This window comes from Physella acuta, unplaced genomic scaffold, assembly GCF_028476545.2.
Source record: "Physella acuta isolate Inbredline_101_S28 unplaced genomic scaffold, ASM2847654v3 ptg001012l, whole genome shotgun sequence".
In the NCBI taxonomy this organism is placed as follows: Eukaryota; Metazoa; Mollusca; class Gastropoda; family Physidae; genus Physella; species Physella acuta.
The window spans coordinates 37,496-319,012 of NW_026732529.1; the positions used below are offsets into that span (position 1 = coordinate 37,496).

Below are 281,517 nucleotides of genomic sequence, written 5' to 3' on the forward strand. Positions count from 1 at the left end.
TCAGTAATAAGTCAAGTCACCAGTAGGTAGCACAAAAAACGGTCAAGTAATAAATAGTTAGTCAAATAGTCGTCAAATTATAAATAGCAAGTCAATCTAGTAGTCAAGTTATCAGTAACAATCCTAAAAACAGTCAAGTCTTTAGTAAGGAGCCAAACAGCCACGAAGTCATCAGTAGCAAGCAAAACAGTCGTCAAATCAACAGCAGTAAGTCAAATTGTCGTAAAGTCATCAACAGAAAGCAAAATAGTCGTCAAGTCATCAAAAAAAACGGTCTTCAAGTCACCAGTAAGAAGCCAAACAGCCATCAAGTCATCGTTAGCAAGCAAAATAGTCGTCAAGCCATCAAAAGAAAGTCAAACAGTCGTAAAGTCATCGTTAGCAAGAAAAATAGTCGTCAAGTCATCAAAAGAAAGCAAAATAGTCGTCAAGTCATCAGTAGAAAACCAAGAAGTCGTCAAGTCATCAGTAGAAAGTCAAATATCCGTAAAGTCATCGTTAGCAAATAAAAAAGTCGTCAAGTCATAAAAAGAAAGCAAAATAGTCGTCACGTCATCAAAAGAAAGCAAAATAGTCGTCAAGTCATCAGAAGAAAACAAAAAGTCGTCAAGTCATCAGTAGAAAGTCATATAGTCGTCAAGTCATGAGGAGAAAGCCAAATAACCGCCAAGTCACCAGTAAGAATCCAAACAGCCATCAAGTCATCAATTGCAAGCAAATTAGTCGTTAAGTCATCAGAAGTAAGTCAAATAGCCGTAAAGTCATCGTTAGCAAGCAAAATAGTCGTCAAGTCATCAAAAGAAAGCAAAATAGTCGTCAAGTCAAAAGTAGAATACCAAAAAGAAAAAGTATTCAAGTCATCAGTAGAAAGTCATATAGTCGTCAAGTCATGAGGAGAAACCAAATAACCGCCAAGTCACCAGTAAGAAGCCAAACAGCAATCAAGTCATCAATAGCAAGCTAAACAGTCGTCAAATCAACAGCAGTAAGTCAAACAGTCGTAAAGTCATCGTTAGCAGGAAAAATAGTCGTCAAGTCATCAAAAGAAAGCAAAAAAGTCGTCAAGTAATCAGAAGTAAGTCAAATAGCCGTAAAGTCATCGTTAGCAAGAAAAATAGTTGTCAATGCATCAAAAGAAAGCAAAATAGTCGTCAAGTCATCAATAGAAAACCAAAAAGTCGTTAAGTCAGCAGTAGAAAGTCATATAGTCGTCAAGTCATGAGTAGAAAGCCAAACAACCGCCAAGTCACCAGTAAGAAGCCAAACAGCCATCAAGTCATCAATAGCAAGCTAAATAGTCGTCAAATCAACAGCAGTCAGTCAAATAGTCGTAAAGTCATCGTTAGCAAGCAAAATAGTCGTCAAGTCATCAAAAGAAAGCAAAATAGTCGTCAAGTCATCAGTATAAAGTCATATAGTCGTGAAGTCATGAGGAGAAAGCCGAACAACCGCTAAGTTACCAGTAAGAAGCCAAACAGCCATCAAGTCATCAGTAGCAAGCAAAATAGTCGTCAAGTCATCAAAAGAAAGCAAAATAACGTCAAGTCATCAAAAGAAAGCAAAATAGTCGTCAAGTCATCAGTAGAAAACCAAAAAGTCGTCAAGTCATCAGCAGTAAGTCGAATAGCTGTAAAGTCATCGTTAGCAAGCAAAATAGTCGTCAAGTTCTCAAAAGAAAGCAAAATAGTCGTCAAGTCATCATTAGAAAGTCATATAGTCGTCAAGTCATGGGAAGAAAGCCAAACAACCGCCAAGTCACCAGTAAGAAGCCAAACAGCCATCAAGTCATCAATAGAAGGCAAATTAGTCGTCAAGTCATCAGCAGTAAGTCAAATAGCCGAAAAGTCATCGTTAGCAAGCAAAATAGTCGTCAAGTCATTAAAAGAAAGCAAAATAGTCGTCAAGTCATCAAAAGAAAACCAAAAAGTTGTCAAGTCATCAGTAGAAAGTCATATAGTCCTCAAGTCATGAGGAGAAAGCCAAACAACCGCCAAGTCACCAGTAAGAAGCCAAACAGCCATCAAGTCATCAGTAGCAAGCAAAATAGTCGTCAAGTCATAAAAAGAAAGCAAAATAGTCAAGTCATCAAAACAAAGCAAAATAGTCGTCAAGTCATCAGTAGAAAACTAAAAAGTCGTCAAGTCATCAGTAGAAAGTCATATAGTCGTCAAGTCATGAGTAGAAAGCCTAACAACCGCCAAGTCACCAGTAAGAAGCCAAACAGCCATCAAGTCATCAATAGCAAGCTAAATAGTCGTCAAATCAACAGCAGTCAGTCAAATAGTCATAAAGTCATCGTTAGCAAGCAAAATAGTCGTCAAGTCATCAAAAGAAAGCAAAATAGTCGTCAAGTCATCAGTATAAAGTCATATAGTCGTCAAGTCATGAGTAGAAAGCCTAACAACCGCCAAGTCACCAGTAAGAAGCCAAACAGCCATCAAGTCATCAATAGCAAGCTAAATAGTCGTCAAATCAACAGCAGTCAGTCAAATAGTCGTAAAGTCATCGTTAGCAAGCAAAATAGTCGTCAAGTCATCAAAAGAAAGCAAAATAGTCGTCAAGTCATCAGTATAAAGTCATATAGTCGTGAAGTCATGAGGAGAAAGCCGAACAACCGCTAAGTCACCAGTAAGAAGCCAAACAGCCATCAAGTCATCAGTAGCAAGCAAAATAGTCGTCAAGTCATCAAAAGAAAGCAAAATAGTCGTCAAGTCATCAAAAGAAAGCAAAATAGTCGTCAAGTCATCAGTAGAAAACCAAAAAGTCGTCAAGTCATCAGCAGTAAGTCGAATAGCTGTAAAGTCATCGTTAGCAAGCAAAATAGTCGTCAAGTTCTCAAAAGAAAGCAAAATAGTCGTCAAGTCATCATTAGAAAGTCATATAGTCGTCAAGTCATGGGAAGAAAGCCAAACAACCGCCAAGTCACCAGTAAGAAGCCAAACAGCCATCAAGTCATCAATAGAAGGCAAATTAGTCGTCAAGTCATCAGCAGTAAGTCAAATAGCCGAAAAGTCATCGTTAGCAAGCAAAATAGTCGTCAAGTCATTAAAAGAAAGCAAAATAGTCGTCAAGTCATCAAAAGAAAACCAAAAAGTTGTCAAGTCATCAGTAGAAAGTCATATAGTCCTCAAGTCATGAGGAGAAAGCCAAACAACCGCCAAGTCACCAGTAAGAAGCCAAACAGCCATCAAGTCATCAGTAGCAAGCAAAATAGTCGTCAAGTCATAAAAAGAAAGCAAAATAGTCAAGTCATCAAAACAAAGCAAAATAGTCGTCAAGTCATCAGTAGAAAACTAAAAAGTCGTCAAGTCATCAGTAGAAAGTCATATAGTCGTCAAGTCATGAGTAGAAAGCCTAACAACCGCCAAGTCACCAGTAAGAAGCCAAACAGCCATCAAGTCATCAATAGCAAGCTAAATAGTCGTCAAATCAACAGCAGTCAGTCAAATAGTCATAAAGTCATCGTTAGCAAGCAAAATAGTCGTCAAGTCATCAAAAGAAAGCAAAATAGTCGTCAAGTCATCAGTATAAAGTCATATAGTCGTCAAGTCATGAGTAGAAAGCCTAACAACCGCCAAGTCACCAGTAAGAAGCCAAACAGCCATCAAGTCATCAATAGCAAGCTAAATAGTCGTCAAATCAACAGCAGTCAGTCAAATAGTCGTAAAGTCATCGTTAGCAAGCAAAATAGTCGTCAAGTCATCAAAAGAAAGCAAAATAGTCGTCAAGTCATCAGTATAAAGTCATATAGTCGTGAAGTCATGAGGAGAAAGCCGAACAACCGCTAAGTCACCAGTAAGAAGCCAAACAGCCATCAAGTCATCAGTAGCAAGCAAAATAGTCGTCAAGTCATCAAAAGAAAGCAAAATAGTCGTCAAGTCATCAAAAGAAAGCAAAATAGTCGTCAAGTCATCAGTAGAAAACCAAAAAGTCGTCAAGTCATCAGCAGTAAGTCGAATAGCTGTAAAGTCATCGTTAGCAAGCAAAATAGTCGTCAAGTTCTCAAAAGAAAGCAAAATAGTCGTCAAGTCATCATTAGAAAGTCATATAGTCGTGAAGTCATGGGAAGAAAGCCGAACAACCGCTAAGTCACCAGTAAGAAGCCAAACAGCCATCAAGTCATCAGTAGCAAGCAAAATAGTCGTCAAGTCATCAAAAGAAAGCAAAATAGTCGTCAAGTCATCAGTAGAAAACCAAAAAGTCGTCAAGTCATCAGCAGTAAGTCGAATAGCTGTAAAGTCATCGTTAGCAAGCAAAATAGTCGTCAAGTTCTCAAAAGAAAGCACAATAGTCGTCAAGTCATCATTAGAAAGTCATATAGTCGTCAAGTCATGGGAAGAAAGCCAAACAACCGCCAAGTCACCAGTAAGAAGCCAAACAGCCATAAAGTCATCAATAGAAGGCAAATTAGTCGTCAAGTCATCAGCAGTAAGTCAAATAGCCGAAAAGTCATCGTTAGCAAGCAAAATAGTCGTCAAGTCATTAAAAGAAAGCAAAATAGTCGTCAAGTCATCAAAAGAAAACCAAAAAGTTGTCAAGTCATCAGTAGAAAGTCATATAGTCCTCAAGTCATGAGGAGAAAGCCAAACAACCGCCAAGTCACCAGTAAGAAGCCAAACAGCCATTAAGTCATCAGTAGCAAGCAAAATAGTCGTCAAGTCGTTAGCAAGGAAAATAGTCGTCAAGTCATCAAATGAAAATAAAATAGTCGTCAAGTCATCAAAAGAAAGCAAAATAGTCGTCAAGTCATCAGTAAAAAGTCTTCAAGTCATCAGTAGGAAGTCATATAGTTGTCAAGTCATGATGAGAAAGGCAAATACACTCCAAGTCACCAGTAAGAAGCCAAACAGCCATCAAGTCATCAATAGCAGGCTTAACAGTCGTCAAATCAACAACAGTAAGTCAAACAGTCGTAAAGTCATCGTTAGCAAGAAAAATAGTCGTCAAGTCATCAATAGAAAGGAAAATATTCGTCAAGTCATCAAAAGAAAGCAACATAGTCGTCAAGTCATCAGTATAAAGTCATAAAGTCGTGAAGTCATGAGGAGAAATCCAAACAACCGCCAAGTCATCAGTAAGAAGCCAAACAGCCATCAAGTCATCAATAGAAGGCAAATTAGTCGTCAAGTCATCAGCAGTAAGTCAAATAGCCGAAAAGTCATTGTTAGCAAGCAAAATAGTCGTCAAGTCATTAAAAGAAAGCAAAATAGTCGTCAAGTCATCAAAAGAAAACCAAAAAGTTGTCAAGTCATCAGTAGAAAGTCATATAGTCCTCAAGTCATGAGGAGAAAGCCAAACAACCGCCAAGTCACCAGTAAGAAGCCAAACAGACATCAAGTCATCAGTAGCAAGCAAAATAGTCGTCAAGTCATGAAAAGAAAGCAAAATAGTCGTCAAGTCATCAGTAGAAAACAAAAAGTCGTCAAGTCATCAGTAGAAAGTCATATAGTCGTCAAGTCATGAGGAGAAAGCCAAACAACCGCTAAGTTAGCAGTAAGAAGCCAAACAGCCATCAAGTCATCAGTAGCAAGCTAAACAGTCGTCAAATCAACAGCAGTAAGTCAAACAGTCGTAAAGACATCGTTAGCAGGAAAAATTGTCGACAAGTCATCAAAAGAAAGGAAATATCAGGTCATCAGTAAAAAACCATAAAGTCGTCAAGTCATCAGTAGAAAGTCATATAGTCGTCAAGTCATGAGGAGAAAGCCAACTATCTGCCAAGTCACCAGTAAGAAGCCAAACAGCCATCAAGTCATCAGTAGCAAGCAAAATAGTCGTCAAGTCGTTAGCAAGCAAAATAGTCGTCAAGTCATCAAATGAAAGCAAAATAGTCGTCAAGTCATCAAAAGAAAGCAAAATAGTCGTCAAGTCATCAGTAAAAAGTCATCAAGTCATCAGTAGGAAGTCATATTGTTGTCAAGTCATAATGAGAAAGCCAAATAACCGCCAAGTCACCAGTAAGAAGCCAAACAGCCATCAAGTCATCAGTAGCAAGCAAAATAGTCGTCAAGTCATTAAAAGAAAGCAAAATAGTCGTCAAGTCATCAAAAGAAAACCAAAAAGTCGTCAAGTCATCAGTAGAAAGTCGTATAGTCGTCAAGTCATGAGGAGAAAGCCAAATAACCGCCAAGTCACTAGTAAGAAGCCAAACAGCCATCAAGTCATCAATAGCAAGCTAAATAGTCGTCAAATCAACAGCAGTCAGTAAATAGTCGTAAAGTCATCGTTAGCAAGCAAAATAGTCGTCTAGTCATCGTTAGCAAGCAAAATAGTCGTCAAGTCATCAAAAGAAAACAAAATAGTCGTCGAGTCATCAAAAGAAAGCAAAATAGTCGTCAAGTTATCAGTAGAAAAGCAAAAAGTCGTCAAGTCATCAGTAGAAAGTCATATAGTCGTTAAGTCATAAAGCGAAAGCCAAATAACCGCCAAGTCACCAGTAAGAAGCCAAACAGCCAACAAGTCATCAATAGCAAGCAAAGTAGTCGTCAAGTCATCGTTAGCAAGCAAAATAGTCGTAAAGTCATCGTTAGCAAGCACAATAGTCGTCAAGTTATCAAAAGAAAGCAAAATAGTCGTCAAGTCATCAGTAGAAAACCAAAAAGTCGTCAAATCATCAGTAAAAAGTCATCAAGTCATCAGTAGGAAGTCATATAGTTGTCAAGTCATGATGATAAAGCCAAATACACTCCAAGTCACCAGTAAGAAGCCAAACAGCCATCAAGTCATCAATAGCAAGCTTAACAGTCGTCAAATCAACAACAGTAAGTCAAACAGTCGTAAAGTCATCGTCAGCAAGAAAAATAGTCGTCAAGTCATCAAAAGAAAGCAAAATAGTCGTCAAGTCATAAAAAGAAAACCAAAAAGTCGTCAAGTCATCAGTAGAAAGTCATATAGTCGTCAAGTCATGACGAGAAAGCAAAACATCCGCCAAGTCACCAGTAAGAAGCCAAACAGCCATCAAGTCATAAGTAGCAAACAAATTAGTCGTCAAGTCAACAGAAAAAAGCAAAATAGTCATCAAATCATCAAAAGAAAGCAAAATAGTCGTCAAGTCATCAGAAGAAAACCAAAAAGTCGTCAAGTCATCAGTAGAAAGTCATATAGTCGTCAAATCATGAGGAGAAAGCCAAATAACCGCCAAGTCACCAGTAAGAAGCCAAACAACCATTAAGTCATCAGTAGCAAGCAAATTAGTCGTCAAGTCATCAGCAGTAAGTCAAATAGCCGTAAAGTCATCGTTAGCAAGCAAAATAGTCAAGTCATCAGCAATAAGTCAAACAGTCGTAAAGTCATCGTTAGCAAGAAAAATCGTCGTCCAGTCATCAAAAGAAAGCAAAATAGTCGTCAGGTCATCAGTGCAAAGTCATAAAGTCGTGAAGTCATGAGGAGAAAGCCAAACAACAGCCAAGTCATCAGTAAGAAGCCAAACATCCATCAAGTCATCAGTAGCAAGCAAAAAAGTCGTCAAGTCGTTAGCAAGCAAAATAGTCGTCAAGTTATCAAAAGAATGCAAAATAGTCAAGTCATCAAAAGAAAGCAAAATAGTCGTCAAGTCATCAATAAAAAGTCATCAAGTCATCAGTAGGAAGTCATATAGTTGTCAAGTCATGATGAGAAAGCCAAATACCCTCCAAGTCACCAGTAAGAAGCCAAACAGCCATCAAGTCATCAATAGCAAGCTTAACAGTCGTCAAATCAACAGCAGTAAGTCAAACAGTCGTAAAGTCATCGTTAGCAAGAAAAATAGTCGTCCAGTCATCAAAGGAAAGCAAAATAGTCGTCAAGTCATCAGTAGAAAACATAAAAAGTCGTCAAGTCATCAGTAGAAAGTCATATAGTCGTCAAGTCATGAGGAAAAAGCCAAATAACCGCCAAGTCACCAGTAAGAATCCAAACAGCAATCAAGTCATCAATTGCAAGCAAATTAGTCGTTAAGTCATCAGAAGTAAGTCAAATAGCCGTAAAGTCATCGTTAGCAAGAAAAATAGTTGTCAATGCATCAAAAGAAAGCAAAATAGTCGTCAAGTCATCAATAGAAAACCAAAAAGTCGTCAAGCCATCAGTAGAAAGTCATATAATCGTCAAGTCATAACGAGAAAGCAAAACATCCGCCAAGTCACCAGTAAGAAGCCAAACAGCCATCAAGTCATAAGTAGCAAACAATTAGTCGTCAAGTCAACAGAAAAAAGCAAAATAGTCATCAAATCATCAAAAGAAAGCAAAATAGTCGTCAAGTCATCAGAAGAAAACCAAAAAGTCGTCAAGTCATCAGTAGAAAGTCATATAGTCGTCAAATCATGAGGAGAAAGCCAAATAACCGCCAAGTCACCAGTAAGAAGCCAAACAACCATTAAGTCATCAGGAGCAAGCAAATTAGTCGTCAAGTCATCAGCAGTAAGTCAAATAGTCGTAAAGTCATCGTTAGCAAGCAAAATAGTCAAGTCATCAGCAATAAGTCAAACAGTCGTAAAGTCATCGGTAGCAAGAAAAATCGTCGTCCAGTCATCAAAAGAAAGCAAAATAGTCGTCAGGTCATCAGTGCAAAGTCATAAAGTCGTGAAGTCATGAGGAGAAAGCCAAACAACAGCCAAGTCATCAGTAAGAAGCCAAACAGCCATCAAGTCATCAGTAGCAAGCAAAAAAGTCGTCAAGTCGTTAGCAAGCAAAATAGTCGTCAAGTTATCAAAAGAATGCAAAATAGTCAAGTCATCAAAAGAAAGCAAAATAGTCGTCAAGTCATCAGTAAAAAGTCATCAAGTCATCAGTAGGAAGTCATATAGTTGTCAAGTCATGATGAGAAAGCCAAATACCCTCCAAGTCACCAGTAAGAAGCCAAACAGCCATCAAGTCATCAATAGCAAGCTTAACAGTCGTCAAATCAACAGCAGTAAGTCAAACAGTCGTAAAGTCATCGTTAGCAAGAAAAATAGTCGTCAAGTCATCAAAAGAAAGGAAAATATTCGTCAAGTCATCAAAAGAAAGCAACATAGTCGTCAAGTCATCAGTAGAAAACCAAAAAGTCGTCAAGTCATCAGTAGAAAGTCATATAGTCGTCAAGTCATGAGGAGAAAGCCAAATAACCGCCAAGTCACCAGTAAGAAGCCAAACAACCATTAAGTCATCAGTAGCAAGCAAATTAGTCGTCAAGTCATCAGCAGTAAGTCAAATAGTCGTAAAGTCATCGTTAGCAAGCAAAATAGTCAAGTCATCAGCAATAAGTCAAACAGTCGTAAAGTCATCGGTAGCAAGAAAAATCGTCGTCCAGTCATCAAAAGAAAGCAAAATAGTCGTCAGGTCATCAGTGCAAAGTCATAAAGTCGTGAAGTCATGAGGAGAAAGCCAAACAACAGCCAAGTCATCAGTAAGAAGCCAAACAGCCATCAAGTCATCAGTAGCAAGCAAAAAAGTCGTCAAGTCGTTAGCAAGCAAAATAGTCGTCAAGTTATCAAAAGAATGCAAAATAGTCAAGTCATCAAAAGAAAGCAAAATAGTCGTCAAGTCATCAGTAAAAAGTCATCAAGTCATCAGTAGGAAGTCATATAGTTGTCAAGTCATGATGAGAAAGCCAAATACCCTCCAAGTCACCAGTAAGAAGCCAAACAGCCATCAAGTCATCAATAGCAAGCTTAACAGTCGTCAAATCAACAGCAGTAAGTCAAACAGTCGTAAAGTCATCGTTAGCAAGAAAAATAGTCGTCAAGTCATCAAAAGAAAGGAAAATATTCGTCAAGTCATCAAAAGAAAGCAACATAGTCGTCAAGTCATCAGTAGAAAACCAAAAAGTCGTCAAGTCATCAGTAGAAAGTCATATAGTCGTCAAGTCATGAGGAGAAAGCCAAATAACCGCCAAGTCACCAGTAAGAAGCCAAACAGCAATCAAGTCATCAATTGCAAGCAAATTAGTCGTTAAGTCATCAGAAGTAAGTCAAATAGCCGTAAAGTCATCGTTAGCAAGAAAAATAGTTGTCAATGCATCAAAAGAAAGCAAAATAGTCGTCAAGTCATCAATAGAAAACCAAAAAGTCGTCAAGCCATCAGTAGAAAGTCATATAGTCGTCAAGTCATGAGGAGAAACCCAAACAACCGCCAAGTCATCAGTAAGAAGCCAAACAGCCATCAAGTCATCAATAGCAAGCAAAATAGTCGTCAATTCATCAAAAGAAAGCAAAATAGTCGTCAAGTCATCAAAAGAAAGCAAAATAGTCGTCAAGTCATCAGTAGAAAACCAAAAAGTCGTCAAATCATCAGTAGAAAGTCATATAGTCGTCAAGTCATGAGGAGAAAGCCAACTATCTGCCAAGTCACCAGTAAGAAGCCAAACAGCCATCAAGTCATCAGTAGCAAGCAAAATAGTCGTCAAGTCATCAAAAGAAAGCAAAATAGTCGTCAAATCATCAAAAGAATGCAAAACAGTCGTCAAGTCATCAAAAGAAAGCAAAATAGTCGTCAAGTCATCAGTAAAAAGTCATAAAGTCATCAGGAGAAAGTCGTATAGTCGTCAAGTCATGAGGAGAAAGCCAAATAACCGCCAAGTCACTAGTAAAAACCAAACAGCCATCAAGTCATCAATAGCAAGTTTAATAGTCGTCAAATCAACAGCAGTCAGTCAAATAGTCGTAAAGTCATCGTTAGCAAGTAAAATAGTCGTCAAGTCATCAAAAGAAAGCAAAATAGTCGTCAAATCATCGTTAGCACACAAACTAGTCCTCAAGTCATCAAAAGAAAGCAAAATAGTCGTCAAGTCATCAGTATAAAACCAAAAAGTCATCAAGTCATCAGTAGAAAGTCATATAGTCGTCAAGTCATGACGAGACAGCCATCAACTGCCAAGTCATCAGTAAGAAGCCAAACAGCCATCAAGTCATCAGTAGCAAGCAAAATAGTCGTCAAGTCGTTAGCAAGCAAAATAGTCAAGTCATTAAAAGAAAGCAAAATAGTCGTCAAGTCATCAGTAGAAAACAAAAAGTCGTCAAGTAATCAGTAGAAAGTCATATAGTCGTCAAGTCATGAGGAGAAAGCCAAATAACCGCCAAGTCACCAGTAAGAATCCAAACAGCCATCAAGTCATCAGTAGCAAGCAAAATAGTCGTCAATTCATCAAAAGAAAGCAAAATAGTCGTCAAGTCATCAAAAGAATGCAAAATAGTCGTCAAGTCATCAGTAGAAAACCAAAAAGTCGTCAAATCATCAGTAGAAAGTCATATAGTCGTGAAGTCATGAGGAGAAAGCCACCTATCTGCCAAGTCACCAGTAAGAATCCAAAAAGCTATCAAGTCATCAGTAGCAAGCAAAATAGTCGTCAAGTCGTTAGCAAGCAAAATAGTCGTCAAGTCATCAAAAGAAAGCAAAATAGTCGTCAAGTCATCATTAAAAAGTCATCAAGTCATCAGTAGAAAGTCATATAGTTGTCAAGTCATAATGGGAAAGCCAAATAACCGCCAAGTCACCAGTAAGAAGCCAAACAGCCGTCAAGTCATCAGTAGCAAGCAAAATAGTCGTCAAGTCATCAAAAGAAAGCAAAATAGTCGTCAAATCATCAAAAGAATGCAAAACAGTCGTCAAGTCATCAAAAGAAAGCAAAATAGTCGTCAAGTCATCAGTAAAAAGTCATAAAGTCATCAGTAGAAAGTCGTATAGTCGTCAAGTCATGAGGAGAAAGCCAAATAACCGCCAAGTCACTAGTAAGAAGCCAAACAGCCATCAAGTCATCAATAGCAAGCTAAATAGTCGTCAAATCAATAGCAGTCAGTCAAATATTCGTAAAGTCATCGTTAGCAAGCAAAATAGTCGTCAAGTCATCAAAAGAAAGCAAAATAGTCGTCAAATCATCGTTAGCACACAAACTAGTCATCAAGTCATCAAAAGAAAGCAAAATAGTCGTCAAGTCATCAGTAGAAAACCAAAAAGTCATCAAGTCATCAGTAGAAAGTCATATAGTCGTCAAGTCATGACGAGAAAGCAAAACATCCGCCAAGTCACCAGTAAGAAGCCAAACAGCCATCAAGTCATAAGTAGCAAACAAATTAGTCGTCAAGTCAACAGAAAAAAGCAAAATAGTCATCAAATCATCAAAAGAAAGCAAAATAGTCGTCAAGTCAACAGAAGAAAACCAAAAAGTCGTCAAGTCATCAGTAGAAAGTCATATAGCCGTCAATTCATGAGGAGAAAGCCAAATAACCGCCAAGTCACCAGTAAGAAGCCATACAACCATTAAGTCATCAGTAGCAAGCAAATTAGTCGTCAAGTCATCAGCAGTAAGTCAAATAGCCGTAAAGTCATCGTTAGCAAGCAAAATAGTCAAGTCATCAGCAATAAGTCAAACAGTCGTAAAGTCATCGTTAGCAAGAAAAATCGTCGTCCAGTCATCAAAAGAAAGCAAAATAGTCGTCAGGTCATCAGTGCAAAGTCATAAAGTCGTGAAGTCATGAGGAGAAAGCCAAACAACAGCCAAGTCATCAGTAAGAAGCCAAACATCCATCAAGTCATCAGTAGCAAGCAAAAAAGTCGTCAAGTCGTTAGCAAGCAAAATAGTCGTCAAGTTATCAAAAGAATGCAAAATAGTCAAGTCATCAAAAGAAAGCAAAATAGTCGTCAAGTCATCAGTAAAAAGTCATCAAGTCATCAGTAGGAAGTCATATAGTTGTCAAGTCATGATGAGAAAGCCAAATACCCTCCAAGTCACCAGTAAGAAGCCAAACAGCCATCAAGTCATCAATAGCAAGCTTAACAGTCGTCAAATCAACAGCAGTAAGTCAAACAGTCGTAAAGTCATCGTTAGCAAGAAAAATAGTCGTCAAGTCATCAAAAGAAAGGAAAATATTCGTCAAGTCATCAAAAGAAAGCAACATAGTCGTCAAGTCATCAGTAGAAAGTCATATAGTCGTCAAGTCATGAGGAGAAAGCCAAATAACCGCCAAGTCACCAGTAAGAATCCAAACAGCCATCAAGTCATGAATTGCAAGCAAATTAGTCGTTAAGTCATCAGAAGTAAGTCAAATAGCCGTAAAGTCATCGTTAGCAAGAAAAATAGTTGTCAATGCATCAAAAGAAAGCAAAATAGTCGTCAAGTCATCAATAGAAAACCAAAAAGTCGTCAAGCCATCAGTAGAAAGTCATATAGTCGTCAAGTCATGAGGAGAAACCAAATAACCGCCAAGTCACCAGTAAGAAGCCAAACAGCCATCAAGTCATCAATAGCAAGCTAAACAGTCGTCAAATCAACAGCAGTAAGTCAAACAGTCGTAAAGTCATCGTTAGCAAGAAAAATAGTCGTCCAGTCATCAAAAGAATGCAAAATAGTCGTCAAGTCATGAGTAGAAAACCAAAAAGTCGTCTAGTCATCAGTAGAAAGTCATATAGTCGTTAAGTCATAAAGCGAAAGCCAAATAACCGCCAAGTCACCAGTAAGAAGCCAAACAGCCAACAAGTCATCAATAGCAAGCAAAGTAGTCGTCAAGTCATCGTTAGCAAGCAAAATAGTCGTAAAGTCATCGTTAGCAAGCAAAATAGTCGTCAAGTAATCAAAAGAAAGCAAAATAGTCGTCAAGTCATCAAAAGAATGCAAAATAGTCGTCAAGTCATGAGTAGAAAACCAAAAAGTCGTCTAGTCATCAGTAGAAAGTTATATAGTCGTTAAGTCATAAATCGAAAGCCAAATAACCGCCAAGTCACCAGTAAGAATCCAAACAGCCATCAAGTCATCAATTGCAAGCAAATTAGTCGTTAAGTCATCAGAAGTAAGTCAAATAGCCGTAAAGTCATCGTTAGCAAGAAAAATAGTTGTCAATGCATCAAAAGAAAGCAAAATAGTCGTCAAGTCATCAATAGAAAACCAAAAAGTCGTCAAGCCATCAGTAGAAAGTCATATAGTCGTCAAGTCATGAGGAGAAAGCCAAACATCCGCCAAGTCACCAGTAAGAAGCCAAACAGCCATCGAGTAATTAGTACCAAGCATAATATTCGTTAAGTCATCAGTAGAAAACCAAAAAGTCGTCAAGTCATCAGTAGAAAGTCATATAGTCGTCAAGTCATAAAGCGAAAGCCAAATAACCGCCAAGTCACCAGTAAGAAGCCAAACAGCTATCAAGTCATCACTAGCAAGCAAAATAGTCGTGAAGTCATCAGTAGAAAACCATAAAGTCATCAAGTCATCAGTAGAAAGTCATATAGTCGTCAAGTCATGACGAGAAAGCCAAACATCCGCCAAGTCACCAGTAAGAAGCCAAACAGCCATCAAGTCATAAGTAGCAAGCAAATTAGTCGTCAAGTCATCAGCAGTAAGTCAAATAGCCGTAAAGTCATCGTTAGCAAGCAAAATAGTCAAGTCATCGTTAGCAAGCAAAATAGTCGTCAAGTCATCAGGAGAAAACCAAAAAGTCGTCAAGTCATCAGTACAAAGTCATATAGTCGTCAAGTCATGAGGAGAAAGCCAAATAACCGCCAAGTCACCAGTAAGAAGCCAAATAGCCATCAAGTGATCAATAGCAAGCTAAACAGTCGTCAAATCAACAGCAGTAAGTCAAACAGTCGTAAAGTCATCGTTAGCAAACAAAATACTCGTCAAGTCATCAAAAGAAAGCAAAATAGTCGTCATGTCATCAGTAGAAAACCTAAAAGTCGTCAATTCATCAGTAGAAAGTCATATAGTCGTCAAGTCATGAGGAGAAAGCCAAACATCCGCCAAGTCACCAGTAAGAAGCCAAACAGCCATCAAGTCATCGTTAGCAAGCAAAATAGTCGTCAAGTCAACAGAAGAAAGCAAAATAGTCGTCAAGTCATCAAAAGAAAGCAAAATATTCGTCAAGTCATCAGTAGAAAACCAAAAAGTCGTCAAGTCATCAGTAGAAAGTCATATATTCGTCAAATCATGAGGAGAAAGCCAAATAACCGCCAAGTCACCAGTAAGAAGCCAAACAGCCATCAAGTCATCGTTAGCAAGCAAAATAGTCGTCAAGTCAACAGAAGAAAGCAAAATAGTCGTCAAGTCATCAAAAGAAAGCAAAATAGTCGTCAAGTCATCAGTAGAAAACCAAAAAGTCGTCAAGTCATCAGTAGAAAGTCATATATTCGTCAAATCATGAGGAGAAAGCCAAATAACCGCCAAGTCACCAGTAAGAAGCCAAACAACCATTAAGTCATCAGTAGCAAGCAAATTAGTCGTCAAGTCATCAGCAGTAAGTCAAATAGCCGTAAAGTCATCGTTAGCAAGCAAAATACTCAAGTCATCAGCAATAAGTCAAACAGTCGTAAAGTCATCTTTAGCGAGAAAAATAGTCGTCAAGCCAGTCGAGAAAGCCAAACAATCGCCAAGTCATGAGTAGTAAGCCTAAAGCCGTCAAGTCATAAGTATAAGGCCAATCAGCCGTCAAGTTTTCATTAGCAAGCCAAATAGCCATCAAGTCATCATCATAATTTAAAGTAGTCGTCAAGTCATTGGTAGCAACTTATAAAGCCACCAAGTCATAAACAGCAAGGGAAAAAGTCGTCAAGTCATCAGAATACGGAAAAAAGTCAGCAAGTCATCAGTAATAAGTCAAGTCACCAGTAGCAAGCCCAAAAGCCGTCAAGTCATAAATAGCAAGTGAATCTAGTCGTCAAGTTATCAGTAACAATCCTAAAAACCGTCAAATCTTCAGTAAGAATCCAAACAACCACCAAGTAATAAGTAGCAAGCAAAACAGTCGTGAAATCAACAGCAGTAAGTCAAATAGTCGTAAAGTCATCAAAAGAAAGCAAAATAGTCAAGTCATCAAAAGAAAGCAAAATAGTCGTCATGTCATCAGTAGAAAACCAAAAAGTCGTCAAGTCATCAGTAGAAAGTCATATAGTCGTCAAGTCATGAGGAGAAAGCCAAATAACCGCCATGTCACCAGTTAGAAGCCAAACAGCCATCAAGTCATCAATAGCCTTCAATGCATTAACAGAAAGCAAATTAGCTATCAAGTCGTCAGCAGCAAGCTAACTAGCCATCAAGTCAGCAGCAAGCTAACTAGCCATCAAGTCAGCAGCAAGCCAACTAGCCATCAAGTCATCAGCAGAAAGCCAACTATCTATCCAGACATCAAAAACAATGCAACTAGCCATCAAGTCATTAGCAGCAAGCCGACTTCTCTTTTGTTCATAAATTTGAAATCTACTAGCCCTCTAGTCATCAGCTGCAAACCAACTAGCTATCAAGATTTTAACAGCAAGCCAATTAGCCGGAAAATACGGAGCACGTACTTCAGGAATGTACTTTGTATAGCCAGGCACGAGACAGATACTGGCCCCTGCCCACCCCACTCAGGGGAAAATTATATGGGGCACCTGCCAAACTAGAGACAACATTCCGGTATGTTCACGAAGTTGGACTTGTTGTCTGAATCCTCCACCATATTCTCAAATTAAGAACGAAGACGAAGAAGAAGAAGAAGCCATTATTCGCAAGAAAATAGACATTAAGCCAATTCATTTTCAGTAATTCGAATAGCCATTACGTCATCACCAGCAAGCCATCTAACAATCACGTCATCTACAGCAAGTCTACTATCCATCCTGTCATCATCAGTAAGCCACCTAGCCGCCATTTCATCAACAACAATCAAACTAGCCAACAAGTCATCAGCAACAAGCCAACTAGTTGTCAAAGCATCAACAACAAGCCAACTAGCTGTTAAATCAACAGCAGTAAGTCAAATAGCCGTCGTGTTATCAGTAGTAAACTAATAAACAATCTATTCATTAGTAGAAAGAAAAGTATCTGTCAAGTGATTAGCGGCAGGCAGAGTAGCTAAGTCAAGAGAAGCAAACCAAGTATCTGTCAAGACATCAGCAAGCCACCTAGCCGTCAAGTCATCAGCATCAAGCCAACTAATTGTCAAGGCATCATCAATAAGCCAACAAGCCGTTAAATCAACAGCAGTAAGTCAAATAGCTGTCATGTTATAAGGAGTAAACTAATAAACAATCTATTCATTAGTAGAAAGAAAAGTAGCTGTCAAGTGATTAGCAGCAGGCAGAAGAGCTAAGTCAAGAGAAGCATGACAAGTATCTGTCAAGACATCAGCAAGCCACCTAGCAGTCAAGTCATCAGCAACAAGCCAACTAGCCATTAAGGCATCAACAACAAGCCAACTAGCTGATCAACAGCAGTAAGTCAAATAACTTTCGTGTTGTAAGTAGTAAACTAATAAACAATCTATTCATTAGTAGAAAGAAAAGTAGCTGTCAAGTGATTAGCAGCAGGCAGAATAGCTAAGTCAAGAGAAGCAAACCAAGTATCCATCAAGATATCAATTCATCAACAACAAGCATACTAGCCATCAAGTCATCAGCAACAAGCCAACTAGCCATCAAATCAACAGCAGTAAGTCAAACAGCTGTCGTGTTGTAAGTAGTAAACTAATAAACAATCTATTCATTAGTAGAAAGAAAAGTAGCTGTCAAGTGATTAGCAGCAGGCAGAATAGCTAAGTCAAGAGAAGCATACCAAGTATCTGTCAAGACATCAGCAAGCCACCTAGCCATCAAGTCATAAGCATCAAGCCAACTAATTGTCAAGGCATCATCAATAAGCCAACAAGCCGTTAAATCAACAGCAGTAAGTCAAATAGCTGTCATGTTATAAGGAGTAAACTAATAAACAATCTATTCATTAGTAGAAAGAAAAGTAGCTGTCAAGTGATTAGCAGCAGGCAGAATAGCTAAGTCAAGAGAAGCATGACAAGTATCTGTCAAGACTTCAGCAAGCCACCTAGCCGTCATGTCATCAGCAACAAGCCAACTAGCCATTAAGGCATCATCAACAAGCCAACTAGCTGATCAACAGCAGTAAGTCAAATAGCTGTCGTGTTGTAAGTAGTAAACTAATAAACAATCTATTTATTAGTAGAAAGAATAGTAGCTGTCAATTGATTAGCAGCAGGCAGAATAGCTAAGTCAAGTGAAAGAAACCAAGTATCCATCAAGACATCATCAGCAAGCCACCTAGCCATCAAGTCATAAGCATCAAGCCAACTAACTGTCAAGGCATAATCAATAAGCCAACAAGCCGTTAAATCAACAGCAGTAAGTCAAATAGCTGTCGTGTAATAAGAAGTAAACTAATAAACAATCTATTCATTAGTAGAAAGAAAAGTAGCTGTCAAGTGATTAGCAGCAGGCAGAATAGCTAAGTCAAGAGAAGCATACCAAGTATCTGTCAAGACATCATCAGCAAGCCACCTAGCAGTCAAGTCATCAGCAACAAGCCAACTAGCCATCAAATCAACAGTAGTAAGTCAAATAGCTGTGGTGTTATCAGTAGTAAACTAATAAACAATCTATTCATTAGTAGAAAGAAAAGTAGCTGTCAAGTGATTAGCAGCAGGCAGAGTAGCTAAAGTCAAGAGAAGCAAACCAAGTATCTGTCAAGACATCATCAGTAAACCACCTAGCTGTCATGTCATCAGCAACAAGCCAACTAGTCATCAAGTCATCATCAACAAGCCAACAATCCATCAAATCAACAGCAGTAAGTCAAATAGCTGTCATGTTATAAGTTGTGAACTAATAAACAGTCTATTTATTAGTAGAAAGAAAAGTAGCTGTCAAGTGATTAACAGCAGGCAGAGTAGCTAAGTCAAGAGAAGCAAACCAAGTATCCATCAAGATATCATAAGCAAGCCAACTAGATATCAATTCATCAACAACAAGCATACTAGCCATCAAGTTATCAGCAACAAACCAACTAGCCATCAAATCAACAGCAGTAAGTCAAATAGCTGTCGTGTTATCAGTAGTAAACTAATAAACAATCTATTCATTAGTAGAAAGAAAAGTAGCTGTCAAGTGATTAGAAGCAGGCAGAGTAGCTAAGTCAAGAGAAGCTAACCAAGTATCTGTCAAGACATCATCAGTAAACCACCTAGCTGTCAAGTCATCAGCAACAAGCCAACTAGCCATAAAGGCATCATCAACAAGCCAACTAGCTGATCAACAGCAGTAAGTCAAATAGCTGTCGTGTTGTAAGTAGTAAACTAATAAACAATCTATTTATTAGTAGAAAGAAAAGTAGCTGTCAAGTGATTAGCAGCAGGCAGAATAGCTAAGTCAAGAGAAGCAAACCAAGTATCCATCAAGATATCAATTCATCAACAACAAGCATACTAGCCATCAAGTCATCAGCAACAAGCCAACTAGCCATCAAATCAACAGCAGTAAGTCAAACAGCTGTCGTGTTGTAAGTAGTAAAATAATAAACAATCTATTCATTAGTAGAAAGAAAAGTAGCTGTCAAGTGATTAGCAGCAGGCAGAATAGCTAAGTCAAGAGAAGCAAACCAAGTATCTGTCAAGACATCATCAGTAAACCACCTAGCCGTCAAGTCATCAGCAACAAGCCAACTAGCCATTAAGGCATCATCAACAAGCCAACTAGCTGATCAACAGCAGTAAGTCAAATAGCTGTCGTGTTGTAAGTAGTAAACTAATAAACAATCTATTTATTAGTAGAAAGAAAAGTAGCTGTCAAGTGATTAGCAGCAGGCAGAATAGCTAAGTCAAGAGAAGCAAACCAAGTATCCATCAAGATATCAATTCATCAACAACAAGCATACTAGCCATCAAGTCATCAGCAACAAGCCAACTAGCCATCAAATCAACAGCAGTAAGTCAAACAGCTGTCGTGTTGTAAGTAGTAAAATAATAAACAATCTATTCATTAGTAGAAAGAAAAGTAGCTGTCAAGTGATTAGCAGCAGGCAGAATAGCTAAGTCAAGAGAAGCATACCAAGTATCCATCAAGACATCATAAGCAATCCAACTAGCCATTAAGTCATCAGCAGGAACCAACTGGCCAATCATTTACAAGAAAGAAGAAGAAGAAGATCATAAGCAATTTGAATAGCCTTCAATGCATTAACAGAAAGCCAACTAGCCATCCAGACATTAAAAGCAATGCAACTAGCCATCAAGTCATCATTAGCAAGCCGACTTCTCTTCAGTTCATAAACTTGAAATCTACTAGTCCTCTAGTCATCAGCTGCAAACCAACTAGCTATAAAGATTTTAACTGCAAGCCAAATAGCCGTCAAGATTTCAACTAGCCAATTAGCAAGAAAATAGACAATAAGCCCATTCATATTCAGCTATTCAAATAGCGGTCATGTCATCATTAGCAAGCTAATTTCTTCAAGACTTCAACAGAAAGTCAAGTAGCTTTCAAGTCACAAGCACGATTCTTCATCAATTCCACATCCTTTAAGTCATCAACAGCAAGCACGTTTCTCGTCAACTTATGAGTAGTCAATCAGCAAGAAAAGTAGCCATTTTCATCAGCAGCATTCCAACTAGCCCAACATTAGCCTTCAAGTAAACAGAGGCCCGCCATTAGCCTTCAAGTAAACAGAGGCCCGCCATTAGCCTTCAAGTAAACAGAGGCCCGCCATTAGCCTTCAAGTAGAGGCCCGCCATTAGCCTTCAAGTAGAGGCCCGCAATTAGCCTTCAAGTAGAGGCCCGCCATTAGCCAAGTAAACAGAGGCCTGCCATGAGCCAAGTAAACATAGGACCGTCGTTAGCCAAGTAAACAGAGGCCCGCCATTAGTAATGGCCCGTTTAAGTAACAAATAAGTTAACCAACTAACCGTCAGGTTATTATGTCCTTAAAGAACCAGCATCAACTACCCAACTGAAAACCAACCAACAAAACAAAACAACAAACCAAAACCCTACCACTAACCGACAACCAACCAAATGTCGACCACCAGCCAACGAACTACAACTAACACCACTAACCGACAATTGACCAACGAACGACAACCGACCAACCAATGACAACTAATCCACTAATCGACGACCAACCAACAAACGACCACAAAACTACGAATCACAACTAACACCACTAACCGACAAACGACCAACCAACGACAACTAATCCACTAATCGACGACCAACCAACCAACCAACCAACCAACGACCACAAAACTACGAACCACAATTAACACCACTAACCGACAACCGACCAACCAACGACAACTAATCCACTAATCGACGACCAACCAACCAACGACCACAAAACTACGAAACACAACTAACACCACTAACCGACAACCGACCAACCAACGACAACTAATCCACTAATCGACGACAAACCAACCAACCAACGACCACAAAAATACGAACCACAAATAACACCACTAACCGACAACCGACCAACCAACGACAACTAATCCACTAATCGACGACAAACCAACCAACCAACGACCACAAAAATACGAACCACAATTAACACCACTAACCGACAACCGACCAACCAACGACAACTAATCCACTAATCGACGACCAACCAACGAACCAACGATCACAAAACTACGAACCACAACTAACACCACTAACCTACAACCGACCAACCAACGACAACTAATTCACTAATCGACGACCAACCAACCAACGACCACAAAACTACGATCCACAACTAACACCACTAACCGACAAACGACCAACCAACGACAACTAATCCACTAATCGACGACCAACCAACCAACGATCACAAAACTACGAACCACAACTAACTCCACTAACCGACAAACGACCAACCAACGACAACTAATCCACTAATCGACAACCAACCAACCAACGACCACAAAACTACGAACCACAACTAACACCACTAACCGACAACCGACCAACCAACGACAACTAATTCACTAATCGACGACCAACCAACCAACGACCACAAAACTACGAACCACAACTAACACCACTAACCGACAACCGACCAACCAACGACAACTAATTTACTAATCGACGACCAACCAACCAACGACCACAAAACTACGAACCACAACTAACACCACTAACCGACAAACGACCAACCAACGACAACTAATCCACTAATCGACGACCAACCAACCAACCAACCAACCAACCAACCAACCAACGATCACAAAACTACGAACCACAACTAACTCCACTAACCGACAAACGACCAACCAACGACAACTAATCCACTAATCGACGACCAACCAACCAACGACCACAAAACTACGAAACACAACTAACACCACTAACCGACCAACCGACAACTAAACCACTAATCGACGACCAACCAACGAACCAACGATCACAAAACTACGAACCACAACTAACACCACTAACCTACAACCGACCAACCAACGACAACTAATTCACTAATCGACGACCAACCAACCAACGACCACAAAACTACGATCCACAACTAACACCACTAACCGACAAACGACCAACCAACGACAACTAATCCACTAATCGACGACCAACCAACCAACGATCACAAAACTACGAACCACAACTAACTCCACTAACCGACAAACGACCAACCAACGACAACTAATTTACTAATCGACGACCAACCAACCAACGACCACAAAACTACGAACCACAACTAACACCACTAACCGACAAACGACCAACCAACGACAACTAATCCACTAATCGACGACCAACCAACCAACCAACCAACCAACCAACGATCACAAAACTACGAACCACAACTAACTCCACTAACCGACAAACGACCAACCAACGACAACTAATCCACTAATCGACGACCAACCAACCAACGACCACAAAACTACGAAACACAACTAACACCACTAACCGACAAACGACCAACCAACGACAACTAATCCACTAATCGACGACCAACCAACCAACGACCACAAAACTACGAAACACAACTAACACCACTAACCGACAACCGACCAACCGACAACTAAACCACTAATCGACGACCAACCAACCAACCAACGACCACAAAACTACGAACCACAACTAACACCACTAACCGACAACTGACCAACCAACGACAACTAATCCACTAATCGACGACCAACCAACCAACGACCACAAAACTACGAACCACAACTAACACCACTAACCGACAACCGACCAACCAACGACAACAAATCCACTAATCGACGACCAACCAACCAACGACCACAAAACTACGATCCACAACTAACACCACTAACCGATAAACGACCAACCAACGACAACTAATCCACTAATCGACGACCAACCAACCAACGATCACAAAACTACGAACCACAACTAACTCCACTAACCGACAAACGACCAACCAACGACAACTAATCCACTAATCGACAACCAACCAACCAACGACCACAAAACTACGAACCACAACTAACACCACTTACCGACAACCGACCAACCAACGACAACTAATTCACTAATCGACGACCAACCAACCAACGACCACAAAACTACGAACCACAACTAACACCACTAACCGACAACCGACCAACCAACGACAACTAATTTACTAATCGACGACCAACCAACCAACGACCACAAAACTACGAACCACAACTAACACCACTAACCGACAAACGACCAACCAACGACAACTAATCCACTAATCGACGACCAACCAACCAACCAACCAACCAACCAACCAACCAACGATCACAAAACTACGAACCACAACTAACTCCACTAACCGACAAACGACCAACCAACGACAACTAATCCACTAATCGACGACCAAACTAACCAACGACCACAAAACTACGAAACACAACTAACACCACTAACCGACAAACGACCAATCAACGACAACTAATCCACTAATCGACGACCAACCAACCAACGACCACAAAACTACGAAACACAACTAACACCACTAACCGACAACCGACCAACCGACAACTAAACCACTAATCGACGACCAACCAACCAACCAACGACCACAAAACTACGAACCACAACTAACACCACTAACCGACAACTGACCAACCAACGACAACTAATCCACTAATCGACGACCAACCAACCAACGACCACAAAACTACGAACCACAACTAACACCACTAACCGACAACCGACCAACCAACGACAACAAATCCACTAATCGACGACCAACCAACCAACGACCACAAAACTACGAACCACAACTAACACCACTAACCGACAACTGACCAACGAACGACAACTTACCCATTAACAACCAACCAACCAACGACCACCAACCAATGAACCACAGCTAGCACCAGTAACCGACAACCGACTAACTAACGACAACTCAATCACCAAACGTAACCATCCAAGGTCTACAAACTAACATACGACAATAACTAAACGACAAACAACAAACAGTCAGTTTATTAGGTAAGAACAAGAACGCGTTGAAACCAGCATCAGAAACCAACCGGCAGCCAGCTAGAACCTGGATCTAACCCGGATGCCGGTAACCCGTCAAGAATTCTACAATCCAACAAGAACTCTCCAACCCAATTCTACAATACAAGATCTCTGCAACCCTTAAACAAACCCAACATGAAGATGCAACTCAACATGATTTTTGTGAATCAACAAGAACACTGCGACACAACAGGCAGAAAGATTAAACGCTCTGAAATTATTGGTGAGTGCTTGATGCTTAATGCTCAGTTTTCACAGTTTAGATTTCAGTACTAATAAACAAAAATAATGTTCAAAGCTTTAATAGAAGCAATGCATTTTTGCTAAATAGTTATTAAATCAGATTTGGAAGTATTGTATTCTAATTATATGATATATAAAGAAGCTAAGTAAACTAATACACACCATTTTTCAGACAGCCCACAAGCCCACAACCAAGAAGGAGCCAGCATACTCTCAGTCAATGTAATATCTGCCAGCCTTCAAGTCAACAAGAAAATGGACGTCAACCTATTATATGTCAAAATATTATCAGCCCAAAGCCCTTAACAAAAAAGAGACTAGCCTACTTTCCATCAACATATTACTTGCTAGCTCATGACACAAATGAACCCGCCTTTTTATCATCAACCTTTCACCAGCATTCTCACAACCAAGAAGTCAGCCTTATACCCGTCAAAAAACCAGCTGCTATCTAATTAGCTGCAAGCTAATTAGCCAAGAGATTTCCAGTTGCTAACCCACCAGCCTGCAACCATCCCGCACGACCGAGAATCAGCAGTTATCCGCAAGTCACTCGCCCAACCAGTAATGAATCTGAAAACATCCACAACCCGACAGCACTTCAGTACCTAGTCTCATTGACAATACTAACTAGCAAATAGTACAAGCAGAAGAAAGCCAACCAGCCAAAAACAAACAGCAACCTACCCATAAATGTAAATACCAATAACGACTACAAACCCAATATTCTAACATCCAGAGCAATACCATACAAGCAACCATCAGCTAGCACATCAGCTAACAACTAGACATAAGTCCGCAAAGAAGCAGACAAGTAACCAGCCTACTAGTTGACCAGCAACCTGACCTCTAGCCATCAACCAAAGAGCATTCAAAACCAATAGACCAGAGCTTACAAGAATCAAGCCTCGAATTCTGCATCCAAATAAGAATCATGCAACCAACCATGAGTCTTGCAACCAACCATGAATCATGCAACCGACTTGAATCTTTCAACCCATCAAGAATTTTGCAACCCAACAAAAAGCTGCAACCCAATAAAAAGATGCAATCCATCAAGAGTCCTGTCACCTATCAAAAATTCTTCCACCAATCAAAAATCCTGCAACTCAAAAAGAATCCTGGAACCTATCAAGAACCCTGCCACCCATCAAGAAACCTGCCACCCATCAAGAATCCTGCAAGCCATCAAGAATCCTTCAACCCAAAAAGATTGCTGCAACCCAACAAGTATCCTACCAAAAAACAAGAATTGTGCAAATCATCAAGAATTCTACAACCCATCAAAAATCCTGCAACCGAACAAGAATCCTGCAACCCAAAAAGATTTCTGCAACCCAACAAAGATCCTACAAAAAAAAAATTATGCAAATCAACAAGTTTTCTGCAACCAAACAAAAAAACCTGCAGCCCATCAAGAATCCAGCGACCCAACATGATTTCTGCAAACCAAACAAGGATCCTACAAAAATAAAAAAGAATTATGCAAGATTTCTTCAACCTAACAATCCTGTACCTCATCAAGAATACTGTAACCCATCAAAAATCCTGCAAGCAATCATGAATTTTGCAACCCAAAAAGATTTCTGCAATCCAACAAGGATCCTACCAAAAAACAAGAATTATGCAAATCAACAATAATTGTGCAACCCATAAAAAATCCTGCAATCCTTCAAGAATTCTGCAACTCATCAAGAATTCTGTGACCCACCAAAAATCCTGCTACTCAAAAAGAATCCTGCAAACCATCAAGAAACCTGCCATCCATAAAGAAACCTGCCACCTAAAAACAATAATACAACCTAACATATATCCTGCAACCCATCAAGAAACTTGTGACCCATCAAGAAACCTGTAACCCATCAAGAATACTGTAACCCATCAAGAAACCTGCAAGCCATCAAAAATCCTGCAACCCAACAAGATCTCTGAAACCAAACATAAATCATTCAACAGAACAAGAATCCTCAACCCCACAAGAATCCTGAACCTCAACAAGAATCTGGCAACCCATCAACAATTCTTCAACAAGAATCATGCAACCCATCAAGAATCTACCAAAAAATTCAAGATTTCTGAAACCCAAAATGATTTCTGAAACCCAAGACGAATCCTGCAAAAAAAGAAAAGATTTCTATAACCCAATATGATTTCATTTCTGCAACCCAACAAGATTTCTGCAACCCAACACGATTACAGCAACCCAACATGATTTCTGCAACCAAACGCGATTCCTGCAAAAAAAGAAACAATTTCTGCAACCCAACATGATTTCTTTAACCCATCAAGATTTCTGCAACCCAATGCAAATCCTGCAAAAAATAAAATATTTCTGCAACCAAACATGATTTCTAAAACGCAACATGATTTTTGCAACCCAACACTAATCCTGCAAAAAAGAAAAGATTTCTGCAACCCAACAAGATTTATGCAACCCAACAAGATTTCTGCAACCCAACAAGATTTCTGCAACCCAACAAGATCTCTGCAATCCTACATGATTTCTGCAACCCAACAAGATTTTTTGCAACCCAAAAGAATCCTGCAACCCTCATGAATCCTGCAACACATATTTACTGAACTGTAACAAGAAAAATTGCACACAAAATTGACACAGTGGCCCAAAGCATAACTGTAAACATGTCATTGACACAGTGGCCCAAAGCATAACTGTAAACATGTCATTTACACAGTGGCCTGCAAAAAGAAAAGATTTCTCCAAACCAACATGATTTCTGCAACCCAAGAAGATTTCAACAATCCAACATGATTTTGCAACCCAACATGATTTCTGCAACCCAACATGATTTCAGCAACCCAACATCCTTTCTATAACCCAACAAGATTTCTACAACCCAAAATGATTTATGCAACACAACGTGATACCTGCAAAAAAAGAAAAGATTCCGAAACTCAACATGATTTCTACAACCCAACATGATTTCTACAACCCAACATGATTTCTACAACCTAACATGATTTCTACAACCTAGCATGATTTCTACAACCTAACATGATTTCTGCAACCCAATGCAAATCCTCCAAAAATGATAAGATTTTTGCAAACCAACATGATTTCTACAACCCAACGTGATTTTTACAACCCGCGAATCCTGTAAAAAAGAAAAGATTTCTGCAACCCAATAAGATTTCTGCAACCCAACAAGATTTCTGCAACCCAACAAGATTTCTGCAACCCAACAAAATTTATGCAACCCAACATGATTTCTGCAACCCAACAAGATTTCTGCAACCTAACAAAATTTCTGCAACCCAACAAGATTTATGCAACCCAACATAATTTCTGCAACCCAACAAGATTTCTGCAACCCAACATGATTTCTGCAACCTAACAAGATTTTGCAACACAACAAGATGCAATCCAACAAGATTTATGTAACCCAACATGCTTTATGCAACCCAACATAATTTCTGCAACCCAACAAGATTTCTGCAATCCAGCATGATTTCTGCAACCCAACATGATTTCTACAACCCAACAAGAATCCTGCCAAAAACAAGAATTCTGCAACCCAACAAGATTTTTTGCAACCCACAAGAATCCTGCAACCCATCATGAATCCTGCAACACATCATGAATCATGCAACCCTTCAAGAATTAAGCAAGTCAATAAGAATTCTACAACCCAACAAGAATCCTGCAACACAACTAACAGTAAGATTTAGCACTCAGAAATAAATGGTGAGTTCCTAACTCTTAACGCTCAGTTTTCACAGTTTAGCTCTCAGTGCTAATAAATATTCAATACTGTTTATGGTTAGCAATATACAACAGAAGCAATATATTTGTTTGTGTTGCATAGTAATCAATCCGATTAGGAATTATTGTTTTACAATATTACGATATATAAAGAGAAGCAGTAAAATAAAAATCAACCATAATTTTTTCAGTCAGCTCACAAGCCCACAACCAAGAAGAAGCCAGCCTATTATCAGTCAATGTATTACCAACAAGAAAATGGACGTCAAACTATTATATGTCAAAACATTATCAGCCCAAAAGCAAATAACAGAGTAGACACCATCCAACCATCCATCAACGTATTACAAGCCAGCCTCAATATGTCTAGCGTCCGTTATCAGCCGATTCACTAACCCACAGCCAATCAGCTGCCAGGCTACTAATCTTCAACATATAGCCTGCTAGCTCTCAACAAAAATGACGCCAGCTTATAAATCATCAACGCTTTACTAGCTAGCCCACACGTCCACAATCAAGACGCCAGCCTTATACACGTCAACAAACCTGCCGCCATATACATGTCAACAAACCTGCCGCCATCTAACTAGCAGCAAACTAATTAGTCAACAGCTATCCAGTTGGTCCGCTAGCCGACAAGCATCCCGCACGACCGAGAATCAACAGTTATCCGCAAGTCACTCGCCCAACCTGTAATGAATCAGCAAACATCCGCAACCCGACAGCACTTCAGTTTCTAGCCTCATTGACAATACCAACTAGCAATTAGTACAAGCAGAAGAAAGCCAACCTGCAAAAAAACAAACAGCAACCTAACCAGAAATGGAAATCCCAAAAAACGAATATGAACCCAATATATTATAGCGCTCATTCATTAGCTGACAAAGATTTGTGCACACCTAATTAAAACAGTGGCCAAAAACAGAACTGTGTAGGCCTACACTTAATTAACACAGTTGCCAATGAAAGAACTGTTTACGTCTGATTAACATGTTGGCCAAAAACTTAACTGTACATACGAAAGTGACACGGTGGCCGAATACAGATCCCCAACAGACGGAGTGTTGGAATAAAAACCTGCAACCCATATTTACTGAACTGTAACAAGAAAAATTGCACACATAATTGACACAGTGGCCCAAAACTTAACTGTAAACATGTCATTGACACAGTGGCCCATAGCATAACTGTAAACATGTCATTGACACAGGGGCCAAAAACTTAACAGTAAACATGTCTTTGACACAGTGGCCCAAAGTATAAATGTACACGTCATTGACACAGTGACCCATAGCATAACTGAAAACATATCATTGACACAGTGTCCCAAAGCATTACTGTAAATATGTCATAGACACAGTGGCCCAAAGTATACCTGTACACGTCATTGTCACAGAGACCCATAGCATAACTGTAAACATGTCATTGACACAGTGACCCAAAGCATAACAGTAAACATGGCATTGACACAGTGTCCCAAAGCATAACTGTAAACATGTCATTGACACAGTGACCCAAAGCATAACAGTAAACATGGCATTGACACAGTGACCCAAAGCATAACAGTAAACATGGCATTGACACAGTGACCCATGGCATAACAGTAAACATGTCATTGACACAGTGGCCTGCAAAAAGAAAAGATTTCTCCAAACCAACATGATTTCTGCAACCCAACAAGATTTCTGCAACCCAACATGATTTCAGCAACCCAACATCCTTTCTATAACCCAACAAGATTACTACAACCCAAAATGATTTCTGCAACACAACGTGACACCTGCAAAAAAAGAAAAGATTCCGAAACTCAACATGATTTCTACAACCCAACATGATTTCTACAACCCAACATGATTTCTGCAACCTAACCTGATTTCTACAACCTAACCTGATTTCTACAACCCAACATGATTTCTACAACCCAACATGATTTCTACAACCCAACATAATTTCTACAACCTAACCTGATTTCTACAACCTAACATGATTTCTGCAACCCAATGCAAATCCTTCAAAAATAAGATTTTTGCAAACCAACATGATTTCTACAACCCATCGTGATTTTTACAACCCGCGAATCCTGTAAAAAAGAAAAGATTTCTGCAACCCAACAAGATTTCTGCAACCCAACAAGATTTCTGCAACCCAACAAGATTTATGCAACCCAACATGATTTATGCAACCCAACAAGATTTATGCAACCCAACATAATTTCTGCAACCCAACATAATTTCTGCAACCCAACAAGATTTATGCAACCCAACATGATTTCTGCAACCTAACAAGATTTCTGCAACCCAACATGCTTTATGCAACCCAACATAATTTCTGCAACCCAACAAGATTTCTGCAATCCAGCATGATTTCTGCAACCCAACATGATTTCTACAACCCAACATTAATCCTGCCAAAAACAAGAATTCTGCAACCCAACAAGATTTTTTGCAACCCACAAGAATCCTGCAACCCATCATAAATCCTGCAACACATCATGAATCATGCAACCCTTCAAGAATTAAGCAAGTCAATAAGAATTCTACAACCCAACAAGAATCCTGCAGCACAACTGACAGAACGATTTAGCACTCAGAAATAAATGGTGAGTTCCTAACTCTTAACGCTCAGTTTTCACAGTTTAGCTCTCAGTGCTAATAAATATTCAATACTGTTTATGGTTAGCAATATACAACAGAAGCAATATATTTGTTTGTGTTGCATAGTAATCAATCCGATTAGGAATTATTCTTTTACAATATTACGATATATAAAGAGAAGCAGTAAAATAAAAACCAACCATAATTTTTCAGTCAGCTCACAAGCCCACAACCAAGAAGAAGCCAGCCTATTATCAGTCAATGTATTACCAACAAGAAAATGGACGTCAACCTATTATATGTCAAAACATTATCAGCCCAAAAGCAAATAACAGAGTAGACACCATCCAACCATCCATCAACGTATTACCAGCCAGCCTCAATATGTCTAGCGTCCGTTATCAGCCAATTCACTAACCCACAGCCAACCAGCTGCCAGGCTTCTAATCTTCAACATATAGCCTGCTAGCTCTCAACAAAAATGACGCCAGCTTATAAATCATCAACGCTATACTAGCTAGCCCACACGTCCACAATCAAGACGCCAGCCTTATACACGCCACAAACCTGCCGCCATATACATGTCAACAAACCTGCCGCCATCTAATTAGCAGCAAACTAATTAGTCAACAGCTATCCAGTTGGTCCGCTAGCCGACAAGCATCCCGCACGACCGAGAATCAGCAGTTATCCGCAAGTCACTCGCCCAAACTGTAATGAATCAGCAAACATCCACAACCCGATAGCACTTCAGTTTCTAGCCTCATTGACAATACCAACTAGCAATTAGTACAAGCAGAAGAAAGCCAACCTGCAAAAAAAAACAGCAACCTACCCAGAAATGGAAATCCCAAAAAACGAATATGAACCCAATATTCTAGCGCTCAGTCATTAGCTGACAAAGATTTGTGCACACCTAATTAAAACAGTGGCCAAAAACAGAACTGTGTAGGCCTACACTTAATTAACACAGTGGCCAATGAAAGAACTGTTTACGTCTGATTAACATGTTGGCCAAAAACTTAACTGTACATATGAAAGTGACACGGTGGCCGAATACAGATCCCCAACAGACGGAGTGTTGGAATAAAAACCTGCAACCCATATTTACTGAACTGTAACAAGAAAAATTGCACACACAATTGACACAGTGGCCCAAAACTTAACTGTAAACATGTCATTGACACAGTGGCCCATAGCATAACTGTAAACATGTCATTGTCACAGAGACCCATAGCATAACTGTAAACATGTCATTGACACAGTGACCCAAAGCATAACTGTAAACATGTCATTGACACAGTGACCCAAAGCATAACAGTAAACATGTCATTGACACAGTGACCCAAAGCATAACTGTAAACACGTCATTGACACAGTGACCCAAAGCATAACAGTACATAACTCTTGATACAGTGGCCTAAAACAGAAATGTACAGTCATGAAACAAGAAATAGTCCGCTTCACATCATCTTGATAACTCCCCTAAACCATATCTAACTCGACACTTAGATGCTACAATTTAATGTTGCTATTATAGTAAAATTATATAGGCATGAGAATTTTCATTTTAATCTGCAAAAGCTACATTCTGTACATTATTATTTTCAAACTACATCATATATTTTTCTCTTCTCTGATAAAAAATATTCCTCATATTGTTTGTGTCAAGTATTTTATTTTTATCTATGCAATACTATATTCCTATTTTATAATAATTACTTTTATACAAATTCTTTTGAAAACTGTTCTTTATTGATTTGAATCATTTTCTTTATTTCTGAAAAATAAAACTTTGTTTGGGAATCCTTTTTTTGTTTCTGTACAAATTAACAAACATAAATACCTACCAGGCTTAATATCCAGCAACATTAAACAATTAAGTAGGGCCTATTGTTAGTAATGGTAAATTTTATACTAATTAATGTGATTCCTCCTGGCCACCTTGTTCTGAATACCTTCAACTGTGTCAATGTTGCTACAAACTCCAATAATTAAAACTGAAGTCATTTACTATGAAGTAAAACTTGGGTGTAATCTAAATCCACCCAGTTGCCGGGGGCAAGGTACCAAACATGATGTCCAGTAGAGGGTTAAGAAAGTATCATTATTAAATCACTATTAGACCCCTCCTGGCCTACGCCATTGCTTGTATGCATATGGACGTTATCGAATTTACTGTATTGCTTATAAGTCGAAAATGCGAAAAAGACACGTTTAACATTACTAGTTTGAAGAATAACATTCATGTTAGCCGAAACAGGTGTATTCTAAAGTTGTTTAAATTCATTTTATTGTTCATTGCGATTATGTTGTCGTAAAATATAGGCCTATTTTTTTAAAAAAAAAAGCATAACTAAAAAGTGTTTTAACGCATTTTCTTCTTAGAAAAGCCTCACATGCATGCTATCATTAACATTACGGCAAATCAAACCCTTGAAGAAGCCCCATCAACCATTCAATTATTACGATGGGCAACAAATAAAACGCCCGCATCAAGGTACAGTCCTTATGCTATCGACATTAGCTCAACCCCGACAACTAACATGTCCCAAAACCAAGAATTGAAATCTTGACCCATTATTCTGATTAATTAGTGGTTAAACATCTTTAGGCATCTGAAAACGTTAGTTTTTAATCTAGTATACTAAAAAAGGAACAACATAAAGCTTTATGCCGCCTTAAAAACCCAATCTCATTTTACACAAGGCGTCGATAGAGAAAGAATAAGGCTTTGAGTCAGAACAGGCAAGGGCTTAGATAACTGCCAAAATACCTAATCTGTAGACCTCACAAGTCTAGACGATATATTTGTGCCTCTGTTTTTAGACTTTCAGAACAAATGCACGTGATGTGGTCAGTAGGCACATAAAAGAGAAAAGTAGTTTTAATCTAGAGACTTCAAACATTTCTGAAGGACCGAATTTGAACTTGTAGGCCGTGGTGTCGATGCCAAAGTTTATCGTCGTCCGCAAAGATAAGCTACCGTTATATCATCTCTATGCCCATATTGTGACAGATATTTACAAATGTGTCTAATATAGGACAGAATACATAGCTACTCAACAGAGATAAGCGCAATCACTTGTCCACGACTTAAGAAACCACTGTACTGCAAAACCCACCTAAATGGAAAATGTCTTAGATCTGTGTTTTAATACAAATGTGTACCTCGTCGCGAGTTAGGACCTGTAGGTAGTCTGTTACTATTCTATATCTAAAAACAATAAAAAGATAACGTGAATTTTACTTGTTCAATTTCTTGGTTAACTGTATTTGTTAATATTGATTAACCTAAAAGGTTCAAATGTAACAAAGAAAATTGTGACTAAGTTTCCGGGTGCGGGTATGCGGACACTAGTTAAAGCTTTAACTAGTGTCTATTTATAGAAATGAAAGTATGTTTATCTGTTGGTCCTATATGAATTACTACATCTTTTTCATCGGATCGCCATAAAACTTTGTGAATAGAGTTTTTTTCCAGAAATCTATTCGGAGGGGGGGAGGGGAGCAGAGTCCCCCCACCCTCCGAAGAAAGTCTATCGACCCCCCCCCCCCCCACCCCCGAACGAAACGGAATTTATATAGAAAAAAATATATACTTTTAACAGTGTCCGCACGCCCCCCCCCCTCGGAAAGATTTCGCCAGGGCGGCGCCCTAGCAGGAAGCAGAGGCGTAGCAACCTATTCCGGCGCCCCGGGGCGAACTATCAATGTTGTGCCAACCCTATTCAAACGCTGGCAAAAAGGCGCCCATCCCTACATACACTCCCCTATATAAAATAATTGAGGATATCAGTCATGTATAAATCTGTTTTCTTAAATTTTTAAAAATTGTCTACTCCTTTTGGCGCCCAATTCGATCTGGGGTCTCTGACAGGAAGCAATGCAATTTTTCTCCATAAAAATAAAAGCCAGATGCAATTTGACACTGTTCGTACGAGAGTCATAAAATTTTGGGGAGATGGTGAAAAGGGTCTCGAGAAAGAAAAAAATTCTTAAGTGTGGCACCCTGGGAGGGTTCGATTTTTCTCATTATACGATTATGAGCTCAGAATCCAGAGGGGAATCCAGAGGGGCTATCTCATCAGTTGTGGTCATAGGTAATACTAGATTCAGCAGAGGCGTAGCGAGGGGGGCGAGGGTACATATGTCCCCGGGCGCCAACCATAGGGGGCGCCAAAATGGGTGGGAAAAATTTAAAAGCTCATTTCAGCTACAGTTTTGCATCATAAATATTTTAAAAATACGGGGGGACGGACGCCAAATTGAAAGTTTGTCCCCAGGCGCCAGGAATGGAGCTACGCCTCTGAAATTCAGTGATAAAACTACACCAGGTTCATCCGCTAGCTCCCCGGCGGTTGAGTGGCCCAGAGCGGCCAAGACCCACCTCGGGCGACACTACGGTTTAGATGGGCTACTATAAATGTTCACTAAGTAGAATAATGAGCGCCCACCAGCGCCCTGGCAGTTGGCGACAGCGAGCGCCCCGGGCTCTACCGAGAGTGCCTCTTTAAAGAGCACCCTACAATAGGGACACGGTGACACCCGACATTTTATAATTAAACCAAATTATGGGCGCCCCTGCGGAAGTATAACCAGTGGCTCCCTGGAGCGCCAAGGGACGCGTCTCTAACACATGGGCGGTCGCCAATGTATGTTCTACCTCACTATTACAGAGGTTGATTAACGTACACTCAAGGCTTTCATACAGTGAGCCTTGGTGCGTCTAGCCGGCAGTGTGGACAAACCCGCGCCCCAAAAACGAATATGTGGGTTTGTTTGTTTAAGCATTACCAAAGATTTCATTCGTTTGTCATTCAAATTTGAGAAGCTAATGCTAATACCCCTGTGGTGGTTTCTGCGAAAAAAAATCGATTTGGTGGCGCCCTGGCAGGGTTCCGTTTAGCTCCCCGGGTTTTACCGTGAGTACTATGGTACCTTTGTTCGTTTTAATAATTGCTAAACGCTATGAATATGATGGGCTACTATAATCGCTCACTATACCGAGTGAGGCGCCTTCCTACCTAGGCCCACCTACCTACATACCTAACTCCCTGCCTACGTACCTACCTATCTACTAAACTGTCTGCGCTGCTGCCTGCCTACCTACTTTCCTACCTACATTTATTCCTGCCAAACTGCTTTCCTTCCATCCCGCCTGTCTACCCACATCACATCCTACTTACACACACACATATCTTCGTATGTATATATGTAGTGCTCTACGACTATGTTTTTTACATTTTTGTTGTTACGTAGAACTATTCAGTATAAAGGAGTATCCTTTTTTTTTTTGACGTTGTAACTGCCGCTAAAATATTCTTTTTTGTATGAGTGCATAAAATAGTGTAGATTTATTAACAAAAGTAAATTTTAGTATGTATTTAAGTGTATATAATCATTTTCGTCAAGTCAATGTGTTCATAATCTTAAATTTAAAAACCCATGAAACTCGATAGCCAAAGATTTAGAATGAGAATAATTGCTATTTAACCAGAAACACCTATTCTAATTATTGTAATAATATTTTTTTAAATAAATATACACAGAGATAGATTGTTTTCTTATATAATTAATTTAAAAAGTCAACTGTATTTCATAACGAAAATTAACACAAAATACATTAGAATAGAAACTGTCAAGGGAGACTACTCTAATATTTGTATGAATAATAGTTTTTATTTAGAGTTTTTTTATTATTAGAAGAAAAGTTAATCATGTAGGTTCTATAAAAGATTACCTTGCATTTAAAAAAAAGATATTCGATAGGTTTAGAATGAGAAATAGTCAAAATTATTTATTATATTCATTAGTTGTTTTTTTTTAATAATATAGTACAAAGACCTGTTTTAATTATTTTTTAAAAATCTTATTTTAATTAATAAATTATAAATGAAGATCGAGGATCTATATTTTTAAATAGTTTAACTGTCCCTAAACAATTGTATCAATCGCTGAGAAATTAAGAATTAATAATTACGAATAACGCTTTCTTAATTAAACGAGTTGAATTATTTCCGTTTTGATAAACTCTCTCTCTCTCTTTATAACTACTAACGCTTTATCATTGAGTTTCTCGAGAGAAAAAAAACAAGAGAGCGGTAGTTATCATTAACTCTGTCATTGATAATTTCATTGAGTCTTTCATAGAAAATAGTGTTTGATCGGCTGGAATATATATATATATATATATATATATATATATATATATATATATATATATATATATATATATATATATATATATATATATATATATATATATATATTTATATATATATATATATATTGATGGGAAAAAAATGAAAAATGTGAACCCCACCCCCGCCCCTCACGAGACGATCCTGGCTACGCCACTGAATGGGTAGATCTAAAGTTAAAGTCCCATTTCGTGATATATGTGCGTGGTTTCTAATCAAAGAGGCTAAAATAACGTAGCTTAATCTAGGCTATAATTGCCATGTGTTTTGGCTTTATGTTTATTTTCATTTCGGAAAATTCCGTTATTTCTATTATTAGATTGTGATATGGATACCAATTCCCAATTTAATATGTTAACGTGATTTTTTTTTTCAGGAAAGTCATGTAACTAAAGGTAACTAAGTAAACAAGTCAATCCTACCTATAGGACATAACACTTAAAGTAAGTTTCATACTATAAGTTTAAAGATTTAAATTCCAATGTTGGATTAGTAGTTGGCTTTCATCTTATAATAATTTATTATAGAATTTGTGTAGTGACAATATTGTTCATTATTAAAAAGTGGTGGTTGGGAATTCCTATAAGTTACAATTTAAAAAATAACCGATGTAAATTGGATGACACCTCAGCAACGCGTTATGTGTTACGCTGGTTATAAAATACACGAGTGCAGATGTAAATTCCTTTGGATATAAATCCCTGATAGGGGCAGTTAAAAAGTCAGTTTGTCAGCAAATATTAGTTTTAAAGTCTTTTCATTTGTGTTTTAAAAAGTTAAGGATGATGTCGACCTTTTCACCAAGTGTTTCTTTCCCAAAGGCTACTGGTTGTTTATAAATGAGAGTTACTATGCCAACCTCCTCCATCTAGCAAATGACACCACTTCCGCATTTAATCACAAAATCAATGTTTTCGTAACGCCCCCCTCCCCTTCTGATTCCCCTTTAACCCTCCCTCAAACGAATGACTAAATTTTAAAGAAACTTATGGTATTTGGTTACTCTAAATTTTTAAATGAGAGAGCCATCCTTGTTGTTTTTTATACTCCTCTCTCTACGATGTAGCACATTGAATAAGAGTCAGGCGTGTGACGTCATTGTGGACGGCCACCCCTAATTTATTGTGTAATGGTGCCCCGCAGTCCACTTGCTAGAATAATTAATCTGGTTGTGAGTTAATGTAGGTGTATTTTTAAAATTGTAAACGATTTGGAACAAAGTGACGAGTAAGTTTTATATTTAAAATTCATTTCTGTTATGCAATGGTTGACCAGTCCCCGACCATTTATTTTGTTGATTCTTCATTTTAGTAATTCCTTCTTAATGAAGTCACCACCGTGTACGGCTGAAAATGTTGATTTAAAACCCGACCAGTAACTTGCTATGCCCCCCTCCCCCACCCCCAAAGCAGGTACCACCACGACACCACGCTCCACCCCCGTCAATCCCCCGAAATAAATAGAATGTGTGTGCAAGATGTATTTATATACTTCAACCAGTGTGCCCGTCCCCACACTCACACACACACATCAAGTTTGAGACATATGTAGTTGGAAAATTAAAACAAGATCGCAGATATATAATGATACTGTATATTATAGAGTATCATTATATATCTAAAGAAAATAGTTTATTTTCTTCTTCTTAGTGCATTATTATATATAAGCTTGTTATTAAAACGTTATTTATTATTTTTTTAAATATTTTTTTAGAATGGCTCATGAATATGGCGGAAATAAAAAACTATATCCTGGAGTTACAGGACCTTTAAGCCTTGCAGAGCCTAGATTACAAGATAATGAGTTAACAGAAAAGTTGGTTGAAGCCCTTAAACCACATAATGTGTTTGAAAGTGATGCTGAACTTAATCATAGGTAAAAGATTACTCACTTTTTAAATTTGGTAATAAATTGTATAAAAAATGTACAAATCTATTGGTATGTTAAACCTAACTAAATGTTGTTTTTTATTCATTTGATTAACTTCTAGGCTTGAAGTTTTGGCTAAGGTAAATGATCTTATGAGAGATTGGATAAAAGATGTCAGCAGGCAAAAGGTGAGAGCTGTGTTTTTACTTTCTCGTATACTTTCACACACACGCACACACACACACGCACACAAACACACACAAACTCACACATACTGACAGTGTTTCTTCCAGCCTTTTTTCCGGAGGGGGGGGGGGGGCACTTGAAATTTTCGCGGGGGGGGGGGGGGGAGGACACTGTTAAAAGTATATATTTTCTATATAAATTCCATTTCGTTCGGAGGTCGGTAGACTTTCTTTGCACTCCCCCCCCCCCCACCCCCCACAAACCATGTGTTAAGGAATGAAAGCAGACTTTTCATAATGCTTAGCAAAACGAATCGAGAAGCAGCAGAAAAGAAAGATATCAAACAGCCATACAATATCACTAAAAGACACAAAAAAGCTATGTACAATCAGTGTTTCTTCCAGACTTTTTTCTCCGGGGGGGCACTTGAAATTTTCGGGGGGGGGGGGGGGCAGACGACTTTCTTCGGGGGGGCGGACACTGTTAAAAGTATATATTTTCTATATAAATTATATAAATTTCATTTCGTTCGGGGGGGGGGGGGGCGGTAAAAAAATTTCGGGGGGGGGGGGGGGTCTTAGCCCCCCCCCCCCCCCCCCCCGAAGAGATGCCTGGAAGAAACTCTGTGTACAATATAATCAAGACAAACCACTTTCTTCTACAGATGTTCAGCTTGGAAGAAGTGCTGAACATACCCCCCCTCTCTAAATCCTTCTGATCTAACAACAGCTCATACTTTATACATTATGGAATATATAGTCCAAAAAGAAATGAAGACAGGCTAAGCTGCTTGCATAGACAATAGAGTCCTACAACCCATAGGCGTAGCGAGGAGGGGGGTACATATGTCCCCCCGGCGCCGACCCTAGGGGGCGGCAAAATGGGTTGAAAAAGATTAAAAGCTCATTTTAGCTGCAGTTCTGCATTATTAATATAAAAAAAATATATGGGGGGGGGGGAGCAAATTGAAAGCTTGTCCCCGGGTGCCGGGAAGGGTCGCTACGCCTCTGCTACAACCTGATATCTTAAAAGATGGTGTAAAATAGTTAACCAACTACAAAGACTGTTTAACAAAATGTAATCAACAGAAACTCACCCGCAGGATTAAAAAAAAGACCTATTGATACAAAAAAAAAAGAAATACGGGAAATGCGTAGGAGGCATCTTATTATCTGTATCAATCAAGATTTCGTTAAAATTCTATTCAGTTAAAGTTAAAGACGTATGCAACGAACACCGTATAAATGAACAGGCAAGATTTAGAAAATGACAATCGTCGGACCAAGTTCTGATAGTAGAATGATAAATGTGCTGAATGGTAGTCTCTCCTCTATCACATTCGGATATTTTTAAAATTTTACAATGAAACTACGAGGCACAAAGAAGTCGGATTTGAGTGGGGCTGGATAAAGACTGGGCCTGCAAATAAAACATCAAAACACAAAAATAATGAAAACTAACCACAAACCAAATGGAGGTGTAAAATTAGATAACTAGCATTCTGGATGGTGCGGGGGAAAAATAAGACAGCTGGGGAAAAAGAGAACGAGAGGCAGTAGACTGTGGAGAGTTATGTCAAAACGAATTGCGTCTCGCAATTTCCCCTAGTTGATACCTTTAATGTGGTTGTTTTTTCAGAACAATATTCCAGAAAACTTGGTAGATACTTTTGGAGGAAAAGTTTTTACCTTTGGTTCTTACCGTATGGGTGTACACACACAAGGTACTTTAAAATATCATTTCACTAGAGACAATGAAAAAGATTATCTCTTACAGCATTGTATAATCTCATAAGATAAGTTAGAATATTGGTATTTATGAATAAAACTTGTATTATATCTTATTTGTAGGTGCTGATATTGACACACTCTGTGTAGCACCTCGACATGTAGAGCGTTCAGACTTCTTTAAATCATTTTTTGAACTTCTTAAATCTCAACCTGAAGTTAAAGATTTACGGGTAAGTTATTTTTTGAGTAATTAAATGCTATTTTGAAGCTAGTCATTAAATACTTTTATTTATTTATTTATTTAGGTATAAAACTATTTTTAGATTGTAGCCACTCATTTCTCTTTACAGGCAGTTGAGGAAGCTTATGTCCCTGCTATCATAGTAGAGTTTGATGGTATTGAGGTAAGATGGGAGCAGGAAACTGCCCCCCCCCACCCCGTCAATTAAATGTAGAGTTTACTATGGTAGGACATCAACAGTCCACTGTGTAGTTCATGGACATGCATTTTGATAGGTGCGTGTACAAGCGGAAATCCAGCATTAATATCCTTTTTACGAACTGACAGATTCGTTTCAAAGTTGGCACGTGGGTCAAGACGGTCAAGACGTTAAGACAATGCAATCGTATGTTAAATTTGATTTAATTTGATCCCTTATTAATTATTAATTAATTAATTAACAATTTTACATTTTATAAGCTTTAATGTCAAGCTTTTATTTAACTTGCTTCCTTGTCCAGTCTGTCTGTCTGTAGATCGAAACGCTCTAGCGAAATTTCGGTCTCTTCTAACTGAAAATTGGCATTTGCGTCAAGACATAAAGACTACGCAACCTGACATTAAACATTAAATTTGACTTAATTGGATGACTAATTAATTTTTTATGAATTAATTAAAATTGTGTCAAATTATAGGCAGACTTATCCAACTATTCGTGCGTAATCATGTTCATTAGGTGCGCATTAGTTTTGAGTCATGCAACTCTTTTCTATCTACCTGTCTGTCTGTCTGTCTGTCTGTCTGTCTGTCTGTCTGTCGGTCTGTCTGTCTTTCTATCTGTTTGTCAGACAGGACATGACTTATCGACATTAGGGAATATTCGCAGATTCCACGGGTAGTCAATAAATACGGACCCAACGAAACACGACCGGACATTACAACCAGAAAGCACACGAGAGACGGTAGACTGGACTCTGGTTCTGGTGCGAATTATAAATCCAGACCAAGTTAGAAGTGTAAGCCCTGCTAGGGGGGGATACCTTAAAATCTATCTACCCTTCCCTAGGCTTATCTATTACTACTGTCCGGTTAGTGCAAGCCCGGCTAAACCCAGGCTGGTTAATAACCTAACCTTAGTCTAAATTAAAAACAAAAAAACTTTTAACAATTTAATAAAATTTATTTCATGGAACCAATCAAAATATTAAAAAAAGAATAGATAAAAACTGACACAAAACAGACCAAAACAAAACCAAACAAAACAGTTTATATACAACAAAACATTACGTTCGACCATTTGCTGGTGTTGCACCGACTTATGATGTCTAGGATGGTCCAGGCCCTGACACACAGAAACCTCCCTTCATCCATTCTCGACATCCAAAAGTCCACACCAAACAAAACACTACGTAAAACCACTACGTACAATACGTTACGTACAATACATTACGTAGAAAATACGTACACAACAAACTTTTTACACCAAACAAAACAATTCATATATAACAAAACACCCAGCCAAGTCGCACAAGCAACCTCACTGGAAGGGGGGGGGGAGAGAAAAAGAAAAGGAAAACATAAGAAAAATGCATGGTAATGGCAGATATATACATAAATATATACACAAGTTCAAAATGCTACCTACTACTTCTATCTAGCTAAAGCCTCGAGTAAAACTAATCCTTACTATACAATTCTAAAAGCAATTCTCAAAAACAACTAACCACTGTCTAAAGAAGAACTAGCAACTTAAAAATAACGTGTAAACAAATTCATTGTAGGACCAATCTTTCCCACACAAGGAGCAGCCCGAAGCCATTGGTCTACCTAAACAACATCCATATTGATAACATTAAAGTTAACACACTCCGCTAAGGCCCCAATGAAGGCAGACACAAAGCAAGCGATACTCAACATGACGTTGCACGAAACAGCACACACATTAATTTTAAACAACCTAAAACTCGAGGCAACTAAAATATGCTAATCTAATTACTGTCTAAAACAACCGACTATTGACTAAGCCAATCCTAGTCAATAACAACACATCATAAAACAATCAAGTAAATGCACACACGCATTCACACTAGTTTAGGAAACACTCCTAAACACACTGGCCTAAACCACGTGGTCCGAAACACACGCCACGAGTTTAGAAAACACCAAAAACACTTTTTAAAAAAATAACAAAATAACACACCACGTGCATACCAGACATGCCGATGCTCACTATCTCGTTTTAGACGAAAATGAAAGAAAACGAGAAACATCGGCAGTCTCATTCATACGAATCACATAAAGATAAAGTAAAAAAAAAGCAAATACCTCCACGCGTGAGGTGCGCCACGCGCCCACACAGAAACCTGACCCGACCTACATCTCGCCGCGGGTCAAAAAAGGAAGAAAATCCTCCGAGCGGTCAATTTATACTGACCGCTTCTGACGGAAGGGGGACCCCGTGGCTGTTCCCCATTGGACCACCATGCACTCCCAGATTCGCAACAAATAAAATAATACAAAATAATCCATTCACCCGCTCACAGAAGGAACCAGAACGGACGTGTTTTCTGTGACTGGACTTTGGGACTTTGGAGGTCTGTTGGGTTTTTAGTTTTTGTTTTTTATTTGGTTTTGTTGGTATTGTTACTACCACAATAAAGAGATCGAACCTACCATCGTGTAGAGGACATCAGTGTTCCTTCATTGGTTTCATATATATATAAATATATAAATAAATAAATAAATTCTAATATATATATATATATATATATATATATATATATATATATATATATATATATATATATATATATATATATATATATATATGTAAATATAAATGCCATATGCACTTGTGTATGTGCATATGCATGTGTATATGTATTTAAATGTATCTTTTTATGTATTTAAATGTTTTTGAAGCTCTTCATTTTAGGACTGAACTTTCTCTTATTTACTTTCTCGTATATACGAAGTATAGAGAAAGTCTTATAATCATGCAAAAAAAATCGAGATTTTTACAAATCTCGACGTTTTACACCTCCCTGAGTCGGAAAAATTTATTTTTGCAATCTTGTCCGTATGTCTGTGTGTGTGTGTGTCTGTGTGTGTGTGTCTCTCTCTGTGTGTGTGTGTGTGTGTGTGTGTGTGTGTGTGTGTGTGTGTGTGTGTGTGTGTGTGTGTATAAACACGATAACTTGAGTACCATTAAAGTTAGGTTGATGAAATTTCATATATAAGTACTTTATCAAAATCGTAGATCCGTATCAACTTTTGAGTGATTTCCGGTAACCGAAAGTGGTACTTTTTTCACTTTGAATTTTGCAAAAGCCTATAACTTGAGTACTATTTCAGATAGATAAATGAAATTTCACACGTAAGTAAAAGATCTAATTATCTACCTTCTGTCAAATTTTGAGTAATTTCCGTTGAGCGGAAGTTGTAATTTACGCTATTTTAATAATAATAATTATTGTATCAATACATATTACCATTTTTATCCTATTCCACCCTCCTCGTAAACTTATAACTATCTTTAGTTAACTGTGGTGGGGGAGGTAATGTCCTACTGGGCGGTGGAGGTGTGTAATGATCCATGGGGAGGGTAATTGTTCCGTGTTATATTGGGATAACCAGGGGCCAGTGCCGGGGGTGTCGGTTCACGTCCCAGATCCAGGTATTTTAATTATGTTTTTAATCTATAAGTTGCTTGTTACCTTTTTGGGGAAACAGTAACTCAATTGTGTTGCTCGCACAATATTGAGTTGAATTGTAATCATACTTTTTAAAATAATGTTTCAGCTTGATATGGTCTTTGCCCGTCTTGCTTTACCCACCATCCCAGAAGACATCAACCTCAGAGATGAAGCTCTGTTGAAAAACTTAGATGAGAAAAGTGTCCGCAGTCTTAATGGTATTAGAGTGACAGATGAAATTTTGCATCTTGTTCCAAATCAAGAAAATTTTCGAATGACACTACGTGCTATTAAGTTGTGGGCTAAAAGTAGGTAGCTTTTTTTTGTAATTAGGATGTTTTTAACTTAAATTTTATGCATCTGTTTATGTAGTGAAAAAAAACAAAGCTACCATTATTTTCCATGATAGCGACCTATCTTGACTGAGTTGAGTGATAACTTGTATACTTAATTAATGTTAGCAGTCACTTACATTATTTGCCACTCTACCATATTGATATAATAGTGGTTTTTTTTTATTATTAACATAGGAATAATTTTTTTTCAGAGAAAGGGATTTATTCTAATGCTCTGGGTTACCTAGGTGGTGTATCGTGGGCCATGCTTGTTGCTAGAGTTTGCCAGTTATACCCCAAGGCTGCCCCGGCAACCATTGTCCACAGATTTTTCCTTGTTTTTTCAAAATGGTAATTATTTCAATTACTAAGAACAACTCTAATATTATGTAACATAGGTGGTGCACACTTATTCAATAATTTCTGCTTCTGTTTTTTTTTAAAATAGGGATTGGCCGTCTCCTGTGTTATTGAAACCACTAGATACAGAAAACAAACTTGGCTTTACTGTATGGGACTCTAGGGTAAGGATATATTTTAAAATGTTTTGTATTCAAACTACTCAGAAACAAATTGTTTATGGTTCAAAATGTGTGCTTGCTTACATAGCTCATAAAATATGGCTCTTTACAGTTGAAGACTTATATTTTTACATATAACTAAACTAATAATATAAGGAATAAGTGAAATTTTTTAAAAAAAGAGTGCAACTAGATCAGTACTTTAAGTTAGTTTAATGTAAAAAAAAATGAATGGACACGAGCGAGAAAACTCTCAAAGGTATTTGAGAGGTGTATAAATTCATTTAAAAATCATGCACAGCGTAGTTACAATTAATATGGTTATAAAATCCTGTCTATCTGGTTTTTTTCGGACTTTACTAAAGATTGGATGTATTTGATGTTTATAATATTTTCGGTAACTAAATAAAAATTAAAAAAAAAGCAAAAACAATTTGGTTTTCACGTGTAATGGCGACATAAACAATGGCATCCTGCTATTGGATAGGCCGCCATTGATTTTATTGTACACATTGTAAGCTAAAAATAGAAAACTAGGTCATGGGGTTTTAAATTTGCATTGTAATTTAAAAACTTGATCTGCAAAGTTTTGTAAACAAATAGTTATCGATTACTAAGTTACTGTACAGCCAATCAATATTTGTCTTACGAAAGTGAAACATCCGGTTATAACTTAGGCTTGATGAAAATAAATAGAAATGTAGCCTTAAACTCAACAAATTATTTTCAAGTTCTCTGGATTTGCAACTTTTATAGCATTTATTCTAAAAATATAAAATTTCTAAATTAATTTTAGGCCTAAGTTTTTATTTTTTATTTTTTTTTACGGTCTAAATCTAAAAAGCACGTTTTTATTCCATGTCAACAACATTGGGGACGGAATCTCGTCAACTCGCTCGCCTCCATTGCCACTTTTAAAAAAAAATATTTAAAGTTGTTTATAAGGTAAACATTGAATTGCAATTAGGCAAGTCTTCATTGTTATTTTAGAGTAACTTACACTTTTTTGTTAGATTATTAGCTCTATTAAACAATTAATTAGTTAATTAATGATGTGAGACTGCTTTAACTGCGATAAAACATTGAGCTGTCCGAAAAAAAAAGTCCTATTTTTTTCCTGGTCTGGTCACATCCCTTATTATGATTTTGGCAGCCAGATTACACTTTGCTTTCTGTAAAACAAAATTATCAGTTGTAGTTAATAATTGTGTTTCTAATTCCTGTGTCAACTATTAGTTCTTGGTCTGAGTTTATATTTCATCATCTTTTCCTGTTCATGCCCAAGACACATGGGGCAGAGGAAGTAGAGTTAAATATGTTTTAGAGACCTCAGCATATGATTATGAAGGGATAGTGTGGTCAGCACTATGCCCAGCAGCATTTGTTTATCCTAAAATGAGTTATGTATCCATAAGAGCTGGGTGGACTCAGGGACATTCAACTAACTTAATTAAACCCGGATTTAAACTCGAGACGTTTGGAATAGCAGTCTAGCTCTCTACCGCTAGGCCACGCCGACCTTTTAGATTATATTTAATGATATGGAAGGTCATGCCTTTTTTTAACTGAAAAAAATATGTTCGGGGGTTGGCTGCACTGAAAGAATTAAACTTTTTATTATGTTTAAAAAAAAATAACAATTTTCTTATATATTTTTTTAACAGATAAATGCTTCTGACAGATTCCATCTGATGCCCGTTATCACTCCTGCATACCCTCAACAGAATTCAACAAAGAATGTCTCACAATCCACTCGCACTATCATTATGGATGAATTTTCTGAGGGTAATATAAAAACTAAGCAAAGAATAAAAGTTCATTTTATTTCATTGTCAATGAATTTTTCCACAAAACAAATTGGCTTTAATTTTTTTTTCTTATCAATTCAGCTAATTTTTCAAATAAAATCTTTACTTAAATTTAGGGTTGAATGTAGTAACACATATTTATGAAGGAAGAGAGGAATGGAGCAGATTGTTCGAGCGGTCAGATTTTTTCCACAAGTATAAGTAAGTTCCACATTTTAATTAATAAATGTATTTAATAAGCATCTGTGGTTTAAAATTCATAATTAATTTTGATTTTACAAAAGAGTTTTAGAATCTAATTTGTATTATTCATTTTTCTGTTATTAGACACTATATTGTAGTTAAAGCCAGTGCTGAAGAAGAGGACCATTATTTAGAGTGGTAAGCTACATTTTGATAAATCTTTATTTACAACGAGCTGACCCGCGGCATATCATACGTATCATATTTAGTTGTTTTATTTTCTACTTTTCAGTCATTCATAATGTGTGAATTCGACAGTATTAACGCTGCCACTGAAAATATTTGCTTTAAAACACTATCAGTAGGCCGTTAAGGACGAAACCCCCCACCCTCCTTTCCCCCAACCTCAACCCCTACCCTACACCCCCCCACCCCACCCCCTTGAAAGCAGCCTCCTCTTAGTTTTAAATAGTTTCAAACTAAATTATCTGCCCTTAATAGGGTCACTAAACCCGGCTCTATGATTGTAAACATTTAGCATGAACCACAGCTCACCAGACCATGTGGGGGTGGGGGAGGTTGCGATATGCCTAGAGAGGAAGAGAGGGGACTGCTAGGCGTGCATACAGCTTGTTTTCTAACGTCTCCAAGAAGAGAATTATAAATATAGATTGAAATTGGTCTTGGTAGGGGAGATAACATGTGGAACTTAATATCCTAAAGGATAATTTATTGACCATGTTTAAAAAATCTTGGTAACGTCATGAACAAAGATCATTCATAGGTTAATATAGTAGGATCTAGTTTTGATTATTAAATTATCATTTTCAAATTTAGAAAAAAAAAAGAAATAAGGAAATAGAATACTGTGATTTTTAGTTGAAAATTTAAGATTTGAGTTATTTTCAAATTGCAGTTTAGTGTTCCTGTTAACACTGAAGAATTTGAAACCATGATACCTTTATTTCTTTTTTAATCGGGCATTTTCCAATATTAGCTTCTTTATATTTTAATACAGGAAAGGCTATGTGGAGTCCAAAATACGTCTTTTGGTTGGCAATCTAGAGAGGAATCCTAATATCAAACTTGCACATATTATGCCAACATCTTATGGTCCCATAAATGAGAGGTCAGTATTAATAGTTCAATGACGGGTGAAGTTTAATATTTGGATAAAGTAAACACAGAAATATAACTTTTAATGTTTTATATTAACAGTGAAGGTCAGTATATGTGCAAATGGTTTATTGGGCTGGTGTTTGGTCTTGTAAATCAGGGACCACAACCAGGTGCAAATGTCGACCTCACCTATGATATACAGTCATTCTCAGATGTTGGTGAGTACATAAGTACAGTTTTAAAAGATGTAGTTTGCTTGTCTGTATGTTATAACAATATATTAACATCTTTGTAATTTGAATATAAAACTGGCTTGTTCTAAAATAATTGTTCTGTATATTATAGTATATATTAGATTATAATTAGTAATTAAAATTTATTTCCACCAGTACATAAACAAGCCACCCATATAAATTTGTACAAAGAAGGTATGAAAGTGGAAATTCAGTATGTTAGAAAGTATGTGATCCTTTTTTATTTGTTTAATATTAAATACTTAATACTTTAGTTAGCAACGCTTATTAAAACAAACAATGAAATGAATATCCTAGCAGTTTAATTGTGCTTTGATATTATTTTTTTCTTTCAGAAAACATTTATGTCAGTTTGTATCACCAGTTATATTAAATCAAACTAAAAGGAAAAGAGTAAGCAGATTTTTTGCTCATGAATGCTTAAACATTTATATTGAATGAAAATAAATGCAGAAAAATACTGAAATTAACTACTTCCCCTGACTTCTCAAATTCTATATTGTTACACGATCTTTATCTTTCGATTTCCAGCAAGACAGTTTTAAAAGTTCATCTGGAAACACAAGACGTACCAGTTTAGACAGAGGTCCAGGGGGTTCTTCATCTACTACATCAGCATCAGGTGGAAAGGCAGATCATGATTCAGAACTTTCTAAAGCTATTGCTGCTGCTGAAGAAGATGATACTTCACAAGAATCAAGTTCTGATCAAGAAAGCATGCAGTGGAACTCAGAGGAAACACCCAATAGTGGTGGAACTGTTAGTACTTTTGAGGATGAATCAGAAAACCATGAGGTAAAAATTAGTTTGCTGTATTTCTCTCAACGCTCTATTTTGTAATTTATTTTATAAGCCTGCTTTAACTTTCGGGTGGAGTGGACTTGCTATGAAACAATATTTCAATTAAAACAGTATTGATGAAGTAGCACGTTTTCATCATCCTCATCCCTTAACCCCTTATTGGGGTTATTTCTTCCAGACTTTTTTCTCCCTGGGGACACTTAAAATTTTCGGGGGGGTGGGGGGCGGACATTGTTAAAAGTATATATTTTCTATATAAATTCCATTTCGTTCAGGAAGGGGGGGGGAAGGCGGTAGACTTTCTTTGCCCCTCCCCCCCCCCCAAAAAAAAAAGATGACTGGGAAAAACGTTGTTGGGGTCGTTTGGTGCACCACGGCTGACCGTAAACTTCTTTGCCATCCATCTCGGTCCAATGCCACTCTGATTAGTTCTGAAACAGGTAGCCCTGTCCAAACAGTTCTTGATGTCATTCGTCCAGCAGGGAGGTGGTGTGGTCAAGTCGGTTGCTGAATCGATTAATCCCGAGTTCGAACCCCCAAGCAGATGGGACTCAATAGCTGAAGACAGCCACTTATCTAGGAAAGACAACTCCAAAGTCAAAGAACTGCTGCCTTGTAGTTTGTTCTTGGTCTGAGTTTCTTCCAGGCATCTCTACCGTCTCCCCGAATTAAAAAAAATTAAATAGTAATATACTTTTACTAGTGTGCCCCCCCCCCCCCAAAATGTTGACCGCCCGTTATTCTGGATCACCGATGCAGGTGGATGAAAAACAAACGGACACATCAACATCATCCTTTTCAGATTTATCCAGTCCATAATCTATTGATGGAACAGGATTACTCCCACCCTTGAAATAATATGATTTTCTTTTTAAGGGAAGTCCATCATCCCAGGACAGTGCACAGGACGCTGCATCCAAAAGACCAGGCTCACCTTTTCAGAATGACACACCACCAAAAAAACCAAAAGATTTAGAACAGCAGGTTTGTTAACACTTTCAACCTCGACCTACTTTTTTATCCTTGATACCTTCCACCACACATATTATTTTACGATTTTTTTATGTACAGAAACCTTGAAGGGTTAACAAAGTATTATTTAATTCAAACTGAGTAAAACATGTAGAGAATGTATTAACTGAATGGTAATTAGTAACAATTTTACGAGAGAAAAAATGTTATTGCTGTTTGGATTCTATAAGACTAGCAGTGCGCTGTGTATCTAGTCTGTCTGATTCAGGTTGTAAATATTTACACCTAGATTTAAAGCAGTCATATTCCAGATATTATGGGATGGTTGTAGAGCACTCAATCGCTAACCCGAAAGCTTGAATAGGAAGACAACATTGTTAAAAGTATATATTTTCTATATAAATTCCATTTCGTTCAGGAAAGGGGGGGGGCGGTAGACTTTCTTTGCCCCCCCCCCCCCCCCCCCCCCAAAAAAGATGACTGGGAAAAACGTTGTTGGGGTCGTTTGGTGCACCACGGCTGACCGTAAACTTCTTTGCCATCCATCTCGGTCCAATGCCACTCTGATTAGTTCTGAAACAGGTAGCCCTGTCCAAACAGTTCTTGATGTCATTCGTCCAGCAGGGAGGTGGTGTGGTCAAGTCGGTTGTTCAATCGATTAATCCCGAGTTCGAACCCCCAAGCAGATGGGACTCAATAGCTGAAGACAGCCACTTATCTAGGAAAGACAACTCCAAAGTCAAAGAACTGCTGCCTTGTAGTTTGTTCTTGGTCTGAGTTTCTTCCAGGCATCTCTACCATCTCCCTGAATTAAAAAAATTTAAATAGTAATATACTTTTACTAGTGTGCCTCCCCCCCCCCCCCCCCAAAAATGTTGACCGCCCGTTATTCTGGATCACTGATGCAGGTGGATGAAAAACAAACGGACACATCAACATCATCCTATTCATCGCTGACATCAAAGGACGAATTTTCAGATTTGTCCAATCCATAATCTATTGATGGAACAGGATTTCTCCCACCCTTGAAAAATTCAATTAAACTGAAGCTTAAGTGACACTAGACTTAAAAAACAAATTCATGCTTGTGATTTTTTTTCCAACAAGAAATGAAATTTAAGCAACCATTGATGGTTTTTAGTTCTTATTAGCGGTCAACCGTTAAAAAAGGTAATAAAATTGTAAGACATATTCAACTATAAAAATCCAAATGATGTATTTTCCATTTATCTTTAGGGTGTTGATGATATAGACCGACAACTCTTCAAAGTAAAACTGGCGCAACTAACGTGATAAACAGCTCAAATTGCTTTATAATATCATGGAAACTCTGACTTTTATTACCTTTTTTTTACTAATAGATAGATAGATACACATTCTAATATTCCTGGGTATATAGTTGTTTGACAGTTATTAAATTTAGTACCATCTTGACTAATTGTATAGTTCAGAACCAGCATGGGTACAGTTATTGGTAAGGATATTTAGGAATAAATTAAAATTACTTTGGGTACAAATTAATCTGCTGAATTTCTCTTAACCCTTTATTTCTTTTTTTAATTAATTTTTAGTTTACATTTGGGATTATTTATAGGAGAATGTAAGTGAGTCAATATCTATTACCTCTGTAAAGTTTACATATAGTTTAGCTTACATCAACTTATCATTCCTTGTAGGGCACTTATAAAAGCTACTGAAGCATCAGTTTAAAACAAATCTTTGGGAAAAAAAATTTTTAAACAATTTTTTTAATACATTTGAAAATACTTTGGCCCAAACCCTCATTGAAACATTTTTAAAAAATATAAATCTGAATATCCACTAGTCTAAACCCTCATTGGCTGAAATCTAACTGCTGGCTAATTAAATTTTTATCACAAGGGTGCGGGGGGGGGGGGGGGGGGTTGCTTTGATAATGCCCATTTGTAAGACAGTTAACTTTATTTCAACTGAAGCATAAGAGATAATTGCTTTTCATTTCATCCAAAAGAAAATACTGCTTTAAAATTTAAAACTTTTTTTAGAAATGTTTTAGTGCATATGACCTAACAGTAACATCTGGTTGTCATATAATAGTTTTCTGGTCGGTTTCACACCTTCTGCCTGTTACAATATTTCTTCAAGCAATTAAAGAAAAGCATCTATCACAACTGTACATAACTGTAACAATCAGAAATGAAAATTGGCTAATAGCTTATTTTATTGGAAACATGAACTCTACTTCATCTGCCCAATGGATTGCTAGGTCTAAAGAGGATTTTTTTTTACTTTTCTCTATTGGGTTGTTTTCAAGTTTTAAAACTGCTGTTTAAAATATCTTGAAGTATGAAGTACTTGTTCTATTGGTTAAGCTACATTGTATAATGGGGGGAGAGGGAATGTATTTGGAGAGGCACCTGGTAAGTGTTATAAATATATAACATTTTTTATTGTGTTTAAAAAAAAACTGATCAAGATCAACTTAAAAATGTTACAATTTTTATTTTATTTATTTTCACTTTGTATTATTATAACTTCCTACAATTTTAATTATAATCTTGTGGCTGCTTTTGCTTTATGTGTTGTTTACTTAACTGATGTTTTCTGTGCGCCCATGTTTTAAATAGCCAGATAACAGTGTTAATCATAACTATGCAGTTACTTTGGGTGAAATGTTAAAAAAAAATTATTTTGTTGTTAAATGACACATTTAAAAGAGTAACTAAATAAATTCTTAATTTATTACAAATATTGCTGGGATATATTTTTTAATTGAACTGAAGGCCTTTTTCCACCTTCAATCAGTGATTAACCAATTTTTAAAAGTAACTGATTTTTATATTTATTAATTACAAATATTGCTGTGATACATAGTTATATAGTTCTTTAGGAAATAAGTTTTAATTATTTTTTTCTTTTTGTGATCTAAAATATAATGTATTTTTCTAATTAATGTAAATATTTTTCAATTGTAAATAGAAATAAATGTTGCCTTTTTCATACTTAACTCTAAATATATTTTTTTTATGTTATAACAATTTTTATCAATTTATAGACATATTTACTTTTATATAGATAGACTTATATATACATTTTTCATTAAGTTACTGTTATCAAAACTTATATATATTTTTGTATATATAAGGCTAACATTGTTTTAATTAAATTAAAAAATAGACCTACAATTGTCTCTTAATTAAGTAGTAAGACTAAGCATTTTTCATAAGAAATCTTAGCTAGAATCATTATATTTTAATTCACCAGTATAATTTTATGAAAAACTTGCAACTAACATTAACTAATTATCATACAAATTAATGGCTGTCAAAGTCTCATACAATAAAAGGCTTAGTTCGGTGTACCTTGCTAAGGAGAACAACCAATGAATTACAGAAAATAGATCAAGCAAAGAAGAGCTACAGGGAAACAAATAATAATACAATTATTGCTTCCAGCTTATAAACTGATATTATTAAGATACACCAGTTTTAATAGTACTTTTGAATCAACGGTTCTCAAATTAAATGAAGTTTTTGTTTAGTGTGTCATTACATGTTGTGACATCATAATCAAAACTCTTCACCAAATAGGTTAAGGGCATCTGATAGAGGATTCTAATGTTTTTATAAAAATTACAATAAAATGTTTTTCCAGATTTTAACATGTTTCTTTTTCTATTTTATGTCTCTTTCCAACTCGATTTGCTGGTAGTAGTTAAATAATTATCTTTTTTAGCCACCTTTAACTTACATAATATAAAGTTTAAGGTATGTTTAAATACAACTAACTCTTGACTTTTAAAATTAATTATGACATTTATTAACATTACACAAGCTTTATGGAAGCGCATTACAAGATTCATCCAATATGGATCATAAATAACAATTATCATATTAATACAATAAGACAATTGCAAGGAAATCAGTTGCTGACTAGCAATAGGGGATAATTAAAATTGTAAACAATGTTTAAAAAATAATTACATTAAAAAATAGTCATGAACATGAATAAAAAAACAAAACAAAAAAACAGTTAAAAGTAACAACCAGCAAGATCACAGTAGACACTTTGTGTCTGTCCATATTATCTGCTTATAAGGCTGGACCAAAAGAGACATAATTGGAATATGTTATTGGTGTGACTACTGTGAATGACAGAAAATTTTAAACATCTTCTAAGATATACAGCTTTAGCTTCAAAATTAATTTTTTTTTTAAAATGGAATATCCTAGACTTTAATTGTCAGCATTGAAACTTAGATATATATACTTCTACTTGTATACTGCTAATATTTGTATAAGTAGATAAACTAGTTAGAATTTTAAGGCAATGTTAACAAACACTATTTGATTTAATAATTCATTAGGTTTTCTTTAAAAATTAAAAAAAAAGCACTAAGCAAAACATAATACACTTTTTTTTTACACTAACAACTGACATGATTTTTAAAATATAAAATCTCTATAGACATAACTATGATCATAGTTATGTTCTTACACAGTTTATTAGTCATGAAAAAAATTAGTTGATTCTTCTTTGCCTGAGTTCATTAACAAAGTCCATTCCATCATCCCCTGGTTCAAGATGAAAATCTGCTGGTTCTTGTATCAATGGTAAATCATTTTTATCATCATCTTGCTCTGGCTGATCTGTAACAATAGTTTGAAAAAAATGTATTAAGCTAATTGAGGCTTTAAAGATAACCAGTTAGCTAAACTTTGGCTGTGTCTTGGAATATTTTTTTTAACCATCATCTGTTTAATTTTGTTTTTTGACTATATTTTAGTTCCTTTTTAATGGTTTAATTTTTGCAAATGTCTGAATACTGCTAATATAGTTTAAGCAATCAAGTCATAGTGTTTGTGCAGTTAATTTTTTCAGTTTTCTTGATTTTATACTGTGTATATAAAAAGCAGAAGATGTTGACATTATAAAATCCTGTTAATGTTCCACTATAATATATGGCATTACATAAAAAGAAAAAAATAATTTTCAATCAAAAACATGTAAACAAGTATCAATTAACTGAAGATCTCTATCTCACAGAACAAACAAGTTTAAAATACACACAAAATATAATCTAAACTTGATTTGGACAAAGAGACAAAATTAATTTAACAACCAGCAACAAAAAAGTGGCTACACATTTTAATGGCCCTGTCTATATTGAGGAGAGGCAGAGTCTACATTTTAGAACTCAATTAAAATATTGCCTTTTTCCCATAACACATGCCAATTGTACCCTGTGTAAATATTCAATAAACTAAATAGCTCTAAAAAAGTATTCTTCCAAAATTTCTAGAATGAAAAGTTGTTTCATGAATGTTAAAAATTTGTTGCTGAAAATATTATTCAATTGATATGATTATCCAAAAACAACTGGAGTTAATCACATTTACTCCCAATTTAGTGCTCTTTTTTAAGTGAACTGAATGAAGATCGTAAGAACCTAATCACCAACCTAAGTCTTCAGTCATCGTGGATTTAGAAACTGTTATCTTAGCTTGGTGCGTTATGGCATTTTGGTTTTCACCACTGGTCAGTTGCGCTAAGTTGTTCAAAGTCTCACTCCTCTGAAAGGCAGCCATTGCCATCCCCAGGCTTAGAATGAACAGGTTGAATGAAAATGCCAGGAATGCACTGGTTATAGGCCAGAAATACAGGAAGTATCTGTTGTAAAAAAAAAACAAATTTATTTTATATATTTCCAAGTCCTAGGTGTCTAAAAGAAAGGGATTGTTATTAATTCTTCTATAATGATTTTTTTTAGTTTTCAAACCCATATATATATCTACAAGAAAATGTGATTATAATTATAAAAATATAACTAAATAAGATAAATCATAAAAGCATAAACACAATGGCAAAAAGAGTACCACAGAGTAATTAACTGCAAATTGGACCAAAATATTTTAACCAACAAAAAAATGTATAACAATTAAGTTTGAAGAACATGACAGGTGAGAAAAGTTCAGATTCATGTACATCTCTGTGTGATTTCAGAACACTTTCTGTAAGATCAAATAACTATTTAAAACCATTGCTGAGTGCATCACATTCAAAACATGTGAATAAACTACTTAATTATTAATATTTTACTTACTTTAAACCAGTAAAATTGGCAAAGAAATTGAGAGTTGCAGAATATATTTCTATTTTGTAGCTGTGTACTTCAATGTTTGCTCCTACTGATGGGTGATACTGAAATAAATAAATAAACCAAAATATAACTTAAAATAAAACTTGGTTTTTTGTGTGATATACATACTCTACATTTATAATTTAGACACTATATATTTTTATTGAACGATAAACCACACAAACTAAAGGAACATCAATGTTTTATAAATTCTTACATAATCATCCACATAGTGAGTGAACATATTGACTGTCAGTGTTTGTTTTTCTTCCGAGTAGCCAAAGAAATAAAATGGGCTCCAAACAAACAAATCGAAAAGACGTGAGACAAGTGACCTGTATTTCAAAACAGCCTGAAAAATAAATCATGCTTAATTTCATAAATGCAGAAATATTGGATTTAAAATGAAAATAAAATGCTCCATAGTCTGATAGACAATTAGATAAAAGGCCTATATAAATATACACAATTACTCACTGATCTCTCAGAGGTTAAAGAAACTTGTCCCTCTCTGTCAATCATTTTAAGTGAAAGCATAAACATCCCTATAAAAAACAAAATATTTTTTTTAATTAGTTAAGTGGATATTAAAGCAAAGATAGCCAATATTTTTTCATATAGATACATCTATAAGTAGTATAAGTTGGACCTGTACATTAATAAATATGTATATACACCAGATGTAAGCAAGGTGTATCACAATCGTTGATGTTTTGATGTTCCCCATTTACACATTCAAGCAACAATATGTTACTGACTCCTAGAGACCATATACAAATACCCTGTAAGATTTTCTTTTTTTTTCTTATATTTAACATAATTATAGCCAACACTCTTACCCAACTCTCTATTAGCAGGTGAATCTGGCATTTCAAGTTCTAGAACCACAGTGTAAGCTTGACCTGCACTTAAAGTCTACAAAATAAGAGCACAATATAATAGTTTTATTAATTGCATTTTCAATATGTATTTATTTTCAGTATTCTCAGTTATGTTAAAAAGTGGCAAAAGCAATTTTATTATAGTCAGATTCGTTACCTCTTGAATAGTTCCTTGTTCATTCCAAAATGATACATTTCCTGAAGGAAAGGAGCATATGCCGGTACCAGTTGGACAAACACTGTAAGATTATAGAAACTGATCATAGAGAAGGCCAGGTGTGCAACCCCAATAAATGAGGTTTTGCAGAGTTGGTAAATACATTTAATAGAAGTAAGTTTAATACACTAGTATTAAGTACAGAGAAATGTCAAAGATGGTGTTTTGAAAAACAATTTTTACAAGTATACTAGAGGCTAGAAGAAAACGCTGACGCAATATTTTAAGAGGATTTCACCATTGCATTACCAATGGTGCATTTTTTGATGCGTGACCTTGTTTTCCAAAACTGAGTTATTTTAATGTAAACAAAGCAGCAGGTTTGTCCATACTACCGCCCAAAAGTGTGCTGTATGAAAGCCTTGAGTGTACATTCATCACCCTACCCTACATAATAATGAAGTAGAACAAACTTCTGCAACCACCCAGGTGTCAAGTGCATAGCAAGGTGCTCTTGGGAGCCACCGGTTACAATAATAGTATTAATACCACACCAATAATTACTAATTAGATGCAACTTAACCCCCCCCCCTTTGCTTCTCACACAACCCCTGCTTATGCTCAAGACGGATCAAGTTAAGTAGTAAATAAATAAATAGGGCCTAATTACTAATTAATATGCTGATTCTTAATTAAATTATATTATTATATATAAGCCTATAATTACTGTAATCCAAGCATACCTAAATGTAAGGTGCACAGTTTTTGAAATTTCTGCAGTTGGTATATAAACATGATAAAAAAATGCATAAAACAAAATTGAAACCGATGCTAGTGTGATCAGAATGACCCACAAAAAAAGTAATTTTAGGATCGTAGATTTTGCTTTGTCCAGGAGAAAGTTTAAGGAGAGGGAACATAATAAACAAAAAGTTCTTGGTGGCCACACAAGTAGTTTGCACAATGCAGAAATCAGTGACACCGATTTGGATTTAATATTTAAAAATATGTTTATAAACGTCTTTTGAAAATCCATTCTACTCTCTCTAGATCTAGAGTCTAAATTAAAGATGCAAGATCTAAAAGCAGATTAAATTTGTTTTCAGTCTTTTAATAGCAGGGGAGAACACTTTGTTTTATTTGAACTGTGGAACTGTTTATGAGTTCAAAAATAGCATCAAGCTAATTTATCACGTGACTTTGTTGTTCAGCAAAGCACATGTTTGAAATTTAAAGATGAAATATTTATCACTTCATAACTATAGAATTTTTAAAAGTCTGTCTAGATCTAGTTGACAACTTAATTTTTTTTTTCCTTTGAAAATTATTTTACTTTTGTTCTCAAATAGTCTACATCAATATTAATATTAGATCTAGATCTCTATTTATGAACAGCCTACTTGCGTGTGTTTACTACTAGACACAAGAGTACTTAATGACCGGATGTTGAACTGTGAATTCTGGGATACACTAAACCCGCCATAGTGTCGTACAGTTGTAGGAAACGGAATCAGTAATAGGATAACTTCGCAATTCACGCACGCTGCGCAGTCAGCAACAGTGAAATTATTATTATTATATATGGCATTCTAATTTAATCTATTCCACAAGAAAGGTATTTTAAAGGATTGACTCTTTTTGAGTGAATTGATTGTTATAATAAAAGTATAGCAGACGGCCAACTCTAGTTGATGCTCATCCCCGGTTTTGTGATGCTTTTGCATAGCTGACTTCCTTGAGTTCAATGAACTTGTCTGTACACTTCCTGTCAAATTCTCATCTTACAGATCTAGATTTCTAGATCTACATCTAGATCTACCTATTCTATCCAATACAACTGTTTAGATCTAGATTCTAGATCTATATATTAAAAATAACAATTTAGGATTTAGGTAGGCCTAGGTCAACACTAGTCAACAAAGACCAACTCTCTGAGTAACTCACTAACTGTTGTAGTGTTGTCTAACTCAATAAAATATGAAAATAAAACTGTAAGCATCTCTAGTGAGTTGTTAGTGAGCTAATCATAAGGGCTAGGCCTAACGAATTATAATTGGCTGATTCTAGCCGGAATAAGATACGCATGCAATGCGCAATGGAGAGAAACTACGACTTGCCTTAGCGGCGATGTTTTCGATGGTACTGCACATGCGTGTGTTTACAACCGCAGAACCCTAACACTAACACCAACCCTAATCCTATCCTTAACCCTAATCCTAACCCTAGCCCTAATCCTATCCCTAATCCTACCCCTAACCCTCATTCTAACCCTAGCCATAGGTTACTGCGCATGCGCAGAGCTATCTTTTGCCGACTAAGTGGAGATGTTGGGGAGAAAAATCTTCTTCCGAGTAGACACTTCGATTATAATTTATTGAGATCTAGGCCTAAGTATATTAAGTTAAAAATCTCTAGATCTATTTTTTAAAAATTTGGTCAGGAAATCAATGTCCCCTGTTCCAGAACTATGAAAATAGTAGTCACAGGCCCATCCTCGTTCAATTTTATTGTCTAGGTTGGTGAGCGTGTCTGGTCCAGTGTAATTGCAGCTTGGTTTTTAAATGAACTGTTTCTGTGTTTAATAAACATGCGGCCAAAGGCTAAATCTGTTTTGTTGTTAGGTTTGGAATAGCATCTGTAAAAATAAAATAGACCAGTTTTATGCTGATTGCCTTGATCATGGGAGTACTGATTTCCTCTTTAAAACTACCAAGCTTGAACACCTATGGCTGGAAGCTTTTCTTCCAGTTTACTTATAGCACCTAGATCTAGTTTCATTATTATTTGACTTAGACCTAAGCCTATTTTAAACTGAATTATTTCTGGCCTTGCATAGTTTCAAGTTTGGGCATTATTTTGTGGTATTTTCCTAATTCAAATGTATTTTGTAATAGAATTTTTAAAATGAGGAAGTAATGTTAATATGTAGGGGGATTAGGCCTAATGTTTTATTTATGGCAATCAGTCGTTTGGGAATAGCTGTATATTGGGGCTATTCCCACCTCAGTAGTTGTTTTCAAATTACTCACAACCTCTATGGGCAGTTAAATGTAACAAGTTTACACATTCTAGTTGGATGGATATACTGACTGTCAGTGCTAATTTACAATCCTATGATTATTGAAATTGGTTTAGGCTTTTGTGTGTTTGATGCATGCACAGCTACTTTATACTATAGGATTTGAACACTTTTAGCTTCATAAAGTTAATGAGAGGGTGTGTTAAATAAAACTTAGGTTGATTGAACATGTTTCCTCATTTATTGAACTAAGTTCCTTTAATGTTTGAGATGTTTTGTAAACTCCATGTGAGGCTCCTTGATCGCTTATTTGAAGGACTTAATTCTAACAAAAAGGAGCTGTGAAATAGTAATAAAGGTTCTTGTAAAATCTCATATTAGTATTAGTGTGTGTGGGTTTTTAGGGTAGAAATGCTAACAAAAATTTGATTAACCAAACCAGTGTTTCTAAAAGGTATCTACATTTTTAAAAAAAAGCCTATTCTTCTTCCAACCTAATAGATCTAGTATCTCAAACATACCTACTTTCCTACCAATAGCAGTCGTTCAGCAAATATTTTTTTTAATCGTGAATTGTCCTGCCAGGCCACTTTTGTCAAAGTATTGTTCCACTAAAATGAAAATAGTGAAAATGTCTGATTTAAAATATAAAAAAAAAACTTATCAAGACAGCAAAACGGGGCTCATCTTTTGTAATAGTTCACTCTGTCATTTCGGGAAAATATGGTTTTACCTCTACAACCTGAGGGCTGAAAACTTTCAAATAGTGTTCTATAATTTTCCTGATAGTTAAATTTAAAACACTTATTAAGGCTAAGCATAAATTGACATCAACAATAAAGAATACTAAAAAAAAAGTTTTTATTTTCGTCCCCTTATAATTAATTCTAAATGATTAGGCCTATTTCTAAATATTCTACATTATTTTTTACTTTATTTTTTTAGAATGGCTCATGAATATGGCGGAAATAAAAAACTATATCCTGGAGTTACAGGACCTTTAAGCCTGGCAGAGCCTAAATTACAAGATAATGAGTTAACAGAAAAGTTGGTTGAAGCCCTTAAACCACATAATGTGTTTGAAAGTGATGCTGAACTTAATCATAGGTAAAAGATTACTCACTTTTTAAATTTGGTAATAAATTGTATAAAAATGTACAAATCTATTTGTATGTTAAAGCAAACTAAATGTTGTTTTTTATTCATTTGATTAACTTCTAGGCTTGAAGTTTTGGCTAAGGTAAATGATCTAATGAGAGATTGGATAAAAGATGTCAGCAGGCAAAAGGTGAGAGCTGTGTTTACTAGCTATTTTAGTGATGCTAAAATTTTCTGCTTTTTGTATTAGGCCCTATTTTATTTAACTTCATCCAACAGAATCGTTTTAAAAATTGTAAAACAAATGTGTTTGATAAATTCTACAAAGAACAACATTATATAATTATTATTTGCAATTTGAATGTCATGGAATTATTTTATCAGTGCATTCTTTATGGACACTTCAGAAACTTCTTGGTTGAAAATAAAGCAATGCAGTGATTAAAATTGAACTTACATTAAGGCTTATTTAGACATCCACATAGTTGATACCTTTAATGTGGTTGTTTTTTCAGAACAATATTCCAGAAAACTTGGTAGATACTTTTGGAGGAAAAGTTTTTACCTTTGGTTCTTACCGTATGGGTGTACACACACAAGGTACTTTAAATATTATTTCACTAGCGACCATGAAAAAGATTATCTCTTTCAGCATAGTATAATCTCATAAGATAAGTTAGAATATTGGTATTAATGAAAAAAACTTGTATTATATCTTATTTGTAGGTGCTGATATTGACACACTCTGTGTAGCACCTCGACATGTAGAGCGTTCAGACTTCTTTAAATCATTTTTTGAACTTCTTAAAACTCAACCTGAAGTTAAAGATTTACGGGTAAGTTTTTTTATTGAGTAATTAAATGCTGTTTTGAAGCTAGTCATTAAATACTTTTATTTAGGTATAAAACAATTTTTAGATTGTAGCCACACTCATTTCTTTTTACAGGCAGTTGAGGAAGCTTATGTCCCTGTTATCAAAGTAGAGTTTGATGGTATTGAGGTAAGATAAGAAACTTCTTCTAATGTAGTTATATATTAAGTCTTATCATTTGCTTGTTACTTTTTAAGGAAACTAACTCAAGTGTGTTTCCAGCACAATATTGATTGGAATTGTAATCATATTTTTAAAAATGTTTCAGCTTGATATGGTCTTTGCCCGTCTTGCTTTACCCACCATCCCAGAAGACATCAACCTCAGAGATGAAGCTCTGTTGAAAAACTTAGATGAGAAAAGTGTCCGCAGTCTTAATGGTATTAGAGTGACAGATGAAATTTTGCATCTTGTTCCAAATCAAGAAAATTTTCGAATGACACTACGTGCTATTAAGTTGTGGGCTAAAAGTAAGTACCTTTTTTTTGTATGTAGGATGTTTTTTACTTAAATTTTATGCATCTGTTTATGTAGTGGAAAAAAAAACAAAGCTACCATTATTTTCCATGATAGCGACCCATCTTGACTGAGTTTAGTGATAACTTGTATACTTAATTAGTGTTAGCAGTCATTTACATTATTTGCCACTTTACCATATTGATATAATAGTGTTTTTTTTTTTATATGATTAACGTAAGAAATATTTTTTTTCAGAGAAAGGGATTTATTCTAATGCTCTGGGTTACCTAGGTGGTGTATCGTGGGCCATGCTTGTTGCTAGAGTTTGCCAGTTATACCCCAAGGCTGCCCCGGCAACCATTGTCCACAGATTTTTCCTTGTTTTTTCAAAATGGTAATTATTTCAATGACTATGAACAACTCTGATATTGTGTAACATAGGTGGTGTAAACTCATTTAATAATTTGTGCTTCTGTTTTTTAAAATAGGGATTGGCCGTCTCCTGTGTTATTGAAACCACTAGATACAGAAAACAAACTAGGCTTTACTGTATGGGACTCTAGGGTAAGGATTTATTTAATGTTTTGTATTCAAACTACTTAGAAACAAATTGTTTATTGTACAAAATGTTTGCTTGCTTACATAGCTCATTAAAATAGAGGGTTACAAGTGATACCATATTCAATTTGTTCACTATAAGTGAAATGGCAGGGCTGCCTAGTTGTACAGTGTTCACCCGTAAAATTATGCAGGGATGTGATTTACCAGATTTTGAGCGGGAAATCTGATTATGTTTTGGCTGCAATTTTCCTCAGCTGATTTGATTTTCTCCTAATACTGCAGTTTTTTATTTTATTTTTGCCAATTTTTTACGAAGTTTTAAAAATTAGGCAAAAATCACCTACATGGAAACAGCCCACACGCATATTCCACATATTCCTATTTAGAGGATTACGATTGGCCTACAGTACAGTTATTAGGTGAAACATACAATCACATGAGCCTGGTATCTTTACCTTTTTAATCTCACATGCGTGTTAATCTAGCCACAGTCTAATTTATCTATTGGTATTTTAACTCAACCTGTTTTAAAAGCTACCCAAATCTATAGATTCTGCTTCTACTTTATTTTGCAACCTCATTAATATAATTTCAAAAGTTGACTATGAGGACTAGACTAACATGTCCCGTCGCATTCGTTACGCATTCGTTTACCCTAACGTAAGTTATGTACCCATCAGAGCTGGTGGACTCTGGGACATTCTCTGGATTCAAACTCAAGAAGTTTGGGTTAGCTCTTTACTGCTGGGTCACACCATCCTTTAAGATTATATTATAATTATTATAAGTTAAAATTTCATTTGCATTATGCATTATGAAATAATCAAAATAACACCAGGTAAATTACTAAAATGAGAATACTACGTTGTGAACTTGACTTGGAGGGTCAATGCTTTTTTTTTTACTTTCTCGTATACGAAGTATAGAGGAAGTATTGTAATCTTTAAAAGCACACATAAAGTACTAATATTCTGTATTTTTATTCATACATCGTTTGCTGTTCACTTTGTGAGCAATTCTTTTTTCTTTGAAATTCTATTTTATTTTCAAAAGTTAAGTAGGCCTAATTAAAATTTGATCAAAATCATGTCTATATCTTGAGTTGCCATCCCCCGTATATGTTATATAAGTATATTTCAGAAAGTTTATGGGAGATCACTCCTGCCTTATTTTAACTGAAAAAAGTATGTTCGGGGGTTGGCTGCACTGAAAGAATTAAACTTTTTATTATGTTTTAAAAAAATAACAATTTTCTTATATTTTTTTTGTTAACAGATAAATGCTTCTGACAGATTCCATCTGATGCCCATTATCACTCCTGCATACCCTCAACAGAATTCAACATACAATGTCACACAATCCACTCGCACTATCATTATGGATGAGTTTTCGGAAGGTAAAATAAAAACTAAACAGCAAAAAAATCCTTTTTATTTCATTGTAAATTAGCCTTTCCACAAAACAAATTGGCTTTTATTATTTTTTAAACTTCTCTTATCAATTCTGCTAATAAAAAAAAAATGTTTATTTAAATTTAGGGTTGAATGTAGTAACACATATTTATGAAGGAAGAGAGGAATGGAGCAGATTGTTCGAGCGGTCAGATTTTTTCCACAAGTATAAGTAAGTTCCACATTTTAATTAATATTAGTATTTAATAAGCATCTGTGGTTTAAAATTCGTAAATAGTTTTGATTTTACAAAAGAGTTTTGGAATCTAATTTGTATTATTCATTTTTCTGTTACTAGACACTATATTGTAGTTAAAGCCAGTGCTGAAGAAGAGGAGCATTACTTAGAGTGGTAAGCTACATTTCGATAAATCTTTATTTACAATTGAAATTGATCTTTGTAGGAAATATAACATGTGGAATTTAATATCTTAAAGGATAATTTATTGACCATGTTTAAAAAAATCTTAATAGCGTTATGAACAAAGATCATTCATAGGTTAATATAGTAGGATCTAGTTTTTATTATTCATTTACCATTTTCAAATTTAGAAAAAAAAGAAATAAGGAAATAGAATACTGTGATTTATATTAAGCAAATAGTGATTTTTAGTTGGCAAATAGTTTGGATATTTAAAATTTGAGTTATTATTCAAATTGCAGTTTAGTGTTCGTGTTAACACTGAAGAATTTGAAACCATGATACCTTTATTTCTTTTTTAATGGGGCATTTTCCAATATTAGCTTCTTTATATTTTAATACAGGAAAGGCTATGTGGAGTCCAAAATACGTCTTTTGGTTGGCAATCTAGAGAGGAATCCTAATATCAAACTTGCACATATTATGCCAACATCTTATGGTCCCATAAATGAGAGGTCAGTATTAATAGTTCAATGACAGGTGAAGTTAAATATTTGGATAAAGTAAACACAGAAATATAACTTTTAATGTTTTATATTAACAGTGAAGGTCAGTATATGTGCAAATGGTTTATTGGGCTGGTGTTTGGTCTGGTAAATCAGGGACCACAACCAGGTGCAAATGTCGATCTCACCTACGATATACAGTCATTCTCAGATGTTGGTGAGTACATAAGTACAGTTTTAAAAGATGTAGTTTGCTTGTCTGTTATAACAATATATTAAAACATCTTTATAATTTGAACATAAAACTGGCTTGTTCTAAAAAATTGTTCTGTATATGTTAGATTATAATTAGTAATTAAAATTTATTTCCACCAGTACATAAACAAGCCATCCATATAAATTTGTACAAAGAAGGTATGAAAGTGGAAATTCAGTATGTTAGAAAGTAAGTGATCCTTTTTTATTTGGCTGTCTGCAATTATTTAATTAAAATGTATTATGTTTAATATTAAATACTTGATTCTTTAGTTAGCAATGCTTATTAAAACAAACAATGAAATGAATATCCTAGAAGTTTAATTGTGCTTTGATATTATTTTTTCTTTCAGAAAACATTTATGTCAGTTTGTATCACCAGTTATATTAAATCAAACTAAAAGGAAAAGAGTAAGCAGATTTTTTGCTCATGAATGCTTAAACATTTATATTGAATGAAAATAAATGTAGATAAATACTGAAATTAACTATATCCTCTGTCTTCTCAAATTGCATATTGTTACACGAACTTTATCTTTTGATTTCCAGCAAGACAGTTTTAAAAGTTCATCTGGAAACACAAGACGTACCAGTTTAGACAGAGGTCCAGGGGGTTCTTCATCTACTACATCAGCTTCAGGTGGAAAGGCAGATCATGATTCAGAACTTTCTAAAGCTATTGTTGCTGCTGAAGAAGATGATACTTCACAAGAATCAAGTTCTGATCCACAAGCTGCTGGTGCTACAAATGGCCCTGTGGTTTCAGATCAAGAAAGTATGCAGTGGAACTCAGAGGAAACACCCAATAGTGGTGGAACTGTTAGTACTGCTAGTAAGGAGGAGGATGAATTTAGGGATAAATCAGAAAACCCTGTGGTAAAAATTAGTTTGCTGAATTTATATTTACATTTTATACGCCTATTTTATATTGGAAATATTTATGGCATGAGAGCCTAGATATCTATATTTATGGTAGTAGAGCTTAGAAGCCTATCAGAAAACCCTTTGGTCAAAATGAGTTAGCTGTGTTCCTCTTAGTTTACTTTTACTTCTATAATTCATTTCATAAACCTACTTTAATTGTAGGATTGAGTGGAGTTGCATAGTAAACATTTTCAATTTAAACAGTATTTGGGAAGTAGCTATTGTTGATCATTGTTAGCATATTTAACTGATGTTCAAAAATCCCCACTAATAATAAACATATTTTAAAAAATATATTCGAGCTTTCAATCTCAAACATTTGTGGCCTTAAAAAGTTATTTTATAGCCTGCTTTCAAATTTAAAAATTAAATAGGGCATTTGCATACAATGACAATTTCACATCCAGGACCATGGATTAATGACATAATTAGATGATAGTGATAGTCAAAGATGGCAGTATACCTGATTGGGTTTAGAGGTAATGTTTTAGTTGGATATCAGCACCAGTAATTTTTATGTCCAAGCAAAAATATTGTCAAATGCTACTCATTAAAAACTTATTTTAGTTACGCATGTTTGGGACAGCATGGTCTAGTGTGAGAGTCATGATTGCTCTTAAAGTTTCAAGTTGAGACCCGGGGCAGATGAGGCTTGTTAGCTGGAGATAGCAACTCTTCTAGGAGAGACAATTCCAAATTCAAACAACTGTCGCTTGCTTTTTGTTCTTGGGTGGACAAAAACTATGGAAGCAAACCCAGAAAAAAAGGCTGAATGTCAGTCAATGGCGCATGATTTTGTGATATGAAGGAACGATGTGGTCAAGACTAAGCCCTATCGCCTTAAATTTCCTCCAAATTTATAATGAAGAAAATAAGCTTGTTGATAATAAAATCATAATAATTAAAATGTTTAATCATGGACTTATGGTCACTCTATGTGATACCTTGTCAAAGAAAATGGGAATTAAGGCCTATTATACTTGTTTTTAGGAAATCGTGACAAAATGTGGTCAGGTCAGTGGACCACTCAATTTAGGGTTTTGAAGCTCAAAATCAAGGGATACACTTTATAAAATATATTACATTAATTATTTCTGACAGCACAGTTTCATTATTAGTTTAAATATTAGTTTTAAAAATTTATGGATAGTATGATTTTTTTTTAAGGGAAGTCCATCATCCCAGGACAGTGCACAGGACGCTGCATCCAAGAGACCAGGCTCACCTTTTCAGAATGACACGCCACCAAAAAAACCAAAAGATTTAGAACAGCAGGTTTGTTAGCACTTTCAACCTCGACCTACTTTTTTATCCTTGATACCTTCCACTGCACATATTATTTTACGATTTTTTTTTTTATGTACAGAAGCCTTGAAGGGTTAAAGTATTATTTTATTCAAACTGAATTAAAGATGTAGAGAATGTATTATCTGAATGGTAATTAGTAACAATTTTAACGAGAGAAAAAATGTTATTGCTGTTTGTATTCTAGAAGACTAGCTGTGTATCTATTCTGTCTGATTCAGGTTGTAAATATTTACACCTAGATTTAAAGCAGTCATATTCCATATATTACGGGATGGTTGTAAGCACTCAACTGCTAACCCGAAATCTTGAATAGGAAGACAACACAGAGTCTACCCAGCCTTATGGTTTCCTGACTCACATTACAAAAGTAAAGGTGGCCAGGCTTAGTCCTCGCCACACCATCTCTTTATATGCCATGTTCAGGAAATAAAATGGACTGAACAAAATGTCATAATTTTAAAAAATCACGTCAGGGAGGAATACTACTTTTACTTTATTCCATTTATTAATATCCAACTACCAGTCACTGTCTAAATCTAGTTATAATTAAAATTTTATTTTAAAATTTCTCTTCCTAAAATGTTACTTGTGTATAAGTTTATCTCATGCCATGTTATTGATTCACCAAAAAAAAACACGAAAAGATTGGTTAATTATTATTATTTAAAAAGCAAAAGTTGGGTTGACAATTCCTGGTTGATATAAACATTCTGCCTAAGTTGAAAGGTTATATACTTAATTTTTGTTTGTAACATTATATTTGCTTGATGGAAAATATGTGACTGAGCATGAGGAAAGAGAAACAAAGTACTTGACCAGGGCTGTAAGGATTAATTTTGTAACTAGATCATGTTTGACAATAACTGATGCTTTTAGTTTAAGTATTCAACATAAAATAAATAATACGAGCCGACTCGCAGCGCATCATACGCCGCTATTTAGTTGTTTTATTTTCTACTTTTCAGTAATTCATAATTTGTGAATTCGACAGTACCAATGTTGCCACTGAAAATATTTGCTTTAAAACACTAACCCCCCCCCTTTCCCCTAACCCCGACCCTACAGCCCCCCTTCCACCCCGTGAAAGCAGCCTCCTCTTATTTATTTCTTAGTTACCTCCTGTACTGTAAGTTTAAAATCGAACTAAATTATCTGCCCCTAATAGAAACCCGGCTCTACGATTTGTAAACATTTAGCTTTGTAAACATTTAGCGTGACCACAGCTCACCAGACAATGTGGGGTGGGGGTGATAGTGATAGAGAGAAAGAGAGGGGACTGCAAGGAGGCGCTTGCAGCTTGTTTTCTAACGGCTCCCAGAAGAGAATTATATATATAGATTAATAAAAATATATTCACAAAGGTGTAAAGTTAACTTTTACAGCAGCACAATTATTTTACCAAACAACTTATTTCCTAGCAAATGTTTGTCTTTTTGCAAAATAATTACCTCTTGCCTTTATTCTTTAGATTCCTGGATCACCAATGCAGGTGGATGAAAAACAAACGGGCACATCAACATCATCCTCTTCATCGCTGACATCAACTTCTCAACATTATTCTTCATCCCAACAACCGCACCAGCCATCTTTATCTGATGCAGCAACAAAGTCTATAGCCAATAAGGTAAACTACATTATACATTTACAATTAACTCATTTGCTACTAATGCTACTGAATGCGACATACCCCTTCGTTACCAATATGACAGAATGCGACATGACGCAACCGCCATTACTTCACTTTATCTATGGTATTTTTATCGCATTATTTTCATGCAAAAAGCGCTTCTACGTTATTTATGCTTACTAGTTATAGTACAAGAATGAGCAAGATTTCCCTCCAAAAAAACTGAAGTTTCTAGCATTTTTTGTTTTTTATTTTGAATTCCAAACAAATTTTTACACTTTTTTGCATTAATGGTCCCTTTTGCATTATCGTAATATTATTCAATTTTTTTTTAGAGAATCAGATAGTTAGATAGATTCTATATTAGGACAAGACATTTAATTTCAGAAAATTTTAATTAATTCATAAAAAATGATTTAGTCACCCAATTAAGTCTAATTTAATGTCATATTGCATTGTCATCGGGTCTTGGCCCATTTGCCGAATTTCAGAGAAATTGACTGGTTAGAAGTGCCCAAAATTTCACTCACCCGTTTGGATCTAGACAGACAAAAGCAAATTAGATAAAAGCTTTAAAAACATTAAATTATTTTGTTTCTTTGAGATAACAAATTTCTTTATTTAATAAGTATATTTTGTGCCTTTTTAATAATAAAATAAAAGATAGGCTTGTTTTAAAACAATTTCAAAGAAAAGATGTTGGTTACCTCCCTTAGCTTAAGGACTAGAGAAGGGTTTTGAGATGGCTTTAGTAGCAAATGAGTTGATTAAAGATTTAGTAGAAAATGTTACTTTAATTGTTGTTTTATTTTGTATTATATATTTTTTAATATTCTTTTTCTAGCATGTAGATCATCATTCTAGCAATGAACTCTCAGATTTGTCCAGTCCACAGCCTATTAATGCAACAGGATTTCTCCCACCCTTGAAAAATTCAATTAAACTGAAGCTTAAGTGATACTTGACTTAATTTAAACACAAATTCATGCTTCTGATTTTTCTTCAACAAGAAATGTAAGTTCTGCACCCATTAATGTTTATTCAAACCATGGCAGGAATCATGGACACTTGTAGATTTGTTTGTACTTATTAGTGGTCATCTGTTAGCTGTGTCTGCTTCAACATTTGGGTAACCTGTGTTGTGAATTTGCTGTGTACATACACATTTGTTTTGAAATGAACTTTGTGTTTATAGTTAAGTTTATTTTCTCCCATCACATATAAGATTAGTCTGCCACATATGGCCTGAACACAATATGGAATATATGATTGCATTATTTGCTTATTTATAAACATGATGTGGTTGCATTTAAAATACAACTAACATATGATTAACATCTGCACATTCTAATATTCCCGGTTACATAGTGGTTTGACTTATATAATTACAATTAGTACACTCCTAGCCCCAAATATACTTCATCACCAACTTGGGCATTGTTATTGAGAAAACTTCAGGGAGTTATATTTATTTTTCATAATTTGGAGGGATATATAGTATTTCATAGAGTTCTTCTTTGTTTTCATAGCAGCTTGTTGACAAAAATTATACATAACTGTACAGAATATCTCCAGTAGTATCTTGAATTTATATACTTATCTGTTCAGCTGTTAAGTAAAATGAACTTATGCCAATGCACTCAAAAATCAATGTGGGATTTTTAAAGTGCATGCATTTAATTTTATATGAGGTTTTTCTTTTTTTGTTTGTTGATGTGGCAATTCTTATTTTTTAAATGCTGAAATATATATTTTTTTCTGTTGAGATATGTGAATTATACCTGTTTCTTTTTTTTTTTTGTTTTTTTTGTTAGATATAGCTGCCATTTTAATACAAAAGAATAATTCTTTTTGAAAAACAGATTATTTAGGTTGGTCAAAATTTAAAATATTAACATATTTATTAATAAAGATTTTCAGTATCACAATTCATTTTTCAGTTTTAAAAAAGTTGCCCACCTAATTTTGTTTCCAGGGTGTTTAAAAATGTCATGCTAGTAATTTTTAGCAGTTGAAATTTTTTTGTTTTATCCTACTTCAAATCTCATAAGCATTTGGTACAAACTTTTTAAAATTCTGTGTGAAATAGAGATGAAATAACTGTACACTGTTCTTTATTGTGTGACATCTGCTAAATTAAATATTTGGCAGTGAGGTTGTTGGTAACAAGAAAAAAATAACAACTGGAAATAGAAGTTAAGTCATTGATGTTGAATTTGTGAAGACATAAATAACTGTGACAAAATATTAAAATATTTTAAGGCAGCATGACTTTTTTGTATGTTGACGATTTAAAAGTGATACTTATTTTGTTATTCAACTATGAATTTGCTGTAGTATTGATACATTCTGAACAACCAAATGCCTTGTAGTGGTGTGGTTTTTAAATAGTACAGCTGATTTTGCTTCCCTTTTTCCCTGGCATTTTGTTTTTCTTTGTGTGTGGTGTGAAAATGGAAAAATGTTATGATAAAATTTTTAAAAGAAAATTGATAGAACATAGTATGAAAACAAATAGTTGCTCCAATTCTGTAAGTGGATATCAACATTTGTGTATGTCATATTTAATAAAGTGTATTAGCAGAAAGTATGGGAATATCTGGACATGTAAAATAGCAATGTTTTCAGATCAAGACTGCTGATTACATGTTTCAACTAAAGAAAAGTATCTGAGTTTATTTTGGTGGTGTTTTTTTCTTTCTCTGATACAGGTTTTTGGAGCATAAGATTTTTTTTTAAAATCCTTTTGTTGGTTAGTTTTTATTTTATTGTATGAGAGAACTAAAAGAAATTCCCAAAGTCACAGAAACTATATACAAATATTAACATATATTTAACATAATTAAACGGCAGTTCAATGTATTTACACAATTTGTAATAGACTAGTAGTTATTTCTTAAATTTAGAAATATATTTAAGTTCAATCAACCATTCCTTAAAGTTTTAAAAAACATTTACTTGTGTTCTCCTTTAGTCTGTTTACACAGAAAGATACCCATGTTCACTCTTTTGCTCCCATTTTATTTTTAAAACCTGGATGCTTGTTAAATAATATCTCTAATTAAAATATTTCTATTAATTTCACAATTTAAAAAAATTCACAATTCAATAACAGTTGCATATGGCGTAGATTGATCAAAGAATTTGTTTGGAAAATGTTTAATATAGGTTAGTTTCAAAATACTAGTTATTTATATATATTTTTTATCAAAGCTTTCTTTTTCTTGAACTAGAGACAACAGCAATGAAGAGGCAACTGGTTTCTGGTGCCTGTTTCTTTATTAAACTTCTTTGATTATAGTGTAAATAAACGCAAATAATAAAAAATTTTGCTTTAATTTCTTGGATATCAACAAAATTGACAGCCAATAGTTTTAATAAATTTAAGTAAACTCATTATACTAATTCATTTTCTACATAAGAATGTTTTTTTATTTCATTTTTGTGCTCCATACTGTTTGGTTTTAATTACCATCACTATTTTATGTTCAATGAAAAATAATGTACCTTATTATTGTCTTGCTGAATTTGTATTCCAGTGGATTGCCCAGATTTTCTTTGTTTATATTTACATTTTAGAAAATAACATTGCAGTACTTAGTTCAAAAAATGAAAATTGTATATTTTGCTAGTTATGTTGCTTTAAAATCCTACTATGGATCTTCAACTCAGGTTTCTCAAAGCAAGTCATATTTCACACTGTTATTTGAAGCCTAACTAGATTACGAGGAATGATGATCTAGGCCCTAATTTGACAAATTATTTTATAGCTCACACAGCAACCCTTTTTTTTTTTAATTTTCTGTTGTTCCTTACAATAGAAATAATTATTTTCTTTGTCACATGTTTGCCTTCGGTCTTGTAGTGTGTTGAAAATCAGTGTCCCACATTTGTATTATATCAATGGCCTGGAAAAAAAACAAAAAAAATGCATATCTATAAAAACCAACTTGTTGAGCAAAAAAATTTGTGCTTGTAAATTTTATGATTTTGTAAGTGTGAAAGAATATTATGTAATATATTTGTAAATAGAGTATATTATATGATTTTTTTTTTTGTGATTTGTTTATATCATAGAGGATGCATCAAATTGTTTCATCATATGTGTTTAAAATTGTAAACATATTCAATAAATGTTAATGTAAATTACTTTGAAAAATAAAATTTGATAAAATACTAGCACAAGTTTTGGTGAACATAAATTTGTTTCTATATCATTGGTTCCAACCATTTTTCATAGTCTTCATAATTCTGAGTATCCCTTTATTATAAATCATTTATCAACACAAAAATGGTATTTTATTTTTCTTAGGATGGCTTTATGAATCTTAATATAACAGTTATCTTAAATCATACAGCTCATGCTACATATTTATCATTCATTTGCTAAAACTCCTACCATGTATTCTTTAACTAGTTGAAAATGTACTAAAAGCAATATTTTGTAATAATTCCTTTGAGTTGAGCATGTTGTCCTGTAGTCAAAATTGGTTCAAATAGTAACAAGTAACTCCAAGTTAGCTCTTTCAAGTGTGATTGCTGCCTTTGCTTTTAGACTTGGCATTAATTTTTAGCAATAACTTTTTAAGCATTATATGCAGGTACATGTCCTAAAAGTTCTTTGTCAATAAACATTTGAACCTAACAAAAAAACATCCTTTTTATGGAGACAATGTTTTTATCCATTCTGTCCAACATTCAAAGTCATTAGCCCAGAAAAATCACATTCAGTTACAGTAATAATGAAAACGGGAGGGGGTATGAATTTTCTATTGGCATCATCATATGGTAATGTATTTTCTGTATTGTACATCCAAGGATTAGAATATTTTCATTCCGGTACAAAAAATCATCCAGTAAAACCTCATTCTTTTTACATTAAATGGATAATAAAACAATAAGAATACTCAAAATGATTACAACACAAGAACAAATTTATTCGTATTTTTATTTATTACTTGAGTTAAATCATAACCCATTAGTTTACTAGAAGTAACATCTTCCAAACTAAACAATATTGTGATTTGCAACACGCCAATTCATCCTACTGCAAAAATCAAAAGTGACCCAACACACCTAATTAACCTTAAGTAAAAGAAATGAAACCACAAACACCTACATAGGTAGTAACAGTCATTACTGCACTTGTGTTTAACTAGCACAAACAAATAGAAGAAAATTCAGGTGTTATTTAACATGCAAGCAATATAAAGGTATACTATTTGGTCAACATTTACTTAATGTATAAAACGTGTATAAAAATACAAACTCATGAAAAGAGACACTTCTATGCAAAATAAATTGTTTTTTAACAATATGGATAAACAACATGAGGATGGAAATTTAGTAACATATGAAGACTATTGAGGGGGCAAAATTATCCCTGAATGTTCCATAAATCCTTTCATTTAAAAGAATGCTGAACCTGTTTTAATTGCATTATTTTATATTAATGGTGTAATATTTTATTGCGTTTTTTTTTAAATACACAATTCATTGAAAAAAATATTTTTAAAACATTATAGACCAGAAATGAGAAAAGCTTGAATAAAATATTAAGAAAAACCTTAACAAACTCACATATAGAAGGTTTTTAGATGTGCTTTTTTCTAAAATAATTCATTAAATTTAAAATGTGAGTGGTTTTTAAATAGGTGGTTTCAATAAAACAGCAATAATGAATTACATTTTTGAAAATTATGGTTATTGAAAAATCAGATCTGTCTTAAATTTTGACACAAAATTTGATAATACTGCCCAACATTCAAAAACAAAATATTAGTCTGAAAATTAAAGTACTCATTGCTTATGCTAAATATTTCAAGCTAACAGACAACAGCTACTGCTATTGAAGCAATGTGGTCATACAGTGTGGTCAAATAAGGATTTTTAAAAAGTTTCAACAAGTTATTTAATTTTAAAGCTGCCAGTAAATTCATACAATAATAGCACTGGCCTTTAAATTATACTCACTGAAGAAAAAAGTTAAGTTCATAATAATAAATAATTAAAACTTATAAAATAATTTAAGAGAAAAAAGCTATCCATAAACTAACAAGATTTTTTTTTTACTTCCCTTTATTCACAATTATCTACCTTACCAAAATAAAATAAGGAAAAAAAATGAACAATAAAATAAAAACTGTTCATAACCCTAGTAGTAAAAAATAGACAGGGGGTCACATTTAATCAACATCAAGATCATACATCATGGAGTTTGTAAATTCAAATGCGCACTGAGTCACATGCTCTCCATTGATCTGCTCTTCCTCCCAGCTAAGCATGGTCTCAACATCAGACTTTTCTCTCACACTGCTGCTACCACCATCTGACTTATTTTGGTCCGAATTCTTTTCTTTTTTGTCAAAGCGCTCTTCATCATCCACGTCCTTCTCCCCATTGTGTTTGCTGCCTGGGGTCTCACCGTCACCACCAGTGGTGGCACTTGTTATCACTGCCTTCTCACTCAACTCATCGGCCACCAAACTCACAGCCTCAACATAATCATCACTGTCATACCCTTTGTCATCCACATCCCTTGATGCATCACCTCCAGCCATCTTGTTCTTGATCTCAGCTATTATCTTCTTGTTCCTCTTGCTGGCTGATTTCTCGCCATTTTCCACCACAGTGCTCTCCCCTTCCTTAGCCTCACTCTGATCTTGCGTCTCCATCTTCTCAACGAACTCCTGGCACTCATTCAAAGAAACATCCACCACATCACGTGGCTCATTATCTAAATTACTAGTCCTAAAGTCGAGCCCATTCTCTGAATGTGGTATCACTTTGGAATCACCTGAGATCTCTTCTTTCTTCTTACCATTCTTTCCTTTCTTCTTCTTTTTCTTCTCTTCTGGCTTGGTTTCAAACTCCTCTGTGTAGATATTGGGGCCAGGGTCTGACACAGCTCTGCACAGGACCATTCTATTCTTGTTGCTCCCCTTCTCAGTGATCTCTCCCTCACTGAGGGAGTACGAATCTCCAGAGTGCAGGCATTCCTCGCTGCTGCTGTTGCCCTCGCTGGTACGACGAACCCGACCCTGCCTTTTTTCATCACGCTTGCGCTGTCGGCGACGTTTGCTCTTCAGGGCTGGGGTCATGCTGGAGACGGAGGCGAACGATTTGAACGAAGCATGGTCAACGTGGTTGCTGAAAGATACTGATCTCTTCTTGCTGAAGGACGAGGACAGCTCGTCCGATTCTGAACGAGGGCTCTCCGGGTCAACTGCCATGACCTCCTCGCTTGATTCGGAAGGTGTGCGAGTTTTCAGAATGCTGTGCAGGTTAGGAGTAGGGTGCTTGTGTATGACTTGGATTTCAGCAGATGTTGGAGGGTCATATTCCTCATCTTCATCCTCTATAAGCATGTCCTTTGACTTTTGCTTCTTCCCTTTGGGTGGCTATGGGGGGGGGGGGGGGGGGGGGGGGGAAGTCAAAAAAATTGTTCTATTATTTTACAACAAAAATAAATGAATCAGCAGCTCAAAAAAATTATTTCAAATATATTAAGATGTTTTAAATAAATATACAACAGCAGAAATAATTGAATATTTAAATGTATAAACAATTTTTAATTACAACTTTATTAAATGACTATGTTACTCCCAGCTACTATGACTTTGTTAAAGGAGATAAAAGTAACTGACCAAATGGTCACAGATGGCAGAATTTTTAAATTCATCTTTTACTATATTCTTTTTAGTGTATTTTAAGGGACTTGACCAAAGATTAGTTCTGTTTAAGTTACTCACCTTGATGTCTATGGTCAGTTTGTGCTCATTCATAGTGACCACAGAGAGGCTAGGCATCATCTCAACCTGGATGGGCATGTTGGCTTCCTCTGTGGCTTCCTTATCAAGTTCTGATAACTCTCTCTGTAGATTGCTTTCTGTAAGAAACTGCTTGTACTGTTGAAAAAAAAAAAGCACCAGCTAGGTTAGCTCTTATTCCAAAACCTCTTAAAGAAAGCAATACCACCAACTAAATGTGATCATGTGATTAAATCATTAAGTTTTGGTCAGGTTTATTTTTGTATCAACATTTAGCTGCAGTAGAGCACATACAAATATTGATTTTATATTGGAAATTTATGTGGTTTACAGTGCACAGCTATTAAGTACAAAATTGAAAATCAAAGTGTCATTTTTTCAGATTTAACAATTATCTTAATTATTTAATTTTAATTCAAAACAAAAACTTAATAGAAAAAGAGAATAAAGTCAATGCTTTTTAAAAATGTTTAAGGATATGGTAAAAATAGTTTAAGGATATGGTAAAAAAATGTTTAAAGATATGGTAAAAGGAAGTATAAAAAAGATTTCAAGTCATAGCATGGCATTGAATGCAAAGCTGAGTCATATCTCATATTTGAACAGCTGTTGAAAAGTCAATATAATGGTAGCTGTGTTGGGAATGAATAATGTCTGACATTGTGACAAAATCCCATCAATACAACTAGACCTACATCCAAATTGATTTGTAAACTACAACCAAAGAGATCACAACACAATGTAGGAATGAGCCCTTTACTGTTACACTGAACCAGCAGAGATGGGGGGACGGGGACTCCCTACAGCCTTTAGGAGCAATAAATCTTTACCTTTTTGATAGGGGTTATCCATAAATCTTGTCAAACAACTTGTGCATGGGAATTATGGGGGGGTGGGGGTCACTTCTTGAAACAATGTGCAAAACAGCAGTAGGCCTTTATTTATATTTTAAACAGCCAATAGACTTATAGCACAAATCATGAAGAGCAATATTCTATGTTAAAATTTTTTAAGGGAGTGGATGAGGGGGGGGGGGGAGAGGGAGAGGTGTCAGTGTAGGAACAACATAATTTGGATTCTAATAATTGTATTAAGCCACACAACCTGTCAGTTACAGTGTGCTTTAGACTTTAGTGCTCTATGACTAACTATTCTAAAACATGTTTACAAACATTTGTTAATGAAAATGGTTTATTAGGTTATTTGAACAATAATTGAACAATATTACAGTAGCTACTGCTTAGTGTTTTCATACAATCAAACTCAAACAAGAGATAAAAACTACAGCAGCTGATAATGTAATGTTGAGGCTTGCAATAAACTGGGCCTTAATTCTTTCATCCTAAGACAGATAACAAGACCTTAAATCTGTCATGCCATACACCAAGAACAGAATGTTACCATGATTGTTTATTATTACAATCACCACAGGAATCTGAATGCTATGGCTAAGAGTTTAAAAAAAAAAGATAGTTATAAGATGATTGGTTCAATCTTGCTTTTTAAGTGGTAGGCCAGAATAGCTCACTCATACAAAAGCTATGCAACTAGTGTAAAAAGGTCAATGTAAAGAATACCAGTCTTAATGTTTTATTTGTAATAACAAAAAAAAATGCATTTATGTCAGATTGCAGATAGGTGGTGCATAGTTGTATTGCCTACAACAGTTAAGGCTAAACCTCATTACCCCTGTGATGGTGAGGCTTCAAATGTGTACAAACACTACTGGTGTCCAACAAATACAGACTCTATAGAATCTAGGCATATATGATGAGGACAGGATCAGACTTACTTCCGTGCAGTAAATAAAACTCCTTCAGAAATGACTGCACCTCACCAATTCATGCTGTCTTTCATTATTATCTTATTCTAAACTGTCCTAATCCATAGTCTCCGCCCTTATCTCTGTTTAGTATAGTCACATATATTCATATTGTTAGCCCTACCTCCACAATCTACATCCTCCTACCCCAATGACTTGAGTACAGGCCTATTGCTATCATATAAAAAAGGCTACAAGAAATATAAGTAAACATTAGGTCTAAATCAGTTGAACCTACACACACAAATATGCAGTCAAAAAATACTAAGCTATGATAAGTTACTGCTTAATTATAATTAAAATGCATGTGTAAACCTTATCACTATTTAAATTGTTTAAGTGCACAATTTTTCTTTCTGGTGTAATGTCATGTCACCATGGCATACTTGATATTATTATTGTGACAGGGCGTAAACCGCCACAAGATAATCTTATTGTTTGATATAAAGCGGCCCAGTTGTCTAGATCAAGATCTAGACTATACAGTAACGTAACTTTACGACTAGCAGTTGTCTATAGATTCTATTCATTATTTACCTCAAAGCAGAGCCCTGCTCGTTGAGCTTGAACGAGTGACTTTCTATACAGACAAGTGTAAAGAGGTCGTCCTTGTTTATGTTTTGGTGGCCGTGCAAAAGATGCATTCACAGACAGGCTTTGTAAATAACAGCTATGAGTAAAACTTATGAAATCACGTCTTGGAGCCAACGCAAACTTCACTGCAGCATTAGTATCTGATTATTTCGTCTAACGAGAAATCTTGGGGAAAATGCAAATGCGTAGACCAGGAGACGCGACAGCCTCAGAACGAATGACAACCAACCTCCGTGGAAAAAAAAAATAATACAAGTGACTCGAGTAGCTACGCGAATGTTCGGCGTTTCCCGTAATACCGTTGCTTGTACCACGTGACGTGCTATTTGTGTCGTGGCCTTCCCACAGCTAAATTTTCGTTGTTTTTTTTTTTACCTTTTACCCCGCTTGTTTGTGTTTTGGCTTTAGAAAATATTCGGTTTTTCCGCAAGCGCTCAATAAATAAGCGTTAGTCTAACTCATTAGTACTGCAAAAGCATCGGCTGAGCTACTTTCTGCTCAGATAGACCTTCCTTTTTTTTTAAAATTGCAAATAAACGGAGAAGTAATAAAATAACTGACGAGACATCCGATTTTAGAACCAGACATGCTATGACCTTAGTGTTAGAGGTCAAGGAGACTTCTCTGTCCTCTATATTTAAAAAAAAATATAATAAAGGCCTTTATGTATTTACATCCTATTTAAAATTTAATCCTTTAAGTAAATAGGCCTATAGTTCGAAATTTTACTCAGTTATTAGTAAAGCACAATTTAAAAGTCTAGATTTTTATATCATTAAATAGGCATATATATTTTTTGTTGTCCTTACAATTACAATATGACATTTTTATCCCGAGCTTTCTATCTATGAAAATGTCTTTTTAAATAGTGTGTATATATTTTTTGGAATAAACCCCGACCCGTGAGTCATTATGACAAAAACAAAGCGATCGATCGACAGAAACGGCCTTGCAATACCTCATCCTCGACGATCCGCCAGGGAACAACCTTCAACTCTTGGTGACCTGACCTCAATCGCTAGAAAGGCAGCTGGCGTGTGAGCCAAGTAGGGCAACTCTCGTTTACAAACATTTGTGCCGTCCAGAAATGACGTCATGCGGGGGAGGCGGGGGGGAGTGAAAGTGTGTAGCGCTCATAAATAAACAGAAAAACGTTATGTACATTTCATTACCAGAATCTATGCGCGGAGAAACAAACGATTTCTAACAGTACTAAACTTAGCATACTACCAAATAAAATCAATTATTCTGAAGTTATCATGGTCAAGGAAGTGGGGGAGGCGGGGTTGAAAATGATGAGGTAATGAATAATAAAAAAGGGTCAGTTTTTAACAAAGAGGGTCCGTTTTAAATAAAGAGGATGCAGCGATTGGACAAAACTGCATGAATATGCTATGAGTTAGGGACAATAAAATACTGAAATACCTCAACATTTTTAAAATAATGTAATAAAAAACTCTCATTCCATTTACATGTTGGTTACACGATGGCTTAAGTCTTAAGTAATTCAATGATTTTCCATCAGATAAAGATGTTGCAAAACTTGGAACATATGGTGTAAAATATACTCTTTGGCAACAATTTTAAGATAGGCAACAACACTAGTTTTTTTTAAAAAAATTAAGAAAAAAGAGAAAAAAAACCAAGCTATAGATAACATGGTGCTCCAATTAGGAGAGTCTACTTTAGAGTGTCACACTCAGGAAGTGCATAATGGCCAGTGTGAAAGGCTTGGTGATGCAGTTTGTCTACATAAGTGCACCCTGGTCTAGTGTGCAAACAGTACCTATAGCTGGCTACAAAATCCCTTCACATGCTCAGACCACAGAAACAGATGAATACTTCATCTGCCATTTAGATTGATAGATCCAAAAAAAAGGGCATCCTTCACTCAGGTGCAAAAAGCTATTAGCTAGCAAATGACCTTATCTGTATAGTAGGCCTATTTTGCAAGACAAGTAAAAATTATTACGGACATTAACTTGATAGATGACCCACAACTACAATTATGAGTAGGCTTACTTTATATTTAGCTCAACAAATGTGAATAATAAATTAAATAAGATGGGATAGTGGCAATAGGGATGATTGGGAGTAAGTGACATCTGATATGGATTCAATGTGATCACCATCCAACTGGTGATATTGCTTTAAAAGGAGAAGATGATGACCAAGAAAGAGGAGAGAAAGTTGTGTAAAAGGCAATATTTAACAAGGCAAAAGCAGCGACTCTCTTTTGATACATTTCACTTTTCAGCAGCTTGAGCAACATTCTCTTTTGAAAGCCTAACATACTAGAGTGTTATTTCTATGACCTAACTTAAGTCCAGTAATAGTTATAATACTGTAAAGACATATCTGCTTTGCTATACAGGGACAAATACACAACGGAACAACGCAACATTGTTTGCATTAGTGACAATGTGAATCATGTAATAATTTTAAAAATTTATTTTTAAAAAATAACTGCAGTTAGTTAGTATCAAAGTTTACAGAGCTATTATAGTACAGTAGTACAGCTTTTAAAATTTAAAAACTGATTGTTACACTTAAATATCTGTTAATTGCATTAAGGATTTTTTAAAATGAATGAATTAGTAATTGCTAAAGATTTTAAAACCCTTCATTAAAATGTTTTTCAATTAGTTAAAAATTAGTAAATTGAATAGGTAATTGTTTTCTGTACCTGATACTTTTTTTTATTTGTGATCAGGCTATCTATATGGTCACTCATTTTACATAGGATTAAAATATTAAAATATTGCACTTGCCTGCAGCTGAGATTCATCAATGCCGATCTCAAAGCTGTCCCAGATGCCTCTACTGCTCTTCTCCTTGAGTACAACAAGCACAACATTATCAGCACTTATGTCCAAGTTGCTATGCTCTGGAGAAATGCAACAGTCCTCTGAGAACCTGACATAGAGACTGTAGTACACAGGAAAGCATCCAGTGCCGTAGGACATGAGCTGCAGCAAAGTGACAGACTGTGACGGATGTGACAATTTAATAGATTTTGCTTCAACGTTTTTAACTGTTACAATAAATGATACAGTTTCTCTGTCTTGAGAAAATTGATAATCTGGCAAAATCCATTTAACATTCTGTGGAAAACTTGACGTGTTGGTTCTGATTTCTTCTTTCTCTTGAATATACGCTGTACTTTGAGTTTCATCTGTTTGTTGAGTAGTTAAGACCTCTGGTGTGAGAAGTATTTTCTCTACTTTGTTTTCAGTAGATTTTTCTCCTGGGTCAACATCGCTAGAGGTGACTTCTGTCACTAATGATTTGTTTTCATCAACATCTGAATAAGGCAGTGGTGGTGTTTTATCAGGAATGACAGGTAGAGTCACTGTGAGGGTTTTCTTTGTCTTATCAAACTTAGCAGAGCCATCATCCTCATTCACTGGAAAAGGAAGGGCGAGATCAAGTTTGTAAGCAGCTGGAGCCACTGACGTTAAAACTAGCCTTTTCTCAAATATGTCTAGGTTAGCTTGAGCAGCAGTCTTCAGCAATGGGAGCTCAATTTTTATAACAAGTTCTTTTGGACGGGTAGAAGTTTTAGCATCCGGCGCATTTCGATATTCACTCAAGTCTAATTCAGATCTATGAGTCAATGTGTATTTTGGCTCCGTAAATTTACTGTCTTCTCCTGCATTTTTTGCATTCTCAGATTTTACAGAATTTTTCTTTGAGTTTTTAACTTCATTTTCTAAAGCCTTTTCTGAAGAAGTCTTTGAGTCATATGGATAAGGCATTTGGTTAAGGATATCATCAGGTGCAAGCTGGGATTGAACACCATCACCTTTTCGCTCCCTCATTATGGTAGCAGTTGGTTTTCCTTTGAATTTAAGCTTTGGTCGCTTTATGTTCTTTTTATCCAGAGTAACGCCAAACTGACGCTCGATTCCATCTAAGGCAGTGTCTTCAACAAGCTTTTTAAATCTTTCATTAGACATAGCCATTCGATAAGTGTCTGGATGAAATACAACATCATAAACTTCACACAACTTTTTGTTTTTGTCAAAATCTTCTTTGGGAGGTGCAAATGAGTGAGGTATTTGCCACATAAGCCCATTTTTCCCATTAGGTCCAGTTTGCTTTTTTGATTTCGGTTTGTCTAGTTTTTCGTTCTGACAAATATTAATAAAAGCTTTCTTTGTCCCGTTGACTGTCGTCTTCAAAACATACCCAGGTTGTGGGTGAATAAACTGCACATTCATGCCTCGTTCATTTTCCAGCATTGCAATTTCTTCCTCAGCTTTGCGTCTGTTCTCGGGATTCGAAATTTCCTCGGCATATTCAACAAGCAGTTTCCTAAATTGCTCATCTTTCAATGCCTCTCCTAATCTTTTAACCTCGTCTCTGCTGAGGTTCAAATCATCAAATGTACGATCGGAAGCCATGTTGTTTGGAATGCCAACACCGTAGTGACGCATGCGTTGTTGTGAATTAAGGGAAACTATTCAAATAAACTTTGAGAATTAGTCTGATCCAAGTTACTAACCTGATTTCTTGCAATATATCAGCCGATCCTACACTATTCTCAACGACACTGTCGTTGTAATATATATAGTATATAGTATTATATAGACACTCGATTAATAGAATAATACGGCTCCACCCTGTTTACCTGTAGGCCTACTCATTTATAAAATACAAACAGCTTACACATAAACTTTAGTTTAAAGAAATATAAATAAAAGGATTGATGCATGTACTAGCGAGAATCTAACAGTGGTTTATCACTGTTAATGTAATATTGCGATAGATTGAAAGGTGTTGTGAGCATAGAGGGGTTGTGTGTGTGGAGGGGAGGGGGCATTTATAGAACGTCTACAAAGTCTGCAATACTATTTATAATTAATCATAGTTGGATTTTTTTGCAGTGGCGAATTAAGAGGTGGGGGGAGGGGCTTACTGGAGAGAAGCCCCAAATTTTCTCTTATATGGGCCTACTTACAAATTTGTAAATTTCACTTTCCTACCGACGGGTTGGTTTAACAATATATTATAAGTAATTTTTTTGTAATATTTACATCAAAAGTTTATTTATATCTTTTAAATTATCTAACACAAAGTATTCATCAGAAAGGTTTTCATCAACGCTACAGTAGTTGACATCATTAGGTTGTTCCACGTAATTTTTAAACACCACAAAAAAAAATCGTATTTTCTACTGTCTTTAGAATTGAATTAATGTAGCAAAATTATCAAATAAAATTATAAATCAGCGATTTCCAAACTGGGAAGCTAGGAGTTTAAACGCACAGTATAAAAAAAATTATATTACTATACTTTCATATCAAAGCTGTCATCGATACTCAATTTAAAATATTTGCCTATCTCTATTAATCAAATGTACCAATGAGGGATGTTTACAATTTTTTTTTTTTTTTTTTTTTTTTTTTTTTTTTTTTTTGCTGATTAAAAACATATTATTTCACAAAAGTTGACGCTTGACACATATAGTTGGTTTTAAAATGTGTCAAGTAACCCACAAACAAACGTCGAGTGCTCTAGTGCAAAAGATGTGTTGGCAGATTGACTGGGACTTGGTCAAGATGTTGTTGTTTAAGGTTTAGAGTCCGTTTTCAATCACAAGATTATATCAAAGAATATTTTTGAAAGATTTTTTTTTTAAATTACATGGATGTTGTTTTATTTAGCTTAGTTTTGGATTTTATTTCATTTGTGTTTTGTTTTATAGTTTATTTTTAAAGTGATAAGTTTGTCAAAATAAAAACGATTCAAGAAATATACGGTAAACACAACGTTCTGACTTGCTGATAATTATATCAAGATCTTTGCCACAAGTTTTACTCAGAGGCGTAGCAGGGTGGGGTGGCTGTTCAGGGCGCCGACCCTAAGGGGGCGCCAAAATTGTGTAGAAATAAATGAAAAAAAAAGGTAATTTTAATATGAATTATTGAATTATATACAGTCGAAGTTAAAAAATTAAACGGCTACAAAGATTTACACAAAATGATTTAATTGTTTCCTACATTAATTATGTGGCACACTACAGCAGTAAAAAAAAAAAGGTTACGGGATAGTGACCGTTAAAAAACGCCACCAGCCTTTTCAACTGAGAGGGAGCGTTTTTCAGCACGAATAACTATAGCCTATATATAAATGAGAGGGGGCTGGGGCGTAAAACTGATAGTTCGCTTCGGGCGCCGAAATGGGTAGCTACGCCTCTGATTTTAATCAACTAGATGATTTTTTAAAAAAAAAACCGCTGTGCAAAATATAATGCAACCGGTGTACATGAGGATGACAATTCAATTGTAATTATTAGGCACGTAAGTTCATTTTATTAAGCAAGCAAAGATTAGCAAATGTCTTAGTTTGCAAGCTCCAACCAACACAATGAAAATTTTAGCACAATTTCGACTCTTATTTTATAAGCCTATATAACGGGAAAAACTATCAAACGTCATACAGACACAAGGCAAGTCTTTTATTTGTAAACAACTGTTACGAAATTGAATAACCCCACAAAACCAAGTGATCTATTTAAATATTCAACATTAGAGCTTAATTGACGTTATATTGCTAAACTTATATGATTATTGACGACTTTACCTGCTTCATATCTATTCAAAAATAGTCTTTTCCCTTGTGGGTACACATGAAACCCAAATAATGAAATATCGCACACATTGGGGAAAAGATCAGGGCTTTAATCAACAAGCCACATTAAAGGTTTAATACATTTTTTTTTCAGCAAATACAAACACATAGCAAACATTAGATTCAAAACAAATTTTTAAAAGTATTTCTGCACTTATGATTTTTTTTATTATTTAATCACTACATAAACTATTACAATCTTGTTCATTATGTTTTGACGCACCGACATGTTAAAAACTGTTTACAATTGTTTCAATATTGTATGCAAAAGGTTTATCTGGGTTACTTCCCATTTACAAATTCAACAGCACAGGGGGTTAACCTATAACTTTGTTATACATTTAGTTAAAAATACCAAGACATGTGTATCTAATGAAACAACAAATACTTGTTTTATATTATTACGGATTATAATAAAATGCATACGTTTTTGTGTCACTTATTTATATTTATTTATGTTAAAATTATCATTTGACTGTAGTTTAAAAACAAAAAACCTGTTTACAATATTACATTTTTCATTTCTAAATAACAAATATCCTAAGATTTATATGATGGGGTTTATTCATAGGCTTATTGTTGTTAATGTTATCGTGCAATTAAGGCGAGATTTGAATATGAAGAAAATTCCATTAACTGTTTATACAATTGTTAAAAAAATATTATAATATTAAAAAAAAAAAAAAATAAATAAGGCGAGATTTGACTTTTACACCTTCCAGAGTCGGAGAAACATAATCTTGCGATCTCGTCCGTATGTCTCTTTGTGTGAATATGTGTGTCTGTAAACACGAAAACCTGAGTACCGTTACAGCTAGGTTGATGAAATTTCATATGTAAGTATAATATCAAATTTGTAGATCTGTATCAACTTTTCAGCGATTTCCGATAACCGGAAGTGGCACTTTTTCTACTTTGAATTGTTCAAAAGCCTATAACTTGAGTACTATTCTAGGTAGATAAATAAAATTTCACATGTAAGTAAAAGATCTACTTATCTGCCTTCTGTCAAAGTTTGAGTAATTTCCGCTGACCGGAAGTAGTAATTTACGCTATTTCCGATTTCTTTTTAAAAATGTGAATTTATAAAGTGCTAATAATATTCCGTACTATTATACACATCTTATTTAGCGTTCACTTGGTGCGCAATTCTTTTTTTTCAACGAGATTCTTTTCTATTTTAAAAAGTATAAGTAAAAATCATGTCTATATCCCGAGTTGCCAACACACCCCCCCCCCCCGTATTGTTATATAAGAATATTCGAGAAAGTTTAGGGGAAATCACTCCCGGTTTATTTATAATGCAAAAGAGTGACGTCACACCATCTGAACCCCCCCCCCCTCCCACTCATCACACCCCGTCACAAAATTACGGACCTCCCCCTCTGCCCTACGAATGTGACGTCATTTATGGACGACCCCCCCCCCCTCTTTACGTGGTGGATTTCTGTAGCTCTGTGTTGCACTTGACTAAGATTATACAGAGGTGTGCGAAAGATGAATGTCTGTGTCTTCATGACAGTATGCGTCGTCTTTGAAGTAGAAGCGTTGACGGCATTATCTGCAATTGCAGCTGACGGCTTCCCAATGCAATTATCCCCTGTCAAGTTACCCTATAGTATGATATATCCTCCTTATATCCTTTTACAGATGGTTCGTGTGAAATAAGACACCCGCGGCACCCCGAAGACAGAAAGTAAAATAAATAAATCAGGTAATTGACGAAGGGTAGAAACACTCCTAAAACATTGTTAGTCCCTTACCGTAGCACCAATCCTTAATCTAACCCTAAATATTACTTTATACTTTATTCTTAGGATTTGGTTTAGATTCAAGTTAGATTAGGGGCAATTTGTAATCGATATGTGGATAATGTTTTATTTCCGGTGGGCCGGGGGTAGGCACTGGTTTAAAAATATATTTTCAGGGTGGGGGAGGGGGGCGGTTGACGTGCCCCAGGCTATCCTCACACCTTTGAAGATATGCCTAAAGAAAACTCTGCATGCAGAGAAAGGTAAAAAAAAAAATTCTTTATTTTGAGAAGGGCAAAGGTATGTTAACGGTGGCATCAAAAACAGGTGGAGGGGCGTTAGAGTGTGGTCAGTACTTCCTTTTATTTCCTTGATTTTAACAAATCTTACTGACACTTTTAGTTTAGACGTAAACAAGTGAGCCCCCCCCCCCACCCACATACCACAAGAAGGTTTGTCCACATTTTCCGTGTATGCAAAGCGCAGTTTATTTTAGATAGGCATCAAACCTAGGGGTCGCGCTTAGTCGGGCTAAAACCGAAAAGACCGTTAGTTCGAACCCACGGGCAGATGAGGTTCGATAGCGGGGAACATCAAAACTCCAACATAAAAATAAAAACGGTTGCCTTGTAAATTGTTCTTGGATGAACAAATGGTATGGAAGCAAATATAGAAAGAAAAGCCGGCGGAAATCAGAGACAGCGGCTTATATGGTGCATAACACGTGACACGTAACATTTAATTGTGTTGGATGAAATCCCTTGAAAAAAATTACAATTAAGAATGAATAAGAAGAAATGTTTTCAACACCAGATTTAGTCCGCCCCCCCCCCCCCCCCCAAAAGAGCGTGAGATGGTGTCTATAGAGTAAAGATAATCCAACCGCAGCTACAGTATTATTTTTGCAAAACAACCATCAAATAAAAAATGCAAGAAAATCTATTTATTTTTAACTATTAAAAAATTGATTATGGGATTATGGTCGGCTGTGGGCCCCTAAAAGGCGTGTTTCTCCCCCCCCCCCCCCCACCGTATTGCGGGGTCTGGCGGCATTGTAGTTCCGCCCCTGGTATGACTGGCACACTGGTGTTTAAAATTTGGGGTCGTGGAGGGTAAAAAAAAAAACAAAAAAAATTAAGTAACAGCATATGTTGGGGAGCAGTGGGCAAATAGCTACTCTTTGTATATGTGTGTGTGTGTGTGTGTGTTTCGAACAGAAAATCGAAACATAGATTTAGTGCCAGAGGCATCCTATTGATGATTTTCCCCATAACGAATTGATGTAACCCCCCCCCTCACCCACCTCTGTTGCCACTCCCCCTACCCCGTCCCACATGTATTTTGGATGACCAGGGTCGTCGCCCTGTTGTTCCATTCAACATGCCACAGACGCTCAGTTACCAACAGAAATACTGACTTAAAAAAAAAAGTTGGATTAGATTTGCCCTATCAGATTATTTAAACGCTCTAAGTCTTCGCTCCTCACTATTGTAGTACACGACAATATTATTGAAGGCGATTATTATTTTTTTATACCCCGCCCCTAATCATTTGTCTTGTACGTAAAGATTCTGTTATTCTCCACTGATTTGTAACAACCCGGAGCTGTAACTATGCTAGAGCGACACTTTTTTTTCAAATAAAATTTAGTCTTACCGGCACACACACACACACACACACACACACACACACACACATACATAGCACGCACACACACATAGTAGACAAAAAACATACAGAAACACATAGAGCGTACACATTAAAAATATTAGTTTCGCCCCTGCAGTAGCCCACTCGAATACACAATGACAGCATCGATATTGTTTACGACCTGATTCGATTTCCACTTTGTAACTCTATCGTCCCCTTACCCATCGGCCCCGATAAAACTTTACCATCCACCAATCGAATCATAGCTCGTATGAGTCAAAGAGTACATTTTTGCATCCCGGACGAAACAGAAAAAAAATTATAATTTATTTAGAAAATATATACTTTAACCAGTCCCCCTTCCCGAAGTTTAAGTCTCTCCCCTCACCTCAGTGTTTCTTCCAGACCTTTTTCTCCAGGGGGGGGGGGGGGGGCACTAAAATTTCCGGCGGGCGGACACTAGTAAAAGTACATATTTTCCTCTTTCAGGGTCGGGGGGGGGGGGGTGTCGATAGACGTTTTTCTGGGAGGGGGTCTGGAAGAAACTCTGCCCCCCCCCCACCTTCCATATCCACGAAAGTTTTAAGAGCCCCCAATGAGAAAAATGTCTGTGGAAAAAAAAATGAGTTGACCCCTACAAGACTAGATCACATAGCAAATCTATGGAAAGGGGGGGGGGGGGGGGGGGGTGAAGGTTCAGATTTTTGTGACGATGTTGAGGTTGTAACGCAAGTGGTCGTCCATAGACGAAATAACAAGTTGGATGGGTATTTCTGATGCCTGGTGATTCTGTTGGGGAGGGGGGAAAGGGGTTGACAGTGCGCGATTATGTGTTGGAGTGGGGCTATATAAATGGGATAAAATGTGTGACATCATGTGTGGACGGCCTATTATCTAATATCTTCACTTCAACAGTGCATCTTTCAAACTATTTTCTCCGGGTGAGGGCACTTGATATTTCCGGGGGGGGGGGGGGGGCACAATGTTAAAAGTATGTTTTCTATATAAATTCCATTTCATCCGGGAGACGATAGGCTTTTTTTCGAAGAGATGCCTGGAAGAAACACTGATCTTCACCATCACTAACAAGAATCACGGGAAAAAATGCAGCATATTATTATTTAAAATCACGTTCCGTGTTAATAAAAAAGTTAATTCATTTTAAAATGAAGTATTTCACAACCCCTATAGTTCGTTACCCGGGCTGTTCGTTGTCTTAGGCATTACTAAGTTAGATGTGTTGCGATAGAGGATGTGGATACGAGTAATGTTGAACAGTTGAGTGAGATTGAACACTCTAATCTATGTATTGTAGGAGTTGATTAAATCTGTGTCAAGTTGTATCCCTTGTTTTTGGTGCTAGGGAGACTCACAGCAGAGGCGTATCCAGGTTTTCGTTCTAGGGGGAGCGAAAAAGAGCAAAAAAAAAAGGCGCCGAATTTTTAACACGTTCTATAAACGTGTACTATATATATATATATATATATATATATATATATATATATATATATATATATATATATATATATATATATATATATATATATATATATATATATATATATATATATATATATATAATTACTAGCGGTATGTCATTACTTCGCTATGATGTAAAAATAAATTGAAAGTAGCACTCTGAAGAAATAAGAAAAAACACACAATGTAGGCCGACAAAACAAAAATTGTATCAATCTTAACAAAATATATATATATATACACAGATTCGAATCAAAAACAATGAACGAAACACAATCTGTTTTGTAATTCTTGTAAAAAAAAAATTCTTACATAATAATTCCTGCGAAATAATTTAAGACAAGTGAACTAGGGGCAGTGTTTCTTCCAGACTTTTTTCTCCGGGGGGGCACTTGAAATCTTCGGGGGGGCGGTAAACTTTCTTCGGGGGGGCGGACACTGTTAAAAGTATATATTTTCTATATAAATTATATAAATTTCATTTCGTTCGGGGGGGCGGTAAAAATTTTTCGGGGGGGCGAAGAGATGCCTGGAAGAAACTCTGACTAGGGGAAATAATCAATCTCTTAATATAAATATGTATCTATCTACACATTTAATTATAAATGTCAAAACAAATAAATAATAACTTTATAGTCCTGAACGAGCTACTTATAGTGTTTTAAAGAAATATTTTCAGTGTCAGCGTTGGTACTGTCGAATTCACAAATTATGAATTATTGAAAATTAGAAACAACTAAATAGCGGCGTATGTTATGCCGCGGGCCGGCTCGTATTATTTAAATTAACTACTGCTTCTTTGTGTTCTTTAAAGATCATTTTTAACATAGAGATAGGTATGGGTTAGATCACTGTATTGATCACAAACCTTTTTACTGGTAAATGCAAAAACAATATTCACAGAGTTTTACGTTTAAAAAGATAATTTTCTGGCGGTATGGTACTTTGGTACATCACTTCGCGTTTTTCTACATGTACTTAACAGATAAGTTCTGGGTGGGGTGGGGGGGTGGGTTCAACTTCATTCACCACTGTCCGGTCTCTTTAGGTCAATTATCCAACCCAGTGTATACCTAGGTGTGACATTAATGTCGCTCTACACAATTGTGGTGGTGAGGTGTGTGTGTGTGGGGGGGGGGGGAGATAACCAACTCAGAGTGAACATAGCGTCAGTTTTTAGATGACTGTTCTAAACATACATAATATTACACAAATGTATATTACACAAATATATATTACACAAATATATATTACAGAAATAGATTTAAATAAGTAGCAGTGGTATTATGACAATATTTTGTTACAGAGGGGTCCATGGGGGAAGGAGGTTGTAACTGTTTCAAATAATTTGTAATCGTAATCACTATCGCCCAAACTGTAAGAATACTACTACTTCATCGTGATGACGTTGTTGACCTTGTCAAAATTTCCCCACCACTACGCAGTTTGCTCATAAGTAAATTAAAATAGAGGTGCCACATCAGTTGTATTTGTTTCTGTATTGTAATTTTTTTTTAAATTAATCACATGATTCAAACTGTATATATAAAGTAATTATGTGTGAAGTTTTATGTATAACATTTTCTAAATCAATTATTCGTAAGCAAATACATTATACAGTTGCCTTAAACTTAACACCTCTTGCCAAGTGGTACTACCCGTAGAGGTTTTTTAAACATTGCAATGCATCGTAATGGTTATTTTTAGAATGGCAAACTGATGCAGCTGTTAAACGTGTTGTAAACGTAGACACTACTAGACTAGTACAGTAATGCTTAATTGCTGCATGAAAAGAAATCTCATGATTTACATGACCAAAAATATTTTTTTAACAAATATCATTGTTTAAAACTTTGAGTTTAAAAAGTTTCCAAAAAGGCGCCACTTTGCTGAAAATGGCCAGAGGGGGAGCGGCCGCTCCCCCTGCTCCCCCCCCCCCCCCCTGCGTACGCTACTGACTCACAGATCTATTTCTGCCATCGCTACAAGGGGTCTTTCAGTCCGCGTCACAGACTAATTGTCAACATCGATCGGACATCGATCTTATTGAAACGTAGCATGGGTCATTCGAATCCATTCATTTTTTTTCCTACTAGTATTTTTTTCCATATTGCCAGATTTTTTCCTCTTTTGTTTTCAAGCAGCCAAATAAAAAAAAATTAATTTACATCGAAAACAAATGGAGTGTAGCTGCTATGGAGTAATCAAATATTGTGACAGACGATTTGGCAAGGATGGGGGAGGGGGAAGAAGGGAAGTAGGAGCAAGGGGAGTGAAGCAGATCAGAGGCAGATCCATCATTTCTCAACAGGGAACAACGCAAAATAATGTTTACAAATATTCTTACTTAAGATCTATGTAAATAGTAACTAAATACTATATTTAGTGGATACAGTAGATGCTTTGATATATTTATCTAAGTTATTCATAAGACGGTAACGAAAAATTTAACTCAAATACAAAATGAGAGGTTACACCTATGAATGAACTCTGACAGTTACAAATTACTTGGTTTTTATATAAATGGAGATATAGATCTTGCTTAAACGCTGGCCACGAAACAAACTTCAAGAAGTTACAAAACGTCAGTTTCTTTCTGGATTAGTGGGAATTCATTCTGTTGTGTGTGTTTCTTAAAAAGCGTACAATACTAGGCCTACTATTACTAAAGGTTTGTTATCTTTTTAATGAAATGCTAAATAATATATTCACGTTAGTCACAATTTGTTTGTAAATGAATTTTTTTTTTAATTAGCGAAGAACGCCACTCTTTTAAAAAAAATTTGTACAGAACTTGTTTCTCTTCTGATTAATTTCAGTTGATGATAGACATGGCACACACTCTAAGTATTTATGTGAAAACAAAAATTCTCGAGGAAAAACTAAAGAAACAAAGAGCCAGAATCGAATATGGTTGTGTGCGGACAATGCGGCAACACGCGGAGAAAAAAGATCTGCTAGTGAACGATCTGGTTCTTCTCTATGTAAAAACTCCAAGCCTCGATCTGACGTGTTCTGATTCCATGGATACAAAGTTTCCAGAAGAAGCCAGATCATTGACAACAATGACAGTTTTACCAGTGATTAAATCTAATAACTGTGTACGTGACAAAAAACATGTTGAATTACGACAAGAACAAATTGATATTTCAATACCAAAAATTAGAAACTCGTTTGAAGCGCCTCATGTTGAAGTCTGCGGAGACCTTGTTTACTACACTTTTGACAAACACACCGTCCCGGTTTTGTGGAAAAAGACAAAAGTCGACGAAAAAATGAAATTATTACTGAGAAGAAGTAACAACATAACGAAAACACTTCAACAGTGTAGCGGGAAAACTTCAAAGCCCAATAACTTTGAAAAACTCGCACCCGGCGTCTCTTTTACGGGCAGAAGGTTCGCAGATTCCTTGAGTCGGCCAGATTTTTCCAGACTAGGTCGAGAGATGTCAAACATAGAAACCAGATCCGTGGACAAGAACCCGCAGGCTCAGCTGTCACGTTTGTCACAGGATCGAAACCCGGGTGTGCTGGATGGACCACTGTTGGTCCAATGGTGCATGTGGGGGCGGTATTCGGGGTCACGTGACATCAGTTCAGTACGCCATCTTGCAATACACCGGAAGTTTTCCAGTTTCACTACAGACTTGTAATGAATGAAGTGCCTGTCCAAATGTAGAGTTCACCTGATTCTGTGACTTAGGCATATTAAGCAGAGGCGTAGCGACCCTTCCCGGGGACAAACTTTCGATTTGCACCCCCCCTTCAAACTTTCGATTTGCAACCCCCCCCCCCCTCAAACTTTCGCTTTGCACCCCCCTCAAACTTCCAATTTGTTTTTCCAACCTATTTTGGCGCCCCCTAAAGTCGGCACCCGGGGACATGTCCCCTCCCCCCCCCCCCCCCCCCCCCCGCTACGCCTCTGATATGAAGGGATAGTGTGGTCAGTACTATGCTCAGCCATCTTTACTTTCCCTAAAGCGAAGGAGTTACCCATCAGAGGGGAGTGGATTCTAAATCGAGACTTTTTGGTTAGCAGTCTAGCGCTATACCTCTAAGTGTATATACAATTTTGAATTTGACACCCCACCCCCCAATACCATCCCCTTATGACATCCAGTCCAGAATTCTGTTCACATTCTAACCTATTTTGTACATTTGCAAACAAGTTTAAGCCTAACCCAGATAACAAAACAACACATTAACAAACTATTGGATAGTACAACATAATGGCTTTTATTGGACAAAAGATAGCTTACTGTTCTGCTTAATACAACATAATGTTTTAAATATCAAATCTACCTGCAGCCAACAGTTGGTTTACTTCAGGTAAATTTTTACTCAAGCTTACATTTATCAAATACATTATTGAATAACATTATGCAATGTTAACTTTTTAAAAATAAACTATTAAGTTGAATAGGCCTATCATCTATTTTAAGGCAAAAATTCTGCTTTTTGTTAAACTGAAATTTTTTTTTCTTCCTCAAATAAATGTTTACAGTATTTTGACTAACCTTTTTATGTATTTGATTGATTTAATAATATGATAATACAAAATAAATTATTAAAGAACCTGATTAGCAAGCGACTTACAATTAAAACATTAAATGTTAATCAAAGAAGATTTTTAAAAAAACAGGAAATCGATCTATATTATCCCCTGGAAAGATGAAAGTATACCAGAACAACAGAGAACCAGTGTGAAATATATTAAGGTAAAAAAAAAAATTATCTAGAACAGATAGTAAAGCTAAAGATGTACAAAAAAAGTGGTTTTGATGTATATGTTAAACATATTAAAAAATAAAATCTTTCCCATTTGAATAATTACTTGCATAACTAATTAAAAAAAAACAACAACTTTTAAACATTTAAAACATTGTAAATGTGCAATGAAATACATCATGAAGCAGTGATAATTCAACAACTGTTAAACTAGGAAAAAAATGTAACAGTCCTTCTAATGAGTAAAGCACTAGTCTAGGTTACTCTACGTAACAGGTAATTTTTATTGAACATGGCACACTATTGCTGCTAATACTGTTTTCGTAACAAACATAACACTGTGTCGGTCATATGGAACAAATTGTATGAAAGTGTTGTCATTCTACAACAAAGCACCATATGTGTTATGATTTGGAATAATGGTTTGGTTTAGTTTCTCTTAACCTGCATAGCAACAGTTAACACAAATTTAGCAAAACAAAAAGTACTAAATATTAACATAGGTTAAAAAAAAATCATTGTTATAAAGGAGGAATATCAATAAAAATAAATAAAAATCTTGTTTTTTTATAACTACTTAAAAGAAAATATGCCATTTAACTAAGTGAAATCACAGAGATTATGAGTCAGTTTTTCTCTTAGGTGATTGTATCAGGTAAACCTGCTAAACTATTGTACTGGACACAAAAACCAGTACAGGTGAGTTATTTTTTTTCCTAGGTAAAACTAATAAGGCAGGTAGAATATCTGACCTCCCAACCCCACCCCACCCTTAGTGCTGTGGTTAACATTTAATCAAGGTGCTCTTGTCAGCAGAGTCCCTATCAATAGGGTCCCCATCACCAGAGACCCCATCAATAGGGCCCCCCCCCCCCCCCTCAGCAGAGACCCCATCAATAGGGTCCCCATCAGCAGAGACCCCATCAATAGGACCCCCCTCAGCAGAGACCCCATCAATAGGGCCCCCCTCAGTAGAGTCCCCATCAATAGGGCCCCCCTCAGTAGAAAGGCTTCTCTTTCTCCCAGAGTTGAGCTATGACCTTATCGATGGCGTCTGACTGGAACCTGTCCACAAATGACTGGACCACGCTAGCGGCAGATGCTTCGTAGGATTTCAACTTGACCTCACCATCTGCAATAAGTCACACAGAATTAGTTGAGAGAAAAACAGTCCATTCTTAAAAGCTAAAGAAATGCCAGGCTTTTGCAAAATCCCACTAGTTCATTAGATGGTGTAGTTAACTAATAGTTGAAGTATTTTGGGAAAGTCGATGATAAGTGGATGACAACATCATTGGCTCTAAATATGAAAGAACTAAAATATATTAAAGTTGATATTAAGTGGTTCTGAATTCAAACAACTGAAGTATTTCAGTAAAATGGGTGGTTGGATAGACTGCAGGTACCTAGGCAGATCAGCAACCATCAGTAGATGTCACTGAGCCAACCCAGCACTGATGGGTTCCTGCAGTGAGTACCTGCACTTAACGAGGACCAGCACTTTTAATGCGGACTCGCACTTAATGAGTACCAGCGATTATGTGAACAAGCCAACACTAACAAGTTGTGCGGAAGGAATTTGTAAACATAAAGCCTCAAACACAAACCTTCAACGTAGGTGTGGTGCTGGACAAACAGCTTGCGCGGCTGTTTCCTGTCCATCACAATGCTGCGCAGGCTGAGGAATTTGGGCTCATCCTGGTCATTGACGTCTGAGTAGAACTGGTACATTTTTCTTCCTGCCTCCACATCGGCTGTTGATTTGTACACCTGCAAGGTAACAAGTAAAAACATTACATGCCTGTAATAGAGATATCACCCGTACATTAAAAAATGTTGTATGCCCACTTTTTGAAAAAAAAAAAAAATAATTGATATTCATTTCCACAATAACACAAGGTTCAACAGCACAACTGTAAAATGTGGAAAATCTACAATGTACATGTGGAATCAGTGACAGATTCAGATGCCACTGTAGTGGGATTGAAAATTAAAACATTGCACTCTTGTATACAGATGACAGAGCGAGACAGGAACCTTTTATAGCTAAATCCTATCACAGAAAACAATCACACCACATATTACTACAAATGCTACTCCAGGTTAAAACAATTATAAAAAGAAGAATCTGCAAATTAATAAATAAATTACATAAAGGCAGATATACATACGTTAATTTATATTTTGACACCCTGGTGTAAGCGAGTGTATAGAAAGAAAACAAACATATGACTTGCCTGGAGTTTCCTCAAGAAGGCACCAATGGCAGGTTTACCAACAGAGTTAATTTTAGCCCGGTCTAAGACTACACGGAGATCAGGTTTGCCATCCTCTCCGGTGAACTTCTCAACTTTGACCAGACCCTCCCCAGCTTCAAGCAGAACACGGAGGATCACAAACCTGGCATTCATGTGTGCCTAGAACAAGAAGAAAAATATTTCAAATTTAGAATTAAGCTTTTTATTTGGATAAACACTGACAATATAAATAAATATGACGTTTCTTCATTAGATGGGACGGCGTGGTCAGACAGTAGAGTACACCACTGAGAACCCAAACGTCTCGAGTTTGATCCCTGACTTGAGTAGGACATCCCTAAGTCCTCCTAGCTCTGATAAATAACTAATTCACTTTAAAGTAGACAGATGGGAATAGAAGTGACCACATGCTTTTATATGCTGAGGTCACAGAAACAGTTGAACTTCATCTGCCCTAGTGACCGCTAAGAAAAACTTAGTTTTTCTTAGTTAGACTCAAGTTTGCTCTTTTTCTTAAGTCCCATCAACAAACGCATGACAACATACAGGTATAATAGGCTCGTGCACCAACCTGCCTCCATGAGCGTGTCTCAGGAGAATAAAACTCCAGCGCCATGAGTCCAGCTCTGACCATGTTCAGCCAGTTCACATAGATGACATCATCTGCTTCATCTTCAGTGTGGCCGAAAATTCTGAAATTCAAGTCCCAAATAAATACTGACCCACAACAATAATCAAAAGATTTTAAAAAAATAATAACCTAAACCAACCTGTTAAAACAAGATTTTAAAAAACATAAAATCCAAACTGAATTAAATCTTTTTTTCATTTCTGAATGCAAAGATAAATATTAAAAAAGAAAGATGAATACTCTTTTAAGTATTAAATGCCCATCAAATGGTTCCTCCTTTAAATACGTATACATCCTATTGATAATTCATATAAGCTTTTCCTAAATGGCATGCAATCTAAAATTATAACCAAGCAAAAAGACACCATGCCTAATTTTTTAAAATAGGCTTTGTAAATTTATCAAGGAACCTACTTAAGAACATCAGTCCACAAACACAGGTATTTAGACACCTAAAGGTACTGTTTTTATCAAGGGACCTATTTTAGAACATCAGTCCACAGACACAGGTATTTAGACACCTGAAGGTATTGTTCTAGCAGTTAATTTATCAAGGTACCTACTTGAGAACATCAGACCTAAGACAGGTAGACACCTAAAGGTAATGTTTTTATCAAGGGACCTACTTGAGAACATCAGACCTAAGACAGGTAGACACCTAAAGGTAATGTTTTTATCAAGGGACCTACTTGAGAACATCAGACCTAAGACAGGTAGACACCTAAAGGTAATGTTTTTATCAAGGGACCTACTTGAGAACATCAGACCTAAGACAGGTAGACACCTAAAGGTAATGTTTTTATCAAGGGACCTACTTGAGAACATCAGACCTAAGACAGGTAGACACCTAAAGGTAATGTTTTTATCAAAGGACCTACTTGAGAACATCAGACCTAAGACAGGTAGACACCTAAAGGTAATGTTTTTATCAAGGGACCTACTTGAGAACATCAGACCTAAGACAGGTAGACACCTAAAGGTAATGTTTTTATCAAGGGACCTACTTGAGAACATCAGTCCACAAACACAGGTAGATGCCAACACTCTCAGCACGACACTCCTCATAGGTGGATGCTATGGTGGAAAACTTGCTGTCCCATGTCTCCCCATGCTTGTACCAGCTTGTTATCTAACCAAAGTTAAACATTTTAAATAAATAATCTTTATGAAATAAATAGAGAATCAACAACACTACATCCAACTCTTCAAGAAAAAACTTATTCTGTGAATTATATCTCTAAGCATAAATTAAAAACACCTTCCTCTTGGATAATATTAAACACATTAACATGGTATACTTTTAAAATCTACTCCTAAAAATATACTATTAAGCCACATTACTTTTGATTTAAAACAAGTTAATAAAAAGTCTAGTGACAATTTAAGCGCAATTTCCTTAATTAATTTTTTGTGACTGAACGAAAGGATATTTTTGAAAACTTTCTTCGGCAATATTTTTCTAAATTATGGCAGGAATCGGTAAATGTTTCAAGTTGCTAAGTGGTCTGGTTGCAGAGATATGGGCCAAAAACTGCATTTTTTCGAGGATTTTTGGCTTTTCCAGGAAATCCAGGAAGAAATTCCGGGAATTTATTTGGCCCACAATCATCCTCGGAACTTGCTTAACATATTTGCTTTTGGAACTAGTCCTCGATATTGCTTCGTTGAGGAGGAGATACGACTTAAAGCTGCGGACACACATCGGACACACATCCATCCAGAACGAGTTAATAATCACAATTGTCCGTATTGAAATTGCGCTAAAAAAACTATAATCTCAGCTTGTAATGTGTAAATATCACCAAATAACTTAAGGACAAAGTTAACAAAACATAAACATACTTTCTCTTTTGTCTCTGTGTGCACAACTGCATTGCTATCAAAATTAAATTTGCCGGGAGATTCCTGGAACAATAGATATTAAACATTACTTTGACAATCTGACTAATTAGCAGCACAAAATAATCTAGCAATGTTTTCGTATTAATATATTCAGTTGTAAAATCTATGTTTAAAAAAAAAGGGTATAAATAAACTCAAGAATTTATTTGTTTAGGGATTCTTCTTCTTCTTCTTTGTTCTTAATTTTTAGTGTTGGAAGGGATCGAGCCTAATCTGCCAGAGGGTTTGAACTCGAGACTTTCGAATTTATCAACCATTAACTTTTGCAGACTCGACCACGCCTCCATCACAATTAAGGATACGTGTCAACTGGTTATGCGCCATTGAGGCCATTGACTCCGATTTCAGCCTGCTTTTCTTTTTGGATTTGCTTCCATAGCTTTTGTCCAACCAAGAACAAACTACAAGGCAGCAGTTGTTTGATTTTGGAGTTGTCTCTCCTAGAAGAGTGGCTGTCCCCAGCTATGAGCCTCATCTGCCCGAGGGTTCGAACTCGAGACTTTTCGGTTTAGCAAGCATGAGCTTAACAGACTCGACCATGCCGACCCCCTGTTTAGGGATAAATATATTTAACAACTATCTTAAGTTATGGGTGTTTAACAATAGCTGCACTTACCTCTATAAAAAGTTTCCCACTTCCATGGCCCAGCAGCTCATGTAATCCAACCTGAACTTCAAAGGACTGGATCTTGTATTTGGTGTATAATTCCTAGAACCAAGAATATATTTATCATATGATAAATGAATGATATATCATGTGTATCTTACAAGCTCAGTAGAAAAATAAAACATGAAAAATTTCTATTAATATTTTCTGCATTTCAGAAGAAATTTTAAATCCCTCAAACTTTTTCCAGAACTTAAACCTCCCCCCTAAAGCTACTTTTATTAAAAAAATATTTACAAAAATATAAATGGGTACAAGTATATACAGAATATTACAAAAGTAAATTTGATTTATAAAAAGACAAATGACAGGCATGTATTTTTCTAAATGAAAACACAAAAGAAGATTACTTGGACCAGACTTATGCTAAAAGTGTGTTCCTTAAATGAAAATAGTCCATCTAGCTGTACCACACATACCTTGTCCTCTTCCCTTAAGAATGTAATTTTAGATTCCTTGTAACCAGACCTCAAAACATTGCCTAGTGAAACATTTTTAAAACCTTCAGACTGTCTGATTTCATCATCTGAAATTGAGAGAGAACATCTTTAACATATTTTACACCTACCAAAATAAGGTACTATTTATATATTTGCTAGCTATTCTTATAATATTAACCCTGTCAATCCCATCCACTTTTTATTTTTTTCCCCCTATAAATTCATTTGACAAGGGAAATAACTCTGAATTCAGGGGAAAAAAATGTAAATATAAATATCTTCATAATAAACACCCTTTAAATTTAGGTAAAGGATGCTGCAGTTATGGGAATGATTAGATAGATAGATAGATATATCACTGAAACAAAAGCTCACAGTTTGGAATGTTGATGCCAGCTGGGATACCACTTCCGCCAAATGCCAAGACATCCAGCGAGGTGAAGTCTGGTGTCAGGAATTTGTCCTTCTCATACTCAGCTGGCCAGGGGAGGTGGGTCAAAAGCCTTTCAGCATTTTCAACCAACTTAGTGAACTTGGCTGACATTGCTTTGTTGACTACTGCTACAAAACCTAGAGAGAGAAAAGAGTACAAAATGAAGGGTTGTTTCAAAATCTGTTTTATATGTATAAATACAGATACTAGTATAAATAGTAAAAACAAGTGATAATATGAGCAAGTATTGTGTGGCTATTGTCTACTTGGTAGTCAAGTTAAACAACATTCTACAAATACTATCGACTGTTATATTCTTTTTTGGTTTTAAATTTTGCTATATATTAATAAACAGCAGGTAGGGTTTTAATACTTATTTAGTTATGAACAAAAATATAATTTACATAATGTTACATACAGATGAATGAACATTGTAAAAGAATTGGAACACCTTTTAAAGCATTGCACTCACCCTCAAATTCACCCCTCACACCATATGGATCCCTGTATGACTCAATAAAACCTATGTATCTGAAAAGAGAAATGTAAAATAAAAGTAACAAAGGAAATACTGGATTCTTGAGTGCAAGCCTATAAAAAAGAAATTATGAAGTATTTATTAATAAATAAACGAGTTCTAAAAAACAATAATAGTAAAACTGAATATAAAGAAACAAAGTAAAAATAACTTGCGTTTCAACAATTGGGCCTTTATTTTTAATCCAATGTCTGGAGCCATCTTTGTGAGCAGGCAGAGAACCGGTGGAAAAACTTTTTATGTACTCAGCAAGCATTTGTTTCTCCACTTCTTTAGCTGCATGTTTCTGTTTGGCATTAAAGAAAACATGGTGTTGGAATTCAATAAAGCTTTTGGAAGCCAATGAGAAGTGTTATTAGATCTAGTAGTTGTTTAATACAGTGAAAATATTTTTTCAGTTTATAAAATCACGAATGACTTAAACATAATACACAAGGTTCTTTGTCATTTGACAAGAGGGGTCGGCGTGGTCGAGTCCGTGAAGCTCATGGTTGCTAAACCGAAAAGTCCCGAGTTCAAACCCTCTGGCAGATGAGGCTCGTTAGCTGGGGACAGCCACTCTTCTAGGAGAGACAACTCCAAAATCAAACTACTGCTGCCTTGTAGTTTGTTCTTGGATAGACAAAGGCTATGGAAGCAAATCCAAAAAGAAAAGCAGGCTGAAATCGGAGTCAATGGACTCAATGGCGCATAACCAGTTGACACGTATCCTTAATTGTGATGGAGGCGTGGTCAAAGTCGGCAAAAGCTCATGGTTGATAAATTCGAAAAAGTCTGGAGTTCAAACCCTTTGGCAGACTCGATCCTTTCCACCACTAAAAATTAAGAACGAATAAGATTTGACAAGAAAAAAAGTTTATACTAAACTGTAATTTGTATCACAAACTTGAGAAAAAAAAACTTGAACAAAAGAATAGTAAAACAAACAAATGGTAAACCTGTGCATTTGCCAACTCTTCATTGAGAAGAGCCATTAAAGATGAATAGTCTCCCCTTGTAACCTTAAACTTGTATGATTTATCTTCCCCTTCTGGAGTAAAATCATACTCTCCTAAAACTGACCATTTTGGGTCTGGTGTTGCTTCAGCTGATAAAAAATTTAGTAATTTTACTATTTGTGTTATGAACAGTTTACTACATAAATTATTAACAGCTTAACAGAATAATTTAATATTAATAAACAACAATAAGAAAATAACTCAAACTTTCCAATATGTTAAAAGGTATTTAAACTTACCATCTTCAGAGCTTGAGGCTAGTCTAACCTCATACTCAACTTCTTTTGTAGATGGATTTATTATTTTAAATAACCTTGTATTGTATGGACTGATTTCCTAGAACACAAAACAAAATTAAGTTAAAGTTCTGATGATTAGAGATCACATGAAAAAAAATCTTAACATTTAGCTGAATTAAATACAGGGGAGTTGGGATTTTTTTAAAAACAAAACTGAACTACATACCTTTTTGTCAAGAAATTGTTGAGCAAGTTTGGCATCCTTTTCATCACAATTTCCTGAGAAATATGTGGTTGTTCCCTGTAGAGAAAAAGATAATCCAGATTTGGTTTTAGTAGTAGAATGGCCATTTGTATTTATATTCATGTCTAGTTAATTTCTGTTTATTTATATTGTTTGCAAAGTTATATAAGTTATGTTTAATGTTGGTTTTTGCTAAATTAGTGAGCTGTGTGTTTCATTTTCTCTCATTTCAAAACACTTATTTTTATTCAAAAGCACATTTGTTTTAATTTCCAAAAGATAAAAGCTGTTCACAAAAAGTATGTAGATTCTAGCCTTTTACCCAAGATAAAATTTGGTACCCATGTGGTACTATAAACATTTTTTTAAGGAGATAATTCTAATTTTCATCACACAAGATTTTACAAGGATATCCAGTTATGTTATTAAAAATTAGAAACCCTTAAGATCTACATTCCATTAGCAAGTGCATAAGAAACAACATAAAGACAAGAGAAGACCACCTACTTTCTCACCAAGGCCCAACTCCTTCTGCTTTCCTTCTAGTGAGTACATGCGATCCTTGACATCATCCCACAGACGCTGTACAGTAGCAGGATCTTGTTGGTAAGCTTTACTGGCTTTGATCAATGCCTCTAATTTTGTCTGTTAAAAAAAAAATCAATAGAAAATTAACTACATTTTTAAAAATTATCGCTAACTATAATGAAGGAAGATAGTTTATTTTGGTTAAGGCTTGACACATACCACTGTGCATTCGTGGTATGTGGCCTGACTGACTGAAAGGAGATGGTTCATATTACTGTTTTGAGTTTATATTTAACTCAATGTAACAAGCCCACAAGTTGGTTGAGGCAAGGCTGAGGGGTTTGTTCTGCCAGGGATACATAGGGTCGCCTTGAAATATCGTCCAAGGACTCATTTACAAGTGGCAGTTTAAAAATGCCTGATAGTATTTCTAAGTATTGATTCCCCTTAGCAAAAAGTTACCTTATCAACTTCTGGTACAATTTTAGTATCCCCAAAAGATTTGTAGTTCCCCATGTTGTTGTAAAAGGCTGCAGCATAGATGAAAAAAGCCTGAAAAAGAAAGCACTGTGTTTAACCAGGGTAGCAGAGAACAATAACTTGTTTTAAAATGGTCCATCAAGATATGATAAACACTAATATAGAATTATGGATCATAAATAGAACAAAATAAAGTGTCAGCTATTATATTTATTAATAATATGACATACAAAATCTGACCTCAACATCTTCATTAGTTAAACCACTAGATTGAGCAAGTGTTGAAATCTCTTCTGGCGCTTGGGCACGGAACAATTTTTGGAGTAACAAAAATATACCAGGTGATTCTGGTGATGTCTGTAATGTTAAAAAATCAATTTCAAAACATCCTAGATGTTACATCTACATAACTAACACACTAGTAAATGCCGCTTGTCTATAAGTTGTGTAACCATCAAAATAAGATTTGTGGTAAGCCTAGACTATTTCTCCCAAACCTCCATACAAAAAAAGTTTAAGGTTAAACAAATCTCAATAACCCTCTATATTTTTAATGAGTTTTGTTTTTAAAGTTTGCATAAAATATAAACAAATTACAATCTTATAGTGGTTATGTGTAACTAGGTATGTATAAGTGAGCTTTACCTGAAATAAAACAATAAGGCCACCTTTAAAGCTAGCTTGAGCTAGATAATGTGCATACAGTTTCTCTTCTGGTGTCAAGCCATCAAATGCTTCCTTACAGTCTAAGAGCACAACTTCAGTGCTCTTTGGAATAACGTACTGGGAATTGGAGTCTGTCATGGTGTAATGGAGATTATATGAAACTCCTGAAACAAAAGAAGTAAGATATTAGCTGATACAGTATAGGCATCAACAGGTCTAGAGCTTAACTCCTTACATCTCAAGTGTGATTTAAGTTCTAGAGTTCATCCAGCTCTATTGGGTTAGTAAATAAAGGTCTCTGTGCTTAAAACTGGCTATAGAATCATTTCATATGCAAAATCCTTTCAGATGAACTCCACTTCATCTGAATATTAGATTTCAAGGTATTTTACTTTTTAATAAAATTGGTACGGTTGTGGTTTTTAGACAAATGTGTAAAAATAATAGTACAATATGAATTAACATGACTTATGAAAAGCTCTATTATAAAAGTACTGCAAGAAACAATTTGATTATTTTTAAGTCCATTGTAGGACACTGATATGCATACCATAGCTTCACAAGCTTTTTAAATAATTTATTTTCCTATGCAATAGATAAAGAATACTTTCATTTGCATTTTTTTTGCCATAATTTTTTCTAAAAAACAAAATTTTCAATTCAAAGCAAAATAAGTATAAATTCCACATTTCACAGGGAAAAAAAGAACACTGCATTCACAGGGAAAAAAAAGAAGACTGTAACAGATATCTCCAAATTTACCAATGTCAGTTAACTCAAGCACAGTGTGTGAAGACTCAGAATGTTTTTGTGTAGCCATTACTGTGGGGTAAACTTTTCACACACCTTCATTTAAACATAAATAAAGGCTGCTGTGAAAACATATCACATAGGAAAAAAAATGTCTCTTCTGTGTCAAAAACCAACCAAGCTTGAAATAAAAACATGATCCACAGACTAAACTCACAAGATTAAAATGTCTTAAATATGAAGCAAACAAAAAATTTAGGTAGGGAATATAATGAAATATAGTTAAAGACTTGACAAATTCAATAAGATTAATAAGGAAATAAAATTGTATTTCTAAACTGAAACTGTTCACCAATGAAATAATGGAAAAAAAAACTAACCACATAGGTAAAAGAATCATCCACTAATACACTTTTGAAAAATAAAATAACAGTAGCTGTAACAAACCAGAATATATACAAGCACCTGGACAAATGCCAAAAAGCTTTTCATAGAAAAGAAAATGTTAAAAGAGAAAAAAACATTGCTGACATAAAACCAATTTTCTAGAAAGGTGTGCAACTAAATGCTTTTGTAATAGCCTAATACTTGTTACACAAGTGACAAATCTATAAAGTGATAGAAATCTAGTTGAAGAGTAAGTCACTTGAGGAAGCATAACATTCTAAACCATGCTATTTACATATCAAAGCATGAGCTTTATCTGAGAAAAAAAATAAAGTTATGCAACACTAAGCCTACAGCATGGGCTGTAGTATTTGTAAACACAGAAGGTGAACTAAATGTTTTAAACTAATCACAGAGCCTAGTGGGTGAAGGCACTGAACATTTTCATTCAACACAGTATTATATTCAGTGTAGCTAATGGTAACACTTCTAAGAAATATCTTTCAGTTTCAGTGATAAGAGTGATAGCCACGCATTAAAATATGGGCCTAAAACTGACTTGAACACAACAACGTGTATTTAGGAAATTATGTCCTACAACACCAATGTAACCATTGGTAACACTTCTAAGAAATATCTTTTCAGTTTCAGTGGTAAAACTACACATGTAAATATAAAGCTGACTTAATCAATAAAATCAACAGGATGTAATCAATATACAAAATACATTACCCCTTCAGTTTTTTTTTTTTAGCACAGCATGTAATTCTAAAAATATTAACATTACAATGGTATAACTGGGGAGATTGATCACCGTAATAGTGGCATTACTTTAGGAAAACATTAGCAAGGTTCTGAGTCAGTAAATCTTGCGCATAAAATTATTTTAAAGTATCAATAACTTTTATCAGACTCTCCCTACCTTCCCTCCCCTCCACACACATCAGCTGAATTGTTTACACATCTATTGACAACAATATGAGAATAAGAAGGTGAAGGACAGTTTATAAAGGTTTATCTGCTTAAGGTTTACAGTTCAAATACAATGGATCTGAATATCTGTGTTATTTTTTATAAGTGCAGGATTAAAATGTAAAGCTTGTATGAAGGATTTAACTTAATTCCTCTTTATCCACATAATGTAAAATGCTCATTATACAAAACAACCGATTACACACAAGTAACTATTATGTTAGCTTGCACAAAACATCAATGCAATTTAAATTCAAAGGAAAACCAAGTTAACAACGCTTAAATTATTTGAAGGAAAGCCATCATGCTTTCTCCTGCAGAAGGGGCTGTCTAAGTCTAACCCTTACCTTAACCTGGTTAGGCTTGTAGTCTATTTGTATTTTATTCCAATCCTATTTAGATTACATGACATGGTTCACTTTGTAGGCACATAACATGTTGACAATAATTCTTATTGTGTTTGAGGAAATTCCCTCCCATTTTGCAATCAAGATTAAAGAGGAGCAAAGTTTGTGCATTTTTACAAAAATGTTATTAAATCTCTCTTGAATATTAATATAAATATAGGACACTTATACTAATGGAGTACTAATCCTTTTATAGAATGTTTATGCATTCCATAAGCAGAAATAGTAACTTACTAGGGTATCCCCACTTCAAAACGACAGTCCATATTTCTCTGACCTTTGCATTTAAACAATGGGATAGTGTGATGGGCATGAGGCTAAGCAGACATTTATTTATAACTTACTAGGAGTCAGGTGTTCATCTGAGTGACTTACTTGGCTTAGCATAATTGGCCTTAAGAGTTAAGTTAATAAGTGCAGACATGCCTACCTCTGGCAACCAAAAGTAGGAACAGTCAAACAGAAAAAAGAGGAATTTGAAGCCAAAAAGAGGAACATAATTTTTTTAATCCACGGTTGCTTAACCAATAATAATCTTAAATTAACTATTATAACTATGGCTGTCCCTTTCGATCTCCCACACTGAAATTGTTTAGCAAATTTATCTTCTTTGAACATTAGTTTAAAAGCTTTAGAAAATTTATCTAATGAAGCAAGTGGCAAATTCATTTCAGTAACTAGATCAACTAGCATAACTTCAGCTTTTATAACATCAGTGATCGATTTTTTACTTTCTCGTATATACAAAGTATAGAGAAAGTATTGTAATCGTGCACAAAAATCACTTAAAATTTTAACAATTTTCACCGTATTACACCTCAGTCCTTCATCACATCCGAAGTATAGAGGACTTATTTTAATCGGGCAAAAATTATCAATCCAGATTTATCAAAATTAAGAGGTTTTATGCGTAATCCAGTCTGAAAAACTGGGCTTTGCAATTCTGTCCGTATGTCTGTGTGTCTGTCCGTGTGTAAACACGATAACTTGAGTACCGTTACAGCTAGGTTGATGAAATTTCATATATAAGTATTATATCAAAATCGTAGATCCGTATCAACTTTTGAGCGATTTCCGACAACCGGAAGTGGTACTTTTTCTACTTTGAATTTTTCAAAAGCCTATAACTTGAGTACTATTTCAGATAGATAAATGAAATTTCACATGTAAGTAAAAGATCTAATTCTCTACCTTCTGTTAAATTTTGAGTAATTTCCGTTGACCGGAAGTAGTAATTTACGCTACTTCCGATTTCTCAAAAAACTAATGTAAATTTTTAAAGTACTAATAATATTGCGCACTATTACGCACATTTGGTTTTGGTGCTAGCTTGGTGCGCATTTTTTTTTCTACTAGATTTTATTCTATTTTTAAAAGTTTAAGTAAACAAAAATCATGTCTATATTCAGAGTTGACATCCCACGTAGTGTTATATTAGAATATTCGAGAAAGTTTAGGGGAGATCACTCCCGGTTTATTTAGGCTTAGTCGAAGTAAAAAACAATTCAACTTTTTTTTATTCTTTGACTAGCTTAGCTAGCTCCACGTGGTTTGCACTTGCATTGTGCTTGGTAATGTCGTTTATTTTAAACTCACAATTACAAATCTCATAATGAGCATTTGTTTCACAATTCTTTCCTTTTTTGACAAAAGGAAATTCTTCCGAATATTCCGTTCTGAAGCACTGAACACGTTTTTTTTTGACGTTGAAGGGGATTCCCCGATCTCAGATACTGAACGTTTCGGCATTTTTCAACAAGGAAACGGAAGTAAACAGGGAACGCCGTTCACTTCCGTTTCCTAGTTTTCTGGGGGGAAATTCGCATTTTTGCTGATAATTTTCTTTTTCCTTTTTTTAAAATAACTTTTTTGATTATTTTCGAAAAGAATTCGGAACAAATCGAGTCCAAGTCGGAACGACGGAACAAATTACTTTTGAGGGTAAAAAAGCGGAACGGTTCCGCTTTTGGCGGGACGGTAGGCATGTCTGTAAGTGTTACAATTATCAAATTGTTTTTCTATTCTGCAGCATTAAGCAATAAACTCTTTTAAAAACATGGAATGCTATTAATAGAAAACAAGTTAGTTTAGGATAAAGGTTAACATCGTTTTCTAGCATTAGATCATTGAGTAAAGTGCATTTTTCATACCAGTGTAGGATAAAGCTGTGATTAACTCTTTTAAAAATAATGGTGTTAGGTTGCTTATGGTAAGCCATTAGGCTCAAATAATAGTATTCTTACTAATGCCATAACTTACACCATCTTTAACCCTAATCATGACCCTAACACCCTAAAAAGGTATTATAGATCTGCCATTACTCACACTATTTGCCATAGTGTAGATATATATATATATATATATATATATATATATATATATATATATATATATATATATATATATATATATATATATATATATATATATATATATATATATATATGACTAAATTAAGACAGAAAGTTATAAGGATGATTTAAAGTTAGTTTGTATTGACAATAGACAATAAGGTTTGAGAGTATATGCTGTTGTTTTATTTACCATAATAATGTTACGACCGTGGGGGCGTATATAGCAGGTGTAGGGTTGACGACAGACGTGACCCAGATTGAACAGGTCTAGATGGAGACAATCAACGAGGCACGTGTTAGAATTAGGTTACATTTACGTACGACGGCATCAATGGGGGTAGGTGTAGAAGACACGTATCTAGTTGGCCTGGGTGACCGTAATGGGGGTAGTATATTAGCAGGGTCTGATAATTTAATCAGGTACCCCAGACCTGTTGGCGACATTTAATTAGGTTAGGCTTGAGTGGGACGTGTTGGTGCATAATTAGCCCCGTACCTGGACATTCGTGAGTCCGTTATTTAAGGAGGGGGAGACGGACACTCAGAGGTAGACTCACGAGTCACTCACACACGGAGACGGACGGACTCGTCTCGGATAGCTAGGTCTAGAGGAGACAGACATGGGGCGTCTCTGTGAGCTAGTGGACAGCCAAGAGATGCCTGTACTGTAGTAGACCTAGGCTACTTAGACAGTTAGGGACAAGTAGGGTAGTCGTACTAAGAACTTTAGTTGTTGTAGTTAGTTGTGTATATTTCTGATTGTTGTACTTCGGTGGCGGGTTAACTTTAAGTGTTGTAATTTGTGGAAATAAATAGAGATTACTGAAGTGGCGTTTATTTTTATTTTTCTTCTTGTTTACGATTCCCTGACTAGTTCGAAAGGATTAGAGAAGGGAGTCGTAACAATAATAACAGCCATGATGTAGGAGACAAGACTAGAGAGACATAGTAGGAATCTTGACGTTTTTAGTGGAGTGTTATATTTAATGAGATTAAAGTTTTCTATATTGTTTTTATTCTTGAGCAAGTTACATTGTTTATAACGCATGGAAGTAACAAAGGAACCAACCTCTTCGCAAGGAAGAAAGAAGTCAATATAATATAGTTGTAGTAAAGTTCCCCTTCCAAACCTGATGACTTATGAGGCAAGTGAATTAGATTTCACCTGTTTCTGTGACCTCAGAATATGAAGAGATAGTGTGGTCAGCATTATGCACAGCTTATTTTTTTCCCTAACATGAGTTAGGTACCCAACAGAGCTGGGTGGACTCAATCACACTATCCTTAACTAATCCTGACCCTAACAGTAAACACCCTATAGTGATGTTATAGTTCTGTTAGCAACCTAATACTAATATGTTTTGGAAAACTACATTGCTGGACCCTCATGACAGTGTATTGCTAACACCACCCCCATCAGAAGGAAGAGCTAATTGTCAGATGACAACTAGAATAGAGTTTTAGAGCTATGTAAAGGAGCTTTAGGTTAGGTGACAATAGGGTTAAGAACTACTAGTAGTATGTCACAAGTTCACTTGCTAATGTTGATTTAGACAAAAGCAACAGATACAACTTTATTGTAGTTAGGTTTTTCTAGGGTGAATAAAAACATTTTTGCACCAAATCCTATTTTATTTTGATGCACAAAATCAAGTTATGGATGACAATGCCTAAGCCAGAAAAAAATTTGAAATTTCTTGATTAAATTATTAATTTCTTTACAAATGAAATTATAACTGAACAGACAGCTAAAATTTGAATTCAGAGTGGTTCTAATTACAATGCAGTAGTAAAAGAATATATGCATATATCTAAGAAATGTGAAATTGAAATTCTGAGTAATTCTCTATTTTTTATGAAAATATATCTTAAATCTTTGTACTGAGTAAAATTATCAATTTTTAGGCCTATTATTTATTACGAGCCGACCCGCGGTGTATCATACACCGCTATTTAGTTGTTGTTTTTTTCTACTTTTCAGTAATTCATAATTTGTGAATTCGACAGTACCAATGCTGACACTGAAAATATTTGCTTTAAAACACTAACCCCCCCCCCCCCCCCGTGAAAGCAGCCTCCTCTTAGTTACCTCCTCTAAGTTTAAAATAGTTTCAAACTGAATTATCTGCCCCTAATAGCCGTCACCAAACTAAACATTTAGCGTGATCTACAACTCACCTGACCATGTGAGGGGGGTGGGGGTGGGGGAGGTAGCGATAGAGAGGAAGAGAGGGGACTGCAAGGCGCGCACTTGCAGCTTGTTTTCTAAAGGCTCCCAGAAGAGAATTATATATATAGATTATTTAACTGTGCACATTTTAAAATTTATTTTAGCAAAAATTTAAAAATATTAATAAGTCATAAATCAATAAAATGTAAAAACAAGTTAATTAAAAAGTCTAGTGACAATTTTAGCGCAATTTCCTAATGTTATCTAAAAATAGCTCTGACGTATAATGCTGGTGTGCGCTCAAGCTAGGAGAACGATCGGTTTGTAGGTGTTTATGTAATTTTAAAATTTGTGACCGAACGAAAGGATATTTCTTCGGCAATATTGTTCTAAATTATGGCAGGAATCGATTGGTAAATGTTTCAAGTCGCTAAGTGGTCTGGTTGCCAAGATATGGGCCAAAAACTGCATTTTTTCGAGGTTTTTTGGCTTTTCCGTGAAATCCAGGAAGGAATTCCGGATTTTTTTTGGCCCACTATCATCCTCGGAACTTGCTTAACAAATTTGCTTTTGGAACTAGTCCTCGATATTGCTTCGTTGAGGAGGAGATACGACTTAAAGCTGCGAACACACATCCATCCATTCCCAGAAAAGACGAGTTAATAAACGCAATTCTCTAGAATGGAAATTGCGCTAAAAAAGTACAAAGAAAGTACACTGGCCTTAGCCCACCCCACTCAGGGAAAAATTATATGGGACACCTGACAAACTGGAAACCACAGTCCGGTTTGTCCACGAAGTTGGACTTGTTGTCTGAATCCTCCACCATATTCAAAAATTAAGAACGAAGAAGAAGAAGAAGGAGTACAAAGAACAAAGTCAACAATGCAAAACAGACCTAAATGAAAATGATAGCTTTAGTGAGGCACATTAAGTAAGTAATAATAAATAAGTAATAGGCCTAATCAAATATAAGATAAAAAACCCTAGTCCATTGTGCTTGTAGTTATCTTTAATTTGTGAGGATATTAACAATACATTATCTTGTGTTATTATTACTCAAAACATAGACTACATTTTATAGGTCAGCATTCACATATTTTTTTAACAATGAAACAAGTTATGGAGTTTAGGGCAAACAAAATAGTTCAGCTCCCATGGAAGGGGTTGGAATAAGTGATGAGGGGGTTGGAATAAGTGATGAGGGGGATGACGGGGGGGGGGGGGGGATAGGAAGAAGAGGGTTCAGAAAGTGTAACATCACACTTTACATTTAAAATGGAATTTCATTTATTGTAACTGAGTTTTTATGAATAGTGAGTAATGTTTAGCTTGGCAAAGATAAAGGTTACATCAAGAAGTGGATGTAATAAATGTTAGTAAGACTACTTTGCTTCATTGCAATTGTCAATACTAGTTGTTGGCCTACTTACTTTAACTTACTAAATTCATAAATTATGAATTATTTAAATTAGTTATTAGGCCTAGGCCTATCAGTATAAAAATAACTAGTCTAAAGTAATAGATCTAGGCGTAATTCAATTAATTATCTATCTTTAAACTTTAATGCGACATGGAATGCAGCTAGAAGTCAAGTTAAACATTAGACACTCAGTAATAGCCGGCGTTCAAGTTTACTGAGAGTAAAGTTTACTCAACACTGGTGTCACTAGGGTTCTGTGACAAAAAAAAGGGCAAGCACGGAAATCGCTTGTCGTGTGTTCTGGTTTACTTGTTCATTCGTTTACCAAACAGCAAAAATTGTGTTTTAATTAACATACAATTTTATCAAAAATAGTTTCAAAACGGGAGATTGCTAAAAGTTAGCCAAGAAACAGATTAAGACTCAATAACCTGAAATTAAAACTAATTTAGTAATTCTGGTCTTGATAGTCGTCTCCTTTTTTTTTAATAACTATTTTTAGTGCTACGAAGCAGTTTGCTAGTGGAAGGCGTCGTCGACAACTTCTTTCAGTGACTACGGCCTAATTCAGAATAATTGGAATAAAAATAAACTTGGAAATTGAGAAAATAAGTATGGAATAAAATCAATTGCTTATGGCGGCTTAGGTCATGGCGAAATAATTTATTTTACTAAAATAAAATATTAGGTTACATTTTTGTTCTGCTTTATAGGACACAAATTTCAAACATTTGAATATAATATAATCCAAAGGCTCGGTCTGTAGCAGACTATTTGGCATATTTCCATTCTTTGTTTTAAACTGTGCAAACTGTATTACTAAGGCAATCTGTTTATGACATTTGTTTATGTTGACGCTCAATTTTATGTAATTTTGCACTATGTGATTGTAATTTAATCAGCTGCCATGCGATATTAATAACTAGGCTATAGCATTAGATACAGTAAGAAGACTTTATAATTTAAGCAATCAAACCTATGAACTATAAGTTAAATATATAGGCCATATTGCTAATTTAAAAAATATTTATCAGTGAACTTGTCTGTCTTAGAGTCGGTAATCCCTTAGTTAGGCTTTTTGATGAGAATTACAGAATGATTTTTTTTATTAAAAATGTATCAATAATAGCTAGAACACTAGTAAACTAAGCTAATTTAGCATATTTTAACTTTCTGTGTAAAGTCATTATTACTGAAAAAAAATTCCAAAGTCAGGTCAGTCTGTGGCAACCTCCAATGAACTTGACAGAAGGAAAAAAAACTTGACCCGTGACCTTCATTAAAACAGAATTTGCTTTTGTTTTTTTTTTAATTTTCAGTATACATGTGCTTAATCTTACCCAATAAGTGATAAAAATTTGAAAATTAATTTTAATTACTGGTGTAAAGTGACATAAACAGCTTAATAAACACGTGTTTTCTTGAGGGGGTGTGGCCCGGGTGTGGCACATCCTGACATCGCATTGTTTGTAACTTTATATTTCTGTGTTTTATGACTATATTTGTTCACAATCAGCATGCTATGCTTTTAATTTTGATAAAGGGTAAGTATACCAAGTTACAAAACCTGAAATCTAACTAATAATTCATACTTTCAGTTTAAAAAATAATGAAAACGATCATCAATGAAGAAAGCGTAAACATTCTATTTTTAGGTGTGACATAAAAAAACAGTCATAAATCTAGCCAAATGATTGGATTCTTGCGCAGCACACATTTTCCCGCGCCTCGTTTTCACTAAGCAAGATTATAATAAAATGGCATTATTGGGGGGTGATCGTTTTCCCACGCACATATCTCATTAACACGCCAAATTATTACCAGTTAATGGTAATGTGTGTAAAATTAATACTTTAAAGTTTACATCTGACATAAGCTGGTTTGCATCTGGAAGCGATATGTAAGAGTTATTTGATATAAAAGACAAGAATTCATAGAGCTACTTTCACTAAGGCGCCGCTTGCGAGACAAACAAAGGAATTAGGCCAAAAGTAGATCCGACAATTCTTAAATAACAGACTTAAATAGAAACGGATAGTTCCGATTTCTTAAATTAACGATGGCTTCGTAATCATTAGTTTTATCGCTCTACCCATTAGTGAAAGCGAAACTGGTCGCCATTTTTGGTAAGCGCATGAGCCGTGAGATGGCTTCAAAACAACAAACCCAGAAGCTGCGAATTCGAACGGCCTACCTTAGTTTAGCGTCGGAAATTATCGGGTAATGTTTGTTGAGTTTCGGTAATTAGAGTTACGGTAAACCATGGTTTATTTGACCATTGAAATATAAATAAATTGAAAGTCGATTGTAGTAAATTAATGTTTTAATTTTTTAAGTTTAATCGACAAAAGGAAACAAGAATAAATATAATAGTAGATTTAAATTAGTAGATCTAAAAATAAAAACATATATATATATAAATAATGTATCAAATGTAATAATTTAATGTTTTTGGCTTGCAGCGGATTTGCGACCATTAATTAATTAAATCTAGATCAAGCTAGATATCTAGCTGCTAGGCCAAGTAAAAAAATCTAGATTACGAAAATAGTAAAAATGATTACAAAATGTAAAAATGATTACAAAAATAAATCTATTCAAATTTTAAACATTCTGTTTAAAAATAAAAGAAGACGCCAAATAAAGTATGGTTTACGGTACTTCCGGTGAATTCCGGAAGTGTGTCACAGACTTTGTTATTGTTTCACTGTTTTTTACTGCTATACGATTCCGGAATAATAACCGACGCTAAACTAAGGGATTACCTTAGAGTCTTAGTCCTTAGTGATACTGATACTGAGTTTTTTACTGAGTAGCATTAGAATTCATTAGATTTTAGATTAGTTAGACTTTTTGGTAAAACTCCATTTTAGAGTATTTTATTCCCCGCTTCACGTTCACCTCCAGTTGAGCGTATTTTATTATAAACACAACCGAAACACACAAAAACGTTAGGAAAACAATAGGTCTAGAGCTAGGATCTACTAATTTTTTATGAATGTGATTTTTAATTAGAAAAGATGGAAAAAAACATAAAAAAGCATTAGAACTGTTTCAATTAAATATCGTGTGATCGTCAGCGGGAGAAAAATCCTTACATGGTCGAGGGTTCACCGTGAGTTCACATTGTCTTTAATTATCAGCATACGTCATAGCTTGGGCAATAGCTGTTTGAAATTGTGTTGGCCTCAGTTTTGGGGTCATTGTAAGTTCATAAATGTTTATTTGTAGTATCATGCCTGGGAAATACTTGTAACGATACAAACTTAACCACCTTGCAATTGTGAGTTATGTTTACGTACTTCACCCATTGACATGAAAATCCTAACTGACACACGAACATAGCACATTCAATATTTTAAATTTGGATTTTTCTCAAGTTTTGACTAAAGTAAATTATCAAAATCTAAAACGAAGTCACTATCTTTGTTTATTCATTTTTATTCATTTGTTAAAACAAAAATACAATACAAATAAATAAATTGTGTTTTCCTAATGTTTTGGTGTGTTTCGGTTATTATAATAAAATACGCTCAACTGGAGGTAAACGAGAAGTGGAGAATAAAATACGCTAAAGTGGAGTTTTACCGACTTTTTATTAAGTTTTTATTTTACTAGACTTCACTTAGACTAAGTCATTAGTGATTAGTGTCAGTCACTTAGTTTCAAGTTTTAGGATAAATTAATTAAATAATTAAGTTACAATTAAGTACAATTTAGTTTTTATGCTGGGAGTGTCATTATGCTATGGCAGGCCGGCCTGTTGACCACTGGGAGCGTTATTATGGTCTTAACTCTTAATGAGTTAATAATGTTGTTGGCCTGTAGGCCTATGTCTAGTTATATTATATATTGTATAACACATGTATGTTGGCTACATGAACTCTTTTCATGAATACTTTTTTTTTTTAATTTTACTTTAGGTAAGTTGTATCGAAGTCATTTAGTGAAAATGATTTGAACGGAATGGCTCTCCCACCACCAGATCAAGTTTGTATCATGGATCAGGGGTTGGATGAAGAAGCTCCTTCCCCCCGCTGTCTACAGCAACATTGTCTCTCACCAACATCCTTAGCACTGCGATTGGAAAGTGATGATGGTATTATTTAGCACTAGCTTTTCTTTTTCCCACTTGAGTTTGAAAATAAAGCCATTGTAAAATTTGTTCGCAAAAAATAAGTTTTTATAATTTTAAAAACAGTTAATTAAATCAAGTAATTAAGTATTACAATATTTCAATCATTCTTGTGTGGAAGAGCCAACATTCCAGATAAAATGATTTATTTATAATGTGTTTAACAATGTTACATTTTAGTGCAACATTTTAAATTTGTTTATCCATTATGATATCCAAAAATAAAATGGTGTGTTTGATTTAGCCCCTCTTCCTCCTTTATTTAAGTAAATCATTCAAGATAAACCATTTCTTCAGAATGAAGCACCAACTGATTCCAATTTGTTATTTCACAGGTATAGACTGCTATGGAAATGAGCGTGAAATACTAACAGAGCAGGCCAGATTTTACAACAACAAGCTGCTCAGTGATGTTGTGCTGCAAGTAGAGAATGAAAAGTTTTTTGCTCATAAGCTGGTGCTGGTGAGAGCATCGCAGGTCTTTGAACGCATGTTTACAAGCAGACAATGGGACAGTCACAAAGAGAAGGTAATCTTTGAGCATATGTGTTGTAAAGTGTGTTTATCAGCAGAGAATGGGACAGTCACAAAGAGAAGGTAATGTTTGAGCATATGTGTTGTAAAGTTTTTTTACAAGCAGGCAATGGGACAGTCAAAGACAGAAGGTAATCTTTGAGCATATGTGTTGTAAAGTGTGTTTACCAGCAGGCAATGGGACAGTCACAAAGATAAGGTAATCTTTGAGCATATGTGTTGTAAAGTTTTTTACAAGCAGGCAATGGGACAGTCAAAGACAGAAGGTAATCTTTGAGCATATGTGTTGTAAAGTGTGTTTACCAGCAGGCAATGGGACAGTCACAAAGAGAAGGTAATCTTTAAGCATATGTGTTTTCTTAATGCCTGAATCTAGCCTGAAAAGTAGCTTTTAAAATCAATAACTGCAGGTAATTTTATTCATTATAATATCTTGTTTCTATAAACAGTAAGGAAAATGTACATACTTTCTAGATATTCAAAATGTCAGAACTAACTATGAAACATTCTTAATTTAATCTACATCGTTTAGGTTATGACTTTTTCAACTTATTGTGTCCTTCATTGTACAGCATTGAATGTAAACATTGAAAATAAATTATACAGTTGGGTGACTTAAGATGTGATTTATTTTAAACAGGAAATCAAGTTAGTTGAAGAAAGTGTTTGTGTGGGCGTGTTTCCAAGGTTTCTGAAGTTCCTCTATACCTGCCACATTAAGCTCAACATTGATAACACTCTGCCTGTTCTAATCCTCTCTGACAAGTACAATGTAACAGATCTACGAAATGTAAATATTCACTAATTGCCTATTAACTAAATGTAATGAGATCATTGTTATTTTTTTAAAAAGTTTTTAATTACTTTTTTACATATTCTGGAAAAACAGTTATTTTAAAATAAAACTTTTTCTCATGTTTGTATACAAAATATAGAATTTATTAACATTACATCAATGCCTTTCATGATAACTAGTAAAATACAGTTATCAAAATAATAGAATTCTAATAGGCCTGTAATTCAAAATAATAAGATTCTAATATAATTCAAAATAATAGAATTCTAATATAATTCAAAATAATAGAATTCTAATATAATTCAAAATAATAAAATTCTAATATAATTCAAAATAATAAAATTCTAATATAATTCAAAATAATAAAATTCTAATATATTTTTTAACTTGTATATATATATTTCAGGTGTGCCTAGACTTTGCCTGCTACTACATTATTCCTAAAGTGCAGCTGAAAGATGTCTTTCATGTCTGGTTTCAGTATGCCACCAAATGCTACCATCACAGGCTTACCAATTCTTGTGTTCAGGTGAAAAAGGTTTTTACTGGGTCTAAAATATGTATTGCTTGGTAACAAGACTCCTGGCATGGTGTGAAGAATTTGAAGACAATTAAATAAATGTTTGCATGGTATTTTTTGATAAGTTGATTGTAAAAAAAAAGTGAAGTATTTTTCAATAAACTGACTTAAAAGATTTGGATTATGCAGGCTTTGGCCATGAAAATGGATGAAATAATCAACTCAGCTGAATGGGAGGCTGAATGGCTGAGTCTGGATAAGGAACAACTTATGGAGATTATGAATTCATCCTGTCTGGTTGTGAAAGATGAATATGATCTTTGGTTGGCTGTTGTGAAATGGCTTACGGTAAGGTTGTTTTTAAATTATGCATTTATAACTTGACCTATCTCCAAGAGAGCTTCTTAAAACAGAACAAAATTAAGTGAGCGATACCCAATTAGTATTTAACTAAAGATTTCAATTTATTTATAAAACATGAAAACAAACTAAATATTAATTACAATTAAACTAAAATAAAATATTAAGAACGAAGCAAAAGAAGGAACACATCTACTTACAATTCTTTAAATGCTAAAAAGTTCACCGATTGAACTACAGAATGCACTAGCCTTCACCTCTATCTTTGTCTAATAATTATTTATAGTTCTGTATAAGAATTTATCAGAATATGAAAATCATTATTCCTTTGTGGCCCCTGGGGAGCAAAGGGCTGCAACCACACATCTCCATCAGACTCGGTTTTGAAATATTCGAATATGAAAATAAACATCCCTAATTAGTTCTAGATTAGCTCGTTTTGGAGTGTAATTACCCCTCATTCCTACACTGGCAATCACTACAAACTGTTTATATTAATTTTTTCAAGAAAACATGCTGGAAAGCTTTATAAAATATTATTTCAGGCCTTCAGAGATTCTAAACAACTCAATAACAAACAGTTTGAAACACTCTTATCTGAACTGATGGAGACTGTTAGGTTTCCAATGATGACCCCTGACCAGCTTAGTCAGGTAAAAAAAGTATTTTGTTATAAAATATTAGTTAGCTAAAGAAACAGTCGGTGTTATTGTTAAGACTTTAAACCCCTATCTGATGTTAGTAACGTATTTAACATGGGAAACATCAATAACATACATATTTCTAATTTCCATTTATAAAATTTTGCTTTCAAGCAACATGTAACTTTGTTAATTATTACTTTAACTAAAATATAAGAACTAGAGAAAAGTAAAGTTTGTATTCACAATCACAGCCTACTTAAAAAAAAATAGAGATCTGTATATATTTAGTCAATTAAAATAAATGTATTAAAGTTCTATGTAAGCAAGTGTGATATATATATACTGGTTATCTTAGTGCTTGGGATTAGTTTTTGATTAATGTTTGTGGGTTTTTTTCTCACTGATTCAAAGTAGTTTTTTTTAGGAAAAGTAAGGCAGGTACTTCCTCATTGCCCAGAATATTTTTTTGAAAAATTTGCAATCAAATCTGTATATATTAATGTTTCACATTACTAGACTTAGTTTTTCTAAAATAAATTTTTTTCTATAAGCATAATCTCACTCGGATATTCCCTAATTGCATTGAGCAATAAGGTTAAACTTCCTCTTCTGCATAAAGATAAATTTTGTTTACATTATCCAGTTGATCTGTACAAGAACAATTTTCACCGATGTAAATGTTCAATGTCTAGACTGTTCTGTGTGCTATAGTCCCCTATCATTCTTTCAGCTCATTTCAACAGCAGTTTGAGTAAGTCCCCATCCATTTTTTTTTTATTGTCTGTATTACAGTTAGAATCACTCACCCTTGTGGAACAACATAAGGATCTGTTCCAGCAACCGCTTCTCCTGGCCTACAAATACCACGCCCTTCCATTATCCACTCGGGCTCGCACAAAAGAGTTCACCACCAGGTCTTTCCTCTTGAGAAACTACTCCAACCTCCGCTGGGACAAACGCATTGTGATCCCACGTCTCTCCGCCATTCCGAAAGGAACAGAGGTCGGCGTGCGATTTTCCACCAGGGCGTCGTCTTTCCCAGCGCAGACTTGGGAATGGGAGTTGAAAATCCACCCCAAGGGTTTGTCCTCCAACCCAGAGGATCTGCGTATATTACTGTACTCCAACGTCATCTTGGAGCAGCCCCGGGCCGTGGAGTATTACCTGGCGCTTGTCAATAGTCAGCAGCTCCTGCACGCTGTGTGCGGCAAGAAGAACTTCTCCAAGGCTCGGTTCTTCTCTGACACGGAGATGGAGAAGAAGGTCACGGTCAGCGAGTTGTCGCAGCAGCAGTCTCCGTTTGTTGTGGAGGACTCGCTGCTGCTGCAGATTTGTTTGAGACCTGCTGACTAGGTTTTAAATTTGAGACTTGCTGACTAGGTTTGAATTTGAGACCTGCTGACTAGGTTTTAAATTTGAGACCTATTGACTAGGTTTTAAATTTGAGACTTGCTGATTAGGTTTTAAATTTGAGACCTACTGACTAGGTTTTAAATTTGAGACTTGCTGACTAGGTTTGAATTTGAGACCTGCTGACTAGGTTTTAAATTTGAGACCTGCTGACTAGGTTTTAAATTTGAGACCTGCTGACTAGGTTTTATATTTGTTTGAGACCTGCTGACTAGGTTTTATATTTGTTTGAGACCTGCTGACTAGGTTTTATATTTTAAACCTGCTGGCTAAGTTTTAAATTTGAGACCTGCTGACTAGGTTTTAAATTTGAGACCTGCTGACTAGGTTTTAAATTTGAGACCTGCTGACTAGGTTTTAAATTTGAGACCTGCTGACTAGATTTTAAATTTGAGACCTGCTGACTAGGTTTTAAATTTGAGACCTGCTGACTAGGTTTTAAATTTGAGACCTGCTGACTAGGTTTTAAATTTGAGACCTGCTGACTAGGTTTTAAATTTGTGACCTGCTGGCTAGGTTTTAAATTTATTTGAGACCTGCTGATAAGGGTTTTAAATTTGAAACCTGCTGACTTTAGGTTTTAAATTTTCATTGATACAAAACCTAGCAATCTGGAAAATGTGCCAACTATGTCAGAGTAAAACTCATTATGATATATTTTTAAACTTTTCAAATAATTTAAGGTCAAATGTAATATTTACAAACTGGGTAAATCTTGTGAATCAAAAGTTTAAAATGTTATTTATAAACCTGTATTTCTCATTTCATTGCACTTTGAAATGCTGCTTATTTTCTGCTTATATGGTTCTCCAAATTATTTGAAAATGCCAATAGTGTATTTCTTTTTATCGTTTTAATATGGAATTTTATTCAGCACATTTTTTACACACCAAAGAACCAGAAAATATTTTTTTTGTTAATTTACTAAACACACTCTGTTTTGATGTTTTATTTTTTAGAACTTAAATTTACTTTGTTTCATGGTTTTACTAATAAATGTATTTATATATATATATATAATTCTCTTCATGGACAAGCTGACTATCTACCCCTTCTCCCATCCCTTCCTTCGCTCTCCAGGCATGTGCACAGACCATTTCGCTACCACCCCCACCAGTCTGGTGAGCTGTGGTTCACCCTGAATGTTAACAATCGTACAGCAGGGTCGAATTAGTGACGGCTTTTTGGGGCAGATAATTTAGCTTTTAAACTATTTGAAACTAAGGGGAGGTAAGAAGTTCTGCTTTGTCTTTTCATTGTCATCTGTAAACTGTTTTTATGGACAACTACTTTCACGGGAGGGGGCGCTAGTGTCAAATTCACAAATTATGAATTACTGAAAAGTAGAAATAGCGGCATATGCTACCCCTCGTGTGTATTAATTGTACTGTTAAAATAATATTAGAGAAAACAATACTTTTTTATACAAAAAGTTGCTTATTATTGTGCTTGTAAAAATGGATGATGTGATGTATTTCTCCAAAGGTTACAGGACATTACCCCCTTGGATATTCCCCCCCCCTCCCCGTATTTACCCCCCCCCAGCAATTACCCCCTGTCAATTCACTCCCCCCCCCCCCTGTCAATTCCCCCCCCCCCCCCCCCCTCTCAAGTTAAAATCCTAACTCTAACTAGAATTTTATACCTATATACTACTTTAATCCAAACCTTAAGAAAAAGACCAAAACCTAAGCATCCACCTTAGCCTAAAACTTCACACAAAACCAAAACCAAAGCTAGACACAACCCTAACACTAGCTCTAACCCTAACCCTAGCCCTAACCCTAATCTTAACCCTAACCCTAATCCTAGCCCTAACCCTAATCTTAACCCTAACCCTAATCCTAGCCCTAAAACCTAACCCTAACCCTAGCCCTAGCCCTAGTCCTAACCCTAGCCCTAAAACCTAACCCTAGCCCTAGTCCTAACCCTAAACCTAAACCTAGCCCTAATCCTAACACTAAACCTAACCCTAAACCTAGCCCTAACCCTAACTCTAACCCTGTCCGGGGGGAGGGGTAATGTCCTACTGGGCGGGGGGGGGGGGGGGGGTAATAGAAAGGGGGTAATTGACAGGGGGGAAATGCCCTGTTCCCTTCTCCAAAAAAATGTTTCTATTCCATTAAATATTTTTTTCAAAATTCCACATTATTTAATGTATATTTCTTTTAATTAAGTATAATTATTATATAGTAGGCATCTAAAAGTTATTCTAAATCATTCCATCCATTTCATTTTTAAGAACTTGGATTTTTAGTCATTTAAAAATCTTTTCATGACAGAACTGAGACTATCTTGCTCTGTAATTTGTTTGATGCCTCTTTGCATCTAGCCATGAGATGCTTAGTCTCTAATTCACCTGCTTTTCTTAAATATAGCTAGCAACATTTAATGTCATGCTTATTTTTTTTGTACTTCACAACTGGTCTAACATTTTTAAGATACACACCTAAACTCACTAGTATGTAATTTGTAATTATTACGCATAATAATTTACACCTTTGTATTAAATATTTTATTGTTGGTGTCTAATGATCTATGTATCTCAAACAGCAATTTAGCTGTTGGGGGTGCTAGTTATTTTTTCATTAGGTTTACTGTTTAAAATATTTTTAAGTCTTACCAAGAAGAATTTGTATGTACCCCTTGCTGTGTACTAAGCTGTGCGATCTAAGCTGATTAACATGTAAGAGCTATGTAATCAAAACTGAATTCTTCCAACTTTTAAAATATCATCATGGTCACTACACAATCTTTTAAGTTATTTTTTTTACACTGAGTTTTCATCAAAGAAAACAGCATCAAATATGTGTTATTTCCACAAAGTAATTTAAATTTAAGATGTTTTTATTTCATTTCAAGTTTAAGAATTTGTGACTGGTAATTAAGGTTACAATACAAATGATAGAAATTACAAGTTATCTTCAAATCGCAGCTGCTCTTAAAATTATGTTAGCTAAATTAATTTTTTTTTTTAATTTTTGTGTTCTAGAGAATTGGACTATTGATGTATAAAATTTGAACTGATTTTCTTTTTTCCCCCATTATCTTCACCAACCAACTCATCATAAAGATTTAATATTTTAATTATAAGGCCTTCAAATGAGTTCCCTGTGACATCTCATTTGTACCAGATGCTATTGTGTTCATAGAAACTTTTATACCCAGCTTTTTAAAGTCTTCCTTTGCCACCTGGCTGTTCTAAACGAGCTTTTGTCAATATTTACAACACAGGAGCTGAATCTTCACCTTTGTTTACAGAAACACTTTACCTCTCTGGAAGATGATGCATTGAAATTTATGTTCAGCTTTGTTTGTTACCCTTTGTATGTCCTACTTCAAGATCCAATGGTTCATTTTTTTTTCAAAATCATCTCAGCTAAGGGTCACTGTTATTGATTTAACTACAAAATCTACATTCTACAAAATGAAGGCTTATATTATTAGTGATAAGAGAAAAAGTTTTTAAACTTATTTTTCAAAATTTTATTTTTAAAAAAATTCATTTCTTCTAAAGGAAGTTTGTGTTACACATCGTTTATTGTCTTTTGTGGTAAGTAAAAATATTTTAGATATCACATTTTGTCTCTATTTTTTTGTAAAATAAATGTTTTCAATTCTCAATTTAAATTTTTTTTTTAAAGCTTCGAGAACACATTATTGCTGTGTTTTTACTAAACAAATCATGATTTTTGCAATGTAAATTTCAATTTATATGAGCTTTTTCCGTGCACACTTTTTATGCTGATTAATGATGTGTCGCTAGCCTGTTGTTTGGTTTACAGACACATGTGAGGCTGTTATCTCAGGATTTGAACAACTTTTTTTAGACACATTTCTTATGTGCAGATACATGTGTTAGTTGCGATCTAGTCATTCCTTACTGGGCGATTTGATGTAGTTTTCATTTTGCACTGAGTATTTTGGATTTTCCAAACACAACTTGTATGAAAAGTTTTTATTTTTATTGGTGTCTTTCATTGGTCATGTAGTGGGTTTTTTTGTAATTTATTTTCACAACCGGCCATTATAATTTTCTTGTAAGATTCTTTTGTCTTTCTTTTTTGCCGATTTTTACTGGTATGATATTTTTGCATGATTGACTTAAAACTGAAAACAAAAATATTTTTTATGCTCTTTTATTTTTTAAATTATACATAAGTGATACATTGTAACCATTGATTTATTTAATATATACAAATGGCAAGTTTTGATGAACACATGCTTATTTCACAACTAATAGTTTAACCAAACTTATTTTTGGAATATTTTATGTACTTAGGCTACGAAAAATATTATTAGTTCTTAATGTTAAAAATTTATTTATAATTAGAAAATGTATCTTTAAATAAATTCAAGTTAAGTAAAATTTAAAACCTAAATTCTTTTACTTATTTGTTCTTTGCTTTTCCCCTTTTTTGCACTTTAATTACTTAAATGCTAAAGACTTTATGTAGAGAATAGTTGTTAAATATCCCAGTGTAGCACAGTATCTTATATTTTTTCTATCATTTTTTTAAATCTTAGAACTTTTGGAACTTTTAAATTTTGTTTTTTAAAAAACTATTGTTTTAAAATTGTATTTACCGAAAGATTTATTTTTGATCCAAAGTTGCACTAAAATATAGTTCAGATTAAAAAATAATTTAAAGTAACCATCATTCCTGTCTCAAAATAAATTTTCTTTTTTTAAATCTTTTGTAAAACAAATCTAAATAAACTTATTTGGCACTATTGTAAATTGCTTTGTATTATTATATTTGTTGTTCATAAGTTTTCTGAATACTTTATTCTGACTGAGCCTTTTCTAAAACTTTTTTTTTTACCCTTTTTTTACCCTATTATAGATGGAAACATTTTAAAAAAGGATGTCTTGGTTGATTAAAATTTTAAAAATGCATAATTTTCCTGCTTAGTTAAAAAGAATTCAGTCTTAAAATAAAAGGGAGATAACTTTTAGAAATGAAAGATATGGATATCTAGCTCAATTATTTTTCTAGAAAGTATTTTATAACTTTTAAAAATCTTTTTTAAGAAAAAAAAATCTTTTTGTAAAGTTCTGAATTTAAAATGGATCTTGCTTTAATACCACAATTTTGAAAGTGAAAGTAGTACATAAAGTGGTAGTGCAAAGGTCGCCTAAATCTTTCATTAGGTGAAAGATCAATTTCTTTTCATTAAGAGAAGGTGGGGTTCGCCCCAAAAAAAAAAGAACTTCGCTGCCCCACTGGGTACGAAAGGCGGAATAACTCGTATAGATAACGTTGTTTCCTTTGTGTTTGTTGAATCAACAAATGGGCGATTCTTTAGCGCGTTTCCTTTTTACTGCTTATCGCCCTTTACTTGACACTATAGAACATATTGAACCAAGTTAACCCAGCCGATAAAAAGGGTTGTGTAATCTAGCTGTATTAATCATTGCAAAGATTTGGGGATCACTTTACAGCTCGTTATTAAATGATTATTTAAAATAGTTCATCGACATACTAAGAAAAGTTAGAGGGTGGGGGGGGGGGGGAAAGTTTGAGGGGAGGGTGGGGTGAAGATAAAAACTCAAAACTTGTGTCTTTTTACCAAACTCGGAGCAATTAAAACGTATCTTTCAGTTCAATGTATGATTAATATTTCTGTACTCCTGTAATTAGAATTTTTTTAGCGTCAAAGTAAGCAACGAATAAGGCACTTTGATATAACGGAGTATCATCTATAAGACACCTAGCCCAAAACATAACCATATAGTTCTTCTTTACTAGCAGAACAGCTTTATTTGTCTCCTTCAAGTTTTGCGTGCATTTTGAAAAATGTAAGTCTCCTAGCCTAAAGATATTAGGAATAACAAAATCGATCCAACTCAAGGCTTTATTTAGCCTTACTATCTTAATTAGCAGGCCTTACTATCGTTATGAATAGACCTTCTTAAACGTAAGGCCTACGTCATTTCCACGCATGCCGTTTTCACTTTTAAATAATTTAATCGACGTATGATCTCTTAGGCCAGATACATTATCGCTGCCAATAAAACATTCTTCCCCCAACTGATAAAGTTATCGATCTTAACCCTTTCACGGCTCTCGTTTTTCTTGCCCTCGCTCTGCGCCTCGGTCCATTATGAAGTTTTCTATGAACCTTCCCCGAGCCTTTCGATACACCCGCTTAAAGTATGTTTGTGTTTCTGGGTGTGTTGCCTTGTTGTTATGGCTGTGGACCCGCTGGCTCGTCAGCAGATAAAAAAGTTGCATTTGAAAAAAGGGTGGGATTATCAAATCATTAATTGAATGCTCTTTTTTATGGAAGAGGTGGGGAGGGGTTAAATATGCTCTTTGACGTTTTTTAGGCATACATTTTAATTTCATTATAATATAGGGAGTACACCAATCGTGACATAATTATATATATATATATATATATATATATATATATATATATATATATATATACATTGATAGAGATATGAGAGGGTGATGGATACTTTTATTACTAAAAAGTTATGTTTAAAAGAAACAGTAGGTTTTTAAAATAAATTTAAACAAGATGGTCCCACTTTCTCGCAAGGTCCAAAGCTGACAAAAGACTAACGTAGGTTTATACATACAAGTATTATGTCCCATAAAGTTACCTAATTCCTAATCACGACCCTAACACAAAGAAAAGGTCACTTGTTTCAGGTTTAGCAAGTTAGAACTAGGTTATCTATTGTTTCGAGATCGTATGGTCATAGATCAGGTGAAGTAGAGCTGTACGGTTTCTGCAACCATTGTATGATCAGTATAGTTTCCAATCATTTACTTAACAGAGATAAGTGGATATGTAAACAAAACGAGATTTTTAAAAAATGTAATGGTAATTTTATTTATTAATATACCAGTCCTTGTAAGTGTATTTCCTACTTATGACTTGCTTCCCTTCCAACAAGACAATCCAGGTAACCCAATAGCTAAATAACAAATTTTAAACTAATTCCTGATCCCTCCCTTTATATCTAGAGATCTACTACTAGTCAATACAAATAGGGCCAAATCTCGCTTTCATGTCATAATACAGCACTTTAGAAAAAAATTTCGCGTTCCAATACCAGTGATCAACGAGCAGACGACGAGGGGCGCTTCGACCGCGAGTTGCCTTTCTTAGTTTTTTTTTCTCTTGCGCGTAGAGATCAACAAAATGGTGTGTTTACATCAAAAACTTTGAAACCACGGAGTATTTAAAAGAAGTTTACGATACAAGTTATTTCCACTGGAAATATTTATGTGAGTTGTTGCTAACTGATTAAATGGCTAACTTAAAAATTCTTTAAAAAGTGTAATTTAAACTTCATATTGTAAAGATTCCGAATGTATTGAAATTAAAAGTGCATGTTGCTAGGGACGCCAATGTGCTTACTTTATAGCTTTTACTTTTTACTAAGCCATCCAGTTTATTACAGTAATATAACAACTTTATTTGATACTAAAGATGTGTTTTACGATACAAGTTTTATAGTTTGACGGCGTACATCCAGTTTTTAATAGTTAGTTTCGGCTTGGCTTTATAAGTATCATTGTAAGTAATTAGGGCCCACGCCTACTATTATAATTTGAAGATAAAGTAACATACTTTTTACTATTTGATTATTTATCTATATATATAATATGAATTCAGAAACTATTTAATTAAAAACAAATGTTATGAATAAATAAAAATTGGACAATGGGCTATAAAAGATCTATGGTTGCAGATTAACTTAGTGTTTAACAGTTTATGTGGCATTAATTTCGTTTTAAAATTATGTCATTCAAATGCGTGCTTAATGACCTGTGAATACATTTACTAAACCCAATATATCAAATCGTGGTGTGTATGTGAGTCTGTATTGTAATATGTTTTGCAGCCTTTACTCTATGCAGCCAATTTTTACCGCTTGTATGTTCCTGGTATCAATTTAGACGCGCTTAGCAACGGCGATGATTTATGGCGCGGTAAAGTGCAAGGGTTAGTTCCCTTTGAGGAAAAAAAAAGGGTTTCGCTTTTCAAGGCGCGCAGTGAAATTGTTCTATTGGAACCTACCTATAAGTATTAAAGCTGCGTATATTTGATGTGTTCGCGTAGCTATATATATTTGACGCGTTAGCGTGGCTGTATTTATTTGACATGTTTAGCGTTATTTTAATGTAAAAGTATTTTTTAATGACTACAAGATATCGTTGTAATCTTCATTGTGGGCTGAATGGGAGATAATTGCAAAGTAGGGGAAATAACAAAAAGTGTAATTCTTAAATTGGAGGAGTTGAATATTGTTTAAAAACAGCAAAAAAAAATAATTAAAATATTACGTAAAAATTACGTAAAAATTATAAAATGCACCAAGCCATCTGCACCCTTTGAAACATATTATGCATTCCAATTTCGTCTTTAAAACGATTTTGTATGACATTACAATTACTCAGTATCAGATTAGATAAACGGTGACCTGAGAAACATAAAGAGTTGGTGGACCTAAACTATCGGTACTCTATTTGTATTTAAAATATACACTACTATATATATATATACATACATATATATATATATATATATATATATATATATATATATATATATATATATATATATATATATATATATATATATATATATATATATATATATATATATATATATATATATATATAATTGGTAAAAATGAGAACACTCAACTTTCAATGAAAAGTTGTAGGTAGCTACGTCGTGCGGTTTTAGGCATAAAGTGGCAAATCAAGAACTTAGCAAAAAAAGTTTAATTTAAAAGGAAATTACAATTTTTATCAGCCATGTCCACATACATGTAACCCTTAAAAAGAACAACAAAACGTGGACATACCTGCCCTTGTCTTGGTAGTCTACCTGTATTCTAGGATTTTTTTAACACAAAGAGCAATCAGTTTTTTGTGACACCAGTGTTTTAAAGTCTGGATAACGTAAGCATCATATAGAGTCTAGGTAAGTGCTGAAGCATTGTTTAATCTGTGTCTGATGGGATCAAGAAGTGGGCTTGTTGTGGTCCATGACAAAACACCGTATCTGCTCAACAAAATACCGTAATTGCATAAACATCAATACCCTAAGTTCATAACATCTAAACACAAATTTACACGTACAAATAATCACCTGTTTCGTTTACACAACAAAATCCCACACAAATTCATGTGCTGTTTTTTTAAAACTTCAACGTATGCAATATGTCTTAAACCTACTTCAAGATCTTTTATGGCTTTGTTGTTTTTTTTTGTTTTTTTATTTGACGGTTTGATTCAAGCATAACCAAAATCATGTTGTATTAATTTCTTGACAGAAGACCTGATGTTTTTCGTAAAAATATTAACACTAAAGATGACATAATACTATGTCTTTTATATATAGTTTAATTCATCCCTTATTGGATCAAGTATAATACGTTCTTAGATCTAATAACAATAGCATCTACTACAATATATTACTAATAACAAAAGCATCAAGTTTAATACATTACTAAAAACAAAAGCCCCCCCCCCCCCCCCCTCACCTGGATTCGATTATTATACAAAGTTATATAACATTTCGGTAAAACCCATCCTGTCATTTTGTATAATACCTCTAGCCCCCCCCCCCCTTCCCCGGGAACGAAATGGAATTTATATAGAAAACATATACTTTTACTAGTGTCCGGCACCCCCCCCCCCCTTCCCGGAAAATGTCCTCTCCCCTGAAAATATCAAGTGCCCCCACCCCCGGAGAAAAAAGTCTGGAAGAAACACTGCTAGGATACCCTCCTCCCCCACACCCACATACGCTGGTACTACAAAAACTCAAATTTTTATTTCTTTGATTTATATAACATCGCCCTATACTACCACAAACTCAACTATAATACAACACAACAACCTGAAAATATGTTATATTAGCTACATAGGGCGTAACCTATAATATAAAACTCTTATATATTTCGAAAGAAACATTTCAGATCTCCATAGAGAACAAAAAAATAAACAATAATTTACAACAGCGAAGAAAAAAAAACTAGATCGTAGACACAAACAAAAAAACTAGATCGTAGACTGGTGTGGCAGAGTTTGAGAACCTCTCAGCGAGTGTAACAATATATTATAACGCTGAGCCTATGAATAATTTACAACATCCAGAGCTTTTCTGTTGAGCTACGTCTTATCTCTAACACTCCTTACATATAAACAATGGGCTCTCGAAAGCTTATCAACTGCACAGGACCGAACTATTTATTTAACACGTTAAAAAACATCATGTGAGAATCGATACGATTGGGCTAGTCAAGAATATCCTCAGAACCAAAACGGTTGCGTTTGTGATTGTTTGTAGGTATGTGCGACAGGGTTATGCGGTACATGAAATTGTAAAATTGTACCGAGCGAGTAAAAGCACATGGTAGCCGTAAAGAAAAAACGAGCACTTCTCTCACTTGTAAATATAGGTTACTTTTCAGTGACGGAGAGACTTCTTGTAGCCGCGTCTGTCTGCGTATCTATGTGTGTGTGTGTGTCTGTCCGTCGTCCGTCTGTCTGTCCGTCTGTCCGTCCGTCCGTCCGTCCGTCCGTCTGTCTGTCTGTCTGTCCGTCCGTCGGTCGGTCGGTCGGTCGGTCGGTCTGTCTGTCTGTCTGTCTGTTTGTCTGTCCGTCCGTCTGTCTGTCTGTCCGTCCGTCTGTCCGTTTGCCCGTCCGTCGGTCGGTAGGTTGGTCTGTCTGTCTGCTTTTCTGTCTGTCTATCTGTCTGTCTGTCTTTCTGTCTCTCTGTCTCTCTGTCTGTCTGTCTGTCTCTCTGTCTGTCTGTCTGTCTCTCGCACACACAGACACAACTAAAATACTCGTCAAATCTAAACACAAATTGAAGCTTATGGGGCACTTTTCTGCTCAAAGGGTAGTCTCCACCGTCTTAAAATAGACAAGGTCGGTGCTTACAAAACCGGCGATATACCGGCCTTTTACTAACCAATGAAGCGTTGCCGTGTTTAAGATAGGGCCAACACGTTAATGTTTTCCAGTACCCCCCCCCTTTTACCCCTTAAAAAATGTATACAGTTTCAGAAGGCAATGAAATACTTTTGTGCTGATTGTAAGAGCGAGAGCCGATTTAAAAAAATCGCGACCACTTTCAGCTTGAACCGTTTATAGTTTGTTTTGACAACGGCTTTGTCGTCTGTTGGGGGGGGGGGGGGGCAGGAGGTGGAGTAGGGGGATACTGAAAGTTTAATTTCTTAGTAGGTGTTGGTGTTGTAGATTTTACTTTAAGCACACCTGGTTAAAATGTTGACATAAGTTGATATTTTTTTTTCAATGCCTGGTGTGATTTTTTTCTTGACAGCACACTCATATATGGAGGGGTGAGGGGTCGTAATTGGTGGGAGGTGTGTGTGTGTGGGGGGGGGGGGGGGGGGGGGTAAGAAAGTGTGACGTCACACTGGGTGGAATTTAAATAGCTATTTTTAAAATCTGAACCTTAGCCGTTTCTTTAACATTTTTTTAAACATGCATTTTAAAATTATCATAAAATCTGATTAAGGCACCTGATTTACCCAGCTAAAATTGCATTTGGAGTTACTAAGGTTTGACGTCCATTTTTTTAATGGGGGGGGTGACTTTTTGTGATCAAATGTGACAAGAATGTATGTGTAACAACTACAGGACCGGATATAATCTAACTGATAATGCCATTGGTTTGTTTTTTTTTTAAATTAGGGATCCTTTATAAGTCCCCGTATTATACAGGAGTGTCAAATATTTGCTCTTTTTAAAAATGCCCACCACGGTTTAAAAAAAAAACTTTTGGGAGGAACCTAAGAAAGGTTGGGGAGAGGGGGGGGGGCTTATTAAGTTTACCTATACGTAAATTCGGCATTGTGAACGACCCCTTGCATTTAAAACTCATTTATATATATAATTCTCTTCTGGGAGCCGTTAGAAAACAAGCTGCAAGCGCCTCCTTGCAGTCCCCTCTCTTTCTCTCTATCACTATCACTACCACCCCACCCCCACATTGTCTGGTGAGCTGTGGTCACGCTAAATGTTACAAAGCTAAATGTTTACAAATCGTATAGCCGTAGAGCCGGGTTTCTATTAGGGGCAGATAATTTAGTTCGATTTTAAACTTACAGGAGGTAAACTAAGAAATAACTAAGAGGAGGCTGCTTTCACGGGGGGGGGGGGGGGGGTGTAGGGTCGGGGTTAGGGGAAAGGGGGGGGGGTTAGTGTTTTAAAGCAAATATTTTCAGTGGGCAGCATTGGTACTGTCGAATTCACAAATTATGAATTACTGAAAAGTAGAAAATAAAACAACTAAATAGCGGCGTATGATACGCTGCGGGTCCGGCTCGTTTTATATATTTGTCTTATTTTGGTGGTGGCGGCATACTGGAGTACGTGAGTCCTTGTTTTTCGCCCCTCTTAAGGTAAGAAGTCAATTATTGATTTTCACCCTTATTCTCGCGAGATGAAACATTTCGTGACGCAGGCGGTGTATGTACAAAAAATATCCCCTGCAAATCTATCTCCCATGTCTCTTACTCCTAGTATCAAAGTAAATTTCCCTTTTCGAACCGGGACGGTCCATGGGGCAAGTGAAGTAGAGTTCACCTGTGTCTGTGATGTCGGTATTGGAAGAGATAGCGTTGTCATCACTATTCCCAGCCGCCTTCACTTGAGTTGGGTACCCATCAGAGCTGGTTCGACTCAGGGAAATTCTACTGACTGGAACCCGGATTTGAACTCAAGACTTTCGGGTTAGCAGTATAGCGCTCTACCGCTATAAAGCTCCTTTTAGACATAATGTGAAATTTCAATATTGAAAGAGAGGTTTAGTAACAAAATGTGTCAATTCTATTATTGAAAGAGGTTTATTAACAAAATGTTCAAATTCCAAATTTGAAAGAGAGGTTTACTGATAAAATATGTAAACATAAAGAAAAAGTATCACGTGAATAATGTGTAAGGTTAGATGAGCCTGCCGCCCCTCCTGGGACACAGGCCGCTGACAAGAGCTTTCCAGGCGTCTCTGTCCTGGGCTAGTCTCTCCAACTGTCCCCATGTGTATCCAATCTTCTTGGTGTCTTCTTCCAGGTCACGTCTCCAGGTCTTCCTTGATCGGCCCATTTTTTTCTTTTGCCCTGTGGATTCCAGGTGAGGGCCTGTCTTAGTATGCTGGATAAAGGTTTCTGGGTATGTGGCCAATTATTTTTCTCTAGAAGATCTCTTCTTCAGCTAGCAGTTGGTTTGTCCATTGCCAATGTACTTCATTTCTGAATTATTCGAAGGGTCTTTCAGAGGCATGAGTTTATAAATAATTGTATATTCTCCTTATTTATGGCAGTTATTTTCTTTGTCTCGGCTCCATAGAGCAGAACAGGTTTTACTAGTGTATTGATTACCCGATTTTCATTCCAGCGGTTAAATCTCCAGAACCACAAACATTTTTTAGTAGGTTAAAGACTGCATCTTGCGTTGCCGTCTTATTTTTTTATGTCTGCTTCTGTTTCGCATTGCTTATCAACAATACTTCCAATGTAGGTGAATCCACTTGTTCTAAGGCACGGGTTCCCAACCTGGGGGTCGCGACCCCCCTGGGGGTCGCGAAGGGCTTTCTGGGGGGTCGCCAACTGGTATACTAAACCTTAGTAATGAGAAACAAAAAATAAATATTTAGAAGAATATCTGAAATTCGGCTTTACCAACATCACTGGAAATGGAATAGAGAAGCAATTATTACTCAATACTGTACAAAGTTGTTCTCAGTCACGAGGTAATGAACTTTTCAAATCTAAAACGTCATTTGAGACGAGTCATTCCGAACACACCAAAAAAGATACGGAGTTCTTTCGTCGACATGAAGCTAGTTGCAAACGTCAGAGACTTGATCGAACTGGAAGTTTTCACGAAGGAAACACAGCATTAGTGCAAGCATCACATGAAGTCGCGATAGAAAATGTCAAGCAAAAAAAAAAAAAAAAAAACACAATAGGAGAAAATCTCATCAAACGCTGCATGTTGAAGATGGTGAAGTTAATTCTTGGGGATTCCAGTGCAGTAAAGATGCAACAAATATCTCTCCCTAATAATATATTCAGCGGCTTATAGACATGTCCGTAGATGTTAAATAACAAATTTTTTATTGAAATCAAGCTTTCACCATTGTTTGCTTTTCAAGTTGATAAATCAACAGACTTGAGTTCGTGATCGCAGTTGTTGTTGGTCTTTGTCTATATTCATGCGGGTGATAGCAAAGAAGAGCTTTTATTTTTTAATGATAGCATGGAAAAAAATAAATACGTTTTCGAAACTGGATGATTAAAATGGGTTAAACGGCTGTGGGGGTTTGAACGGATGGTGTGCCATCTATGTTTTGGTAAAAATCGGGCTTCCAGAAAACAGAAAAGATTTAGCTCCCTAACCACTGCCCTCGCCATCAAGGCTCCATTGCTAGTAAAGTGGTAACTTATATTAAATTAAATCTGGAGCTTTCAAAGAACTGTGCAAATACATTAAATAAAGATCACGAGGTTCTGCTTTTCTACACTACATCATGCTGGCTGTCAAAAGGAAATGTAAATCGTGTTGTGAAATTGAAAGCTGAAATCAAGTTGTCCTTCGAAGTACAAATGAAACAAGACCAGAGTTTCTTCCAGGCATCTCTTCGGGGGGCTTAGCCCCCCCCCCCCCCCCGAAATTTTTTTACCGCCCCCCCCCCCCCCCCCGAACGAAATGAAATTTATATAATTTATATAGAAAATATATACTTTTAACAGTGTCCGCCCCCCCCGAAGAAAGTTTACCGCCCCCCCCCCCCCCCCGAAGATTTCAAGTGCCCCCCCGGAGAAAAAAGTCTGGAAGAAACACTGAACAAGACTCTTTTGGTACACTTAATACGACATACCTAGCAGATGTATTCGAACATCAACATAAGCTTGACCTGAAGCTTCAGGGAAAATGAACGCATATTATCACTTTCCATGATAAATTCGGGGCATTTTTATCAAAGCTGCAAAAATAAATCTTGGAAATATTGCCATGTTTGAGAACTCTGCAATGTAGTAGATGAATCTGTTTGTGAGATAATTAACATTTTGAAAGAAGCGATTTCTGGGCATTTTGAATCTCTTTAAAACGAACTGCAGCGCTATTTTTCTGCGCTGAAAAAAGAAGAATCTGCATTGACGCATTACCCATTCTCTTCTTCCCTTGATGTTGCCAGCATTCCAGGTGAATTACAAGATGAATTCTTTGATTTTCAGAATGATTCAGCGCAAGATGAAAAACTGCACACACAATTTTGGTGTAGTATTCACCATTCATACCCAAACGTAATATTGATTGACTTTTCGAGAATAGATTTTTAACACTATTCTCCGATTAAAAACAAAATTAAGGAATAAATTGAATGTTGATAATGAAATAGGTAGGCGTTAACAAAAACTTAACCGCGAATGTTTAGTAAATAACACGCAATTTTACACATGGTATTAAAACAGTTATCAAGGGTAGTTCACATTGAAAGTCTACTTGAAAATCTTAATTTAGTGCTTGTTAATTTCCATACTAATTTCGGCTTTTTAATTCTATGGGGGTCGCGGGTCACTTACTTTTTATAAAAGGGGGTCGCCACTCGAAAAAGGTTGGGAACCACTGTTCTAAGGCTTCCTTTGCCAATGCTATAGGAGTGCTGCTTGATGCACTGACTTTGAAGACTTTTTCCTCTGTGGTTGTACAGGCATGTAGAAAAATTAGCAACACTGTTGGTTTTACCTTGCATTCGCTGTTGTGTGTGAGAAAGAAGGGCCAGGTCGACAGCAAAGTCCAGGTCATCCAGCTGGCTCCACAGTGTCCACTGTATACCGTTTCGCGTTTTCTCTGTTGACATCTTCATAGTCTAGAGTCTAGTCAATGGCTAGCAGGAACAGGAATAGTGAAAGTAGGCAACCCTGCCTTACTTCAGTCATTACAGGCCTCCGAAGTCTGTCGACCATGCACTACTTTACATTTTAGGCCTTCATACGAGGACATAATGATGTTGACTATTTCCTGTGGCACCCTATAGCGCCACAAGAATTAAATAAGATGTTATGCGCTGTATGTACGCTTTCTTAACAAGAGAAAAAGTGAACAATTATTAAATATTGGAAAAAGTTAAAGCAAAAAAAAAATTCATCAGTTGTCTCAGATTGCATAATAAGATAATAAGATTTATAATAAGATAATAAGATTTAGAAATGAACAATAGAAATACAATAAAAGAAGAAAATTGACTACTTATAAATATTTAAACCAATTAGGATGAAATACAATAAAAGAAGAAAATTGACTACTTATAAATATTTAAACCAATTAGGATGAAATGAGTGTTGAGTAAAATAGGACTATCATTACCGAACAAATGTAACCATATAAGATTTTTTTTTTAAATTAAGCTTTATTGTCAAATTTTTTTTTCTTTTCCCGCCTCAGACATGTAATTTACAGCGTCGGTTGTGTGTTCGCTTTAGTATTACAGTTTTCATCACCGGCTTGTGAGGACTGATACATATTTACAATAGTAATATTTCTTTCTTACTTGTAGCCTACTTTCATTCATTTAAGATGGTTTACTTATACATAGATCTAATACAAAACGTCTAAATATATAAAAATATTTTAAAAAAAAAAACCCAACCTGAAAATGCAAATGTGTAATTAAATGATAATTCAAGGGATTTTTTTTTCTCAAATAGAATAAATAACTTTACCGAAAACATTAGGTAGAAAATATTAGTTTATTAAAGTTTCATATATTAAGAAACTTAATTAATTAATACAGCTGATAGTTGTCTATTTAAACTGAGACCAATAAATATTTTAAAATGTAACAATAGTAAAAAAAAACACATCAAGATTCTTATAAATTTTATTATTTTTAAGTTTAGAATAATATTAAATAAGGAACCTCATTTTTTTCAATGCTGTCTAATTTGTTTGAATGTAAAGGACATAAATATCGGTTATTGCCCTTAGTAATTTACAATTTTTAAATGGGAAGTGACTGAGTGGCTCACACAATTTAAACGTGATGTACAGGAAATCAACATTTTTAATATAAAGTTAATATATGATAGTAAGTGTTGGAATGGCACTTCCAGTGTGCAATCGTACTATCAAATATAGAAGCTTGTCATAAAACAGCTCTTTAAAAAAACACATAAAAGCGAAAAGCTCTTAGAATATGCTTTAGAGGTGTATGATATACAATTATCGAATACTGAAGGTTTTTTTAAAAAATCGGAAATAGAGTAAATTACACCCTTCGGTTTCCAAAGATTGTTCTAAAGTTGAAACAAATCGACTTACAAGAGCTAATACTTATGTATGAAATCTCGTTCACCTAACTGAAGCGGTAATCGGTACTAGAAACCGGAAATTATCATTCTGATGTTTGAGGTCAGTCAACATTTAAAAATAAACTTAGTATAAGATCTTATACTTATACATAACACTTAATCTCCCTAACTGAAATAGTACAGACGTCATCTCGCTCCCGTGGAAAAAAATGTATCACTTTCGATTACCGGAAATTGTTCAAAAGTTGACAGAAACCTGCGCATACATATCTAATCCCCAACAGTGAAATTCGTCCATCTAACTAAAATAATACCCAGCGGCTTTTGAGAAACCGAAATTAGATACATTAACGCTTCCGGATACCGGAAATAGCTTGAAACGATAGAAAACTACAAATAGGATCTAATACTTTGACGTAAAGCTTAGTCAACGTAACTGACACGGTACACAAACAATCGTGTTTACACACAGCACGCACGCACGCACATACCAACACACTCACACAATCTCATTTCAATTTTTTTACACGATTACAATTTCCTCTACACTCCGTATACGAGAAAGTAACAAGAGAACTTAAAATTGACATTAGGAATGCTACTGATTATACAGCTTTGTAATTTTTGACAATCACTTACTTAATACAAATCATTTACAAACACACATAAACACACACACACACACACACACACACACACACACACACACACACACACACACATATATATATATATATATATATATATATATATATATATATATATATATATATATATATATATATATATATATATATATATATATATATATATATATATAAGGACTGGGCAGGTGAGTGTGACCATTTAAAACTGTCAACAGCTCGAGTCCATGTTATGTGATGTAAATAACTTATTTTCCACAACTCATCCCATGCATAATTTTATCGACGCCTAGATGGGCGGTAGGCAAGAACGAAGCGCCGTTTCTTCACCGTGTTAGGAGTCTTTAGCGTTTATACCACTTTTGTTTACGGCATTCCTCCAACCTGCAGTGGGTCCATCTCCACGCCAGCCATTAATTTGTGTCTTGGTCTGCCTGTACGTTGTTTTCCTTTGGTGTTTCGGTATACACCCAGTGTTTCAAGTATACAAAATGTATATAGAAAATATATACTTACAAGTCCCCCCTCCCCTGGATGGATGTGTGTCCGCAGCTTTAAGTCGTATCTCTTCCTCAACGAAGCAATATCGAGGACTTGTTCCAAAGCAAATATGTTAAGCAAGTTCCGAGGATGATTGTGGGCCAAAAAAATTCCCGGAATTCCTTCCTGGATTTCCCGGAAAAGCCAAAAAAACCTCGAAAAAATGCAGTTTTTGGTCCATATCTCGGCAACCAGACCACTTAGCGACTTGAAACATTTACCAATCGATTCCTGCCATAATTTAGAACAATATTGCCGAAGAAAGTTTTCAAAAATATCCTTTCGTTCGGTCACAAAAAATTAATTAAGGAAATTGCGCTTAAATTGTCACTAGACTTTTTATTAACTTGTTTTTTTAATTTCTTCCACGATTGTAGCCTCTGTTTCATATAGCTTATGGTTGTTAAATGTTCTCTATTCATGTTCTTCCTGCGTTAGTCCGTTTATTTTTCGAAGTATATGGACCGTCAACCCCAGGAATTAGTTTTTGTCTAACACAAAGTGAATCCAGTTCACATTTTAATGTGTGGACGTATCTGGTATTGTCATGTCAATCAGTGTCCAGAAAACTTATATCTCTGAGATTTAATTACTTTAATTTTTTGTATTCTACAGATTATTGTTTTTGGATTAATCCGGACACAAGGCCAAGATGGCTACCAGACACGCAGAACAACGGATGTTGCCGGAGAGGGAACACGACAAACACCTCCTGGCTCATAGACACAAGGTAGGTGGCGTTTTTATGCAGGCTATTTTTATCATTAACTGATCATGGGGGTCATCCATAACTGGCGTTACGCTTTTTTTGACGATTTTTACCTCCCCCCCCCCCCTCCGTCACACATCGTCACAAAAAGCCAGACCCCCCACCTAAAATGACGTCACACCTCAGCATACAACCCTCCCCCCCCCCCCCTCAAAATTGCAGTTGAATCTTTCTTAAAACATCGATATTTTCCAAAATCATGTCTGACCTCTGCCAACATAGAGTATTTTAATCAATTCCTATTACAATTTATTAAAACTGCTTTCTAAAACGCGAAATAACGGCTAAAATTCGTTTTCTAACATTGCTTGTTTATAATGCAAAAGTGTGACGTCCTACCATCTGACCCCCCCTCCCCCTCATCACACACCGTCACAAAATTACAGAACCCCCTCCCCCCTACGGGTGTGACGTCATTTTTGGACGACCCCCCATGATGCGTTTTGTCTCTAAAAGACGCTACACATCTAGGTAAGTCAGTTCTCGTTTTTAACGATAAACTACGAGAGAATTTGGGGGTGAGTGGGGGTGTCTAAGAAATGTGATGTTACATATTTTTGGTAGCAAGGAAGTAAACATTGTTTATTAAAAAAATCATTTCAAATTCCATTATAATTATGGTTATAGAGAGAGGTGATTGGAGATTTGTGTGGTTTAAAAGTGGGGAGGTGCTTAATTCTGACTTTTTGTGAAGACACGTAGTTGTAGATAGTACAAATTGGCTATCACACTGTTTAAGGGCGCCTTATGCATCATTAAAACAAAACAAAAAACTCCTTAATGAGTGGTCATTAATGAAGTTTTTAAAAATATGCATGTTTAAGCAGTTGGACTCCTACCGATATACCGATATTGATCAAGGATTAAACATCATCGCTATTAGTTTATTCATACACTGCCATCTCACCTACATGTATTAAAACTGCATTAGGTATGGCGTGGCCTAGCGCGAGATAGCTAACCCGAAAGCCTCAAATTCGAATCCGGGTCCAAGCCAGTAATGATGATGGGCTCATAACTCGCGTTAGGGAAAATAAAGGCGGCTGGGCATCTTGCTGACCACGCTATGCCGACATCTCAGAAACAAACTCTACTTCATCTGCTCCATGTGTTCTGGACACGACCTGGAAAAGATGATGATTATCTGATTAATTTCCTTTACAACATGGACCCTCACCCCCCACACACGAACCCCTCCCATCAAGTGCTGCTTGTATCTTTAAAACATCGCTTGGCGAGTGAGCACTAAAATACAACAACAAAGTACTCGCCACTGCAAGATTATTCCCCTCTTTAAGGTGCCCCCCCCCCTCCCTTTCCGCACCCTCGCCAACTTCGGTACTGCGTGTTTATTGGAAATACGTCATCTCGCGAAAAAACACTCAACAACAAAAAACTTCAAGTAAGCCTCACTACGTGAACCCCACCCAACCCCTCACAAACATTCTCTCTATTCCGCCAACCTAATTAATACCCCTACTCCCATGGTTACTCAATAATAGAGAAACTGTTGACACTGCTCACCATAGTTCTATTTATAAAAGAACTCTAACACCTATTCATCGATTGGTTATCGATTATTGTTATGATCATCCATCCCCGCTCGGTACCTTACGCGCATGTAACGCACATAATGAAAGTTTTTGGCAAGTTACCGTGTCAATAATTTTTCTATTAGTCTACTGTAATCACAGTAGTCGTAGGCTAGAAAATTTAGCTATTGGCTTTTTATAGCAAGCTAATTAAGGAACGTTAACTCGCTACGTGAACTTTAAGAAGAGTTATCTCTCTTTTGAATTAAAAAAACGTGGATGAGTTATTTAAATGTGTAAAGATATTTGTTGCATTTTTTTAAAGTGTAGATAATTAAACACCCCTTCCTCTTATTAGCACAAGTATATAAATGTTTAATATGTTTTGATTCCACATAGTTAAGAGGATTATTTTTGACTTGACATTTATTATCTTTTCAATCAATTCAAAATACCCCCCCCCCCCCATCTAAATATTGTGGTTGAGTGCGTCCAATGTCGAGTACAATTATTTTTTCTGCAAATAACCGTAAACTGTTTTATTTTGACCTCATATAACCAGGGTTTCTTTCAGATATTTTTTCGGGGTGGAGCTCTTGAAAAATCCTTGGGGTGGGGGGGGGTGTTGCGGACTATTGTTAAGGTATTTAATAAAGATTACATTAAAAATCCAATATTTATTTTTCTATTTCGTCCTGGGGTATAGGACGTACTCCACCAACCCTCCGTCAAGAGATGCCTAAAAGAAGCTCTGCAAAAATCCATGCAGGCACCCACTGCCCGCCAATGTGGGATCCCTCCCCTCAAAGTTGTGTAACGTGCTTTGTGCACGCGCCAAATAGCCTCGCGGCGTAAAACTCAACAATAAAAATGTGCTTTAAAATACACAATTAAAAAATACTTGAAACAATTCTTGTTAATGAACATCAATGCCCAGCGCATTAAATCAATGCCGATTGTTTATTTTCCGCCTTGGGTTAATTATTTTCATCAGGCCAAGATTGCTAATTAATCACCGACCCCACATTAAAACGAACATCTCTGTATCCATAACACGGCAACTGAGAAACTCCATCCCAAGCTCGGAGATTGTCACGCAAACGTCACTGACGAGGGAATCTATATTTAGATCGCGTGGTGATTGTGTGTGAGGGGGCGGGGTTGGTTACTGGTTTGTTTCACATTGACGCTTCGGTTCATTCATTTTGAAGTGTGTTTACATTTTTAACAGCCTATGTACTATGTACTCTTACCAGGCTCGTCTTTTTATTATAAAAGTATTTGTTTGTTTTTTTTTTGTTTTTTTTTGTTTGAAAGTTTTACACGGCCATAGTAACGGAAGATATATAGCGAGTCCCCGAAAAATGCTTTGTTCGATTACATACGTTTATTGTACCTGTTCATCTGTTGACTAGGTCGGTACAGTGGTCTAGCAAATGGGTATGGTGTGTATGTGGGGGGGGGGGTTCACCCTGGTCACGTCTTTTAAAAAACTGCGTCCATTTTCTATATCAGGGGACAGCAAACCATCTAGAAGAGAAAACTCCATATATAAGCTGAAATCGGAGTCAGTGGCCTATATGGCGCATAACAAATTGACACGTAATACTTAATTGTGTTTGAAAGGAATACTGTTCAACATTACAGTTAAGAACGAAGATGAGGAAAGAGATAATCAAACCAACGCTTAGCCTAGCCAAGTAATGATGGCACCTAGATCTAGACCCGTGTTTCTTCCAGACTTTTTTTCTCCGTGGGGGGGGGGGGGCACTTGAAATTTTGGGGGGGGGGGCGGTAAACATTTTTGGAGGGGGGGGGGGGTCGGACACTAGTAAAAGTGTATGTTTATTTTATAAAATCCATACTCGAGACTTTCGTGTTTGCTATCTAAAGCACTAGTCCTCGACCAAGTAACTTCCAAGCATTATTTAAGAGTTTATAAAAAAGGTTTTTTTTATAAATCACGATGAACTTCTCATCAATTGATCGATTATCGACTGTTACGTGAATTCGATCTATATGAGAAAGTTTTGACCTAGTGACCTAGTTTCTGCAACATCTTCTGTTAGAAATGAAGGCCGCCGGATTCATTTATTTCTTTGAAGATAAAAGTACGATACACCGTATACAACCTAATCACAATTTTACCACTTAGTTGTTAGGTTAGCTTAACATTTCAAGGTTTATCCACTTGTTAACCCTCCCGTGATAACAGCTGGGTAGTGTAGCTATAAAATAAAACTGTATATTTTTTTAAATGGTCACTTCTGCTAATCTAAAAAAAACTGTATATTTTTTTTAAAAGTGATCACTTCTGCTAATCTAATCCGCACGTGTCGCTCATAAATGAAGAGGAAAATAAGTTGTTCTTTTTAAAGATGGTTTTCACCGTCCAGACCTACAGTCTAGTGTTGTATATAGGCTGTATTTTGATGGTCTTGAGATCCATCTTGTCTGTCCGTCTACGTAGCTCACATCACGTAAAGGTAAAGCCTATTTAAGTTTAAGAATACTGCATAGACAAGGTAGAAAACACAAAACTATGGAAGATGTGCGGACAGAAAACAATAGAAAGTCCTGGAGAGGAAATGGCGATGTCGTGGACACACGCGAATGAAAGACGCTGGCAGTAGAGCCAGTCTGGACCTGGAATGGAACCCTCAGGGCAAGAATGTTGGGGTCGACTCAGGAACACATGGACGTAGGGGTCGACCCAGGAAGACATGACGACGTAGGGGTCGACCCAAGAAGAGATGGCGACGTAGGGGTCGACCCAGGAAGACTTGGCGACGTAGGGGTCGACCCAGGAAGACATGTGACGTAGGGGTCGACCCAGGAAGACATGACGACGTAGGGAAGCCAGGGATAGGAAAGAATTGGGAACAGCTGAAGGTAGTGGTAGGAGACGGTGGGGAATGGGAAGCTTTGACAGAAGGCCCCACTATTTTTCACAAGGAACTAGGGGTCGACCCAGGAAGACATGGCGACGCAGGGGTCGACCCAGGAAGAGATGGCGACGTAGGGGTCGACCCAGAAAGGAATGGCGACGTAGGGGTCGACCCAGGAAGACATGGACGTAGGGGTCGACCCAGGAAGAGATGGCGACGTAGGGGTCGACCCAGGAAGACATGGCGACGCAGGGGTCGACCCAAGAAGAGATGGCGACGTAGGGGTCGACCCAGGAAGACATGACGACGTAGGGGTCGACCCAAGAAGAGATGGCGACGTAGGGGTCGACCCAGGAAGACATGACGACGTAGGGAAGCCAAGGGATAGGAAAGAATTGGGAACAGCTGAAGGTAGTGGTAGGAGACGGTGGGGAGTGGGTAGCTTTGACAGAAGGCCCCACTATTTTTCACAAGGAACTAAAAGGAAAAATGATGATGATGAAATATATTTCATACTCTATATACTATACTTTTCATATTTACGATCCGGGTAAGGATGGACTAAGCTTAAATAAAGTTTTACACGGCTGTGGAACGGGTGGATTATCTTTGACTAACACCCCTGGCCAAAAATAATAATGGGCATGTGGCGAGACTATTGAGACAAAGTGCCTTATTGTCATAACTCTCAGACATTTTGGGGCTCCTAAAATATGGGACCTCTGCTGCCCATATAACCATTCTCTGGTGCTGGGCAAATAGAAGAATATAAAACCAAATACCCGCAGTAAAATTTGCATAGCTTGAAAACATTATTCGAGTTTCTTCAAATGTATTTTAACAGTGAGATCATTGTACATTTTACAGCACAAATTATACCTTATATTTCGCTGCAAGAGTTTATGAAGTTACGAATCTGATGCCTCCTCCTCCTCCAAACACCCCCTCCCAATCACATCGAACATACAAGATTATGCGAGCTTCGATTATCGATTATCTAACCCTTTACTACAAATACCAATCCCGCCATTAACTATTGATACATCGTCGAAGGAACAACAAATAAAAATATGGAGGCGAGACGACAGCACGCAACTTCACACTTGGGAGCTGTGTGTCTGTGTGGGGGAGAATGTTGACACACGTCTTGTTTGATCTTAGTGCTCGTAATACTTTGTCTATACTTTGTTCTGCAACTTCACACACAGTTTCTTTCAGGCATCTCGTCTAAACACGTCTACCACCCGCCCACCCCTCCCCCTGAACGAAATAGAATTTATATTGAAAATATCTAATTTTACCAGTGTCCTCCCTTACAAAGAAATTTTTTTTTTAAAATTAGTCCGCCACCCTTCTTTCCCCACCCCCACACGGAGAAAAAAGTCTGAAGGAAACATTGTTCACAAGTGGGAATTGTGTGGTTGTGAACGTGGGGAGAATGTTGACACACGGCTAGATTGTTCTAGTAAAACTTTGTCTATACTTTTTCTACTTTAAAATTCATTCGTGAACTCTATTGTGCCATCTACTGATGTTATAAAGTACTGTACCACGAATAGTGAAAGATGTATATTCATATAATCCATTTATGGGATCCATTGGATTTCATACGCGCCTTGTACCACTTACTCCCCCTTACGTCTAAGATGGCCAATCATAAAACAGAATAATTTACGTGCAGACAAACTTTAACCAACGTGGAGGAGGCTGGGAGATAAGGAGGGGGGGGGGGGGGTGACACCCGTGCATAAAATTGTTAGTTTTGAATAGAAAACTGTTAAATAAAGCAGAAAGCAATGCATAACACCGGTCACCATGGGCAGGTTGGGGTGACACACTGAGTAACCGCACCCGGTGACACCCGACCAAGTGAAACAATTCAGAAATACGTGTTAGTTTTTGCCTCTGTGTAAATGTTCATTTGTTTTGGCTGGTATTTTTTTACCTTGAACACACAAGATTTTGTAATAAAATATTGTTTGGTGTCAACTACCCATATTGGTTTTCTTAGCGTCGTCTCCTGGTATTAGAGCCTACATCCTGCAACTTGGTCTGCCCTTTTTGCTGTTATATTGGTGACTAGCTGCAGGCAGTGGCGTAGGCAGGATTTAGTCACTAGGAGAGGTGGGGTGGAGGAGGGGGAAAATATTTTATACATCCACAGTTCCACTATATATATATTATGTATATGTATATATATATATATATATATATATATATATATATATATATATATATATATATATATATATATATATATATATATATATATATATATATATATATATATATATATATATATACATATATATGTATATATATATATATATATATATATATATATATATATATATATATATATACATATATGTATGTTATATATATTTATGTTATTTATATATACAAATATATATATATATATATATATATATATATATATATATATATATATAGACAGACAGACACACAGACAGTCAAAACTGTTAAAAATCTTTTTTTTTCAGATGCAGAGAATGAAGCCACAGGTTGACACGACCTCCCCACCCACCTACATGCACCTTGAGCTGAGACAGAAGCAGCTACAGGTAAGTTGTCCGTCTGCTAAATATGTACACGTGTACCAGAGGGTCGCCTAAGCTACCAGAGGTGTGTTTACAGTAGGTCTATTTTAAATATGTCGAGGATAACAGATTTTTTTTTTTAGAAAAATGCGTGTACAATTTTTTTTTTCGGCTACATATTACAACTAAAATAAACATAATAAAACATTAAGTTATAGACCATAAAATAGATGACAAAATTTGCATGAAGAGGGAAAAAAAGAAAATCTCTTATCAATTTTATAAACGAAAATAAAGTTGTTGTTTTATATTGAGGTCTGGGCTGTGGTAAAGAAGAAAAGAACAAATATGCATTATTAGAACAGTGATATGACTTTTGTTTAGGGTTTAAAAGTTGACAAATTACATCGGCCCATATAATATCATCGAGAAACCATTTTGGTCATTTCACTCGCCTAGACTACCGAAAATAGACACCCTCTGGAAAGATATGACATAAAGTTTCAATATTGTATTTTATTTTTATTTTTAAATTATTTCGCTTATTTTCCTATGCATTTTTAATACTAACATCACTGCACCATTTGACACACATCTTTCAGTATCTGATTTTATTTAGTTACCAGTCCACAAAGGCGTTTAGCTCTATGTTTTACATTCATATCAAGGAGTTTGATTTGTTATTGGGTTGTTTTTTTTTTACTTTTTTTTTAAAGCTATATCTGTGTTAATTATTGTATTTAATTACTTTTCATTTTGACCATCTCAAACGACACACACTTACATTCACCAAGGTGACTATGATATATATTAATCAACAAAACACGCTATAAAATAGTATAAAATGTAAACAAATTGTGAAGAAAGAAAAAACGGATTTTCCCAGTCCTCCGTATCCAAGCCAATAAAAAAATATTATTGGATTGCCGTTCTTGTTCACTTCTCTCCCCTTGTTTACTCTGTGCTGTTTGCCACAGTGTGTGTCATGCGCAAACATAGATTCGCCTGTACGTTCACATCGAACTATCGAACCACTTTTTTAAAATAGAAAATAAAAAGTCAGACCCACCATTGAATTTATTGGCCCCCTTTTTTCCCATGCTTAAACTGGACTTAATATTTAACGTTGAGCAGTTTTTAACCACCCCCCCCCCCCCCCCCCGCTTTCGATTGACAGTTTGAAAAAAAAATCGTTAATTACCATGTCCAATAGGTATGTCTAACAACCACGCCCAAATGGATCCCATATTTTATTATATATATATATATATATATATATATATATATATATATATATATATATATATATATATATATATATATATATAAAGCCTTTATATTTTGATATTGTAATGAGATCACTTTATGTGCCCCTCCTCCTACCCCCAACATTTAAAATGTTCCTTTGCTACTGTAAATCGTAAAAGACAAAAAAAAAACCGTTGTCATTTATGGATGGTGCCGAAATGGATGGATATCCAGATGCTGGCTTCTAGCCTCACTGTTTTTATCCTGTGTCCCTCCACACTATACACTATACTATGTTGGGTGGTGATCCATAAATGACGTCACGATATTTTTGACGATTTTTACCTCCTCCCCCTCCTCCACAAAAAGCTAGACACCTCCTCTGAAATTACGTCATACCTCAGCCTACAACCACCCCTTTAAAAGTAAAGTTTCCCTTTCAAACCTGACGGTCTATGGGGCAAGTGAAGTAGAGTTCACTTGTTTCTGTGACCTCGGCATATGAAGGGATAGTGTGGTCAGCACAATGCCCAGCCGCCTTTACTTTCTCTAACGTGAGTTAGATACCCATCAGAGTTGGGTGGACTCAGGAACTCGAGACTTACGGGTTAGCAATCCAGCTCTCTACCGCTAGACCACTCCGTCCCTTCACCCCCCCCCCCCTTAAAACTGCAGTTGAATTTTTCTTAAAACATCGAGTTTTTTGCCAAAATATTGACTGAACTCATTCAACATAGAGTGTTTTAATCAATTCCTATTTCGTCTATTATGAAAACAGTTTTCTGAAACGTGAAATAACGGCTAAATTTTTTTAAACATTACTTTATTTACAATGCCAAAGTGTGACGTCATGCTTTCAGAACACTCCCTGCCCCTCCCTCCTCATCACACTGTCACAAAATTACGGAACCCCCCCCCCCCTCCTCCCCCTTACTAGTGTGTCATTTATGGACGACCCCTTTGTAAAAAAAACAACCAACAACAACTTCACAGATGGACCTAGAACGAAAAACGGCGATAGACAGAGAGAACCAGATCTTGTTGCAGCGAATGTCGAACATCATGGCGAAAAGCGACGACCAGTTCCACAGGAAGGACCAGCGGAGAAGCAAGAGGTAGTCACCCTGGAAAAACAAGCGCGATTGATGTTTTTGTAGAGTAGCCGCCCTTATCTAACTACCTTACAGATTAAAAAAAAAACTGAAGCGATGATGCTGATGATTAAATTAACCTTGTTTAATTTTCTTCTTTTTTTGAGCGAAATAAGTCTCGATAAATACGATTATATTTTTAGACACATCATCACGTGTAAATAGGGTTTGCCAATAATCTCTTATCACTCATCTATATTGTTATTAAAGCGTAATTAATATGCAGTTTTAATTAATTACCGTGTATTTGTATTGAATGCAGAGTATATTAAATTATTAGCCTATTAGTATTAAAGGACCTAATGATTCTAGATCTAGGATTTTCTTTAAAATTAAACATAAAAGTGTTGATACTCGATCTGCTCATTTATGTTATAATATCAATAGAATACCAGGAATCCATTGCTTTCATTATCTACATCATAGATCGTCTTTAATCGTGCTTATAACTATTAAAAATAAGTTCCATTTATTTAGGTTAGCACTAGAGTTACGGGCCTTGAATAATAGATATTAGCATGGTACGCGTTAACTAAACAAAAAATGCGACATTATATTTTACTAATGTAGTTTATCGTAAAATTAGTCTAAAACTCGAACAACGCCAGATATTTTACTAATGTAGTTTACCATAAATATAGTCTAAACCTCGAACAACGCCAGAAAGAGCATGATCGACTACAGAAGGACAACATAAAAGTTGCCAATAGAATCGAGGACACCAAGCCTATTTACAGTGTTGACAAATGGGTAAAAAGTTATTCTTCATATTGGTAGATCTATGTTGAATGTGGAGCTATTTATGTTTTTTGGGGTTTTCTTTTGTGGTGCACATTTTATTTTTACATCAGTGTTTTTTCACCATGACCACGTTTTAAATTTTTAAATTAGGTTTGAGCATCTAAACTATTTGAAGACATTAATATTATTACTAATACTAATTGTTGCATTACTTAAAAAAAAACACAATAATTATTCACAAAAAGAAGTTTTAAAATTTAAGTGCACTAGTACCTTGTTAGTTAATCATGTTTGAAAAGTAGCACAGTGTTCTGAAAAATAATTTTAACAATTAATAGAATTTAATAGTGTTAAGAATTTTCTTTTCAACTGTATAGAATATGAATAACAATAATGGCACCATACAAGCAATGGCACTGCAGTTCTTGAAAAATTGTATTTGTGTTTTAATAATACATGTTGAAAACTAGTGTGAGTGAAGTTTAAACAAAGCCACTTTGTGGACTGGTAGGAATACCAAGCCAATAACAAACTCAAATATTTAAAGCATGGTTGCAAAAAATAAAACTTTATCTAAAATAACATCACATTTCAGCCTTTCCCACCCCTCTTCACTCCCACCAAGATCAAATTTTATATATATATATATATATATATATATATATATATATATATAATTTATGTTCTTTCTTAAATATCAACAGTCAACATTGTGCATGCTGATCAACTTTTATTGCAATTTACAACGTCTTTACAAAATGCAAAGTAACTGTTAAATTCTGTTTCCAAAATTACTATTGAAAATAAAAATACAAGTGTGATGACCCTTCCCCCCCCCCCCCCAACCACGCCCTCTTCCTCCCAAGCCCTTGTCACAAGTCCAAACCTCTCCTTTAAGAGTGTGATGTCATTTAAGTATAACCCTTTAGACTATGTATTCAATATTCTGTGATATTACAGAAGATAATAACCACAAGTTATACATTTACCAAGAGTTAATTCCCCTCGCTGTATTAAATTCCACCTTTGCTTTATTTAAATAACAATTACTTTGTTAGTTATTAGGCCTAGTTGGTAATTCTATACTCAATATAAATGTGCTTTTATATTTGTAATATTACTTTTAACACCAGAGTTGCACTCTAACATTTGTATTAAGTATAAACATAACATAATATAACTCATTTGACTAGATTTGCCTTATCCAAAATATAGACCTCTACAATAGTTAAAATAGATTTATATTCTAAAGGATATAATCCTTGCAAGTTTTTAGTACAGAAAGAATGTTGGACACACAAAGTCACTTAATAACATTTAAAACAGATATTGTTTCGAAGTCCTAAAATGTATGCTGAAAGAATTGGGCCAAAAACCTTGATTTTGTTATAACACATTTTTTAACAATAGTAATAAATCCTAAAAACTCAGTGGAACTTTTTATTTAAGTTTACATACTATTTTTTGAGAAAACGGGGGTAGGGAAGGCACCCAGATTTATGGGGTTTTAATAGACAATATGTTTGGAAACCACAGATATAATCTTATTGAAAAAACTTTTTTTTCATTTAATTTTGACAAATATAATTTTAGTCAACTACTGGAGAATGGTCTTGAACTTTGTGACTAGCATGTTAGCTCATTTATTTTAGCAATTCGGTTTAAATTTTAAATATGGCATGCATTACTGGTCATTGAGTGATTTTATTGTAAATTTATAAAGGAAGAAGATTACAAACACAAGCAGCAACTAATGGAATCCTGGAAGAAAACAAAACAAGGTGGTCAGTCCAAAAGAAATGGAAAGCCAGGGGTAAGGGGACATTTAAAAGAAAAATTCTATCTCATATTCTTTAAGAGTATTTTCTGTCTAAAAAATACTTTCAATTTTAGTCATTCCAATCCTTTATGATAGTAATGTTACTCTGTTTATACATACATATATATATATATATATATATATATATATATATATATATATATATATATATATATATATATATATATATATATATATATATATATATATATATATATATATATACTATGTGGTTTTTAAAAGGAAACTTAATTTAAAAACTTCATATCATTCCTGTTGATTGTAGTTCTATAAACAATTATTTCTGTTGATTTATGATTTTTTTGTACCAGAAAAAAATGAACCATACAGACCAGGAAGACTCTGACACAACAGACAGTGATGAAGAAGATGCTGAAAGACGAAAGGGAGACAAGCTGCCACCCATCAAAAGTGTAGGTATTAATATTGAAAAAATAAAAGTTCGGTGGTTTAGATTAATGTTTAACTGTTTAGTTTTAGGATGTTTGGATCTAGTTGGAAATACTTGAGACTTTTCTCATTATGTTTGAGTAACAGCCTCTCTAATAACTGATGACGAATGGCCAAAAGGGGACATAATTTAACTGCTTGAGCTCCTCGAATGCTGAAACTTAAAATAAAAAATGTACTTGTAGATTAACACTGAAATCCAGTATACAAAAAGATAAATTAAATTAGAGTTAGAAAATATTACAGAAATTGGTAGCGAATAATTAATTTTTTAAACAATAATAAATAACAATATTTCTAATAAACACCACAATTTAATAAAAAAACTAATTAACTATGTGAGTTAAAAGCAATAGTTAATATCATTGGGTGGAAGGTAAATGTGTGCTTTTTTGTTTAAATTCTGATAGTCACCTATTTTAATTTAACCCTTTAGAATTGTTCTCTCTTTGATTTTTGTACATATTAAAATTAGCTCCATCAGGTACTTCCATTATGTAAATAATTATTACCTTACAACTTGTATGTAAATTTTGTCACTGTAAAATTTTTGATTGCCTTTACAGACTGCTGTAATTTGTTTTATTGAAAATAAAAGTATTAAAAAAAAAGTTCTGATAGATGGAATTGTATTTACTTTTCATGGTGTAAATCAAGTACAGTGTATGAAAATGTGGTGCAGTTCCTATTGATGATAAGACATATATATGAATACTATGTTTATTTGGTTGTTGTATACAAGTATATATTTGTTTACATTTATGACCTGACATGATTTAAAGGCGCAGCCAAACCCAAGAAAATCCAGCTCACAGCCTGCGACCGCCAGGGGGAGGAGCAGACCTGACACAGCACGCAGTGATGGGGCTCACACCCCACGGCGCTCCACCCCCGCACAAAGGCCCCCACCTAAAAGTCCAGAGGTAAGTCTGTAAAAAATATACTTAAAGGAGAGAGTATCTGTTCGTTTGCTTTAACTTCAACTAAAACATTACATCTAGATATTTGATCAGAATGTCATATTACCTATTTAAAATAAGAGTATTACATGATTCCATTCTTTTAGACCCAGTATGGCAGTACAACAGATTTTTTTAAATTTCACTATTTCAATTTATCTTTTTTATGTCACAAAGGGAGAAGCACTTTTTCTCATTATTTTTAAAAAAACAAACATTTTTTTTGTAGTTTAAAGACCTATGTTAGTTATCTATATATATAATTCTCTTCATGGGTACCTTGACGGATACCACCAAGACATAAGTGCGCCAGCAGCCCCCTCTCTTCCTCTCTAGGCATAGTGCTACCACCCCCACCAGTCTGGGTGAAGGGGGGTTATTGTCCTTAACGAGCTACTGATAGTGTTTTAAAGCAAATATTTTCAGTGGCAGCATTGGTAGTGTCAAATTCACAAATTATGAATTACTGAAAAGTAGAAAATAAAACAACTAAATAGGGGCGTATGCTATGCCGCTGGTCGGCTCGTTAAACAAACAATTTAAAAACGAAAAATTAGTTTTAAAAAAAACTTGCGTTTATTAATTGTGTTGACATTTTTTTTTTACATAACCTTATAAGCCATTGTTTAACATGGTTGGAGACACTGTCTACTTACTGTAAGCACAAACAGCTTCAGCGTATTGCTTGGGACACTCCTCCTGAACAGTTTTTGTGGCTGGTTTCCCCTTGTTGAGCTGCTTGTAGTGGTTGAACACATTATTCATATGCGCCACAGTTCTCACCTCAACCCAGTGGCGTAGGCAGGGTGGGGTTAGTGGGGGTCATAACCCCCCCCTCTCATAGACCCCTCAGTATAGATATATAAAGTATGAGGGGGGGGTGTAAATTGAAAGTTTGAGGGGGGGTGCAAATCGAAAGTTTGAGGGGGGGTGCAAATTTTGAACCCCCCCTTGAGACGATCCTGGCTACGCCACTGCCTCAACCAGATTTATAAACTTTCCTAACTAATCCAAATTGTGCACCATCTGCAGAGAGATCTGTGGATGTATTACGGGAGAAGACCTGAAGGCTCTGATGATGAATCTCCTTACATGCACCCTAAGGACAGGGAAGAGAAAAGGAAGCAATCAGAAGGGGTACATTTTTTATATATTTTTATTTGTTCCGTATAAGATAAACTTATAGAAAGCATGTTTTTAAATAACTTCTAAAGACATGCAAATTATACTGCCTTCTTTTCCCCCTATTCAATCATAAATTCTCCTCCCTCACCCCCATTTAGCTTCATTTTTAGTCTCATGTTTTTTCACTCACTAAATGTCATTAATTTTTGCTCTAATTTAATCCAGAAAAAGACAGCAGATAAACAAGCTGAAAATGATGCAAGACAATTACGTAAAGTGGCCAAGAGAATGGGTAATCAACATTTCTGTTAAAATTTGTTCTCATAATTTAGGCTACATAATTACAATGACTGGAAAGAAGTGCATGGGAAAACTGTGCAAAATAAAACAGTTCACAAAAAAGTGCACAAGGGCATTTTTTTTGTTTTCTTAAATAATGCATTTATAGACATTAACAAAAAATGACCACATGTAGGCCTACTTTGTGGCATCACAAAATATGACAAAAATAAAGTGTGTTAGTATAATAAGTTTGTATTTGGGCACTTTTCTGTTTGCACAGTTTTGTGGGAACCATTATATACACTGTGCATTTAGCCTTTATTTTACCTATCCTATAATGTAGTTGTGCTACAGTTTGTAATACCCTGCAGTAGTTTAAACCCACAATTAAATTTAGTATTTTAAAAACAATTGTTTCAGCTCCACCTCATGACATCATTATAAGGACTTTGGCCAAGAAATCATACAGACACAGAATGAAAGTGAAGGAAAAATACAAAGAGCAATATGAAACTGTTAGTTTTTATTTTTTTATTTTCACAAAACCAAATAGTTTTCAAAACAGTAAGAAAAAATGTATTTCCTTTTTTATAATTTAGATGGTTTTCACTAAAGTTGTTGAAAAAAAATATACATAATTGTGTAGTTCTCAATACTTTCAGTTTTTTTTTTTAATATTAAAAAAAAATAGTAATTGACATAAATATTTTTACTTAAAATTTATTTTTTCTAGGAATTAAGTGATGATCTTAAAACAGGTCTTGGCGGAGAATGGAATCTTCTTGTTGATTCCCTGTTAAATGATGTTAGCGCTGGGCATGGAAAAAGCACCAGCAAAAATCTAAAAGTATGATCAGTTGTTTTATTTAAATCATTTATATACCTCTAACAATATTTGCAACAATATATATATATATATATATATATATATATATATATATATATATATATATATATATATATATATATATATATATATATATATATATATATATATATATACATATATTGTACAATATGTTCTACTTGCCTTAAGTATTTAAATAATTTCAAATATTTATTTTTCTTACAAGGGAGGTGATGCAGTTGCTTTTGTGAAAAAAGTAACACCACTTTCAAAACAAGAAATAAGTAGCCTGAAAGAAGACTATGAAAAAGGTAGCTCAGAGAGCATAAATAATTTACACCATAAAAATTATCAGCTAGGGCTTATTTAAAGTTTAGATTATTTTTCTAAATTATTTAAACTTTTAAAAATATACCTGTTAATTTTTAAAATAGTCAAACAGTTTTTTTTCTGTTTTAGAAAACTCAACCAGCATTGAAAGTGATATCACAGAGAACTTCAAAAATCCAACACAACTCTTCCTGCTTACATTAGTGAAGGGCAACAAGAAGGAGAGATCCACTAAAGAGGATGTAGTCAAAGATGCCAAAGATCTTTTTGAAGTAAAAAAAAACTCTTATTTTCAATGTAAATTATCTTAATTTTGACAACCAGCTGGGCTATTTTTGCATGCTTTTTACAATTCACGATCTCATTCTTGTTAAAATATGGATCAGAAAAATACCCAAAGCATTTCAACTGTTGGAAGAGGTCAATATGTCATTGTACATAAACAGTCTTAATGAGAATACATGATTTGATAAATACAAATTACTTAAGTGGTTCTATTCCAGTCTATATTTTATCTTGAACTGAATTTCCATTCTATTATTTTTTTTTAAGTATGATTCTATCATGTTACTAAAGGATATTTAGTTGATTCATTTGTTTAGTACTTTTACTTTGTAGGCTTTCCATTGATGGCAACCATAAATCTTTTAGGTACTATAAGCAAGGGTTAAAATGTTTGGTTTACAAATAAAGTAGATAAGGTGTTGTAAAACAGGAACAAGTTTAAGAATTGGAATAAATTTTTTTAATAATTATGAAGGACTGTATCCCAATTTAAAAATTAAACAATTGAGTCAGATAATTACAAAATAATTACTGTTATAATTATTCATAAAGTCAATTTTCACTTTTTTTTTTTAGGCTGAAGATAACCCTTGGACCACAAAAAAAGGAAAGTTTATAAATCTGGTTGAGGTGAGAACTGTGGCGCATATGAATAATGTATTCAACCACTACAAGCAGCTCAACAAGGGGAAACCAGCCACAAAAACTGTTCAGGAGGAGTGTCCCAAGCAATACGCTGAAGCTGTTTGTGCTTACAGTAAGTAGACAGCGTCTCCAACCATGTTAAACAATGGATTATAAGGTTATGTAAAAAAATGTCAACACAATTAATAAACGCAAGTTTTTTTTTAGAACTAATTTTATATTGTAACAGAAATTTAACTTGAATTGTTTAATACTTTTTGCCATATTTAAATTTAAATCAAACTCAGAGAATTAAAAACAAGTAAAGATTACTTTTTAGACCTAATGATCCATTGGGCAGATGAAGCAGAGTTCATGTTTCTTGACCTCGACATATGAAGGGATGGTGTGGTCAGCACTATGCCCAGCCGCCTTTACTTTCCCCAATGTAAGCCAGGTACCCATCAGAGCTGGATGGACTCAGGGATGTCCCACAGTTGCAAGTTGAAACTACGATCCGAAGTTGCGGCTAGCTGTTAAACATTCTATTCAACTACTCCTCCCTACTTTCTTATTTATAATGGTTTTATTCTCCCTAACTCGAGTGAGTTACTTGTTCAACTGGATGCAATCAGGAACATCCTATGGACTTGAGTTTGGAAACTGACTTTAAGACATTTTGAGATAGCAATCGTGCATTATAGCACTCAACTACACTGTCCCAAATAGGCAGCTGGGCTTAAGAATCAACCGCACAATCTTTACATAGAATGTTTTAAGAAAGTTTTTTTTTTAATTTCTACAGTTAACAGCACAGAGTCAGCAGGCACTGAGCAAGCTGACCACCTGCATAAAAACTTGGACCCAACCAATCCAGAATTTGTAAAAACTGTCATCGCCAAGTCAGAGGTAAAGGATTTTTTAAAGTATTTGATGCTAGAATTTTGTAGAAAACAGGAAGATGATTGAATTGCCATTTTGTTTGTTAGAAACTTAACATTATTAATGTAAGAAAGAGAAAGCTTGTCAACAACACATGACATATATATTGTTCCTAAATATTAATGCTTTATTTTTACTTCATTATGTTTTGTCTTAAAAAAGTTGGGTTAGTAAATTCCATTTTGTGCTGAAATACTGAAACAAAACTCCTATAAATGTATAAATAATTTTAAAAGTTTGAAATATTTTTTGTCCACATTAATTATTGGTGTTATTTTATTCAATATGGGTTTATAATTAAAGTATTTATTTATATATCAAGCAATTAAATTGTAAAACACTCCTAAACACTTCACAATATGATTTAGGAAAAATTAGAAAAGTTCACATGAACCATCTTTTATGATTTCAAAGGTATTTCAAGTGTGGCTTTATATTATTGTGTTAACTGTACAATTTTAGATCTAATAAATTGTAATATTTTTAAAAATGAAACCAATAATCTCAAACATTATACAGAATGACTTGCCAAAAATCAGAAAAGTTTACAAAAAGAAATACGGCAATGAAATTGCTGATGACCTAGAGGAGCGTAGCAACCACACCACAGTTGGAGTTCTAAGAGCAATCATCACCAAGGATCCACCCAAACCAAAGGTAGTCATGTTGCTCTATTGGACCCACATAAATATATGTGTTATTGCTTTATAGTGTCCTTAAGTGTGTAGTTGTCACCACCCACCCCAGATAATCAAGGGTAGCCATTCTTTCTTTATTGGGCCCATATATTACATTTGTTGCTGTATAGTGCCTTAAAACTATATTATTCACTGTCACCCCACAAAACCAAAGGCAGCCATGTTGATTTATAATGCCCATTCCCCACTCTAAACCAAAATAGTTATATGTTTCATTGTCCTTATAATTATAAAAAGCCTTTATTATGATCTTTAAATTTTCTTATAAAATTAATTGCAGCTCTTGCTCCAAAGAAATTTATAAAATATTTTAGTTTTTAGGTAATGAAATGTAAAAATAGCAGGTACTAAAATAAATCTTATCCTAACTAAATAGCACTATTAAATCAAGTAAAGATTTTGTGAATAGTATTAATGAAATTAAACAATTTGCTAGTTCTAGTGTTGTATTTCAAAATCCAGTTTAAGTTAAGACTTTGTAAGCTTCAGAAAAAATACTGTAAAAAAAATTGCAATTGAAGACCTAAAAGTATTTGAGTCACAAAATACTCATTTGAGATAATGGAGATAAATTCAAACTGACAATGAAATCAGGCACTCTGGAATAGAGTACTTTTTAAAAATAAAATATAAATGCTTTGGCTCATTTGTAGCAATTATTAAAAACATTGTATTAATAATTTATTTTTCATAGATTACTTAGTTAACACCTTTTGTGAATTTGCATTGAATTTTAAACAATATCTTATTTAAGTAGGGCCTACTTCATTTTGTAAAACATTGTATTTTAATATTCACTGAATTGATTCCCATAGTATCTAATTGTTTTATATTAATTTATCTTCTGTCAAATCTACAGAAAGAAAAGAAAGATGAAAAAAAAGAAAAATCAAAAGCCAAAAAGGCAAATAAATCAGATGATGAGAAATCTTCTGATGATGACAAATCCCACAAAGAAAGTGACAGTGAAGATGATAAAAAGAAGAAGGAACATAAAGACAAAAATAAGAAGAAAGAGGATTCTTCTAGTGATAGCGATGATGATAAAAAGAAAAAAGACCACAAGCAACCAGCCAAAAAAACCAAGGAAGCTGACAAAGAAGTAGTTGTAAAGAAAGAAGAAAAACAGGTTGTTAAAAAGGATGACAAGAAAAAGGATGACAAAAAAGATAGTGATTCTTCAAGTGATAGCGATGATGATAAAAAGAAAAAAGATCATAAGCAACCAGCAAAAACAACTAAAGAAGCTGACAAAAAAGTAGTTGTAAAGAAAGAAGAAAAACAGGTTGTTAAAAAGGATGAAAAACAGGTTGTTAAGAAAGATGAAAAGCAAGTTGTCAAAAAAGATGAAAAGAAAAAAGATGACAAAAAAGATAGTGATTCTTCTAGTGATAGCGATGATGATAAAAAGAAAAAAGATCATAAGCAACCAGTCAAAACAACTAAAGAAGCTGAGAAAAAAGTAGTTGTAAAGAAAGAAGAAAAACAGGTTGTTAAAAAGGATGAAAAACAGGTAGTCAAAAAAGATGAAAAGAAAAAGGATGACAAAAAAGATAGTGATTCTTCTAGTGATAGCGATGATGATAAAAAGAAAAAAGATCGTAAGCAACCAGCCAAAACAACTAAAGAAGTTGAGAAAAAAGTAGTTGTAAAGAAAGAAGAAAAACAGGTTGTTAAAAAGGATGAAAAACATGTTGTTAAAAAGGATGAAAAGCATGTCGTCAAAAAAGATGACAAAAAAGATAGTGATTCTTCTAGTGATAGCGATGATGATAAAAAGAAAAAAGATCACAAGCAACCGGCCAAAACAACTAAAGAAGCTGAGAAAAAAGTAGTTGTAAAGAAAGAAGAAAAACAGGTTGTTAAAAAAGATGAAAAGAAAAAAGATGAGAAAAAAGATATCAAAAAAGATAAAGACAGTGATTCTTCTAGTGATAGCGATGATGATAAAAAGAAAAAAAATCATAAGCAACCAACCAAAACAACTAAAGAAGCTGACAAAAAAGTAGTTGTAAAGAAAGAAGAAAAACAGGTTGTTAAAAAGGATGAAAAACAGGTTGTTAAAAAGGATGAAAAGCATGTCGTCAAAAAAGATGACAAAAAAGATAGTGATTCTTCTAGTGATAGCGATGATGATAAAAAGAAAAAAGATCATAAGCAACCAGTCAAAACAACTAAAGAAGCTGAGAAAAAAGTAGTTGTAAAGAAAGAAGAAAAACAGGTTGTTAAAAAGGATGAAAAACAGGTAGTCAAAAAAGATGAAAAGAAAAAGGATGTGAAAAAAGATAGTGATTCTTCTAGTGATAGCGATGATGATAAAAAGAAAAAAGATCATAAGCAACCAGCCAAAACAACTAAAGAAGCTGAGAAAAAAGTAGTCGTAAAGAAAGAGGAAAAACAGGTTGTTAAAAAAGATGAAAAGAAAAAAGATGAGAAAAAAGATGTCAAAAAAGATAAAGACAGTGATTCTTCAAGTGATAGCGATGATGATAAAAAGAAAAAAGATCACAAAGAAACTGCAAACACCAACAAAGAAGCTAATAAAAAGGATAATAAAGCAGATGAAAAGAAAGAAGTGAAAAAAGAAGAAAAGAAAGATGAAAAGAAGAAAGAAGAGAAAAAAGATGAGAAAAAGAAAGAAGAAAAGAAAGAAGAGAAAAAAGAAGAGAAGAACGATGACAAGATCAATGAAAATGATGAAGATGCTGTCAAACTGTACAAAGCCATGAAAGGACTTGGAACAAAAGAAGATGTCATTATTGAAGTCATTGTCAGGAACTCTAATGCCCAGAGGCAGACACTCAAGAAGAGATATGAGGAACTTTACAAAAAGGTAAATATTTCATTGATAACACAACAAGTAAATAATTTAAGTGAGTCTGTTGTAATTTAAATAATCTGTAATAAAATCACTTTGTTCAAATTATTTCTCATTATAAATTACATGTACCAATGTGTTGAGGATTAGATTGATCCTGCTTATAATCGATTTAACTCCTGCTAAAGTTGATTAGCATCTTGTTTAAGTGGTAAGGAAGAGAGTGCAAGATGTAGTGGCACTTAAGTTCACAAAACAAGAAATAAAATAAAACATGATTGTAGGCTACTACCTTGCCTTTGTTAAGGTGTGTAAACCATAGCATTACATTTTACCAAACCACCTTGCGTGCTGATTTTTATTGTCAAAAAAAAAATTTCTTTTGTTTTTTTTCTCTTTGAATAGGACCTGGTGAAAGACTTGGACTCAGAATTGAGTGGAAACTTCCGAGATACAATCCAGGGCCTAATGATGACTCCTGTTATGTTTGATGCCTACTCTTTGAACAAGGCTATGAAAGGTTTGGGTACGGATGAAGACACACTTGTGGATATTATCTGTGTCAAGTCACCTGCAGAACTGGAAGAAATCAAGAAAGTTTACAAGACAGGTAAAAATCACAATTAACTTGAGTTTTTTTTTAGACACAATAAGTCTACAATAATTTTTTTTTTAATCTATAAATAATCTACAGTTTTAAAAATGAAATACCAACTGCTTATGGACAGAGTAATGAATAACTGTTATTGAATAACATTAAATAGATATCAATATAAAGATCTAAATATAAATAAAAGTTTTTACTTAGGACTTGAGTATCTCAAAAGAAATATATTAAACTTAATTTTAAGCACTAGGCTGTAGTAAAGATATTATTGATCATTCATAGAACTTTCTTTTTATTGTTAAAAAAGTATTCAAAGTTTTAATATACAATCTGATGTAAAGATTTTAATGTTCTTCTCAAACAATAAAATGACAAAATATTTCAAACTACCTAATTATAATTGACGTATTATCTAAATTAGAATACAAGCAGGACCTAGAAGCGAGTGTCAAGAAAGAGACCAGTGGAGATCTAAAAGACATCCTCCTACAGAAGCTGGCTGGAGAGAAAGACAAGAAGGGTAAGAAGGACAAAGGCGCTGACCAGAAGGACTCACAAGTGGACAAGAAAAAAGCCGAGGAACAAGCAAAAGTTTTGCACGAGGTCAGCTTTGACAGCCATTTTCTTTTAATTTTTTGCATTTCTATATTTTTTCTTGTTACCAAACTAAATTACAGTTTTATATAAAATATAAATGTTCATCATGAAAACAAAACAAAAGTTAATGTAATATAATTTTGTTAATTTTAAAATCCATATTTTTTAGAAACCAAATGCTGAAGCAGCTAAGGCAATATTTAAAGAAAGCCCAGAACAGGTCCAAGCCACTGCAGATGCATATAAAGAGGTTCGCAGCCATTTTGTTGCTATTGAATATTGTGTAAAACTTATAAAGAAAATACATTGAATGATTTTTTTATCTAGTTTTAATTATCAGTTTGGAAATTAAAAGATTGTGCATTTTGTTTATTTTTACATTTTCAAATCTATAACTGATAAAATCCAGCCTTCAAACTAAGGGTCATATATTAAATTCTCCCTCTATCCTCAGTTGAAAATAATTAATATTTTTAATGCAATCATTTTTACCATTTTTATTGTAATTGAATTTTCAGATTTTTTTGTGTAAAGGACAAAAGATAATCAATAAATGCTAAATAGAAAAAAATTATAAATTTGTCATTGTAGAATGAAACATTTTGTTATATGTAAGCAACAACCTTTGAATGTATTTTGTTATCAAAGTCTAATAACAGCCCCCCCCCCCCCTTTCTTCCCTCCCCTCCCCCCCCCCCCCCATTTTTTTAACTTGATCTACTGATTGAACTGTTAAAAATTGCTAATATTTGTAATTGTTTTTTTTCCTACATAGATGTATAATGAAGACATCACTGTGTCCATTAAAAAAGCATGCTCTGGTGATACAGAAAATGCCTATCTTACAATCTGTAAGTAAACAACTAAGCCTTCTTTTGATATGCATTTCGTTTACTAAAGAAAGTGTGAATTATTGTAGGTCCAATTTTTCATTAATTTATTTATAAGAAAAAGTAAAAGATCAAGTTCTAGAATTCACCACATATAATCTTTTGTGACCAATTTGAAATTCTTAAAACTATAGATACATATTTCTCTTAGGTTGCAAGGAATGTGATAAAGAAAAATAACGAGCATTCTCATGCTGTCATTAATCCAGACTGTCTTTATAGTTGAAATAAGGCTATGAATGTTTTTTTTTAAATTAATTCAATATCTATGATAAAGAATTCAAACTGGTATTTAATAAAAGTTTTCTTTTGTCATTTAGTAAAATCACAAGGGGATCAGTCAGAGTTTTATGCAGAGAGACTGAATCTTGGGATGGCAGGTTTTGGTACCAATGACACTCAACTCACAAGAATCTTGGTCGCCAGATCTGAGGTAAAAATTGTTTAAATATAAAATCAAAGCAAATTTTGAAAAAAAAATGAACTTGAAATTTTAAAAATATTATACAAATTTTGTTTGAAATCATAGATATCCATTATATTACCAAGTAATACGAAATGGACTGTGAATTAATATAAGAGTGTTTAATGATAAAAACTATTACAGTTATAAATATTTAAGGAACTATCTTATCTAAAATGTAAAAAATTGAATACAGTTTTAGAATGCTCTAAATAATTAAACATTTGGTGTGATATATTAAAATAATTATTAACTATATGATGAACTATTACAAAAAAAAAATTAATTTTTGCAAAATATGAAAATATTAATTTGATTTTATTTTTCTGTAGATTGATCTACCTGCCATTAAAGGTCATTATCAAAAACTCACTGGCCATGCACTCAAGAAAGATGTTGAAAGCGAGACCAGTGGAGACTACAAGAAAACTCTTGTGAAAATCCTTGACAAAGTCGGAGAAGAGAAACCCAAAGAGAAGAAACAGGAGCCAAAGAAGGAAAAACCAAGGTCAAAGAGTCCTGAGAAACCAGCTGCTAAGGAAGAGAAGCCTAAAGATGTCCAAGCTAAAAATGTGAAGTTCCAGGAAAAAGAAACAAAACAAGTAGAAAAAAAAGATGAGAAAAAAGAAATTAAAACAGAAGTGAAAAAAGAAGAAAAGAAGGAAGAGAAAAAAGAGGAAAAGAAAGAGGTAAAGAAAGAAGAGAAGAAAGAAGTGAAAAAAGAAGAAAAGAAAGAAGAGAAAAAAGATGAGAAAAAGGAAGAAAAGAAAGAAGAGAAAAAGGAAGAGAAGAAAGAAGATGACAAGATCAATGAAAATGATGAAGATGCAGTCAAACTGTACAAAGCCATGAAAGGACTCGGAACTAAAGAAGATGTCATCATTGAAGTCATTGTCAGGAACTCTAATGCTCAGAGGCAGACACTGAAAAAGAGATACGCTGAACTCTATAAAAAGGTAACATCATGTCATCTGTTTCTTTTGAAGGTGTCTACAGGTATTAAGAAAGGTCTAAAAAAAAAGTTACAAAAATGTAAACAAATTTGTCTAAATAGAGAATGAAAATTCAGGTTAACATTTACAGCCACTTTATTCTAACATCTCTATACTTTGCTAAATGTAACTTGTTTATGGGACTAATATAGCTATTAAACCACAAATAGTTGATTATTTATTTGTGTTAGTTACTTCCCCTTTTTTAAACTACAAAAATCATTATACATATAATATATAAAATAACCAAGGGAAACAACTATTAACCATTTTCCATTTTGTTATTAAAAATTCTATAGTGATAAAATAAAAAAAGCTGATAATTGTTGGTTATTTAGTAAAACATGAAAATTAAAAAGTTTATTTATCTTTGTCTGATTTTTATGTTTCCCAAATTTAAAAAAAAATAGTTTACTGTAATTTTAGCAGAAAACACTTGACCAATTTGGTAATTAAGTTTAATACATATAGATGAAAGCTGATTATTTGTCAGTGCGTATTAGTTGTACAAAACGACTAATGTTTTATGCTTTTGTTTTATAATTATTTACCAATTCAAAATGTATGGTTGAATATCCTATAATTCTGGCTTTCAAATGATACTCCCAGCATTGCCTGATGCAAATCACAGACTTAATAGAAAATTTGTATAATTTGCTTCAATTATTAGCCTCCTATATAAGTGGAGTAAGGGTGGCCAATAGGGAGGTGCCAAGATTTTGGGGAATTTTAAAGGTGGTGCAGAGGCTTAATGTCTCAAAAGAGCTGCAGTATATTGACACATTGGGTGTAATGTTTTCTTTTATAAAGTTTTGTCTAATTTTTCATAAACATACTACAATATTTCCAAAACATTTGAAACGTTAGTGTTGTACAGTTTTAATTTTTTAGTTTTTTATCTATACATAAAGTGTATTTTTCAAATACATTTCTACTTTCTATTTACGGAATCAGAGTAACCAAATATTTGTTTCGATGTTTTTTGCATAACACAGGAAAAATTATATGATATCATTTCAGACTTTAACTTAACACACCTACATGAGTTACATCAAATAAATGTCTGAGTCAATGTTTTTATTTATGTCAATATAGTCAAATTTATAAACTTTTTTCTGCATATTACAGCAGGACCTTGTGAAAGATTTAGAGTCAGAGCTGAGTGGAGATTTCCAGGAAACAATTTTGGCTCTGATGAGGCCCCCAGTAGAGCAAGATGCCTACACACTGAACAAGGCCATGAAAGGACTAGGCACTGATGAGGATGTTCTCATTAGCATCATTTGCACCAAGTCACCTGCAGAGCTGGAGGAGATCAAGAAAGTCTTTAAAAAAGGTATTTCGTAAACTTTAAAAACTGAAGAAGTAGGCCTACTTAGGTTCTTGGAGCCAAATTTGCAGTTATAAATATTTAAACTGCTCTATCAAACTAAGCAAAATTTGTTTTTTGCTCTTTAGTTCAAAATGGGATCTATACAAAAACACAACACAGGTTCATGTGAAACATAAAACTAACACAATAGGCTACTCAATCACACACAAAAAATACTCAGTAAAATCCACTACTTGTGACAGTGGCGTAGCCAGGATCGTCTCAAGGGGGGGAGGGTCCAATTTTTACCCGGGGACAAACTTTCGATTTGCACCCCCCTCAAAGTTTCGATTTGCACCCCCCTTATACTTTTTATATATATAACGAGGGGTCTATGGAGGGGTTATGACCCCCCTAACCCCCCCCCCCTGCCTACGCCACTGACTTGTGAAATACACAACCTGCTCATATAATACTAAATATAATATACCGTAGAGTACAAGAAAGATCTTGATGCTGTGGTAAAGAAAGAGACCAGTGGAGATTTCCAAGAAATTCTAATGCAGCGCCTCAGTGGTAAGAAGGACAAAGGTGGCAAGGAGGACAAGGACAAGGCGGAGAAAGACGCTAAAGCTCTTCATGAGGTACTTTTTAAAAATTCTACAACACCTGGGTCAAGTCATCAATGTGGGGTCCAGCTTCAAGTAGTCCCCTTGCGCAGTTACTAAGAGCTAGATGTATTGCTTACATAAAATATTACCAGTATCATTTTTGTTCTAGTGTTACCCTCCCCCCCCCCCCCCCCACACACACACTCTCAGTGTTTCTTCCAGACTTTTTTTCTCTGGGGGGGGGGGGGGGCACTTGAAATGTTCGGGGGGGGGGGGCGGTAGACTTGCTTCGGGGGGGGGGGCACTGTTAAAAGTATATATTTTCTATATAAATTATATAAATTTCGTTCGGGAGTAGCCCCCCCCCCCCCCCCCCCCCCCCCCAGAAGAGATGCCTGGAAGAAACTCTGCACACTCTCTCTCTTGTAGATGCTGCTCATTACCAGCTCAATCAATGCCCATTAGCCAGGCAGGCTGGAACAGGGTTAAGAGCATCTCTCTCACCTATGTGATTAGACCTGTGGGCTTTTAACTGGTTCCCCCCCCCCCCAGTGCATCACACTACCCAATTTGGATATGAGGGGCAGTTCTGTTTGGGGATGACCAATGGTCTTGATCATGGGTAAAGGACACTTGGCTTTTAAATTAGAAAGCATGTGTTCTACCACAAGACAATGCCTTCCATCCTAGTGATTTAATTCACATTTCTATAGTAATTTTGACATTTTATGTGTAACATAGACTTAATGGGATAATAGGCAAATTACACCATGACAAACTTGTGAACCAATAGACTGGTTACTGGACCCAAGCCTGTAAGTAAGACATCCAGAGTTTCTTCCAGTCATTCTTCCCCCCCCCCCCCCCCCCCCAGAGAAAAAAGCCTGGAAGAAACACTGAAGACATCCCTCAGTCCACCAACCCTGGTTGATATCTAAAAGTAATGCTTGCTTTGTATTGTACTGACCACACAATCCTTTATGGTCAAAAACACAGGTGAACCAGATCAGCCCTATGGGTAGTCAGGTCTCAAATGCTACTTACCATAAAAACCTATTATATATTACAAATGGGGCATATTTTGTGTAATAATGCTCATTGAAATGGATAATCTCTATCTAGCCATATTTGTTGAAGCAGTTTTTGTCCTATTGTTGTAAATATAAATTTTCTAACACATTAATGCAACTGTATACTAATTTCTTTTTTAAATGTTGCTCAAAACTTTTAAAAAATAATTTTATAGAACCTGTCAGTCACAATTGTTAAAGAAATCTTAAAGGGCAGCCCTGAACAGTTCAAGGCCACTGCTGCAGCACATAAGGAGGTAAAAATCTGGGGAGAAAAGAATCTTTATCTAATAAAGAATTTAAAATTTAGATTCGACCTTTGTTATTTTCTAATATTTACTGTGTTTTTCTTCTATTTTCCTATGGTGATGCAATGAATGTCTTGTTATTTTCCAATGTAGCTTTTTGATGAGGACATTACTGAATCCATAAAGAAAGCCTGTAGTGGGGATGCCGAGAATGCCTATCTTGCTCTTGGTAACCATTTTCATCTGCTTGAAGTTTTTTTTTTTAATGTTTATGCTGAATTGATTTTAATCAATATATTAGTATTAATAGTTATTAATACAAGTTAGAAAACTTCTAGTTATATCTTTACACATTTATATTTTGTCAGTTGTCAATAATGATGTTGAATTATCAGATAATCTTACTTGTCTTTGTTTCAAACCCTCCCTCCATTTGAATCTAATTACAAAATTACTAAAGCTTATCTAATTTTGTTATAAGGACATTTTCAGCTTTCAGCAGTTAGTCAATTAGTTGTTCATGTGTATAAATGGAAGATTATTTGAAAAAAATATATAATATAATTCAAGACAAAATGCTAATAATTACACATTTTTGTATTCATGTTATTAAAAAAAAAGCAGTTTAACATTATTTAAATATCCATTTACAGCTGTTTAACACTTTCCTTAACCTAATTTACGACTCTATATCTGGCTGCTGCCATAAATAAAATAATTATACTACCTACATTGTCTTATGTAAACTAGTCATTACTTAGTAAAAATGCTTAATGTCTATGATGCTAAACAAACTGTCCACAGTGAAAGCCCAAGATGAGCCTTCAGCCTATTCTGCTGAGAGTTTGAACAGAGCTATGAAAGGTCTTGGAACTAAGGACACATTACTGATCAGCTTGCTTGTTGCTCATTCGGAGGTGGGTGATGTTTTTTTTTTAAATAATTCTAAAAATTGTATAAATATTTGCTGTAGGCCTATATAGCTTTTCAACTTATGTAAAATTTATTCGTAGTTTAAATCTGTAAAAGTTTTATATTTTTTTTTAAAGTATAATTTTTCAATTAAGAAAGTAGCTTTATGAAAAAAACGTCCTCTTCGATTGAATCTACTACTAATGTTAACACCAAAAAAAATTTTCCATGCATAGCAAAGATTACATTACACTAAATCAACATTGACCATTTTGTATTTGTTTCAATTTCCTTTCATTTAAAATTAATTCTACTTCTATACCAGACTGATTTAGCAGCTATCAAAGGCCATTATCAACAAATTTACGGTCACTCTCTCAAAAAAGACGTTGAGAGTGACACCAGTGGGGACTATAAGAAGACCTTAGTTAAAATTATTGACAAAGTTGGAGAAGAGAAGCCACCACCCAAGAAAGAGACACCCAAAAAGGAAAAACCAAAGTCCCAAAGCCCAGACAGAGGAGTGCTTATAATGGAGAAGTCAAAAGATGCCAAGAAAGCAGAAAAGCCCAAAGATGTCAAAGCTCCGGTAAAGGAAGAAAAGAAAGAGGAAAAGAAAGAAGAGAAAAAGGTAGAGAAAAAGGAAGAAAAGAAAGAAGAGAAAAAAGAAGAAAAGAAGGAAGTTAAGAAAGAGGAGAAGAAAGAAGTGAAAAAAGAAGAAAAGAAGGAAGAAAAGAAAGAAGAAAAGAAGGAAGAAAAGAAAGATGAAAAGAAGAAAGAAGAGAAAAAAGATGAGAAAAAGAAAGAAGAAAAGAAAGAAGAGAAGAAAGAAGATGACAAGATCAATGAAAATGATGAAGATGCTGTCAAACTGTACAAAGCCATGAAAGGACTTGGAACAAAAGAAGATGTCATCATTGAAGTCATTGTCAGGAACTCTAATGCCCAGAGGCAGACACTGAAGAAGAGATATGAGGAACTTTACAAAAAGGTGAGACCTATTAAAAGGATATAATGCCTATTTCATTTATTTTTAGTTTAGCGGTACTTGAAATTTTTTTTAAATATCTTGAGATAAATAATACTAAAATATTTCCAAATCCCAAAAGTGTACAATGTAACATTCACAATGTTAAAATCAATCATTATGTTTAATTTTTTAGATCAAATAGCCATTTTGTTTACATAAGTAGCATGCAAACATGATTTAGATCATAAGTGTACCATGGATAAGATAAACTTTTTATCTTTAATATTAAACACTAGATGGAATAGATGGAATATAGTTGCTCTCCACACTAACAATATTTAAATTACTATTGCCATGTATTATTATTACTATAACGAGAAAAATGGCCCGTTGAGGAAGGGTACAACGGGCGCTAGGCTGATAGTGCTGTCTCTTTTCTCTAAACTAAAACCAACCCACCCCCCCACACACCACCCCCACCCCACCCCCACACACCACCCCCACCCCCACCACACACCACCCCCTCCACACACCGCCCCCCCCCCCCCCCCAAAAAAAAACATGTCTACCGTCCCATTCAACGAAATATAATTATATACTTTTTCCAGTGTCCGCCCCCTCCCAGAAAATTCTACCCCCGCCCCCGAAAATTTCAAGTACCCCCACCCCTCTCTGGGGAGGAAAAAGTCTGAAAGAAACACTGAAACCAACCCACCCCCCCACACACCACCCCCACCCCCCCCCCCACACACCACCCCCCCCCCACACACACACACACCACCCCCCACCCACCCACCCCCACCCCTCCACCACCCCCCACCCCCAAAAAAAACATGTCTACCGTCCCATTCAACGAAATATAATTATATACTTTTTCCAGTGTCCGCCCGCTCCCAGAAAATTCTACCCCCGCCCCCGAAAATTTCAAGTACCCCCACCCCTCTCCGGGGAGGAAAAAGTCTGAAAGAAACACTGAAACCAACCCACCCCCCACACACCACCCCCCCCCCCACCCCCACACACCACCCCCCCACACCCCCCCCACCCCTCCACCCCCCCCCCCCCCCCCCCAAAAAAAAACATGTCTACCGTCCCATTGCAAGAAAACCACTTTTAAGATTAGACACATTAATTAGGCGGTAATTTTATTATAGAGTATCGATGAGGAAATTTCTTTTGAGTTAGGGAGGGGGGGGGGTGGCTCAGACGTTCTTACGCGGGTGGTGGGGCTTCGCCCCTACCCGAAGAATTGTATGCAAGAAACTCTTCACGCAAACCATTTAGATTAGACAACATTTCCTTTTTTTCAATGTTTACGCGAGAATCAATGACGTCATTACATTACTGTGTGCACTCTCTGGTTTGAGATTATGTTCTACTCTACGCTAAATGTGTCGACGTCATATTTCGTTTTTCGAATTACTGTGCATGTTTTTAAATTGCTTGTGTTTTCTCTAGAGCGTTCTTGTCAGACAGAGCGTTCTTGTCAGACAGAGCGTTCTTGTCAGACAGACAGCGAAACTATTATTATAGACAGAGCGTTCTTGTCAGACAGAGCGTTCTTGTCAGACAGACAGCGAAACTATTATTATAGATTAAATCATAGTCTTTCAATGAAATAATCTGAAGCTATAGGCTACACTAATGATTAAAGGGAAGCTACTCTATGCTAAAACCAAATAACCTACAATCATAACACACTGTAATCTCTCAGTTATTGTCGCATGGCTGACATTCATATAAATAGCTCTAATTATATGAAAATTAATATTTAAAAAAAGTTTTATCATACTTCTGGTCAGCCTACCTTTGCAAATATCCTGGACCATTTCAGTCAATTGGCTTTCATTAAAACTTTCAAAAAATCATTCCTTTTATTAATATTTCTAAATAATATTATAATATAGTAATATACTCTCTAACATTCAGTTTACAATTTTTTTTTCAGGACCTTGTAAAAGATCTGGACTCTGAACTGAGTGGAGACTTCAAGGAAACCATCCTGGGTCTAATGATGCCACCAGTAGACTATGATGCTTACATCCTCAACAAAGCCATGAAAGGATTGGGCACAGATGAAGCTGTTCTAAACACCATCATCTGCAGCAAAACATCAGCAGAACTGAGTGAAATCAACAAGGTCTATAAGAAAGGTGAAGGGTCTATAGAACTGTAAATTGATATGTTTATGTAAAAAGTTAGAAAAACTACAATATTCATATAAAATGTTTTTACCTTTAGTTTTAAACTGTTGAAAATGATTTATAATTTTTAGCAGATTTATTGATCTGTAGTCAATAGATTTAAAGTCTTGTACAAGATTGTACTCAAATTATTCTATATCTAAATTTTATTTTTATAAAGATGTAGCAATTTAATTCACAGCCTACAAGAATGACATTGAATCTGCCATCAAGAAAGAAACAAGTGGAGATTACAAGGAACTTCTCCTTCAGCTGATTGGTGGCAAGAAAGACAAGGGAGCTAAGCTGGATCAGGCCAAAGCAGAAGCAGATGCTAAAGCATTGCATGAGGTTGCTCATTTTATCTACCTGTTGTTGTTTATTGATAAGACAAAAAATATTTATTTTCTCTGGTTTGTATTTTGTATTGTTCCATCTGTGATGTATGTCAAGTTATTTTCAAAAATTGAACCTTTTGATTTTATCATTAGAAAACACTGGACTAAATTGTTTTGTCTGTATGAAAATTGTTTAACTTTTAATAAATTTTTAAAAACCTAAATTTTTATCTAGAAACCCTCAAAAGATACAGTGAAAGAAGTCTTTAAAGGAACATTAGAACAAATTCAAGCAACGAGTAAAGCTTATGATGAGGTAAATTTTTAAACATGTTTATTTAGTTTAATTTCATTACATAAGTTAATTTTTCAAAGATTATTTTTGAAATGTTTGCAGATCTTCATCTTGAGCTATTTTTTCAAATTCATTGTAAACTTAAACAATTTTTAAAAAACCTATTAGCTGAACTTATCTTAAATAGTTATTACTTTAAAATCATCAATTCATTGAGGTATAAATTCAAATCTATATTTCTTCTTTAAAAAAAAAACATCTAAATTTACATTTTGTTTCTTCATTTAAAGTTATAGATGCTATTGAATTTATTTATGTATTTTGTAAATAGTGTTTGTTTAGAAAAGTATGCTATTTTGTAATTATTATTAAAAGATATTTTTTTATTATTTGAAAATTAATACATATGGAAATATTTTCATTTAATACTAAATTATTTCTTTAAGCTGTTCAATGAGCACATATCTGTGTCAATAAAGAAAGCCAGCAGTGGAGATGTAGAGGGCGCTTACTTAGCTCTTGGTTAGTATTTTACATTCACCTAAATTATACTTTCTATTTAAATGTGTATTACTTGTTATTCACGAGTTAAACTTATTCAAGGTATATTAAAATCATTTATAATTTATTTATTAGATCTTACATTTTACTGTTAGTTAAAAATAGTATAGAGATAAGAAAATGTGGATTTTTTAAAAATTATTTTATTTTATTTAAAACTATTACAAAATGTATTACAGTGAAATCACAAGACAAGTCAGAATTCTATGCAGAAAGTCTCAACAACTCCATGAAAGGTCTTGGAACCAAAGAAACACAGTTAACCAGTGTGATAGTCAGTAGATCTGAGGTAATATAAAAGTTAAAACACAAAATTACAACTAAACATTCTTAATTTCTTACCATTTTAATATAAAGTTTTGTTATTTTTAGATTTTTCTGTAATTTCCTAAAAATTAAATTTACAGTAACAAGCCTAATTAGTTTGCCGCATCTGATTACTCATTTCAATTGGTATTTAACAAAGTTAAATGAAAGTAAATGTTAACAAGTCTTTGTGCTCATTTCATAGTCCATTTTCCAGATAATTTCTTCTTAAACTATTTTTTTTATTCTTTGCTTTTATTTTCATAGACGGATCTTCCAAAAATCAAAGGCTTCTATCAACAACTCTATGGCCACTCACTGAAGAAAGATGTGGAAAGTGAAACCAGTGGAGACTACAAGAAAACTCTTGTGAAAATCCTTGACAAAGTTGGAGAAGAAAAACCACCAGAGAAAAAGAAAGAACCCAAAAAGGAAACAGCCAAGGCACAAGAAAAACCTGCAGCTGTTGTGAAAGAGGAAAAGAAAGATGTTCAGGCTAAGAAAGAGGTAAAGAAAGAAGAAAAGAAGGAAGAAAAGAAAGAAGAAAAGAAAGAAGTGAAGAAAGAAGAAAAGAAGGAAGAAAAGAAAGAAGTGAAAAAAGAAGAAAAGAAAGAAGAAAAGAAGGAAGTTAAGAAAGAGGAGAAGAAAGAAGTGAAAAAAGAAGAAAAGAAGGAAGAAAAGAAAGAAGAAAAGAAGGAAGAAAAGAAAGATGAAAAGAAGAAAGAAGAGAAAAAAGATGAGAAAAAGAAAGAAGAAAAGAAAGAAGAGAAGAAAGAAGATGACAAGATCAATGAAAATGATGAAGATGCAGTCAAACTGTACAAAGCCATGAAAGGACTTGGAACAAAAGAAGATGTCATCATTGAAGTCATTGTCAGGAACTCTAATGCCCAGAGGCAGACACTGAAGAAGAGATATGAGGAACTTTACAAAAAGGTTAGAATTTTCATTTAAACACTTAAGATTTCAAAAAATGTCTTCAAGATAAAAAAAATTTTTGTAAAAACATCTTTTCAGTTTAAATGTTTTAAATTGTACAATATTTTCATTTGGATACATTTTTATAAATTTGAACTGCTTGCTTTTTCTATTTTTAGTTGTAGTAAAGTGATGAATAAAGACATCATTTCAACTGCTGCTTATTTTTTGCATAACATAATTAATTATTAAAACAGCGTGTGTTACTAAACTCTTAAACAATTATTCCTGAAGATATTTGTTTTATTGTTAATATAGAATTGAGAATAAAATAAAAGTATTTGGAAATATGATAGAAATTTTAAATGTTTTAACAAAATAATTTAATTTCATTAAATCAAATTTTTTTATAAATTATAAATAATTAAAGGATTCTAATTTTTCAGGACCTTGTAAAAGATCTGGACTCTGAACTGAGTGGAGACTTCAAGGAAACCATCCTGGGTCTAATGATGCCACCAGTAGACTATGATGCTTACATCCTCAACAAAGCCATGAAAGGATTGGGCACAGATGAAGCTGTTCTAAACACCATCATCTGCAGCAAAACATCAGCAGAACTGAGTGAAATCAACAAGGTCTATAAGAAAGGTGAATGGTCTATAGAGCTGTAAATTGATATGTTTGTGTAAAGTTAGGTAAACTACAATATTCATATAGAATGTTTTTACCTTTAGTTTTAAACTATTGAAAATGATTAATAATTTTTGGTAGATTTATTGACTATAATCTTGTACAAGATTTTTGTTACCGATTCAAATTCTTCTATATCTAAACTTATTATTATAAATAGAAAGCAATTTAATTCACAGCCTACAAGAATGACCTTGAATCTGCCATCAAGAAAGAAACAAGTGGAGACTACAAGGAACTTCTCCTTCAGCTGATTGGTGGCAAGAAAGACAAGGGAGCTAAGCTGGATCAGGCCAAAGCAGAAGCAAATGCTAAAGCGTTGCATGAGGTTGCTTATTACTCATTGCCTGTTTATTTTTAAGGCCAAAAGTATTAATTTATCTTTCTTTGGTTGTACTTTATTTGTGTTGTTTACTGCAACTAAAAGTGATGTCATAAAGTATTTTTCTATTACATCAATAAATGTAGCCAAATTTAGTATCTTAATTATTATATATTTAATACTAATAAAATCTAAATTATTGCCAGAAACCCTCAAAAGATACTGTAAAAGAAATCTTTAAAGGAACCTTAGAACAAATACAAGCCACCAGCAAAGCTCATGATGAGGTATCTTTTTAAACAACTTAAAACTGTCGGTGTATTCATTTTGATATCTGTTTTTTACCTGTTTTTTTAAAATGGTATACATTTTCTTCATGTGTTATTTTCATCTATTTTCTTATTTTTACTTCATTATCATCTTTATGAGGTAAATAACTAGAGGAAATATATTAATTTTGTTTTATAAATAGTTATAATTTTAAATGCATTGAACATATTTGAGTAAATTTAAAATGAAACACATGGAAACATATACCAAAGTTTTCACTATATTTATTTTACTTCTAAATTTTTTTTAAAATATAGGAATGTTAAGATATATTTTCATTTTTTCCCCTTATATTATTCCTTGCTTTAGCTGTTCAATGAGCACATATCAGTGTCTATCAAGAAAGCCAGCAGTGGAGATGTAGAGGGTGCTTACTTAGCCCTTGGTTAGTATTTACTGTTATAGAAATTAAAATATTGTGTCACTACCATTGTCGATTTGATTTGATATTTATTGATATAATTTTTAATTTGTTTAAATGTCATGTTTAAAGCATAATGTTTTTAATTTTTGGACAACACAAAATGAGTTTTTGATTATATTAAATTATATTTCTATCATAAATATTTTTTTTTAGTGAAAACACAGGACAAACCTGAATTTTATGCTGAAAGTTTGAACAACTCCATGAAAGGTCTTGGAACCAAAGAAACACAATTAACAAGTATCATAGTCAGTAGATCTGAGGTAAAAATATAAATAACTAATTTTTATAATTTCAGAACTTACTTTTTCCTCGCTATTTACAATAACAATGTTTTAAAAAACTGATGGTTTTTTTTTGTTAGCTTGTTTCTATGTGTGTTTAATATTACATAGTAAAATTCACTATGGGTGGGAATCTAGTATTTTTATTTTATTATTAATTGTTTCTTTATGAGATTAACATTATTAAGTCTTGAATGTCTAGATTTCCAGCTTCCAGCATGTCAAAGAGTCCTTTTACTGGGTAAATATTGAAGTAATTATTACTTTGCAAGAAAAATATTTTTTTTAAATTCATAGTTGGATCTCCCAAAAATCAAAGGCTTCTATCAACAACTCTATGGCCACTCACTGAAGAAAGATGTTGAAAGTGAGACCAGTGGAGACTACAAGAAAACTCTTGTGAAAATCCTTGACAAAGTTGGAGAAGAAAAACCACCAGAGAAAAAGAAAGAACCCAAAAAGGAAACAGCCAAGACACAAGAAAAACCTGCAGCTGTTGTGAAAGAGGAAAAGAAAGATGTTCAGGCTAAGAAAGAGGTAAAGAAAGAAGAAAAGAAAGAGGAAAAGATAGAAGAAAAGAAAGAAGAAAAGAAGGAAGTGAAAAAAGAAGAAAAGAAGGAAGAGAAGAAAGAAGTGAAAAAAGAAGAAAAGAAAGATGAAAAGAAGAAAGAAGAGAAAAAAGATGAGAAAAAGAAAGAAGAAAAGAAAGAAGAGAAAAAAGAAGAGAAGAAAGAAGATGACAAGATCAATGAAAATGATGAAGATGCAGTCAAACTGTACAAAGCCATGAAAGGACTTGGAACAAAAGAAGATGTCATCATTGAAGTCATTGTCAGGAACTCTAATGCCCAGAGGCAGACACTGAAGAAGAGATATGAGGAACTTTACAAAAAGGTGAGACCTCTTAGATTTAAAGAATATCCTTTTATTTGTAAGCTAAGTAAACTCTGTACAAACAAGTTTTTGTTTTTTAAGAATGTCCCAAAATTGCCTTTTTAAATGAATATTCATAATTCTAACCATACCATGGTTGGCTTTGCTACTGTCCTTTAAAAATTATATATCATAAAGGTATTTAAAAATGTGTAAACAGTGTGAATATTGTTATAATTTATCAATACTGTGAAGGTATTTATTTACAAAGTAAAAGAAAGGGACCACTAATAGTTACATTTTACTCAACATATTTGTTTTTATATAACAATATCCAATCAAACCACTTATTTTTATAAATATATATTCACATAAAAATTTATATTTTAATCTTTTACTCAATCACATTTTTTTTATTAAATAAGGCTATTATTTCTTATTAGTATATTTTTTTTATACTTTTTATCTTTTTTCAGGACCTTGTAAAAGATCTGGACTCTGAACTGAGTGGAGACTTCAAGGAAACCATCCTGGGTCTGATGATGCCACCAGTAGACTATGATGCGTACATCCTCAACAAAGCCATGAAAGGAATGGGCACAGATGAAGCTGTTCTAAACACCATCATCTGCAGCAAAACATCAGCAGAACTGAGTGAAATCAACAAGGTCTTTAAGAAAGGTGAGGAGTTGTATGTATATCAAGACTTTGTGAATGTATAATTCAAAAACGTAAATACCCCATCATCATAAAATGGTTACTCCTTTAATATAATTAAAGTTATTTATCATTACATGTTTACCTCTCTCTTGTAGAATTTAAATCAGACTGTTTTAATGTATAGATGATTTAATGTTTGTTTTGTGTTCAAAAGATTATTGCAGCTTGCCTTTTGTTTTAGAATTGTTAAAATTAAAAGCATTTCAAAATAACATTTTACAGCCTACAAGAATGACCTTGAATCTGCCATCAAGAAAGAAACAAGTGGAGACTACAAGGAACTTCTCCTTCAGCTGATTGGTGGCAAGAAAGACAAGGGAGCTAAGCTGGATCAGGCCAAAGCAGAAGCAGATGCTAAAGCATTGCATGAGGTAACATTCTTTTTAAAAATCTAATTATTTAAATTTCTAAGTCTTATTGCTTTTTACACTTTTATCAGACCATATAATATGTGCCAAGTCAGTTTTGTTCATCAGGTAGATGAAATAAGAAATAATTTAGCAACTCATCTTATGAGTCCTAGATATTAGAAAATCAGTTATTGGTTTTAGTTTTTTTTAGCTATGAACTGTATTCAAATGCACATTCTCCAAAAAATCTTATTCAGAAACCTTCCAAAGATACAGTTAAGGAAGTATTCAAGGGAACTCTTGAACAAATTCAAGCAACTTCTAAAGCACATGAAGAGGTAAATACTTTCACTTTCTATCCCAAATGAATTTTCAGTAAATTAAAACTTCAGCTAAATATATTTACAAAAGAAAAAAATAAATTTATGATTTATAAATTTCACTCTATAACATTAATTTAAAACCCAATGTTTTTTAAATTACTTTTCATAATAGTTTAATATTTTCTTTCTCGAACATAAAAAAAAAATTAAAATTTTCATCCATGTCTGGGTCCCTTTAATCAAAGTGATTTATGCCTTGCACATTTATGCCTTGCCCAGCTGAAATGCAAACTACTTAATTGTTTTAAAAACATATAACCTGTTATTACAAGAGGACTAATTCACTAAATAATTTAACCCATAATGTAATTTATATCACAATTTCACAATTTTTAAACAAAGTAACATTTTCTGGGCAGCAGTTTTTCAATGTATTTGGAAGTATAAAAACAATATGCTCGATTGAGTAAGAAAATTAAAGTGCATGTATGACAAAAGATATGCTAAAAAAGAGACTTGTTGCTATTCTCAACATGGAAATGTCTACATCAGATTCAGCACTAATAAAAAAGCCATTGAAAATTTTGTCATTTTTTTTTTTCAGAAAAAAAAATAAACAACATGATGTAACTAAGAAATCAAAATTGTGAAAATACATAAACTGTTAGGATTGATTAGTCATTATTCGGTTTTACATTATTTTTTACTACAGCTGTTCAATGAGCACATATCTGTTTCAATAAAGAAAGCCAGCAGTGGAGATGTAGAGGGCGCTTACTTGGCACTAGGTTGGTATTTATAATAAAAAGAATCAATTATTTTAATACTCAAAACTTATTCTTTTTACATGAAGTATTTAACTTTAATTAGCGCCTAATATTTATTTTTAATAAATGTACTTTTCCTTACTGTTTCTTTTGTGTATAAAATCAGCTACTGAGTTATTAATTATAATAAATTTAAACCACAAAAATATTCTCATTTAGTAAAAGCACAGGACAAACCAGAATTCTACGCAGAAAGTCTCAACAACTCCATGAAAGGTTTTGGAACCAAAGAAACACAGTTAACCTGCATCATAGTTAGTAGATCTGAGGTAAAAATAAATTTAAGAATTATAATTTTTAAAAGTAATTTAAATTTCACCTAAATATTGTAAAAGTAAAACAAAAAAACAACTTCAAAATAAAAAAAACTTATTTAAAAAGGAAATAAATAATTATCTTAAATACAATTTCTTTTTTTTTTTTTCATTTGTTGATGTAGGCTTACTGATACTCTCAGTTTCAAAATAATTGTTTACTTTTTTTTTAATGTGTTATTATTTATCTCTTTTTTTTTAAATTACAGGTAGATCTTCCAAAAATCAAAGGCTTCTATCAACAACTCTATGGCCACTCACTGAAGAAAGATGTTGAAAGTGAAACCAGTGGAGACTACAAGAAAACTCTTGTGAAAATCCTTGATAAAGTTGGAGAAGAAAAACCACCAGAGAAAAAGAAAGAACCCAAAAAGGAAACAGCTAAGACACAAGAAAAACCTGTAGCTGTTGTGAAAGAGGAAAAGAAAGATGTTCAGGCTAAGAATGATGTTAAGAAGGAAGAAAAGAAGGAAGAAAAGAAAGAAGAAAAGAAAGAAGAAAAGAAAGAAGAAAAGAAGAAAGAAGAGAAAAAAGAAGAAAAGAAGGAAGAAAAGAAAGATGAAAAGAAGAAAGAAGAGAAAAAGGATGAGAAAAAGAAGGAAGAAAAGAAAGAAGAGAAAAAGGAAGAGAAGAAAGAAGATGACAAGATCAATGAAAATGATGAAGATGCAGTCAAACTGTACAAAGCCATGAAAGGACTTGGAACAAAAGAAGATGTCATCATTGAAGTCATTGTCAGGAACTCTAATGCTCAGAGGCAGACACTCAAGAAGAGATATGAGGAACTCTATAAAAAAGTCAGTACTTTTGTTAATAAAACAAAAAAACTATTACAGTTGATTGTTGTTGTTTTTATTCTTAAGTATTTTTAGATGAATTAATACCAAAACTTTACAAAAATAGAGTATACACCTTTTTTTTTTAAACAAACCTAAGCACTAACATTTAAATTATGAATACTTTTACTGCTGATTGTATGTAGCATTTTTTAAAATATCAATTAAAACTTTAATTATTTAGCTCAAATATTTATCTATTACCTGTTTTAATGCAATTTAAATTCTGTTACAGGACCTTGTAAAAGATCTGGACTCTGAACTGAGTGGAGACTTCAAGGAAACCATCCTGGGTCTGATGATGCCACCAGTAGACTATGATGCTTACATCCTCAACAAAGCCATGAAAGGAATGGGCACAGATGAAGCTGTTCTAAACACCATCATCTGCAGCAAAACATCAGCAGAACTGAGTGAAATCAACAAGGTCTATAAGAAAGGTCAGGAGGTTTATATAGTTTTATACACTATAGTATTATTTTTAGGTAATTTAGCAACAACTGTGATACAACATTAAGGTAGGTATCCATTAGCTGAGCATGGTTAAATGGTAAAGAATTTGGCTGCTAACTTGTTGGTCTTGAGTTCAGATCTTGATTCAGACTTGTGACTGTAAGATGCCCATGAGTCAACCTAGCTCTAATGGGTACCTGAATTACATTGAGAAAGTACAGGCACCTGGGCATAGTGCTAACCACATCATCCCCATATATGCTGAGATCAAGAAACATGAACTCTACTTCATCTATCCAGTGGATTGGTAGAGATTTAAAAAGGAATTTTTACTGTTATACCTAAAAGCTGTACCATAAGTATAAGGCACAGCTTAAGGACAAGTATTTTTAATATTATTTAAAACCACTCGTAATCTACAATTAACTGTACAAAAAACTGAATTGTAATAATAAACAACTATATCCTGAAGTTTTAAAAAATTAATATTGACCATACCAAATAAACAATACCCTAAGACTAATAATAAGAACCTGCTACATAAACTATTGAAAAGAATCTTTTGAGGTATAGTAGCAAATAATTGTGATTACAAGTGTTTATATATTAAATTTTACAGCCTACAAGAATGACCTTGAATCTGCCATCAAGAAAGAAACAAGTGGAGACTACAAGGAACTTCTCCTTCAGCTGATTGGTGGCAAGAAAGACAAGGGAGCTAAGCTGGATCAGGCCAAAGCAGAAGCAGATGCTAAAGCATTGCATGAAGTAGTTAACTTTTTCACCATTTTCATTTTTAATATTACTAAGAAACATTTGCTAACATGTGACAGTTAATATTTTATCAGCTTGTTTATCAGAGAGATCAAACTTTTAAATATGTAAAATATTGAGAGATCAGAAATATAAATAAAATGCATGTTTAGGTTCTTTTTATTTTTATGCTTTTTTCTAAATATGAACTTAATCCAAAGCAATTATTTTTTTAGAAACCTTCCAAAGATACTGTTAAAGAAATATTTAAGGGAACTCTTGAACAAATTCAAGCAACTTCTAAAGCACATGAGGAGGTAAATAAATATTGGACTACTCACACTGGTGTCATTTAAAAGTACTTTTCAACTCTTAATGTACTATATTTTGTACACTTTCTAAAACTTTAATACTTACTTTATATGGACTTTGTAAATCCAGTTTGTCTATAATCTAACTATTCCCTCCTACCCTTCTATACCTTATTGGGTTGTTTTTTTAAAGCATCAACATTCATTTGGCTAGTTAAAAAAAATATTTTTATCGTTAATTTTAAGGAATAGCTATCCAAATGTTAAATTAGACTGCTCCTGACCAATACATTTTTTTAATTGACTGCAGTCTTCTCTGTATGTAGAAAAAAAATTGTATCGAACAAAATACTTTGAAGATGTGGGTAGAATTTAAGAAATGAAACATTTTAAATAAATAATGTCTAAAAGTTTTTATATCTTTTGTTTCTACAGTTGTTTGATGAACATATATCTGTGTCCATTAAGAAAGCCAGCAGTGGTGATGAAGAGGGTGCTTATTTAGCTCTAGGTTAGTATTTACTTAGTGTTAAATAAAACAAAATATTTCAACTATTCCTAGCCTTAATTAAATATTTAAAAATTTAAAAAAAAAAAATGCTTAACTTAAAGGGATGGGTTTTTTTTTAAAATCATTTTGATATTGTCTATTTTGCAAAGAATATTTACTAAATGTATTAATTATTTAAAAAACATCATTTTTAATATTTAAAAAAAAACATTGTTATTTAGTAAAAGCACAGGACAAACCAGAATTCTATGCAGAAAGTCTCAACAACTCCATGAAAGGTCTTGGAACCAAAGAAACACAGTTAACCTGCATCATAGTTAGTAGATCTGAGGTAATATAAAAGTTTAAATTTAAATTTCAGTGAAACAAATTTTTCTTTTAAAAGGATTTATTTTATTTAGCTGAATCCATCTGTCTTTTAAATCAACACATTTTTGTAGTTCTACAGTCTACACAAAGGGATTTTTATGTTAATTAAAAAACATACATAGATTATTTCATATTAACTTTAATAATATTGACAATGATTTTTACAGGTCGATCTTCCAAAAATCAAAGGCTTCTATCAACAACTGTATGGCCACTCACTGAAGAAAGATGTTGAAAGTGAGACCAGTGGAGACTACAAGAAAACTCTTGTGAAAATCCTGGACAAAGTTGGAGAAGATAAACCACCAGAGAAAAAGAAAGAACCCAAAAAGGAAACAGCCAAGACACAAGAAAAACCTGCAGCTGTTGTGAAAGAGGAAAAGAAAGATGTTCAGACCAAGAAAGAGGAAAAGAAAGAAGAAAAGAAAGAGGAAAAGAAGGAAGAGAAAAAGGAAGAAAAGAAAGATGAAAAGAAGAAAGAAGAGAAAAAAGAAGAAAAGAAGGAAGAAAAGAAAGAAGAAAAGAAAGAAGAGAAAAAGGATGAAAAGAAAGATGAAAAGAAGAAAGAAGAGAAAAAAGATGAAAAGAAAGAAGAGAAAAAAGAAGAGGAGAAAGACGATGACAAGATCAATGAAAATGATGAAGATGCTGTCAAACTGTACAAAGCCATGAAAGGACTTGGAACAAAAGAAGATGTCATCATTGAAGTCATTGTCAGGAACTCTAATGCCCAGAGGCAGACACTGAAGAAGAGATATAATGAACTCTATAAAAAGGTGAGAACAATTTCCTTGTACTCATTCTGTTATTAGCTTCTACTAATGTATCTCTTTAGTTTTTCAATGCATGTTTTTCTGTATTGTGTTTGTTTTTGTGTATCTGCAATTTGTATATGAGGTAGATTATGAATACAACGGAGACAGAAGCCATGAGCATGTAAATAGCTTTATTTGTTAACCGGAAAGAGAGGACGGAAGTGGCGAGAGAGAACTATTTATAGATAACAACATGTAAGGGACATCACTCAAGATAACAATATAAATATAATACTAATACAGAGAGTGAGTTCCCTTGACCTCACAATTAACTCAATCTATTACATCCCTTTACCCTTAGAACACAATAACACATCTCTCAATAGAACAATTGATAGTATCCTAAAATCACCAATTATATTGTAACATGAACACTATGGTAGATTACATCCTTACAAACAATGCACAATATGCTACAACATAATCAAAATACAAAACGATGATGTCAAAGTCCTTTTGACCTTTAAAATCATAGGTCTAACTTATTTGGGACTTTGATTGTCCTGTTTGACCTTCTCAGTGGCCTTTGATTTGGTGACTCAATATTCTGACCATTTGGATTCTCTATCTCAGGAGGTCTAGGATTTAAATCATTAACTCCAGAATTTACATTTTCTGACTCCAGACAACTTGGTTCACTCATATCAACAGAACTTGGTTGTGGAACAAACTGAGTTGGTGTGAACTGTTCAGATTTGGTGGGATTGACAGATTCACACTTATTATCTGCACAAGTTATTTTTAACTGGTCTGCATGTCTACGGACAATAAGTCCATCATTTGTTTTTACTTTATAAGACACAGGTCCTGTACATTGAACAATTTGACCTGGTATCCATTTTTCCTTTCTCCCATAATTTCTTAGATACACATTATCATTAACTGCAAATTCTCTTTCAATGGATGATTTGTCATGATTTACTTTTTGTGTATGTTGATGTTGGGAAACAGACCTTTGAACAGTTGGATGCAGTAGGTCAAGATGAGTTTTAATTTTCCTACCACATAGCAATTCACATGGTGCAACACCTGTTGTTATATGAGGAGTTGTGCGGTATTTGGTTAAGAACCTGTTTACTCTTTCTCTAAGAGAAAACTTGTTACCGGTATTCATTTTTACCATAGCGGTTTTGAATATGCCTACCGCTCTTTCAGCCAAACCATTCCCAGCAGGATGATAGGGGGATGTGGTTATATGCTCAATACCATTTGCCACACAAAACAGTTTAAACTCATGAGCTGTGAAACTAGGCCCATTATCTGAAACAATTTGATCTGGTAATCCATGAGTTGAAAATATTTCCTTCAGTTCTATAATGGTATCATTTGCAGTGATTGTGTTCATGATTTTAACTTCTAACCATTTAGAATGTGAATCAATAACAATTAAGAACATTTTGTTCATGAAAGGTCCTGCGAAATCTATATGTATACGTTTCCATGGTTCGATTGGCCAGTCCCAGTTTTGCAAAGGTGCTGTAGCTGGTTGATTTGAATGTTGTGCACAGCTTGAACAAAGTTTTACATATTTTTCAATATCAGCATCCATATGTGGCCACCAGAACCATGATCTTGCTAGACTCTTCATTTTGGAAGAACCAAGATGAGTATCATGTAAAGTTCTTAAAACTTCTTTTTGTAACATTTTGGGGATAATTACTCTTGACCCCCATAGTATACATCCATCTTCTAGACTTAACTCTGTTTTTCTTATTTTATATGGCTTTAAGTCCTCATTCACTGACTCTTCAGGCCAACCATTTTTACAGTACTCATATACTTTTATTAAGCACTCATCTTTTTGTGTTTCTCTTTTAATATCATTCACATTTATATTGGAGTTATCCATGATAGTGAAGAGAACAAATACATCTTCTGGTACATAGCTAAGGCTTTGGTTTTTTAAAGGTAATCTACTAAGACTATCTGCACTATTCTCAGATCCAGGTTTGTATTTCAATTCATAATTGTATGCAGTTAGTGTGATAGCCCATCTTTGAATTCTTGGTGAGGCATGCTCAGGTAGGGTTTTGTTTTCTCCAAATAAACCTAGCAATGGTTTATGATCTGTAAAGATGGTGAACTTCCTACCAAACAGAAACTTATGAAATTTCTTAACACCAAAAATGATGCCTAAGCCTTCCCTATCTAACTGAGAATAATTTTTCTCAGCCTGGTTCAAAGATCTACTGGCAAAAGCAATGGGTCTGTCACCCTTCTCATCCATGTGGGACAAGACTGCTCCTACACCATCTGGTGAAACATCACATGTTAATATAAGTCTTTTCCCTGGGTCATAGTGAGTTAGTAAGGTGTCAGCAGACAAAGCCTCTTTTGCTGTATTAACAGCAGCTTCTTGTTGTTTACCCCAGTGCCAAGTTGCATTTTTCTGTAGCAGCTTGTACAGTGGTGATAGTTTACCAGACAGATTTCCTATGAACTTTGCATAGTAATTTATCAAGCCCAAAAAAGCTCTTAGTTGTTGGGTATTTTCAGGTTTGGGTGCTTCTTTAATGGCTTTAGTTTTCTCAGGTTGAGGTCTGATACCTTGCTTGCTTAATATATAACCAAGAAAACTAATTTCTGTCAGCATGAATTGACATTTATCTTTGTTTATCTTTAAACCTTTTTCACCAACAATTTTCAATACTTTATCAAGTGTTTTAAGATGTTCAGTGTCATTCTTACCAGTTATGTACACATTGTCAAAGTACACACAAACATTTGGAATGTCCTTAAAAATACTGTCCATGACAGCTTGGAAAATTCCAGGGCTAGATGATATGCCAAAACATAGTCTTTCATATTGGTAGAGTCCTTTATGTGTGTTTATTGTCGTATAGACTTTTGAATCTGGATGCAGTTCTAGTTGAGTGTAAGCATGACTAAAGTCTAATTCAGTGAATTTGTCTCCTCCTGCCAAATTCAAAGAAATTTCCTCAATGTTAGGAATAGGGTACCTATTTAGCTCTATTTGCTTATTCAGTGTAGTTTTATAATCTCCACAAATTCTTATAGAACCATCCTTCTTTAACACTGGCACAATGGGTGTCGCCCAATCGGAATAGTCTACCTTCTTTATGATGCCATTAGATTCCAATCTACTTAGCTCATTTTCAATTTTATTCCTCATTGCATAAGGTGGAACTCTAGCTTTGCAGTATCTTGGATTTGTATCTTTAATGCTTAACTTCACTGTTCTATCATTTAGTAAACCTGAGTTACCAAAAACACATTTATTTTCAGATATAACTTTATCTAGTAAAGTAAGACTAGATTCTTTTACATTCTTCAATGAACAAATACTCTCCCAATTTAACTTAAGATCACTTAACCAGTTCCTACCTAGTAATGGCGGTCCATTTCCTTCAACCACAAGAAGAGGAAGTTTAACACTTTGACCATTATAACTTACATGAACCATACACTCTCCTATTACCGGAACATTGTCACCAGTGTATGTTGTTAGACACTTGTGACACGGCTGTAGAGACACTGATCCTCCTGTGACAGCGTCAAAATCTTTCTTTGTGATGACTGTTAGTGATGCTCCAGTGTCAAGTTGGAAGCTGATGCTCTTACCGTTGATATTAACTTGTACATTGATGGGAGCATGACTTATTGATTTCACATTTCCGGCTGCGAATCAGTTTGAGCATTTTCACAGGTAGAGTGGTTCATTGGTTGGGTTAGGTAGTCTTGGTGAGAGTTAACATAGTGCTGCCTTTGGTTGCGGTACTGTCTTGACTGGCTAGATTTAGCAACAGACGAAGACTTTGCAAAGCAGGCCTTGGCAATGTGACCTTGCTTACTGCACTTATAACAAGTTGCAGACTTGAACTTGCACCGATGAGATGCATGGGGACCTTTGCATCGATGACATTTTTGATAATTATTACTAGATTTAGATCTAGTATTTGAACGAGCAGGCTGTTTAGCATAAGTTGGAATGCTCTGATGGGGTTGATGTTTATCGACTAACCTGCTGTTTACTGCATGGATCCCTGAAGGCGTTAGAGATTTCGCCGCATCTGAAGACTGCTGGAATGACATTGCAAGTTGTATTGCTTTTTCCAATTTTAGATCTGACTCGAGCAGCAACTTTCTTTGAATATCAGGGCTGTTTACACCTGTCACAAACTTTTCACATAGTCTGTCAGACAGCGTTTCTCCGAATTCACAAAATTCACTTAAATGACGTAAAGCAGCAACATATTCTGATATTGACTCGTTTGGTTGACGAGTCCTACTGTCAAATCTAGCTCTACATAAAAACTTTGATGGGGTAGGCGCATGGTGGTCTGTTAGCAATTTGCTCAGCTCGTTAAAGCTCTTGGTAGTTAGACTAGCTGGTGCGCATAAGTCTTTTAGTAGCCTAAATTGTTGAGGCCCTATGACTGTTAACAAAACAGCTCTCTTTTTGGCTTCTATCGTCACGTTGTTAGCTTCTAGGTAAAAGCTTAACCTCTCTAGGTAATCTTGAATGATTTCATCATTCGCATCAAATTCTTTTATTTGGCCATACAGCGCCATAATTCTAGAAATAATTAGCTAATAAGCTCTAGCAAACCTCTTTTTTGCGTAAGTAGGTGCTCTTTCTAGTAGATGTTTATCCTTCGTCGCCAAATGAGGTAGATTATGAATACAACGGAGACAGAAGCCATGAGCATGTAAATAGCTTTATTTGTTAACCGGAAAGAGAGGACGGAAGTGGCGAGAGAGAACTATTTATAGATAACAACATGTAAGGGACATCACTCAAGATAACAATATAAATATAATACTAATACAGAGAGTGAGTTCCCTTGACCTCACAATTAACTCAATCTATTACAGTATAGTATATACTAAATGTAAATCTATTCTTAAATTACCTACAGGAACTGGTTAAAGACCTGGATTCTGAACTGAGTGGAGACTTTAAGGAAGTTATCCTGGGACTAATGATGGTTCCAGCCGACCTTGATGCCTACACATTAAACAAATCTATGAAAGGTCTCGGCTGTGATGAAAGTTCCCTCATCACAGTGCTCTGTGCTAAGAAACCTGCAGAGCTGGAAGAGATAAAAGCATCTTACAAGAAAGGTTTGTAACATTTAACATTGTGTTTTTTTTTAAAGAAAACATTTATCCAAATCAATGATGCTTAAATTACAACAGAATATTAGGAAAAATATTTTAAGTAGATTAAAAATTTTACTAATATTTTATTAATGATGCTGGTCTTTTATAATATAGAATTAAGAAGATCTGCTTCTCTTGTAATATCATAAATTTGTATCTTCACAATTTCCAAAGAAATGTATAAATCAATTTCAAATAAGGTGTAAATTTTCAATATATAAATGATATGAACTTTGTCCATTAGTCCTTATTTATAACCTTTCCCAGGCTTCTAAATTAGTCAAAGAGATGATCATGCTTTAACTAGGATTGTTTTCCCTGCAGAATATAAAAAAGATTTAGAGTCAGAACTCCAAAAGGAAACCAAAGGGGACTTCAAGGAAATTTTGCTGCTCCATGTCAGTGGCAAAAAGGACAAGGACACAAAAGTTGACAAAGCCAAGGCTGAAAAAGATGCCCAGACCCTACATGAGGTACAGCATAAGACCAGACAGATTAAATTTGATGAAATGATTCCAACCCAAGTTTTTTATTCACTTAACTTACAACATTAAATCCATTGACTGAAATAACAATTGTTGGTTACCCATAAATGTATATTTCTTATATACACCTCCACTTAAAACAGTACTGCAACAAAATACATAACCCATTCATTTTTCTCTAAGTTCTTTAACTATTGTTAAAATTATAAACCTATGCTTTGGAAATGTAATATGAATCAATCTTTTTTTATGCTGATATTTCTGATTTTATTATTTTTAAATACATGCCTCTCTACATTTGCTATCCTATATTCTCATCTAGCAAAAAACAGCTGCTGTAGTGAAAGAAATTTTTTCAAAGAACAGCTCCTCTCAGCTGCGAGCTGTTGCTGATGCCCACAGACAAGTAAGTTTTTTAAATGACTCTTTTTACAAGCTTTTATTTAACTCACTTCCTCTGTTGTCAGTCGTCAGTCTAGATCGAAACGCCGGTGCGAAATTGCAGACACTTCTATTAGACAGATACGGTTGGAATTTGGAACGTGGGTCAAGACAAGAAGACAATGCATCATGACATTAAATTTGACTTAATTGGTCGCCTAATTAATTATTTATGAATTAATTAAAATTTGGACTGAATTAGTAGGCATTTCTATTCAACCACACCACACGCGTCATCACCTTCAATAGCACGTCATCTCGTTCAATAGGCGCGCAATGGTTTTTAGTCATGAAACTCTATTGTAAATAAAAACATGTAAAGTACTAAAAAAAATTTCATAAAAAACGTTTTAATAACAAGCTTTTATGTACTAATGCACTAAAAAGTAGAAAATAAATTATAGACTAGTATTTAAATAACTATAAAGAAAAACGTGGGTCTCTTCCTAAACATTAGTAAAATTATCCAATAGATACTAAAGTGACCCACGTTTTTCTTTATAGTTATTTAAATACTAGTCTGTAATTTATTTTCTACTTTTTAGTGCATTAGTACATAAAAGCTTGTTATTAAAACGTTTTTATGAAAAAAATTTATCATTTATTCTTTAATTGTTCACCATTATTCCAGTTAAACTTTTTAAAAGTGTTGTATCAAAGAAATATATTCCAGAAATCATATTTATTTGTTTTGAAAAAAATATTAGTTTTATTTTTTTATTTTCTAGTTATTTAATGAAGACATAAGTGAATCCATCAAGAAGGCAAGTTCAGGGGATGCTGGGGAGGCTTATCTGGCATTAAGTACGTAGACTTGTGTTTTATAGCTTTATGGACAACATTACAATGACAGTAACCTATTTGAATGGACACATAAAACATTCAGTTCTGTGTTAGTTGTTAAATGAAAATTTGTATGTGTACATTTATTTTTATATGTAAATTCAAATATTTTAATTTAGCTGTTAGTCTTAAATCGTAAAGAGATTACTTCTAGCATTATTAACTATTGAGAATGAATATATTCAAGGGGTAACTCTTCAAATTATTCAAATTCATAGTAAGATAAATTGTAAAGAGATTACTTCTGGCATTATTAACTATTGAGAATGAATATATTCAAGGGGTAACTCTTCAAATTATTCAAATTCATAGTAAGATAAATTGTAAAGAGATTACTTCTAGCGTTATTAACTATTGAGAATGAATATATTCATGGGGTAACTCTTCAAATTATTCAAATTCATAGTAAGATAAATTGTAAAGAGATTACTTCTAGCGTTATTAACTATTGAGAATGAATATATTCATGGGGTAACTCTTCAAATTATTCAAATTCATAGTAAGATAAGTTGTAAAGAGATTACTTCTAGCATTATTAACTATTGAGAATGAATATATTCATGGGTTAACTCTTCAAATTATTCAAATTCATAGTAAGATAAATTGTAAAGAGATTACTTCTAGCGTTATTAACTATTGAGAATGAATATATTCATGGGTTAACTCTTCAAATTATTCAAATTCATAGTAAGAGCCCAACAAAATGAAGTGGGATTCTACAGTGAAAGACTTAATTCATCAATGAAGGGATTTGGAACCAAAGAGACTCAGCTGACTTATCTACTTGTGTCAAGATCTGAGGTTAGTTTCATGAAAAGTTGATCATTTTTCTCTAACTTTCCATTCACCTCAACCTTCAAACTTGTCAGCTCCTATCCTATTGTAAAATGGCTCTAGCTTTATTTCACATCAATTTCCAAACAAGTTTTATAGTAAATAAATAATATCACTGAACTTTTTTTTTACTAAGTTGAAATACTCAACGCAGATTGGTAGGATTTGATAATCACTCAGAGGCGTAGTGAGGGAGGGGGCGGGGGGGGGGGGGGGGGGGTACATATGTCCCCGGCGCCGACCTAAGGGGGCGCCAAAATGGGTTGGAAAAACAAATTATAAATAGTTTGAGGGGGGTGCCAATCAAAAGTTTGAGGGGGCAGGGAGTGCAAATCAAAAGTTTGAGGGGGGTGCAAATCAAAAGTTTGAAGGGGGGTGCATATCGAAAGTTTGAGGGGGTGGGGGTGCAAATTAAAAATTTGCTCCTGAGGGCGGCGCCAAATTGAAAGTTTGTCCCTGGGCGCTGGGAAGGGTCACTACACCTCTGATATCACTATAAGTAGAATGCTATTAGTTATTCTTACCATAAGCCTAACATTCAGTCTAACCCTGCACTGCAGTGATGTTATGGTTACCTTAAACCTTACTTGACCTAACTTGCAATGAAGGACTAGTTGCCATAAATTTAATACACAACTTAACCATGAGTTTTAATACAAATAATCACAACAGCATTCATTCTGGTTTAATATTATGTATGTTGGTAGGTCGACTTGCCAGTCATTAAAGGAAAATACCACAAAGTGTATGAGCATCCGCTCAGGAAAGATGTTGAGAGTGAAACAAGTGGTGACTACAGAAAAACTCTTCTGGCCATCATTGATAAAGTTGGAGAAACAGAGTGCAAAGATGAAGAAGAGCCAGTAAAGGCCAAAGAAGAAAAGAAGAAAGAGGAAGAAGACACAGAGATAAAAGAAAATGATGAAGATGCAGTGAAGCTGCATAAAGCCATGAAAGGATTGGGGACAAAGGAAGACATCATCATTGAGGTCATTGTGAGAAATTCTAATGCTGAGAGACAAGTGTTGAAGAAGAGATATGATGAGCTGTATAAAAAAGTAAGATTAATTCTTTACTGCTGTAACTGTGCGGCTTTAAAGTTTCTGCTTTTAACATTTTGTTTTGTTTTTCTATGTGAATGTAAGATAAAGTTTTTATTTTTTAAATTGTACTTTAATTAAACAAATGTGATGTTTAAAATGTATTTTAAATGTTTTTGCCTGATCTTTAGGATTTGGTTAAAGATTTGGATTCTGAGCTGAGTGGAGATTTTAAAGAAACAATACAAGCACTGATGATGCCACCAGCAGATTTGGATGCACATTCCCTGAACAAGGCCATGCAAGGAATGGGCTGTGATGAGGCAGTGCTGATTGACATCATATGCACCAAGTCAGCTGCTGAGCTGGAGGAGATCAAGAAAGAGTTTAAAAACAGTAAGATTTACGGAATTTTTTTTATTTTACTAACTCTTAGATTTAGTGGTACCATCTTAGTTATTAATTCTTTGTACTGCTACAAAGGGGGGGGGGGGGGGGAGAGGAACTATGCATTCTCAGTTGCTTTGTTTGATTTTTTTTAAAGCTATACTTACCTTCTAAACATTATGAAATATGCACAATATGTTAAGAAGATTCACTTTATGTCAGATTACAAAAAAGATCTGGAGGGTGAGGTCAAGAAAGAGGCCAAAGGTGACCTGAAGGAACTTCTGCTGCAGCTTCTTGCAGGCAAGAGGGAGAAAGGTGCCAAAAATGATAAAAAGGCAGAGGAGGATGCTAAAGCTCTGCATGAGGTATTGAGATGGTATTCATCACAGCTGTATTCTCTGTCTCTTCTAGCATATGTAGCTCATTCATGGAGATCTGTTGTTTTAATAATGTCAGCAACACATTCATTCTCTTCTATTTTTTGTGTGTATATTTACATTTTTTTTTTTTTGCAATACTCATTCTTTCCACTAAGTCCTGTTACATGTTTGAGGATTTCAGCCACTGTAAGGCTATATCTAATGCTGTACATTGACATTTTTTATTAACTTTGATTGATAGCCAGGAAGAATGTGTAGGTTTTTTCATGTTTTAAATATTATCTATTTAATTTCTTTAAACTTCATTACAATAAAAAAATATTTAAAGGAGGATCTATATCAATTCTACATTATATTATTACACAGAAACCCTCAGTGGACAATTTGAAGAAAATCTTCATCAAGAATAGCCCAGAGCAGATAGTAGCTACTGCAGCTGCCCATAAAACAGTATGTATTGGATGATACAACACGTTTTTTTTTTCATGAGTCTATAGCTGTGATAGTTTAGTTTATTACTTAGTTTCAGGCACCTTAAATCTAGACTTGAATTTTATTTTAAATACACTTTCAAACACGATGGTCAATATCCATTTTTTTCCATTTGTGCCCAAGACACATAGGGCAGATGAAGTTCATCTGCTTCTGAGACCTTGGCATATGAAGGGTTAGTGTGGTCAAAAATATGCCCAACCGCCCTTTTTTCCTAACATGAGTTAGGTACCAATCACAGCTGGGTGGACTCATGGACATTCTACTGATCTGAACCCAGTTTTGGACTGAAAAATTTTGGGTTAGCATTCTAGCTCTCTTCTGCTAGGCCATGCTGTACCATGATGGTCAATATGGTGCTATGGGTTCAAGCCAAAGAACTAAACATTTTAGCAATTTATTCTCTGCCATCCTTAGCCCTCCCATACTTGACTGCATCAAAACAATACAAAAAACCTTTTTTCTAATCAACTCAAGGCTAAAATCTGTTGGAATGTTTTATATTGATATCTTTATGTAGACCTAATGAATATATTATCTTTGCCAGTTGTACAAAGAAAATATCACAGAGTCCATTGAAAAAGCAAGTTCAGGTGACACAGAAAAAGCCTATTTGGCCATAGGTGAGAAATCTAATATGAAACTGTCAATAATTATCAATAACTGTTTATTAAGCTTATACATCACACTAATTTTATTAAATTTTTTTAGTGTAAAAGTGTTTTTTGTGCTTGACAATAATACCTGCATGTAGCTTGTTGTGCTTTCTAGTTAAGGCCATGGTCAACCAATCAGGCTACTACGCTGAGAGATTGAAAGATGCAATGAAGGGACTTGGCACAAAGGACACTCAATTGATCTGGCTACTGGTGTCCAGGTCGGAGGTAAGTCATGGAATATTAGCTGGGCTTTATGGCCACTAAATCATGGGATATTAGCTGGGGCTTTACAGTCACTAAATCATGGGATATTAGCTGGGGCTTTACAGTCACTAAATCATGGGATATTAGCTGGGCTTTACAGTCACTAAATCATGGAGTATTAGCTGGGTTTTATGGCCACTAAATCATGGAATATGAGTGGGGCTTTACAGTCACTAAATCATGGGGTATTAGCTGGGTTTTATGGCCACTAAATCATGGAATATGAGTGGGGCTTTACAGTCACTAAATCATGGGGTATTAGCTGGGTTTTATGGCCACTAAATCATGGAATATGAGTGGGGCTTTACAGTCACTAAATCATGGGATATTAGCTGGGCTTTATGGCCACTAAATCATGGAATATGAGTGGGGCTTCATAGTCACTAAATCATGGGGTATTAGCTGGGTTTTATGGCCACTAAATCATGGAATATGAGTGGGGCTTTATAGTCACTAAATCATGGGGTATTAGCTGGGTTTTATGGCCACTAAATCATGGGGTATTAGCTGGGGCTTTACAGTCACTAAATCATGGGGTATTAGCTGGGTTTTATGGCCACTAAATCATGGAATATGAGTGGGGCTTTACAGTCACTAAATCATGGGATATTAGCTGGGGCTTTACAGTCACTAAATCATGGGATATTAGCTGGGCTTTACAGTCACTTCTTCTTCTTCTTCTTCGTTCTTAATTATTAGTGTTGAAGGGGATCGAGATTTATCTGCCAGTGGGTTTGAACTCGAGACTTTGTTCGAATTTATCAACCATGAGCTTTTTGCCGACTCGACCACGCCTCCAACACAATTAAGCGTTACGTGTCAACTGGTTATGCGCCATTGAGGCCATTGACTCCGATTTCAGCCTGCTTTTCTTTTTGGATTTGCTTCCATAGCCTTTGTCCAACCAAGAACAAACTACAAGGCAGCAGTTGTTTTAATTTTGGAGTTGTCCCTCCTAGAAGAGTGGCTGTCCCCAGCTAACGAGCCTCATCTGCCCGAGGGTTCGAACTCGAGACTTTTCGGTTTAGCAACCATGAGCTTTACCGACTTGACCACGCCGACCCCTTACAGTCACTAAATCATGGGATATTAGCTGGGTTTTATGGTCACTAAATCATGGGATATTAGCTGGGGCTTTATAGTCACTAAATCATGGGGTATTAGCTGGGGCTTTATAGTCACTAAATCATGGGGTATTAGCTGGGGCTTTACAGTCACTAAATCATGGGATATTAGCTGGGTTTTATGGCCACTAAATCATGGAATATGAGTGGGGCTTTACAGTCACTAAATCATGGGATATTAGCTGGGTTTTATGGCCACTAAATCATGGAATATGAGTGGGGCTTTACAGTCACTAAATCATGGGATATTAGCTGGGCTTTATGGCCACTAAATCATGGAATATGATTAGGGCTTTACCGTCACTAAATCATGGGATATTAGCTGGGGCTTTACAGTCACTAAATCATGGGATATTAGCTGGGCTTTACAGTCACTAAATCATGGGATATTAGCTGGGGCTTTACAGTCACTAAATCATGGAATATGAGTGGGGCTTTACAGTCACTAAATCATGGGATATTAGCTGGGCTTTATGGCCACTAAATCATGGAATATGATTAGGGCTTTACCGTCACTAAATCATGGGATATTAGCTGGGGCTTTACAGTCACTAAATCATGGGATATTAGCTGGGGCTTTACAGTCACTAAATCATGGGATATTAGCTGGGGCTTTACAGTCACTAAATCATGGGATATTAGCTGGGCTTTACAGTCACTAAATCATGGGATATTAGCTGGGGCTTTACAGTCACTAAATCATGGAATATTAGCTTGGTTTTTGTGCCACTTTAACATGTATTACACTGCCAGCTGGAAATTTTTTATAATTGACAAATCGAGTGATGTTTTCTTTAATTTTGTTCTCTTGATTCTGTTTCTCAGTGTGCTGTCTTATTGCTTATTTTATCTCCCCTGTTAATGCATATCTTTTCTTGTTTTTTTTTGTTAGCTTGCTGCTTCTCTTATCTCATTTACTTATATCCCTTGTTTATTTTTACATTTCTCCTTTGTTTAATTCTAGATTATCTTTCCTGAATATTGATTGCTTATCTCCCCTGTTTAATCCTTGCTTATCCTCCCTGTTTATTAAATGATTGTCTCCCTGGTTAACATATCACTATTCTTGCCTCCCTTGATCAGGTGGATCTCCCAGCCATCAAGGGGAAATACCGTAGACTCACTGAGCACCCCCTGCGTCAAGATGTGGAAAGCGAAACTAGTGGCGACTACCAGAAAACATTGCTGAAGATAATCGACAAGGTGGGCGAGATAGAGGACACATCTGAGAAGGAGGAAGAAGAGGATTCCAAGAAACTGTACAAAGCCATGCACCGAGTGGGCACAGATGAGGACACGGTTATTGAGGTGGTCACTAGAAACTCAAACGCAGACAGACAGAAGTTGAAGAGCCGGTACGAGGAGCTTTATAAACAGGTTGGTAGCTGGTTGGTTGTAAGCTGGTTTAATAAAGACAAATGCAAGCTGCATTCAGTTCACAACTAGATTTAGATGTATACATTTTTTTTCTCTCTGATTGGTGTGCTTTTTAAATTTGCTATCATCTTTCTTCATTCGCGCTGACGACACATGGGGCAGATGAAGTAGAGTTCCTCTGCTTCAGAGACCTCGGCATATGAAGGTATAGTGTGGTTAGCACTATGCCCAGCTGCTTTTTTACCCTAATGTAGGTTAGGTACCTATCAGAGCTGGGTGGACTCAGGGACATTCACCTGACTTGTCAGTCTAACTCTCTTTAATCTGCTATGTAAAAGTAAAATCAGACCACGTTAACTTTCCCTTGTACCACAGTATACATATGCTATAAATAAATAATCAAGTGAAGCTGAATTGTGGCTTAGATTGTTTTTTAAACCTCATACAGTTAAACTATTAAATGCACATGTTAAAATTTTAATTGTTTTACTTCATTTGTTAACATTTTGTTATATTTATTTATTACTTTGATAATTACTGAATTGTGGCTTAGATTGTTTTTTAAACCTCATACAGTTAAACTATTAAATGCACTTGTTAAAATTTTAATTGTTTTACTTCATTTGTTAACATTTTGTTATATTTATTTATTACTTTGATGAAGTTTTACAGGTGAGTATTTATTATGTTATTTAGCAATAAAAGCTACTTTCTCTTTCAATATATTCTCTTTGTTTCCCAGGATCTGATGAAAGATCTGAGATCTGAGTTATCAGGTGATTTTGAGGACACTATCATAGCAATGATGATGTCACCAGTTGAATATGATGCCTACTGCCTGCATGAAGCCATGAAGGGCCTGAAGACAGACAAGACCACTCTCATTGGCATCATCTGCTCTAAGAATAATGAAGAGATGGCAGCAATCAAAGAGGTCTACAAGCAAGGTAATAAAGAATGAATTTTTTTCATAGTCTAAAATAAAAGTAAAATGTATATCCATAATACAGTAGTGAAAGTAAAATTTCAGGGTTTTTTTAAAGGTTGTTTTATTTTCCTTAAAGTATAAAGCTTCAAAATTGTTTGTTTTTTTAATTTCATTTTTTTTTAATATTGTGAAACTTTAAGAATGTAGTAGTTTTTGCAAACATTAAATATTTCAACTAAAATTAAACTGTAACGTCGTGTTTACACTTGTGACATGTGTGCTATACATGTCTTGAAAAAACTCATAAAAGTAAGCTTTTTTTTTCTAGACCTCTATAGTATACATGTTGCAAGTGTAAACGTGGTGTCAGAGAATTACAGGATTGTTATTTTTAGTTCGTTTGAAATATCCAAACAAATGGTATTTTTACTGTAGGCCTTACATGGCCATCTTAGAATAAACAAATAGAAATAATTTAGTATTTAAAATGTATCACCTTAACTTCAAGCAAAATTTTAAAATAATTCTCTAGTTATATTTGTATTGCTTGTTCTGACAACAATCTTGTAATGAACGATTTTCTGTTGTAATGGTTCTAGAGTTGTTTTTTTTATTGTGTTTACAGCCTACAAAAAAGATTTGGAACTGGAGATTGTCATGGACACCAGCGGAGACTTCAGGGAGCTGCTGCTACAGCTGGTCAGTGGTCAAAGAGAGCAGAGTCCAGTGGTCAACAAAAACAAGGCTGATGAAGATGCCAAGCTTGTGCATGAGGTACACACCTTTAATTTTAGAACGCAACATCCAACACATATGCAACATTTAACAAATATCAATCATTCAACAAACACCCAACTTCTAACACAACACATTATAATACAGATACACTCAAATGTCCAATACTTATCCAACATTCTACAAGTATACTCCAACATCCAACACACACACAACATTCTACAAGTATACTTCAACATCCAACACACACACACAACATTCTACAAGTATACTCCAACACACACACAAATATTAATTATCCAGCAACTACCCAAAATCTACCTCATACACATCATCCTACAAATATACTCCAAATTTCAACACTTACTTAACATTCAACAGATATACTCTGACATCCAACACACTCACAACATCCTACATATATACTCCAACAACCAACATCGGACCTAAATTATCAGAAACACATCAGCTACACATCCAAATCTGCTGTAGCCCTTTATACATTCCCTTACAAATAACATCTTACAGGTTTCAATATATAAACAGAAGGCTGTAGGCTACTCAACGTATGCAATGCAATAGTTCTCATGTAGCACATTATACTTACACAACAAAAACATGTGTGAAATATTTCTTGCTAGCAAGCTGTACCATAAAATAGTCCTCAAATAGCAGACTAAAGTCTGGTAACATGAAAATAAAATAGTCTTCACATAGCATACTATACTCTGATTACATGTATGAAATATTTCTCTCTAGAAACCCACAGCTGAGACACTGAGGAAGATTCTTGTTGCCAACAGTAAAGCCCAGGTTCTTGCTACAGCTGAGGCCCACAAGAAGGTAAACACATTGACACTTTAGGTCTTGTCTAGTAGGTCTGTGTGGGTTTTTAAAAATTTCTGATATGTTAAATCTTCTAATGGGAAGGAAACAATATGTAAAATAAAATCAACCATTGAATCACTAACTAGTTTTTGCAATTTTGTCATTTAAAAAAAAATTGTATCAGACCATAGCTGTTTTTTTAAATAGTATAAACATTGTTTCACTTTAGATGGAAACTGAAACTAATTTTAAAAACTTTAAAAATAAATAAATATATATATATATAAGGAATAAAATGTGTATCTTTATTCTAAAATTAAACTTATATTTTAAAAAATAGACAAACATTTATGATGCTAGGGAAAAAATTCCTCACATTTATGAAGAAGAAAAAAATTATTTTATTTTTGTATTATTATTTACAGCTCTACAATGATGACATGGTGGACTCTATAAAGAAGGCAAGCCATGGTGATACAGAAGATGCATACATTGCTATAGGTCAGAATTTTTCAAAATAATTCCCTTCTGTCTAAACTCAACTACTTTATGTGTTTTACTTTAGAGAATAATCAGGGGAGTTAATGATACAGCAAGTCCATATTTTCTTCTGTAGGGTATAGATTACTATGCTTTGACAAATTTCTCAGTAGAAATGTCATTAATTATCTAAAAAAATATTTAAACAATGTTTTTAAAAAATTTATATTTTTATAGAAAAAGAATTGCAATAAAATGTATCAATTTAGAGATTTTAAGAATAATTTTGTTTCTCTTGGGACTCAGTGAAAGCTCTGCAAAGTCAAACAAATTTCTTCACTGAGAGGGTCAAGGACTCCATGAAAGGCTTGGGGACCAATGAGAAACAACTGATCAGGATACTGGTTTCAAGATCGGAGGTAAAGTAGTTATGCTGGTTTTTTAAATGGTCAATAATAATCATAATAACCATTACAAAACTTTTTTCATAACAGCGACAATAGTAGGCATGGTAACTTTTTTTAAACATTGGCTGTTAGTAACAAACTAATTTTTAAAGACATTACTAAAAAAGAACATATTAAATATATACGTCAGAAATACATATTTATAAAGTTTGAATATAAAGTAAAATGGAGTTGGAAATGTGATGATTCAGCTTAGAAGGTCATGAAATAATTGATTTATTTTTGTTTGGAATAAATTTTCTGTTAAAGATAGTTTTACTGAATAAGGAAAAAATTAAATTATGTGTACTGGGGTAGGGGTTGCAGGGTTCTTTTATGTAGTAAGGAATTTTATGTTTACATAAATATGTAAATAAATATTTGAGATTTAGTATTGCATAAAGATGTACTGGGGTAGGGGGTGCAGGGTTCTTTTATGTAGTAAGGAATTTTATGTTTACATAAATATGTAAATAAATATTTGAGATTTAGTATTGCATAAAGATGCACTGAACTGTAAATCTTATGTCAGACTTACATTAAAAAAAATCTTATAGATTTATTAAAATATTTTTAAAATGACAAAATTGCAGAAACTATTTTTACTTTAATTTACTTATATAACAAATGCAGTTTTATACAATATTTAAATTACATATTTTTAAAATGACAAAAACGCAGAAAATTGTTTTGTACTTTAATGGTTAATTTTATTTTTGCTACCTGTCACACAGGTGGACTTACCAGACATAGTTACCAAGTACCAGGAACAGTATGGACATCTTTTGAAAACTGAAGTGGAGAGTGAAACCAGTGGAGACTACAGAAAAACTTTACTAAAAATTATTGATGTATGGGGCACAGCACGTAAAAGTTAACTAGATTGTGAGATTTAATTTACAAGATAATTCATCCTATGTCTCAAAGTTTTATTGATACAAATTTTACATCTGATTTTTAAAAATCTAAAATAGGCTTACTTCTTTTTGTGTTAAAAAGTGACTTTTAATAAAACATATGTAACATACGTGAAATCTTGAAATTTATATTAATTAAGGATTTGTTTTCAAATACTATAGCAAGAATATTTTATATTTCAAAGTCCATTATATCATTAATTTTTTTAAACTAGAAGTGATTATACAAAATATCCTTTTTTACAACAAATATATTAGCCTTTTTATTTTATCAGAAAAATAAACTATACAATTTCTTAGCTTCTAAGATTTTTTTCCTCATGCTAACTTTATACATTTTAAAACTGTGATAACTGGCAATTATTTTAAAATGTTTATTTTTTCTGACACTAAATTTAATTATTTAATTAAGAATTAAAATGACTGTGATAAAGATAAAGTATTTATTTTTTATATTTTAATTAAATACATTTTTGTGTATGAGGATTTAATATTATATGAAAACAAATGACTGGAGAATGAATAATATACACTGAGTAAATATATATGTTGGATATTAAAATGAAAGTTTCTGTATTTGTATGTACGTTAGATAAGCTGTGATGACTTGTAACTATTATTATTTAAAATATTTTATGTATAACTGTTACTGACAAAGCAACTTGTGATATTTTCATGTAAACTTACTAGACATTCACTATATTATCATTTATGCAATTACATGTATGTAATTATATAATCAACTGCAATATGTATTACATTTTTTAATGTATTGTAAAGCATTGCTTTGATGAAAGAACTATATGTTGGAATGTTTTGTAAAAGTGTTTGTTCTATAAGCTGAACAAAATAAAATAAAAGCAATGTTATAGATAAATTGTTTCTATAAAAAAAAAATTATGAAACAAGCTTTTTTAACAAGTTTCTGATTTAAAGTCCTTTTTTCTAAAAATGAGTGAAATGCTTATTGAAATGCAACTTTACATGAATAAATAGCTTTAAATTTTATTATTCAAATGCCTACAATAGTAACCCTTGTTCATATTTGTAAAATACCTTTAAATTCTAGCCTACAAGTTGTTTACGTTAATGTCATTTTATTGTTGAATAGCATTATTTTACATTACATGCAGCCTTTTAAAATGATTACTGGCAGTGCATTACTGTCACACAATGTAAAAAAAAATGCAAGAAATAAACTTATGACAATTTAAATTCAGTATTTTATATTGAAATTTCCTTTAAATATAATAAATTTTATAAAATTAATAAATATTTTCGTTGTATTCTTTGTTCTTATAAAACTATGCAAATATTCTTACAGTATGTTCTAAGCTTTAAAATTTCATAAAATACATATAAAAATGCCCAATAATATTTTAGTTCAATGAATGATAAGAACAATAGGAAATATCTTGCCTAGGTTTGTTTTGGTAGATCTGTGTAGTGCATAGATCTATAGCAGGTCTGCATTAGCAGATTATTTTTCCCAGTTGCTAATGTCTACAAGAATTAAAGTATTCTAATATAGGAAGAATCTTTCTGCAATTCTTTTATACAACAGTAAAAAAACAACTAATTATTGCTAGCCTGAGTTCTTTTGGATGGAAATTTGAGCTGAATCTGGAGATCCCTTCCTCTATGTAACCATCCTAGTGTTTGCCCAACTTTGATAACATAGACAAGGATATGTACCATTGTTCAATTAAAGTTATGTTGAAACAAGTAGAAAACAACTTTTATACATTGGTCGTGGTCATTAAAATATATTTTTAAGGGCAAAAGCTTTTGCTATGGTAAAAATTTATGTTATTCTTCTTATTTTCAATAGCATGTTTAAGAATTTTAAAATATAGTAGCAAGTTGATATTTAAATTTTACAAATATCACCACTCATTTCCTTTTTTTTGCGTTTAGCAATGACTATATCTAAAGTAAAAACTATATATGCATGCATTTTTATCAGAAATGAACAGAAATATGAAATTAGAAAGAGATAAATGAGAAATTGGTTGAATTTGACTTACAAGATTTAAGCACAAAAAACAAACATTGTGACCTAAGTCAAAGCTGGTAAAATATTTTTGAAAACTCCAAAAAGTTCATAATCAGTTTAATCTCATTAATGATTTTGTAAAAACATTGTTAAATCAATATTCACATGAAGTTTGCTTGTAGATTCTGTCAGATATGAGTAACATTGAATATGCAAGCATTTTATAAATCAATTTTTACATTTTGAAAGCATCTGGGCAATTTTTATAAAAAAAAAATGATATTGATAAATACTGATCTTTTTGTGTGAATAAAAGCACTAATAAAATAGCAGAGCCAGTTTATTGCATACAGTAAAAATAAATAACATTTCTATAACATGTCTATAACATGTTTGTCAGTGTTTGAATCAACTTACAAGACATCTGTTAAATCTGCTAATAATGTGACTAGCGAGTACACAGTTTGTAACTGTTAAGTGAAATCTGTAGCTTGTATTATTAATCCATATTTTAAAATAATTTGCTACACTTGAGAAAAAAAGTAAAATAAATTGAAATTAAATTACATTTCAAAGCTGTATACATAAAAAATAGGTCTACTCTTATATTCATATATTACTAAAATTTAATGTAATGAAATATGATTAATTTAAGATAATTGCAATGTGAGCATAAAATCAATTTACAATAGCTGCTATCTTGAATACATTAAATATTTTAAAATAAAACATGATGGATGACCCTCAACATAAGCCTTAATTTCTTATTTAATATGAATTATTTAAGGAATAGTACAGTATTTTAAACAGTTCTTCTACTGATACAACATGTACGAGGAATAAAATAGAACTATTTTCGGGGATCCACATAAGCCTACTGAGTATACAATCTTTTTTAATGTAGCATACACTTTGACATAAAAAAAAATAGTAGACAATGAAAAGCTGTAAACTTTGTTAACTATAAATACATTTTAATATGTTTTTTTTTAAGTAGAATACATTTTGAAAAAAAAAAAACATAAATAGTACACTGTGAAAAGATGTAATCTGTGTAAATCATATATAAATTAATACATTTTTTTAAAGTAACATATATTTTGATATAAAAAAAATAGTAGACAATAAAAAAATTGTAATGTTGAAAAACTATAAACTCAAATTTTTAAAAATATATAATAGAGTACATTTTGACAAAAATAAATACATAAATAGTACACATTGAAAAGCTGTAATCATATACAAATTAAAACATTTTTTCAAAGAGCAAAAACTTTGACATAAAAAATAAACGGTAGCTGTAATCTTTGTAAATTATATATAAATCAAAACTTTTAAGTAAAAGGAAGAGTTCCAACCTTTGTTCTTTTTTTTATACAAGCCCAGCTTGTGAAGCCAGAGAATAAAACATTGAATCTTGCCTTTCTAACAGATTTTTAGGTGTATCAAATTCTACTATCTGCCCATTATCAAGCACTAGAATCCTGTAAATACATGTCAAAAAACAGTTTGTTAACTTTTATATTTTAATATATTTTCTTGATCTTGGACTGAATAAAAGTTTCTATTACATTTTTTACTATAATTTAAAAAAATACTAAAAACACAAATTAAACAGAATCAATTTAATTTAATAAAATTATAAGAAAAATAAATTTTATAATTGAATTCTGAATTATTTTTATTCTTGTTGCAATCTTTAAACTTTTAAACAACAAGCTGAAATAATGTTGCTAATAAATAAAATGGAACTAAGATCACCTGTCATAGTCCATGACTGTGTTTAGCCTATGGGCTATTGTAATCACTGTGCAATCCTTGAAGCTTTCCCTGATACTTTTCTGGATTAAATCATCTGTTTCCATGTCAACAGATGCTGTGGCTTCATCCAAAATAAAAATCTTGGATTTTCTCAGAAGAGTTCTTGCTAGACAGATAAGCTGGCGCTGACCCATGCTATGAGGATTCAGTTTAGAGTTATTTTATTAGAAATTTTATAACAACTTTTTGATAGTTTTTAAAATATTTTTTAAAATTTGTAATTTAAGATGTATTGTTCATCCCAATATTATTTTATTGTCAGAAATTGGAGAAAAAATAACAATTTTATGTTTAATCTAAACAGTATCACTGATTATTTTAGTAAGAAAGATTACCTCAAGCTATGTCCTCCCTCCCCAACATTATGTTCCAGCTTACTAGGTAGTTCTTCAACAAAACATTTTAGATGGGAATGTTCCAAAGCTTTCCAGATCTCAGCATCAGAATTTTCATTAAAAGGGTCAAGGTTCATTCGTAAAGAGCCAGCAAACAAAACTGGATCCTAATTATTTTTTTAATGGAAGGAAACCATATTACAATTAAAATGTATAAATATCAATAATTGAGAAATATGAAGCATAATCTTGGCTTTAAAATACAACATTTGGCTATAGTGAATGTTTATTTATTTATAAAAGCAGGGGAATATATATTTTTTCCAGTGCTGTAATTTGTCTAAAAGATTTTTATACAAAAACTAAATCTATAATAGTTTTGTTAATCTGCATGCAGCCACAATTCTTAGAAAAATAAGGGATTAAAATAATATTCATGAACATTAATAAGTCTTTGTTGTGAATCAAACAAACAGTATGTTTGCAGCATTAGCTATCACAAAAATGTAACAATTTTATTCATAGAGATAAAAGCTTACTGAACCTGAGGCAAAATGGTCAGCTGTCTACGTAGTGTGTGAAGTCCAATATTGGCAATGTCCACTCCATCTATTATTATTTGTCCTGAAGTAGCTTCAATGAGACGAAACAGGGACAGCACCATTGATGATTTCCCAGCCCCTGTTCTACCTACAACTCCTATCTTAAATTAAAAAATAATTTCAATCTTTGACTAAAAAATAATTTCTATCTTTAATTTAAAAATAATTGCTATCTTAATTAAAAAATAATTGCTATCTTTATACCTAGGTTTGCTTTCTTATGTTAAAAATAACAGATAAGACTATTTTTTATATTAATGCAAAAAATTGCTACAAATAATTTTACAAATGATGTTTTTTGTGATTTACATCAAGCGTTAATTTTATTTACACAAAATATTGAAGAACACAACTGCTTGTACAAGTGCTTTTATAAGTTCATACCAACTAATTCCTTATCCATTCATAATAGCTAATTCTTTATCCACACAAGATACTTTAGCTTGAAGTTTTAATTATTTAGACTATCATCTAATGAGTTCACCTTCTCTCCACCTTGAAATGTAACATTCACATCATTGAGGACCAAATCAAGCTCATCTCTGTACTGGGTGCTGTAGTTTACAAACTGAATTTTTCCACTGGATGGCCAATCAATTTCCGCAGTCTTCTCTTGATTGTCCCATGGTTTCTGTTAAAATTTTATATCATCTTATTTTGCAGAAATCAGACTTGTAAAGTATTGGAGTAGGGGGTAAAGTAAAGGGAAAAAAATACTTTTATGAAACTGGGTAAAAGTTTAAGCAAACTTGATGTATTTTCGATAAATTATACAAATTCTTCTTAAATACTAATCTTAATAAGTCTAGTTCCTTTATATATATATATATATATATATATATATATATATATATATATATATATATATATATATATATATATATATATATATATATATACATATAAGTTAAACAAAAATAAATGTTGACCACACCTCACTTGGAAGGGATGAATACTCATCTATTCTCTCCACAGAAACAACATGGCCCTCAAGGTCCCCAAAAACCATTGTAAGAACATTCATATCACTAGATACCTGTAGTTAAACAACATTTTATTTCCCGATCCTCTGCTATACTGGATGAATAACAATGTACAAAACATTTTGCACTATGTATAGCAGGCTAAATCATCCAGTACTTTAATTGCCTTGTATGTAACAGTAATCTTTAACAATGCATTTATAAAAGTTCAGCACATTTTTCTTAATATTTAAATTTAGTTCCAAATGTTGATATCCATACAAAGATGAAAATCAATACTGTAAGGAATAAATGCATAGTCTTACAGCAATAAAAAACATTGATCAACTAATTAGAGCAGAATAACAAATACAAGATTAGTGGGTTTTTTTAGTTTGTAGGTGACAGTTTTTACAAATTCATTTTTGTCTTAAGATGAAGTTACACCAAAAAATGTATAAAAAAAAATTTTTTCAGCAACAAAAATGAAGTAATGAAAACGAGACTTTTATAAAGATTTGATGCTTACTTTGATTGCATATGTGACAGCCAGACCAACTAGCCCAGGAGACAGGTCTTCTCTGTAGTAGACAGCAAATATGGCTGTAGCCACAATCACAACATAGTTCAGCATATTGAGTCGGGCCTCCAGCCACCTAGTCATATATTCATCAAGCATGTTAATGCATTCACTGACTAACTTGGGGAACAGAATATATATATATATATATATATATATATATATATATATATATATATATATATATATATATATATATATATATATATATATATATATATATATAATTCTCTTCTGGGAGATGTTAGAAAACAAGCTGCAAGCGCCTCCTTACAGTCCCCTCTCTTTCTCTCTATCACTATCACTACCACCCCCACCCCACCCCCACATGGTCTGGTGAGTTGTGGTCACAATAAATTAAATGTTTACAAATCGTAGAGCCGGGTTTAGTGACGGCTATTAGGGGCAGATAATTTAGTTTGAAACGATTTTAAACTTACAGGAGGTAACTAAGAGGAGGCTATTTCACGGGCGGGGGGGGGGGGGGTGTAGGGTCGGGGTTAGTGGAAAGGGGGGGGGGGGGTTAGTGTTTTAAAGCAAATATTTTCAGTGGCAGCATTGGTACTGTCAAACTCACAAATTATGAATTACTCAAAAGTAGAAAATAAAACAACTAAATAACGGCGTATGATACGCAGTGGGTCGGCTCGTATATATATATATATATATATATATACATATATATAAAAGTATATATAATATATATATAAATTATATATATAAATATATATATATATATATATATATATATATATATATATATATATATATATATATATATATATATATATATATTTATTTATTTATATATGTATGTATGTATATATATATATATATATATATATATATATATATATACTGTCTCTTACTCTCAAAAAGAGTAACATTAGTTAACAAGTTAACACATAATCAGCAACAGGAGACACATACTTGTTTAAAGTTTTTGAAGCTATATTCCCTTTCTGAAACAAGTCAATTTTCTCCAGAGACTCAGCAATGAACCTGTCTTGGGCTTGATAAGCCCTTATGACACTGACCCCAGACAAAGTCTCACTGAAGTGTGAGTACACAGGGGATCTGTTGTTGGAAGAAATACGACGTAGCTGGCAGGATGTCCGCATGTAAAGTTGCTGAAATAAAATAATTGTATTAACATTTTTTTTCTATCTGTGATAACAATTCCTTATATGTTTTATTATCTTCAATACTAACTATTCATATATATATGAATAAATACTGATAATAATCATCTATATAATAAATTCTTCTACCCCAACAAAAGTAATTATAAATAATTCAGAGTAATTTCCCTTACCTGTATAAAAATTAAAATGATAACAATGGGTACCACAACAGACAGGAAAATTGGCATTGTGTAGCTCATAACAATAATAGTTCCAATACACCTTAATAAATTGTCCAGGCAGGTTTCAATTTCAATGAAGATGTTATCATCAATGCTGTCAATATCCTGGCTAAAGCGATTTAAAATACGGCCAATGGGAGTTGTATCAAAGAAGCTCATTGGTGAATGCATGATACCAGACAGCAAATCAGAGTGGAGGTTTCTGGATGCTCTGATATGTCCCAATTGAAAAAACACAGCATAGCCAACATCAAAAAATGCTGTAAGAATATATAATATAGATAAGACGAGAGAATTGATTTTAAGAGAAAACTAAACACTTCAAAATTTTAATTAACTACAAAATTATTTTTAAATGTAAGAATATATAATATAGATAAGCCAGCAGAATTGATTTTAAGAGAAAACTTATCAATTCAAAATTGAGGGTAAATTTTAATTAACTAAAAAATTATTTTTAAATGATTAAGATACAAGAGCAAATGTATAAACAAAAAACTGGCAAAATGATTTTTTACTAAATGAAATTTACAAGATTAGTTAATGATTTAGTAAAAACAAAAGTGCTTTGAAAGATAACTACATATGCAGATACCTTTTTAAAAAAAGTAAATGCATATAATACAAAGATTCCTACTCATTGCTATTGCTAATCCAGCATAGACCCCAATGTAATAATTATTTCTATCTTCTCTATTAGTGCTGTTCCCTGGCATCATTGTAAAATTGTTCAGCCCAGCGTCATCAGTCCAGTTGGCTAGCCAGACATTGGAGTAGTTGTAGATAATTTGGTAAATTATGAAAAGTGTCAGGAATGTTATGCAGTTGTACACTCCAATACTTTTCATTAGCTGACCATACACTGACCAATTCACCTGCAATGCAACAAAAGTAATAAAAGGAAAATTCACTCTGATGTCAAACCTAGAAAGTGAGATCAATGTCACTGGTTGTTTCATGCAGATATTATCAGTAAAACCATAAGGTAGAGGTAAGTACATTATTGTTTTTACTATAGAGTTTAAAAATCATTTCATGGCACGATAGAATTTTTATATATTTTAAGCCTTTTATTATAAAAACATAAATGCTTGGAAAGTTCTCAAAGCAAACAAACACTTTTTCACTTTTCTTGCATATTAAACATAACCCTGGTGTGCAATGATGATATTAAGCTAATTAAATAAACCTATCAAGGGAAGCATTTAAAAACTGTTTTGAGTTTCAAAACAATTCAAGATTGTTTAAGTATAAGAAACTGTTTCTTTCAACAAAATTAATTTCAATTTTAACAAATCAGGTAAACATTGTCAAACTGTTCTATCTTACCTTTCCCTGTTGCATTTTTTCATCTGATGTCAGTCTGCTCCTATCTGTTGTCGACTTGTTGCCTTTATCCTTAGCAGATTTTAATATTTCAGTTTGTACTCCAAGCTTTTCATTTGATTTCAATGCTAATGAACCTTTACTATTAAAATGAATTTCATATTTTCAAAATTGTTAAATTATGAAAGCATGTAAAACGTTTTTTTTTATATAAACAAATATAACCAACAACATACTACTTTTTAAGTACCTATTTAGTAATAAAGTATTGGAACCTAAACCATCCTATTCTTTTTTTTTAAATGTACTAAACACAACATCAAAACAGTCAGATTTTGTTAATTTAATTGTTTTGTAGATTATGTGTTTCATGTTTTCAATATTTGTCAAGGCCATAAGCAGCATAATTTGTTTGTTCATAAAAATTAATGACTTGGTGTGACTTTATACTATGGTAGTAAACACAAACTAAATATGCCTGATTCACAAATTCATGAAAGTATAGTTATACTGCCTTTAAAAACAAATTAAGATTGTTTAATAAAAAATGTCCCATTACCTTGTTGAAATTTTTTCATTATTCAACAACCCCTCACTTCCATTCAATGAATGCTTGCTGCTGTAAACAGATACCAAATTCTTTAAATCTTCTTCAGCTTGTTCAGACATGTTGCTGGCATCACTTGCCACTGATGCTAATCTTTTTAAGATGTCAGCTTTGATTGTTTCATCTAAATTGATATCAGAATATTCAATAATAATATAAATTCAAATTATTTAAACACACTTAAGTTGAAACAAAGAGAGCTTATATAGTGAATATAGGCCCCATATAAAAAATTAAAATACACTTTTAAATTCACTATAGCATACATTTTTTATTAAATTATATTACCAATTGTATTATTAAATTGTCCATAAGCAATTCATTGGTAAGAAATTTGTTGTTTAAATATAATATTGCTCTAACAAAAAATGTTGATTTAACACAATATTTTTTAAACCTTGTTCTAAAATAGTATAAGGTGTAAATCACTCAAATTCTCAAAATTAAGCTCAAACATCCCATTTTTAAAAGCCTAACTTTTCTATAGACCAACTTCTTAAAAGAATAACTTTTCTTAACCTAAAGCCAAAATTTTCTTAACTTAAAGACTAACTTTTCTTAATGAAAATTGCATGGTCAAAAAACATAGCTAATGGTAAATAAATTGTTATTCATTTTAATCACACAAGTGACATATGCTTTGTGACTTTATTAAACTGTATATACAAAAGTTGTCTAAAATCTTGGATTAAGTAAAATTTTATGTTAATTAATACAAATTAACTTATAGGCTTTTGTTTTTCTTCATAAAAGTTCTGAGTAACCAAATAAAACAACTTGCCAAAAAGGTCATCAGTTGTGCTATCTACATGATTTACTTGCACAGCTCTGGTCAAATACTGTGTGAGGAACTGGGCGAAAGCCCCATTGTGAGAGAGTAACTCTTCATACGTTCCACTCTCAGAAATTGTGCCATCTTTCATCACAATGATGTGATCAACCATGGGCAGCCAGTGTATCCCATGGGTCACTAAAATTCTTGTCTGTAAATTATAATTTAGTCATTTATATTTTATACCTCTAAGCTACAAAACTTTTTTTTGACTAAGTCACTAACTAATCACAGATGGAACCTGTTGTAGCATATTGTTATTACATTACAATTTAAACTTTAAAAATTGAAAGATTAAAAAAGGGCAATGGACAGTGTGGTCGACCGGTAATGTTTGACTGCTAGCCCAAAGGTCTCGAGTTCGGATCTCAACTTGGACTCATGACTGTAGGACATCACTGAGTCAACTCAGCTTTGATGGGTACCTGGCTCACATTAGGGAAACAAAAGCAACTGGTTATAGTGCTGACCACACTATTCACTGTCTCTTCATTTGCTTAAGTCATTGAAACAAATGAACACATACTTTCCTACCTTACCAGCAAGCAGCCCTTCGTTACTTAAGACATGATCAAAGATGTGTTTGCCAACATGGCTGTCCACAGCACTTAAAGGGTCATCCAGTAAGTAGATGTCAGCCTGACTGTACACCGCCCTGGCCAGTGACACACGCTGCTTCTGACCTCCAGATAAATTTATGCCCTAAATAGTGGGAAAAAAATTAATCATTTTAATTGTATGCTAATATAATGAGTTTTATTTTTTTTTATTTACATATGTTGTCAATTTCTTTCAAAAATAAATAGCCAGTCTTTCTTTAAAATTTTTTAAAAATAAATACCACCTTTTCTCCAATTTCTGTTTAAAACAAGTAACCACCTTTTCTCCAATTTCTGTACCATCTCTGGCAGGCAAAATGTCAAGGTCAGGCTCTAGAGCACATGCTTTGATTGTTTGTTGATAAAAGTCAAATTGATATTTCCTTCCAAATAAGATGTTCTCCTTCAGTGTGTTGTTCTGGATCCATGCAAGTTGTGGTACATAAGCTGTTGAAGACTGTAATTTTAACAAAAAGGTTAAAATTGTTAACAAAAATTTTTACTTTAACACAAGATTAGTTTTTTTTGTTATTACTATATCAAATCCATTTTTAACTGCTAGTGACTTATTCATATCAAAGATTCAGAACTCATCTTGATCAGGTTTTATATGTTGGCTATTAGATTTTGTGCAACTTACATTTATGTTAAAATAGCCATTTATTTTGTGCATTTCACCAAGCATCGCTGAAAGCAGTGAAGATTTTCCAGAACCCACAGCTCCAACAACAGCTACCATTTGTCCAGGCGGGACACACAAATTGATGCTAAATTCATTCAAAAATACTTTTTTAACAAATTGGAATGATTAATTTGCAAATTAATACTAACCCTACCAAAATAAAGTTTTTTTCAGCATTCAAATTAGATCAAATTACACAAGATTGAACTCAGAAAATTACCAAGTACTATAATTTTTTTTTTTTCATTCGAACATGGTGAATTACACTTTAAATGTTTTTTTTGTGAATATGAGTGTAAAGTATAATTAGAGATAACATGACTACTAATTTCAATATCACTAAATTTAAAATATAATCAATTCAAACATATTTTATGTGCACATTTTACAACATTCTACAATGACAAACATGCCAATAAAATTTTAAAATTTGGTTTGACTTCATTAAATAATATTTCACAGTACCTTATTTTCAAATGTATTTAACAGTAATAAAAATAATTAAATTTAATAACCTTTTAAGAATTTGAGGTCCAGATTTTTCCCATGCAAAATCTGCATCTTCAATCCTTACTGACATTGCTAAACATTAATAAAAAGTACACTTTTGCATTATATAGTGAAAACTAGAGCACAATAAATAATTAAAGAATATTAAAATATTAAAATAGGCCTGCATTTTTTTTCTTATATACTGAATGAACAAAAGTGTAAACTATGTAAATTTATAATTTTAGTTACCATGAATTAAAATAAATTAAAATTGATGTTGAATTATATAAAACTTACAGTCATGTTTGTTTCTGATCATGTTCACCATATTTATATCATCTGAGTTTATCAACTTGTTTAACCGTTTTAATGAATTCTTGCACTAAACACAAATATACAAAAAAATAACAACTTGGGCTAAACAACAACTTGGGCTAACTAATAAGGTAAAAGATCTTTCTCATTTTATCCTAACTATATGGTGTAATGGAGTGACAAAAAGCTTAAGCTCGGCAGAAACAATGAAGTGTAGCCACTGGTAATATTGATGTGTCAGGTACTCATTTTTAGAAGATGCAACAATGTGCCTGGCTTTATGAGCATTACCCAAGCTGGTTGGGCCCAAATAATGACAGAGAGAAAGAGAGTAAAGTTTCCTTTTTGAACATACTGTCCACTGGGCTAGTAAAGTAGAGTTTACCTGTTTCTGTGATCTCATTATATGAAGGGATAGTGTGGTCAGCTTTATGCCCAACCGCCTTTCCCTAACATGAGTTAGGTACTCATCAGAGTTGGGTGGGCTAAGGGACGATCTACTGAATATAACATTGATTCAACATAGAGTCCAGCACTCTACTTCTAGGCCATGCCATGAGAGAGTGTGATAAGAAAATAAAGAACAAAAACAATACAATTCTAACATACCTTTACAACATCCTTCATTAGCATAGGCAACATATTAACAGCCAGTTTGATAACATTTCCGTAGTTGATGCTCATGAATGCAGTGCTGGCATCCAGGTAGTGATTATCAGAGATCAACACATAGGTCACCAGCATTAAATAGCTAGACTTTAAAACAATGTTAAACATAAATATGTAAAGTAACAACAATAAAATTAATAATGTAAGGTTTTTATCTTCCGACAAAAGAGAAGTCACATTTTTACAATTATGCTGGAACAAGAATAAGCATGAGATTCAAATCTATGCACTGTTATAACCTAAGCTTTAGTTTTCAAAATGGTTGTATGCATAAATGTTATCATTTCACCCAATTGATTACCTACCCAGACCATAGAAACATGCCATGCAAATGTTTGAACACCAGATAATATGGAGTATTTCCTCAAAATTTTCAGCTCATCATCTCGAATATCCAGGATTTTTTTCATAAACATTGGCTCCCAGCCATATAGTTTAATAACCTGGTGTTAGAAAAAGAACTTAAATTAATGCTTTGAAATTAACATAATTTGTAATATTTCTTTCTAAAAATTGTGCAAGTTAATTTAAAACTAGCGACTGGAATAACTAAAAACTGGACTTTACTACGCATTGGCTGGTGTTAGGAAAAAACTTAAATAAATGCTTTAAATTTTAAAAATTTATAAAATTTCTTTCTGAAAATTCTGATTATTAATTAATTTAATACCAATAATTTGATTAACTAAAAACTGGATTTTCTTTGGGTCATGAACTTTACCTTGATGCCATTTAAAACCTCATTTGTTACTTTAATCCTCTCATCCTTAATCCTCATCATCTGCTCATGGTAGCTCCTCATTTTTTGCATTACCCACAAGTTAGCAGCAAACATTAGAAATATGAAGCCTAGGCCTGGAAAAAAATTCTCCAAATTTTTAAGCTCCTCATAAAACAATAAATGCTATTAAAGCTACATTTTGGTTAGTTTTTAAATATTGACTGAGCTCCTAATACAACAATCAATGCTGTTTAAGCTTCATTTGGATTAGTTTTTAAATTTTGACTTAACTACAAGACTTGTACAATCAAATGTTCCAGTCCTGTGAAATCATTAAGGTCAGTTGCACCCAAAGGAAAAATGGTCTGCATCAACACCACTGATGATTTTTATGTGGCTCATACATTTAACACATTTATTTGAATTTTGATTCATAAAACCTACAATTAAAATTTCTCCCAAAAAATATTCAGAACATGACATCCTACCAGCCAGAAGAGAAACACCAATAACTTGATAGAGCAAGTAGATTCCCATGACAAAAAAGGCAACACACAGCCAAGACCAGAAGGAATATCCCAGTGTTTTCTCAATGTGTCCCATGTCTACTGACATCAGGTTGACAATTTCACCAACTGTTGATTCTTTGCGAGCCTCGTTACTCATTGTCAAAGCCTGTTCAAAAAGTATGATTTAAATTCTAAAGCATTCTACTTTCAAAACTTGATGATGAAAATAAATTATGTCCCCTAGCACATAGCCTGGTATATATCATCAATAATAAAGCATATTGGTTTTAACGCTTTAATATAGACTAGGGAAGGAAAACAATTTGCATACACCAGGACATAGCTAGAGCCTGGACAAAAATATACATTATCTATAGTTAAGCTTTCTAGTTTTAAAGCATTTAAATGGACCCTAAAGATTCTTATATGTTTACATGATATAAAGTGAGTACAGAAATATCCATAATTTAAAAAGAAAACAGAAATTACAAAAAAAGAAGAGAACAATATAAATAAGACTTAATTTTGTGTGAAAAATACTAAGGGTAACATGCTAAAAATATTAACACTTATCTGTCTGAAATATCAATTTACTAAACAACAACTAAAAAAAACATCTTTGTTTTAATGTTACATATATTCACCTTTCTTAAGACAGTGGCTATCCCAGCACTTCTGACGCGAGCAGCAAAACACAAGTTCAGCCACTTGGCCAAAACCCCAAAGACATTGTTCATTATTCTAGCTAAGATGAAGGCCAGTGCATAGATGTAGCCATGCCAGACTTGCTCTGATGTGTCCTTGGTGAAGTCTATCAGCCACCTGTTCTTCATGAAAACAAAACTATCAATATATTCATTCACATTACTTTTTAAAATTTATTTCACCAATAAAATTGATCACACACATCTACAAGAAAAATATTGCTTCAGAAATCTCCCATTAATAAATATTAACCATACTCTCCCCACCTATAATTATACAATTTTATATATATATATATATACGTATATATATATACGTATATATATATGTATATATATATATATATATATATATATATATATATATATATATATATATATATATATATATATGAAATAAAAATAAACAATATAAGAGAAATTATGTTTATATAAGGTAAAATTATAAAACTATAATTAAATTTGTAACCATATAAAATGTTTAAGCTAAATACAGCACAATTTTAAAACACAACTTATATAATAGCCAACCTGGCAATGTTGCTTACCCTAACAGGATAGGGCTGATAATATGTGTAACCACAAACATCATTATCCCCCACTGACAAGAAACAGCTTCCATCCAATAGCATTTCAGCATGATTTTTAACATAGACAGCCGAGGCACGGCCCTGTTCTTACTGTCTATTTCCCTCTGCAGCTTCGCATCTTTACTATCGGTGCCATCTAAATCAGTTGGTTCTGGGATTTCTTTGTTGTTTCCCTTGAACATAACTTTAGAAAAACCATACTGCTCATCAGAATCAAAGGACTGAGTTTCCTCAACATGTCTATCCTCAGCATTCTTCACATGGTCAACTGGCAACAATGGAATTTCATTTTCCCAGTCTTGTGATAATTTATACTTTGTTCTTCTACTCCGGATGCTTAAATAAGTAAGGGAATATCTAAGAATATATATTTATTTATATATATATATATATATATATATATATATATATATATACATAAACATATAAACATACACACACAAAAACATGGGTCTAGGATAAAACAATAGATCTGACAATTCATTTAATTTTTTTGGCAAATCAGAATAAGAATAAGACTTAAAATTTATTTTTAAAATCATTTTGGAAAAATTTAGTGTGTTGAATTAAAACAATGTTATGACGGAACATATAGCATACTTTGATGACTTTTCAGTTTCATTGTCCCATACATGTAACAGCTTCCTGTAAGCCCTTTTGGCTTTGTCCCGTGGGTTTAAATTGTAGATATCCTCATTCTTCAGCTGAGACCGAAATCCTTTCCAAACCAGTCTACATTACAGTTGAAGAAAACATAATAAGTAACTAACTATTTTTTTTAGGGTAAATTTTTCAACAAAGTACTTTAAAAATGTTTGCCAACGCTGTTAACAAAATTGGTTAAAATTAGAATATAAAAATTATTACTTTTGAAAGTCCAGAAATAGCTTCCTTATTGAGTACATACCCATAACCATGAAGTATCAGGCTTTTTTATTTATTTTAAGATAGTATTTAAAATATAATAAAATGTGCGACTAACATTGTGTATTAAAATTAATGAACGAAGAAAGAAAGTATTTATATATAAAAAGAAAAAAAAATCAAGTAATATCTTTATTCTTTGTGCAAAATAATCTAACTGTAGGAAAATTATTTCTAAATGAAATATCTATCTTTGCTTTAGGTTGAATTAAGTCTTAAACTTACCTATCATACCACCCTAGAGACAACCACGACAAAAGGGATGCTGAGATTTCAGGAGAGTCATCCTAAAATTCACATTTTTTTCAAATTTAAATCAGAATATTTGTATTAATATAAGTAAATTCTTAGCAAACGTGGCTTTAAACTACATTTTATCCAATTGAATTCAACTGAGAATATTAACTCTGAGATGTAAATAACGTTTTTAGTTACCTGGTTCCTTTCTTCAATGTTGTCAGCGAAACCATACAGGATTAAAATACAACAATGAACTCCAAATTTGGTACACACCATAGCAAAGGGTAATGTATTTGTGTCATATTTCTGTTGAAATTATGGTTATTGTTAAATATCATGTATTTAAAATGTTTTTGTGGTTGCTTTTTTTAATGGGGGGGGGGGGGGGGGGTGGAGTCTCAATATGTTTGATTTAACCTATAGACAGTCATTAGCTTTAATAATGATTGAAGGAGTCTACATCCAATTCAAGGATTAGTGGCAACAATTATTAATTAATTAAGGTAGGCAAAGATAGTCACCCCCTCAACTTCTATGAAAGTGTTGAGCACTGATGGTCTTAGAGAGAAGTTGGGTTGATTTGCTATAATGTTTTTAATAATAAACCATAATTTAAAAAATTAAACTAGTGGACCGTCCAAACCTTCAAAATAATGGAGGTGTAGAATGGAACAAGGGAAACAACTGCTGTTAGAGTCCAGAAGAGAAACAAAACAGGAGACCTGACTTTATACTTGGTCCATTCCAGATACACAAAACAGCAGTTTAAAACCTGGGAACATTTTGGTATATTGGTATAAGTAAGACCATTTAGGCATTGTTCCCTAAAATTTTATGAAGTAGGCTTCTTTTTTAATTGTATGCAAGATAATAATTTAATATATAGGCCTAATTAATAAAATTATAGTATAGTAATTATATAATATATAAAACAAATAAATATAAATAATAAAGGCCTAAGTAGTATTATATCATATATATGTGTATAGATAGTTACTGTTAGTGTTAAGTAGTGTTAACTATAGTACTACTAGTAGTAGTAATAGTACTGACTACTGACTATAGTAAATACTAAAAAATAGTTAGTATAGTTAAGTATAGTCAATACTTAATGAAAGTTAATGTGAATCAATAGGCCTACAACTTGTAAGCCTATAGATCTATATCTTCTTATTATTCTAGTTATGTTCTAGCACTAACCATTGTTGCCATCCATGTAACTGGAGCCAAAACATTAGCGCTGATGAAAGCATGAGACTGCAGTCCGTCAAAGACCTCAAAAATGTTTACGACGAAAATGGCTAAACTGAAAAACTGTTGACGAAAGAGTTATCGGTATTGTAAGGGGAGGGCACTCATTTGAATTCAGATGATTTTTTTTTTAATGTGAAACATTACCTACGCATAACAATATGAATTTTAATTGTAAATAATTCTAGATACTTCGAATTGTGTGTCTTAAGCTGAGATGTAAAAGACGATTCTAATTATTATCAGTATACAGAATTATCGGCCAGATTCAATGTTGCAGATCCCAAAAAGTCGCACTGCCTCAGGCTTTCCATTAAAGGTTCAACCTAATGGAGTCAGATCTAGGATTCTTTAGCACTAATGTTTCGCGCCACTGAAAACAACCAGACATTCTCATTTTGAGCGATAAATTAGGCTAAGTAAGAGCTAAAATAACACTACGAAATAATGTTTTAATTCGAAAACTCCTCATTGTCAAATCGGGCAGTGAAAATTGTTTTTTTTAAAGATTAAACAAAGTGGATTTGACTTAGCAGACAGAAAATACCCGTGGCTAATTTATTTATATCAGGCGTTCGTAGCAGTAGCGTAACGAGGGGGGGGGGGCGGGGGGGGGGGACATTTGTCCCCGGGCGCCGACCTTAGGGGACGCCAAAATGGGTTGGAAAAATAAATTGAAAGGTTGAGGGGGGGTGCAAATCGAAAGTTTGAGGGGGGGGGGGGATGCAAATGGAAATCTCGAGGGGGGGGGGTGCAAATCGAAAGTTTTGGGGGGGGGGGTGCAAATCAAAATCTCGAGGGGGGGGTGCAAATCGAAAAGTTTGTCCCCGGGCGCCGGGAAGGGTCGCTACGCCTCTGGTTCGTAGGCAGGCCTACTCGGTGACAGAGCCTTACCGTCAGCATCATCATCGGTGTTTATTTTTGGCTTCTCTTCGGGCTTCGCCCCCTTCCCCTCCCCCGAACAAAATATAATTTATAATGAAAAGATATCATTTTAAAAATGTCCGCCCCATCCTCGGAAAATTTCGTTTGCCCCCCCCCCCCCCAAATATTCAAGTGCCCACCCCCACTCCGGATAAAAAATTCCGAAACACCAACCATCATTCACGTGGAGCGTGTTAAGGACACGACCACAACTCTCCGTCGTACCCCGGCAGGAACTTACCAGCTTCAACCCAAACATCACGCTCAGCCGTCTGTTCTTACGCTCTATGGACAGGAGATGGTAGGCGTAGAAGGGCGCGGACAGCCACAGCCAGCCACAGGCAGCCCAGGTGAGAACGGTGTCCTGGAAACATTCGGTAAACTGTGGCCAGGTGCTGTTGCTCCAGGTCAGATCTGTGTCCTGAAAGGCAAGTCAGAGCGTAGGCTATTTAGATCAAAGGCTTCAGATCGTAGGCAAGACAAATCGTAGGCAAGTCAAATCTTAGTCAAGTCAAATCGATTCCCAAAAAGGACAAGTGCAATTGTTACTTTTTTCCTCGCTTAAACAATCATTTTCTTCATTTTCTACTGGTTCTCTGACTGCATTGAAATGACCACATAATCCATTCATTTTATCGAGGTCCGCGAGACTTATTAGCTCTACATTATCCGTTATGGGTTGTCAAGTTGGAAAGGGAAACCTACTTTAATAAGGTAGAATAGACACAAGGTACTGAAGCTATGATAGTGGGTACTAGTGAGATCTATCGTGTTCATTTCAAGTGAAGTTCAAAAGCAATCTCCCTTGCCCCAACCCGACAATATCAGGTTCGATCGATATAAAATCACAGAAGCGAGCATGCGTGGGCAGGGTGGCGTGTGGGCAGTGGCGTCACATTTTCGATTTGGACTCTCCCACCCCACAATACCATTTCATCATTGTTTTGGGGGGGGGGAGTGATTTTTTTGTTTTTTTTTAAGTCACCCGGTTCGGACATTCCCCCACCCCGCATTGTGGGAAAGATGGTTTATTTTTCTTCGGCATTTTGTTAGCTCTGTTGGAAACTTGTAAACTGTTTACACATTGAATGTTTTATTAATAAGTTGTGACGTTGAGTTCCCCGAATTATCCGCCCCCTCTCAGCCCTCTTAGTTCAGCACCAACGACTCTCCACCCCAGTCTCTGATTGTGTAATTTTTATTTAACAAATATTCAACTTCGCTGCAACAACAACAACAACAACAAAAACCTTTTTAATGTAAGTAATAGGCTAACAAATTATTTTTAATTTTTCTTCTTCTTCTTCGTTCTTAATTATTAGTGTTGAAGGGGATCGAGATTTATCTGCCAGTGGGTTTGAACTCGAGACTTTGTTCGAATTTATCAACCATGAGCTTTTTGCCTACTCGACCACGCCTCCAACACAATTAAGCGTTACGTGTCAACTGGTTAAGCGCCATTGAGGCCATTGACTCCGATTTCAGCCTGCTTTTCTTTTTGGATTTGCTTCCATAGCCTTTGTCCAACCAAGAACAAACTACAAGGCAGCAGTTGTTTAATTTTGGAGTTGTCTCTCCTAGAAGAGTGGCTGTCCCCAGCTAACGAGCCTCATCTGCCCGAGGGTTCGAACTCGAGACTTTTCGGTTTAGCAACCATGAGCTTTACCGACTCGACCACGTCGTACCCCCTATTTTTAATCAAATAATTATTAATTACCCATAGTTTGTCGTCACCGCATAACTTCTCCATTGCTGAGTGTAAACCAGACGAGCGGGGCGTCAGACTTGGGGGCTGAAAATAAAATGAAATCAAATGAAAATAGTCAATAATATTCACACATCTTAAAACTATAACAGAACTATTTTCTTACAACACTAAACTAAATCGTCGTCTTAGTTTACCCATCCCATATACAATTTTTCTTTTCCTACTTCGCCTATTCTGGTGCTAATTTGTGAAACAATCTTCCTAATGAATAAATATATCTGTAATTGAAAATACATTCAAAACAAAACTTTAAAAAAAAAAACTATTTCAAGACCTAATAAACTGAGTTATCGAAGCATTTCTCAATCATCTATTCTTTTCTCATTCTATTCCATTATATATTATAACTACGTAATATTATATCATTACTCCACATGTTTAAATGCTATTTTTACTTAAATTGTTATATTATTTAAATGTCGCTGATGTTATTTTATTTTTAAATAAAGGCCATTGTGGAAAAAAGGCCTTGGTGGCTACTGTTATTACCTTTATAAATTAATGTTTTATTATTATTGTTATTAGGTTATATCATTTTATATCATATATCAGCTAGCAATACAAACATATTCATATAGCCGGTATCGTTATGGTTAATCATCAGAGAGAACATCTTTAAGCAGGAGGTGTGGACAGGCCAGCCGGTCTACTGGGAAAAAATACCGGTATGCCCCTTCCCCCCCCCCCCCCCCCCCCCCCAGGAAAAATGTCAGGAAGGGTGTTGAATTAGAGTTTTGATTTTTTTTTTTTATTGTTGGTATTTTACCATTTCTTTAGGCCAAGTCGTAAAGTTGGGCTTTGGTGAAGAAAAAAGGCAAAATGAAAATTTCAATCTCGGGTTAGCGCCCCTTTTAAAATTTCCAGGGCCTCTGTCTGGGAGACAGCCCGTAGCTCTAAGCAGTGTTTCTTCCAGACTTTATTCTCCGGGCGGGGGGGGGGGGGGGGCAATTGATATTTTCGGGGGGGGGGGGCGCTCAACATTCTCCGGGGGGGGGGGGCGGACACTAGTAAAAGTATATTTTTACTATATAAATTCCATCTCGTTCGGGGGAGGGGGCGGTAGACTTTCTTCGGGGGTGCTCTGCCTCCCCGAAGAGATGCATGGAAGAAACTCTGGCTCTAAGTCAACGACAACTTTCAAATACAGTATAGGCATAGTAAAATACTATATGCATTCTTTATTGAACAAGATCCATGTTTTTAACATAATCGGTTTTATTTTAGAAGTTAGGAGACTCATACACATTAACTACATTGCGATAGAAGTGTAGAAGCTGTTTTAGAATTATAAATCAATTTTAAAATAATAATATTTGCCAAACCTTTTACCATGGAATGTAATTTTCAAACACTACGGTGAAGAAAAAAACACGTGAACATATCGCATAGTGCACATCACGATAAGACTGTAAAGATAAACATTAACGACTAAACAAACGTACGTTGTAGCAAACGATGAAAACTCTCAAGAAATCTTGACAGCACTTGAAAACCAGAAGTCTTACATGAAATTCTGAATAACTAACTGTTTTATGCGGTTTTCAATGCTTCTAAAACGCAATAAATTGTAGATATTTTATGCATAAAATAAATACAAAAACATTAATCACGCTAGTGGCACGTTTTAAAAAAAAACGTAGTTATTATTAACTTGTAAACTGGGGAGCGTAATAAACTATCATCGAACAAGACAATGACAGAATAGCTCAAACAGAAAGCTGTTGCAGGGGGATAATCGTTTCCTAATCCCACTATATCATCCAATTTACATAATTGTCTATCACTTAATGTTTATTAAGTATGCATTGTATAACGTTCATATTGCCTTTATTTTTCTGCATACATATACTTATACGCGCACAATAACCTATATATATATATATATATATATATATATATATATATATATATATATATATATATATATATATTATAATATATATATATATATATATATATATATATATATATATATATATATATATATATATATATATATATATATTATAATATATATATATATATATATATATATATATATATATATATATATATATATATATATATATATATATATATATATATATATATATATATATCAGAGACAAATGAATTGCTAACAGGAGAAGGCATATGTAAAATAAACCGGGAGTGATCTCCCCTAAACTTTCTCGAATATTCTTATATAAAATAACAGGGGATGGGAACTCGGGCTATAGACATGATTTTTAATCCATTTTAAATACTTAAAGTTTTAAAAATAGAATAAAATCTCGTAGACAGATAAATTGCACACCAAGTGAAAGCCAAATAAAAACGCGTATAATAGTGCGCAATATTATTAGTACTTTAAAAATTTACATTAGTTTTTTGAGAAATCGGAAGTAGCGTAAATTACTACTTCCAGTCAACGGAAATTACTCAAAATTTAACAGAAGTTAGAGAATTAGATCTTTTACTTACATGTGAAATTTCATTTATCTATCTGAAATAGTACTCAAGTTATAGGCTTTTGAAAAATTCAAAGTAGGAAAAGTACCACTTCCGGTTGTCGGAAATCGCTCAAAAGTTGATACGGATCTACGATTTTGATATAATACTTATATATGAAATTTCATCAACCTAGCTGTAACGGTACTCAAGTTATCGTGTTTACACACGGACACACAGACACACACACACACACACACAGACATACGGACAAGATTGCAAAATTATGTTTTTCCGTATCAGTGAGGTGTAAAACGTCGAGATTTGTAAAAATCTCGATTTTTTTTTTTGCACGATTACAATACTTTCTCTATACTTCGTATATACAAGAAAGTAAAAAAAAAACAAGAAAAAAAACTGTTTATTAAGTTTCAATGTTACTAAAGACTATAATTTACATATTTATATTAACAATACTAATATAAATGTGTAGGCCTATATAGCTTAGCATTTTAAAAGGTTGAGTGATAAGGCGGTAGATTTGTTCATCACAAGTGCATTTACTCTACGGAAGCGAAAAAAATAATCAATTAAGAAATCAGTATGCTCAGGGTATCGTGGATTTTCAACATTTTTTTAATATTAAAAAACTCTAATTTAAAAAAAATTGAGGGCGAAATTCTGAAACAAATAAATATGCTTATCAATCACAAAAGTCTAACAAAGTTTGGGATGCCAATGCAAATATAAAAGCTGCTAATCCTTCGTCGTCTGGCTTGTGTGGCGGATTGTATCAAAGGGGAATACAAAACTGCGTGACTTTATAATAGTATGTTTTTCTCTCCCCTATAAAGAGGCTATATACAAGTGTATACTCAAGTTCGTGCTTTAATATATAGCCAGTAAGCTATATGATATAATAAACTATAGGCATATATAGTAAAATTATGTAAATATATACAGACCTATCGTCTATATTATATGTAATATATATATATATATATATATATAATATATATATATATATATATATATATATATATATATATATATATATATATATATATATATATATATATATACTAGACTGTAGACTAGATATATATGTATATATATATATATTTATTTATTTATTTATTTATATATATATACATCTATGTATAGGCTATACGTATTCATATATGTATAGGCTATATATAGGCTATAGGCTACGGTTAACTATGGTTAACTTTATAACTCGTGTACTAAGTTAAAAACTCAACAACAACAAAACTCTGGCCAACTCAAGCTATGACTTACAAGTCAACACCTCCGCTGTTGTGTTTACGGTGACATCCTGTGTACGGTTACATCGACGCTACCGGGTTTCCGTCAACGCTTTTTTTAGACGTCCATGCGATAAGAAGAAATGTGTGTTCTACGTTTGACGCGAAGATTACCCCTATCAAGAGGTTAAAGGTGAAGGGTCGAGCGTTACATGCGACAGGTCCGAAACGAAACAACAGCGTAGCGCACTGGGCATGTACTGGGCATGGAATGGTGGTCTTAGTTTAGCCTGGATGGTAGGCAGGTCGGATTAAAATTTTGAGAAACAGGAAGTATATAGTGTACAGTCTGTGTATAGTTTCCTATGGTGGAAAGATGAGGGTTACATATGAGGACGCGTTACCCTGTTCTGGGCAATGATAGATTCGGGGGTGCAACAGATGCGTAGCCGTCTGAACAATACATAGACTATGATAGACTCTGGGTAGACGTATGTAGTATTTTCTTAAGCCAAACTTTTTTTTATTACTTTCTTGTCTGCTCATCTACAGATACGTAGCGACCCACGACCGACTTACGCCTTCTTTTCTTTATGGACTTGCTCCCATTGTCTTCCCCAGCTATCGGGATGGGGGGTTCGAACTCGCTACTTTTCGGTTTGGCAACCATGAGCTTTACGGGCACGACCATTCGGACCCCTCAAGTCATCTATGAAGAATGACAATAAAAATTATAGATCTCTATAAGTCTTAAACAATTTCAGTTTGCTGTCTCCCAACAACAGTCATCTTCTTCAATTACCCCATCCGGTCATGTGGGTTAGGGATAGGGTTATGGATGGGGTTATGGATAGGGCTATGGATGGGGTTATAGATAGGGTTAAGGATAGGGCTATGGATAGGGAACAGTGTAAGGAAAGGGTTAGAGATAGGGTTTGAAATAGGGATATGGTTAGGTATAAGTCGAGGGGTACACGACGGGTAGGGATGTAGACATGGAGAAGAATAGTGATAGGCATAAGTATAATATGTATTCTAAGGGGGGGGGGGCTAATTACCCAGATGGCGAATTGATTAAGTAGGAGAATTACCGGGGATAATTAGCGGAGAGGGGGTGGTAGTGTCCAATATTCAGAGAATGAGCAGCACATAATTGTATTTGCCTAAATGATTGGCAGCAACATCAAACGACTGGCCTCGACACGAACTAAAATCTATTTAGCACTAATCTATAAGGTACCTGTGTACCATCTTAGAGTAGCCTGTATGGGAGTAAGAGGATCGACCCTTCCGATGTGAATCCTGACAGATTCTCCCGTGTGAAATAACACATAACAACAGTGGTCTCCAAGTGTATTTATTATATGCACAATCAATGTACTCCTAATCACAACTCCGCTGCCCTCGTTGTCCTACACATTTCTTCTGTTATCTCCCTTACTCCCTTACCGATTTTATTACTACAACTACAACAGTTTTACCAACTAATTCACACTCTGAGCTGAACTCGACTTCTACGCTAACGCTTAACACCCCATCCCCCACCACCACCACGAGGAGATGCCTGGAAGAAACTCTGCCTATCTCAACTACCGTACTACGTTCAGGTGCTAAGGCCTTGTCGTGGCTGGGCAGCTTGTGTACCCTGACGACCCCCAGAGCAGCGGAGTGTAAAATCCTGGCAGGTTCAACCAAGCACAGAATCGCGTGGGTAGCAGAGTTTCTTCCAGGCATCTCTTGGGGGGAAGGGGGGGGGAGAAGAAAGTCTACCGCACCCCCCCCCCCAACGAGATGGAATTTATATAGTAAACATACACTTTTACTAGTGTCCACCCCCACCCCCGAAAATATCAAGTGCCCCCCCCCCCCCCCCGAGAAAAAAAGTCTGGAAGAAACACTGGTGGGTAGGGGTCAGACAAAAGCTAGCTCCCTGGTCCTCCATGTTGGGGGTTGAGCATAAGGTCAGCAGCCTTATATCATAAAAAAAATACAAACAACTCGGACCTGGGAAAGAATGGATTTCCCGATGGAGAATGTATGAAGTCGGGTGGTGAAAGCCAATTTGTAAGCCTGTATCCAGCATAACAAGACAGGCGCTCCCCTGGAATCCACAGGGCAAAAGAAAGACCTGAAGATGTGACATGGAATACATCAAGAAGATTGGATACACCTGGAAACAGTTCGAGAGACTAGACCAGGGCTGAGATGCCTGGAAAGCTCCGGTTCAGTGGCGTAGCTACCGTAAAGCTAGCGTAAGCAAGGTATAGGGGCCCCAATGCACATAGGGGCCCTTTTCCCTCTTGGGAAAAATTAAAACTTTTAAATTAATGTGTCATATTTGTTATGTGTAAATATCTGTAGAAGTAATTAAAAGTTCCAAAAAAAGTCACCCCCCCCCCCCAAACCTTTCTTGCTGTACAGGCATTCAGTGTGTGTGGGGAGGGAGGGGGTGTCAAACCGGGTCCATCCGTAATATTAACACTATATGCGTTGTCGCACTGTCGTGCAAGCCATAAACTTGAACTTTGACTTTTTTGTGAGATTGGCATCCGACACCCGTAAATTTACACGCATCGTTACAAACCTCAATTTACTGGAAAATTCCCTACCCCACCCTACAGACCTACACCCCCCCCCCCCCCCTTCCCAACTGCCTGCATTCCCTGAAATTCCATCCTACTAAACATCCACGATAATAATTGAGTCATTTTTAAAAGTAGCAATCATGGACGGTCTTTTCACTACATGCTAAGTCCAACATTTTTAATGTTTCTCTACTAATTTTTACCTTAATGACATTTCATATGTTGATGTAATTAATCTTCAATCAATATGGCGCTTACATTTTAAGTTTTTGGTTTTCATCCGATCGCCAAGAAACTTTGGGAAGTCATCGAGTATACTCCAGTCAGTGTTTTCCCCCGACTTTTTTCTGAAAAGGTGCCTGAAAGAAACTCTGAAACTTGGGAAGGCTTCCGCCGTTAAATTTTTTATTTTATTTTGGAGGGTGGCACACGGCAGTAAGGCGATTTGCCACTCAGAGTTTCCCAGCCGCTATCTTTGCACACGGGGTCCGTTGATTGGGTGTCCTGCGCAGCGGGTCAGCATTACTACTTGATTCAAAGGTCAAATTGCACAGGCGCATCAGCCGGCGTCCTGACGGCCGTGTAACCCGGTGCGGCCTTCGGCGCCTATATTCGTTTTAATGAGCGTCATCCACCAGGGATGAGGAGGGCTACTTAAATTAATTACTAAATCGAATAAGAGGTGTCCTCCAAGGAATCAGCAGTGGTAAGGTTCGGCGCCCCGAGTTAGCCAGCGGCTACCTGAGTGCGTCCTGTAGTCAGTGGTACTACTTACTCAACGATGAAACTGGAACAGGGGCGGCATTTAATGCCCCGGCACACGGATGACACTAAGCACAAGAGTACCCTACACTAGAGACAATGTGGGCCTCTACGTTCGATGATTAAAACGTACCAGGGGTTGCATCAGGCTACCTACGGTAGTGTAACAGGGGCGGAACTACCATACCGCCAGACCCCGCAATGCGGGGGGCCCAGGACGTTTAGGGGCCCAGTTCCGACCAAAAAGCAATGATTTTTTTTTTTCAAAAATTATGTTTTTCATGCATCTTGAAAGTGGTTTTGTAAAAAAAAAACAACAAAAAATCAGAGATTGTTGCGTAGAAAAATATTTTGAAATCTACAAAAGCTATAGTTTGAAAGGTAGGCAAACATCCACACTAAATCCATGACTTACTGCCCTACTTTAAAATAGGTATGCCCACAAAGCTCATTTAAATAGTTTTGTACTATGTATATTAAAAAGCAATTGATTCTCTGAATTGTTCTTTAAATAAGACGTACTAAACAATGATCTATATATATAAAGCAAAGTGGTCGGGTGCCCGATAGGGCACTTCCCGGCGCCGCAGGCGCGTCAAATTTGGCACGAAGGTGCCTTATGGCGATAGAACACGAGGGCCGGTGACGGTTCGGCAAAAAGTCTACGGAGCGGGGGTCAAAACTGACCTCGACTGACCGGCGCCTTATATGGGCTATATTACGAAAAAAAAATTCCTCCGACGACCCCCCTTGATATTTTGTGAGGTGGTAGAAGAACACCTTGGGGTGTCACAAAAAACTCGCCATGTCCGGGAAAAATCGGGAAATGGGTCAAAACTGACCAGTTGTATTTCCCTATATAATCTTTGTATTTTATGGCGAAAACAGAGGGTCATTTCAAAACGGATTTTATGGCACTTACGCTCTTTACATCTGGCTCAGTTTTGGCATGCTTATAGGTAAATGGCTTGACCTTTAGGGAAATCTGTCGGTTACACTCAAAGCCCTCGACGAGGGCTAAAAAGTGACCGCGAGTGAAATTCTCTTTATATGAGCTCTATTACGAAAAAAAAATTCCTCCGACGACCCCCCTTGATATTTTGTGAGGTGGTAGGAGAACGCCTTGGGGTGTCACAAAAAACTCGCCATGTCCGGGAAAAATCGGGAAATGGGTCAAAACTGACCAGTCGTATTTCCCTATATAATCTTTGTATTTTATGGGGAAAACAGAGGGTCATTTCAAAACGGATTTTATGGCACTTACTCTCTTTACATGTGGCTCAGTTTTGGCATGCTTATAGGTAAATGGCTTGACCTTTAGGGAAAACTGTCGGTTACACTCAAAGCACTCGACGAGGGCTAAAAAGTGACCGCGAGTGAAATTCTCTTTATATGAGCTCTATTACGAAAAAAAAATTCCTCCGACGACCCCCCTTGATATTTTGTGAGGTGGTAGGAGAACGCCTTGGGGTGTCACAAAAAACTCGCCATGTCCGGGAAAAATCGGGAAATGGGTCAAAACTGACCAGTCGTATTTCCCTATATAATCTTTGTATTTTATGGGGAAAACAGAGGGTCATTTCAAAACGGATTTTATGGCACTTACTCTCTTTACATGTGGCTCAGTTTTGGCATGCGTATAGGTAAATGGCTTGACCTTTAGGGAAAACTGTCGGTTACACTCAAAGCACTCGACGAGGGCTAAAAAGTGACCGCGAGTGAAATTCTCTTTATATGAGCTCTATTACGAAAAAAAAATTCCTCCGACGACCCCCCTTGAAATTTTCTGAGGTGGTAGGAGAACACCTTGGGGTGTTACAAAAAACTCGGCATGTCTGGGAAAACTTCGTAAAGGGGTCAAAACTGACCAGTTGTATTTCCCTATATAATCTTTGTATTTTATGGGAAAAACAGAGGGTCATTTCAACAAAGACTTTAGGGTACTTAAGCTCAGTATATCTGGCTAATTTTTTGCATGCTCCTAGGTCAATGGCTTGACCTTTAGGGAAAACTGTCGGTTACACTCAAAGCCCTCGACGAGGGCTAAAATGTGACCGCGAGTGAAATTCTCTTTATATGAGCTCTATTACGAAAAAAAATTTCCTCCGACGACCCCCCTTGATATTTTGTGAGGTGGTAGAAGAACACCTAGGGGTGTCACAAAAAACTCGGCATATCTAAGAAAACTTCGTAAAGCGGTCAAAACTGACCAGTAGTATTTCCCTATATAATCTTTGTATTTTATGGGAAAAACAGAGGGTCATTTCAACAAAGACTTTAGGGTACTTAAGCTCAGTATATCTGGCTAATTTTTTGCATGCTCCTAGGTCAATGGCTTGACCTTTAGGGAAAACTGTCGGTTACACTCAAAGCCCTCGACGAGGGCTAAAAAGCGACCGCGAGTGAAATTCTCTTTATATGAGCTCTATTACGAAAAAAAATTTCCTCCGACGACCCCCCATGATATTTTGTGAGGTGGTAGAAGAACACCTAGGGGTGTCACAAAAAACTCGGCATATCTGGGAAAACTTCGTAAAGGGGTCAAAACTGACCAGTTGTATTTCCCTATATAATCTTTGTATTTTATGGGAAAAACAGAGGGTCATTTCAACGCAGACTTTAGGGTACTTAAGCTCAGTATATCTGGCTAATTTTTTGCATGCTCCTAGGTCAATGGGTTGACCTTTAGGGAAAACTGTCGGTTTCACTCAAAGCCCTCGACGAGGGCTAAAAAGTTACCGCGAGCGAAATTCTCTTTATATGAGCTCTATTACGAAAAAAAATTTCCTCCGACGACCCCCCTTGATATTTTGTGAGGTGGTAGAAGAACACCTAGGGGTGTCACAAAAAACTCGGCATATCTGGGAAAACTTCGTAAAGCGGTCAAAACTGACCAGTTGTATTTCCCTATATAATCTTTGTATTTTATGGGAAAAACAGAGGGTCATTTCAACGCAGACTTTAGGGTACTTAAGCTCAGTATATCTGGCTAATTTTTTGCATGCTCCTAGGTCAATGGCTTGACCTTTAGGGAAAACTGTCGGTTACACTCAAAGCCCTCGACGAGGGCTAAAATGTGACCGCGAGTGAAATTCTCTTTATATGAGCTCTATTACGAAAAAAAATTTCCTCCGACGACCCCCCTTGATATTTTGTGAGGTGGTAGAAGAACACCTAGGGGTGTCACAAAAAACTCGGCATATCTAAGAAAACTTCGTAAAGCGGTCAAAACTGACCAGTAGTATTTCCCTATATAATCTTTGTATTTTATGGGAAAAACAGAGGGTCATTTCAACAAAGACTTTAGGGTACTTAAGCTCAGTATATCTGGCTAATTTTTTGCATGCTCCTAGGTCAATGGCTTGACCTTTAGGGAAAACTGTCGGTTACACTCAAAGCCCTCGACGAGGGCTAAAAAGCGACCGCGAGTGAAATTCTCTTTATATGAGCTCTATTACGAAAAAAAATTTCCTCCGACGACCCCCCATGATATTTTGTGAGGTGGTAGAAGAACACCTAGGGGTGTCACAAAAAACTCGGCATATCTGGGAAAACTTCGTAAAGGGGTCAAAACTGACCAGTTGTATTTCCCTATATAATCTTTGTATTTTATGGGAAAAACAGAGGGTCATTTCAACGCAGACTTTAGGGTACTTAAGCTCAGTATATCTGGCTAATTTTTTGCATGCTCCTAGGTCAATGGGTTGACCTTTAGGGAAAACTGTCGGTTTCACTCAAAGCCCTCGACGAGGGCTAAAAAGTTACCGCGAGCGAAATTCTCTTTATATGAGCTCTATTACGAAAAAAAATTTCCTCCGACGACCCCCCTTGATATTTTGTGAGGTGGTAGAAGAACACCTAGGGGTGTCACAAAAAACTCGGCATATCTGGGAAAACTTCGTAAAGCGGTCAAAACTGACCAGTTGTATTTCCCTATATAATCTTTGTATTTTATGGGAAAAACAGAGGGTCATTTCAACGCAGACTTTAGGGTACTTAAGCTCAGTATATCTGGCTAATTTTTTGCATGCTCCTAGGTCAATGGGTTGACCTTTAGGGAAAACTGTCGGTTTCACTCAAAGCCCTCGACGAGGGCTAAAAAGTGACCGCGAGTGAAATTCTCATTATATGAGCTCTATTACGAAAAAAAATTTCCTCCGACGACCCCCCTTGATATTTTGTGAGGTGGTAGAAGAACACCTAGGGGTGTCACAAAAAACTCGGCATATCTGGGAAAACTTCGTAAAGCGGTCAAAACTGGCCAGTTGTATTTCCCTATATAATCTATGTATTTTATGGGAAAAACAGGGAAATTTTAACACAATTTTTAGGTTACTTAATGTCTGTACATCATGCTACGTTTTTGCATACACTACTAAAGATGACTAGGCCGTATGGAAAAACTGTTGGTCAGACTCAAAGCCCTCGACGAGGGCTAAAAGATGATCTTGAGTGAAATTCTCCTTATACGAGATATATATATATATAAATAAATTGACGAACGATCCCCTTAATATTATGTGACGTCGTAGACCGACCATGGAGGGTAACAAAAAAACTTTATTCCCGTCATAAACAGCCATTATAGTCGTTAAATATGTTCATATAACGTAATTTCTTATATAAGCAAACAATATAAGTAAACAATGACATACGTCATACGTTCAGTTTTCAAGGGAGGTAACGTTTTTAAAATTATTTTTTTTTCAAATAATTGTATACTATTTTAAACAGAAACAGAAAATGACGAAGTATAGCATTTGTTTTAGTACAAAATTAAGTTGTTAATTTAGTTAAGTAACCTAATTAAATAAATTAATTAATTTCAAAAGGCAGTGTAATATAAACTATGAGATATACTGTTCATGAAACCTGTGTAGTTCTAATTCCATTTTAGTTATACATTGCGTACTTTCCAGAAATTCTCCAGCAACCCAGTGTAAATGACGAACAAAAACATTATTTTCTAAAATTAGCATTACTGTTTAAATTAAACTTATTAAAGCACTCCACACCCAATCCATCGCTAAATAATTAAGTATTCAAATTCTCAAATGTTTTTTAAAAACCTAAGCGAAGCTAGGCAGTATGCCTAGTCTATATATATAAAGCAAAGTGGTCGGGTGCCCGATAGGGCACTTCCCGGCGCCGCAGGCGCGTCAAATTTGGCACGAAGGTGCCTTATAGCGATAGATCACGAGGGCCGGTGACGGTTTGGCAAAAAGTCTACGGACAGGGGGTCAAAACTGACCTCGACTGACCGGCGCCTTATATGGGCTATATTACGAAAAAAAAATTCCTCCGACGACCCCCCTTGAAATTTTGTGAGGTGGTAGGAGAACACCTTGGGGTGTCACAAAAAACTCGGCATATCTGGGAAAACTTCGTAAAGGGGTCAAAACTGACCAGTTGTATTTCCCTATATAATCTTTGTATTTTATGGGAAAAACAGAGGGTCATTTCAACGCAGACTTTAGGGTACTTAAGCTCAGTATATCTGGCTAATTTTTTGCATGCTCCTAGGTCAATGGCTTGACCTTTAGGGAAAACTGTCGGTTACACTCAAAGCCCTCGACGAGGGCTAAAAAGTGACCGCGAGTGAAATTCTCTTTATATGAGCTCTATTACGAATAAAAATTTCCTCCGACGACCCCCCTTGATATTTTGTGAGGTGGTAGAAGAACACCTAGGGGTGTCACAAAAAACTCGGCATATCTGGGAAAACTTCGTAAAGCGGTCAAAACTGACCAGTTGTATTTCCCTATATAATCTTTGTATTTTATGGGAAAAACAGAGGGTCATTTCAACGCAGACTTTAGGGTACTTAAGCTCAGTATATCTGGCTAATTTTTTGCATGCTCCTAGGTCAATGGCTTGACCTTTAGGGAAAACTGTCGGTTACACTCAAAGCCCTCGACGAGGGCTAAAATGTGACCGCGAGTGAAATTCTCTTTATATGAGCTCTATTACGAAAAAAAATTTCCTCCGACGACCCCCCTTGATATTTTGTGAGGTGGTAGAAGAACACCTAGGGGTGTCACAAAAAACTCGGCATATCTAAGAAAACTTCGTAAAGCGGTCAAAACTGACCAGTAGTATTTCCCTATATAATCTTTGTATTTTATGGGAAAAACAGAGGGTCATTTCAACAAAGACTTTAGGGTACTTAAGCTCAGTATATCTGGCTAATTTTTTGCATGCTCCTAGGTCAATGGCTTGACCTTTAGGGAAAACTGTCGGTTACACTCAAAGCCCTCGACGAGGGCTAAAAAGCGACCGCGAGTGAAATTCTCTTTATATGAGCTCTATTACGAAAAAAAATTTCCTCCGACGACCCCCCATGATATTTTGTGAGGTGGTAGAAGAACACCTAGGGGTGTCACAAAAAACTCGGCATATCTGGGAAAACTTCGTAAAGGGGTCAAAACTGACCAGTTGTATTTCCCTATATAATCTTTGTATTTTATGGGAAAAACAGAGGGTCATTTCAACGCAGACTTTAGGGTACTTAAGCTCAGTATATCTGGCTAATTTTTTGCATGCTCCTAGGTCAATGGGTTGACCTTTAGGGAAAACTGTCGGTTTCACTCAAAGCCCTCGACGAGGGCTAAAAAGTTACCGCGAGCGAAATTCTCTTTATATGAGCTCTATTACGAAAAAAAATTTCCTCCGACGACCCCCCTTGATATTTTGTGAGGTGGTAGAAGAACACCTAGGGGTGTCACAAAAAACTCGGCATATCTGGGAAAACTTCGTAAAGCGGTCAAAACTGACCAGTTGTATTTCCCTATATAATCTTTGTATTTTATGGGAAAAACAGAGGGTCATTTCAACGCAGACTTTAGGGTACTTAAGCTCAGTATATCTGGCTAATTTTTTGCATGCTCCTAGGTCAATGGGTTGACCTTTAGGGAAAACTGTCGGTTTCACTCAAAGCCCTCGACGAGGGCTAAAAAGTGACCGCGAGTGAAATTCTCATTATATGAGCTCTATTACGAAAAAAAATTTCCTCCGACGACCCCCCTTGATATTTTGTGAGGTGGTAGAAGAACACCTAGGGGTGTCACAAAAAACTCGGCATATCTGGGAAAACTTCGTAAAGCGGTCAAAACTGGCCAGTTGTATTTCCCTATATAATCTATGTATTTTATGGGAAAAACAGGGAAATTTTAACACAATTTTTAGGTTACTTAATGTCTGTACATCATGCTACGTTTTTGCATACACTACTAAAGATGACTAGGCCGTATGGAAAAACTGTTGGTCAGACTCAAAGCCCTCGACGAGGGCTAAAAGATGATCTTGAGTGAAATTCTCCTTATACGAGATATATATATATATAAATAAATTGACGAACGATCCCCTTAATATTATGTGACGTCGTAGACCGACCATGGAGGGTAACAAAAAAACTTTATTCCCGTCATAAACAGCCATTATAGTCGTTAAATATGTTCATATAACGCAATTTCTTATATAAGCAAACAATATAAGTAAACAATGACATACGTCATACGTTCAGTTTTCAAGGGAGGTAACGTTTTTAAAATTATTTTTTTTCAAATAATTGTATACTATTTTAAACAGAAACAGAAAATGACGAAGTATAGCATTTGTTTTAGTACAAAATTAAGTTGTTAATTTAGTTAAGTAACCTAATTAAATAAATTAATTAATTTCAAAAGGCAGTGTAATATAAACTATGAGATATACTGTTCATGAAACCTGTGTAGTTCTAATTCCATTTTAGTTATACATTGCGTACTTTCCAGAAATTCTCCAGCAACCAAGTGTAAATGACGAACAAAAACATTATTTTCTAAAATTAGCATTACTGTTTAAATTAAACTTATTAAAGCACTCCACACCCAATCCATCGCTAAATAATTAAGTATTCAAATTCTCAAATGTTTTTTAAAAACCTAAGCGAAGCTAGGCAGTATGCCTAGTCTATATATATAAAGCAAAGTGGTCGGGTGCCCGATAGGGCACTTCCCGGCGCCGCAGGCGCGTCAAATTTGGCACGAAGGTGCCTTATAGCGATAGATCACGAGGGCCGGTGACGGTTTGGCAAAAAGTCTACGGACAGGGGGTCAAAACTGACCTCGACTGACCGGCGCCTTATATGGGCTATATTACGAAAAAAAAATTCCTCCGACGACCCCCCTTGAAATTTTGTGAGGTGGTAGGAGAACACCTTGGGGTGTCACAAAAAACTCGGCATATCTGGGAAAACTTCGTAAAGGGGTCAAAACTGACCAGTTGTATTTCCCTATATAATCTTTGTATTTTATGGGAAAAACAGAGGGTCATTTCAACGCAGACTTTAGGGTACTTAAGCTCAGTATATCTGGCTAATTTTTTGCATGCTCCTAGGTCAATGGCTTGACCTTTAGGGAAAACTGTCGGTTACACTCAAAGCCCTCGACGAGGGCTAAAAAGTGACCGCGAGTGAAATTCTCTTTATATGAGCTCTATTACGAATAAAAATTTCCTCCGACGACCCCCCTTGATATTTTGTGAGGTGGTAGAAGAACACCTAGGGGTGTCACAAAAAACTCGGCATATCTGGGAAAACTTCGTAAAGCGGTCAAAACTGACCAGTTGTATTTCCCTATATAATCTTTGTATTTTATGGGAAAAACAGAGGGTCATTTCAACGCAGACTTTAGGGTACTTAAGCTCAGTATATCTGGCTAATTTTTTGCATGCTCCTAGGTCAATGGCTTGACCTTTAGGGAAAACTGTCGGTTACACTCAAAGCCCTCGACGAGGGCTAAAAAGTGACCGCGAGTGAAATTCTCTTTATATGAGCTCTATTACGAAAAAAAATTTCCTCCGATGACCCCCCTTGATATTTTGTGAGGTGGTAGAAGAACACCTAGGGGTGTCACAAAAAACTCGGCATATCTGGGAAAACTTCGTAAAGCGGTCAAAACTGACCAGTTGTATTTCCCTATATAATCTTTGTATTTTATGGGGAAAACTGGGTAATTTCTACGCAAATTTTAAGGTACTTACTCTTTGTATAACTGGCTAATGTTTTGCATACACCTCTATAAATAGATGGGCCGTATGGAAAACCTGTTGGTCAGCATTAAAGCCCTCGAAGAGGGCTAAAAATGACTGCGAGTGAAATTCTCATTATAAGAAATTTGGTCAATTGGTCTATGAGCAGGGGAGGTAACTTTTTAATGTAACAATTTTTTAATATTTTGTATACTCTTTTTAAGAAAAAACAAAAATCATAAAGTATAGCATTGTTTTAAATGGATATTGTGTTATAAATTAAGTTTTGTATTGTATTGAAATTGTAAAATTAATTGCAAAAGTAATTTAATATAATATTTGATCGATAATTTTTATGAAAGCCCTTTCAGTTCTAATAACCTTGCGAGTAATAAGTTGCGAATATTCTTTCAATTTATGGGTACTAAAAAAGTACCCCACTGTATAAATGTTGGCCCTAAGCATTTAACATAACAGCCAATCGCCTATTAATTAATCATTCAGTTTCTCAACTTTTTTGAAAACCTAAGCGAAGCTAGGCAGTATGCCTAGTATAACTATAAAAATCAATGTTTTCAAAATTGATATTATATAAGCCAAAAATGAAAAAAATAAACATAACGCGAGAAACCATCCACGAATCAAGCTTACGAATTTATATATTTTTGACCAGCATGTTGTAGTGGTCATGATTATTTCTAGCCCAAGATGAGTTAGGACAGGGGTCGGTAACCTTTTCAAGCGGAAGAGCCAAAAGTTACAAGTTTCAAAATTTTCCTGATTTTAAAGAGCCACTAACATTTTTTTTTATTTCAAATATTTTTTTTTCATTAAGATTATTAGTATTTGTTCAAGGAGCTGGAGAGCCGCATCTTGATATCAAAAGAGCCGCATGCGCCTCGCGAGCCGCAGGTTGCCGACCCCTGAGTTAGGACTAAATTTGTCTGGTTTGTTCTCTCAGAATGGTTATATATTGCAATGAAGTAGACTAAATTACTCAGTTAGGATATAGGTTATATATATATATATATATATATATATATATATATATATATATATATATATATATATATATATATATATATATATATATATATATATATATATATATATATATATATATATATATATATATATATAGGGGGCCCTAATTTTTTCTTTGCGGGGGAGCCTTTTTTTCTAGTTCCGCCACTGTAGTGTAACCAGTCATTCGCCCGACGCCTAAACGGGCTCAACCTCACGATTACGGAGGATGATTAACGTACACTCGATGCTTTGATACAGCACGCCCAATGGCGTCTGAGCGCTAGTGTGGACAAACCCGCACCCCGGACCGCACCGGGTGACACCATTTAGGGGGGTGACACCAAGGCAAAAAATAGCAAAATATATAGAGAAAAACGATAATTCCACTTAATTAAGTGATTAATTCGAGTGTTAAATAGTGTTTTAAGAGGTGCAAATCGAAAGTTTGAAGGGGGGGTGCAAATCGAAAGTTTGAGCGGGGGTGCAAATCAAAATTTGAAAGTTTGTCCCCGGGAAGGGTCGCTACGCCTCTGGGGGGTGACACCATCAAGTGCCGCACCGGGTGACACCCGAGCTCGCTACGCCACTGTATGGGACTAGATTGTAGCAACGTAGAAGGGTACGATGGTAGTAGTTACAGTACAGATAAACATTCTTGTGTGGCCTAGCGGCTGACGAGGGGGCCCACTGATATATTTTGCATAGGGGCCCGAAAATCCTAGCTACGCCACTGCTCCGGTTTGTGGCTTATAATCCCAGGAGGGGTGACAGATAAACCTAACCTAACCTGGGGTGGAATTCAAAGTGCCCCGCAATTTTTAAATTTTAAATAATTCAAGATTGAATCTCTTGCTTTGTGGGTCATAATTTGCATACATTCACCACATATTATTTTAGTAAGACCAGATGTGATAGCCTAACTGATGCTTTTCCTCAATTTTTTTTTATACGGCTTGCTAGTAATGGATCTGATTTAGCCATAAGGTTGGGTAATCCATTGTGCAGTATGTTTAAAAGTCGACCAGCGATTCAATAATCCAGGTTCAAGTCCTTAGAACGCCTTTGAGTCCAACCAGCTCTGGTGGGTACCTGACACACGTTAGGGAAACTGGAGGAAAGGGGGGGGGTGGAAGTTTGTGACATTATGTGTGAAACAGTAGCGTACGCAGGGGGGGAGCAGGGGGAGCAGCCGCTCCCCCTCTGGCCATTTTCAGCAAAGTGGCGCCTTTTTTGGAAACTTCTTAAACTCAAAGTTTTAAACAATGATATTTGTTAAAAAAATATTTTTGGTCGGCACATCTATGTAAATCACAAGATTTCTTTTCATGCAGCAATTAAGCATTATTGTACTAGTCTAGAAGTGTCTACGTATTTTAACAGCTGCATCAGTTTGCCATTCTAAAAATAACCATTACTATGCATTGCAATGTTTAAAAAACCTCTACGGGTAGGACTTGGCAAGAGGGGTGTTAAGTTTAAGGCAACTGTATAATGTAGGCTATGTGCTTACGAATAATTAAATTAGAAAATGTTATACATAAAAATTCACACATAATTACTTTATATATACAGTTTGAATCGTGTGATTAATTTAAAAAAAAATTACAATACAGAAACAAATACAACTGATGTGGCACCTATATTTAAATTTACTTATGAGCAAACTGCGTAGTGGTGGGGAAATTTTGACAAAGTCAACAACGTCATCACGGTGAAGTAGTAGTATTCTTACAGTTTGGGCCATAGTGATTACGATTACAAATTATATGAAACAGTTACAACCCCCACCCCTCCCCCATGGACCCCTCTGTAAAAAAAATATTGTCATAATACCACTGCTACTTATTTCTGTAATATGTATTTGTGTAATATATATTTGTGTAATATGTATGTATGTTTAGAACAGTCATCTAAAAACTGACGATATGTTCATTCTGAGTTGGTTATCTCCCCCCCCCCCCCCCCACACACACACACCTCACCACCACAATTGTGTAGAGCGACATTAATGTTACACCTAGGTATACACTGGGTTGGATAATTGACCTAAAGTGACCGGACAGTGGTGAATGAAGTTGAGCCCCCCCCCCCCCAACCCACCCCGAACTGATCTGTTAAGTACATGTAGAAAAGCGCGTCATGATGTACTAAAGTACCATGCCGCCAGAAAATTAGCTTTTTAAACGTAAAACTCTGTGAATATTGTTTTTGCAAGTACCAGTAAAAAGGTGTGTGATCAATACAATGATCTAACCCATACCTATCACCATGTTAAAAAAATGATCTTTAAAGAACACAAAGAAGCAGTAGTTAGTTAAAAATATATGATCTGAACTAAAATTCCAACATTTAGTTAAATGTAGGCTGTTAATCCGAGTGTTTTTCTATTATATCGAAAATTGTGGTTTTATACCAACTCTGATTTTAAAAACTTTTATTATGCTGTAATACTTTAGCATTTATGATGACGATATATTAAATATGATTATAAACAAAAATATTTTGTAAACTCGAATAGTGTTAAACAATTTCATTATAATCTAAAGTAATTATTTATTTGTTTCGACATTTATAATTAAATGTGTAGATATATACATATTTATATTAAGAGAGTGATTATTTCCCCTATTTCACTTGTCTTAAATAATTTCACAGGAATTATTATGTAAGAAATTTTTTTTGCAAGAATTACAAAACAGATTGTGTTACGTTCATTGTTTTTGGTTGTAGTGTGTGTATATTATTTTTTGTTCAGATTGATACAATTTTTGTCTTTTTTCGGCCTACGTTGTGTGTTTTTTTCTTATTTCTTCAGAGTGCTACTTTCAATTTATTTTACATCATAGCGAAGTAATGATACAGCTAGTAATTATATATATATATATATATATATATATATATATATATATATATATATATATATATATATATATATATATATATATATATATATATATATATATATATATATATATATATATATACACGCATATTGAACGTGTTAAAAATTCGGCGCCTTTTTTTGCTCTTTTCGCTCCCCCTACAACGAAAACCTGGATACGCCTCTGGTGTGAAAGGAGTGGGGGAGGGGGGTCAGAAAGTGTGACGTTACACTATTGTTTTGTTTTTTTTAAAGTTATGTTAGAAGCTGAATTGTGATCGTTTTTTTCTACTTGTATAAAGCTGTATTTAAGAAATTGATTGACACACGCTATACTAACCGTGCTCACTAATATTTTAGAAATAAATCGATGTTTAAAAAATTATTTTGAGGGGAGGGGTGTAGGCTGGAAAGTGACGTCATTTTAGAGCGGGTCTAGCGTTTGTCTGACGATGTTTGCAGTGGCGTAGCTACCGTAAAGCTAGCGTATAATAAAGCTAGCGTAAGCAAGGCATAGGGGCCCATAGCATTTAGGGGCCCTTTTCCCTCTTAAAAAGTTTAAACTTTTTACGTTGAAATTTTAATATTTCTTTTATATAAATAATTTTAAAAATGAAATGAAAATTCCGTTTGTTTTCTATCGTAGAAACAATTAAAAATTCCAAAAAGCCCCCCAGTCCTTTCGTACTTTACAAGTAGTGGGATTCAGTGGGGGGGGGGGGGGGTCGAACAGGGCCCATCCTTAATAATATCACTATATCTTTACGTTAATGACATTTCATTTCTAATTAATCTTTAATCAATATGGCACTATTAAAATTATACGTTTTTGGTTTTCATCCAATCGCAAAGAAACTTTGGGAAATCGTTGAGAATATGCCAACGGAAGTGTTTTTTCCCCAGACATTTTTCCTGAAAAAAACTCTGACTTTTGGGGAGGTTTCTGCATTTAAATTTTTATTTTATTTCTGAGGGCGCCCCCCCCCCCCCCCCGGCAGTAAGGCGGCGCGGTTTGCCACCCAGAGTTTCCCAGTGGCTATCTTTGCTCCTGGGTTCTGTTGATCGGGAGTCCGGCGCATCGGGTCAGCGTTACTACTTGATTCTGCGGTCAAATTGCACGGGCGCATTAGCCGGCACCCCGGCGGTCGCCTATATTCGTTTTAATGAGCCCCATGGATATGTCGGGATACAAAAATCGATTACTAAATCGCATAAGTGGTGTCACCTAGCGCATCAGCAGTAGTAACGGTTGGGCTCCCGAATTACTCTGCGGCTACCTAAGTGCACGAGATCCTTTGGACGTCAAACGCCCTCGGCGTACAGATGACACCAATTACACAAGTATTATACAAGGGACAGAGGTTGCATCTGGCTACATACGGTAGTGTAACCAGTGACTCCCGCGACTCCCCTGACACCTAGGCGGTCGCCGAAAAGTATTCAACCTCACAATAACGGAAGATGATTAACGTACACTCAATGTTTTCATACAGCACGCCCATGGGCGTCTGAGCGGTAGTATGGACCAAACCCGCATCTAGCAACAAAGATACGAATAAAAAAGCAGTGGCGTTGTTTACATTTTAACTAAACCTATCTCAGTTTTAGAAAACAAGGTCACACGACTAAAAATACACAATTAGAAACGTATTGATGAAACCCTCACAAATTGTTTTGTTACCCTGGTATGTAGGACTAGATCGCAGCAACGCGGAGGGTACGCTAGTTAGTATAAACATTCTTTAACATTCCATGGTGATCGGGAAGGAGATTTTGATGTCTATGATGGTTCTCGATCCTTATTTGCTCAATATGATGATGTTATTTGTTATAAAACAAATATTAGGTATGCCCATTGGGTCAGTAGCTTGGCCATTCTCAGAATCGAACATATAGAAGCAGCTAAAGTAGATCTCAATGAACTTATTAATCATTTTACAAAATTAAAAGCATGAAAAATACAGATCTAAATAAATCTTGAGCAATTTTTGAAAAAGAAAATGTGTTTGGTTAGTAGCGTCACAAGGTCGGGTGTTATCCTACGTGTTTACTAAAGGTGTCACACCATCGTCCCCAACAATTTTGCATTCTCGGAGGGGTTTTTACCCTCTCTCACAAATGATATAATATTTTATCTGGATACAACTTAGTTTTGACAATAAATTTGTGTCACGCCTAAATGCTATCATCCTATGCGGACCACACCTCTACCCCAGCCTTATGATGCTACTGTGTTTGTTTACTTAAAAACAAATTAACTGTAAGCCTGTAATATTTTTACAAAACTACATACCAATATAGTATAAATACACAATCCGGACATATACAATTTAAAATGTACAGAATATTTATATTATTTTTGAAATTCTCCATTGATTTCTTCGTTTAACTTCATTGTAGCCTAAAGGCTGACGAAGGGGGTCCAATGATAATTTTTGCATAGGGGCCCAAAAATCCTAGCTACACCACTGGATGTTTGGCGATGGGGAGAAAGCCCTAACATTCGTCTATGTTCTATATCAGGGGTCTCCAAACTTTTCAGCCCGAGGGCCGCATTAACTATCAAATATCAGTTCGGGGGCCAGTTTCTTCCAGGCATCTCTTGCGATTCTGTGTTTGTTTCTTTCGACATGTCTCTGAACTATCTATAATTGAGCCCATGTGACCTTATTAAATTCACATTTTCACCACGGGGTTCAGTACACTGCTAATGTCCACATATTTAGCACACAAAGGTTCCTGGTGAATAATACAGTGCAGGAACATTGGTTGTAGAATGTTTTTCTCATTCGCTTGTCCAACAAAGCCTTTCTTTATGCCACTCTTTTACTTTTCTCCATCAACAGTCAGGCAACTGAGGTTAGTCCAGTTCAAGCTATAATCAGCAAATGTATTTTTCAACTCATTGAATATATCATCTCTGGTAACAGTGCCATACATAATATGTAGGGAAGCCAGCTCTTGTGTTATGTTCATGTCTTCATTCACACCTCTAATGCACACAAGTAGTTGAGAGGTGGAACAGCTGTCCAGCGACTAATCCATCGCAATTAAAAAATGTCGAAACTTGCTTGCATTTTCGCTATTTAAGTAACGATGTTTTCACTTTCATGTATGCAACACGGCGGACAATAGTATTTGCACCAAAGTTACATTTTCAAATTGATAAGAATTTTTTGAGCAAAGTTCCTCAGCCATCGCCAACAAACTTTTTCCGTGATCAAAAATATCACTGCGGCCGGATGAGAGGACCTTGCGGGCCGCATTCGGCCCGCGGGTCGTAGTTTGTAGACCCCTGTTCTATATCATTATTATCCAATTAGTATTAATTTCATAGAGCAGCTCGAAACAATCCTTTTGTGAGCACCCCCCTTCTAACACCGACTCTGATGCAAATAAAAAGTAATAAAATATCAACATATTTTTAAAATGTCAGTCTTGAGTATTGTTGATTATTTGAATTTTATATTTGATGTTACATAGAGTCTAGTATTAATATTAAATCGTTTACCTTTCAGACATTTAAATTTAAATAATAAAATATTTTATATAACCAGAAAACCGGAAATAGATTTAAGTTTGTAACTAAGTGACGCTCTAAAGAGTGGACAGATGACTTGAATATTTATAACACTGAAGTATATCTAGATCTATAAGATGTTACAATCACAATATGAATGTTACAAACTTTTAAAATATTTCTTTTTTTATATGCATAAAGCTACAATATAAAATAATTAAAGAGGTTCTTAAATAATAAATAATAAACTAAATGTTAATATTTATTTATTTAATATCCCATGGAGTGTAACTTGGCATCAGCATCAAAATCAAGGTCTCGTGTTGGACTAAAATTAAATAAGCCATCATTGGCGACATGTCCAGAAACAACTAAATCTAAATCTTCTAAAATTACTTTAAAAATAAGTTGTAGTCAATACGAGTCCTACAGAAAAAGCAAAATGACCTTAGCTGCTGGAAATAAAAGTAAATCGTACACACACCCTTGGGAAGTAAGTTGTCAAAGGTGTCAAGTGAATATATATAATTTTGGTAATCTATCGTTTTAAGTGCGTAAAATCGGCCGAGTAATGTGGGAAAAAAAGGTTACTCCTTAAATTTTAGTTATTATTTCACATTTTTAGGCGGATTTATTTTTTAAAGTATACAAAAAAAAATGTTTCAAAGATTCATTTATGTACCTGTTTTTAAGCAATTGTATTAAAACTTTTCAGCAATAAATCAATAAATAAAGACTAGCGATGTTTTCATCAGAGCAACCAAGCTCATTTACTTTAGAAACTATCTTGTTTAAGTTTTTTTTTTTTGTAAACTTATGGTGGGAGATTCAGGGGAAGCCAATCTATTTTACTGATGACTGTTGATTATATAACAAATCTTGCTCACAAACACTGCCGTTTAAAAAGTTAATTTCTGGTCTATATTGATATACTTAGCCATTGATTTTGCTTTATTATTGAGTTATCTATAATATTTGACACAAATATATCACAATATACTTCTATTAAAGCCTTAACAATGATGTAACTTTTTCGCACATTACTAGCCTCTGCCGATTTTACCCACCTAAAACAATAGATTACCATAATTTTTATCAGGCTTTAGACTATAGGCCTAAACAAATATTCTTAAATTATAATAATTTATAGTTATTAATATCTAATATAATAACTAAAAACTTGTTTAATAAAAGTAGGCCTAATCATTACGCAATGCATTATCATTAATCCTTATGTTGTTAGTAGGGTAAGTTAATTTTATTTAATATATATTATATAGGCCCATGTAGCTATTAGCTCCATGGGCAATTGTTCAAATTTGAGTTCTACAGTTAAAATATCAGATGTAAAAAATATTATCACTGCTGTTCTGTTTTTTGGCAGGAAACATTTACGGATAGATTTGTCTCCTTACTTGAAAAATGTTAAATATATTTGCTCGTGGCACAATTTTTGGTAGTAGGTATGTAAGAAAACCCCTGGTAATGTTAACTTCTTTTTCAGGACCGTACTGTTTTAAGCGATGTATATGAAGGTCCTTTGTCAGAAAGGGAATCTTGGTGGAGAAATGAAATAAAGGCAAGTAACTTTTTCTTATTGTTTCGCAGAAATCTTTGTTCTTTTGGGTTAGATTTGGTGTTAAACTATCATTAAGGTGGTTCTAAAAAATAAATGCGAATTCAACTATTTTTTTTTTAATTTTACATCTGCTGATTGACTTGATATAACTGCTAAGATTTTTCACACAAATACATATACAAAATTAAATGAACAGACTTTATAGCTGACATGAATATTAAGTTAAAAAATTAACAACTTTTTTAGCTATGGATTAATTAAAGTTTGAGAATGTTCCATAACTCTTTAGAGTTATTAGAATTTTATATTAGGTTGTGGGTAAAGGTTATTCTATTATGAGTACTGTAGTCTAACATCAAATTACATTAACAGGTCACACCATCACCAGGGACATATGAGATTACAGATTTTTTAACCGAGTTATCCAAAAAGCCAAACTCTTACAGATTCAAATCAGTCTCCAGAAAAAACAATTTTGCCTTTATGCGGAGTGGGGCGCTTCTTTTACCCGGAAATTATGAAGTTCATGATTTTATTGAAGAGTAAAAAAAAATATTTTTGACATTTTTTAAAAACCTTTCCATAAATTAATTTGTTTATAATAGTTTTAAAAATGTCTCTTTATTTAAGTATCAGCTATGCTAAAATAATTTAATACTTTAAGTTGTTATCATCGTGGTTGTGTAAGAGAACTCTATACTATTGCCTCTAAAATCTCATGTACAATTCTTGCACTAGTCCATTAGACACCACTGAGTTATCCCAACTATGACGAGTACCTGGCTCAAGTCTGGAAAGTGGAGACAGCTAGGCATAGTGCTGACTACGCTATTTAATAATACCTACATATGCAGCGGTTTAAGAAACAGATGAAGTTTACGTCACCTGCCTCTTGAACAGTCAGACCTGTATTATCATGGAATGATGTAGTTGAGTGTAGAATTCACAATTGCTAACCCGCAGTTACTTCTCTTTTGGGTACCTGACTCAACTCTGGGAAATAAATGGTGTCTCAATATGGTGTTGGTCTTATACATAATATTATGCAATACATAATTTTTACATATGCTGAGGTTACAGGTTCCAATATGATAATTGTATGTTTTTATTTTTAAATTGTTATTACTAATTTTACAAACAGAAATCTTTTTTTAAACTATAGCTTGAACAAAAAACAAGCAACATATTCTTTCAAATCTGAGCAGAGAGATGCAAAGGATGTTTTAAATTTTGGACTTAAAGATAAGGTAATATTTAATATCCAAGTCTGTAGTTTTCTAGTACTTTTTAACTTTGTCATCATAATGAACTGATTCCTTAAGTTATACTTTTAACTGTAGTGTTAATGGTCTTTTGTTTTCTCTTGTGTTATATATATATATATATATTGGCAGAAAGGTGGATAGACGTTGGCATAATGTTTAGTGATTGCAAAAAGTCTATTACAATTTAGTCAAATAAAAGACAATGTATATTGCATGTTTCCTTTTGAATATAACTCTGTATTGCCCAAATTATGTTTTAATTGTTAAAAAACATTTAATGTGTTTTTCTTCTTTATTTTACTTATAAAGAGTAGAAATAAATCAAAACAAATGGTAAAAATGTCTAATATTAAAATGTGACTAATTTGTCATGTTTGTCTTTGTGTCATCAAAAATATTTAGAAACTCAATTTAATCCTTTTTATCAGCATTTCACTTACACTCAGAAAATCAAATAATAGACAGAGAGTTTAAATGCAATTTTAAATTGCAGCTTAATATAAATAATTTCTTTTTTTATGAAATTGAACAAAGTAGTCATCTGCATTATAATAGGGTTAAAATATAAGACTAGATTTCTCCTCAGACAATTTTGCAGTTGTTATCCAGAGTTCATTCCCTTAGAAATGACAGTAGGCATTTTTCTTAAATAATTTCTGTCTCTGAGTGGATGATAAACCAATTGCATTTTCCTATATGAACCTATCATTGCCATATTTTAAATAATAAAACATTCCAGTAAATAAAAACATCACATACTAAATCCAAGTAAGCAAATGCCTACTGAATTGAATCTTTCCACTGAAAGATAAAAAGCTGGTATTAAGAAGTTTTTGTATAATAAAAAATAATGCTTCTAGAATTTTCTTTTATCTCCTTCTACAGAACATAAATGTACCACCGAATGCTTACCACGTAGAAACATTTTTGTCTGTAGATGGAGAGAAAGCACCAGTAAAGTGAGCTGCATTTTTATCATCTTAGTTCTAATTTTGCGATCCACAGTTAGTGTGCAGCCTGGAATAGGGACTGGGTTAAGGCATTTTAACAGATACATTGGGAAATTTACCTGAAGTAAAAGATGGTATGGAGTAGGCATGACCTGATAGTATAGCTCACAACTACTAACCTGGAGTTCAGATCCCAGGTTTGAGTCTGTAGGACATCCTTGCGTCAATACCAGCTCTGATGGGTACCTGACTCACGTTAGGGAAATAAAGACAGCACCGTGCTGACCACACTATCCCCCTTGTAAGCTGAGGTCATTGAAAGGGAAAAATAATAATGAAAAGATGGTATAGTTTTTTACTTGCTAACCATCAACAAATTTTAATAAAATAAATAATTTGAATTTTATGCTCATAATACTTTTTAAAAAATGTTTATATATTATGCTAGCTTAGAAATTCTAATTGAGTGACTGCTTTGTACTTTAAACATAATATGGGCTGAAGAAAACATGACTGAAATATCTTTTGCTAATTTAATTGTCCTAACATTGTAAATGCAAATGATTAACCTCATTGAGGCCACTATTTTCATTTATTCTATATTACCTTTTTCTATAACTGACCACCCTTTTTATCTCATTTTTCATTAACACTTTAGGAGCTACATGTTCAAATCTCAGTCAAAACGATTTCCAAATAACATTTTCAGGCCGGTGAGTTTAATTTTTCTGGTACTTCAACATCTAAGTTCACCAAGTGAACAATGCAGTATTTATCCACATTTTTTTTTCTGGTATTACTGTTAAAAAATAAGTGAAAATTATGTTTTGATCTAGAATTGTGAGAACAATGAAAAATAGCAACAGCTCAGTCCAGATGTGATAGGAGTAGGCCTACCTTTATTTTTGCTTATATAATCTACTTAGAATAGATCATATTTATTGGCTCTTTAATTTTAATTTGTTTTTGGGTTTTTTATGCATTGTATTTTAATAGTTTTACTGCTATGCATCCAGATGTTATTATTATAAAACAAGCTTGCAACAAAAAAACTACCACTCACACATTTTTCAAAAATATTTAATTTTAAACACACCATTAAAACTCATGAAACTTTTTAACGTTTTTTTTTTTAAATTCTACAATCTCCAGAAAGAAGGTCCCGCTCCCGGTGCATATGACGTGAAGGACACTGCACCACCAGCCCCTGCTGTGACTTCCTGTTTTAGGTCAAAGCAACCAAGGTTTCCCATGTTACAATCGGTATACAACTGATTGCTTCCATATAACATTTGAGCATTAGGTTATTACATTTAAACAGTAGTTCCTAGAGTAGTTCGCCTTGAGTTGTTTTTTGTTTCCCTTGAAGTAAAATAAATTACACTGTGGGTGTTCAACTAAATGTTGATAAAGCAGTTCTATTCGTTTACATGAAAATAAAATAATGTTACAATAGTGAGAATAATAATATAATTATAACCTTGTTGAATACCTTTTGAAATAAAGAGATAAACAACTAAATTACTTATTGTTTCCATTGCTTATTTTCTTTATTTTTACATCTGCTTTCATGTTTAAAGAATTTGCAAAAAAATACATAGTAAATTATTTCAAATGAATTTTTTTTAAGCATTAGTTATATATGCAGATTGTTTTGTTAAATTCTATTTTTTAAAAATAGTTTTTGGTTTGTTTTATTAATTTATAACTTTGCTTTAAATTTATAGAAATTGCTTTCCCTTTTTCTCTATTAAATTAAATTTGTGTTAATTAAACTTAAATATATAGAATAATTTTTTTCTCTTAATGTAAACCTTTGACCCACAGAAAGTTCCTGATCCAGGGTGGTATGCCAAGACCTATCAACACCCTATGCCAGATACTATAGCCAAGTTGGGGAGAAATCATGGCCTTTTTTTTACTAGTGAATTTCAAGTGTAATGTTGGTTACTGTTTTGTCCTGAGTTTTATGGTTAAAATTATTTACCATTTCTTATAAGCTTATAATATTGGTTGATTTCATCTGTGATATTTTGTTACTGGAATTTACAATTAATTTTCACCAACAGTATTTAAAAAAAAAACAGCATTCATTTTTAAATGTTGTTTGTTCATGCAAGTATTATAAACATTATTTTTAAATTATGTTTTGTGTTTTTATAAACGTGTGACACACTTTCAATTTTAATAAATGTTTTTAACTCAAATATATTAATGTTAAAAATGAATATTGTTTTGTAAATATTTAGATTTGTCAGTGCTAAATAATTTCAGTTTTTATAACTATAGATTGTAGTTTATGACAGTAGTTTACTAATTATATTTATTTTTGAGACACCTGTAATTTTTTTATAGCCAATTGTGGTTTAAACATTTTATAAGTTTATACCACTCATTATAAAAGATAATAATTAAACACATACAATTTTTATGATCAGAACAAGAATATGATCTAATTTATTTAATGATATTAGTATTTTGAGATATCTTCTTTGTTCTATGTAGAAAAATGTGTTTTTATATAGGCCTATTTTTTCATTTTCTTTAAGATAATTTCTAAGCTTTTAATTTGCATTAATGCAGAATATATACTATTATATACACACCAATAAATTGTTCTAAATATTTCTTTCACACAAACTTTGGTATTTGTTGCAGGAATACCTTCACATCAGTATTAATTATTCAGTATTCACTTTGAAATATTTTTAAATTCTATTTGCTGGGTGCTGTTTCTTAGCCATATTTTTTAGTTACAGCAATGTAAATAATTTTATTACTGTTAAATTTTAGAAATGTTAAATTTAGAATGCTACTCGGTAGATTGCTCAAAGTACATATTTTTTAAATAGTTTAATTGAAAATAACAATGTTAACAAAAATGAATCTTAACTATATATTATCTGATGGAGCCTCAAATTTTAGAGGCAGTGCCAAAATAATGCATTACTAGTATTACTTTTTTAAAAATATTGATTTAAACTAAATGTTAAGCTAATATTTATTATCTATGAATATTATTTTAAAAAACCAATTGTTTTATTAATGTTTGAAAGTATAGACATGTATTAAAGTATTAAGATTATATCATTTATAAGCTTTAACTTTGCTATCAAATTCTAAAGCTGTTAACTATTTTTTTATTTAATTTGTTACATGTTTATCTTAGTGTTTATTCTGTAATAACCAGATGTTGGTGCTTTGCTAAATAAATTAAATTCCTTATTTAAAGCAGGATAGATGACAACTGCACTTGTTCATTGTAAATTTTAAAATACACTAAGCTTGACTTAATTTACTTAATCTTGTGAGGCCCTTGAGGAACAAATGGCCTCAGCTAAACCAGTCCTCATAATTATTTTGGGCTGCTATTTTTAGTTGAGCCCCACAGCCCTTGTTTCTCCTTCCACATTCTTTTCCAAGACTGTTAAGACTCAGTTCTCTCTACTCCTTGTGGAGCATAAGGCCTAACCATAACTTTCTACTTTGTCCAGCTGTGTATTTTGCAGTCTCCCAAGACATATCCAGAATTGGTTAGGCCCGCCTACTTTTCGTTTCCCCTGGGGTTTCCAGTCCAACAACATGCCCGATTTATAATACACAAAAATATACTTCGAAGAATTAATTCACACATTATTTATTACTTTTTTTAAATCTCTCTTTTTACCATCCTGACCAGATGAATGTTTTTATACTAATATTTTTTGATAATTGTTTATTTGTAGCAATTTTGTTTTCAAATCTCTTTCGAATCGGTGTAAATATATACCACTGGGGATTAGTATAATTGGTAGTGTTTTCATCAACTCATATATTTCAGGCAATGGTAAAGCTTTAGAATTTATAGTGATAGCATTATATTTTTCTGTATGCTTATTTATGTTTATTCGAAAAAAAGCATGATTAACTATCAACTAACCATCATTTTTAAATCTAGGCATATTTTCTTGCAGATATTTTTTATAAAATTAAAATACTTATCTACAAACTACAAATAAGAATGCACCAGTATTATATTTATTTTGGAAAATTTTCTTCTATTTGATTAAAGATTTTCAGTTGTATTTAATACTTTTACTTATATTTTGTTTTTCAAAATTTTGTGATTAAAGTACAAAAAAATAGGTGCCTATATTTACCCTCCCCCCCCCCCAACCATCATTATCCCCAGATCAATTTAACCCCCCCCCCCCATGTAAATTGCCCTTTTCCTTGAGATACATATTGCAGTTTTACCTATATGGGACAGGTGTGGTTAAATGGTAGAGCATACGACTGCTTGAATTCTAATTCATGTTCAAGTCCGTAGAACTCCTTGAGTTCACTCAGCTCTGATGGGTACCGTATACACTTTATGGACATAAGGCATCTGGGGATAGTGTTGATCACATTATCCCTTTGAATGCCAAGGTCACAGAAACAGGTGAACTCTATTTCACTTGCCCCATTGGACCGTCAAGTTTAAAAGGGAACTTAACTATCCTTATCCAGCTCCCTAGCCTATCCCTAATGACATACTTATCCCATTTCAATATAGAGTCAAAAAGTGATTGATGATGGGAGGGGGGTATTAATTGATCTGGGGGAATGGCCAAGTCCAGCTTAAAAAAAATTAGAGTGTCAGTTGTTCAACTTGAGTGTTTGAAATATTTGCTTTTAAACAAACAAAAATTAATAACTATAAACAAACAAGAATACAGTTTATAAAAAAACAATACTGATATTATATTTATTGGTGCAGCTTGATTTATTATTAAACAAAAAGTTTTTAAAACAACCTATTAGAATTTGATATTTTGAAACGCATAAAAGGGAATTAAATGATGAAAGAAATTTTAAGATGCAAAATAACCTTTTTATCACAGATTACAATTTTCCCCACACACACACACAAACTACTGTTAAACTATTTACAGTGCAATAGATAAAGAAGTGTCACTTGAAAACATTTAACAAGTGTCTAATTTACAATATAATGAAAAATTATTTATTTAATTTTTTATTTTTACATAAAAACATCCTTAAAAAGTTGCATGTTTGTTGAGTGAAATGCATCTTTTTAGCAAACCAGTCACAAATTATGGAGAATATAAATCTCAACCTAACAAGATTTGGGGTGCATTAATGTCCACACACACAGAAATAAATTCACTCGTGCAATGTGCATGAAAGACTAGATAAAAACTGAATTTTAATTTCATAAATATCTACAAAACTATTACTGTAACAGACATCCTTTTGCTATGACTATGTAATGCAGATATCCCCATTACATTTCTAGCCATTAATATATCCCTCTGGACAAGCTTACAAAAATATACAAGTCATTTTATATTTTCAACCTTATTTTAAAAAATCTACATGCCAATTAAGTTGGTTGATACAGTCAATATTTATATATGTCCTTTATAAATGTGCAATCAACACTTATGTCTGTCAAATATATATGACATGTGCAGTCCTTTATATAAGTGCAATCAATATTTATAATTTACGTCTGACGTTAAGAATTTTGCATCATGCTTACAATAAGGGCAAGTCAGAGAGGACGTAATAAAACTTCCTGAATTAACTCTTCAAGTGATTGTTTAGATAACAAGGTGGGCTACTCACCTGCATGCAGTTACAGCAAAGGGAGAAAGCTAAGAGGTATAATACAAGTACACGCACATTATTGAATCTACTTGTTCCAACAATTATCAAGTTTTTATACAAATTACAGTTTATTTATATCACAGATTTAATCAATTGCACTATTGATGCAATAAAATACCACTTTACTTCATCTGCAATATGTTGCTAAGTATTTCTCACAAATTAGCAGTATTTTTCAAAATAAAAAACTAATAGAAAACAACAGTTGACAAAAAACTCTGATAATAAAAAATGAGGGGAAACAATATTTTTCCTTGTATAGGGTGATTTGGTCCTATCTAGTACACAATTGATTTTTTTTATCGGGTAACAACTAAGCAAAAAAATTCTACATTGCACATAATAATTGCACTTAACCAGAATTATCTTGAAACTACTTGATTTATTCTGGTTGGTAGAAACTACTTTATTAATATACCATTTTAAAAATGATAGATTCAATGTTTTCATGCTATAATTATAATGAAAATAAAAATAAAGAAATACTGACTGGCTTTAAAAATTTAATTTTTTATTCTATTTTATGGAAAATTGTTTTTTTAGTGTCCTTTAATTTTTTTAATTTGTGTATCACTTATGGCATAAACTACTAAAGTTTTAACTTATTTCATTGAAGTGCAACTGGGCTATATATTTTTATAAAAGGTAGAGTACAGTTAGTGCAGTGTCAGTTTTTCTGCTTTATTGGTGCTGCCTTTACACATTCATACCAGTACCTCCACAAACCAATTAAAGCTCTGTAACCCTGTTTCAATATCTAATATTGAAATTTAACTAATGTATTCGTTGGCTCCATGAATATTTTTAACAAATTCAAAATATTTTGAGTATTTGTGGAATGATACATTACAAAAAAAAAACCTAAATGGATTTTAAATGAGCCAGTGAGCAGGAATTAAGCACCGGTAAACAGGAACCATTCTCTTCCAACAAGTTCCATGCATGAAGTGAACCCAGGACAACAGTGGGAGCTAGAGCTGATAGGGCAGGTTCTAATTATGTCATGACCCTCTGTATAACGTTGAAGGGTGCTATGGGACAGGTGGATTCCAGCATCACACCTGTCATGTGGCAGTTGCTTGCGTCCTCCGGCTGGCAGATGGCTTCGAGCACAGAGCCTAAAACAAACCTGCAGACACAAAAAGAAAACTTTAAACAGGTTGTTATTATAATAAATATCAGTGAGTGTGCTAAGCTATTTTATTTATATAAATGTAATAACTTTTTAAAACTAATATAATACTGAGTGTACTCACTGTAAAATTATTAAATTTTAAAAATGTAGCCTATTAAATTTTATATCTATTTAGATCAAAACTATCAAATCTAAGCCTTTAGTACTACTTCATTACAGGTCTTAAATACATATAACTCACCAGGCTTTGTGGAAACATGGGTCTAAATTCACAACATCTCTTAATATTTTTTCTGCTAATCTGTTGTCTCCGAGCTTATGCAAGACAATGCCCTAATGGAAACAATGTTATATGTTAATAAGTTTGATTTAAATACAACAAGATGTTGATAAAAGAGAGGCAACAAGTTTCACAGCTTAATGTATTGAGAGATTGCAGTTTTCAGCAAGAAAACAAGGGAATTAACTTTTTGCCATTCATTAAGAACTATTTTAAGTGAGCCCCAAACTTACAAGGTGATACAGTGATTTGCTATGTGTGGGATTCACAGACACAGCATTCTCATAACATATTTTAGCTTCAGTTAGGTTACCCTTGTGCTCGTTCACAAGACCTTTCTGTAAAAATAATAGAAGAATTTTACTTACAAGTTAGATTTAAACTATTCTTACATTTTTTGGTTGGGATGTTGTGGTTGTATGATAGAGCACCATATTGCTAACATGTAAGCCTCAAGTTCAGTTCCTAAAGTCAGTAACAATTTCTTCAGTTCACCATACAGTTGCCTGACTTGGGACAGAGCAAGTATGTTGACCATACAATCCCTCTATTTGCTGATTTCACAAAAACTTAACATATGCTCCTACAGAGGATTGAGTAAAATTGGTACTCTCCTCTAATTAACTATACGAGCTGGCCCGCGGCATAACATACACCGCTATTTAGTTGTTGTTTTTTCTACTTTTCAGTAATTCATAATTTGTGAATTCGACAGTACCAACGCTGACACTGAAAATATTTTTTTAAAACACTATAAGTAGCTCGTTAAGGACCATAACCCCCCTTCCTCCCCCCCCCCCCCCCCACGTTTAAAATCGTTTCAAACTAAATTATCTGCCCCTAATAGCCGTCACTAAAACCAACTCCACGAAGGTAAACATAGCGTGAACCACAGCTCACTAAGACCATGTAGGGGTGGGGATGGTAGGGAGCGCGTTTACAGCTTGTTTTCTAGTATCTCCCAGAAGAGAATTATATATATAGATGCTATATAAATATGCAGTATTTTTTGTCATGTTAAGGTAAATAAACAAGATGTTGAAATTTAGGGCCTACAAATGTGGTTGATGAAATCTTACCATGAAAAATATACAAACGGAACAGAAATCTGACCATAAAAAATACAATAACTGAACAGAAACCTTACCATAAAAAACACATAAACTGAATGTGGAAACAGCTGAAATGTTTCATTAACACAGCCTTGAGCTTCTTCAACCTGATTCAGGCTAAGGTACAGCTCGGCTGAAAGGTTAAAAAAACAGGATGCTGACCTTAAAACTACCACTACAGAAATTAATTAGCAAAAATGTTTTAAGTAAACTATGTTCAAAATGTAAGCAGTATTAACAAGCAATGGTTCCTAATGTTTGGTATCTTTTATACCGCTTGATATGTATTTTTGTTTAAACTGATATACTCCAGTTTAAACAACACCAAAGGAATCTCTAAATAGTTTTGTTAGTATTGAAAGCCTTAATGAGTTTTATACTTTTAAAGTAGCATATTAAGAAATAAATTGTTGGGGTTTTTAAATAATTTTTATAAAACATTTTTTTTTAAAAATCAATATTCCAATGAAATAGTAAAATCTGTTAAAGGCACTTTAACCAATGCCGTCAAAGTCGTCTTTTAACAACAGAATTCAAAATTTATCTCAACTCAAACTTTACCAAAATTCATTCAAAATTTAAATTCAAAGCTTGCCTAAATCCAAAGTTTACCAAATTCCAAAGCGTACCTAAATTTAACCAAATCTAAGCGTACCTAAATTTAACCAAATCTGTGCCTGTATAATCCAGGACCTCTGTGGACCTGCTCGGGGCTGAAAACTGCTATTCATTGATGACGCTAAATCTGACAGAGCTTTTTCTATCCTAGATGCTGCAAAAGATTCTGCTCTAATGGATCCTGAAAAAGAGCACAACAAAGCTTGTAATTTCTTATCAAATTATTTTGGTATCAAACTAAACAAAAGTTGAAGAACTTAATTAAATCCATCCTCAATAAATCAACTAAAGCATGTTTTCTATACATAAATATATATTTAATTTATTAACAATCTTTTTCACCCACCTGATCCTCTTTCATTAAATTCGTTAAGCGTAATCTGAGCAAGGCTTCTTTTATCCCATGTTCTATCTCTGGCTTTAGATTTACTGTCTGAACCACTGCAGGAATCAATACATTAATTAATGTTAGGTTTAATTTAAGTTATTTAACTAACTTAAGTGCACACAATAAATTTTTTGGTAAATGCATAATTAATTAAAGGTTTTAAGCATAAAGATTACAATTTATTGCAGTGTAACTTAAAATATGATGTTGTTCCACTTTAATTAATTCCAGGAGAAAATCTCAGCAAAACTATTGTGTGCATAGCTCTTGAAAAAGAATTGGGTAAACTGAGAAAGAAGTGCTTTTTTTTCAAAATAAATTTGTTCACTAAATGTAATAGAAAATTGGTCCACTTTATTTGACCACTTTGTATACAAATTCTGAGTTATTTAAAGTGTAATTATTCCAATTGAAAAATATAACTAATACATGAATACTAATAATTGAAAGGGCTTATTTTCAAAAACCCACCTAACTCATTCAATGTATCACAATGTTAAAAATTACAGGGCAAAAATAAAAAGTACATTGAATTAGTGCATTTATTTTACTCACTCATCAGCTATATCCATTTCATGCATGTCTTTCCAGAGTTTCAACATCTTCTGGTAGGTTTGAAGTGCTTCTTCAGGGCCATTAACAACTTTCTGAAGCTTTGCTTTTGTCATGAGCAAACTAGGGGAAAAGTCACAATTTTTAACATTTACATCTATGTTAATTTCACAGAAATTAAATACGTGTAGTGAATCAACAAAAACTTGAGTTTTGATTCAATAGACTTGATTATTGATTATTTTATATCTGTGTGCTGTCAGCATAGAGGGTTTAAATAAATAAAGCGACTAAACACCTTAAGTTATCAGGATACTCGTCTAGCGCAGCATCAATCAGAACCATAGCATCCTCATGTTGTTTCCTTGCTGACAGCAGTAGGGTGAGAAGATGAAGGGAATGTATGAAGTCACAACGGTGTTTCAAAGATTTTTTGGTGTACTCAATAGCATCATTTATCTAATGAATTACAAAAAGATATATATTATTTTAGAACCTTTGTCCTTAAAAAGTATCTGAACAATGATTCAAAAGTGAAATAAAATATTAACTAAACAGATCTGAATTAAGTATATTCACAGTAATATAATTAGCCTTACCCTACGAAGATTGGCATACTGTAAAGCTAAATGGAATGCTGAGAGGTAGTCTTCAGGATCTAACTCATGAGCCCTACAGAACAAACAAACAATACATTTGAATTGCTACAACTTACAAAAGTAGTAGTTTAACTGTATCCAAATATTTTCTATGAATGCTAATTCAATAGGAGGGTCAAATTACAAATACATAGATTTTTTTTAAATATACAATCAAGTCAAGTTATTCTTTTAAACATAGTGGTCCATGAAGTAGTGTTCACCAGTTTCTGTCACCTCAGCATATAAGTGATAGTGTGGTCAGCACTATGCTCAGCAATCTTAACTTTCCACAAAAATTTCTGAAGAATTACAAAAAAAGATATTATATTATTTTAGAACCCATGCCTACTAGCATTCAACTTACTTTTTGAAAGCATCCAATGCCCTTTGATTCAAATCCTGTCTGACCGCCAGGAGTCTTGAGTCCTTAGCAACCAAGCACAATCCTATCCCTAAGGCCATGTGTCCCCTGGCCAGGTGATGTGGCAGGGCATCACATTTGATAGCTGCCTGAGCCCAGTCTACACCCTGCTGGTTCAACTGTAAGTGTTCGTAGCACAGCTGAGATGCTTGGAGGCAGACATACACATTCTTTGGGGCTAGTCTGTGGCACTCTGTTAGTACAAGCAGGGCTTGAGCGTACTGGCAAAGAGTTCAGAAACAGTTTTGATTTTATTAAGTTTATTGACCATCAGCATTCATTTATTTTTAAAAATAATTTTTAAAGTATAGAAAATTGTTAAATTTTCTAATGCAGTGGTTCTTAACCTTTTTTGAAGTACTGAGTCCCACCAGTTTCATATACGCATTTATTGAACCCTTCTATATAGTTCTTTTGTCCGCACTGACAAAACCTGATCATGAATCACATGAGTTGTTTATGTGTCTTGACCTCAACCCCTGAGACTGACTCACCCTAAGGTTCGATCAAAATTAGGTTAGGATCCACTAATATTATGCTAATATTATGACACACGAAAGTTAAAACATTTTTAAGCATCAATTTCTTTATACTATTATAGATAAATTTCTTAAATTATGTAATATTTTTATTTTTCCATCTTGATGCTCTCTATGGTAACTAACAAATAAAATGGGGTTTTTTATTATATATTCAAACAATATAACCAAAAAAATGTTTTTAATTGCTTGATATACAGAAGACCATGATATTAACCACACACACACACACAAAAATCACATTTCTTACCTTGGTGGATGACACAAGTGAGTTAGCAAACTGATACCAAATGTGAAATTCCTGGAAGGAAAATCTCATTGCCTTCTCAAAAGACTGTAAAATAAAATAAAATAAAATTTTACAGTGGCAGAAATTACTGTTAAAAAAAGAAATATTTCCATATGCAAACAATAACTGAAGTAACCCTTTCCGCCCTGGTGATCAATGGGGCACATGAAATGGTGTTTACCCATTTCTTTGAACTCATAATGTAAAGGAATAATGCTGGTGTATATACTATACCCAGTCACATTTACTGTCCTTAACATGAGTCAGGTACCCATCAAAGCTGGGTGGAAAAAGGAATGTACTCTAGTCCTGGATCATAACTTGAAACTTTTGGATTAGAAGTCATATGCTTGACCATCCGACTAGGCCATCCCGTAAATTGCAAACAAATTTAAAAGTAATTAAAACCAGCTATTGAAAAAAAAAGTTTAAACTCTGGAGAACATCACCTCGGTAAGATTCCCAAACTGTGCATGTTTGACCAGGATGAGCGCCAGCAAGTCATAAATAGCTGTGATGTTGATTAAAGTCAGCTCATGGGTCTCTTCATTTCTCTCCAAGACTGCCTCACGTGTTGCCTGCAATAGTTTTACTGCATAACTGGATGTTTTAAAATTTATAACTAAAAACTTACACTTTAAAAAAACACCAGCTAAAAATAAATTACACAATAGTAGCAATTGTTGTTTTTAATTTTAGTCAATTTGCCAAAAAGTTTGTGTGATGAGAGAGTTGAAACAATAATGTAGCCAGTTACTACTCGCATTTCATAGAATAGAATTCTGAGTCCAAAATCTATGATATATTTAGGACACAGGCAGTTAAAGTCTTTGTATCCTACCTCAACTCACTATATTAATTTAAAAAAGTGTGAAACCTACCAATGTAACTATTTCTAATGACATAATTAAATATACTTTTAAAATGTATGCTCACCACAGCCTCAGCTATTAAAAGCAGTAACAGGACTTCCTCGTCAAGAGTTTTTGGAATAAAAAGTCTGAAATAAAAAATTTACAGGCTATTTAGACATCTTCAACAGTGCACTGAGTTAAATATTCTACAAAATTATCAATATAGGCTTTTTATGTGGGGAGGTTATGAATTTTGAAAACTATTACATTAAAAAAAAAAAAGTATGGCCTTTAATCGTGATTTATTTATTTTTTTAAAATCAGATTTTGTTTTTCAGCATTTTACATTCTTTTTAATGTGTTTTTAAATATCTTAGTGTAATAAATACATCACCAATATTTTCTGAAAGGGCACATGTTTTAGTATCTGCTACTGAACAATGGTATGAGCACAACAAACCTACTTACTTTTCTGATGAGTAGATGCAAGGCTTGGGGGCTATAACATTTAAACCTTTGGCTTTTAAATCTATTGATTTGTAAGAAGAGGAACTACAAGTCCGCAGCAGGAGCTGAGCAAGCTCTAGCGCAAGTGTCTGAATAATAATTGAAAATATATTTACATTTTCTTTTTTTCACAGGATAATATTTCTTAGCTGATAACTGAGGAAACAAAACAAGTTGTACCTTACGTATATCATGGGCAAATCTGGATTCAACTGCACGCAGCATCTCTCTGTATCTGTTGATGCACTTAGTTTCATCTCTATTATTTTAAATGGAAAAAAATATAGAATTTTATGCAATGAAACTTATGGAATACGATATTACTGAACAGCAATATGAAAGGATAATATATTTTATGAAAATAAGTTACTTTTTAAAATATTGAACTATATAACAATTTTTAATGTATAAAACACGAGTTAAATCAATTAATTTAGTATATTTTTCCTTGCAAGGTCAAATGTTAAATCAAAACAAAGCACTTTGATCTCATAACAACCAAAACCTGTGTTATTATGGGTTGGGTGAGATCTACCAAAGCTGGTCCAGAAAAAAAATAATTTTAATTCATTAACTGGTTGGCTTACCCTCTTTTCAAATGCAAGGCAGGGACCTGTTTGATAGCCATTTCAATCAAAGATGTGACAATGAAGTTGTTGGGCTCTGTTGTCTGTGAGACTGACTGGGGTGTGGTTGGTCTCTTATCTTTCTGCTGCAGACAGAGAAAAGCCAGATCTCCAGCTGTCTCGTAACAGGTTATAATTTCTTCCTCTCTCTCTGACAACTTAAACTTTGTTTTCATAGCTGACTTGGTTTTTTCCAAGCAGTAACCTATCAGTGGGGAAATAAAATGTCTATATTAATATTGAAGCTGTTTTAGAGAATGAACTAAAATTAATATTTATGACTTAAGACTGTGTGTACTCTGTACCTTTTTGTGTCTGATCTTAACAAGTAATGAATCAAGACTAGCTATTTTACATAAGATTTGAAAAAGTCACACAGTGCTTTGAGAAAAAGATGGCGAAAAATGGAAAGAAAACTGATGCTGCAGTGTCAGAGTTATGGGATGACGGAAAGATTGATTGTTGATGCTGAAAGAATTCTCTAGCTTGACAAAATAATCAAACCTATTTCAACACCTTTACACTATAGCTTGACAAGCTAATTTAACTCTACTTTCCCAATTTTAATCTCTAGGCTTCCCACGATAATTTAACCCTATTTCCATATGTTTAATCTCTAGCTTGCTAAGATAATTCAACCCTATGTCCACACCTTTAATCTCTAACTTGCCAAGAATTCAAGTCTATTTTCATACCTTTAATAGCAAAACACTCAGCAACAATATATAGAAGTCTGGTGTTTTTAAAAGAATTTCCTTCACTCTCACGCAGGGCAACATTTATGAGGTCCACTTTCTCCAATGTTGTTAAACACACCTGGTAGAACCCCTGACAAAACTGCACCTTAGCTAGCAACAGTATAGCTTGTTCCTTGAACTGTGGTTAAAAAAAACAACTGATACAATATAATAATGAATACATTTGAAAATGAGTTTCAAAGCATAATTTCAAAAAGCCAACTTTAAAAAAAAAAAACTGATTACTATTTTAATGAATTATAAAAGTATTTGATTTATTATTACAAAGTAGGTCCATGTTAAGCTTGAATTTGGATCAGTATTGCAGGGAATCTAAAACCTAACCCTAACTGAGGAAAACTGAGACACATTCAGGTTATCTGGAAAGGTTTTTTTTTTCAATCTTTCATTATCATTTGGAACAAGTTATCTTAAATCCATTTGATTATGAATAGAGCATGCTCATTAAATGTGGCATAGCTTATAGAAATATTAATTGTTAACACCAATTTTGTATCTCCAGGCTGAAAAGCATGAAGAAAAATAAAATTTACTAACTTGTGAATTTCCTTCAGCTAATGAAGCCAGTGAATTGTTGGCCTCTAAAAGCTCTTGCCTTGCTTTCAGAGCATTTACTTCATGTGTTGGGTCATGTGCTTCTATGTATTCCTCTAAGGCCATTTCTCCTTGTAAAAATATCACTAAGGTAGCTAAAAGAAAAGAAATTATGATATGTTCTTTCTAAAAATGTAATTTTCAATTTATGTTAGGCATAATTATTATATTTGAACAATAGCAATAAAATTTGAGATCCATCTCAAACCAATCCCAATCAGACAGTAACTTAGATGGCACTAGCTCATTTGAGGCTAAAATACTGCATTATAATTTTTGGCAACTCACAGCCTACAAAGAATTCCCTATCTGTGAATGAATTTTCTTTCAAAATACATAGATCTAGACCTGCTCCTGGGGGCTATGCCTTTTAATTTTTTAAGCTAGTCATAGTTTTTGTAGCAAGTAGCAAGGGTAACGCCCATCTTTGTTGTGAGAATCAAATGAGCTAGAACCCTCTATTTTAAATTTACTCTAGTCTAAACACTTTAAAATTAATTTAAATTTAGTAGATCTAGATCTAGATTCTAGATCTAGATCTAGATCTAGACCTAATTTAAAATTTTCGAATTCGAGGTTTAGTTCGAATAGAGTTCGTTCTGATTCCGGGATTTGAGGACCACTTTTTATATTTTAACAATAGGTTATTCCTACAATCATGTATTTTTTTATCTTACCAAAATCTGCCGATTTCGTGGCGCCTTGTTTTGCCAGTTCTACTGACTTTTTCCAACAGCTTTCTGCACGACATTTATCAATTTCACTTTCGAGTCGATATGTTTTTACTTTGGAGGCCATGACAGCGAAAACAAAGACTATACAGACATTTGTTAACCCAATAGGCTAAGACAGTCCTAACCAGATCTAGTATCCAGCCCATAAACTAACACAAACAAAAATTGTTTATCATAGGCCTAAATAATAGTAGTGAATTTAGCAGTTCTTATGTTTATTTATGATTTTAGTTTATAGTTAAAAAAATTTAGATTTTAAATCTATCTAGATTTCTAGATCTAGATTTCGAAGTAAAGTGCAATACTAAATAAAATATTGAAACTAGATTATAAGTATTGACACATAGATCTAATTGGAAAATAGAGATCCAAATGTATCTGGTCCCATTTCATTCAGTAGGCTATCATCACATTATATAGCAATCTTACTACTTTACTACTCTTCTTACATAAATTCCCCCCCCCACACACACACCTCATCCTTAATTAACATACCCCCCCCCCCCTCAGGGGGTCAGTAGCGTACACAGATGTGGAGCAATGGGGGGAGGGACGGCCGCTCCCACGCCTTGGGCCATTTTCAGGATGATGGCACTTTAATTTTCTGAGATTAACCAAAAATTAAAACAAAGTTCCAACTGCTATAAAAAAAGAAAAAAAAAACGTGCACTAACTTGAAATTATCAAAATAAATATTTCCAGGGTCAAAATTATTTCAAGTAATCACTTATTTTTAATTGTTTTTTTTTATAGCTACACGTATATATCATTATAATACTTATAACGGCTTCTGGATGAGCGCAAGGCAAGAATTTTTTAAGGGAGTCTTAATTTTATGTCACAACTAGCATGCGCGAACAGTGTTTCTTCCAGGCATCACTTCGGGGGGGGGGGGGGGGGGCGAAGAAAGTCTACCGCCCCCCCCCTTTCCCGAAAAATTTCAAGTGCCCCCCCCCCCCCCCCGTTGAGGAAGGATACACCGGGCGCTAGGCTGATAGTGCTGTCTCTTTTCTCTAAACTAAAACCACCCCACCCCCACACACACCACCCCCACCCCCCCCCCCCACACACACACCCACCCCCACACACACCACTACCGCCCCCCCTTCCCCGAAAATTTCAAGTGCCCCCCCCCCCCCCCCGAGAAAAAAGTCTGAAAGAAACACTGTGCGCGAAATATATAAGAATGGTTTCATCAATGCGTAACCAATCCTATATTCTTAGACGTGTTACCTTTTTTTTTCTAAAACTGAGTTATTTACAATGCCTGCTTGGATAATATTTATTTATAAGGGTACGGATTTAACTACCCTACCGCCCGTGGCGTGCTGTATGAAAGCCTTGAATGCACGTTAATTACTCACCGTAATAGTGAAGTAGAACTGCCCAGATGTCAGGGACGTAGAGTGGCGCTCTCGGGAGCCAATGATTACATTACCGCAGGGGCGCCGCAAACGGCCCCTGGCTCCGTTTAATCATCGAATGTTGTGTGCCACCGTGTCAGTATTGTAGGGTGCTCCTTAAAATAACGTAGGCGCCATGGTGCTCACGGAATAACCCAGAGGCGTAGCGATCCCTCCTGGCGCTCGGGGACAAATTTCAATTTGCCCCCCCCCATATATATTTTTTATACTTATAATTCAAAATAGCAGCTAAAATGAGCTTATTTTTGGCGCCCCTAGGGCCGGCGCCCGGAGACATATGTAACCCCCCCCCCCCCCCTGGAGCCTCCCCTGCTGTACTCGCAAAAACTTCCCAAAGTTTCATGGCGATCGAATGAAAGGTATAGTAACGCACAAAAGACAAACATACATTGCTTTATATATACCAGCGTGCTCGTTCGCGCGTTGCCGCGGTCTCAGGAGAAAGTATGACGTAATATTTTAAGAGGGTTTCATCATTGCGTAACCAATCCTATATTCTTAGATGTATAGCCTTGTTTTCTAAAATTGAGTTATTTAGATGTAAAAAAAAAATCATTTCATTATCATCATTAGTCCTCTTTGCTCCTTATGGAGCATAGGGCCTCCACCATTTCCTTCCATTTCTTCCTATCCTCGGCTATAAATTTTGACATCTCCCAAGACATCCCTATTGGCTTCAGTTCTTCAAGAAGACTCCGCCTCCAGGTCTGTCTTGGGCGCCCTCTCTTCCGCTTTCCCTGGGGGTTCCACTCAAGCGCTTGGCGTGTAACATTTGTGTGAGCCTTTCGCAGTGTGTGACCCACCCAGCGCCACTTCCTCCTTCTTATTTGCACACCTATAGGCTCCTGCCTAGCTTTCCTCCATAGTTCCAAGTTCGGCACTTTGTCCTGCCATCTCAGTTTCAGTATCTGTCTAAGGCATCTATTCATGAAGGTCTGTATCTTTGCTGTGCTTGCCTTGGAGACTCTCCATGTCTCTGCTCCATACAGCAGAACTGCCTTGACATTAGAGTTAAATATCCTAATTTTTGTGGTAATGGAGATGGCCGAACTTTTCCATATGGGTCGCAGGACTGTGAAAGCGCAGCGGGCTTTATTAACTCTAGCGCGTATGTCCTCCTCTGTGCCTCCCGTTTTGCTGATCTTGCTGCCAAGGTAGACAAACTCTTGCACATCATTTACCTGTCTTCCGTCTATTGACACTGGAGCCTCCTGTTTATTGTTAATTCTCATCATTTCCGTCTTTTCTTTGTTGATCTTCAGACCTACGCGCTGCGAGATGGCTCCTAATGCATCAACTTTTTCCTGCATGTCCTGTAGCCTGTGCGAGAGTAAGGCAAGATCATCTGCAAACTCCAGATCTTCTAGTTTCCCCGTGAGTGTCCACTGAATACCTTTTCCAGAACTGGCATAGGCTGTGCGTGTCACCCAGTCGAGAACTACCAAGAAGAGGAGGGGCGACAGCAGACATCCTTGTCTCACACCTGTGTTGACCTGGAACTCTTTAGACAGTTTCCCTGCATGGCTAACTTGGCATGAAAATCCATTGTAAAGTTGCTGGATTATTTCCACTAACTTAGCAGGTACACCATAGTGTCTCAACAGATTCCATATTGTTTGCCTATCCACACTATCAAAGGCCTTCTCAAAGTCAACAAAGCAGATGTAAAGCGGGGCCTGCCATTCTATCGTCTGTTCTACAATAATTCTAAGAGTGGCTATCTGATCTGTACAAGATCTTTCCTTCCTGAATCCTGCTTGTTCCTCTCTTAGCTTAAGGTCAACCGCCTCTTTCATTCTGTCCAAAATAACTCTGGTAAGGACTTTACTTGGTATGGACAACAAGGTAATGCCCCTCCATTTTCCACACTGAGATAAGTCACCGTTCTTAGGCAACTTCACAAGGAGGCCCCTTTTCCAATCGGTTGGGATCTGTCCTGTGTTCCAGACTAAGTTAAGTAATTTATGAAGTCGATTTACTACTTCTTCCCCACCTTGTTTTAATGCCTCTGCTGGGATATTATCTGGTCCTGCTGCCTTGCCACTCTTCAAACTATTTAAGGCGTTGAGAATTTCCTGTCTGGTGATTTCCTCGGTATTGATGTTAAGGGGTTCCCCTGGCTCCAGGTCTGGTGGATCTTGAGGTGCTGGACCGTTTAGTACTTCCTGGAAGTGCTCTCTCCATCGTGCCAATTGTTCCTCAATTGACGTTAGAAGTTTACCATTTTTGCTCCTCACTGGCCTGTTGGTATTGGTTTTCCTCTCACTCAGAGCTCTGGTTGTTGCATAGAGCGTCTTGAGATCTCCCTTACTGGCAGCTGTTTCGGCCTCCTCTGCCATTTCATTTATAAACAATCTCTTGTCATTTCTTAGTTTCCTTTTCACCTCTTTAGCCTTTTCGTTATATCGAGCGGCTGCTGCTTGTTTTTGCTGCCGCGTTTTTGCTTGATTTAGTTCGCTCTTTAGGCTTTTTCTTTCTTCCACCTTCTGCCATGTATCATCTGTGATCCAGGGCTTCCTGTTTGGCGCTCTGCCTCCTAGAGCCTCTTCGCAGGCTTCAATAGTGGCTTGCTTAAATACTTCCCAGGTGTGTTCAACTGAATCAAGATCTTTCTCTTCTGTCTGTAGAGCTTCAAACCGATTCTTTAGGGTGACCTGAAAATTTGTCCTGTTGTCTTGCGTCTTAAGTTTACTTACATCAAATCTTCTTCGTGGATCAATTTCATGTTGCCTCTTCTTTGCCTTTAGCTTCATCTTCAGTTTAGCAACAACCAGGTGGTGGTCGGATCCTATGTCTGCTCCTCGCTTTGCTCTCACATCCTGCAGCGAGGCCCTCCAACGACGCCTTACCGCGACATGATCAATCTGGTTTTCGGTATGATGATCTGGTGATATCCAGGTGGCTTTATGACACCTTCGGTGGGTGAAAAGTGTACCGCCGATAGTAAGCTCATTTGAGGCACAAAAGTCTGCGAAGAGTTCACCATTTTCATTCATTTCCCCTAGGCCATTGGTTCCCATCTCCATTTCCCTGCCTCTGTTGTCTTTGCCTACTTTGGCATTTAAATCACCCATGAGGATCAGCATGTCGCGCTTGGGTACCTTATCAACCACCGACTGAAGCTCTTCGTAGAAACGGTCTTTTTCTTCCTCGTCTGCGTTGTTCGTAGGAGCGTAGCACATGATAATGGAGGTCTTTTGAAACCTGGATTCAAATCTAGCTTTAATTATTCGATCAGATACAGGTTCCCATTCCATCAGGCTTTTTGTTGCCTCCTTTGTCAATAGCAAGGCTACGCCTGCCTCTCGTGGGTCGTCCTCATTTTCTTTTCCCGAGTATAACAGTGTTTCTCCCGTCTGGAATTTTGTCTCTCCAAAGGTGTTCCATCTTGTTTCGCACAGGCCAAGCACTGTAAGATGATACTGATGCATTTCTTTCACTGCCTGTGCACACTTCCCTGCTTCCCATAGTGTTCTGACGTTCCATGTTCCTATGAGGATAGGTTTCTTTTGCGACAGTAGTTTTGGGGCTGTGGATTTAGTTTTCCTCGGTTGAAGAAGGGGGGTCGGCTCTGTAGCTTCCTTACGGATTTGGCTGCATTGCGTCATACTTCTCCTAAGTGGAGCCCTGATTCTCCCGAGGACTGGATTTGTTTCGGATTTGGCTTTGGTTTCTGTAACTGTCTTTTGTTTTATGTGGACGAGTAGTTAGCCCATCGCACAACCCCCAACCTGGAGGACCAGGGCACATCGTTTGGTCTGGCCCCTACCCACGCAGATCTGTCCGACTTGGTTAGACCTGCCAGGAGCACTAGGCTCCCGCCGGCATAGCTCTGGGGGTCGCTGGGGCACACAAGCCATCCCACCACTTCAAGGCGGTGTGCCATCAAGGTGTAACCCCCCCCCCCCCCCCCTGGAGCCTCCCCTGCTGTACTCGCAAAAACTTCCCAAAGTTTCATGGCGATCGAATGAAAGGTATAGTAACGCACAAAAGACAAACATACATTGCTTTATATATACCAGCGTGCCCATCCGCGCGTTGCCGCGGTCTCAGGAGAAAGTATGACGTAATATTTTAAGAGGGTTTCATCATTGCGTAACCAATCCTATATTCTTAGACGTATAGCCTTGTTTTCTAAAACTGAGTTATTTAGATGTAAAAAAAAAAATGCCTGCGCTATATTTCTTGATCATATTTTGTGGGGCACGGGTTTTCCTACAATACCGCCCGTGCGAAATTGAATTTTTTTTCCCGCAGAAACCTTCTCGGGAGTATTCTCATCAACTCCCCAAAGTTTCATGGCACTCGGATGAAATGTGTAGTAATGCATAAAAGACAAACTGGCAAACATGCACTTTGCTATATATATATATATATATATATATATATATATATATATATCCTTCCACTTTAGCACCAAAATTCAATAATTTTTTCCTCAAACAAGCTCAAGGTAGGCCTTTTAACCACAGATATTGTGTGTGTGTGTGGGGGGGGGGGGGTCTACTTTCAACTATCATTGTTTTGTTTTTTATCTGTACCGTTTAACAGATGTAGACTAACTGTTCGCGTAAAGTATGCCTCATGATTAAGCACAATATAGCCACATGGGCCTAGGCTGGACGATGGGCGTCTTCGAGTCCTCATAATGAATGATCTTAACCAGAGAATGTGGGCACCCTTAGCCTTAAGTCCACCTTTCTCTGATGGTTCACCAACTTCTGAATGGGCATTGGTATATACGTTTATATTAAAAATCTATTTTTAAAAAGGCTGCTACAAATGTACCCTTCAGTTAAATTAAAACAGTGCCTTTCAACAAAAAGGGCGACCCATCCAGGCGGGGGCACGGTTCGCACCGGCTGACAACATTTAAGGGGTTGAAATAAAGACAAAAAAAATGCAAGATATATAGAATAAATGTTTTTTTTTTGCCAAGTCAATGGATGGTTAATTACAGGTAAAAAGTATTTTAAGTACATAATGATGATCCCGAAAAGGGTGGGGAGCGACACCATAATGTAAAGATGGAAACTGTAAAGAAAACAATGCTACATCCAGCTTTATTAACAACCGACTATAGATAAACATCATCTATCTAAATAATTATCTTCAAGGAGGGACCGTGCGGGGCACCACGGAAGCACGCCGAACCGCCCCCTCCCTCGCTCTCTAGGCATATCGCTACCACCCCCATCAGTCTGGTGAGCTGTGGTTCACGCCAAATTTTTACAATTGTAGAGCCGGGTCGAATTAGTGGCAGATAATTACGTTTTTAAACGATTTGAAACTATGGTGAGGTAATAACAAGTTCTGCTTGATCTTTTCATGGTCTGTAAGCTGTCGTCACGGACGGCTGCTTTAACGGAGCGCAGGGGGGGGGGGGGGGGGGGGGGGGGTGAGGATAAACGTCCTTCGTGAGCTACTGATAGTGTTTTAAAGCAAAATATTCTCAGTCGCAGCATTGCTAGTGTTGAATTCACAAAATATGAATTACTGAATGTTAGAAAATTAAATAGCGGCGTATGCTTACGGCGCGGGTCAGCTTGTTATTATAAAATGTGAATACTTCAAAGCTTTTAAGGGTGTGTGTGTGCAAAAACTGCAAAATTTACAGAGAAAAAAAATAGGAGGGGGCTGACACCATGAGATGCCGCCAGAGTTTCTACCAGGCATCTCTTCGGGGGGGGGGGGGGGGGGGTACCGCCCCCCCCCCCGAACGAGATGGAATTTATATAGGAATTATATACTTTTGACAGTGTCTGTCCCCCCCCCCCCCCCCGAAAAGTCTGGAAGAAACACTGGTCCGCCTAAACCCTATTCGCCCCTGCAGCCTACTTCTAGTACTACGCGTTATTGCTCGTCAAGCAGGAGAGTATATAATTTTACTTTGAGCTATACCCTTGTGAGATATATAGCCTGTAGTTTACCTGCATTTTAAATTTATTACTTAGAATTTTAAATGGCAGAAGTAGTTATTGTTAATTGTCATAATTAGTTGAGGTTGAAGCGTAGGGCCATGTTAAAGTATGTCACTATGTTTTATGGCATGCATGAGATGGTAGTTTGATGTTTTACTAAAATCTATTCTACCCAAACACAGACTAAATACATGGGTACATTATCTATTTCAAGCAGTTTATATCCACAAACCTGAGGCCGTATAAAATTAAAGGTCACAATAAGTGGTCTTATAATCATGAACATAAGCTTTCTTCCCGTTAAACTTTTCAGGGATGAGAGAGAGGAAGGAATCCAATGGCGATATAGAAGAACATTTATTCCTTATATTTATGTCTTAGGCACTGATACTAGACCTCAAAGAAACCACTCTATGTACATAATACAAACTGAAATCGCGTCATCTGCTTGTAATTGTATTACACTGTTCAGTTTGAAAAACAAATTTTTTCAATTTCAAAACCCTATTAAGTAACGCATAGCACTCTGCATTCAGCCACTGACAATACAAGTCACAAACCCTAAGAACTGTCCACATGTAGACCAAGCTGTTAAGAATAGGAATGCACAACACATGACTTCAATTGTTCATAGAAAACCATTCCAAAAAAAAAAAAGACAAGTGCTTTTTTTTATACATTTTTAATACCATTATAAGAGAAACATTTTACGCCTCAGCTTCCTCCTCTGGCTTGTTGAAGACATAGGTGAGACAGCATTTACCACAATATTGTCTATCGAAGTGGGATGCCATAAATACACCAGCTCCACAGTATTTGTTTGGGCACTCACGTCTAAGTCGAGTTATCTTGCCATTCTCATCAACCTACAGAAAAAAATTTACATTAATCTACTGCAACCAACTTAGTACATTTAAATTTTTGAAAATAATCATGATTGCTCAGAGATTTTAAAATTTCATAGACAAATCAATGGTGTCCTAAGTAGTCATCAGCGCAACCAGCAAAAAATAGACATTAAGGTGAAACAATAGTAATCAACAGCATATCATTCAATCAACAATGAAATGTGATAAAAAAATTCTACTAGGCTGATAAAGATGTTCAACATTAGTTGATAAAATGTCAATTGTATGGACTTTTTTTCAAACAGTAAACAGCCATAAATGTTATATCATGAAAGCATAAAGATATGAGTATTCTCCGAAAGAATATCAAGATAGCACCGTAAACCCCATTTATAACCAGAAACCAAGAAAATGACAAATAAACTACAAGTGTTAGACTCAACAGAATAAAATAGCATGTCTAGACGGTTAAATTGGTGGACTATCAATTTAAGAAATGCTCAGTATCTTAGATATTTCATTGGATGTCAAGGGTGTCCTAAGAAGTCATCATAGCATTTCTCACAGTAAAACAGCCCATTGGAAAGACAAAACAACCCAGCATGACCCACCCAACCAGTGCTTTATAAATTATTAACATTTATGAGTAAAAAAAAAAAAAAACAACTGGAAATTAGTTTAACACAAGCATGCTATCAAAAGAGCACATTTAATAATCTTAATATACATGAGTGAACAGTAAATATAAAAAGTGTGGATCAAGCAGGATTGAGTAGGTCAAGACTACAAAAATAAATAAAGATTAAAAGATTGCTCATACTTTGTGTGGTCTCATAATAATTCAAGGGTGTCCTAAGTTGTAATCACAGCAATCAACCAAAAACAAACTGGGTAAGTAAAACAAGACTTCTGTCACAAACCTTGTAGAATTTAAGAACTGCAAGCTTGACCTTCTTCTTCTTGTGCTTGTTTTTCTTGGGTGTGGTGTAATTCTTCTTCTTGCGCTTTTTGCCACCACCTCTAAGACGTAGCACCAAATGAAGGGTCGATTCCTTTTGGATGTTATAGTCTGACAATGTTCGGCCATCTTCAAGCTGCTTACCAGCAAAAATCAATCTCTGCTGATCAGGAGGAATGCCTGAAAGAAACAAATGCACATACAGGTTACAGCAACGAGTTATACAAGGAGTGGGGTAAAATCTTAACAAAAAAGCAATGCAAGCACAAAATATATTTAATGTCATATTCCATAATTAGAAATAGTAAAACAAACTATATCTTAAAATAGAATAATTATTATGTATCTTCTCGTACGAAAAACCTCTGGCAATAAATTTCCAGAAGCTCAGACTGGAAGATAAAACCTAAATAAACCACTCATGGCTTAATTAATATACTACTGCAACCAAGTTTACCTTCTTTGTCCTGAATCTTGGCTTTAACATTTTCAATGGTATCACTAGGCTCAACCTAAAAGGAAAAAAAAGATTGTAAAATCTAACTCCTCAATGTTGAGCAGTACAAGTGTTATGTGAAGGCTAGCATGGAAAAGTTTAACTTATGATCAGGGCTAAACACTATTACAAAACAGATTTGTTACCTCAAGGGTGATAGTCTTGCCCGTGAGGGTCTTCACAAAGATCTGCATTTTGCCACCTTAAATTTAAGAATAGGAAATAAACTTTATTGTAGCCTAACTAATGAATTAGTAAAGCACTACTTTTTTTTTAAGATTACGAATGCTAAACAATTGTCTGTACACCAAAACACACGTAGATCTAGATACAAAGGAGCTTAAAATATTCATTTGTAAAGCGAAGTGACTACTCAGAAGAAGATTTTTCTCCCCAACGTCTCTACTTAGGCAAAAGATAGCTCTGCGCAAGCGCAGTAACCTATGGCCAGGATTAGGGTTGGTGCTAGGGTACTGCAGTTGTAAACACATGCATGCGCAGTCTGCAGTACCACCGAAAACATCGCTGCGATGGCCAGCTGTAGTTTCTCTCCATTGTGCATGCCGATCTTATTCCGGCCAGCATCGGCCTTTTTAAAGTATGCCTGGATCAAGCTCTACCACCCACCTACAGAGCAACCATTACCAGCATGTTTTTTTAAATATACAATTGTAAAAAGATTTTTTTTTGACATAAAATTAGGACTGATCTATGCTTGGGTAAGCTGAAGCAAGCTGGTATTCAGAAGAAAGCTACAGTTGAAACTAAAAAGCTAGCAGCTAGAGGAGCTTACACTTTTCGGACACACATAGCGAAAAAACGCAACGTAAAAATTCCATGCGGTCTCATTCAGTAACCGCTTAACATAGAAAACAAAAAAAAGTATCATATCTATCCGCAACCATTCTACTTTAATAATGTGTGTGTCATTTTGTATTCATACGCATAGAACTTAAGCTATTCTTGTTATAGTGACTGGGGGGTCTTAACGTGTGTTCGAACACATGTAATACAGTTTTACATGTGTTCGGACACCTTTACCCGTCATCGGACATAGCACTTTTTGTTCATTTAGAATAATTTAAAGTCAATTTAATGAATAAAAACATATATTATATGCATTTATATTGTGTTATTGATTGTTTGTGAGGTAATTTTAATAGTATAAAACCTTTTTCCCACACTCCCAAAGTTCATCCCATTCAGCCATTGCGGCTCGCGCAGTACGCTGCTAAGCCAGCCAGGTCACATGATTCCCCCTCCTCTTTCGCATTCCACTGCCTTCTTGACCTTATTTTGACCCTTTCCCTTCAATAACCAGCCCCTTTTATGCTCTAAATTCTTATTTAATAATATTTTTGTGTTGCTGTCCGGTCCCATGTAAGGCCAAATAAGTTAGCGAACACCCCTTTTTTATTGTTCAAGCACGAAAAAACCCATTAACCTTGACATTTACGATGTTCCATACATATATAGAAGCTATTTATAGTGTAACCTTTTAGCTAAGCATTGATTGGTTCAAGTTTTGCCCCTAAGTCCAACCCTAGGTCACTTCATCCGGCTGGTGTAAAAATAGAAATGTGCGTACCATGCAACGTTAAAAAATTTCTAAAAATGATTCTTGAGAAAGGAAACGGAAGTACTTGACACGGAAGTGTTCATAAATGAACAGTTTACGTGCAGGCGCCGTGGTTTCGCGTGAGACATGCTAATTAAAGTTTCTATGAGCCAAAAACCGACGAAGTGTTCGGTCCTACGTAATTTTTGGTGTGTGTCCGAAAAGTGTAAACTCCTCTAGATCTAGAATCTATAGATCTATTTGTCAGGTCTACCTAACCATTTTTTAAAAGCACTAACTTTAATTGTACAAAAATTAATAAACTAAAGTTTGATTTAAAATTAAATGCAGGACTGGGTGAGAGAAGGAAAGCTGAGTGATTTCAGATTTACTCATAAAATTTCCACGTTACAGACCTTAACTTTACTACAAGATCAAATTCTCATGTCAATGCCTAGCTTCAATTTTTAAATAGATCTACTCTACAAGTTAATACACTTCGTTAAGTTTATTTGTGTGCTGAACTTAGGAATGAGAATATACGTTTACTGTGACATCAAACAAATGGCGGATGGGAGGACCATGCTTTATTCCGGGGCAAGTGGCTCACGCCACAGATGCGTTTTACTCAATTCACATCAAGGAATAAGATTTTAACGTATTTTTAACAACCCGTATCAACAGACAACATGCATACAAGCACTTTCGAGTAAATGATATACAATAAGAACAAAGAAAAATTTGGTATAAAATATTTTTTTTAAAGAAACAGGCCTTACCACTCTGCCTAGTAATGGCATAAACCCGGAAAGAACGAAATGCGCATGCCCCGACTAGAAAATCCCTCAATACAACACTTTAAGTTTTGAACTTCATAAATACTTAATATTTAACTTATATATTTTTTTTACATAATTAGATTAAATAAATTTATACTTAACTATATAAGAGCTATGAAATTTATTATAATATGTTTTTTCAAAATAGTTGATTTACTAAATTCATTTATGGATTGGAGAGTATGCAATCCATAAAATGTTTCAACTTCTTAGAGTATAATTAATTATATTTCGATGCGCCAACGCTAATACAAATTAAATTAATGAAAATTCTTGGAGCGAGGAGGGGGATAAACAATAATAATTTTATATTTTAACGTTTTGAATTATTGTGATGCTAGTACTGCTTACACTCTGACTATTATGATTATATCTTGTTGGGTTAGGAACTCAACAACTTGGCGAGTGTTAACTCGGCTATAGGCCTAACTAACTCGCCGATTGTAATTTGGACAATCAAAAACACATTTATTATGATTTATAATATACAATAAATTTTATTGTGCTTGAAGTTAATGGACAAATTAATTAATTAATTAGGCTAGATGGGTTGATTTGTTTTAAAAATGGTTAGAGTTGAATACCAGAATAGGCCTAGCTCAGTAGATCTAGATCTATTCTATATCCCGCGGGGTGGGGTAAGGGGTTGAATTGCGATATTATAGCCTACAGACTATAGTAGTCAAATATTAAATGTTTTTACGTTTGAATAACATTTCTTTGAAAAATAAAAACAAGTATAATCGATTTTAATTTATTTTTTAAAAGTATTTTTTTGCTCGCTGTCCGTTATGTATAGGCATTATATTATAAATTACTTCCTGTATTAGTTCTCAGACTTAGGTCACTAAGGCCACTGAGGGTGTTGGTAAATTGTGAAAAGCGAAATGGCGAGGCGGTAAACTGCGAGAAGAAAATGCGAGACATGTAACTGCGGAGTCACATGCGAGACATAATTTGCGCAAAAAAATTTTTTTTTTCATGTTTCTATTTTATTTT

General features: G+C 34.8%; 11 protein-coding genes and 3 non-coding genes across 23 annotated transcripts; 5 read left to right on the plus strand and 9 right to left on the minus strand.

Moving 5' to 3' along the window:
• Positions 1–37,281: 37,281 nt before the first annotated feature.
• Positions 37,282–52,470, plus strand: LOC131954574 (poly(A) polymerase type 3). The gene is made up of 18 exons (XM_059318353.1): positions 37,282–37,360; positions 38,631–38,792; positions 38,908–38,974; positions 40,611–40,695; positions 40,823–40,932; positions 41,053–41,106; positions 44,724–44,925; positions 45,165–45,303; positions 45,401–45,476; positions 47,138–47,258; positions 47,398–47,482; positions 47,609–47,662; positions 48,483–48,593; positions 48,683–48,801; positions 48,973–49,042; positions 49,173–49,230; positions 49,369–49,632; positions 51,847–52,470. Exons 2-18 carry the CDS (start codon positions 38,632–38,634, stop codon positions 51,901–51,903), a joined length of 1,833 nt encoding a protein of 610 aa, XP_059174336.1. The 5' UTR covers positions 37,282–37,360; position 38,631; the 3' UTR covers positions 51,904–52,470.
• Positions 52,471–54,384: 1,914 nt separating this feature from the next.
• Positions 54,385–59,765, minus strand: LOC131954570 (seipin). Its single transcript, XM_059318348.1, has 9 exons — positions 59,711–59,765; positions 59,167–59,197; positions 57,767–57,848; positions 57,568–57,643; positions 57,206–57,273; positions 56,946–57,080; positions 56,693–56,790; positions 56,051–56,259; positions 54,385–55,238 (listed from the first exon to the last, which is right to left on the minus strand). Exons 1-9 carry the CDS (start codon positions 59,763–59,765, stop codon positions 55,111–55,113), a joined length of 882 nt encoding a protein of 293 aa, XP_059174331.1. The 3' UTR covers positions 54,385–55,110.
• On the plus strand, positions 59,219–74,386 carry LOC131954573 (poly(A) polymerase beta). Its single transcript, XM_059318352.1, has 20 exons — positions 59,219–59,381; positions 61,731–61,892; positions 62,007–62,073; positions 62,399–62,483; positions 62,610–62,719; positions 62,831–62,884; positions 63,024–63,225; positions 63,470–63,608; positions 63,703–63,778; positions 65,051–65,171; positions 65,314–65,398; positions 65,525–65,578; positions 65,992–66,102; positions 66,192–66,310; positions 66,469–66,538; positions 66,702–66,759; positions 66,898–67,224; positions 68,440–68,547; positions 70,049–70,204; positions 71,052–74,386. Exons 2-20 carry the CDS (start codon positions 61,732–61,734, stop codon positions 71,163–71,165), a joined length of 2,217 nt encoding a protein of 738 aa, XP_059174335.1. The 5' UTR covers positions 59,219–59,381; position 61,731; the 3' UTR covers positions 71,166–74,386.
• A 732-nt stretch (positions 74,387–75,118) lies between these two features.
• LOC131954565 (protein kintoun) lies at positions 75,119–84,831 on the minus strand. The gene is made up of 3 exons (XM_059318341.1): positions 83,164–84,831; positions 77,959–78,114; positions 75,119–77,607 (listed from the first exon to the last, which is right to left on the minus strand). Exons 1-3 carry the CDS (start codon positions 84,829–84,831, stop codon positions 76,393–76,395), a joined length of 3,039 nt encoding a protein of 1,012 aa, XP_059174324.1. The 3' UTR covers positions 75,119–76,392.
• Positions 84,832–97,564: 12,733 nt separating this feature from the next.
• On the minus strand, positions 97,565–132,439 carry LOC131954563 (dipeptidyl peptidase 3). 5 transcript variants are annotated; one of them, XM_059318334.1, is made up of 19 exons: positions 107,423–107,550; positions 106,640–106,824; positions 106,235–106,351; positions 105,977–106,066; positions 105,494–105,631; positions 104,969–105,043; positions 104,743–104,839; positions 104,444–104,592; positions 103,661–103,791; positions 103,440–103,498; positions 102,910–103,104; positions 102,514–102,620; positions 102,044–102,136; positions 101,368–101,430; positions 100,530–100,654; positions 99,466–99,586; positions 98,874–99,053; positions 98,244–98,406; positions 97,565–97,768 (listed from the first exon to the last, which is right to left on the minus strand). In XM_059318334.1, exons 1-19 carry the CDS (start codon positions 107,478–107,480, stop codon positions 97,635–97,637), a joined length of 2,280 nt encoding a protein of 759 aa, XP_059174317.1. In that variant the 5' UTR covers positions 107,481–107,550; the 3' UTR covers positions 97,565–97,634. The 5 variants fall into 5 exon arrangements, with proteins under 5 accessions (XP_059174317.1, XP_059174319.1, XP_059174320.1 ...); XM_059318336.1 differs by lacking the exon at positions 107,423–107,550 and adding an exon at positions 132,359–132,439 and having other exon boundaries at positions 97,566–97,768; XM_059318337.1 differs by lacking the exon at positions 107,423–107,550 and adding an exon at positions 115,555–115,566 and having other exon boundaries at positions 97,566–97,768.
• On the plus strand, positions 115,965–123,465 carry LOC131954564 (BTB/POZ domain-containing protein 17). Its single transcript, XM_059318340.1, has 8 exons — positions 115,965–116,067; positions 119,047–119,222; positions 119,594–119,787; positions 120,433–120,582; positions 120,995–121,117; positions 121,298–121,456; positions 122,014–122,121; positions 122,905–123,465. The coding sequence occupies exons 2-8, from the start codon at positions 119,090–119,092 to the stop codon at positions 123,463–123,465; spliced, it is 1,428 nt and encodes a 475-aa protein (XP_059174323.1). The 5' UTR covers positions 115,965–116,067; positions 119,047–119,089.
• LOC131954561 (titin homolog) lies at positions 130,591–204,756 on the plus strand. Of its 5 annotated transcripts, XM_059318329.1 has the most exons (72): positions 130,593–130,769; positions 142,642–142,756; positions 149,720–149,800; positions 152,018–152,139; positions 152,817–152,925; positions 154,640–154,729; positions 155,068–155,169; positions 155,989–156,129; positions 157,198–157,302; positions 157,516–157,582; positions 157,993–158,087; positions 158,306–158,419; positions 158,646–158,730; positions 158,879–159,021; positions 159,611–159,791; positions 160,464–160,567; positions 161,120–161,257; positions 162,158–164,131; positions 164,522–164,726; positions 165,145–165,326; positions 165,490–165,570; positions 166,096–166,171; positions 166,531–166,643; positions 167,006–167,629; positions 168,794–169,001; positions 169,473–169,621; positions 170,835–170,915; positions 171,060–171,135; positions 171,711–171,823; positions 172,144–172,809; positions 174,737–174,941; positions 175,174–175,322; positions 175,545–175,625; positions 176,051–176,126; positions 176,345–176,454; positions 176,739–177,407; positions 177,836–178,040; positions 178,262–178,410; positions 178,611–178,691; positions 179,044–179,119; positions 179,312–179,421; positions 179,740–180,336; positions 180,792–180,996; positions 181,258–181,406; positions 181,643–181,723; positions 182,421–182,496; positions 182,695–182,804; positions 183,059–183,646; positions 183,921–184,125; positions 184,758–184,906; positions 185,128–185,208; positions 185,638–185,713; positions 185,935–186,044; positions 186,250–186,858; positions 191,778–191,982; positions 192,346–192,494; positions 192,829–192,912; positions 193,676–193,751; positions 194,479–194,591; positions 195,332–195,682; positions 195,856–196,060; positions 196,274–196,419; positions 196,801–196,884; positions 197,474–197,549; positions 197,698–197,810; positions 200,057–200,350; positions 201,093–201,297; positions 201,904–202,052; positions 202,773–202,856; positions 203,267–203,342; positions 203,628–203,740; positions 204,502–204,756. In XM_059318329.1, exons 2-72 carry the CDS (start codon positions 142,679–142,681, stop codon positions 204,643–204,645), a joined length of 13,917 nt encoding a protein of 4,638 aa, XP_059174312.1. In that variant the 5' UTR covers positions 130,593–130,769; positions 142,642–142,678; the 3' UTR covers positions 204,646–204,756. The 5 variants fall into 5 exon arrangements, with proteins under 5 accessions (XP_059174314.1, XP_059174315.1, XP_059174312.1 ...); XM_059318330.1 differs by lacking the exons at positions 152,018–152,139; positions 152,817–152,925; XM_059318331.1 differs by lacking the exons at positions 182,695–182,804; positions 183,059–183,646; positions 183,921–184,125; ... (1 more) ...; positions 185,128–185,208; positions 185,638–185,713 and having other exon boundaries at positions 130,591–130,769.
• A 3,226-nt stretch (positions 204,757–207,982) lies between these two features.
• LOC131954569 (multidrug resistance-associated protein 1) lies at positions 207,983–225,515 on the minus strand. Its single transcript, XM_059318347.1, has 31 exons — positions 225,449–225,515; positions 223,973–224,152; positions 222,757–222,870; positions 222,200–222,328; positions 221,752–221,862; positions 221,542–221,603; positions 220,993–221,124; positions 220,351–220,728; positions 219,743–219,920; positions 219,078–219,264; positions 218,590–218,723; positions 218,174–218,311; positions 217,809–217,955; positions 217,182–217,266; positions 216,908–216,974; positions 216,351–216,477; positions 215,991–216,167; positions 215,646–215,813; positions 215,061–215,262; positions 214,232–214,403; positions 213,676–213,814; positions 212,984–213,221; positions 212,296–212,606; positions 211,911–212,110; positions 210,930–211,056; positions 210,373–210,474; positions 209,923–210,069; positions 209,381–209,539; positions 208,837–209,003; positions 208,442–208,636; positions 207,983–208,164 (listed from the first exon to the last, which is right to left on the minus strand). The coding sequence occupies exons 1-31, from the start codon at positions 225,479–225,481 to the stop codon at positions 208,053–208,055; spliced, it is 4,818 nt and encodes a 1,605-aa protein (XP_059174330.1). The 5' UTR covers positions 225,482–225,515; the 3' UTR covers positions 207,983–208,052.
• Positions 225,516–249,034: 23,519 nt separating this feature from the next.
• On the plus strand, positions 249,035–254,935 carry LOC131954559 (protein STPG4). Of its 2 annotated transcripts, none has more exons than XM_059318325.1 (8): positions 249,035–249,470; positions 250,482–250,556; positions 250,929–251,098; positions 251,719–251,803; positions 252,707–252,780; positions 253,430–253,484; positions 253,924–254,034; positions 254,599–254,935. In XM_059318325.1, exons 1-8 carry the CDS (start codon positions 249,258–249,260, stop codon positions 254,710–254,712), a joined length of 897 nt encoding a protein of 298 aa, XP_059174308.1. In that variant the 5' UTR covers positions 249,035–249,257; the 3' UTR covers positions 254,713–254,935. The 2 variants fall into 2 exon arrangements, with proteins under 2 accessions (XP_059174308.1, XP_059174309.1); XM_059318326.1 differs by having other exon boundaries at positions 253,924–254,074; positions 254,599–254,709.
• Positions 254,936–258,828: 3,893 nt separating this feature from the next.
• Positions 258,829–268,538, minus strand: LOC131954572 (tetratricopeptide repeat protein 7B). Its single transcript, XM_059318351.1, has 19 exons — positions 268,418–268,538; positions 267,684–267,835; positions 267,084–267,264; positions 266,350–266,593; positions 265,943–266,021; positions 265,724–265,851; positions 265,338–265,401; positions 264,851–264,979; positions 264,363–264,446; positions 263,517–263,794; positions 263,111–263,183; positions 262,810–262,970; positions 262,515–262,634; positions 261,918–262,012; positions 261,609–261,752; positions 260,989–261,086; positions 260,075–260,179; positions 259,803–259,894; positions 258,829–259,555 (listed from the first exon to the last, which is right to left on the minus strand). Exons 1-19 carry the CDS (start codon positions 268,536–268,538, stop codon positions 259,423–259,425), a joined length of 2,481 nt encoding a protein of 826 aa, XP_059174334.1. The 3' UTR covers positions 258,829–259,422.
• Positions 268,539–276,485: 7,947 nt separating this feature from the next.
• Positions 276,486–280,539, minus strand: LOC131954571 (ubiquitin-ribosomal protein eS31 fusion protein). Its single transcript, XM_059318350.1, has 5 exons — positions 280,459–280,539; positions 278,268–278,323; positions 278,083–278,137; positions 277,588–277,805; positions 276,486–276,685 (listed from the first exon to the last, which is right to left on the minus strand). Exons 2-5 carry the CDS (start codon positions 278,313–278,315, stop codon positions 276,527–276,529), a joined length of 480 nt encoding a protein of 159 aa, XP_059174333.1. The 5' UTR covers positions 278,316–278,323; positions 280,459–280,539; the 3' UTR covers positions 276,486–276,526.
• LOC131954575 (small nucleolar RNA SNORD58) lies at positions 276,756–276,819 on the minus strand. Its single transcript, XR_009388777.1, has one exon. It is a non-coding gene; the product is annotated as a small nucleolar RNA SNORD58 (small nucleolar RNA).
• Positions 277,163–277,225, minus strand: LOC131954576 (small nucleolar RNA SNORD58). The gene has a single exon (XR_009388778.1). It is a non-coding gene; the product is annotated as a small nucleolar RNA SNORD58 (small nucleolar RNA).
• Positions 277,477–277,539, minus strand: LOC131954577 (small nucleolar RNA SNORD58). Its single transcript, XR_009388779.1, has one exon. It is a non-coding gene; the product is annotated as a small nucleolar RNA SNORD58 (small nucleolar RNA).
• Positions 280,540–281,517: the final 978 nt, after the last annotated feature.

What these genes read in the sequence shown, in the direction of transcription:
- LOC131954574 (XM_059318353.1), top strand. Translation starts at nt 38,632, where the DNA reads ATGGCTCATGAATATGGCGGAAATAAAAAACTATATCCTGGAGTTACA. An exon ending in GATGCTGAACTTAATCATAG is followed by an intron (nt 38,793 to 38,907) that starts GTAAAAGATTAC and finishes ATTAACTTCTAG; the next exon opens with GCTTGAAGTTTTGGCTAAGG. An exon ending in ATGAATCAGAAAACCATGAG is followed by an intron (nt 49,633 to 51,846) that starts GTAAAAATTAGT and finishes ATTTATCTTTAG; the next exon opens with GGTGTTGATGATATAGACCG.
- LOC131954570 (XM_059318348.1), bottom strand. Translation starts at nt 59,765, where the DNA reads ATGCTTACAGTTTTATTTTCATATTTTATTGAGTTAGACAACACTACA. An exon ending in ACCTGCTAATAGAGAGTTGG is followed by an intron (nt 57,274 to 57,567) that starts GTAAGAGTGTTG and finishes TGTTTTTTATAG; the next exon opens with GGATGTTTATGCTTTCACTT. An exon ending in CTCACTATGTGGATGATTAT is followed by an intron (nt 56,791 to 56,945) that starts GTAAGAATTTAT and finishes TATTTATTTCAG; the next exon opens with TATCACCCATCAGTAGGAGC.
- LOC131954573 (XM_059318352.1), top strand. Translation starts at nt 61,732, where the DNA reads ATGGCTCATGAATATGGCGGAAATAAAAAACTATATCCTGGAGTTACA. An exon ending in GATGCTGAACTTAATCATAG is followed by an intron (nt 61,893 to 62,006) that starts GTAAAAGATTAC and finishes ATTAACTTCTAG; the next exon opens with GCTTGAAGTTTTGGCTAAGG. An exon ending in ATAAATCAGAAAACCCTGTG is followed by an intron (nt 67,225 to 68,439) that starts GTAAAAATTAGT and finishes TTTTTTTTTAAG; the next exon opens with GGAAGTCCATCATCCCAGGA.
- LOC131954565 (XM_059318341.1), bottom strand. Translation starts at nt 84,831, where the DNA reads ATGCGTCACTACGGTGTTGGCATTCCAAACAACATGGCTTCCGATCGT. An exon ending in TTGATGAATCTCAGCTGCAG is followed by an intron (nt 78,115 to 83,163) that starts GCAAGTGCAATA and finishes TTTTTTCAACAG; the next exon opens with TACAAGCAGTTTCTTACAGA. An exon ending in AACTGACCATAGACATCAAG is followed by an intron (nt 77,608 to 77,958) that starts GTGAGTAACTTA and finishes CCCCCCCCATAG; the next exon opens with CCACCCAAAGGGAAGAAGCA.
- LOC131954563 (XM_059318334.1), bottom strand. Translation starts at nt 107,480, where the DNA reads ATGGCTACACAAAAACATTCTGAGTCTTCACACACTGTGCTTGAGTTA. An exon ending in TGTGAGGGGTGAATTTGAGG is followed by an intron (nt 103,105 to 103,439) that starts GTGAGTGCAATG and finishes TTCTCTCTCTAG; the next exon opens with GTTTTGTAGCAGTAGTCAAC. An exon ending in AGACACGCTCATGGAGGCAG is followed by an intron (nt 99,054 to 99,465) that starts GTTGGTGCACGA and finishes TTCTTGTTCTAG; the next exon opens with GCACACATGAATGCCAGGTT.
- LOC131954564 (XM_059318340.1), top strand. Translation starts at nt 119,090, where the DNA reads ATGGCTCTCCCACCACCAGATCAAGTTTGTATCATGGATCAGGGGTTG. An exon ending in GCGATTGGAAAGTGATGATG is followed by an intron (nt 119,223 to 119,593) that starts GTATTATTTAGC and finishes GTTATTTCACAG; the next exon opens with GTATAGACTGCTATGGAAAT. An exon ending in ATGTAACAGATCTACGAAAT is followed by an intron (nt 120,583 to 120,994) that starts GTAAATATTCAC and finishes TATATATTTCAG; the next exon opens with GTGTGCCTAGACTTTGCCTG.
- LOC131954561 (XM_059318329.1), top strand. Translation starts at nt 142,679, where the DNA reads ATGGCTACCAGACACGCAGAACAACGGATGTTGCCGGAGAGGGAACAC. An exon ending in TGAGACAGAAGCAGCTACAG is followed by an intron (nt 149,801 to 152,017) that starts GTAAGTTGTCCG and finishes ACAACTTCACAG; the next exon opens with ATGGACCTAGAACGAAAAAC. An exon ending in GGGCGCTTACTTGGCACTAG is followed by an intron (nt 182,497 to 182,694) that starts GTTGGTATTTAT and finishes ATTCTCATTTAG; the next exon opens with TAAAAGCACAGGACAAACCA.
- LOC131954569 (XM_059318347.1), bottom strand. Translation starts at nt 225,481, where the DNA reads ATGGAGAAGTTATGCGGTGACGACAAACTATGG. An exon ending in GGACCTCAAATTCTTAAAAG is followed by an intron (nt 216,478 to 216,907) that starts GTTATTAAATTT and finishes GAATGAATTTAG; the next exon opens with CATCAATTTGTGTGTCCCGC. An exon ending in AATGAAAAAATTTCAACAAG is followed by an intron (nt 213,815 to 214,231) that starts GTAATGGGACAT and finishes TCATTTTAATAG; the next exon opens with TAAAGGTTCATTAGCATTGA.
- LOC131954559 (XM_059318325.1), top strand. Translation starts at nt 249,258, where the DNA reads ATGGAGTGTAACTTGGCATCAGCATCAAAATCAAGGTCTCGTGTTGGA. An exon ending in CGTACACACACCCTTGGGAA is followed by an intron (nt 249,471 to 250,481) that starts GTAAGTTGTCAA and finishes CTTCTTTTTCAG; the next exon opens with GACCGTACTGTTTTAAGCGA. An exon ending in GGAGAGAAAGCACCAGTAAA is followed by an intron (nt 252,781 to 253,429) that starts GTGAGCTGCATT and finishes TTAACACTTTAG; the next exon opens with GAGCTACATGTTCAAATCTC.
- LOC131954572 (XM_059318351.1), bottom strand. Translation starts at nt 268,538, where the DNA reads ATGGCCTCCAAAGTAAAAACATATCGACTCGAAAGTGAAATTGATAAA. An exon ending in GAAATGGATATAGCTGATGA is followed by an intron (nt 262,013 to 262,514) that starts GTGAGTAAAATA and finishes TGATTCCTGCAG; the next exon opens with TGGTTCAGACAGTAAATCTA. An exon ending in GCAAATCACTGTATCACCTT is followed by an intron (nt 259,895 to 260,074) that starts GTAAGTTTGGGG and finishes TGTTTCCATTAG; the next exon opens with GGCATTGTCTTGCATAAGCT.
- LOC131954571 (XM_059318350.1), bottom strand. Translation starts at nt 278,315, where the DNA reads ATGCAGATCTTTGTGAAGACCCTCACGGGCAAGACTATCACCCTTGAG. An exon ending in CAAGATTCAGGACAAAGAAG is followed by an intron (nt 277,806 to 278,082) that starts GTAAACTTGGTT and finishes TGTTTCTTTCAG; the next exon opens with GCATTCCTCCTGATCAGCAG. An exon ending in CAGTTCTTAAATTCTACAAG is followed by an intron (nt 276,686 to 277,587) that starts GTTTGTGACAGA and finishes TTTTTTCTGTAG; the next exon opens with GTTGATGAGAATGGCAAGAT.